Source organism: Nesoenas mayeri (assembly GCF_963082525.1).
Source record: "Nesoenas mayeri genome assembly, chromosome: 7".
Lineage (NCBI taxonomy): Eukaryota > Metazoa > Chordata > Aves > Columbiformes > Columbidae > Nesoenas > Nesoenas mayeri.
Window position 1 is genome coordinate 449,202 of NC_137551.1, and position 257,829 is coordinate 707,030.

At 52.9% G+C, this 257,829-nt stretch overlaps 5 protein-coding genes across 11 annotated transcripts; 4 read left to right on the top strand and 1 right to left on the bottom strand.

Annotated features, from left to right (window-relative positions):
• Positions 1-15,186: 15,186 nt before the first annotated feature.
• Positions 15,187-38,823, top strand: PSAP (prosaposin; the record flags this gene model as incomplete). 7 transcript variants are annotated; one of them, XM_080347850.1, is made up of 16 exons in its annotated part: positions 15,187-15,261; positions 25,150-25,283; positions 26,369-26,443; positions 27,150-27,275; positions 27,546-27,740; positions 28,776-28,919; positions 29,453-29,518; positions 31,708-31,770; positions 32,222-32,335; positions 33,115-33,210; positions 33,379-33,565; positions 33,730-33,881; positions 34,043-34,084; positions 35,434-35,514; positions 36,040-36,147; positions 36,743-38,823. In XM_080347850.1, exons 1-16 carry the CDS (start codon positions 15,219-15,221, stop codon positions 36,776-36,778), a joined length of 1,662 nt encoding a protein of 553 aa, XP_080203976.1. In that variant the 5' UTR covers positions 15,187-15,218. The 7 variants fall into 7 exon arrangements, with proteins under 7 accessions (XP_080203976.1, XP_080203977.1, XP_080203978.1 ...); XM_080347851.1 differs by lacking the exon at positions 34,043-34,084; XM_080347852.1 differs by lacking the exon at positions 31,708-31,770.
• Positions 38,824-39,498: 675 nt separating this feature from the next.
• Positions 39,499-48,143, top strand: LOC308042357 (prosaposin-like; the record flags this gene model as incomplete). Its single annotated transcript, XM_080347703.1, has 14 exons — positions 39,499-39,559; positions 43,404-43,522; positions 43,868-43,942; positions 44,039-44,164; positions 44,287-44,481; positions 44,722-44,865; positions 46,341-46,397; positions 46,701-46,805; positions 46,985-47,074; positions 47,148-47,331; positions 47,407-47,570; positions 47,646-47,726; positions 47,827-47,934; positions 48,022-48,143. 14 exons carry the CDS (start codon positions 39,499-39,501, stop codon positions 48,055-48,057), a joined length of 1,545 nt encoding a protein of 514 aa, XP_080203829.1. The 3' UTR covers positions 48,058-48,143.
• An 864-nt stretch (positions 48,144-49,007) lies between these two features.
• On the bottom strand, positions 49,008-241,698 carry CDH23 (cadherin related 23; the record flags this gene model as incomplete). Its single annotated transcript, XM_080347704.1, has 67 exons — positions 49,008-49,944; positions 50,591-50,704; positions 50,880-51,002; positions 51,092-51,221; positions 51,717-51,777; positions 52,068-52,108; positions 52,327-52,406; positions 52,555-52,675; positions 52,788-52,885; positions 53,144-53,400; positions 53,517-53,678; positions 53,798-54,061; positions 54,228-54,357; positions 54,561-54,671; positions 54,979-55,173; positions 55,691-55,902; positions 56,497-56,674; positions 57,090-57,209; positions 57,365-57,502; positions 57,763-57,932; positions 58,017-58,241; positions 58,826-58,942; positions 59,783-60,241; positions 61,551-61,754; positions 61,840-61,965; positions 62,836-62,938; positions 63,450-63,557; positions 63,772-63,981; positions 64,235-64,368; positions 65,241-65,421; positions 67,546-67,665; positions 67,748-67,969; positions 82,565-82,792; positions 84,277-84,405; positions 84,529-84,657; positions 85,069-85,218; positions 87,456-87,557; positions 87,651-88,039; positions 88,243-88,378; positions 89,326-89,474; positions 89,805-89,865; positions 98,673-98,821; positions 100,704-100,817; positions 101,583-101,735; positions 102,530-102,749; positions 103,297-103,442; positions 104,176-104,365; positions 105,489-105,596; positions 107,662-107,774; positions 108,327-108,443; positions 108,722-108,794; positions 111,358-111,485; positions 111,878-111,983; positions 112,599-112,836; positions 113,366-113,430; positions 127,542-127,700; positions 128,480-128,629; positions 137,576-137,764; positions 140,160-140,272; positions 151,583-151,661; positions 158,234-158,362; positions 161,817-162,011; positions 203,955-204,047; positions 204,269-204,316; positions 207,073-207,215; positions 237,901-237,978; positions 241,632-241,698. 67 exons carry the CDS (start codon positions 241,696-241,698, stop codon positions 49,618-49,620), a joined length of 10,077 nt encoding a protein of 3,358 aa, XP_080203830.1. The 3' UTR covers positions 49,008-49,617.
• VSIR (V-set immunoregulatory receptor) lies at positions 69,623-79,123 on the top strand. The gene is made up of 7 exons (XM_080348041.1): positions 69,623-69,738; positions 74,513-74,968; positions 75,629-75,676; positions 76,426-76,533; positions 77,604-77,631; positions 78,099-78,286; positions 78,542-79,123. The coding sequence occupies exons 1-7, from the start codon at positions 69,675-69,677 to the stop codon at positions 78,577-78,579; spliced, it is 930 nt and encodes a 309-aa protein (XP_080204167.1). The 5' UTR covers positions 69,623-69,674; the 3' UTR covers positions 78,580-79,123.
• LOC308042552 (uncharacterized protein C10orf105) lies at positions 95,171-95,587 on the top strand (the record flags this gene model as incomplete). The annotated part of the gene is made up of 1 exon (XM_080348063.1): positions 95,171-95,587. The coding sequence occupies one exon, from the start codon at positions 95,171-95,173 to the stop codon at positions 95,585-95,587; it is 417 nt and encodes a 138-aa protein (XP_080204189.1).
• Positions 241,699-257,829: the final 16,131 nt, after the last annotated feature.

The following is a 257,829-nucleotide window of genomic DNA, read 5'->3' on the forward strand; positions in this document are numbered from 1 at the left end:
CTGGTGTTGGGCACAGTAGTGCCGGTGACAGGACCAGCTCAGGCTTTATGGCCAGGACAGCGTGGTCTTTGCTCTCCCTCTCCTTGGTTGGCGTCCAAAGAGATGTGTTTTCTCCTGATCCAGGAGAGAGGAGAGCTGCTGCTGCTGCTGCTGAGTCCCTGGTGAAAGTGATGGGACTTTCAGAGACATCAGTGCTGGGCATGGGAGTAAAATTGTGCACCCGCAGATGCATCAGGCTGCGTTGTCCTGGTTCGATCGAGACCAGGAACAAGAGGGGACCAGCTGAGCTGGCTAACAAGACTACAACCTTGAAACCAGCTTGCTGGAAACCATGGATGCTGGTGGGGTGGGTTCTGCAGCACCACCTGCAGCAAAAGTATGTGACCGAAGGCGCCAACCTGCCAGGCAGCAGGGGGGTCCGGGGAGCAGACCACCCAGACAGGCCGGAGGAGCGCCCGGCCCCGTTCGCCTGGTGCCGGCAGCACAATGCCGGCCGCTGTGCACACTGTCATCCCCCAGCCACGCTGCGAACCGCAAGTACCCGTCGCGGCGTCAATGCGCCCTTTCTCTGGGGCGCAGAGCCCACGGTCCCTCCCACCGCCCCGCGCTCCTGCTCCCTGACGCTTCCTGCTAGCCTGGGAGCTCCTCCACCAATCCCACCCCAAAAATCAGGGGCATTGCTTGCTCTGTGCCCGGTTCCACTCCCCTTTCACCCCGAGACGGGCATCTGTAGCCCTCTGGGAGGGACTGGCAGTGAGAGATGTTTGGCGGGGAATAGTAAATCCCTGCTGCCCTGGGGAAAGTGCAGAGTGTGCTCACGTCCCGGCAGCGCAGGGAGACCAGCAGTGTGAATAATCAGTCTTACACCAAAGCAACATGGCAGATGTGGGAAAACTGCAATGTTAAATCCCTGTCCTGGCACGGTGTCGTAAATCGCTGGCTGTGTGTGGAAAAGGAGGCACTTTCTCCCGGGGGACCAAAGCCAGGCTTGGGTCCCGCGGCGCAAAGGCAGTGGGATGTAGGCAGCTCCCCCAAGCGTGGCTGTGGAAATCCCCGCAGGCACTGAGCGGGGACTCTGCCCAGGTGGCCCCTTCCCCTCCAAGTAACCAGCCAGGTCTTGCCTGGGTGCCTGGGGCCCATCGGGGGCCGATGGGATGGCTGCGCCCCGGCTCCGGCAGAAAAGCCGCTGGCTCTTGGTGACCGAGGGCCGGGGTGCCCCAAGGGCCTGGGGCAGGAGGGGAAAGGGTGAGCACAACTTTCCACTGCTCCCTGGTAGGGGCTGACAGGCCGGATGATGCAACTCCAGCACGGTTGTGAGAAAGTCTCCTTTTCTTGACCCAGACGCACTTGGCTCCGGGTGGAATCCCAGCGCTGCAGCGGGAGAGCCTGCCCTTATTTCGCTATTTTTTCCCCGCTACAGAAAGCAGAACCCGGAGAGCTGCTCGGGCCGTCATGTGCCGGCAGGACTTTCTCTCCCGAGGCAGGGCGCTGGAATCCGGCTGCCGGGCCGGCGGGGGAGCGCGGCGGGGGCTGCCCCGCTGCGGGAGCGGGGCGGCGGGGGCCCCGCACCGAGACAAAGGAGCAGCCGAGGCCGGAGGGAGCACAAAGGAGCTGGCGGAGCCCGCGGCCGCCCCGCGGGGGGATGCAGCCGCGGAGCCTCCGGCCTCCCCGCTGCCCCGGGGCTTGGGGGGGTCGGGGCGGTGGCCCCTCCTCGCACCCCCAACTTCGCGCAACAACCCTCCGCGCCGGGAGGGAGAGGCCTGAGCCCTGCCGCCATCCTCCCCCTCGCCCCGGGGCTCCCGTTACCGGGGCTCCCGCTGCCCGTCGCTCCCGCTCGCCGGTTGCGCTCCCGGTGTCTGCCCCATCGCTCCCGCTCCCCGCTGCACCTACCCGGCGGCGGCCGCTCCGCGGGGCGAGCTGGGCTGGTCCTGCCGTGCGGGAGGAGGGAGGGCAGCGGGTCCCCTGCTTTTCTTCACGGCGCTGTCATCCTCCCTCCCTCCTTTCCTCCCTCCCCTCTTCCCTCCCTCCTTCCTTCCTTCCTTCCTCCTTCCCGGGGCGGCGGCGGGGGGAGCGGTCCCGGCTCCTGGACGCGGGTCCCGGGGCGGAGTCGGGCAGGGTCCCCGGGCCAGCCTCCCCGCTCCCTGCCCGCTCGCTGCCCGACACGCCGGGGCTGGAACCCGGGAGTCGCCGGCCCCAGCCCCGAGATCCCGTCCCGGGCTAGAAGGGGCCGCCTGGGAGCTGGGTGGGCAGGAATGAGGGGCTGGGGGCACAGACATCCCGGGAAACTGCCCCAGCGGGGACAAGGTGAGTCCCCTCCCGGGCACCGCGGGCTGATTCGGGCCACAGGCTCCCGTCCAGTGCGGGGTCACGCCAGGTTGGTCAGGGCTTCATCCTGCAAAGCACCAAGGACGGAGCCTGCAAAACCTCTCCAGGCAGCCTGTTCTCCTGGGGAAAAGCTTCCTCCCCCTATCTGCTCCCAATCTCTCTTGTCCCAGCTCTCTACTCTCCCACCAAGCGAGCAACCTGGCTCCATCTTTTCCATGATCACCTCACAGGCATGGGAAGGCTCCTTCTCCTCACCCCATGGCCAAATCTGGCTTCAGGGTCAGCACTTTCCTCCCCAAAGTACCGAACTCCGTTTTCTCCCGGTAGAGGGGCTGCGGGTGGGTTTGCCCCGTGCGATGCCCGTACACCACGGTGTGCCATGCCGGCGAGCACACGCCTGCGTGCCCTGGGAGAGCAGGGAGTCAGAGCATCTTACTGTGAGCACACCAGGAGCTTTGGGGGACACTGGCCGTCACTGTCCCCACAGGGCAGGATTAAAGTCTGAGCATTAGATGGTATAGAAATGGCCAATCTGGTTTATGTGCAGAAATTCATGCAGCTCCCTCCGAGCTCTGTAACTTTAGACGCTGAGGAGCTGGGAGACATCTGGCTCTGCAGCCAGAGAGAGATCCGAAAAAATAGTCCTCATAAAAAGTTTCAGCCCTCTTTCGCATTCCTGACATAGTTTTTCTGCTGCGCATGTAGCATAGGCAAAAAACGCAAGTTTTCTTAGCATTCATGTGCGATGACCTGCATAAGCTCGTTAGTGGCTTCCTATTAGCGAAGCTAATATGTTCAGGTTTACGCATGGAGTGCCAGCACTGTGTTGCAGCAACACTCGATGTGTGCAAACCTATACATGTGTGTACTCACATATATGTAAAGACATATATTAATATTACCGTGGGGGTGTTGCTGACCTGTGTGGTGTTGCTTGGAGGCGTGTGGGGCTGGTGGCATGGTTTGTACACACACATCGGCACAGGAAAGCCTGGGTGCGACGTTTATGGTATGGACTCCATCCATCCATCCATCCATCCATCCATCCATCAGTCCATCCTTCTATCTATCCTTCTGCTTTCTTGGTGTCCCGCAAACAGTAACTCTGCGGCATGGTAATTGCGGTACAGCCCTGCCATGGCTGCCGCAGCATCACCAATGGAGCTGGGGCGAAGTCTCACAAACTCCGCCTAAATGAGGCGAACTCGGGGCTTGCAGAATCAGGCCTGTGTAGGCTGTCAGGTTAATCACGTCAAAAAGAGCGGATAAGTCTGGTTGGCCGCACGCCACAGGAGTTTTGTGGGGTTTCGAAACATTTTTAAGCTCCTTGCTTGTTATTTCAATCGAAACAGGGAATTCTGCCTTGGATTTTTTGTGGGCAGAGGAGATCTTGGTGAAAATACAACGCTAATAGGTAAATAACTTGGAGAAAAGGGCAGAGAGAGGCTGGTGGGGAGTGGGACACCCAGGCTAGCAGTGTCACTGCCTTTGCAGGATGCTTTTGCGAATGAGATCACCTTCCTGCTTCATCAATAAATAAAGCTGGCGCAGGGAGGAACAAAGTGCCTTCTCCTCCCTGCACATTGCCAAGAGAGGTGCTGGGAGAGGTGGAGTTGTGTTTCCCCCGCTCTTGGCTGGCTGTGGGATCACATTCCCTTTGTCACCTATCCTCTTCCCCCTGGGATAACATACACTGCTCTCCTCGCTGCCTCATGCACACACACGCCTGCCGTGTGGTCCCCAGAATGACATCGGGAGCAAGGAAAGGGGGACATGTTGCTATAGCAACAAGGATGCTCTGGGTTTTCAGGGAACAAAGGCATCTGACACTCATTTTCTGCCCTCAGCCCGAGCTGATGATGTGGCGGTGACCAGGCTGGACTCCGACTGGAAAAAGCCTTTGCTGGCTGGTGCTCTGGTAGCGCTGGGACAGCGTCTGCCTAGAAATCTTTCTGCGTGTTAGATGCTGCCAAATTGGGTACTCACGTCCCTTCAAGTGCCATCCGGTGGCACCTGGCAGCAGGACATGGCGACGGGGCTCCTGGAAATGGGCTGGAAGCTGTGGCGCAAGGGAAACTCAGTTCTCCTCGTCTTCGCTGCTTCCCCTGAGGCACTACAGAATTTTATTCCCCGGGAGGTCAAGATGTGGCTCAGAAACGAGAGAAAGCAGGAGTATGTCTGTTGTCTGGGGTTATGAGGTGGAGAAGGTGCCTTGGCTTTGTTTCAATCTGCAGAGACTAATTTCGGATTGATTTCTTGCTCCCCAGGAAGCTGGAGACCCGTTGGCAGCCTTCCTTCTGCTTTCCATGGCCGGGCACCTGTGCCGCACTGAGCCGCTCTCAGCGTGTCCCCGGGGAGGTGACGGCACGTGGCAGGGACGACCTGCCAGCTGCAAAGTAAGAGCCGCAAACACCCCGTTTCCTTCTGTGCCAGGGCCTTTTGCAATCTCAGCCCAGGAAACATCACCCCACAGCTGCCAAAAGGGCTTGGACACGTTGGTTTCAGGGGACAAGCACGTGCAATGGCAGGGTTTCCCTCTGGGGACAGCAGGGTGGCTGCTGGTGGGACCCGCTCCCCGCTGGTGCTGGGCTGAGGACCTTCTACAGCAGCATGAGCTGGCCTAGGGAGCCAGGACCCATGTCAGAAGAAGGTCGCTGCCTCCTATAGCCCCTGTATTTCCTCTAGCCAAAGGGATGGGGAACCTAAAGCCACACAAATGCTCACATTGAGCTAACACATGCAGCACAGGTCGCAGAGCTGAGTCTAGAGCCAAGATCCACCACGCAAGAGGGAGAAGGTTTGTCTCAGTGCCAGGGTGTGGGCACATCACCCTCAGAGCTGGGAGCAACACGTGTGTGGGTGCACCCATAGCCATCCTAGAGCACCAAGGCTACCTGTGCCCTGAGGGAAAAGCCGGCTTGAGCCGAAGATGAGCCCAGTTTTCCAGCTGAGTGCACAATGCCTACCCATAACCTAGACCTGACCTTCTCACGAGAAGCACTCTCAGATGCCTTAACAACAGCCCTGATGACTCACCGCCTGGGGGCTGGTATGAGGACGTGAATGTGATGATCCTGCTTTTCCTCCAAGGGCCAGATGCCATTTTTCCATCACGGATCCACCTCTCCTTGGTCTTTTCCTCTTGGAACTTCTTTCTCCCATAAACTGCACGAAGGCGTTTCACTCCCCCCGCCGCTGACGGCTCTCATCCCAAAGACCATAAAAAAGGCCAAAACTTGAAACTAAGCGCTTGAACAGCATCTTCCAGGTGACCGGTAACAGCATCTTCAGGTGACCGTAACAGCATCTTCCAGGTGACCGTAACAGCATCTTTCAGGTGACCGTAACAGCATCTTGCCTGGAACCGCGCGGGCTCCTGGCGCCACCTGGTGCCCATTTTCCCGGTCCCAGCGCTTACGGGGAGCGGGCGGCTTCGGTTTTGGAGAGGGGTTCCTCTCCCAGGAAAGTGAGCATGGCCAGAGCCCACTTCAGCTTTCGGTTCCCCTTCTCCCTCTCTTTTTTCGGGGGAAGCACAAAGCCCGCTCCTGCGCAGCCCTCACCTTCTCCTCTTGGCATCTCTGCTGCCGCTAGCAGCCTCTCTCTTAATTTTAATGCCTCTCCTTGATGGTAGAGCCCCCCCAGGGGTGTTTCAGACCTGACACCGCGACGTACAGCCCTGGTATGTCAGGTGTTGCGGGGAAGGTGCTGCCTGCATTGCTATGGAAGAAGGAAAAGCAGTGTCCACAAAGGGCAGGAGGGCAGCAAGTCTGACAGGCAGCCCTGCTGAGGGGAGAACAGCCAGCAAAGAGCATGGCAAGGGCAGTCCATAAACTTGGGGCATTTGCTGGAGGCCAAGCCTGACTCATTAACAACATCTGGGCCTGGGTCCATCGAAGAAACTAATCCTGTGCTGCAGGGGCAGCGGGCTGAGGTTCCGCAAGGGCAGCAGCAGCGCGGCGCTCAGCGTCCAGCACAGCGGCGCTTTCCCGGGGCGGCTGTGCAGCCCATCCTCTCTCAGCAAGTCGCCCACAGAAGGAGCTGCTGCTCTGCACGGAGAACCGACACTAGGCCAGTGTCCACCCCGCGCCCGCACCGACGGCTGCTGCCTCGTGTTTGCTTTCCCAGCTGTCCTGTGTGGGCAAACAGGCTTGTGCATCCCCAGCAAACCTCATCATTTGAGCTCCCCAGAGACACTTTTTCAGCTGGTTATTGTTTTATTTTGATTCCCCAGCAGGTATGCTTAAAATAAGAGTTCATAATTAGGGTGGGAGCTTGATGGGAGGCTCAGTGTTCACAGCCGAAGTGCTTTTGACCGACCTCCGCGCATCCTTCCCTCGCAGCCCCGCACGCCGTGTGCAATACCTTCAAACCACCCTGCTCCGCGTTTTCTGTTCCCTTTTCAATTCCGCTTCTTGAAAACAGCTGAGGGCGAAATAAAGAACTCGGTTTATTTTTAACCAGCGCAAACACTTCCCAAAGCTGCAACGCAAAGATTCGCTTTGGCGTGATGAGAGCAGCCGAAGCCAGGGGGACGTCTGGCGAGCAGAGAGGCAAACCTTAGAATAGTGACACCGGGAGAAGACACCTCTCGTGTCCCCACCCTGGGGACAGCCAGCAAGGCCAAGCTGCCGCTCTCTCCGTTGAGCAGGAAGCCTTGTGCTTTCTGGTTTGGCCTTTTTAAGCCTCTGGCACAGAGAAAAGAGTGGGGATCATAGGCAGATTGCAAGTGTGTGCGTGCAGCATCTCAGTGAGGACAGCAGTATCCTTAGGTGGGTGAAGTCAGGGTCCCCCTGCTCTCCACAAACATGGAAAGCTCCCCGTCTGAGCACCCCACTCTCCCAATGCACCATTCAAGGCAGGGAAGTCTATTTAGGATCACCCAAAGCAAGCTCCTTTTGTCTGACGACCCAGACCGACATATAAAGAGAAAACCCCTGCGAAAAGGAGATGACTGTGCTGAAGGGCACCAGTCACCCCCTCTGAGCCCCAGCGGGAGGGGAAACGCCTGCAGAACCGCAACGTGTCCCTTTTCTCCTCTCCCAGAGAAGGAAGCGAGATCTGGCTCCTGTTGAGAAGTGCTCGGCACCAAGAAAACCCCAGGGTGACTCAGGTTTTTGGGTGTTCCTCTCTGGGTTTTGCTCGGGAAGTTTCTACAGCAGAGCAGGTGTTTGCAATGGGATTCACAAGGTCGCACCAAGCTTAGTCTGTACTTCTCTGAAGCCCACGCTGTAAAACTGGAAGATTCAGCTTTGCTGTGCAGTGGGTTAGCTGCTAACTCCTCTTAGAACTGCTGCTGATGGTGGAATACGGGGGCACAGAGCAGAGCGATGGCAGGGATGCTCTCTGCCGCAGGGTGTCCTCTTCTGCTCCTCACCCAGAACATCCTGAGATGGTCTTAAGAGCAGGAAAATAAATTCTGGCTATGGTGACTTATTAATTAGCCAAACACTTGGTGTCGAGACGTTTGTGAGACAGTGTGGTTTTATCAAAAGGCTGCCAAATGTTGGTGCAGCCTTAGGCTGGAAGGAGGTCCTTAAGCTGAGTGCTCTCAGTGAGGTTTATTGATACAGCTTATTTCCTTACCCTAACCGTGTCTCATCTTTTCTGTGGCTGTCAGTTTCATGATGTGCTTAAACCCACCTAAGGCGGGCAAGCAAAGAGATGGTCCTGTGCCCAGCACACGTTCCCTCTCCCCTTGTGAGCCTGACAACCTGGCTTTTGTGTTTTCTTTCGTCTTTTCCCTTGCAGGGTGAATTTTTAGTTGAATCAGGAGCCCATCAGCTCCACTCAGGGTCAGTTTGTCCCTAGACAGGGAACTGGCAGGAGCGCACGACCAGGGTGCAAGAGACAGCGGGGCGGCCCTTCCAGCATCGGTTCAGGCAGACGCTTCACTGCGAACATCACTGGGGACCCAACAGAACTTCGATGTAGCCCTGTCGGGACAGACATACATTCGTTCCATCCTGACACACCTTTCAGGTCTGAGATTCTCCAGCTGAAGGGTCAGAGCTCACATTGCACGTGAGTGCTGCTGGCCTGCTTGGCTGTCAGGGGGCTGTTTGTTGTAGGGGCTGTTTCAGTTCTTCCCGGAGCTCAGCCGCTGTTTGCAGAAGGGCAGGCGGTGGCTTCTGACACCCCCTAGTAGTCACGCTGTAGTCTTGTTGGTCTGCTGACAAAGGGAAGATAACGCCTCTGCCTGGAAACCTTGTCTGGCTTGGCGATAACCAAATCCTTGCTACTTGACACACAAGAAGGGGACCGGGACCTTTGAAGCCTTGCTCACAGCGGGGAAGGGCCTTTCCACTGAAGAAGCTAAAGCACCGGAGTTGATAACGGACATAGAACCGGGGGACTTCACCGGGATGTCCATGTGGTCAGCCAAGCCCTGTGGCTGGACCTCAGGAAGATCCCCAGGAAATGGCACCGTTGCCTCCCCGCAGCCTGCGGGGGTGAGACACGCTCTCCACCTTGGCAGCTCTGGACACGGCCAGTCTCATTTGGAAGGCGCGTTGTGGAACGAGAGATGGTGCGTGGCATAGGGCAGGACCCTTCTGGTGTAATAAATGTAGGTTTGAGAGAGAGGGAAGGACCAGGTCCACCTTGGAGGTCACCCGCGTTGCGTGGACACCTGTGGGAGGAACCACTGCCACATGGTGGTCTTTGAGAGCGGCAGGAGAACAATTGGACCTGCTGGTAGGGAAGCTGTCATCGGGCCGGCTGTGCAGGGCAACCAGGGAAAGATCACTGGGAAACCCAGACACTTTTACTAGAAATCCCTATACATTCCACATGACTTCTGATTGCCTCAGGCAGCATCAGGAAAACTAAGAGCAAACCTGTTTGCTTTCTAAGCTTCCCCGTGAAAAAAGAGCAGCTCAAACCTGATAATCCTCATTTTTCATTGGAAAAACAGTTTCCAGTTCTCTCAGGGTTAATTAACTCTCATTTGCAGGTCTGTTAGTGAGGACAGAACGTGGCTCTGAACCTCGTCCAACTAAAGGAGCAAGGAGGGATGTGCAAATTGGGGGTTAAAACAAGTCTTTATTGAGCCAGTTTGTTTCTGAGGAGAGGTGAAGAGCACGCCCCAAAGGCACACAGAGGTGACAGTCACGGAGGCTGTGATTGCCATGGACAAGCAGGCTGGCAGTGCTCCATCAGGCACAGCGCTGCCCACGGGATGCAGAAAACATCTCTGTTGCCCTGTGGTTGCTGTTTTGAGGAGATGCCCAAGTGTTTCCCCGGCTGCTGTTGGATGAAGGGCGGGAAGGACACAGAAGGGGGTGCTGCTGGCAGGGAAAGGCGCTGCCGGAGTCTCCTGTGAAACCCAAAGGTGTTGGCTCGTAGCTGTCTGCTCTACTTGTGCTACAACCCAGCTGGCACTTTTTCATGCTCTGAAATGTGCGTTTTCTTTATGAAGCTGAAAGGTGAGGGGAAAGTAAAAGAGGTTTGAGAAGCTGGACACTGGATGTGTGTGTCAGACTTGGGGCAAGCAAGGGATGAACGCTGCAGCGGGCAGCTCGCTCCCACCATCTGAATCCCAGGCTCAGCTGGGACAATGGAGGAAGGAGATCGAGCCTCGGTATTGCAGAAGGTGTCTGGGGCTCTGGGTGCGGGCTGTGCGGCTCTGCGGTGCCGGCAGACCTGCGGTGCAGGCTGCGGTCGCCGGGCTCGCCGCTTCCCCCGCTGCGTCCTTGTGACTTTGGTTAATCCGGAGTCGCGCCAGCTCTGCCCGCTGCTCGGCTGCTGTTGCAAGCTCTGTTGAAACCTGCTGCCTGCTCTGAAGGTCCCTGACCGTGCAGCACGTGTGAGGAGGCGCAGCCTGACGCCTCCAGGGTTTGTGACCTAGAAGAGGGGCCGTGGACTCTGCACCGGCAAACAGCATCCCTGTGCCATCCCTGCCTGGTTTCTAGGGCTGCCAATTAAGAACTCGGATGATACAATCTCCTGTACCCATTCCCACTGCACTCGCTTTATTCGCTGCCTTCATGACTCCATAGAAAACTATCAACCCTCCTTCAGCCTCCTCTCCAAACTGAGGAACCTCAGCATCTCCTTGTGAGACGGCTGCTCCATGCCCCTGATATTTCAGTTGCCCTTCTCTGCATATTCTTGAGCTCCACCATGTCCTTCTGGAGATACAGACACCAAACAATCTGTAGTTCCCTCCAGCCCTGTTTCCTGTACGTGGACAATCTGCTGCTGCTGACACCCGTTGTCAGCAGGGAGGGTAGTTTGACTGGGAATGAGCGTGATCTAGTGAAAATACACTTTGCATGCAGCTGGATTTCAGAAACTGCAAACGGGTTGTATCCTTCCTCGCCTCCCGAAAAATGGAGAAAACAGTGGAAAAAAGAAGGTGCAAATCCAGCAGATTTGTCACAGATGTTACTTGCACAAATTCCCGATTTGCCTGGAGACAAAGGATGAACTCAAAGGGTTGGGAACTAGAGAGTCGGAAGTTCATTCTACTAATGTTTACATGGGGAAAGAATAGTACAACCCTCTTGTATTTTTAGACCAGAAACATGAGACTCATTAGATCAAGCACTGATGTAGGTTTGGGGAGGAGAAAGAAAAAACAAACCCAAAAACCTAGGTTCTGGCTTAATTTGGAAGCACATTGGATGAATCCAAAACCAGGTCTGTGCTTCTGTGATTTATATTTCTTTCCCTACACATCAGCTAACACCCTATTTGCTCATCCAAATGTTCGAAGGCAGCTTGCTCAGGCTTTTACTTCCAGCCCAAACTCTTCTGTTTCGTGTCTTCTTCCCCAAATCACATACGCCCTTCAGTGCCGCACCCTTTCGCTGTGGGTAATGAGGGAAGAGAAAGCAATCATTTCAACAGTGGAGGAAATCATATGAGGACAGGCTGGGGATGGGTGTCCTCTCAGCATGGTTCCTCACAGGAGCCCTTCTGGCTCCCTGTCCCCTGCCAACTCTGATTCTTTCCCTGCAAAGCCTCTAATACCTTGTGCTTTCTCTCCCAGCCATGGGAGTCCCGTGATTGCCTGATCGCTTCCCTGTGAGCCGAACCCAGTCAAAGCAGATTTTCCCTCTGCTGCGAAAGGGCTGCATTGAAATAGTCCACACCGATGGAAAAAAGCCCTTACAGCTTCCAAGTGCGACCCCTGAAAACCTGCGGAGCGGCAAGCAAAAGGAGCTCAGCCCCGTGTTTTGTAGAAAGGAGGAGGGAGAAGATGAGAATGGGGAAAGCGTTGCCTTTCACTTGGAAAAGGAGGAATGTAACCTGAGCAATGCTCAGTTTTGTTCCCTGAGGACAGAACCATTCTCCGCTTCACACCAGACATTACTGACCTGAAATGTGCCTCCTTTGCTTTGTCAGACTTGATTTTCTTGGTATTTCTGATATATATAATATATATATATATATTAAGTCTGTTACTAAATTTTCTTTATTATCTTCCTGAGTAACCTAGATGTGTATTACTAACATTTTGAGGGTGTTTTTGGACAGAAGCAGGATTTATAAAAAAAAAAAAAAAAAAAAAAAGACTTGCTTCTCCTTTCCATGAACAGAAAGAAAGCTGTTTCTCCATTATTGCAGAGGTTTGGCTGCTTCCTCGCTGCTTCCAACCCTGAAAAGGTGACACAACGAGAGCAGGAGTGGGATTCTGGCTCTTTGTGCGTACCCTTTAAAGCACGGGCTTTGTGGGATGAGGCTGCACCGCTGATTCCCCTGTACTGAGGAGGAATCATCTGCCTTGCTGGCCACTCTGTGCTGCTCAGAAATCCTGGTTCATTATGGCTGTTGTGTCTCTCTGTGTTGATCCTACGTGGTTTGAAGTGGCTGTGGCCAGCCTTGGGACCGGGGTCTAATCCCAGTAAGCAAGACCTAAAACGCTGATGAAACCTTGAAACAGAACGCAGCTTGTAACTAAAATGTCAAAACTTGTGACAGCTGACAAAGGAAATACTGAAATGGGAATTAGCTGCAGTGATTGGAGGCTTTATATTATGCTTTGCTTGGAAAATCCAGTGCACTTGATGTGACCCCTTTGGATAATTAAGCTGCGGCTGAGCGGAACATGGGAAGGAGCGTGGCCAGCGCCGTGCCCGTGTTAATTGAGAGCTCCACAGCGGTGCAGCTGCCAAAAGGGGATGGTCCTCAGCTGCTTTCACCCCGCGCTGCCACAGCAAACTGGATCCCGGGGAGAGGAACGGATCAGCGGCTGCAGAAATGCAGGGTTGCTGCTGTCCCGCTCGTTGCGTGGTGCTTTCTGCACCCCGGGCAGATTCAGGCCACTAACCCAGTAAAGAATCATCTGCTTCGGGGGTTTTGGGCAGTGTTAGGGAGTTAGAGCAGCCCCCGCAGCATCGCTTTCCCATTCGGAGAACGCTCTGGTGCCTGCATGTCGCGGTGGGAGCTGTTTCTCTGCAGCCTGCCAGTGGCACGGAAGGCGGGGAGTCGCTAGCCCAGCTGGGACCCGCAAGTTGAGCCATTTGTGAGTCACGGCTGGAACAAACTCCCAACGTGCCCAGGGCTGTAATGTGTGGCTGGCTCTGCTTCCTCTCCCATGGCCTGCTGCAGTCTGAGCGGAAAGGGCAGAATGGTCCAAAAGCTGCAGAAAGTGCCTCTGTTCTTGCTGGTTTTTTGCAGCGGCAGCGCTGGTCCCGCAGAGCTGGCTGCAGCGCGTTGCAAAACCAGAGCCGCAGGGGCCTCTGGCCGCCCGCCCGAGATTGCCAAACCGCGATGCCTCACGTGCGCTGCTCACGCAGAGCGGAGAGTCGGGCTCGAGGAGGGCGAGGCGATGACAGGAGGAATTTGTGTGCCGCAGGCACGACAAAACTGAGCATCAGGCTTTCTGGAGCCATGCGGGCTCCGGCGCTAGCCCGGTGCGGCTGGCTGCGGGGGGAGCCAGCGGTCCTGGAGCCAGTCCCTGCACAGTGTGCCGTGTTTTGCTGTGGGACAGTCCCTTCGCTTGGCCACAGCTTCCCAGCCCGTGGGACAATGGGCTCTTCCCACTCACTTTCTCCATGCAAAGCATGAGCCTTCCAGAAAACGGGGGTAAAATCAAATTTAGAGTGGGAAGATGTCCCTCCCAGGCACGGCAAAGTGACTCAGCCGTGTGTGGCAAGCCGTGGTCCTTCTTGAGAAGCCTCTTCTGACACCTGACCTGGGGGGTTTGTCTCCGGGAAAAACCCCACGTCTGGGCAGAAGCTCGGTGAAAGCGGAAGGCGGCGGGCAGAGCGCACACCCCCGAGCCAGCTCTCTTCTTCACGCGGTCAGTGCTCGCATCCCTGAGCCGGACCTGCTCTCAACCAGCTGAGCTGCCCTTTGGGGTTTTCCCAAACAAAGGGAAAAGCTGTTTTTGCAAACAGCCCTGTTGCCAATGGCCAGTGGCCAGTGCTTGGGCTCTCAATGCTGTGTTATTTAACTCAGTTTTTAAGTGAGGAGACTACCAGGCAGTATGGCTAAATCAGTGACGCTATGGTCATGGGCACAGTTTGTCATGAAGCTACTGGATGGGTATTAGATGATCTGCACTTGAGGAGAGGGTTGCAGGGGGAAATCCCCAAATTAGGTGGCGCCGGTGAATCTCCAGGTAATCCTGGGCTGGCACTGGCTGCCGTGCTGCCCAAAATGAAAATTAGTCCTTCGTTACCCCCGTCCTTCAGTGCACAGAAGAAAAACACGTTGCTTGCTGAAACGGCTCTGCTGTTCCAGACAGTGTCACTTAACCCCGCTTTAAAATGTTCTTCACAAAGCTGTGTCGTGGGGTTTTTTCAGCGTTCCTAAGCCATGAGCTGACCGCGGGTTAGAAAGTCAAGGTGCCTCGTCGACACTGTGCGAGATAAGACGGGCTGAGCCCTGCCTAGGTAAGGCGGCTTTAGCACCAGGGTAAAGGTTGCTTGTTTAGTCTGGGTAGGATTGCTGTTTTGGGTGGTTTTCTGATCCCATGCAGGGGTGTCTGGCTCTGGGTTGGGCATTGCCCAAGAGCTCTGTTTTTCGGTGGGGTGGGAGAGGCTCTGCAGGGAGCTGTGCTGGCGGCGCGGGGCAAAGGGAACGTGGAAGCATCGAGCTCTCCTGCTCCGTCTTGCAGAGACGAGTGAGATAACAGCGGCTTCTTAGCTTGGCTTCTCATTTGAAACACATCTTTGTAAGAAGAGGAGAAATGTGCGTTATGCTGCTGGGTAGAGGTGAAGTGAAACCGAGCAGATCCGCTTCCTCCTGACCTTTAAACAGCATGTGAATGCTTAATGTTACCAAGCCTGGTCCTTGTAAAATGAACACCTAGGTAGGGACTTAACATGTTACAGGCATTTCGCCACTGCGCATACAGGGTATTTATTTTTTCCTGGGTTAGTTTATTGTTCCAGGGTGGCTGAATCGGTGCAAGGGATGTGGCAGGTGAAAGGCTGGGAAACACCAAGTCAATTCAGGACATCTGTCTTAATTGCACATTTAATTACTGCTCCTTCAGACCACACAGATACCTGGTGACAAGACGGCGCAGGAGCCTGCAAACCACAACAGAGAACAACCAGCACCCTCCCAACCGCAGGGAACAGCCTGCGAGGGGGAAGATCTGCTGTGGAAGATCTCCTCCTTGCTCCTGTGCACCTCCATGAGGCGCCACCAGCGCGGGGCTAGGGGGGCGATGGGCGCCCTCCCGCCCGTGCTGCTCCGGCAGGGGAACCGGGGAACCACAGATCCCCCGTTTGTCCCCGGGTTGGGGGGCCCGCCCGCAGACATTTTCAGCCCGACTGACCGAGCACGCGCGGAGGGGAGGTGGGCAACCCCCCCCGACCTTCGCGCATGCGCACAGGAGGGGCGGTGGGCGCGCATGCGCAGTGGCGCCGCCGCAGGCTGTATATAGGGGCGGGGGGGCGGCGGTGCCGCCGCATTGCAGACGGGAGCGGGGAACCATGGCGGAGCGGCACCTCGTCCTCCTCGGGCTGCTGGCGGCCGGTAAGCGGCCCGGCCTCCGCCTCCTCACCCTCCGCGCGCCCAGCCCCGGCGTCCCCTCGCTCTCCGGGCGCTGTGAGGAGAATGGCGGTGGCCAGGCCTGAAGCGGTTGCTCTTGCCCCGTCAGGAGCTGCCGGCGGCGGGGGGAGCGGCCCTGCGGGCCCGAGGAGGTGGCTGTGACAGGAACGCTGTGTTTAGGTTTTAGGGGGTCTGTGTTTAGGTTTGAGGGGGGTCTGTTATTTAGGTTTTGGGGCGGTGTTGGGGGGGGTCACCCACGAATAGCGCTCGGGTGGACGCGGGAGAAGCCCCGTGAGGAGCCGGCGTTTCCCGGTGCGGGTGGGAAGGCGCCTTCGGGACGGGTCATGGGGCAGTTGGGGCCGGGTCGGGGCGGCTCCGTCACCTCACGGAGCCGAACGAGGGCGGGCGGTGCAGCGTTTTTCTGCCAGCAGCCCTAGTTATCTTCGGCCCTCCGGGGATAGATGGGTGTTAATCCTCTTTGAGATGGCAAGAGGCAGGTAGCCTCCTGCGTTGTGTGCTTTTTAGCAGCGTCATTTCATGAAGATCTCTTGCACCACACGGAAACTTCCAGTAATTTTACCGCTCGCTGCCCTCTTGCCTGTTGTTGCCGAGGTGGATGTGGTGGGGGAATAACTGATATTCCACCTTTAGTGCTGGCATTCGAGGCTAGAAAGTGCAATGCTTGTATTTTGCACTTTGCAGAAGCTTGACAGAGCTACGGAGATGACTCAGACTGACTGGAGGGTAATACACCTTCAGTTTGTCATGTGGAATGGCCAAAACCCCCGAGCTGAAGGTCTAGTGCAGCGTTGCACGTGATATTTTTTGAAAATTTTCCTTTAAACAGGACAAGTTTGAACCTGGAGCTTATTTCTTTGAGTTTAACCTGCAACGTTTCACAAGTCAGCTATAAAAAAACCCCAACACCCCGACTAGCTGTTTAAAAACCATAGGAGTAACCAGCTGTCAGACTACAGTAAACTGTGCCTAGGAGGTGCCACATGATTGCACACTGCAGGTTTTTTTAATATACTCATATGTAGATAATTTAATGGAGAACCTCAGACTTCTCAGGCTGGAAACAAGAAGATGCGTGTCAGCTCTCTCTCTGCTTATTTATCTGCTTTAGCTGTATGACTTTTGCGTCTGCTCTGCATTGAATTAGCTGCCATCAGTTATCGTTTCTATTTGGGCTATTTCTGTATCACTAGAATCGTGGTAGTTTTTTTATGCTTTAGAAGTGAAAAGGATTTGCCTTGAAGTAGCCGTGAGACCTCCCATTATTGCATTTAGGGAAGTTGTAATGAGAAGCCAGCTCAGCAATGAGCATCAGCTTGGTCTGCCTGTTAAAGGCATGCGTATGCAACTGAGCATAATATAAGACTTGTTAGGCCTGTTTTTCTTTTGGAAGCCACTGTTTTAACACAAACACCTGTCTTTTTTTCATCAAAGTCCTGTTATGACTACTAATTGACTCACCTTTGACAGTGTTGTGCAGATTTTTCTGAAGGTTTTGCTGTTACCACCTGAGATACCATTTTCGTCTCCTAAGCTAACTAATTAGCTGCATCAAAATCTAGCCACCCTTGACGTATCCTAATGGAGTTACTTGGCTGGCTTACAGCGTGGCGGGTAGGCCGCGGGGCTTTTTTGTTGACCTACTTACAGTGCTTCTGTGCATCTTGCCTTTAAGGGAGACACGAAGGAATTAAAGCAGGGTGTGCAGGACTCAGGATCTCCAGATTACTGATATGGACTTTGATTATTGCTTATCTTTGAGACCAGGGAAAGGAGGCAGGCATGGTTAAAACAAAAGGAGGGTTCTTTTGAGCTGAAAGTATTTTTTTTTTCCTCCTCCTGGTAAAATAAAAGTTAAACTGCAAGTGAGAAACTAAAAAATTAGAGAATATGGTTATTTCGCCCCCTCAAAAACAGTAGACTTAATCTTCCTTCCAAGATTTCAAACTAATATGTAATTCCTCTAGCAAACCCTGGTCAGAATATTTAGTGGCAGGAAAATTGAAGGCTGAGTTAGTCTGACTTGAATTTTCTGGAGGATGTGGAAGAAGCGTATGATTGAACTCTGACTGTGTTCTGCAGTTCGCAGGCGTGTTCTGGTCAGGAATGTGGTTTGTAACAAAAAGGCAAGGCTGGTACAGCCTGTTGTTGTAGATTAAACTAGACAAACAGTGGAGGGTGTCTTTTATCTAAAAAATATGTCCTTTTTTTCTTAGAGGAATAACAGGTACGAGGCACCTTAGGACCGTCACGTAATGACATAACAAAGCGGTGCTGCGATAGTGCAGCAGTCATGTGGCTTGTGTAAACCTGCCCTTGCACAGTCTCCTCCTGTTCTGCAGATGAGGTATAAATAGCAGGAGTTGTTCTCGATTGTGTCTGGAAGAGCTGCGCAAGCTGTTCCGCCTGGTCGTGGCCACGCTTGGTGGAGAGGGCGATGGCATCTGCTCAAGTCTCATACGGGTATTTTCAAAGCTCGGTTTGTGGTATTGAGTGTACTACAAAGGAGCAGTTTTGGGAATCGCTGAAAACAGAGATGATGGAGCTTGTCAGCAAAACGGAATGTGCCTCTGTCAGGTGACGGTGATGTCAGCCGGGCTCCCTGGGAGGCTGTGCTGTTTCAGGGAGGCTTTTCTGCTATAATGTGCAGGAAGAGTTTTCCTTTGTATCGGTGGCTGGAAGCAAGACCAGTTACTGCTGGCTGCCAGTGAGGTTTTATTTCAGCGCCTCGTGTGGATCTCATTCTTTAGAGCAGGTTTGGAGCAACACCTTAGAACTACATGACAAGAAAGGGGTTGCTTTTTGGCGTTTTTCTTTAAGGATTTACTCCCAGTCGGTTTCTCTGTTTGTTTTTCTCTTTAGGTAGCAGCTTTTTTATGCAATTTACATGCTGCTGTTAAGAGTTCAGGGTTCCTGTTGCGTGTTGAAAGGTCTTTGAAGTGTGTGTGTATATTTTGAGGCAGTGTTTGTCTGTGTATTTGGTCACAGAGCAATGTTTAATTTCAGATACCAGTATTTTTCTTTCTCTTGGAGTGAAGAGTTTCACGTTTACATTGTTTACCCTGACTAATTTTTAAACTTTGGCCTCTACTTCTATTGAACTCTGCCTACAGAGAGATTTTCTTGGAGATTCTGAATAACTGAACCTCATGATGAGATTTCAAAGCTCATTTGTTTGTTTTTATTTTTTTTCCAAACACAACAGTTAAATCCTTTACCTAGTTCACATTGGGATACAAGCTGTTGGTATGCAGAGATGAGGTGTTAGCACTTCCTCCTTTCCTGCTATCAACTGCTTCATCACTGTTTTCCTGGGTGGGTTATTCTGTCCCCTTGTGCACAATGCTCTGCCTTTTCCAGGCTTCCGCAGAGCCAACTGCTGTTCTCCCCGAAGCTGCTCTTTAAAATGTCGCATTTTCATCCCTCTGACATAGTTTCTCTGCTCAGCTACGGGGGTCTGATGTCTTCCCTTTCTCTAAGGGACCTTCCTGTTGCATTGTCTTCCCAGTCTGACGTTCATTCTGCATTAAAGCACTTCTCTGGCAGCAGCATGAAAAAAAAGGTCATTGCTCCTGAGACTCTTCTGTTTCTTCCTCGCAGTGTCTCGAACCGCCCTTCTGTTTGCTGACATTTTTAGATAGCTCTGGGCTTCACCTGTTCTTTGCTGGGGCTGCAGTGTAATCTGTGGCCAGGCATTTTGTCTTCTCTTCCAGCCTTGGCTGTCTGCACAGCTAAGACTTTTCTGTTGTGTGAATGTATTTGCCTGGTGAAAGGGGAATGTTCAGTGCAGAATTTCTGTGGAGACTTGCCTGGAGTCTTTTTTTCCCTCCCCAAACTAAAACAGAGGGGATGGAGCCAGACAACAAGTTTGTGTAAAAGGCTTAGACATATTTCTGCAGGGAAAAATGCTTCTCATTACTTCTTGGGAATATCTTGACATTCTGCGTGGGACTGCTTACTCCTGATGACTGCCAAATGCCCTTGAACATCCATCCAAATATCTCTCTGAGTTTCTGTCATAGAAAAATCTCAGACAGAAGTTGGAGTTTGCTTGGCAACCTGGTAGCAACTTCTGGTCAATGTGGAAATTATTCTCTTTGAATCATTATAGTAACTGGGACAGTTTAATGGGACAGAAGAGCAGATTTTAAGTGTCTCAGCTCATCCTATTCTCTAACTTTGCTGTGATTGCTTGTACATGCACAAACTGCTTCTCTTGCCATGCTTGTCTTCTGGCGAGGGAAGGAAGGGAGCATCTGAGGTACAAACGATGCTTTACAGTAGAAGCAGTGTACCAAAATGAGAATATGTTCCCCTGTCATGTCATTAATTCAAAACTCATTTCTAGTGAATTGTGCTTGTTACTAATGTTTCAAGCTTCATATTTGATCAGTAGATATTGGACTGGAAGACTCTGATTTTTTTAGCTGACGTGTGGAACGCTGATAACAGCTAGCCAGGTTTCATCCATTTCTTCCGCAAATTGCCTGTAATCTCCCAGATACTGCGGCCCTTTTATTGCCTCATTAATCCAGAGGCATAGTAGACCTTTGGCATGAGTTACTTACCTGTGATGTGGTTACAGCTTCTGAAATGTTACTTAAACTCACTAGCTCATGAGAGAGGCTGTGGAGCACTGAGCCCTTCAGATAACTTCAGCTTGAGGTCACTCCTTGATTTGTTGACATTTTGTACGATTTGAAGAAAAGAAGTTGATCCCTCTTGACTAACACACTTTGCTCTTGCAGTTCTCAAAAGAAAAGGGGAAAAGTCAGTAACTAACTGAACACAGTATGGCAGAGACTGATATTTTCTTGGTCTATGGGCCATTTTTGGGTTATACCACAAGTTATCTTCCACGTTTGACTTCAAAGTCAACAGCAGCTCAGCTCTTTCCTTTTCTTGCTGACTGCAAGTTAATTTGTCTGTAAAAAAGCTGCTCACACCAAGGTTTTCCTAGCAGTTCGGTTTGGAGAAGGCTTGAGTCTTCAAGCTGAATTTCTTTGTGTTCTGGGCAATAGTTTTCTGGTTTATGCTCTGGCTCTTTAGGGAATCTGGTCTGGCCCATATAGAATCCCTCTTCATAGAAGCTTACATAAGGTGTTAACTTTTAAGCATGATCATGAAAGTCTCATTAGCAGGTTCAGTACAGCTTTGGAGGGAGATTGTTTAGGGTGTTTTTCTGAGAATCTTGGGAAGAAATTCAGGCTACCTCTCTCTGGAAAAAAAAAAACAACACAAGTGCTTGAGGGAAGCGAAGGTTGTTCTCAGGAAAAGGACCTAACAATTTCTCAGTAGCTGTCCTTGCAGAATGCAGCCGGTATAAGCTTCCTTTGAGGTTCCCGTTTCCTGAAGAGGAGTGAAGAACTGAACTGCGCTTTCATGTGCTTGCCAAGTAGAAAAGGTGATGTTGTCTGAGAGTGCTGTCAGCTCTATATCACTAACTTCTGACTGCATGTTAGCGTTTCCTTCCAGATGCCTAATGTTGAGGAAGGAGAACATAGTTGGCATTTGCTGCTTTGAAAAAGTGTCTGGAAGTAAGGCGCAGTAAGTAGGGTAGTCCCACTGGGAGTGAGAGGTAGATTTCCTTTTATCTTCACAGCCTCTCATCTGGGTTTTGTGTGGGTTCCTGGCAGAGCCCCATGCGGTATGCAGTCGCTGTTGCTTGTCAGGGCTGTGCTGCTGCTGTGCTGGCAGTACTAGGTTGCTGACCTGGACCTCAAAGAAAACGCTTCTCCTTCCTTTTCTGCTGTTACCCTTCAACTGGTGGAGCATTTTGCCGATGTTGCTGGGCTTCAGCCTGTGTTTCTGAGGCAACGCTTGCTCTGGGAGATGCCTTCTCTTGTCTGTCGGACACGAGCATCAGAGAGGTCAGAGTGGGTATGAATCTCGCTGCTTCTTTTTGTTTGGTGAAGCTGCAAGTCCATGCAAGGATCCTGGGGTGCCTGTCAGCTGCCAGCTTGGCTGGACCCCAAGAGCTGAAGACTGAAGCTGAAAGACATGCCCTTTATACATGGATTGCGTTTCTACCCCTCCTCCTTCGTCCCCCATTTTCCTTTGCTGCTTAGTTTAGGGAAAGCGTGGCAAAGCGGGCTGTTTCTTCTAACACTGAAGAAACCAAGTCTCTGAAGCATTTCAGGAGGGAGGAACTGGTGAAGAGAACGATTAAAAAACACTCTGGCTGTCAGAGATAAACTTGTTTGGTGCTCTAAATATAGCGAAGCGGGGTAGGTTTGGGTGGGCATGACCTGCGGCTGTTGAGAGCTGATCTACAGAGAAAGAAGAAATCTATTTAAAAATGGATGACCCTTAAATGAAGAATATATAAAATAAAGGGATGCCAGATATAAATAAGAAGGTAATCCCATTGAGTTTATCCAGCGAGCATTAGGAGTTGTGGGAGGTAACTGGCAGTGCTTTGTTTTCTCTTGGCTTGCTGCTGTGGTGGGGGTGTGAAACACCACATTAAAGTGTCAGTCGTCTTGCAGCAGAGGCTATTTTGAGGGAGTAGGCAGGATAACTGTTAAGGCTCAAAACTGGTCATTTTGTTGTGAAACAGCACAAGGTCTTAACACACTTCACTGGTGTATTTGCTTTTGTTGTAACATAAGTTAATGTAGGAGGAGAAGTGCCGTTTCATAATTAAACGGGACAACAAGCTGAAGGGAAAATAATGGGAACAGTAAAGCATTTCAGGCTATTCTTTTCTGAATCGACAAGATCTGAATTAGCGCAGTTCTTTAGTTTTGTCTCTTTTTCCCAGGGTAACTGTTGCATTGAAGGTGCTTCCTTTCACATTAGGCATTGAGTTATGTAATAAAAATATTTCAACATAATGCAGGATAAACTAATACGAGCTTAACTGTATTTGAAGTGACTGTGGAAGATGGAAGAAAAGCCATGCTTAATGCATCATCGTTGTTCTGTGGCTGCTTTCTGAAACGTGCCCAGCAAAGTGTGGCTCTAACAAACTAATTTGCCTCATCACTGTTAGACCAGAAAGATCTGTACTGCAAGCATCAAATGTGGAGTTATCTTCTCAGAAGGAAAGAGCTTCTCCAGTGTCCTTTGTAACTGAAAAGACACCGCTGTTCCTCCATATTCTGGTTTCTGTAGCTAAGTGCTCATCCTCATGGTATAGCTCATTCTGGTTTCCTGAAATCTACTGGCTTTTTTTTGACAGGAAACTTGTGAAGATATGTTGGCATTTCATCTTGCTCTGATGTTGTGCAGGAGTAAGGACTTTAGATAATAGCAGTGGGAAGGTGTTTGGGGTGCTTGTTTGCATTCTAAAACTAGATTTCAGTGTGCATTGGCAAATGAACTGTTGGATGCTCCTCGTTCTTCACTGTCCCTCCTGGTCTCAAGCCCTTCTGAGATGTTGTGGCTTTGGTTTCCTGCGAAGGTTTGCAGGTAACGTTAATGTCCTTATTTTCCGTGTGACCAGTGGCAGCGCTTTGGGCAGAATCTGAGGAAAACAGGACTATGTCGCCTCTTCTGAGAAATTACTCTTTTCTCCTTCCAAACTGGTGAGATGGGATGCAGGGAGGCAGCACGATCAGAGGCTTCAAGTGGTTAACATACCATCAAACATCAACCTAATTTTAATACTTTAATTTTTTCTCTTTCTGAATAGAATTATCTGTGACATGCACTCTGCTCGCCTCAGAAGGTCTCACGCTACTGCCTTGCTCTTCGGTTGTCTTCTGCCTCCCTGTTGTAACCTGAGAAAACCCCCTGATACCCTCGCTGTGTCTTGGTGGGTCAGAGCATTAGTGGCTGACTCTGTGAGCATCTCTCTGATACAGAAGCCGTGCAGCAGGGAATTTGTTAGAGACGTACCACCAAAAAAGCTGAACAATAAGCGTAAATCTGAAGCATAGTGGTTTTTTTTTTGTCCTTAGTGAGCAGATCATTAAAGGCTACGAGACAGAGGAGCAAGAGTAGCTCTTAAACCTTCTGCTGAAGCTGGGTGTGGATCTGAAAGGTTGTGCAGCGACAGGATTTTAAAAGCCAAACAAATCCTGAAAGTTCATTAAGAGCTAGAGCAAGCCAGTGCAGGTTACAGCATGAATTCCTCAGTTTGGCTTTTAAATGACCTCTTAGATCAGGACTTTGAGAAACTGCTATTGTTGTAGTTTTATCATTTAGTTTTATGATTTTACAGTATGTTTTAAACAGGGGAGGAAGGAGTAATTTTCTCTTGATTTACAGAACTAAAGGCATAGGTTAAAAGCTGTACTTGTAAATAGTTGGAAGGCTTTAATTCCACTGTTTAAAGTCAAGGTTTTGCTTGACTTTAGCCAGACTTCGACTCAGCCTTGCAGAGCCTTCCCACCACTGTGCGCTATCTGAAAAGGAAGAACAGCTCTTTCCCTCACCAAGTGAATGGTCGGTTATTGTCATCCTGCCCGAGCCCACAGCTCCTCGGCTGACCAGGCTGAAACTTAACTATTCTTAGTGCTTCCAAATCAATAATGCTGTAATTTAAAATAGGCCATAGGTAAATATTTTGCTAATCCTACATTATTAGAAAGTTACAAGTCTTCTTTGTAGGCTCTTATAAGCAGTTCTAGTGTGCTGTTTTTCTGGAGAATAATATGCAAAGTGTTTTGCTAGGAGAGAAGGTGGCAAACTTCACGCTCTTGTGTAGAAAATTAAGCATGCAAAGCACATTTTTCTTAAAATAAACAGGTCGTTCCTTTGTGAAATCCAGTGTAAACACAATTTATAAATCAACAGCTGAGAAGGCTGCAGAATGCCACCTATAAAATGTGTTTGCCTGGCTCTGTTTGGTGTGTTGTAGCCATGTACCTGGCAGGTGCGCTGGTAATTCAGCTGTTTAGTTGATCCTCTAATTGCCTAGAACTGAGAAGTGAGAAATGGAAAAGTGATTGTTCATCTCATAACCCTACTAGAAGCTTAGGAGGAATCAGGCTGCTTAATTCCTGCTTCTTGGCTGACAGTGTAATTTTACAGCATTTTGTGATGTGTAAACAGCAATGATGTGGAAATAATGTCTCCTAAAGAACAGCTGTACAGCTAATAGGTTTGAATGGCTCTTTTTTTCTCGAACGTTGACATCAGTGCCTTGCAGGCTTAGACCAGGGCAGATTTCCTGGGAGCCTGTCTGCTCTGGGATCATAGTTGTTTCTTCAGAGCTTGGTGCAACGTAGGAGATTGGTGAAGAAATGGAGCCTCCCGACAGGCTGGGTTTAGAAAACTCGGAGACGTTGGGTGTCCAGTCCTGACAGCACAGTTGGAAACAACAAAAACACACCCCACAAAACCAGAGCAAACAAAGGACCCCAAACAAACACAACACACACACACAAAACCAAATAAAACCAAACACAAAACCCAAAGCATGCTTGGAAAGTCAGCTAGAAGGTGCGCTTGATGAACTTGTTCTGTTACTTGCTAATAGTGCAGATGTTTTACCTTTCTTTAGGAAGGCTGTCCAGAAATGATATTCTGTATTTTACTTCAAAACTTCGTAGGTTGCAAGACAATTCCTCTTGGGGTGGGCGGTCATGTCCAGGCAAGGTCTTTTTTAATGTACACAGTTGAAGAACTGACCTAGAGGAAACAAAGTCTTAATAGATTTAATGGGTTCAAATACTATTTGACAGAACATGTCTCGCATTGTTTTCAATCCCTCTTTTGATTTGACTTTTTCAAAGTCAAATTCAAGTCTGTCTTGTGTGCTAAGCAAAGTAGGGAAGTTCAGCTGTTAGTAAATCGAAGTGGCCTAGTGAAAAGGTTGTGGTTATACTGTGCAGCATTAACCCACTTGCTTTGGGGTCGAACTCATCGGAAGGTGCGGGTCTGAAAGGAGGATTCTTTCTTCGGCAGCCGTGGCGAGCCCTGTGCTGTGGCAGAAGGAGTGTGTGAAGGGCCCGGAGGTGTGGTGCCAGAGCGTGCGGGCGGCAGCGCAGTGCGGCGCTCTCAAACACTGTCAGCAGAACGTCTGGAACAAGCCTACTGTAGTAAGTACCAGCCACCGGGGCTTCTTTCCACACGGAGCTGGGATTTGCTGCTTTCCATATGCTGATGAAATTGTCTCTGATGGAGCTGTGCCTTAATTTGGGTGCTAGGTAAAGGTTGCTTTCGTCTTTTCTACCTTGCACAACTTGTCTGCTGACTTCTCCTGTGACCTGTTGCACAATCACCAAGCAATGTGTGGAATGGAGCTAGTGCATTTCAGACTCACTCTGCTTTATTAAAATGACTCCTAATTCACAGAACCCTTCCTTATTCTTAACTTGAGCAATGCCAAACTGATAGGCTTCATTATAAAAAAAGCTGTATGCTTCTTTAAGTCTTTCTCATAAGTTAATATTCCACAAAAGTTGCAGCATATGCTGAATTATGAAAGCTGTGATAAACAGCAGTAAATAATGATACAAATATTACGTTCAGTGTGGCTTTTCAAGTTGCATTTGTACTAAATGTGAGTGCTGCTTTCACAGAATCACTGAATGTTAGGGATTGGAAGGGACCTCAAAAGATCATCTAGTCCAACCCCCCCACTGGAGATGCACTATACTAGGTGCAGCTGTAGTTTGTGGTATTGTTTCACAATTTTCTAAGGGAAAAAGGCGTTCTACTTACAGGCCTGGGCTATATCTGTGCTGGTATGTGTTTCAGTTTGTGGAAAAGAGGGGAAAGTGGGAATGGCAGAGCACAATGAGAATGAGTGAAGCTGTCTGAAAAGTTCGTAGGTTTCTAGTAAGTGTAAACTCTTTGAAGAGTCAAGTAAAAGACCTTCAAGAGTGGCTTCTTGAGGCAGTAGACTTCATACTTGAAGGGAGGTGGGACAAGGTGAAATGAGCAAGTGGTTATGTGCCTGCTTCTTCATACCCTGTTGATTTGCTGAAGAAACTGGAGCTGCACAGGCTTTGTATAGCCTCACTCTTAATTTGAAAACCCTTCTTCCCACCCTGGCTTCAGTCAGTGTTTCTTCCTTAACTTCAATTTGAAGTGTGATGTTCGTTCTTTGCATTGCTGCTCTCCCATGGCATTTACAGGTACTTAATTCTGTCTCAGAGTAGTTCTCTACTTCTCTCTCCAGAGCAGTATTCCCTGTGACTTGTGCAAGGAACTGGTGACAGTGGTTGGCAAGGTTTTGAAGGATAATGGCACTGAGGTAAGTAGATCTCCCCTTCTCCTGCTCCCAAGGCACTGTTTGATTTCACTGTCTTAACAAGAGCGCAAGGTGAGGAGGTGGAAGAGCAGCCTGTGTGATGTTTTCCCAACCTAAGCAGCAAATGTTGAAATGGGCCAGAGTACATGGGAAAAGACTTTTAAACAGCCTCTTCTGGCTTAGAGATTAGCAAATTCTAGAGCCTTTCATGCTCTGACACATCTCTGATTGACCCTAGATGCTTAATGAAATTGTTCTTGTGCCAGTGGGCCATTCTTCTTAAGCGATGAGATACTGCAGTCTCTACGAGTTGATGATGACACCAAGTGGACTTTATTTTGGTTGCAGGCCCTTCTTCCTCTTTTTCTTCTGTGAACCTGGGAGTACTTTGTATGAACAAATTGCTGTCCCACTAGTCTGTAATTTCACTTCTTAAACGTTTTGTCCTGGCAAGACTGTGTTGTGCAGGCCTTGCAAGCAGTATTTTCTATTTTCCCTCTGGCAGGGTCTCACTGAAAGTCCAGGACTGGGGAAAATGGACCTGTAGTGTAAAGCCTCATTCTAGTTTATTTACCAACTGCCTGGACTTACTGGAGTCCAAGCAGCTTTCTTTAGGCTTTGTGTTGTGTGTTTTGGGAGAGAAGGGAGCATTTGAGATACATTGATTTATTTCTATTTGATAGTCTATAGCTCACTTCATCTTTTATAGGATGAGATCCGCTCCTACTTGGAAAAGACGTGTGAGTTTCTTCCTGACCAAGGCCTGGTCTCCGAGTGCAAGGAAATCGTGGATTCCTACCTGCCATCTATCATGGATATGATCAAAGAGGAGCTAGTAAGTAAATAACAACGTGCAACTGTTGGAATTGAAAGTTGTGCTCCTGCTGATGCCAGGATTTCTCTTCTACATAAAATTGTGTGTATAATCTTTCAATCCTCTATGGATCACTGGTGTTACAATTAATGGTGCGAGTTTGAAGACTCCTTCCTTGCTGTGAAACGTTTTCCCTCCCTAGCATGTTTCAGCTGAGTGATTCTCTACTCTGAACTTTGTATAGAAGTGCCGTCAGTCTAGAGCTTTGTGTATGTATCTTGTCTCCCGCAGGATAAACCTGAGGTTGTATGCAGTGCCCTCTCGCTGTGCCAGTCCCTCCAGAAGCACCTTGCAGCGATGAAACTTCAGAAACAGCTCCAGTCCAATAAGATACCTGAGCTCGATTTCTCTGAGTTGGCATCCCCGTTCATGGCTAACGTGCCTCTTCTCCTTTACCCTCAGGACAAACCCAAGCAGAAGTCTAAGGTAGGGCTGCAGTGCTACCCCAGTGTGCAAGACAAGTGCATGTTGTTTCACAGTGGAGCTTCAGTGTTCCTTTGCGTAATAACTTGATGATTCTTGGTAAGGGGTTGTTGTACTGGGCACAAATGAAGCTGATGTGCTTCACCTGGGTGACAGTCTCCTACTGAATTTTGTGTGGCTGCTTACGGACAACCACCTTTTTCCTTAACCTGTGGCTTTAAAGCTGAGTAAGATGATAGCTGCAGCCCCGGTGGACCATACATCATCTTAGGTTAACAACCACAGTCTAGAAAGTCTTGTGCTGGGCTGTTCCCATGCAGGACTGTAGTAGTCCAGCAGGTCCTACTGGAAACAGTTTCTTCTGAGAGCAAGTTTGGCACCAGCATTCAAAGAAAGAATAATTCTCCCACATTGCAAGTAACCTGCTAGCTGTGCCTTTCAGGGTCAGCATTCGTCTCTGCATCCAGAGGTGACAGACTGCATCGGGAAACAACAAATAGTTGACAAAAGGGAGTAGATGAGGCAACTTGTGAGTGAAAGCTGAGTGATAGTAAGCCTAGATATGGGAGTTAAACAGTGGGGTGGGTGGAGAACAAGCTGCTGTGGGTGGAGCAGGTAAGATCTCTGCCAGATTTAGAATCCTTCCCACAGTGGTCTGTAACAAAACCAAGAGATTTGGGAGATTGGTTATCTTGGACAGTTATCTCGGGTTTGGCAGCCAAGGGAGGTACCTAATCTCCATCTAGTGGCTGGTGCACATACCAGCAGTAGCTTGTCTATTCGTATTAGCTCAGGCTTTCATGTATTCTATAGAGCGGGGAGTAGTTACATTTATACAGTCCTAAAATTACACTTTGAAGGGAACCACGAGGCTGCTGTGGCCCCTGGTGAAAATGAGTTTGACCCCCCTGCCGTAGAGTATTTGTTAAGGTTTGTATATAGTTTAAAATAGCTTTTAAAACTTGGTAATAACGGAAGATTCTAAAATGTGCTGTGCAGAGATACATCAACTTAAGTTTCCTTTCCCTCTTTGTCCAGCAAAGTGGGGATGTGTGCCAAGACTGCATTCAGCTGGTTACTGATGTTCAGGAAGCCGTGAGGACAAACTCAACTTTTGTGAAGTCTTTGGTTGCTCATGCCAAGGAGGAGTGTGACCACTTGGGCCCTGAAGTGTCTGATATGGTGAGCTGTCTTTTTTGTTTAAAAATCTCTTCCTGTATGCAAACATGAAATAGTTGGTTCCGTGCCCTAATTCTCTCAATGTATTCTCTGTTTAGTAAAACACAGGAGAGCGTGTTAGGTATAGGATATGTTGCTCAGTACAACAATAGCAACACTGAAATAAAACTTAATTGTCAAGAAAGTTGTGCGAGGTGGTGTCTGTGGGAGTGGGGAGGAGGGAAAGGACTCAAGAGTGTTGCTGGTCCTTATAGGCCTTTTTAATACAAAAGATCTGGCAGATTAATGTGTCCCTATCAATGAGGGGGTGCTTCTGCCCTGAGTGGGAGCGAAAAGGACTCACCTGATAAGCTGCTGAGTGTGCAATGATTGTGTAACCTGAAATGCTGTCTTGTATTTGGGACAAGCTCTGAAAGACAATAGAATGTTCATTAAGTAGAGCAGGTAAATTAATACTGTGTGATGTATTAGAAAATTCTAGATTAACTCTAGGGCGGTTTGATATTCACAAGACTTTCTTTCCCCACTTCCTGCAGTGCAAGAGCTATATCTCTCAGTATTCTGACCTCGCCATCCAAATGATGATGCACATGGTAAGTTCAGTAGAGTATAATATTTGTTCTCAGCTAATTTTTCTGCTTTATGTAGCTGACTTAGCTGGAAATAGAAAACATGTAGAAGTCAGAGGAGAACCTTTGCTCTGTAAGTCTTGGTGTTAGTGTTTAGAACTTGGCATTTAATTGGATAGTGACTTCAGTGTCGAAATGCTTTCTGTAGCACTGTCCTTTTCTTTGACAACCACTTCAGTGGTGCAGAAGGCTCTCTAACCCTTTGAAATACCAAAGATGCATTACGTGTATTCCTTTGTCCTCTTTTATCTCAGTCCTGTCCTCATGCCACTTCTCCCCGCCCCCCCCCCCCCACCAAATACTGTGTTAAGCATATTAGCGTTGGTCTTTGTCACAGTATTGTAAAATTGGTTCAAGCCTTAGCGATAATGTCTGTTTGCAGTAATATTAAACGTTTTTCTTCTGGAATTGCTATCTGAGCTCTTTAAATGAGCCATAGAAGGTGGTATTGTACCAGCTCTGGTACAGCTCTGCAGCAAGACAACATATTTTCCTTAGGACCATCTCCATAGCCCCTCTTTAGTCAGAGATCTCAAAGCCTTTAAAAAAATGGGTAAACCTTTCCTTAGAGAACGCCACAACTAACATAAAAGTTTATAGGTGAATTACTGAATGGAGTGTGTGACTGGCTCAAACGTGGATTTGGCAACACAGTGGCCTCTTTATTTCCAGTTGCTAAAGGCTACTTAGAAGCTCATGCTGCTTCTTAAGCCTTTTGGAGGGGAGCAAGTGTTTGTTCTGACAACAGTTAGTTTCTCATTTTAAGCATTCCAATGCTATAATACCTGAAATTGGAATATAGCCATACCTTGCATCCGGCTGAGTGTTGTCCAGACTCTTCAGGGGTAGTCTTGCCCAGGATGCTTTAATAACTTCAGATGAATAATGCTGGTTAGCACTGTGCAATTAAATGTGACTTGCTGTAGCAATGCTAAGGATCTTTGGGGTGGGGACCATGTCATATCCCATCGTCTTCATGGAAAGAGTGCTTGACATTTTTTTCCTCTTAACTGTTATCTTTAATTTCTCCTCTCTTCCTCTGTCTCCAATCTCCCCTGTCAACAGAAGGATCAGGTAGGTGAGCAACTTGCCTGCGGTGATAGCCTGCTTGTAGTTCACTTCTTGCTCTTAAAGGGCTTGTAGTTCACTTCTTGCTCTATTAGCTGCGTACACGGTGTGATTGTACTCAGTGTTGACAGATACAAGGGATATTTATGTGGTTAAAACACAGACTATAGATTTTTTCCAGTGGATCAGTCCTACTTCCAGCTCCAGATAAGACTTAGTGCTATTTAAGATTTCAGCTTAATTATGCTTTGGGCAGTGAAGCAGAAAATGTACTCGCTTCCATACAAGTAGATGTAGAAAAAGCACGCCGGTGGCTCCTGTCAGCCTCTGGTTTCGAGTCTGGGCTCAAAAGGGCTTGAGTGAAGCTGTGCCCACGTCTTGTCTTGGTTAACCTTCAAATCTGTGACAGTGGTGTAGATGCTTGGAGTACACGAACTAAAAAGATGCAGGAGCCCTTTAGGCTTCTGCTTCCTACAGCTATTTAATGTCCTGGGAGACCTTGTGTCTGTCATCTCTCTGTGAGAGAACATGTGGTGTGTATGTGGGTGTTGCTGTGACATTAATATCTGGAGATGCTGCTTACAGTGCATGAACCAAAGGGCTTGACTTAAAGGTACTGCTTGGAGTAGGCTGAAGCGGCGCCGAGTCGTCGAGATTCTGCTTTTGCCTGTGCATGAGGTTGTGGCATGATGTATTAACTTGCGTAAGCCTCTGCTGTAAGAAGCTTGGTGCCCTGGTGACAGGGTGGGCTGTGATCACCTGATTACCCATAGGACCAAAGGTAATGTTTTTAGCTTAAGTAGACTTTAGGTGGGAAAACTCAGGTTTTGCCTGTTACTCCAGACAGCCTTTCTCACTTTGTGTGGATACCGTGTGGCCTCCTTAGACCAGTTTGCCTCATGTCCGGCAGTTATTTTTGCATTTAATAGTGTGTGTTTCTAAAACCTTTGAGGCAGAAAGCCTTTTTAAAGGCTTTGTTTCTGTTTGCTGTTTTCCCTCTTGCCATGAAAAGAACACTTGAGATACGGTTACTGCAGGTCCTTGTAAAAAGGGTTAGGCTTAGGTTTTAACACTGTAACTTTTGTTTCTTATAGGCTGTGTTCAATAATGCAGGAATCGGTTTGCAAAATGTGATATTACTGGATGCTTTGACGAAGGTAGTTTGGGGATGACAAAGGAGTCCTTTCTCCTAGGCATTTCTCCCAGCTTTTGGTGACCTCTGGAGTCAGGATAATTAGCCTCTTCTGTGATTACCTCCAGCTTTCAGGGGAGCAGCTTTGCGGATGCAGGTCTAATGTGATGCTGGTGGCCTGGTTTGGTGTTGGTAGCTCTTAAGTCAACTCCTTTGAAGGACTTGCATAGAGTATTAGCTCATGGTAAATGGGGTTTTTAAATGGCTGTGGCCTAACTTCTTCCTCTCTTAAAGGAACTGCTCGATCTCACCTGGTAGTTGTCCTGCCTATAACCATATCAAATGCTTTGGCAATACTTGAAGTAGAAATAGTAATGGAACTTCTAGTTGTGTGTGAACCTTTTACAGCCTCGCACAGGCTCTGTAGAAAAGGAGTCTTCTAGTCTTTTAAAAATGACTTACACATGTCTTTCCAGCAACCAAAGGACATTTGTGCCATGGTTGGGTTCTGTCCTTCTGTGAAATCTGTTCCACTTCAGACTCTGGTGCCAGCCCAAGTGGTTCATGAAGTGAAAATGGAAACTGTGGAGGTAAGATGGACTTTTCGTACTCTCACCAGCTTTGCCTTCCTTCTTACTTTAATGTAATGAACTAGCTGAAAAAGGAAAAATATGAGCTTTTGTGCATAGAAATAATCTGAGTCTCCCTGCATATAAATTCCCGGCCTCTCTGTTGGACTGTGAAACGGGAGAGCTGACTGATGGTTAGAATAGCAGAGCTTGTGCTAAACTGAAGCAGTGGGGTGACAGTTGCGGTGCTGGAGCTCTGATTTGGAGCAGCACCTTCGCTTCCCGTGGCCTTTGAGTAGGACATGGCTGGGATTTGTTTGAACAGGAAAATCTCTTTTGAGGGCAGTTAACTTCTAATTAACAGACTCTAAATGGTTTCCCTCAAGTCCCTTAGTTTCTAGGTTTCTTTTGCGAAAAAGAGGGTGCTCTCAATTTTAGCAAATTAATAATTTTGTCCTCAATTAGCGTATTTTAAAAAAGCTTCGTATTCCCTTTGAGTCCGGTCACTGTGGGGCTGCTTGTTTCTCCATGTCTCCTGGATTCAACTCCTCTCCTTATACAACCTGGGAATTTTAGTCTTAATTAGTCATACAAAATAACTGATTATTCAAAAAGCCTTTCTGAATAGACCTTTGTTGGTTTTGGGTTCTGCGTGACCTTTTGAATTCAGCAAAAATCAGCCAGCTAGCTAAATGAATGAATGTGCTGCACCCGAGTGCGCCTGCGGTGAGACTGATCTCACGAGTTGTCCCTGTCAAGTGCTGATGTGTTGTCTTGTGGGGTTTTTTCTGTGTACTCAGAAAGCCGTCGTTCAAGAGAAAACTTTTTCCGTGTGTGAAATATGTGAGACGATGGTGAAAGAAGTGACTGGCCTCTTGGAGAGCAACAAGACAGAGGTATGGAAGTGGTGGCAATGGTACCTCTTCTAGGCTTCGGTTAAAATGGTGATGTATTGGAGGGGGAAGGAAAGTTAATTTTATTGTCTGTGTTCATGAAAAGAGTGGGACGGAGTAAGAAAACATGCGTTTATAAATACAGATTTCTGTTCCTACGTTGTTCTTCAGGAGGAGATTGTGCATGAAATGGAGATGGTCTGCTACCTGTTCCCAGCAAGTGTCAAAGACCAGTGCAAGGACTTCATTGACGTCTATGGGCAGGCTTTGATTGACATGCTCCTGGAGGCCACGAACCCCGAGGCTGTGTGCGTTATGCTGAAATGCTGCGCGGCCAGCAAGCCCTCCCAGCAGCCAGGTGGGTGACGACAAGGCCCTGGTGTTACAAAAGTGAGCTAGTTCACCTATGATGACATCTCTTTTGAGGACACGTGCTTTAGTACTTTGCTGATGCCGCCTCTCTTCTTCTGTTTGGGGGAACTACCCAAGCGTGGACCTGATGTTTAATTTTTTCCTTCTCAGTTTTAGTGAAATCTGCAGACGGTTTCTGTGATATCTGCAAGATGGTGGTCGCGTATGCAGACAAAGAACTAGAGAAGAATGCCACGACAGCTGAAATTGAGGCTTTGCTGGAAAAAGTCTGTCACTTCCTGCCGGAGTCCGTCAGTGATCAGGTAAAGTGCTTGTGCAACAGGCAGGTGAGAAAGCGAAGGTCGTGGTGGTTGGGGGCTGTCCTTGGTGGTGTGTTGGGTTTGCGCAGGTCCTGCGGTGATGGTTGTGCTTACCTCATTTTCTGAGTGTTTCAGCTGATATTCTGTCTACATGCTAATTTTAGGTCCGTCTCCCAAGTGTCTCTACTACTGCCATAAATGTCCAGGTACTCGTACACAGAGGTCTCGGTGTTTGATCTCTGGCTGGAGACAAACTGTCCACAGGCGCAGCGGGGACTGGCTCGTGTTCAGCAACCTGATCTCCCTGCGTTCTCCCTTGACCAGTTACCCCCAAAGCGTGGCAGCTTCTCATGCAGCAGAGCAAGAAAGAGGGAGCAGGCTTGATCTGAAGCAGTCAGACTGACCACACAGGCCTTGCCGTGTGGCAGCCTGCCTTCCAGTCAGAACCAGGCAGGTAGAGATTAACAGAAGGATGAAACACCTTAGAGTATTTGGAAAAACTGCAGCAATATCTCAGTGTTGTGTTTTTTTTTTAAAGAGTAGCCAGTCTGCTGCTGCTGGAGGCTGCAAGGAGCTTGGGGTGCAGAGGATTAGGATTCTGCACTCCCCATCCTTGGGGGTTTAGTCTTTTGACTAGAGGGAGGCTTTTAAGAGCCTGAATTGACAGGCTGGATTGTTGTGCTAATTTGCAGTCAGTACAGGTTTGCCTGCAAATCCTCGGGGAACACTGAGTGGGAATAGCTGAAGGTTTTGGTGGTTTTTTTCGCTCAACACTGATCCTCTCCAGGGGATTAACAAATTAATTGGAAGTGGGCTGGCATGATTCCAGTGAGACAGCAAAAAGAAAACCTGTTAAGCCATTACTTTTGAGATTTACCTGGAAATCTCGTTAGGTAGATGCTGAGTGTCAGCAAGTGGCAACTGCTTTTAAGTTTACTAGGCACGCAGTGGCTTAAAGCAGCTGTGAAACAGCTATTCCTACTGCCTGCTCTGGGGCTATTTAATAGCTGTGGTTTGCTTATTAATTGTTGCCATTAGTCTCTGAGAAAAGCAGCGTTCAGTGCTTTGGAGGTGGTGTCTCCACTAGAGGGCTGGGAAGCGTTCCTGCTGCCTGCTCTGAAGCAAACACGAACTGTTTGGGCTAAAAGTGCGTTGAAGAGTCATTACTGCGTTGCTGCCGTCCTGTTCAGGATGTTTGTCTCCAGCTTCTTGAGTGTGCTTTCCTCTTGAGACAGCACTGATCTCCACACTTAGAGACTAAGCTTTGCAAATCAAAGCTTGTCCTGCGTGGTCCTTTTCCCAAAGTCTGTCCTGCTTGTATTTTTTCCTTTGGACCCCATTCCTTGTCATAACCTGTCTGCAGACAGGCACGAGCTAGCGAAAAATGATGTGGTTGTGTGAGTAGTGCAATGCTGAGTCCTTTTTGATCTGTAGATCCAGCTTGTTAGTTTGGAGTGTGTTATGGGGGTATTTAGTGTACAAACCTGCCTGCTTCAGACTGTTTTCTTCTTTCTGAAGCTTTAACAGGAGAATCTCTCAACCTATTTTGTTACAGTGCGTTCAGTTTGTGGAACAGTACGAACCTGTGGTTGTGCAACTCTTGGCGGAGATGATGGATCCCACTTTTGTTTGCACCGTGAGTATTGCGTTTAGTTCCAATACAGTCCTGCCTGCTCTGCCGTGCGCCTTTCACTGCCCAGCACGCGGAAACGCTGCTAGAATGACAATCAGCACGCTGAATGCTCGGAGCAAAGGCGCTTGTGCCAGGCCTCGCGTGTGCTGAACGGGCAGCTGTCTGCCAGCCAGTGTCCCGCGGGGAAGGACAGAAGTACAGAGCTGCCACTGCTTACCCGCTGTTGACGTTCAGTACCAAGGTGTAGCGCACCCTGAACGTGATGAGAGGAGGTTAGATGACCTTTCCTGAGAAAGTCCCATTCTAGAAGCTCTGTTTCTCAAAACTGAATGTAAAGAAGCAGTTCTCAGAACTGAATTCCTCACTGTGTCAGATTGCAGCTTGCTCAGAGAGCACCACGTGGGAGCTCCTGCAGCTGCCTCGGTGTTGCTTCCACCCTCGTCAGGTGGAACCTCAGACGTGAGGTTGGTGTCAAGACCTCTTGGTGCAAATAGAAAGGTTGGACTGACTCTGTTGTTCTTCCCATAGAAACTTGGAGTCTGTGGATCAGCTAAACAGCCTCTCCTGGGGGATGATGCTTGTGTCTGGGGTCCAGGTTACTGGTGTAAGAACATGGAGACTGCTGCTCAGTGCAACGTATGTAACGCAGGATTCTGCCTTGAGTTTCCTATCGGACTTTGATAGCTCCTTATAAACTACTTTTCTGGCTTCTATACCGCACTTTCAAGTGGATGAGTTCCAGTTTCAGGAAGATAAAAGGGTAGTAGGTGGAGGTGGTGGAGTTTGATTAGAGGGTCTTCCGTAGCCCTTAACTTTCTTAAAGCTGATTGTTTCCTTTCCCCTCCCTTCCTATCCCCCCCACTCCTACTTACATTTCAGTCTATAGTAAGGTACAGTGTGAATTTATATTTAGTCTGCGCTCCCGCAGCCAACACACACTGTCACGACCTCCCATCAGACTCCAGGAATTGCGTTCCAATGTTAGTGCGGATGGTGCTTTCTTTGCCAGGCCTTAGTGGCGAAGGGTCATCAGCATTCTTTCCTGAAGCTTCTGCATGGGGACGAGGATGTTATTTATTCTAGTCCTCTCTGGCATGACTTATTTTAAGGAAAGCAGATTTGCTCTCAAGATCTTGGCTTAGAATAAGGTGTTGAACTGTGTGTGTAGATGTGCACTCGTTTGCAAACAAGCTTTTTTCCCCGCTAACATGGACTATTTGTTTCGTTTTAGGCTGTTGATCACTGCAAACGTCACGTGTGGAACTAGAAGAGGAGTTTCCAGTTCTGAAAGTTTGCCAGGGCTCTTAACAGTGCGAGCCGAGGTTGGCGGAGAGCTGTATCTCAAATGTCCCTCCTCTCTGCCTCATTAACAATTTGACCTTCACGTTCCTTTGTTGTAACTCTTCTGTAGCAGTGCTGCTGTTGAAGGATCAGATCTTCGTTGTTGACTTAACAAAGATACTTCTGATTGTACAGTTTTAACTCATTATGCTCCTCAAAATAGTCAGTGTGTTGTAGATTTTTTTAATTGGTAAGCTGGAGTGGTTTTTAGGTGCTGGGAAGAATGGCGGAAAAGGTGAATTGAGACAAGATGATAATCTTACAATCTTAAGAAAAGAACAAGATAACGACTAAAGTTTCCAGAGTGTTTCTGTAGTCAGCACTGGGAGGATGGCGTGCTTTGCATTTCTAACATCTGTCTGGAATGTTAATTTTGTGTGTAAATGTTGGGGAGCTCTAAGGGATAATGTTGAATCCAGGCTGGAATTTTAAAAGCTCTACAGATGCAGAGGGACTCTGTGCCCGGCGGCTTTCAGAGCAACTCCTGCCGTCTAAAAAGAGGCGTTCTCCTTTGAGTGACCACGCTCTTTGCATTTGAGTGGCCACATTTCCGGCTCGCGGTGTTATCGTAGCTAAGGAAACCCTCAACTGTCGATCATGTCCTTTTTATTTCCTCGGACTACTCCCTCTAAGCATGGGTGTTGTACTATCAAACCCTGTACAGTGGGCTTTCAGGTTTTTGAAGCATGTTGATGTGCTTGAGGAATGGCTCCCTCCCCTTTGCTTTTCCTCCTTATCCTAGTTGCTCAATTCTGCGTAGTCTTGCAGCTTCTAATGCACGGCCAGCCGAGGGCTGAGTTCAGCACAGAGGGCAGGACACAGGGGAGAATGGCACTTGTTGTCAGCTGCCCACTTGTTCCTTGTTCTGTGTGGTGTGGGTTTTTTCCTCGCAGCACATTTCAGTCGTCTAAAGCTCCAGCGGTGCTGTGAGGCTCGCAAGCAGTTTCCATTCCTGCCACATGCTCTCACTGGCACTTTGTGCTTCCGAGCAGTTGGGAGTATGAGCTTTTCTCCCCAGGAGATGCGTGAGTGGCCGGGGAGATGCAGGGAGTAGGCGCTGGCAGCTCTGCTGGCGCACCCCACAGCATCCCACAGCTCCTGCGCTGCTGCTCTGCAAACAGTCAGGCCCTCGAGGTGCATGAGAACCGTGCTGCAGACAGACCTTGCATCCCCTGCCGGCCTTCAGTGCGTAGTTCTGAGCAAATAACCCCCAAAACAGGCACGGAAAGAGCTCGGAGGAGACCTGGGGAGGAGGAGCTGGGCCAGAGGCGTGTGGAGCTTTGAAAATTCCAGCCATGGTCAGGAAGGTGCCGCAGCTGCTGCTGTTGCTGCTGCACTCGCAGCGGCCAGCAAAGCCATTTTGAAGCGCTTTGGAAAACCACTCGACTGCAGCTTTTCTGTTGTTACGGTGTGTACGTACAGAGTGTCTGGGCAGCGTGACAGATAACGATACTGGTTTGTCCTTCCTGTTTGCAGTTGTACAGAATACTGAAGCACTCCTGGCTTTAAAAAATATCAATTTCCCTTTAAAGATGTAAAAGTAGCTGCAGATTTGTCCTGGCGGGCTCGTGCAGCGGCTCCAGCAGCGTATCCCGCTTGGGGTGGGTAGGAAACGGGCTGTTCTTCAGCTCGCTGCCCTGGACATACAGGCTGTTACACCACAGCATGCAGGAGGGAGTTTGATCTTTTAAACGGGACGGCTTTCTCTTAATGTGGATTTTTTGGGGGGAAGGTGGGGATGGGTTGATACTTTTTCTGACAGGTTAGCAAGGTTTTAATTTCTCGGGTTTTTTAGCAGTGAAGGATGACGCTGGTGAGGTGAGCAGCGGGAAATCCTGTGTTAGCGCTGGGAGGCTCCAGTGTTCTCCCTTCCTGTGGCCTGCGCGAGTCACGCTGGGGACACCTGCAGTTGCTTTCTAAAGAACATTGTCTTGATTTTTGCACAAAAGCTTCCTTAATGAACAATAAAAAACTTCTGTAAACCAATAAGTGTGTGTTTCATTTCCTTGTGTGCTGATTGCCGGATGGCCGTGCCAGCTTCCCCTTCGCCGCAGGAGGAGGCGCATCCCAAAGCGCCGCTGGGAATTTGGGGCTGAATGACAGGATCTCGCAATGCCGGGGTTGAGGCAACAGCCCCGTGTCGCAATGGCCGGGCCTTGCGCAGCTCTGCTACCCCTGCTGACTTGCATTTCATGTGCCTTCTGTCTTCATACCCCGCTTTATTTCCAATAATAAAAGTGTCTTTTAAATGCTTGACGGCTGCCTCTAAACACACTGTTAATTTGCTTGTCCGCAGTATCTCCACTCTTGGCCTTTTTTTGGTGGTTTCTCTTTCTTTTTGCGGGATGATGCCCTAATTCAGAAAACCACTGTATCACGGGGCCCTGGTTTTGCTGCTGTGCCCCCCCTTGGCTGCCAGGAGCGAGGAGGTTTAGCTGGTTTTGGCTTCCCGGGAATACCTGCCCGGCTCCGGTTCCTCCCTCCACTTAGGGCCCGGTGATGATTTTATAATGAAGGTGCAAGGAGCGGGGTGTGGTAATTGCTGTGTGTAGGTGGGGATCCTCACTGCTTCTCCCAGCCCATCCGAGATTCCTCAGTCCGGGAAGGAGCACGGGCAGGATCCGGCCACCGAGGACTTGGAGCGGCATGGACAGCAGATGGGGGGGCTTGGTGCTGATCCTTTCCCTGTGCCTGGGCTCCTACCGAGGTAAGGCCTGGGGGCAGGACTTGACCAGAGCCCGGAAAACCCCTCCAGACCCCACAAATAGGCCCAGCCCAGGGGTTTAAGCTCTGTACTGTTGGAGTTAGGAGGTGCCACCAGCTGCTTCACCTCTTGCCCTCCTGGATGTGAACGTTCTGCCCTCAAAGATGGGTTTTGGGGCAAAAAGTGCTTCGCTCCCTCCCTCCCTGGCCTGGGGATTCGGATGGAGCTGGTGTATGGGAGAAGGGAGGCTGTTGATGGGCAGGTGGGAGAGGGTGGCGTTGTCTGCCCGCTCTGTATGTGCGATCTGGGGGGAAGTATGTTCTTGTCCTTGCGTGACAGTGACTGTGGTGCCACCTGCAGTGGCCTCTGTCCTCAGGGGCCTTGCAGGAAGCGTCGAGGCTCCTCTGCTGAGCCCCGGGCAGGGCGATGGGGTGGGACACCACAGACAGACCCGGCAGCAGCGGGACTTGGGGTATCCGAGCAGATCTTTGCAGGGACAAGCTCGTGCTGCTGTCCCCTCGGCATCCCCCGACGAGAGGGGAAGGTGACACTGGCGTATCCCCAGGAAACAAGCTGGGAAGAGCCTGTTTCTGATCTCTTGTCCTTGCTCAAGAGGAAATTGCTTATTCTGGGGGGAAATTTCCCCAGGGAAGCTGCTGTTGTAGGCAAAACCCACTTGTTGGAAGAGGGAAGAACCTCTGCCCTGACCACCCCAGCCTGCGCCCACCGGGCTCCTCCGCTGGGACGTGCCCCAGCCCGGCTTTGTGTCGGAGGAGTCGTGCCCGAGCGCGCGTCCCAGCGCGGGGGGAGGATGCGCCGGGGCGTTCGGCTGGCAACAGGTGGAGCAGGAAAGTTCACCTGTGCTCAGCACGTCCATCCTGGGGGCAGCGCCTGCCCTGGGGAAGCCGGTGGTGGCTCTCGTGGCGGCAGCTCGGCTGCACGGAGCAGTGGGGCTCTGCAGAAGCCTCGGAGGAGGGGCTGATGCTGGGAAGAGCGTATTTACGATTTTTTTGCTGCAACAGGGGCGTGCACCCGGGTGGGAACTGGAGCATCGGGGCCCGCGCCGCCACCCCCGGGGTTTGCATCACAACCTGCTCGCCAGGCTCAGCCGGCTCGGCCGGTGCGCTCCGCGGCTCCGCGTAACGCCGGCACAGCCCTGCCGGAGCCGCAGCGCGGTGCTGGACCCCCGAGCAGAGCCCACCCACCCCAGGGACCCGGCAGCTGGGGGTGGGCCAGTGCCAGCTGGCCTGGGGCCACCAGCGTGGCACAGGAGCATCCCTGCCTTGTCCTGCGCTCCAAACTGGGGCTTTGCTGAAAATGGCATTGTCTGGTGTCCTGCTGCCACGCTTGAAACACGGAGGAGAGCTCACGGGGCACTGATTGCCCCAGCTGCTTGCCCCGTGGTGATGCTTTCCACCTGGAGAAGCTCCCCCTGCTCTCAGCTATTGGGCGTTCTGATTAGCGTTAATTATTTTCAGCTGCCCAAGTTTCAGCTTGAGCGGAGTGAGGAAGCAGCACTGAGCTGAGAGCTGCCGCGAGCTGGAAAGGAGCAGCTCCAAGCCTCTGGTCGCCTTTAGACCAGCACAATCCCCCCACACTGTTACCAGCAGCGTCCTTGTGCCACCAGTCTGGTCTCCAGCACAGAACTGGGAGAGATGCTCGTGTCCGTGGGTCAGGTAGGGCGAGCTGTGGGTTGCAGGTAGGGCGAGCTGTTGCCTCCCCTCTCCTCTTTTGTTAATTTGGGTGCTTCCTCTGACCTCATGGCTGACTTGCCGTTCCTGTTCGCCCTGATGCCAGCGCCAGGGTTAGAACAACAATGCGCTCGTATCTCTCGGCTGATGCGGTGACTGCAGCGTGGCGCTGTCACAGGCGCGTGGGCCGCAGGGGACTCGCCCTGCCCCGGACTCGCCCTGCCCCGCTGCTGCCGCCAGCCCACGGGCTGATCGCCTGAACCCACCTCCTGCTGCCCAGAGAGGCCGCGCCAGCACTTTCGGGAGCGGGCAGGGCTGGTGGGGCTCAGGACCCCCCTTTCCACAGGTGCTCCTGGGCACCTCGAGCTGCTGCCCCAACACGGCCCCAACACATGAGCTGAGGGTGTTGCCAGAATCCAATGTGCACGAAAAGCAGCTTTTGGGGAGAAACCTGACAAGGGTGCTGCCATGCAGAGACCCGGACAGGGTGGAGAGCTGGGCGGGGAATAACCTGATGAAATTTAACAAGGGAAAGTGCAGAGTCCTGCATCTGGGCAGGAACAACCCCAGGTTCCAGTATAGGTTGGGAAATTACATATTAGAGAACAGTGTAGGGGAAAGGGACCTGGGGGTCCTGGGGACAGCAGGGTGACCATGAGCCAGCACTGGGCCCTTGTGGCCAGGAAGCCAATGGGACCTGGGGTGGGTTAGAAGGGGGTGGTCAGTAGGTCAGAGAGGTTCTCCTGCCCCTCTGCTCTGCCCTGGGGAGACCACACCTGGAATCTTGTGTCCAGCTGTGGCCCCTCAGTTCCAGCAGGACAGGGAACTGCTGCAGAGAGTCCAGCGCAGCCACCAAGATGCTGCAGGGAGTGGAGCATCTCCCGGGTGAGGAAAGGCTGAGGGAGCTGGGGCTCTGGAGCTGGACAAGAGGACACTGAGGGGGGACTCATTGCTGGGGATCAATATGGAAAGGGGCAGTGTCAGGAGGATGGAGCCAGGCTCTGCTGGTGACAACCAGGGACAGGACAAGGGGCAATGGGTGCAAACTGGAACACAGGAGGTTCCAGTGAAAGAGGAGAAGCAGCTTGTTGGGGTGAGGGTGTCAGAGCCTGGCCCAGGCTGCCCAGGGGGTTGTGGAGTCTCCTTCTGTGCAGACATTCCAACCCGCCTGGACACCTTCCTGTGTAACCTCATCTGGGTGTTCCTGCTCCATGGGGGGGTTGCACTGGATGAGCTTTCCAGGGCCCTTCCAATCCCAAACATACTGTGATACCATGAAGGGCAGTGTGGGTGGACGGAGCAGCTCGTGCCTTTGGTTTTATTCCTGCTGTGCACAATCCTATGGCCGGGGATGGGTGGTAAACCTGGTTCCAAATGCTCTGGAGGGGGCTGTGCTTCCCTTAGAAACGCCAGCTGCAAGAGGGGGTGCAGCAGGGTCTGTCTGTCTGTCTGTCCGTGTGCTGCCTCCCTCAGCATTCTGAGCGGTCCCCGGCCCAAGCAGGGCAGCCAAGGGCTTGGGTGGTGCGGGTCCTCGCCTCCTCCCCAGGACTGGGAACACGGGCACGAGGCGTCTGGGTGCAGCCCCGGTGGGAACAAACACTCGCCCCATCGCAAGTTAATCCCTGACGTGCCAAGGTGGCAATTAAAGCACGGGTGTTTGCACCAGCCACAGAGCGGCTTGTGTGGCTGACACGCGGGTCGCAGCCTGGAGAAAGCGCTGCCATTGCGAGGAAGTGAAGTGAAAGAGGAGAAAACCCACGCAGGAATGGGGTTGCTCAATGGCTGCGGGAGCCGCGGTGCCAACCGGCAGCTGGGTGCAGCTGCTTTCGCAAGATTTATTGCTGTATTTTATAAGCAGGATGTTGAAGGGCGAGGATGAGCCCCCAAGTTCGCTTTGCGTTTGCTGCTGGCCCAAAGCTGCTGTGACATCCCGTTGGCAAAGCCAGCATTGCGTGCTGGCCTGGTAAAGCCGAGCTTTGCTGGGCCTGAAAAGATCATGTATAGCACCCAGCAGCCCCAACCAGCGTTGCGAAAGCTGAGGGTGAATCAGGGCGGGAGGGTGCGGAGCGGCGCCCTGGGGTCGGGGTGCTGGGCTGGTGTGGGGGGGAGGTGGCCTCAGGGTGCCCGCGGGGTGACGGTCCCTTGTCCCCCCGCAGCCAGCCCCCTCCACCGCTGCGATGAGAAGCCGGAGGACTGGTGCCGCGACGCGGTGACAGCAGCCAGATGTGGGGCCCTGCAGCTGTGCCAGCTCACCGCCTGGGACCAGGGCCTGCGGGTGACCGTGCCGGGAGCGGGGCATGGGGGGACGGGCCCATCCTGCCCCAAAATGTGGGGCTGGGGTGGGGGAAAGCTCAGCCTGGCTGCCCCCAGGCTGGGCACCCAGAGAAGCATCTGCTGATGTTCTCAAGGAGCAACGTGTGAACCAATGACGTTGCCCAACCTGGGGGGTTCACTCACATAGAACTGGGATTCTGCAGGTGGCAAAGACGAGTGGGTGCCCCAAGACATTCCCAAGAGCCCCTCAGTGGGGTGTTTCTGGGGTGGAGGGATGGGATTGGCGGGAAGAAGCTGAGGGTCTTGATGCCGTGACAACATCCTGACGTGTCCTCTCTCTCAGCAGAAGGGGTTCCCGTGTCACCTGTGCCAGGTGGCGGTGTCCGTGGTGGGCAAGATCCTGCAGGACAACTGCACTGTGGTGGGTCATGGCCGGGGGGCGCAGGGCTGGTGTTTCCCTCTTTCCCAGCTCTCCCATGGGGCCAGCTCAGCCCTGAGCCCTCTCCTTCTCACCCAGGAAAAGATGCGGCTCTTCTTGGATAAGAAATGCCAGTACCTGCCCTTCCAGGACTGGTCGGTCAAGTGCAAGAAGATGGTGGACACGGGCATGCTCGTCCTAGTCCAACTGGGCAAGCAAGTGCTGGTAACTGGTGGGGACACCCCCCAAAAACCTTGGTTTGGGATGTTTGGGGGCTCTCGGAGACTGGGACGAAACCTTTGTGAGCTGGGGATGGAAACCGAGCCGCCGCCCCTCTGCTCCTGCAGTCGAACCCCAAGGCGGTGTGCGGGACCATCAAGCTGTGCCAGCCCCGGGAAAGCCCCACGGGCGCCCTGAAGTTCCAGAAGCCACCACCGGCCCCCGCGGGCCCCGCTCAGGACTTGGCCGGGGCGGTCGCCCCCTTCATCGCCAACGTGCCGCTGCTGCTCCATCCGCAGGACCCGCCTCGCCGCGGGGCGCAGGTACCGCAGCACGGGCAGGATCGCCGCTGGTGAGATCGCCCAGTTAATAATGACACAGAAAAGCCAGTAAATCACTGCACAGCAGAAATGGCATCCGACTGGGAGCCTCAGCAGTTCAGGGCTGCTGGCCAAAAAGCTGCCCCAGACTGTGGGCAGCATTTAAACCCAGGCGCGGGGTGGGCTCAGGCTGGTTTTATCTGGGGTTTGTGTACTGATGTGTCCCTGCCTGTTCTCCCGCAGCAGGAGCAGGAAGAGTGCGGGCAGTGCCTGCAGCTGGTGGCGGCCGCGCAGCTGGAGCTGGGGACCAACGCTGCCGTCGCCCAGGCGCTGGTGGCCCACGCTGAGCGGGCGTGCGGGGCCCTGGCGCCCCCCCTGGCACACTGGGTAAGGGCACCGGCGTCCACGGGGCTCCTCAGGTCACTGCAGTGTGGGAGCATCTCTTGTGGCTGGGGTGTCTGGTGGGTGCTGGGGTGTCTGGTGGGTGCTGGGGTGTCTGGTGGATGCTGGGTTGCCTGGGTGGTGCTGGGGTGCCTGGGTGGGTGCTGGGGTGCCTGGGTGGTGCTGGGGTGCCTGGGTGGTGCTGGGGTGTCTGGGTGGGTGCTGGGGTGCCTGGTGGGTGCTGGGGTGCCTGGGTGGTGCTGGGGCGTCTGGGTGGGTGCTGGGGTGCCTGGGTGGTGCTGGGGTGCCCGGGTGGTGCTGGGTTGCCTGGGTGGTGCTGGGGTGTCTGGTGGGTGCTGGGTTGCCTGGGTGGTGCTGGGGTGTCTGGGTGGGTGCTGGGGTGCCTGGTGGGTGCTGGGGTGCCCGGGTGGTGCTGGGGCGTCTGGGTGGGTGCTGGGGTGCCCGGGTGGGTGCTGGGGTGCCTGGTGGGTGCTGGGGTGCCTGGGTGGTGCTGGGGTGCCTGGGTGGGTGCTGAGGTGTCTGGTGGGTGCTGGGGTGCCTGGGTGGTGCTGGAGTGCCTGGTGGGTGCTGGGGTGTCTGAGTGTTGCTGGGGTGCCCGGGTGGTGCTGGGGTGCCTGGTGGGTGCTGGGGTTCCTGCTGGGTGCTGGGGTGCCTGGGTGGTGCTGGGGTGCCTGGGTGGTGCTGGGGTGCCTGGGTGGGTGCTGAGGTGTCTGGTGGGTGCTGGGGTATCTGGTGGGTGCTGGTTTATCTGGTGGGTGCTGGGGTGTCTGGTGGGTGCTGGGGTGCCTGGGTGGGTGCTCGGGTGCCTGGATGGTGCTGGGGTGCCTGGTTGGTGCTGGGGTGCCTGGTTGGTGCTGGGGTGCCTGGTTGGTGCTGGGGTGTCTGGGTGGTGCTGGGGTATCTGGGTGGTGCTGAGGTGCCTGGTGGGTGCTGGCGTGCCTGAATGGTGCTGGGGTGTCTGGGTGGTGCTGGGGTGCCCGGGTGGGTGCTGGGGTGCCTGGATGGTGCTGGGGTGTCTGGTGGGTGCTGGGGTGCCCGGGTGGTGCTGGGGTGTCTGGGTGGTGCTGGGGTGCCTGGGTGGGTGCTGGGGTGTCTGGGTGATGCTGGGGTGCCTGGGTGGGTGCTGGGGTGCCTGGTGGGTGCTGGGGTGTCTGGTGGGTGCTGGGGTGCCTGGGTGGGTGCTCGGGTGCCTGGGTGGGTGCTGGGGTGCCTGGGTGGTGCTGGAGTGCCTGGTGGGTGCTGGGGTGTCTGGGTGTTGCTGGGGTGCCCGGGTGGTGCTGGGGTGCCTGGGTGGGTGCTGGGGTGCCTGGTGGGTGCTGGGGTGCCTGTGTGGTGCTGGGGTATCTGGTGGGTGCTGGGGTGCCCGGGTGGGTGCTGGAGTGTCTGGGTGGGTGCTGGGGTGGTGTCTGGGGGTGTGGGGGTGTCCCCGGGGCTGCTGACACCCCGTGTCGCCCTCACAGTGCAGGCAGCACCTGGCTGAGCACGCGGACGTGGCCACCCGGCTGCTCCGGCACTTGGTGAGTGGGCGATGGGAGCGCCGGGGGGGCCAAGAGGCGCGGACGTGGGGTCTCAGTGGCAGCAGTGGGGCTCTGCACCCACTTGCTTTACCTTCCTATGACTTTTAAACGATTCCCCCTCTCTCTGGCTTTTCTCTCTTCTGTTTTCCTGCTGTTCCGCGGCCCCTCCACCGGCAGCAGGCTGAGGTAAGCGAGCCCCCTGACCCAATGTGCTGAAATCACCCTCTGTGGGGAAGGGGGGCACAGGCTCGCCCTCCGGGGGGGTGATGCCCACCCGATTCGGGGTGTCTCTCTCTTCCCCAGGACCCCATGGAACTGTGCGGCCACCTGGGACTCTGCTCCTCCGCCTCGGCCGTGCCCCTCCACACGCTGCTCGCGCAGGTGACGCATGTCCTGAGCACACCGGGGGTAAGCAGGGACCCGCCGCGCTCCTCAAAATGCAAATACTGGGAGCGCGGGGCTGTGTTTTGCTTATTCTTTTTTCCTTGAGCATCCCCGTTGATTAAAAGGTGGGAAATGTGTTTGTCGGGGGTGGTGGCTGCGTGGGATGAGGGCGGCACGATGTGCATCCCACTGTCTCGTCCCAGGAGGACGGGGAGGGGACCACGACGCTGTGTGAGGTGTGCCAGCTCACGATGAAGGTGGCCGAGGGCCTCCTGGAGAACAACATGACGGAGGTGAGCCCAGCGGGGAGAAAAGGGGCAGCTGGGAGCTTGGGGACATTTCCCTCTGCCTGTTTCCCCCCGGCAGGAGCAGCTGGTGAACGACATCGAGAAGGTGTGCTACATGCTGCCCCACAGCGTCATCGGCCAGTGCAAGGACTTTGTGGATTCCTATGGCAAAGCCGTGGTCACCATGCTGCTGGAGGCCACCGACCCGGCCGCCGTCTGCACCATGCTGCGCTGCTGTCCCCGCAGCGGGGACACCCGCCCAGGTGAGCCCGGGGGGACACTGGGGCCACAGGGAGCGGGGTGATGGGGGTGCTAACAGCCCCCCTCATGCCCCACAGGGGTGCTGGAGCAGCTGGGAGTGGGTGCTGGGACCTTCTGCAACGTGTGCCAGCTCTTCATCACCTACTTCGATAACGAGCTGCTGAAGAACGAGACGCTGGCGGAGCTGGGCGAGGTGCTGGAGAAGGGCTGCGAGATGCTGCCCACGCCACTCACCAGCCAGGTGAGCTGGGGGGGACACCCAGCCTGGGGGGGACCCACCTGCCCCCCACGGGCTCACCCCCTCTCTCCATCGCAGTGCGAGGCGCTCGTGGTGCAGTACGAGCCGGCGGCCGTCCGGCTCCTCGTGCAGATGATGGACCCCACCTTCGTCTGCACCGTAAGTGTCCCCGCGCCGTGGGGCACCCAGACTGACGTGGGCATTTTTGTCTGAGATATTATTTTCCTCCCCCTTCACTATTTTTTCCTCCGCAATGCAGAAAATCAGAGCCTGTGACTCAGCTGAGGAGGACGCCCTGGACTCGGACCCCTGCGCCTGGGGCCCCAACTACTGGTGCAAGAACATGGCCACGGCGGTCGAGTGCCATGTAAGTGTCACGAGCGTTCCCCCCGGTGTGGGCAGGGTGCTGGGGGTCCCTGCCTCCCCTCGCCACCTCCCCCTGTCTCTCCCACAGGCTGTGGAGCACTGTCGGCGTCACATATGGAACTAGGAGCCACCTCCCTAGCCGCCCGGGCTTGCCCTGCCACTTTGGTTCAGGATCATGGACCCCTTCCCTTGGGACACCTGCAGTCGCAGACAGCGATTGCCAAATCCCCGTCCCCACCTCTATCGCCATCCCCATCCCCTCCTCTATCCCCATCCCACTCTGAACCTCTTGTGGGGCCCAGATCCTGCAAGGCGGCTCCATCCCCATGGGCTGGGATGGTTTCTGCTGCCCAGCGCCGGTTCCCGCTCCCGGCCACCAGCAGCCTCGCACCGCAGGTCTTTGGGCAAGCCCAGCGCTCTCCTGGTCCTTCTTTACATTGGGGTGGCTTTTATTTTTTTAGTTTAACTATTTTTTCCCCCCGTGGTCACCAGTTAAAGAAACAAAGTGGATTAAATTTACCTGCAATGCCTGGCTTTGCATGACATCTGCAGTCAAATGAGAGTGTGGGGGAAAAGGCGGGTCCTGTGCTGCCCCAGCGGTGGTGGTGAGGGACAGCAGGACACGGGCTCGTCCCTCCCTGCCACGGATGGGGGACACGCAGTGCCCGGCCCTGAGTGTGCACGGGAGCATCACCACAAATAAACTCATCCCGTGACCCCTGCTGGTTGTCTCCTTCCTCCTTCTTCTGGGGCGCAAACCCGGGGAGCCCCAAAATCTGGGGTGCAGCAACACCTGCGGTAGCATCTCAAAGGCAGTGATGAATTTAGGAGTGAATTAAGGGAAAAAGGAGGGTTTTATCTTCAAAAGGAGGTTTGGGGGTGATGAAGCCGGGGAGGAAGGATGACAGACAGGTTACCCAAAGCCATAGACAGTGTATTTCTGAGTCCCGCAACAGACCGTGCCCGAAACTCTCCACAAGGTTACGATTGGAAACAAACCCCTGAACAAACAAACCCCAAAGCAAGAAGAGGGGAAAGAAAAAGGCAAGAAAAGACACGCACGAGCACGCCACAGCCAGAACCCCGCTTCCCATCAGTCTCTTTTTCCACGTGGCAACATGTTTTGGTAAAGCCAGCAAAATGGGAGAAATGTCTTAGTTTATTTTATTCCTTTTTGGGTCTTTCCTTGCTGGAAAGGTGATGTTGGTGCCAAAGGGACACGGCCCTCCGTGTGCTGCCCCGGCCCTCCCGGTGCCCAAGGGTGCCAGCTGCTTGTCCCCAGCCTGCGCCTGGGGATGCTGCGGTGGCACATCCTCTGCCCTTGTTGGCGTCGCGCCGCCACCCTGCCCAGCCTGGACTCTCATTGCATTCATTTAGCTTTCCTTTTCTTTTTGTTTTTTAAAAAAAGACCTTTTTTTTTTTTTTTTTAAATAAGAAAAATTAAAATAAAAAAGAATTAATGCTTTCATGGATAAATGACAGGTGAGTAAAAGCAAACCGGTCCTGAGAGCCCTTTCCCAGGGCCAAGCTCTGGAGCGAACAGCACTAGTTGGCCTGGAATCCTTCTGCGGGGGAAGAGGGAGCCGAGCACCAGTTTCGGGGTGCCCCCAGCCCCCACCGCAGCCCCCCGGTCTGTGCTTTGTCCTGCCGGCCCCCGTTTGCCTAGAGCCACCGCCAGCGCTCGTCATAGCTCGGTGATCTCCAGCGGGCTCTCCATGATCACCTCCCGCATCTTGTGCAGGGGGGTGGACTTGGCTGACTCGGTGCGGGCGTTGTGGTCGCTGTAGCCCCCGCACTCAGCCGTCAGAGTCTCCAGCGAGCGCCCCAGGACCTTCTGGTCGTCCTCGGGCAGGCTGTTGAGGTCGGAGGCCAGCAGCGTGCCCGTGCTGCCGTGCACCACGTGGATGCCGTCCGGACCTTTCAGCTCCACCGGCTGCTTGTGGCGGAAGCGGAGGCTGCCCTGGCTGGGCCCGCGCTCCTCCTCCTCCTCCTCCAGCTCCTTCTGGATCAGCTGCAAAAGGTCAATGAAGCAGGGGAGTCATCACCTGGTGAACAGATTCTGGCTTCTGGAATCTCCTGCGATGCAAGATGGACGGGAACCTCCTCTTTGGAAGCAACTTCAGAGCGTGGTGATGAGGGTCACCAGCACCATGAGGATCTGCAGCCAGACCCCCTCGCCCACCCCACCTCAGGCAGCGGGGTGGTGTGTCCTACAGCACCCCCCAAGGACAGGGCTGGGGGGGAATAACGGTGAGGAGGGGGAGGGTAGAAGGGCTGAAAGGTGTCTCCCATCCTCCTGCTCTCCTTGGAGTCATTACCACTTAAATGAATGAATCATGGCTTAATTGCACACCAAGTGACAGACCCTTGGTTTTGGAACAGCCCCCATGAAGGGGGAATAGACCGCGGGAGGAACTCCTGCACCAAAAACTCTCTGTCCCCGACTTTTTGCATCAAAAGCTCCTGGACTGCCAAGCTCAGAGGTGCAGAGGGGAGGGAAGATGTCCCTGTGTCTGCAGGACCTGCTTGGCCAGCCTCGGCGGAACAGCTGTGCCCTTGTGGGGAGACGGAGAGATGACAGACAGATGCCCAGAAGACACACTGCATCCCAGAGGGCACGGCACACATCTCCCCGCACCCATGCACACTCCGTCTACCTCCGAGACCGAGGAGCGGTCCCCCTGACTGGCGGTGGCCTTATGCACCATCCGCTGGGCAAAGAGCTTTTTCAAGCGCATGTAATCATCCAGGACCACCTTCAGGAGAGAGCCCTGGGCCGGGGGGGAGAGCAACGGGTTACCCAAGGGAGGCGGCTTGGTCGAAGGGAGGCTGGCCTCGTCCTAGCATTTTTTGGAAAAACACCACCCTCCGGTGTCACAGCCGTGAATCTGGGAGTTGTAGCAATAGGAGAAGGCGCCTTGGTGCAGGGTGCCCGCACTCACTCACCTTGATGGGTCCCTCCCGCATGATCTGCCCCAACTTGGCGATGTTGTCGTACTCCTGGATGGCTGCCCGCAGGTAGCGGTCGTCCTCGGGCTTGGCCGCAGAGGGTTCTCTCCCGAAGGTCCCCTGCAAGAGGAGAGAGAGAGAGCAGCTGAGGACATGGCGCCAGTGCTGGGTGTGGAAAAGGAGTGTCCCCGGCAGGGGCCGTGTCTCACGTGGGTGCGGGCAGGGCTGTTCCAGAGGTCGGTGATCTCGCTCAGGTTCTCCGGTAGGTCATCCTCGTGCTCTGCCTGCGCTGCCAGCTCCATGTTCCTGCAGAAGGGGTCCAGCCACACCGGGTTGGCCCTGCCCGGGGAGAGGAGCAGCCCTCAGCATGTGCAAAGACCGCCTGAAAAGCTGGCAGCATCCCGAGCCCCGTCCACGGATGCTGAGGTTGCGCTGCCTCCTCCTGCCCTGTGCAGACGTATTCAGCTGCCCTGGATCCAGACACCCGCCCGTCATCTCTGCTGACCCCAGCCTGGCCGCTATTGGCAGAGGTGGAGTCACAGCAGCAAGCACAAGGTCTTTTGTAAAGCCGGCTGAACATAAGCTGCCAGCAGGACCAGGGCAGCGATTCCATCCTCTGAAGGCTCTCAGGGCAAGCACACGTCCCGGGCCAGCATCATGCCCTGCAAAGATGCCCGCTGCATCCCTCTGCAGCACACAGAGGCGGCATGTATCCACCTCCCACCCACCCGGGCTGCCAAACGCCAGCTTCCCTCTCTCGGGAGCCGCCTGTGGCCCTGCGACGTGCCACACTGAGGTGACACAGCAGGGAGCAGCGGGCGGGGGAGAACTCACCCATCGAAGGAGTACTTGTTGGTGTTGGGCATGTCCATGATGTCCATGAAGCCTCTGTTCCCTGCAGGAGGTGGGGGGAGGATTACGGGGGACACATCAGCAGGCTGAGCAGCAAAGCAGCCTAGCTGCGGGCAGTTGGGACAATTCTTTGTTGGGGATGGAAACTTGGTGACCAAAGAGGCACCAGTGGCCCGAGAAACACGTCAGGATGCAGCTGCTAACAGCCTGCATGCTGAGATAAATGCCCCCTCCCACCATCGTGCCTTGCTGAGTGGGATTGCTTCCAATTTACACCCTGTGACATCCACCCTGTGTACCCCCACCCAGCTGGAAAACCCCAAACCCACTCACCGGTGGAGCCAGCCACTATGGCTTTCAATTTCCTTTTGTGCCTGTGAAAGAAATGCAGCAAAGCACGGGAGAAAATAAGGAAGATGCTTGAAAGAAGGAGGGAGACAGATTTGCAATAACCCTGCAAACATCTCCCATATCTATAAGGCTGGCGAGCTTGGTGGTGAGAGGTGATATCTGCATTAAAACCATTGTAGTCTGGGAGAAGAGGGGCAATTTCCCCCTTGGCCAGTGGGGACAGAGCCCAGATGTTACTCACACTGTCCGGTAGTACCAGTTCATGAGGATGAAGAGCATGGCAGCCAGGAAGAGCAGGACAGCCAGCACGATGATTGCCATCTGGGAGAGACAGAGAGGTAGCGGTGACCCTCAGCACAGGGCCAGCACCCGGCCACGGGCACCCATCCAAAGTGATTTGGATGAACCATCTCTTCAGGCCATGGAACAGCCATCTCCAGCCCCAGCTGGAGGGGCCCCAGCCCCTTACCTGCAGCGCTGAGAGGTCATCCGGGGCACGGGCGGTGATGGCGGGCTGCACGTCCAGCACGTTGTAGTTCCTAAAGAGGTTCCTCAGCTGCTCCTTGTTCTCATCTATCATCTGAATCACCCTGGGAAAAGAAAGGGTGCTTGGGCATCTTGACATTAATGAGGTTCCCCAAGGACTCAATGGGCCAGGTGACGGGCCAGGTGACGGGCCGGGTGACGGGCCGGGTGACGTACCGCTCCACGTCCAGGATGCGGTTGGTCTCCCTGTTCACTACATGGATCAGGAGCTCTGTTTGTGCGAAGTTCACCCGACCTTTCTTGTCAACATGGAACTGGGGAGAGACAGCAAGGTCTGCAGTGTGGGCGAGGTGTCTCCTCCCAAAGCATGCTCATGTGGCAAGAGACCCTCAAGCTTGGCATGGGGCCAGTCTGGAGCCCTTCAATACACCCCAGCTTGGGCTGTATCCATCACCTTCAGAGCTCGGGAGTATCTATAGTTTATACAGAGAGAGCACCCTCAAAGGAGACCTGCCAAGCAACACGTGGAAGGTTACCTACCCCTGCAAGCGACCTCAAAGATGGATGGTTACCTGCACATCATCTGTGTTGACAATGGCTCCTGTGATGTTGGAGAGCAGGCTGATGAACTCCTCCTCAAACTGCCTGACCTTATCCGGGATCTCATTGATGATGATTTTGACCCGTTGGTCATCTCGCAGGATGTAAATGCCCACAATGGCTGTGTCGTTGTGACCCACCAGGTCAGAGGCCATGATGTCCACCACAAAGTAGCCGGGGTTGTAGGCCGTGAATAGGTCAAATGTTCTCAGGATCCCATCAAGGGTTCCTGGAGGAAGGATGGTCACAAGTCCAGGGTTAGTGGCCCTGGCCATGGGGATGTTTTTAGCCACAGAGATGCCTGTGCCGCTGGCCCCATGCTCCCACGGCATTCAGGGTACACACCGATGCTGAAGATGTTGGCCACCTCCTCGGAGTCATTGGAGTGCTGCTTGATGTAGCGGATGCCCAGGATGTTGTACAGGACCAGGCTGTTATTGCCCACGTCGGCATCCACCGCGACCACTCTGATCAGCTCCGATCCCACCTTGGCGTCGGTAGCAACCCCTTTGAGGGAGAGAGACAGGACGGGGACCTGGGGCCAGGCTGGGTTTCACCACCCCTCCACCCAGATGGATTTTCCTCAGAGCACCTTGGGCTCCAAGTGTCCCCCCAGCACTCCTTACCCGCTGTGTACTCCGACTTGGTGAACTGGGGGGACTGGTCGTTGATGTCATCCAGGAAGATCCGCACCTCCTGAAGGGTCAGGTCCCCGCTGAGGTCCCAGGACTGGGCTCTGCCCCCGCGCTGGCCCCGCGGAGGGGACCAGTTCCTCTGGCTGGATGCTTTAACGATGATGGAGTAGCACGGCTCCTTCTCCCGGTCCAGGTCTCGCAAGACCTGCAGCTTCCCCTCTCGGCTCAGCTGGAAGTTGCTCTCCCGGTTCCCAGCTGGGCACAGAAAGGGGACCCCAGTAAATCCCCTTTCTGAAACACCACCTCGCCCATTGACGAGGGCAAAAAGGCAGTGAGGAGATAACGGGCGTGATGGAAGCTCTTGGCAAGGGGCGCACGTGGGGACACAGAGCTGTCCTTCCCCTCCCCGCTCGGCACCCACCTGCTATGAAGTAGTAGACGATGGCATTGGAGCCCTCATCCGCGTCCACCGCCCCGGTGACGTTCCCCACCACAGTGCCAGGCTGCGAGTGCTCAGGGACAGAGAGCGCCTGGTACTGGGGACTGTCCCTCTGCCACAGAGCCCAGAAGAAGGGAGGGTTACAAGTATCGGGGGGGTTGCTTTTTGTTTTGTTTTTTTTTTCTTTGAAAGACTGAAAGTGGACAAATCCCATCGCGCTCCCCCCAGAGCGGTGCTCAGCTCCATCACACATGCTTGCCGGCATCCCCATCCCTGCACCCGCTGTGTCCCGTCCCCTCCACCCCAGTGCCTTACAGGTGGCCTGAGGAAGATGGGCTCGTTGTCATCGATGTCATCGAGTGCCACCTGGAGGGGCTGCATGGTCTCGTAGGCTGGCTGGCCCTGGTCGCAGGCCACGATGATCAGCTGGGGAGAGAGGCAAAAGCGCCGTCCTGGGCAAAGCCACGCGGGCCAGGAGACATCGCTGAGGGGGGCGGACGATTTTGGGGGGATTTAACAGGGAACTGGGAGTTGGCCCCCTAGGATGCAACTCCCTTGATGGCACTTGATACCCGTGCGATTCCTGCTAAGGTGTGACACCTTCATGACGGTGGCAGCTGACCCCATCCCCACCACATCTCTTGCCTCCCACCATCCTCACCACATCGCTTGCACTCCACCAGCCCCACACCAGCCCCACACCCCCCCACGGGCACGCTGTTGCCTGGCTCACGTTGTACACCGCCTGCTTCTCCCGGTCCAGCCGCATGGCCGTCTGGATCAGCCCGCTGACTGAGTCGATGCTGAAATACTCCCAGTCTTTGTTGCCCGTCCCCGTTTTCAGCAGGTTGTAGAGCACCGCTCCATTGAGCCCTTCATCTTTGTCTGTGGCGTAGACCTCATAGACGTTGGACCGCAGGGGGATCTCCTGCTCGCACATGCACAGCCCCTCAGTCCTGGCATTGCACATGAGCCCTCCTCTCTCCCTGCCCCTCGGGGTCATCAGGCTCCCACTGCCCAAAACCCAACCAGAGGCTGGTAATGTGGAGCCGTGATTCCCTTTGTCAGGGTGGCTGCTCCATGAATGCACAGGGAACTGGCTGAGCCAAGACTGGCTTCCCAGAAAGGAGAAACATCTCAAATGTCAGCATTTCAGCCCTTGTTTATAAACAGACTTGGCAAGAAGCAAGTGGTCATTTCCTTATTTTGTGTGTTGCTGAGGTTTCTGTTCCCCAAAGCTGCCCTGAAATTCCCACTCGCACGTACAGAAAGGGGCTGTTGCTGACTGTCCAGCCCCATGACCCCAACCTTCTTGCGTGTTAAATCAAGATCTTGTTTCACCCCCAATGGAGACAGAGAATAGATTTTGCCACCAGTAGATGCAGGAGGTTTCCCAGCCGTGGTCTCGGTGCGCCATGACCCCTGCTCCCTGTCCAGGGATTTACCTCCTTGATGTGCAGGATGGTGCCATTGGGTGGGCGGACGAAGACGGGCCGGTTGTCGTTGATGTCGATGACCTCCACGTGGAGCATGGTGGTCCCCCAGAGAGGCGGGTGTCCCTTGTCCGTGGCCACCACAGTCAGGTTGAACCTCTCGTAGGACTGCAGGCGTCGGCGGGATGTGACGAGCCCAGTGTCTTTATTGATCTTGAAAGCCTCTGGGGGCAAAAAAACCACATCTCTGTCTCAGGACACTTAGCACCAGATACATTGATTAGAAACCAGTCTACCAACTGAGGCACACCTCTCACTGGTGGGAAATCCCCGTGATGGGGTGATGGGGCAGAGCCGGCTGCCTGAGGCCAGGGGTGCGGATGCTTTTGGGCTGCTCTCTCAATTTCAGAGCGTCTCTGCCCGCTGCTGCCTCCCTGCCACTGGGCAGCGACAAGGACCCTGCTCCCAGCCCGCCCCTGGCTGACTTGCGCTCCTGCCCCGGTGAGCTACACCAGCCAGGACAGTGCAGGGGTCAGAGGGGTGTCAGCTTCCCAGCTTTCCTCTGAGTTTGCTCCAAGACTCACTTGTGTACAAAGTCCTGCTGGGCTGGAGGGGACAAGAGGAGAAGCCAAGGACAAAGGCAGGCAAAGCCATAAATGCCACGCCATGAGGAACTGGGAAACGTGGAGCAACACCAAAAGCTGCACGTGCACAACCTTGCTCCAAACCAGCTGCGGGACACGGGATGCGGGCTTGTCCCCTATGTCTCCTCCAATTGCTCCTCATGGTAACTCTCCTCCCTGAGAGCAGCCACCTACCCGCCCCGGGGCCCTCGATGCTGTAGGTGACCACGCCGTTGTCCCCTTCATCTAGGTCGGTAGCAGTCATGGTGATCACCGACGTCCCCGCCGGCTCATTCTCGTAGACGCTGGTGCTGAATTGGCTCTTGCTGAACTGAGGTCTGAAGTCGTTGATGTCCAGGACTGTGATCAGCACCTTCGACAAGTGACGTGAGGCTGCAGACAGCTGGGCAGCCCCGGGGGCCGCACACCCGCCGTGATCCGCGGCTCCGCAGCAGGAGCGCGGTGCCCTTCCTGCTATTCGTTTAGCTCTGCTGGACAAATTCCTGCCTCCAACAATGGGGGCTGCCACGGCTGGGGCGCCCATTCATGTCGGAACGCTCACAGACAATAGTGTCACCCTCCCCTGCCCCTCCTGCTCCATCCCCTCCCGTCCCAATGGCACAAAGCCCCGTGCACCCTCCACCCCGCAGCCCCTGGGGTCATCCGCTCTACCTTCTGCCTAGTTCCTACCCAGAGCCACCCGTGAGCCTGCCAGGGTGCCAAGCCTGGCGTTTAACACCTTCTTGCCAGGGACCACAACACAAAGGGTGGTGGGAGGAGAGCCCTACCTGCACGGAGTTCTCCCGCCGGTTACTGGAAATGTCCCCAGGGTTATCCCTGGCCACAGCTGTCAGCGTGTAGTGATCTTTCTTCTCCCGGTCCAGGGCTGACAGGATGTAGATGTCACCCTGCAGCACACAGAGACCTTCAGGTGGATCTCGCCTGGTGGAGCTGGTACTCAAGAAGGGGCAGAAGGTGAGGTGCGGGAGCAAGGCACAAGGTGGGACCATCTCAGCCTCCCCTCCCTTTTCCCGCTCTGTTCCAGCCTCAGTTGGCTGCTTACCGTGTTGGGATTTATCCCAAACTTGCCCTCTCCATCCCCCAGGCTGTACTGGATGAGAGCAAAACGCCCAGAATCCGCATCTGTGGCCTTGACCCTCAGGATGACCGTACCCAGTGGCACGTCCTCAAAGACAGCTTTCTGCAAGAAAAGGGAGCAGGCAGGTCCTGCATCACTTGCTGGTTTAGCGGGTGGCATCCAAGGGTGAGGGTGGCACCCTGGGGTGGCCACAGCTGGCCCCAGAATGAGATGTTCGCACACAGTGCATTGGTGGGTTGACCATCTTCTTCAGCTGGTTCAAGCACAGACAGAGGGAATAGAAGGTGTCCCTGGGGAACCTCCAACTCTGCGCCCGTCCCTTCTGAGCCCCACATGAACTTGGATGGGGGATCCCAGCTCACCTGGTAGGATGGTTGGCTGAAAACAGGATTGTTGTCATTGATGTCCACTATCTGGAGGTACACGGGGATCTCCGCGGATCTGCGGGGAGAGCCATTGTCGGAAGCTCGGACAGTGAAGTTCAGCCACTGCACCTCCTCGTAGTCCACCGTCCTGTTGGCCACGACCTTCCCTGGAGGATGGCAGACCCTGAAATGAGAAACCTGCGCAGGGCCACCAACCTGGCCCAGGACTCCCACCCTCTCTGGCCACCAACCTGCCGACTGGTCTTCAAGGCAGGCGTAGCCTTCTGGGGAGAGGTTCAGCAGCTCGTAGGTGATCTGCCCATTGGCACCTTTGTCTGGGTCCACCGCTGAGATGGAGATGAGCGTGGTGCCCTCTGTGGCTCCCTCCAGGATCCTCTCGGTGAAATAGGTGACTCCAAAGGGGCGGAAGCGGGGTGTGTTGTCATTGACATCCAAGACATTGACTGTCAGCTTGGCTGTGGCCATGGTGGAAGCCACAGCGGAAGAGACGAGGAAGAGGACAAGTGAGAAAGGAGGAAAGGAAGGATGGGAAAAGGAGGATTGTAAAGATACAGGCGTGCAACTCCAGGAAAGCCAACTAAATGGAGCTGGCTCATCAAGAAAATTGCCAGTGTCCAGCAAAGCCACTATGCCTTGAGCTGCCCATGGGACAGTCTCGCCTACTTCAAACCTACTCTTGATCTCTGTGTGCTTTCTCACACACAGGCCTGGATTTACCAGCAGGAGGGTGGCAAGATGCTGTGGGGATGGTAACGAAGTAATGATATCTCCCGTGGTACAGTTATGGGCACATCCTCCTCCCCATCCCCAGTGCAGCCCTGGGATGGATGGGCCATTTGCTAAAGGAGGGCTCAGAGGAAAACCCGAACCTGCTGGGAGCTCATCTAGGACTGGTCCTGCTGGAAGTGCTGCTGGTCAGGATGGAGAAGGAGGTGGGAGAGCTGCTGGCTACCCAGAAGCTGCACTAGTGCCTGGGAAAGGTTGTGCCAGCCCCGGCATCTGCCAGTCCTGCCCCTTCGCGGCAGGACCCTGCACCTACCGTTGGGCACGCTGACCGAGCGGTCGATGACTTCACTGGCATTGTCGTGGACGGAGATGGTGACCTCGTAGGTGGCCACCAGTTCCCGATTGAGAGGAGTTTTGATCTTCACAGCTCCTGGGAAACCCAAAGAGATAGGGGTCACAGCCTGTGTCTGTTTCCCCCTCAGCGAGGAACCCGGAGAGCTGGTCTGCACCAGCCGACTGCTGCACCCTCCGCCGGACTTGTTCTCCTGCCTCTCCCCAAAAGTTGAACAGGGAAAACACCCAGCAGCTCCATCTCCTGCCTTCCTGCCTGCTCCCCTCTGCCCAGCCAACAGTTTCTCACACTGCCTCAGCCAGGGTAAGGGTCTGGCTTGTGTGGACAAGAAGGGTTTGGGAGCAACTGTTGCTCCCCATCCATCTTAGCTCAGCACCCCGTCATCTTTAAGAGTCTTGTCCTGTATCCTTTCCAACAAGGGTGTTGGTCTTTCCTGGATCAGGTCTGTGCTTCCAAAACAGACGTGGGGAGCTCCTGGCCCTCCTTCCCTGAAGGCAAAGTTTGTCACCCACCACTTACCCCAGAACCTCCCTGATCCCCCCAGCGAGGGTGCCCGTGTCCGGTCTGCCAAGGCTGAGCAGCCCCCGGCCCGCTGTGGGGCCACCTGCCATGGAGATGGGTGAGATGGAGGGAGGTGATGGATGGCACGAAGAGAGAAAATGAGCACAGACACAGAGACAAACCTGGTGGGCCGAGAGCCGGAAAGGAAAGGAAAGAAAAGGGTTGGTTAAACCAGTTGGAGGGGGAAGAGAGGACAGGGCAGGGTGAGACGGGGCAGCCGGAGGAGGAGAACGGGGAAGCAGGAGGGGAGCATCATCTCCCCATGACTCGGACACCTACCTCCAGGCAGAGAAGAAGAAGAAGCAGAAGAGAGTAGGGGGGTCCGCACCGCCTGTGCCGCCCTTCCCGCTCTCCTACCTGTCCTAAAATCCACTGCGAACGCTCCTTGCTGGTTGGGTACCAGTGCGTCCGTGTCATCACGGGCCACGATCTCCAGCAGGTAGTACTCCAGGCGGGGGTGGAGGTCCCGGTCGATGGCCGTCACCTCAGCCACCACAGTGCCGGAGGCGGCTGATTCGGGGACGCTGACTGTCTGGATGGGGTTGATGAACTCAGGCCGGCAGTCATTGACGTCGTCAATGAAGAGGCTGACGGTGGTGGTGCCAGAGAGCGCTGGCGTGCCCTGGTCCACGGCCACCACGGTCAGCCGGTAGGCATCCCGCTCCTCCCGGTCGATGCTGATGTTGGCCACACGGATCACCCCTGTGGTGGCGTCGATCAGGAACCTGTCCTGGCTGCCACTCTCAATTCGGTAATCGAGCTGCTGGTTGAGGCCACTGTCAGCATCTGTGGCCATCACCTGGAGGACGGAGAAGCCTGGAAAGGGGGGACACAACCTTCACAGAATCACAGAATGTCAGGGGTCGGAAGGGACCTGGAAAGCTCATCCAGTGCAATCCCCCCATGGAGCAGGAACACTCAGATGAGGTTACACAGGAAGGTGTCCAGGCGGGCTGGAATGTCTGCACAGAAGGAGACTCCACAACCCCCTGGGCAGCCTGGGCCAGGCTCTGACACCCTCACCATAAGAGGTTTCTTCTCAAATTTAAGTGGAACCCCTTGTGTTCCAGCTTGGTCCCATTACCCCTTGTCCTATCACTGGTTGTCACCGAGAAGAGCCTGGCTCTATCCTCCTGACACTCATCCTTTATATATCTGTAAACATGAATGAGTCCCCCCTCAGTGTCCTCTTGTCCAGCTCCAGAGCCCCAGCTCCCTCAGCCTTTCCTCACACGGGAGATGCTCCACTCCCTGCAGCATCTTGGTGGCTGCGCTGGACTCTCTCCAGCAGTTCCCTGTCCTGCTGGAACTGAGGGGCCACAGCTGGACACAAGATTCCAGGTGTGGTCTCCCCAGGGCAGAGCAGAGGGGCAGGAGAACCTCTCTGACCTACTGACCACCCCCTTCTAACCCACCCCAGGTACCATTGGCTTCCTGGCCACAAGGGCCCAGTGCTGGCTCATGGTCACCCTGCTGTCCCCAGGATCCCCAGGTCCCTTTCCCCTACGCTGCTCTCTAATATGTAATTTCCCAACCTATACTGGAACCTGGGGTTGTTCTGCCCAGATTCAAGACTCTACACTTGCCCTTGTTCATTTCATTAAATGTTTCCCGCCCAGCTCTCCATCCTGTCCAGGTCTCTGATGGCAGCACAGCTTCCAGTGTCACCACTTCTCCCAGCTCGGTGTCATCAGCAAACTTGCTGACAGTCACTCTATTCCCTCGTCCAAGTAATTGATGAATAGTTTGAATAATACCGGCCCCAGCACTGACCCTGAAGCACTGCACTAGATACTGGCCTCAACTGGACCTCATTGACCACGACTCTCTGGCTTCTTCCCTTCGGCCAGTTCGCAGTCACCTCACTACCCGGTCATCCAGACCGCACTCCCTCAGTTTAGCTTCTCAGCCTAGCCTTCTCAAGCCAGAGTTGGAGAGCAGCAGCAACCACCCCGCAGCCCAAGGCAAATACTACCAAGCTACATGAGCAGCCCCCATTCTCAGATGTTTCCCTTCCGCCCCATCGTGGCCAGCCCTGGTGCTGGGAGCTGGACTTCCACATTCCCAGGGGAAGCCCAGGTGTCCCCAGCACCCACCCTGAGCCCAGCCCCAGCCTTCTCCTGACCTGGGGGGCTGTTTTCCCGCAGCCGCACTGTGACGGATGCCGGTTGGAACACGGGGCGGTTGTCGTTGTCATCCAGGACGGTCACGGCCAGGCTGGCTGTGCTGTTCAGCCCCCCCACATCACGAGCCACCAGTGTGAACTCCAAGTAAGGGTCCAGCAGAGCCTCTCGGTCCACCACGCTGCCGGGCTTCACCGAGACCACACCTGGAGAAACGGGAAACCCAGTGACAGACCCCATGGCTGCCTGGTGGCCCTCGGCTGGGGACAGGGACCTGCTGAGCCACCCCACCTGTCCTGTTGTTGATAACAAAGAGGTCCAGAGATGCCTCCAGGAACTCGTAGGACACCACAGCGTTGCTGCCCTGGTCACCATCCAGAGCTAAGATGGGTCCATTGAGCATTGTGACCGGAGTCCCTGGGGGATCACAAGGGTTAGGGAGGGTCGTGGCCCATAGAGCCCCCCCCGTCCCCCTCCCACCCTGGTGACGCATGAGGGACAGCAATGAATGGATGGAGGAGGTGACAGAGCGTGGCCTCGCGGGGCACAAGGCAGCGGGGGGCAGCTGCTGCAGCCTTGCAGACCGACTCGCGAGGCCCAGGCGAGGCGGCGGCATGTCCGGCTAAAAACAAACAGACAGACAGACACATCCATCAGACGGGTGGCACCGGCACCCTGACAGCGAGGGCATCACCTGGAGGCACCCAAACCCTTCGCCTGGGATGTCCCTCAGTGGTGGGACAGGGAGGTACCTGAGCTCTTGGAGCAGGGAGCGATTTAAACGGCAAGAAGTCAAAAAGAAAAGAGGGAAGATTTCTAGCTCTTTGCCTGGGAAACATCTGCCTGGACAGGCCGGACTGTTTTGTCTCTGACCCCCGGAGCAAGGTGGCACCAGGTGCTGGTGACGAGAGCTGGCACCCCATCCCCTGTAGGGACATGGGGCAGGTTGGTGCCCTCAGGGCTGTCCCCCTGGCTCAGGCCATGGCCACGGCTTGCTGTCTGCAGCTGTGCGATTCCCAAACAGGGCTGGTTTCTTGCAGGGTTGCATCTGAACTGTGCCTGGAAGGGTTTCCACCAGTGGCATGGACCAAAGCCATGGTCTCCTCGAGGCTGAGCTCCCCGAGTGGTCAGGAGGAGCCCTTCACACTCAGTATCTCCGTCCCACTGACCTGTAGCCTTTCCCTGCTCAACGTCGTGTCTCCTCCACGACAGCCAGGAGACACCTCCCCTCGCCCAGCCCCAAAGGGTGTCTCCAGGAGCCACACAAGGGAGCAATGAGAGACCTACCCGGGGGAGAGTTCTCCATCACCTCAGCCTGGTAGGAGCTCTGGGTGAAGAGGGGGCGGTTGTCATTTTCATCCGCTATGTAAATGACCAGCAGGTCAAAATCCTAAAGGAAAATGGGGACAAGAGGGAGATGACCTCAATATCATTTCCTTGAGCTCATCTCCTGCCTCTCCCACTGTTGTTCAAAGCTGAAGCCCTGTGCAGCCATGACGCTGTGAACCTTGGACCACCCTGGGGGGTCTGCAGGGACCCTCACCCCGGGGCTGGGCACCCCTTCCCAGCCTGCACCCCAAAGGGTGATGCGTGGGACACCTTGGCAGGGCCAAAGGATGCTCCAGTGTCATTGTTGTTGTCCAGCATTCCAGCCCAACTTTTTCCCACCTTCTGTGACTGGAGTCAACCTGAGATGTTGGACTTGCCCTAAATCCTACTGGCCCTATTCTTTGGTGGTTGCAGCCCCAGCCTTGTGGCCCCCAGACACTTTTTGGGGATGAGGGTCCTATTGGAAATGCTGTGGGTGAAAGCACCACCTGGTTCTGGCCATGGCAGGAGCCCCTTCTCCCACCCTCCCTGCTGCCTGCACTGCTGGAGGCCCGGGCAGGGTCCGTAATTACCCGCCTGGCATTGCGGATGTTCTCGGGGTTGTCCTTCACCGTGACCGTCAGCCTGTACTCCGCCACCCGCTCCCTGTCCAGCGGGCGATTTACGTAGATGATGCCACTCTAGTGAGAAATAAGGGAGAAAATAGGTGCAAGGCATGTGAGAGATGCTTCCCCTGGGGCATCTCCTGCCAGGGCGGGGTAAGGGAAGGCAGCACGCCAGGTGGCACCCATGGGTGCCCAGAGAAGGTAGGACTCTAGGACCAGGGGTGTTCACCCTCCATGTCCCGGTATCCCATCCCCCAGCGCAGGGCGGCCGCAATCCCCAGGGCCATACAGTGCTGTTGATGTAGAAGGCGTTCTCCGTGTTGCCCGATGTTATGTCGAAGGTCAGGAGGGCGTTGGGTCCCTTGTCTGCATCGCGGGCAAGGATGCGGGTGACGAAGCTGGATACGGGGGTGTTCTCACTGAGGGTGAGGTTCATCGGGAGGTTGAGGAGCACAGGGTCATTGTCATTGATGTCCAGCACACGGATGCCCACCATCATCTGCCCAGGAGAGAACCGATGTGGGGATAAGGCACCTATTTCCATCCCTCCCAACCTTACTTTGCCCACTCTCTGGGCAAGAGCTGGGCTTCTCCACTTAGCCCACCATGGTCTGGGGGAGGAAACCCCCAGGGCCAAGAGGAAGGAGTAGGAGGAGAGGAGAGGAGAGCGAAGGCAGAGGAGAGCCCAAGGAAGGAGCTGGGGACCGGAGACAGCACCCCACAACCCTCTCCCACTGCCCCAGGGGACTCACTGTAGAGCTGAGGGGGGGCACCCCCCGGTCCCGGGCAGCGATAGTGAGATTGTAGAAGGCGATGTTCTCGCGGTCCAGCTCCGCATCCTTCCGTACTCGCAGCTCCCCTTCCACCGGGGAGATGACAAACTCCCCTGCCAGAGACAGTGGGGCCCTGGCTCGTGCCATGCTGCTGCCAGCAGCCCGGCTCCCCAGGGTGACGGGCACCATGGCGGGCTCGGGGACAACAGCCCCAGTGCCCCTTTATGGCAGCTGCGAGGGCTATGGGCAGCTGGGTCCTGTCTCCAGGGCCGACGCACCCCCAGGTACCGGGAAGGCGCAGGGGATGTGGGCTGAATGGCCAAATAAGAGGCACTCACACTCCTTGGTTGGGCCTTTTGGAGCTGCCAACAGCCCTCCAAGCACCTGCTTGTTCCCCATAATGACCAGAGCATGGGTCCCCCAGAGCCAAGGGGCTGCATCCCAGTTGTTCTGCACAAGCTTTGCAGAGGGTCTGCAAAAGCTTTGGAGATGGGCCGGGGCTCTGCCTTCCAGATACCCTGGGCTAAGGTCACTACGCATCTACAGCGGGACAGCTGCAGGTCCTCATGACCGGGGATGCCCATGGCTTCTCCGGGGTGCTGGTGGGGCTGGAGCTACAGCTGCATCATGGGCTGCAGAGCAATTCGGTCCCCAGACGCCCTGCAAACCCCATGGGGGTGAGGGGACGGGGCTGTGCGCTTGCAGCTCTAGGTTTCTCTCTGCGGTCTGATTTTTTTGCCATTGTTGTTCAGCAGATTTCCCCCCTTCCTTGCACAAGCGCTGGCCACGAACAGGTTAAGTTTCCTGTTGCTCAAAACAGGATTTCCTGGTGTCGAAAGGCTGAATTCGCAGAAGCGCCCAGCGGGGAGGATGGCTTTTCTGACACGCTTCCTCCTCCGCTCCCACGCCAGCTCCTGCAAGCTGGGCTCCTCCATCAACGAGAAGGAGCCAGAAGAAGAGGTGACACCCCTAGGTCCCCGCTTACCGAGGGGGTCCCCAGCGATGATGCTGTACTCCACTTGCCCGCTGGGTCCCGAGTCGTCGTCGTGGGCCAGGAAGGTCCAGACGCGCGGGCCGGGCTGTCCTTCCGTGACGTCAAAGGGACCCTCGTAGGGCCGAGGGAAGGTGGGACAGTTGTCGTTGATGTCGTTGAGGTTCACCAGCACCTGTGGTCAGGAGGGAGGGTGGAAGAAAGTGAGAGGAGAGGGACGGAACGGGGGGACCAGCCTGCTGGCCATGAGAAGCCATGGATGGGTGACACTGCAAAATGCTTCCCGTACTTCTGGCTTTGCTGGGATCACCAAACATCCAGCTGACAATTCAGAAACTCACACTCAGTTATTCCTGATCCTGCCCGTCCTACAGTGACACCATGAAACTCCAGCCACAAACAGGTGGGGCCCTTGTCATCCTTCGGGCCGTGCACTGTGATGGAGAAGTCAAGGCAAAAGCCAAATGTTCTCCACATTCACGTCCTGAAACCCAGGTTGGATAGACAGAAACCAAGGACGTGGATTTGACCATCAAAGCCATGAGTTCAAAGAGGCGCGATCTCCACAGCCAGCTGCACACTTGGTCCCCAAGGTCTTCACTCCTAATGCTGAGTAAACTGTACAAAATTTGCAGCTTGTGTCCTTATTTCAACCCAAACCAGCAGCAACACTGCTGGCACATTTCCTTTCTTAACATTCCTGTGTATGACACGCTTGGCTGGCTAGAAATCAATCCTACAGATCTCCAGAGGGGAAAGCATCAACATTTTTAGGACAGAGTAGACCATGGGACCGCTAGCGAAGCTGGGGATCCGATACGCTTGCATCTTGCTTTTCAACTGAGTCATGCTACACAGAAGACATTTATATACAGGTCTATACCAAACAATATTGCAAAGAGGGTTAACCCCTTGCTAGGCTTCAGGGAACTTGCACAGCGGAGAAAGCCAACCTGAGGAGGAGAGTCTCCAGTGGGTAATAAGAGGCTGAGCTTTGGTGGTACCGATGGTTATGAGAAAGATGCTGCGAATTGTTGTGACCTCTTGGGCTAAAAGACAGTAAAACCCATCAGAATGGCATTCATTACTGGCTAAATCCGATCTTTACAGAAGAGCCTGCCTGAAAGGCTGCTCCGTTTCCTAGCAGAAGAGAAAACAAACACTGGCATGCCTTATCAGGGTGATGGATTTCCCATCACTCGGGATCTTAAATAATCACTAAATCTCCTCCTAAAAGAAATGTTTTCCTACGGTGCTGGCACAAACTCCCTGGGCCATGGAGGGAGGGTGCTTCCTACCCCTTCCAGCTCCGGTGCTTGTGGCTGAAGGGCTTTCCAAGTTCATGTCTGCTTGGGCCAAGAGCAGGGAGAGCTTTGCCTTCCCCAGCAGCCGCTGCCTTGCCCAGGTCTCCAGGTTTCTGTCGCTGAAGGCATCTCCAACAGTATCGGATGCACACATCTGCCCAAGCTGCCAGGCTTGCAGGGACAGATTCTACCCACACAAATCTCTCCCCTTCAGTTTCTCTATTTTCCTTTGCATACAAGAACTTATCTCCTCTGGGGGACCAGCAAATGCTTGGCTCGATATCTGAGTGAGGCATAGTGGTCTACGATAAGAAGCCAAGGCAGAATATCTAACCAATCCCTCCCACCTGCAGACCCCAACGCAATTCCAGACATGGAGAATGTCTGCCATACATCCCATCAAATTTTGGTTTAGGCCACAGAAACAGTCAGTGTATTAAATTCCTGCAACAAAAATTGCTTTGCAGCTGCTAGTCTGCCCTCCCCACACTTGGAGCTGTGCACTGATCTCAGGTCACCATGGTCCAGGAGAAATGGAAGAGCTATAGGGAGAAGCAACCGAAAAATGGCTAGGGGTTTTAAATAGCCTCCATGCAATTACTGAAAAAGGAGTTTTAAAAGGAGATAAATAATAAGAGAAGATAAAGATGAAGCAGAAATTAATGCTCTAGCAATGCTTTACTACCTACTGTCCCTTCAGGCAAGAAGAACCAAGAAGACATCTGAAGAAAACCTAGTGCTACTTAAAAGCAATTCCAGGAACTCCTTCTATCTGTGTCTTTATGGAATCAAATAATTGGGCTAATTAACCCACGAGCATCCCTTACCCACCTCCCTGTTTTGCAACCCCCATGACAGCAGCTTGACAAACTGACCACAGCTGGGAAAAGCGATTGGTGACCCCTGGGAAGGAGATGTGAAAACTGCTCACACGAGGGGAAACTTCTCGACCCCAAAGAGGCTGCGGTGTCGCAACCCCGCCAGCAGCTCCCTACCGTGGCGGTCGATGTCAGCCGGCGTGACACGACGGGGCACTGGTCGGTGGCGGTGACGATCAAGGTGTAGCGCCCATGGCTGATCTCATAGTCCAGCTCCTTCACGGTGCGGATCTGCCCCTGCAAGGCGAGGGGAGAGCAGCCAGGAGTGAGGGGAGCGTGATGGGGACACGGCTGGGATGGGGCCGGCACCCTTACTGACCGTGGCACTGTCGATGTGGAAGGTACCCAAGATGTTGCCTTCAGTGATGTCGTATGCAACCGTGCCGTTGGGTCCCTCGTCCCAGTCCAGGGCCTGCACAGTGACCAAGGTGGCATTGAGCGTGGCGGGACCTTCGTCAAGGGTCACTTCATAGAGCTGCTGCTGGAAGGTGGGAGCGTTGTCGTTCTCATCCAGGATGGTGACATATACTGTGGTGGTGGCCTGTGGGACATGGGGACATCGTGTTAAGCACCATGGAAGGACTGGCTCTGCAACTTCTGGAGCTGGCTGGGGAAGGCTGGACTCGTCAAGCTCAACGATCAATGTGGTCTCAATCCTGTCAAGCGACTCAAACAGGATGCAGAGCTCAAAACAGAATGAGCCATGGCTGCAGATGCATCTCCAGGTAACAGTGGGGTACAGAGATTGAACCACACTCTTGTTCCCAAGCTAAGCACGGCTCTGGGTTGCCTTTCCTCTTCACCCGTTTTTTACCAGTGCTGATGACAACAGGCAGCAGCCCCTGGCCGAACAAAAGCCAGAGGTTGGAGGCCATCATGCTTTGCTCACTTTGACATTGAGGACACCTTGGTTGTTCCTACCAAGGGTGGCAACGCGGTCGGATGGAAGGTACCTGGAGATGATTCTGCCATGGCTCAGGAGAAGAAGAAAAATGAGCATCTCAGACACCTGGTCTCTCTACCCGTAGGTCCCATTGTCCACTTGCTAACCCCAATTTCACCACTGGTCAGGCTCAGCCTGTCCTCACCCTCTTCCAGTTGTATCTGGCCCCGCACAGCCACTTACTGAAGGATGTCTTCTGGTTGTGTCACCAAGGGGGCACACCTGGGGCTGGGGAGGTGACAAGAGCATGCCACCTTGCCTAAGGGCTCAGCTCAGAGGGGGGGTTTTGGGACAGATGAACCATTTCTCGGAGTCCCTGGGCTTTGTGCCTACACCTTTCCCAGCGACAGGTTTCCTCCTGCCACACAAGGGTTACAGTTTTTACGAGAGCATCACAGGCATGTTTGCTGTAAAAACCACAAAACCACAGGGTAATTAGCAACTTTTCTATTACGCTGCACGCTCCAAACTCAGAGCAGGTTAGCAGCAAAGTTTCCTGCGGTTTGCAAACCTCCACCTGTCTCCGGGATCCACTTTCCAGGGAACAGACATGTGCCTGCACCGTTAGAAATGAGGTGGCCGGAGAGTTCATAGTTGTCTTTTGAATTCAAAGTGAAGCTCCAGGATTTACGTGAGCCCAGGGTGCTGCTTTGACATTTGAGGGCAAAGGAAGGGCCCCCCTGTGCAAACAGGCTGCACGAGGGGGACGATCTTCTACCCTTTTTTGGTTGGGAAGCTCTGTTCCCTTCCCTGAGCTGGCTCTGCTTTGAGTTACCCTTCCCTGTACCTGCCTCCTGTTCACCCCAGGAGGGCTTCTGCCTGTTTAATCCTCATGAACACGGGAAAAACTATAATTACAAGCAAAGTGCACAAATCAAACAAGCTGGAGATTGGCCCCAGGGGATCAGCTCCAAGCGGGGAAGGGATGGGGACTGGCACCAGCATGTTCCCTAGCACAGCAAGCATCCCCTCAGCTACCCCAAACCAGCACGCAGGGGGACCAGCTGGCTCCAAGCTACCTCCTGCGGTGCTATAAGGGAAAAAGGGGCGCAGATGCACCTGCTGCTGCCCAACAGGGTGGGGACCCACGCAGGGTGCCCATTTGGGGTGCGGCCGCTGCCCCCGGCCGGCTGCAGCTCCCTGCCCCAGCTCACCTCCTGGGGGTGCTCGCAGTTCTCTCCATCGCCGCCTGCAACATCTCAATGAAATTTCCTGTGTCTGCAAGCCCGGCTGCTGCTGCGGGGCCGCTCAGAGTGCGCGCCCGGCTGCGGAGAGGCCAGCACCCCCGGCCGCCTCAGCCACCATGGAGGGGACGTCCCGCCGGCCCAGGCTGCTGCTGGCCACGCTGTGCCTGCTCGCGTCCCACGGTAAGCTCCAGCGCGCTTTCCTCTCCCCCTGCTTGAAGAAACTCCCCTCGCTTGGGGCACCGCGTTTGCTCAGCCGGGGCTGTGCCTCAGCAGGAGGAATTCGGGTTATTTGCAGGGTTATTTACGTTCTCACCCTGTGATTTCGGAGCACCAAATCAGTGTTTCACACGGTGCTGGCTGTGTTGAGGGACAGGGGCCACAGGGGAGCTGCTGTTTTAAAACTCTGCGTTTGGGTTTTCCTTCTTTCTCCTTCGCTTTGGTCTGATGTGCGTGGAAAGAAAGCAATACTCCCTGTCACTGCCGGTCCCCTGACAGGGATCCCGAGCTGCAAAAGCCACCCTGTTCCTGCATGGTACTTTGTCCTGGCACTGCAGAGGTCCCCGGCCATGCCGTGGTGAAAGGAGCCGGCATCAACCCTGGGGGAGCAGAGAGGCAGCTGGTGTGCGCAGGGCTCGGGTGTCCTCTCTAAAGATGTTCCGCTCCACCGTCATTGCTGGGATGTGCCAGCTTCTCTGAGTGGGCAGCTGGGGCAGGACCGTCGAGTTGCCTTTTCCTTCTCCTTCCAGCTTCTGTGGGTTGGAAGCTTGCCGGTGGCTCCTCAGCACCGCGGGGGATGCTCTGGGGGGGTTCCCAGGGCTGGAAGCTCTCTGGTGGCTCCTCAGCACCGCAGGGGATGCTCTGGGGGGGTTCCCAGGGCTGGAAGGTCTCCGGTGGCTCCTCAGCACCATGGGGGATGCTCTGGGGGGGTTCCCAGGGCTGGAAGCTCTCCGGTGGCTCCTCAGCACCATGGGGGAAGCTCTGGGGGGGTTCCCAGGGCTGGAAGCTCTCCGGTGGCTCCTCAGCACCATGGGGGATGCTCTGGGGGGGTTCCCAGGGCTGGAAGCTCTCCAGTGGCTCCTCAGCACCATGGGGGATGCTCTGGGAGGGTGATGCTTCACGCCTGACTCCACACCAGCCCTGGCAGGCAGTGGTTCCATGTCAGGACTCTGGGGACAGGCAGGCAAATGGGTGGTGGCAATTAAAGCCACAGCTCATCAACAGATGAAGGGTCAGAGAACGAAGCTGGGAAGGACTGCAGCCCCTCTGTGCCCCGCACAGGTGGGGGATGAGCATCCTCTCAGGCTTGGTGTCTCCTCTGTTCTGGGATGGCAAAGTGACTCCCTCCAGGACCTCTTCTGGCACATTCCCAGGAAGAAACGATGCCCTGTTCCAATGAGACAAGGAGTCCGTTCCCCTTTCTCACCTGGGACAGCCAGGCTGGCACAGATTGAAGTGTGCTCTCCTTCTCACTCGAGCCTTTTGACAGCAGGGAGTGATTCGCAGCATCTCCATGAGGCTTTGGATTATTTCGTTTGTGCATCTGGGGTGCTGGGACTGAACATCAGGCCTTCCGCAATGCAACAAACTTGGATACCAATGTTCAATGTGAGCCCGGTGCCAGAGGAACTGAGCTTTGTGCCTGCCGAAACTTTCTGAGCTCCCAGCTAATTTTAGGCGAGCTTGATGGAGAAGTAGAGCCCTTGGAGACAGCCAGCTCCTCTGTGGTTTGGAGATGCTGGCAGCGAGGTGGAGGGGAAGCGGCTCCTCTACACCCATGGGACGGCAGCTGAGCTGGGCTTTCCAAAATCGCATCCCAAGTGCAAACCTGGCACTGTGAGCCTGTCCCCCAGCCAGGGCTGTGGATGAGGAGCGAGGCAGGACCCTCTGGTGGATGCGGCAGCTCCAGCCTGTTGTCCCCATGGCCCAGGTCATGGGTACCCAGGGAGCAGCTGAAAAGCGATTTGGCTCCTCAGAGTATGGGAGTCGAGAGCCATTAACGTGGGCGTCTGGCACCTTCAGTAAGCTTTTTTCGCCCCTTTGCGTTTCCTGCTGTAAGTATTTGTGCCAAGGTAAGGGTGTCCCCGCACATCTCACCCAGCTGATAACTCTGAAGCATAATGACAACACAGTGGCGATGGGGCTTGTGGCGCTTCCACGTGAGGCTGTTACAAAGGCTCCCAGAAGAAGGATGGAGGGCGGGTTCCTCGCCCCGGCAGCCCCTCCTCTGCGGTGGCTGAGCCGCTCCAAGGGCTGCAGCCCTCCCACCCAGGTTTCCCTGGGGTGGAAAGAGGTGACGTGATGTGCAAATCACAGCAGTGTAAACCAAATCCCCACCTGCCAGAGTGGGGACCAGAGTTGGGAGAAGAGGCCAGGAGAAGCTTTTGCTCACCAACACAGAACTCAGCCCAAAACCCTGCTTCACTTGAGCTGTTGGCCAGCAAAGCAACACAGACTTGAGTGCGTTTTGCAATTTGTTTTCTCTGAAAGGAGAGCTCCCCGGTTGCAAGCTTGGCAGCAGCACCAGCACCGGGGATGAACCAGGGCTGTGCCGGCTCTGTGCCGCACCGGTGCAGCACTGCGGGTCAGAGCCGAAGTTACCGAGGTGCCAAAGAGCAAGAGGGATGCTTTTGGCACCTGCTTGAGACCTCCTTCACCTTTACCAGATGGTGACAAGATGACAGCTCTTGGCCTGGACCTGAATGGGTCCAGCACCGCCCCCCGGCTCTCAGCTGGAGCTGCGTGGAGCCGAGCGTCTGGCTTCATTTTGGCATTTGCCAATGGCACTGACATCAAAGGGAACGGCCTGAGCGGGATGGGATGGAGCCAAACCTGCAGTCTGGAAACCCGCAGCGCCCGGGGGAGATTAAGATCCATGAGCTTCAGTGTAAAGACACCAAAAGACGTTTCCTCCATGCACCAGCTGGCACCTAGCGCAGCTTTAAAGCCTCCTTAGCCCTTGAGGAGGCACCAACACCCTCCCTGGTGCTGCTATGGGGCACGCTGTGCCTCACCAGCTCTCCTCCCGACTGTTTGCTCCTCCACTCATGAGCTTTTGGAAGCCTTCCCCCTCTCAGGAGAAAGAAGGGAAGTTGGTAATGCTGAAGCCTTCGCACACATGGTAACCCCCGCTCCCTGCTGATGAAAGCGTGGGCTGTGCTGACTTTCCATCCAGACGGTTCTCATCAAGCCCCGGGGGTGGAAGCTGGATGGTTTAGTAAGTCCCGGCTTTGCAACCTGCGTGAGGATGAGCGGGACGGCCCCTGTTTGAGTGATGGTGGGGGTGGAAAACAAAGACTCCTGCAGACACTTTTGCAAGGTGTTGGAAGTGTGACTTCCTCCAATAGAGCCCTGGCTTCCCTTCCCTGGGCTCCCGGGGGACCCCCCATGTGAATGGGGCACTTCCCGCTGCAGCAGGTATTGAGAAACACATCTGAGGTGCCTTTTGTGCTCGGAGAGCCGGCAAGGAGCTGGGGGACCCGCTCTGCTGAGTGCCGAAAGCCAGCCCGTCCGGCTGAGCATCCCGGCCCCAGCAGCATCTGAGGATGAGGAGCAAGTGGGGCTTGAAAACAAGCCCAAAGGCGGCAGCGTGAAGCTCATATCAGGCAAACCTCTGCCCCAGAGTGATCTAAAACCCAAAAATAACCCCGAGAGGTGGAGCACACAGAGCATGTTTTCACTTTCGGTCTCTGGAGCAGAGCTGGTGCTGGGGTGCTGCCCAGCGGTGGGGCGCCCCTCGTCGGGTGGTGCCATGGGGACCCTGCCCGAGGAGGGTGCTGCCCAGCGGTGGGGCGCCCCTCGTCGGGTGGTGCCATGGGGACCCTGCCCGAGGAGGGTGCTGCCCAGCGGTGGGGCGCCCCTCGCTCGGCAGGATGGCTTTCGGGGAGGCACAGCACACCCTGCCGCCGATTGACACCCTCTTGATATAGCAAGTGAAAAACCTCAAAGTGAAGCAGCAGTGGAGCTAATGGCACAACAGGATGTTACCAAAACACAATAACATCTTGTCCTTGTACCACCTTCTCTGTTGTAAACCGGCACCAGGTACCTCATTTGCTCAATAACTTAAAGAAAACGAACCCAGAATCTGCTTTTTTCTTCAGTTTCGGAGGTGATATTTGCACTTCTGCAAACAGGAAGCCCCGGTGGGGCCAGAGCACCAGACTCGCCCATCTTTGCTCTTTTCTCTCCCCTCAGGCGCAGCTCCCTTTACCCACCAGTGTGCTGAGATGGGACCGGTAACGCCACCATACGCTCCCCTGCTTCCCTCCATCTCCCTCCCGTGCCTGTGCCAGGCCTCCCACTACGCCTTTTGCAGCTGGCAGGGATTGCTCTCTGAAAACTGTTTTCATTTTCAAGCAGCTCCTCGCACTCAGCGTTGGCCAATTCCTCCTCCTCCTCCCCCCGGGCTGAAAAACAGGCAGGGTGGGACCCGCTCTCCGCCTGGTCTCAGGGGGCACAGACTCCTCCTAGATATTTGCTTTCCCTCCCCCGCTTTCTGTTCTTTCTGCCCGCTCAGCACCACTCGTATTTCACCATTTGCGAGCCATACGCAGCCTTGCAGAAGCCTGGTGTTCCATGAGCTGGGGCACAACCCCTCTCCCCCGCCCTGGCCAAACTTTGGCATCCCTGCTGCTGTCAAAAGCTGATGCTCACCCTATGTAAAACATACCTCTCCTCCAGGGCTTATTTCCAGGGTGAAACTGCGCTCCCAGCCCGGCTGGGATGTTGCTGCAGATCAAGTGAAGGGCTCATACCATGCTTCCCATCCCCTCTTGGGATATGGGGAGCTCAGGGGCTTTTCCTGCCCTAAAGGCAAAGGATTTTATCCCTCTGATTGCCACCCCTGAGCCACCATCAGTGGTAGGATTTGCAGGGCTTGCTTGGGGAGGGACCCCCATTTTGCTCTGAAAAGCCTGGGGATGTAGGGTTTGACTCGGTCCCCTTTTCCCGGCAGGAGGGCCATCGGCTTTCCTGATCACCACGCCGTACCCGCTTTGCGTCTGCCCCGAGGGCCAGAACGTCACCCTGACCTGCCGCATCAGCGGCCCCCTCACCGACCGCCACAACCTGCTCTACAAATCCTGGTACTTCAGCAGCAACGGCGACCAGAGCTGCTCCGACAAGAAGCACATCCGCAACGTCACCAACAAGGAGCTGCACCACGACCTGGGCCGGCACCACGAGCCGCCGGGCAACGGCACCCAAAAATCCCCCCTCGCGGGGCAAACCAGCCATCACGGAGTGGAGTTTGTCCCCGACCACCACGGCGCTTTTCACATCGTGGTGATGAACCTGACGCTGCAGGACAGCGGGAATTACTGCTGCTACGCCATCGAGGCCAGGCGGGAGCACAGCAGGATCCACACCTTGCAAGTTGTTCACGGCGTCGTGGAGCTGCAGATTCAGCAAGGTGAGGGGGGAAAGGGGAGCCCCCGCCTGTCCCCCACCCGTGCTGAGGTGCAGCAGGGATGCTGGGGTGCAGCAGGGATGCTGGGGTGCAGCAGGGATGCTGGGGTGCAGCTTTGGGGCTGGGGAGGCAGGGTAGGCTGATGCTGACAGCCCAAGCTGTGTTGCAAGAGTGAAAGCACAGCAGATGTTGAAGGTTTGAATTAAGGACAGAGAGCAGTGGAACATTAAAAATAAAGAATCAAGAGGCTGGAATGCAATAAAATCCGAGTCACATAGTTTCACTGATCTTCCTCAACCTTTTTCTGGAGGAGAGGAAAACAAACCTCAACATAAAAGGAGCTGTCTGGCAGGCGAGCCTCAGCGAGGGCTGGGGAAGGCGTCTCCTGCCCTTGATTTGCAGCGTTAGGATAGATGCTGTCTCTTTTAGGTTGAAGAAAAGGGCCTGTGTGAGCAGGGATGGCCCCACTGCTGCGGGGGGAACAGGGCAGCACGGCAGGAATCTCAGTGTTCACTTCCCAGAACTAAACTCTTGTTTTTGGGACGCTCTGGGCTGATTTGCTCAGTGCTGGTGAGCAAAGGCAAGCGCAGCTGGCGGGTGTGGGGGCTCCGTGGTACCTCAATGGCTCCCCTGACATCCAACATGCTTTTCTCTTCTCCACAGGCAAAGGAGGGCTTCAAAACTGCACGTTTCACACCGCCACCAGCAAAGGTAAGGGGAAAAAGGAGCTGTGTTTCCCCCCAAAACTCCATCAGGGATTGAGCAGCCCCTGCCACAAGGAGATGGGAAGGGACAGAAAAGCAAAGAGTCACAGGAACCTCTTGCAACACGCTGCCACCATCCTGAGCCCATGTCTACATAGGCAGATTTTGCTAAAACGGGTTTGCAACACGGTTGGGGTTGAGCCCAGCCGCAGGAAACTGCGCCCTCCGCCCCGTGGGCAGTGCCCAAAACCTCCGGCCCAAATGCTGGACACAAAAGAAAAGGGGAAATAATTCTGCCCCAAACCACAGGCACTGGTGCGGGAGGCTGCTCCCCCAGCTGGACGTGCTGGAGAGGAGGGCTTGAGCTCAACCTGCCCTTGATTTAGGCAGCTCTTGACCTGTCACAGGCTGTCCCACACGGACCCTGGTGGCCACAGCCATGCCCTCAGGCTCTCTGCATTATGGGGAACCTTTCTGCTGCCTTCGAAGGCTTTATCAGGGCCCTTGCTTCTTCCCTCATGTCTAGAAGACTAAGGAAAGACCTTGAGGCATCCTCCAGCAATAAAGGACTTTGGACAAAGTCCTAAACTGATGCCTCAGAGCTTATCTCCTCAGCCAGCAATGCTAGGAAAGGCAATCCTGCTAGGAGCGGACCACCCGCGTGTGAGGGAGCCAGACTGCATCAGGCATGGGGCAACACCGGTGCTGCCCTACAGTTCTGCTACGGCTTGAGAAAACTGCCCTGTTCTGTTGCAGATATCACGGCTGCTGCACTGGCGACAGGTGCGTGCATCGTGGGCATCCTCTGCCTGCCCCTCATCCTGCTCCTCATCTACAAGCAGAGACAAGCCGTCAGCAGCAGACGTACGTACCGAGCACACCGCCCGGGCTGCGGCACCGTGGTGGCGTGGGCTGACGTGTCCCACTGGGGCCAGGGCATTTGGCTGCCCTGGGTCCCATGGCCACTATGTCAGGTGGCCCAAAGGCAGGTCCCCCTCCCTGCTTTCAAACAACCACTTACATGCCTATGGCAACGGGACTGCAGCGAGCCATGGCCACGTCTCCCTCCGCTGCTCCAGGCAGTGCTGAGGTGCAGGCAGCTGCCCGTTCCTGCCTGCCCGCAGCTGCCCGTGATTTCAGTAATTAAGCGGAAAGGGGCACCACCTTAACGAGCAGAGCCATTGCATCAGGCCTGGGGCAAGCAGGGGCCCTGTGGTTTCTCTCTCTGTCTGTGGCTCTGAGCAAACCCTTTGGAGAAGTGGTTTCTGCAGCAGCCACTGGCGTGATGCCAGCCACAAGAATAGGAACCGTGCTTTTGACGTTGTCCACAGCCGAAAAGTCTAGATGCCTGCCTTCCTGCATCCATTTTGCCATGGCTGGGGTGTAGCTCCCCATCCTGTGCCACAAGGCATCACCTGGATGCTATTTAACCCAAGGGGGAAAGCAAAACCCAGAAGGATTTGTTTCTGGGGTGTCTCAGACCAGTTTAGCTGCAGGTTGTTTCCACTGGGAGCTTTCCATCAGCACGATCTGGGCCAAAACTCGTGCACCTTGGCTCAGGATGCTCACCCTGCAGCCATTCAACGCACCCAAGTAACATGGGCTGTGGGATCTGCCACGGCAAAGGGGAATAAATGACAGGGTGGTGCCCAAACGCAGGGGTGGCCAGATGCTGGAGTCACGTTTTGCAGAGCCCTGGGAGGGCGTCACAGGTGGGTGGTGGGCGCACCTGGGCACGAGCAGGGCAGCGCTGCAGCCCCGGTGCCGCGGCTGCGCTTCACCTTGCCCTGCGCTGGCAGAAGCGCCTGCTCATGCAGAGGAAGAGGGGGAATTGGATGTGGTTGAGACACCAGAAAACAGTGCTGGCGGCGGGTTGGGGTTTGATTCTGGTCTTCACGTGCTGTCACTCACACCAACCACTTTGTCTTTGGCAGGTGCCCATGAGCTCGTCAGGATGGAGAGGTGAGGACACTCACGTGCTCCCAGCTCCCCACAACCTCCTCGCATGCCCTCTGCCCACCTCTCAGTCCCTGCAAGGGTTCTGTCCTCTCCTCCGCTCCCTGCATGGACGCCAGCCCAGCGGAGCAGAGGGGATGCTGACCGCACCCCTGCCTGGGAGTCCTTTCCCTTTCCCGGCAGCCGCTGTTTCTGTTCCCTCTCTCCGAGTGGGAAGTGTCTCCTTTCTTTTTGCCTGTGCTAAAGGCACACATCTCCCCGCAGCCCCACGGTGCCTCTTGGCTATGTTTTCACCCCCATGCCAGGCTCTCCACTTGCTCTCAGCCACCACCTGAACCCCCTCCCTGCCCTGCTTGGCCCTTCCCAGCGCTCAGCCAAAACCCTGGGGATAAAAACAGCTCCTAAAGTAAAAATCTGCCCCCCCACCTCTGTGCAAGCCTCCACCCTTCACATCCTCCTCTCCTCTTCCACAGCAGCGCCCAGGGCATTGAAAACCCCGTTTTCGAGGCAGTCCCCTCAGCGAGCGCGGAGCCGCGGCCCCGGCCCCAGCTATCGTACATGGCCAGCCGGCAGCCCTCCGAGTCTGGCCGGCACCTCCTCTCCGAGCCTGGCACCCCCCTGTCCCCCCCTGGCCCCGGGGACTGCTTCTTCCCAACGCTGGGTGAGTGACGGGACATGCCGAGCCCCCCTGGGTACCACGGTGGGAGGGGTGGGAAGGAACGGCGCAGCTGGGGGGGTGACCAGGAAAATAGGGGTTAAATATCAGCTGCAAACTTTGAGTTATGTGAGACATTGAGTCCCAGGGCCTTGGAGATGGGAAAGACCCGAAGCGTCTGTTTTCTGGGCAAAAGCTGCTTCCTGAAGGCCATCCCCAGGCTGCAGGCTGGACTAACACCTCTGCTCTGCCCTTCTCCAGATCCTGTGCCCGACTCGCCAAATTCCTTGAAGGACTGAAGACGTTGGAGGAAATCACATCCCCAGGCGCAGCAGGAGAGGCCACGCTCACCTGGGACCCCCGGGAAGGGCGGCACGGTCACGGGCAGCAAAACCTCCCAAAACAACACTGAACACAGAGCCCTGCCCTCACCTCCTGCCCTGGAGCTGCACGGGAACCTCTCTTGTCCGGATTTTGGTTTTACTACCTGTTTCTATGGAGAAGAGCATGGCTTTGTCCTGCTTGCGTGTTACGGACTAGCTGAAAACTGGAGACGCAGGGGAGCAAAGACGACCTGCACCTGCAAATCTCCCCCAGGATTTAACTTATTGCCAGGGGTTTAAGCTCTGCAATGCCAACCTGCTTCTGCATCTTTGACGGAACATCCTCTCTGGGAGCGGATGGAAAAGTACTTTATATCCACTGCGAGACAAAACAGGGTCACTGGCCAACCTTGTACTACCTTTTTCTTTGCAAAACAGGAAGGGGAGAGGCTCCCTGCGCTGCCGGAGCCCTCCTTCCCCACCAGCCTTTCAGATGGCCACGGACTTGAGAGGCTGCCACATTTTCAGCTGGATAAACATTGGGGCGAGCCTTATTTCTGCTCTAATTTTGTCCTTGGCTTGGGATCAGGGGAATTTATCTTTCTGTTCGTTTCATTATCAGTGCTGATTAAAAGAAAAAAAAGGATGTTTATGGGTTTTGTTTGGTTTTGCTTGTGGGTTTTTTTTGTAACGCTGTAAGTTAGGAAGTTCATCTGGAGCGTGTTGGAGGATGTTCCCGTGATGTGGCCGAGAGCGGGAGCAGCAGGCACTGGGAAACGCGCCAGCTGGCTCCCCCCGGTCCTCCTGGGCCAGCACAGCCAGAGCGGCTGTCCCCAGGGCCATCGCCTTCAGCCACGCCAGGGGACTCTAGGGACACAGGTGCCCTCGGAGCATCCCCTGTCCGAATGCAGCATGCGGCATCGCTCATCCGAAAGAGGCCGTGGCTCAGGCTCCAGCGTGACTCAGCCTGCAGCAAGGAGATAAAGCCTTGTGGTAGATGCTGTTACTCAAAGGGTGTGTTTTGTTTTTGTCTCTTCTGCTTTTGTTGTAAAACGCGGGGAAAAAGCTTTGCCACCAGACAAACATAAACATTACTCATACCAAAACAACGTCACACCTGAGCAATAGCCGTCCCAGGCGCTGTGCCCGGGCAGAGCATCCCCGGCTGCGCGACGCGTTTTCATGCTACGTGGCTTGAGGAAACAGCGTTTGCCTCTGCAATGGGCTGGACCCACGGCAGAGATTGATTAATGTGGTGTTGGCTTCAGCAAGAGCAACTTCAAGACAGTCCGACCGCAGGCAGAGGGATAAAAGAGAAGCCAGCACTGATGTTCCCACCACGGACGTAACTTCCTGAGTACGGGACTTGCGCTTTATAGCCGCCCACGGCTCGGCCCTTTCCCATCGCCCAGAACCTCCTGCGCTTCCCTCCCCGTGTCCCAGCAGCTGCGGCCGGAAAGGCACATGTGGGATTTGCCTGCCCGTGCTCCTAACTGCTTGGAAACCCTCTCTGAGTCTCTCTGCGTTTCTCTTCTGACAACACACAAAAGCATTGCTGCAAACAGGTTTCTCTGCGTGCTGCAGGAACCTCATTTCTTTCGGGATACCCCGTGCCTTGGGCTGTGGGACTCCTCGTGCCAGTGGAGCGGACCGTACGATGCTGCACCTTCGGGCAGGATGCTCGTGGTGAAGCTGAGCCAGTGAGATGCTCATACTCGCACGGACCTTGCCAGGTCCCACCAGCTCTACAAACACCTGGCTTGGGAATGCAGGTCAAGCTGGCGCCCCGCTGCTGATTATTTTCCGCTGCATCAGCACTCGGGGTTTTGTTCCCGGGGAGAGCGCGGAGCCGCTTCACCTGCACTCTTGTTTCCGAGCGGGCGGATGGGAACAGAAACTACCGAGGCTGCAGCAGCTCTGTCCGGGGGCGGCTGTGAGATCGATATCGGGGTGGTGAGGAGCGGTTTTGCCCACTGGTGCTCAGGGCTGTGGGTGCCAGGAGGAGCCCCGCTCCGGTGCATGGGGGTGCCTTGGGCAGGCATCCTTCCTTCTGTTGTGGGAAGCATCCCAAATGCTCCAGAGCAGGGTCAGCCCTCAGGGCTTGCACCAGGGCCAGGCAGAGCCCTGGTGACTCCTGCAGTTCCCATGTAAGAGGAGGAAGAGTATCCATTTGCAGCTCACCAGCTTGTGAAGGTTTTCTTTCCTTTTATCATCAGCATTTTACCCTTTTGCCCTTGCATTTCCAGGTCCCCAGGGGACAACCAGTCACTTGTTGTGTCACACATCACCAATGGGACTCCCAAGTCCTCTCCCAAATCTGTCTCCTCTGCCTCCCCCATACCCAGGAGGCCAAATCTCAAAGCACACGGAGGGATGCACTAATGACAGACAATAAATCCCTGTTTGTGCATCATTGCATCAGCCTAGGTTTGCTTGTGAAACCCAAGTTTCTAGTAGGTGACAAACTCCTGACAGACATCATTTCATCACCCAGGCACGATGCCAGCAGCCACCGAGTGACACGTGGGACAGCCTTTCACAAGACCTAAGCGTCCTCAAGCTCCGAAAAGGGCTGAAACTCTCCTCTCCGCTCAGGAATTGGGTCATTGGATGCTTTGTTTTGCTTCGGCACGGCGGGATCTTGGTCATCACTGCTGGCATAACTCGCACCAGTGACACGGTACAGAAACCCCGGGGACAAGCGAGGCCGCTGGGACGCTGCTCTGGCAGCGTGTCCGATCAGCTGTGTCACTTGTCCTCTCCAGCAGTGGGAAGGAAGAGGGCATTGCCATGGAAATAGGATTCACCAGCTGGGCACATGGCATTCCTTACCGGTACCTCATCAGCGATGCTCCCAGGGTGCTGGGGCGATAGGGATGGGGTGCCTTCTCTCATTTTGGGGGAAGATCCTCACCTAAATTTAAGCCACAGTGGCAGAATCACTTAAGAGAAGGATGATGATGCACAAGCAAGGGTGTGAACCACGCCAGGAAGGAGGAGCTGACAGTGCAAAGCCTGAAGTGAGGGTTGCAACCCCCACTTTGCACTGCTGGTTGCAACCTGTTTCCTTAAAATGTAGAGCAAGGCTTTGCAGCGAGAGCTGTGCTGGGAGATCAGAGAGATGGTAAGAGATAGCAGGGTGAGGTGGGGGAGAGGAAGGATGGCAGGGTGTCGCGCAGGGTGTCACATCTCCCCAGCTCACGGTTTGGGCTCTTTGTGCACGCAGGCGCTCGCTCGCCCCCCGGCAGAGCCGCGGCGTTAGGACAGACTCGGCTGGCAGCTCCAAAGCAAGGCGGCCACCTCTCCAGACCAGAGGCTGATGGATGGGGTCTCCTATCAGCCCTCAAGCACAAGCTCAGACCCTGCTCATTGCGGACAGGGTATTCTGGATGGCAGCAGTGTGACCAATGAGCCACTCGAACCTCACACAGTGGGGACTGCGATGGCTGTAGCAATAATTAGTGGAGCTCACCGCATGTGCATGCACCAGAGCAGACACACGAGTCCACAGTGAGCTGAACCGCGGTCCAGCTGCTGCTCCAGCCACCCCCTGCCCTGCGATGGGGCAGAGCAACCTCTCAGGATCTTTCAGACTCGGAGTGCAAGGGCAAGGCGGCTCCTGCAGCCTGTTGGGATGCTCTTGATAGTTTCGGCATTTACAGATGGGAGAGAAACAGTTCAACGCTTCTGCTAAAACCCCTTCAGAGCAGCGGCAGTGAGAGGGAGAGCATCGTGCAGGGACAACTAGAAGAGGGCATCCCGCAGGGGCAGGCACTGGGGAAGGTTCTGATTCATACCAGCAAATCTGGACACAGAGACATCACCCAAATGGCCAGGCCACCAAAACATGGCTTCCCATGCCTGTTGCCCCCTTTCCCACTTGACATGTCCATGCTAAGCCTGCTCCTGCAGCTCTCCCCAGCCCCATCCTTCCCATGAAGAGCACATTTCCGTGGCTCACCGACAAGGAGGGGTTGCCCTCGTCCTCCACGGTGACCACCAGGCTGTAGAAGCTCTGCCGCTCGCGGTCGGGCGGGGAGGGCCGGGTGGCGATCTCGCCGGTGACGCGGTCCATGCGGAAGGTCAGGTCCTCGTTCCCGCGGGTGATGTAGTAGGAGAGGACGCTGTTGAGGCCGACGTCCCGGTCGGTGGCACGTACCTGGGCCACCGCTGTGCCGCCCCCGACGTTCTGCAGGGTGAGACAGCGGGCTGAGCGGCAGGTACACACAACGTGGAACACAGGCACCTCATAACATAGAAACTACACAATAAGTAACATTAATCATGTCATTCTAATGTAGAGTTGTGGTTTTTTGTTGGTTTGTTTTGTTTTTCCAGGGTGTCCCTCACCAGCCCCTGGCCATTTTTGCCATGCTTATTGCAAACCGTGTTTCATCAATAGATGCATCTTTGTACAAAAAGCGACTCGAGGCTACTTGGTAGCTCAGAACCAGACACAGGTTTAGCACCGAAAGGCTCTGCCCTTTGTTCGAGTGCTCCCACCTTTGTTTTTGTTTGAAACTCTGAAATTAAATGTGTTTTCTCCATTAGCTCTTTGAAGGAAATGGAATAAAGCTAACACTTGCTGTTAGGTTGCCAAAGCCAGCTGCCACTGCACACCAAAATTGCACCTATTTTCCTTATGTTAAAGCATCTCCCATTTGTTGCAATGGACCAGTTTGATTCCCTGCCACAGAAATCTGGGCATTAGGTCCTTTCTAGGCTGCACAGGCTGAAAGAGCGTGTAAACCAGTGTGTGCGCAAAGGTGAACGCTGTGTAATGGCCTTAGAGCGCGGCTAATTATTTTTGGATAGTCCCATTACGGGGGAAATCAAAACAGAAATTCTGTTCTTCAACCAGCTCTGAACATGTATTAAATAGATAAGAAAATCCTAACAGGGCAATAACTTTAATGCAAAGCCATTAATCACGAGCAGCACTTCCTCGCAGCTAAGTGTCACCGGCTATTACTCATATTTCATTTTTCATCGTCAAATTGAGAACCCCCTGGTCCAGGAATTAAACCGTCAGGAAATAAGTTGTCTTTTCTCACGCTTGATTGTGTTTTATTGCTTAATTATCCAGCTCTTGCCGAGCTGCTTCCTGAAAGCAATTCCTATTCTGCCTCGCGCCGCCTCTTGTGTCACTTTGGTGGCATTTCCACGGGTGTGTAGCCACTTCTCCTTCCTGCTGGTCCCTGCAGCCTCATGGGCTTAACTTGCCTGCAGAGCTCTCTCCTAGCTCCAAAATAGGAGGCCGCCACAGATGAGGGCTTGCAAGGGGCCACCAACCCTTAAATGACCCAATGTGAGGTTTGCAAGGGGCCACCAACCCTTAAATGACCCAAGATGAGGTTTGCAAGGTGTCACCAACCCTTAAATGACCCAATGTGAGGTTTGCAAGGTGTCACCAGTCCTTAAATGACTCAATGTGAGGTTTGCAAGGTGTCACCAACACTTAAATGACCCAAGATGAGGTTTGCAAGGTGTCACCAACACTTAAATGACCCAAGATGAGGTCTGCAAGGGCCTACTAACCTTTAAATGACCCAAGATGAGGTTTGCGAGGGGCTATCAACCCTTAAACCATCCAAGGTGGATTGTCCTCACCTCCCCTGTGCTCAGACCTCATCTTGGGTGGAGGGAAGGACAGGAGCAGTGCTGGGTGCTCACCTCACTCACGCTCACGTTGTAGCCGAAGGGGCTGTCGATGACAGGGGGGTTGTCGTTGACGTCGAGGACGTTCACCCGCAGGATGTGCTCCTTCCTCCGGGGAGGCACGCCGCCGTCCGCGGCTTGGATCTGTGCGTTGGGGGATGGATTTGTCAAAAACTGCTATTTTTAAGCTCACAGTACCAGAAGAACGTCCTTGATGCTCAAACTAGAAGCCGTCCAAGGAGGTAAGAGGGGTGGTTTGGTGCTTACCCATAAGGTATAGTGATCCAGTCGCTCCCGGTCCAGTGGCCGTGCCACAAACACCTCTCCGTAGGTGTTGTTGGTGGTACGGATCTCAAAAACCCGGCCAATGTTCCCTGACGTCAGTGAGAAAGTCACCTGGAAACAGAAAAGGGCAGGCAAGGGGATGCTGTGAGGAGAAAGGAGAGAAAGGAGATCCCGCAGTAACAAACCCAACATCGCCTTGGGCAGTCTCTGAGCATGTTAAGATGTCCAGTGTGTTGAGGTCCAGGGGTGTGCTGGCTCATTGCAGCCACCCCAAGGCAAACGCCCAAAGGGCAATCCTGCTATCACCCACAGCTTTCCTACGGTGCTAGCAATGGCTGGCATCGCACACACAACCACACCACCGCACTATCACCCCCGAAACTGCCGCCACCAACACCCACCGTTCGCTCCTGTAGGGGTGTAGGGGAGGGGAAGGGGCTGATAAGATGCTGACGGAGGCACTTCTGTCTTTGTGCAACATCACCACAGCCCGGCAGGCGGCTGCTGCCCCCACCTCCCTACCTGCCCGTTGCTGCCCGCGTCCGGGTCGCGGGCCAGGACCAGGGCCACCCGCTTGCCGACCGCGCTGTCCTCCGCCACACTGACCGAGGAGTCGGAGGTGATGTCGAACTGGGGGCTGTTGTCGTTCTCGTCCAGGACCGTGATGGTGACCTGCAGGCATGGCATGGGGCTCAGGCAGGAGCATCAACAGCCATGCTGTCAGCTCTACTAAACTCTCAACCCTTTGCACCCCATCGAGGAGCCAACAGCCGGAGTGTCGTCCAGCCCACGTGGGAATGGGTGTAGATGTGTGAGCCCGGGAGCTGGAGCTCCAACCCTGTTTGCAGAGGAGGAGGATGGATGCTGAGAGGCTGGAGAAAGCATAGAACCAGTAATTTCCCCCATGCTCGCCACAGCAGAGCTTGGGCAGGCTTTGCTTTAAAGCTAAACGGACACAAAGAAGTTAGAGCTGCCTGTATTTAACTAAACGAGGGCGAACTGCTCCCTGAGCTCCCTCTTGGGAAAAGGCACATGGGCAGGTGAGAGAGCAGGCAGAAGATGCTCAGAGAAGCTCCCTGCCACAGCGTGGGGGTGATCGGGGACCGGGCTACCTCGGCCACAATTAGCCAGAGGAAATGCTCTCATCACGTTTGTAATCAAAGAGCTGCAACGCTCCACAGAAGCGGGAGAGGAAGAGCCTTTCTGCTCCCGGGGCTCTATTTATGGGTGTCCCCATCCCCAGGTGCGGCCGGGCTGAACGTGAAAACATCCCGGAGGAAGCCGGGGAGCAAGTTGGTGATTCGGTTATTGTTGCTGCTGAATTAAAAACAGAACGGGAGGAGCAGGGAGAGCCCATTCAGCTGCTGGGCTGGATCCGGCAGCTGCTATCCCAAGTGCCAGGGCAGGGCGTTGGGATTTCTGCTGGCTGGCAACACGTCCCGGAACGGGTCGCAGATGGAGTTGGACACCTCTGTCCTGGTCCTTCCCGGCAGCTCGATGCGGAACTCAGGCCAGCTGCTGGCCCCGAGGTGGAGCCAGCGCGGCACACAACGCTTACCTTCTGTTGGAGGAAAGCAGAGGGAGGGAAACAGAGAAAACAAGGAACCAAGAATTAGTGGGGCATGAGGAGGTGTGGGCACACACGAGGGGCAGTGGGCTACCCCCCGGCAGTGCCAGGGGCTGTGGGCACCCCCCCCGTGCTGATTCACAGTATCACAGTATGTTTGGGATTGGAAGGGACCTCAAAAGACCATCCAGTCCAATCCCCCCATGGAGCAGGAACGCCCAGATGAGGTTACACAGGAACATGTCCAGGTGGGTCTTGAATGTCTGCAGAGAAGGAGACTCCACAACCCCCCTGGGCAGCCTGGGCCAGTGTCTGTCACCCTTACTGAGAAGAAGTTTTTTCTCAAATTTCAGTGGAACCTCTTGTGTTCCAGCTTGATCCCATTACTCCTTGTCCTATCATTGTTTGCCACCGAGAAGAGCCTGGCTCCGTCCTCATGGCACTCACCCTTTATATATTTATAAACATTAATAAGGTCCCCCCTCAGTCTCCTCTTCTCCAACCTAAAGAGCCCCAGCTCCCTCAGCCTTTCCTCACACGGGAGATGCTCCACTCCCTGCAGCATCTTTGTTGCCCTACGCTGGACCCTCTCCAGCAGTTCCCTGTCCTGCTGGAACCGAGGGGCCCATTCGGAGGCTCCTATGTTGGTGCATCCCTTTGTTTTTGCTAGAGAAGCTTGGGGATTTCCCGCTGGCCCTGGCAGGGGCTCAGCCCAGAGCAGCACGGCCACCAGCACCCTGGGTGGGGACCGGCAGCACTTGCAGCCGCTCCGCCTTTGCCAGACAGTGTCTTTTTTAAGGGCAACAGACGCAACCAAGACTCGAGAGTGCTCGAAACACAGATGGTTGCCCATCGCTGGGAGGCAGCCGCTGGTTCCAAAGCCCACCTGGGGCTTGGCTTCTCCAGCTGGCCCAAACCTGCGCAGTGCAGCCGAGGTGGCCCTGCCCGCGGGACAGGGACCAGCCTACCCCACACCCGCCGTGAGAGATGCAAATCACCCCCCTGCTCGGCTGCCTCTGAAACTGCCAAATATAACCCTCCCAAACACAAACCACCGTCAAGCGTTTCAAATTTAGCTTGGTAAGTGACCTGCAAACTTTACAGTTTCAGGTGTTATTCTTTTTTTCCTTTTGTTCTGAGAAATCCCACCCTGTGACAAAAAGAAGCTAAAAAGCTGTGCTTATGCAAATGCAGGGTTTCCCCCAAATCAGGCTTTCCAGACCCCAGCGGCTGGAGCAGATGGGACAATTAGGACATCGCTGTCCCATGCCAGAGGAAGAGGAAGGTGACCTGAGGTCATCCTGTGCAAAGGGTGGTTGGGAAGTAGGCAGAAGCTACTCACCACCGTCGAGTCAATCTTGGGTCCTCCATCGTCAGCCACCACCGTCAAGGTGTAGAAATCTCCCTTCTCTCGATCCACCTGGCCTTTGACCGTGATCACACCCTGCCAAGGATGAACAACACTTGTGTTTGGCCACCAACATCAAAGTCCACAGCGGACAACCAAGGCAGGAGTGACCATGCCATGGCTACTTACGGTGATCCCATTGATCCTGAAGAGAGAGAGCGCCTGGGCATTGGTGTTGGGGTCAAACTTGTAGGTGATCTGGTTGAGGTTGTCGATGGAGCGGGCCTGGACTCGGAGCACCTCGGAGCCCAGGGGGATGTTCTCCATGATCACGGCCTCGTAGCTGCTGTTGGAGAACTGCACAGCCTCGTCCAGCTCGTTCAGCAGGCTGACATACACGCTGCAGAAGCCCTGGTTGTTGGGGGGTGCTTGGTCTGTGGCAGAGACGTTCATCAGGTAGCTGGTTTTGGTCTCGTAGTCCAGGTACTCGATTGTTGTGATGAGGCCCGTGCTTTCATCGATCTCAAACTTCCCCTCGGCGCCCGACAGGATTTTGTAGCTCACCAGACCTCCGTTCCCTGGGACAGGAGCAGGCACCACGGTGCTGGTTGGGTCAAGCATCCCAAAGAGGCAGGTCCCACCAGTGCGGACCCCAGCCACGGGGCAGAGCCCATCCCACGTGGGGATTTCAGCCCAGCCAAGCCAGGATCCGTGCAATGGCTGATTTCAACACTTTCCCTCCAAACCTGGTGTTTCTGTGAGCTCGCCCCCAGCTTCCTACCTGTGTCTCGATCGGTGGCCCGGACCACCGCTACCGAAGTGCCTATCCCTGCCGTCTCCCGCAGCCCCAGGCGGTTGTACTGCCGCTGGGTGAACACCGGCACCTCGTCATTGACATCTTCCACGTAGACAATCACCTGCGAAACCCCAGAGAAACCGCAGCTGACCCAGGCAGGTTTGTGAACCCTCGCTGGCCGCTTACGCTTGTGAGAGGAAATCCATCCTTCACAGCACTCATCTGCTTCACCCCAGAAACAATATCTGCACTACCGATACCACTGGATGGAGGGTGAACACACGCGGTTTAACATCATAAACAGGTCCACAGTTGGAGTGACTCAGTCCTTCCCTGGCCAGAGGGGGGTTACAGTCTGTCTATTAATTCCTCCGTGCTTTGGGATGCTCTGTTGGCAACCCCGCACTTAGAGACCCTGCAATGCAGAAACGCTCATAGCTCGGTGGGAAATTCCTGCTCCGAGTTCAGCAGGTCAAGCTGCATTTTCTCCCCTTTCCCCAGGGAACAGCCCTTCTCCTCCCGGTTTTCTGCTTGTTGCTGGTGCTGCGGGCATGTTGCCCTCAGGCAGAGCCCACCATGGACTCAATGCATCTAAAAATAGGTGGAACAAAAGGGCCGGGTTTGTGGGAACCGTGGGAAGCTGGTGTATAACTCCAAAGGTTACTGCCACTAGGTCCTGGCTTATTCATGAATCACTGCCTGCCCAGGAGACGCGGTTTCCAAGAGGCGAAGGCTCAGCTCTCCCTCCCGCAGCACAACCGCATCTCACCAGGTGAGCGGGACTCCCCATGACAGTGATTGCCGCACCGCTTATCAGCCTCATCGCACCCAAATGTCACAGGAAAAAATGAACCCCCCCACCACCAGCATAAAAAACCCCAACAAGCTTTTCTCCACCCACGGGCTGCCCGTGAAGACTGTCTGTCAGCATTTCCATGCCAGATCTCTCACGCTTGCTGCATGGGCTGGAAATGACAGCGCTCTGATGGAGCATCCGGAACGTTTTGCAATTAAATCCTCTGGTGCCCAGCGCCGCTGCCCGCCCCTGGGGCACTGCCGGGTCCTTACCCGCACGGAGCTCCTCATGGGTCCCTGCTCTGTGTTGTACGCCTCCACCTCCAGGACGTGAGAGGAGTTTTGCTCCCTGTCCAGGTGCCGCACGCCTCGCATCACCAGCCCCGTGCTGGGATTGATGCGAAAGTGGTTGTGCTCGTTTCCTGGTGGGGGGGGAAAGCGAGATGGATGCTGCCCATCACTGCTGCATCTGTCCTGGCGACACACCGAGCCCTCCCCGGGGGCAGATATTGAGCAAAATCTAAGTCCCCATCACCTTTAGCTCAGCAGGGTTTGGCTATTGGTTTGACACTGTCTAGGTGTCCACCGACAAACCATCCCCTGGCAATAAGCCCTAATGCTGAGGTTTTGCTCAGGGAGGTGTTTCTGTGGGCTCAAAGTGCAAAAGGATGGAGAGCGTGAGGAGGTTGTGTGTGCGGCTGGCCAGACCCCGCCCCAAATGCACCGATGTACCCAGGGGCACCTGGACTCACCCTTGATGATCCTGTACCACACTCTCCCGTTAACGCCTTCATCTGCGTCTGTGGCTTTCACCTTCATGGAAAAGGAGAGGAGTTAGGGTGAAGAGCAGAGGTTTCCAGGCCGCGACAATTCCTTCTGCCCTGCCTGAGGCTGGGCATCCTGCTCCTCCACCTGAACCGGGCAGCTTGCCTACTGCAAAGCAAAAGGAATTCCCCTCCCCGTGCTGCTGGACGGGTGGGAGCCCTTGTGTGCCAGGTTAGCCAAGGGCGGACTCGGGGACTGAGGTCTGCGCCATGAAACCCGCGGGTCAGGGTGCTGGTGGACGCGCCTCCATCGGTCCTGCACGCCAACGCTTGTCCTGCTAGAGAGGCCACCAGGGACGGAGCCCTTCGTGTGCACAGAGCTGGCCCGAGCTGCTCCTGGGCACCCAGCCCGTGGCGTCGGGGTGCATCACAAGCCATGTTAAAGGAATGGCCCACGGCTTGGCTGGCACTGGACCCTGCACCTGGGTCTATTGGCTCTGAGAGCTGTTTGTGTTTACCCTTTCACTGCAAGCTATTGCCAACTCACCCAAGCAGCAGCATATACAAAAAATACCAAAAGAAACGTTATTACAAGCAGCCCGGGGCATGCTGGTGGCCTGGACGCTGGCCTGAGTCCTTGCAAGACCCCGAGCAGGGGGGCGCACCCCTCAGCTGTGACGCACGGCACGGTCCGTGAACGTACTGAATAAACCCTGTGCCTGGGAAACCCAAGCCACGGGTCCCCTCTGCTGTCACCGATCGACACTGCAGTGCTTTCCCCGCAGACTGGCCCGGGCAGCTGGGAAGTGGGACCTGCCTGCTTCCTCCAGCAAAGCATCTTCTGCCTGCAAATATTACCTAGTGGTTTCCTTTTCCCAGGCAGGGAGAAGTGTGCACCCAGATGTGCACTGCAAAGAGGAGGGGCTGCTGCAAAGGACATGCGTCCAAGGCTCAGCTTTAAAGCCCTGGGCTGGCTTTAACCCTCAGCCCCACACAATGCTTGCGGGAGGCAGAGATGCTCTTCCAAAGTGCAGTTTTGAAATGCCTTGCACTGCTCTTGCTCCCTTCCACCAAATAAGCCCACATCAGCAGAAATCTTAAAAAATGCTGACCCTGTGCTTGCAAACTGTCTGGATTTCCCAGTCATGTGCCACACACACTGTTTTCCTCTGTCCCAGACCAGCTCACATCTTGTTTATGGCTGAACGCAAGCCTGCGCCTTTGTGTTTCACCATGGACCCAACGCCTCTTCTCCCAGCTCTCTCTCTGGATGCTGCGCCCCCACCCACACCAGCTCTTCCACCCCAGGGCTCCCCAAGGCTATTTCTGGGCAGGAGCCAGGCTGTCTCCTCCCCCAGGTGATGGATGAAGGCAGCAGGCAAACGCTGCCCAGGCAAAGCGCCTGCCTTGGCACGGGGAGGCCAGCCCGCCTAAGAAAACCCAGTAACCTGTATGAAACCCATGCATGCTCCCACTGCTGCCATGGACACAAAGTGCTCAGCTGCTGCTGCTTAGAGCCGCTGCGGTCCCAGAGGAGACGTGGCACTTTGACAAACTGCCCCAAACTTGGGAAAACAAACTCACTTGAGAGCAACTGCTGGGAGAAAAGCCCTTTCTGCTGCAGGTGCAAAGCACCTTGTGCAGCTGAGCGCCGTGCTTCCAGCCTGCCTGATCCCCCTGCTAGAGAAAGTGGGCTGCAGGCAGAGCCAGCGCATTCCAAACACCCCGAGCTACTGGAAAGGGGTCAGAAGAGGAGGAGGAAGCAGAAGGAATAAAAGGGTGGAAGAAAGCAGGCAGCTTGGCAAGGAGTTGCTGGGAAAAAGGGGAGCAGGCGTGTGCAGGCAGCCTGTGACCGCAGCGCTCAGCCTTCCTGCAGGGACACGGCCCCGCGGCACCCACCCCGGCAAAGCCCGGGAGGGGGCTCAGGGCCCCCCTTGGGTTTGCGTGCTCAGGCTGTCCCCAGCCTGGCTGCCATCTCTGTCCCACCCTCCCTCGCCCTCCAAAGGGAGAAGGGGCTGGCTGCTCGCAGAGGACGGCTGGACAGGCAGCGAGGCACAGCCAGAGCTCAGCCGGCTGGGGAGAGGTAGGGACCCCAAACCCCTGAGCAAACCCGCTGCTGGCCACTCTGGCAAGCCCTGAGGGCTGAGACGAGCCAGGGATGTGCCACCATCCCCTGGAGAGCTGCTGCCCTCAGCCCTGCGGCCACGCAGGGGAAGGGCTGCCGATGGGGTGGGGAGACGCAAAGTTTGGGGTGGCTTTGAAGTCAGGTATCTTAACCCTTCCCCATCGTGTTGCTTTGCCTGTTGTGGTGCTAGGAGAGGGGGAAAGTCCTGCAGGTGCAGTGCTGCTAACAGTGAGGGTGACGGGGTACAGCATCATTACAGCCTTTTATTTCGGTACCCAGCTATCCGGGTGGTTCGGCTGGGTGTGCGGTGCCCTCCAGCATCGCCTCCTCCTGCAAGCAAACTGAAAGACTTGGTGCACTGGGAAACGCTCGGGAGCTCCAGGAAAGCATTGCTAAGCAAGGCGGGGAGGGGAAGGAGAGCTGCTTTTCATCCGAGCTGTATTACAGGCACAGAGATGCCCGAAAACAGCCTTTTCATTGCGGGAGTGTGAGAAAAGGGAGGGAGACCATGCAGAAAAACTCCTGCCAAAGCAGCCAGCCATGCCAGGCCAGGCAAGCAGTGCCCGGTGCTGGGCAGAAAAACACTCCCTGTCTTCTTCTCATACACAAGAGCCATTCCTTCTTCCATTCCACCTTCCCCGGGGGGATTTAGCTTTATTGCGATTTTTCTGCTTTCCCTCTGATCCCCAGCTGCCTTGTGCGCAGTGCTGGGGCCCGAGCACTCATGGGGATGCTCATGTCAGAGCTCATCAGCCAGGGATGATCCTTCTGGAGGGGTTTCCCAGCCTGGACAAGCCTGTTGCTAACCCAGCTGCACTGGACAACGTGGGGTTTGGGTGGGACAGCAGCGCTGGGAAAGTGTGGTGCTGTGACCAGGGACGCAGGCAGCAGCTTGGTTGGTGAGCACCAAACACTCTGGTCCATTACCGTGCTGCAGGAAAGATAACAAGTGAGGAAGCCCTCACCCCTGGGCATGCCGTGGGCATGGGGAGCGCTGCTCCTACAAAGCCCTGGCATTTCTCCTGAGAAGATCCCAGTTTTGGTGGCTTTTTGCTGAAATTCTGCTGAAACCACTGTAGACCTGCCTCAGGCAGATGGTGGGGGCGGAATCCCCTTTGTCTGTATTAATATATTGAAAACTTACTGGCCCAAAAAGAAAGTCACCACTCAAATGTGCTCCGCAAAGACTTCCCATATTCTTGGTGTGTGTTTCTGGAAGGGCTCAGAGATCGGGCACCTTCCCTGAGCCTGCAGCTCTGTCTGGCCATGGTGTGAGGAGAGGGTGGATGGCAAGCAAGAGGGGGACAGGGCATGGCTGGAAAAGCCTGGGAACACACCAACGTGATCCTCCTGCCAGGTTTCTAAGGAACACCGTCAGCTGGGTTTAAATGAAAAACCCTACAGCCACCACCAACCGAGCTAAAAACAACCTGGAGAAAGAAATTGCCCGAGTCTCCCAGCTCGCTCTTAACCAACAATACAAGGGGACCAAGCCAAACCACGTGCGGCCAGTGAATGCCACAACAACGGTAGCCGTGGTAATGTCGGTTCGGGCTGCCTCTGGTGTGCACCGTAAGGAGCTGATTTTCATGCCTTGGCAGTGCAGAGGAGTTGCCCACGTAGCAGGGTGGTCCTTGGGGTGGCTGGGGTTGCTGGGGGCTGTTCTGCTCCCAAAGCTGCAGGGGAAGGGGCTGAGCCGGGCAAGGAGAGGCTGCACAATAAAGAAATGCTTCTGGGAGTGAAGAGAAGGGAGAACATCACTCTAAAGGAGGGGCCGAGAATGCTGGCCCCTGAGCCTGCTTGCAATACACATGGGGATTCACCCAAGCTAAGGGGCTATCAGACACCAACCCATTTATTGATGCATTTTCTGCTTTCTGAGTGCAGACCTGGTCTGACCCACGGGCCGCATCTCCCCAGAGCTTCTGGGGTCAGACCATGCCAATATAGCCCCTGCCCTGAGGTCACCAGCATCACAGCTGTGTATGCCCAGGCCCAGATGATGCAAAGTGTTCCAGAAATAAATCACACCTCCCAAGTGCCTCACACCCAGCACCCAGCTCTCGTGGAGACTTGTGACCTTATTCCCTCCATACCTCAGCTCACTGGGACAGCACAGATCCTGCCAGAGCCACCTGTCCCCTCTGGGAGCATGGAAGGCTCAATCCAAATCCATACTTGTCAGGAGACTGCCCGGTCACGGACCGGACTAACAGCTCTCCATCGCTCTTCTGCCCGCACATCTGTGCAGGAAAGTCAGAGTAATGAAGCTTTACCTCCAGGCAGGCAGAGCACCCAGGGCCACGGCAAGGCAGCCCAGGGTTGGCACAGCAACATTGCCCAGCCCTTGTCCCCAGCCTCAAGAACAGCCTGGGGGTGTCTGGGAGCAAAATGATGGGTGCAGACTGCTCAGGGGATGCGAGCTGGGGGGATCTGAGCCGCTGGGGAAAGGAGAGGCCAGTCACCATTGGTTCTTCGGCAAGAGCTCTTACTGGTGAGCCTTTGGGAAGCTGGTATTCACCACTTTGCAGATCTGAGAAACCCACAACATGCCTGAACCTGAAACCAGGTCAGAGAAGCACCTAACCCAAGTGGATTCTTGGCACAAGCAGGATGAGGGCGTTAGACTTTGCTCCTGCAAAACAAAAGGTAATGCTAGTGCAATACTGCAGCTCGACCGGGAGTTACCCAGGCAGAGCTTCAGGCGACCATTCATTTTCTTTAAGGGAGAGAGAAAACCAAAACCAAAACCAAACGACAAAAAAACCCAAATGATAGTTAAGTCAGCAAAACCACATTTCCAGGGAATAGAGAACCACCAAACCCCAGCAGCCTGGGGGAAGGATTTTGGACCTTCTCTAGTGGACGGTTAATGTATCAGTCCCAGAAAAGCATCATGCAAAGTGTGTCTGTGTCCCCTCTACCGGTGCCATTGCTGGGACTATGGTCCTGCATGCACATGGCACTATCTGTGCTAGATTTCTTTGCCAGAGGGTTCTGCACGTCAGGGCAGAACTTTGCAGGTACCAATCCCATCCCTGTCCTTTGCCTGCTGGCAAAACAGACAGACTCCTGTCACCCTGTGGCACAGGAAACATTGCCGGGGGGACCTTGACCATCAAAGCAAGCCAACAATCCACCAGGTTGGACAGAGGGTGGTGGCTGTCCATCTTCTAGGTGGTAATCACTTGTGTCACTTCACCGTGTCATCTTATGCACTGCAGGGAAGATGAGCACAGAGGACGCTGGCAACGGGACCTCTCCCACTCCACCTCTCCTTGGGCTTCTGGTTTCAACCACTGAGCTGCTTTCACCCATTTCCACATCCCCGGAGAAGACAGACCTGCTGCCCGTCATCATCACGCTCGTCTGCATCTTCCTCCTCCTGGCGGCCTTCCTCACCTTTGTCACCCTCTACAAGCCAGCGGCGCTGGACCAGTCCCTTTCCGGGCCCCGGGAGTGGATGCCCCATCACCCAGCAGATGCCAGCGAGCCCCAGCTGAAGCTCTGGAAGCGCCTGGGCTCCCTGCGATGCTCCATCAGCACCTTCAGGAGAAGTCGGCTGCTGTCCCAGACCCAGCCCGCCTGCCCCAGGAGCCGCCCCACCGGCCAGGGCTGGGACATCATGGAGTCCACCAAAATGTGATCTTGCTCGGCTAGAACTAACTCCCCCGCACCGCTACCCTTTCCCAAGCTTTTGGCTTGGGCCCAGTTCCCCTCTCCAACAGCCCCCGCAGTGCCCTGGGCACCCCGGCACAGCCCCCTTGGGCAGCTCATTTCCAGGCAGTGGCTCTGCAAGGCGCCAGGAGATTTGGCTATTTCAGGTTCCCACATGCTTTCCAGGTTGCTGTTTCCTGGCAGGAAAGGTGGAGGCATCTGAACTCCACCCACACGCAGCTAACGCTGAGCAGTCCAAAAAAATATTGCAGCTTTATTTCTTTTTGGAAAAATATTGTGCAAGTTGCGAGGCACCTGAACCAAGAGCCCGGGTGAGAGCTGAGCCACCTGGCTGCCTCTGAGAGAGTTGTCCTGGGGCAAACATGCTCCCCAAACAGCAATCCTCAGCCAAGATTGCTCCCCGAGATGTGCTCCCGAGCAAGTGGAGGAAGGCTCGTGCCCCTCACCTGCTGCCCAGCCCCTGTTCCTCCCGTTCCCGTGCACCAAGCCGTTGCATGGTTGATGCTCGAGAAGACTCGTGCTACAGCTGTCAATAAACCTGCTTCAATAAACGAGCAGTGGGAGCAGGTAAACACACCTGTCGATGCATTCAAGAGGCCTTTGGAGGCTGGCAGCCGCTGCCGGCTTGGGAAGGCATCGTGCAAAGCTGAGCCGCCTGTTGCTGCTGGGAGAGGGCACAGCAGCCAGCAGGTGAGCTGAGGGGAAAAAGAAGGGGCTTAATCCTTCCAGGTCCGCAGCTCACACACTACCTTCAGCCAGCACCCTTTGGGTGACGCCTCTGTGCCTGGTGAGGCCCCATGATGAGCACCAAACCTCCCCTCTCCGGGTTTCGCGTGGTTTCTTACCCTCGCAGGGAGCAGCTCTGCATCAGGACCTCTGCCCGAGCCCCTCCTGCTCCCCTCCAGCACAGGGATGCCCGGCTCTTGGACCTGCAGCAACTCAACTGCTCATGTGGCTCTGAAGGTGCTAAATAAGCTGGGTTAAAATGATCAGCAAAATGGCTCTGGGTCCCTGACTGTTTAACACTGGGTCGATCTGCTGACCAGGGCTGGGGCGGAGGGTGCGGAGGGCTGGATGGGGGTAATGAGGGCAGTGTCTGCAAGAAGGAGATGGACAAACCTTCCAAACTCTCTTGTTGCCATAGAGATGTGGGGATGTATTTGAAGGGGGAGACATTCAGTACATAGTTCAGTTTCAAAGCTGTAAACTAAGCTAAGCCCAGGTGATTGCCCATTTCCAGTTCCCTCTGCTTTGGCTCTGTGGAAAACAGACTTTCCATAGATAGGACCTCTCCTTTGCCACAGACCACCAAAGGCATCTTGGGAAGTGTGCTCCAAGAAAAGGGGGTTGATGCCAGACGCAGGTTTCCTCCATTCGTAGCCTTCCAATTTGCAAAAAAGGGCTCAATTTTGGGAATCCCACAGTAGGGCTCCTCTCCTGCAGCACAGCTCCCCTGCACATCTACAGATGCTCAGAGACCGGCACAGTGCTACCAGCATTGCATATCCCGGGACACAGGTGACAAGGAGCTCAGAGACTGGCGCAGTGCTACCAGCATTACATACCCCGGGACACAGGTGACAAGGAGCTCAGAGACTGGCGCAGTGCTACCAGCATTACATACCCCGGGACACAGGTGACAAGGAGCTCAGAGACTGGCACAGTGCTACCAGCATTACATACCCTGGGACACAGGTGACAAGGAGCTCAGAGACTGGCGCAGTGCTACCAGCATTACATACCCCAGGACACAGGTGACAAGGAGCTCAGACACTGGTGCAGTGCTACCAGCATTACATACCCTGGGACACAGGTGACAAGGAGCTCAGACACTGGTGCAGTGCTACCAGCATTACATACCCCGGGACACAGGTGACAAGGAGCTCAGACACTGGTGCAGTGCTACCAGCATTACATACCCCGGGACACAGGTGACAAGGAGCTCAGAGACTGGCGCAGTGCTACCAGCATTACATACCCTGGGACACAGGTGACAAGGAGCTCAGAGACTGGCGCAGTGCTACCAGCATTGCATATCCCGGGACACAGGTGACAAGGAGCTCAGAGACTGGCGCAGTGCTACCAGCATTACATACCCCGGGACACAGGTGACAAGGAGCTCAGAGACTGGCGCAGTGCTACCAGCATTACATACCCCAGGACACAGGTGACAAGGAGCTCAGAGACTGGCGCAGTGCTACCAGCATTACATACCCCGGGACACAGGTGACAAGGAGCTCAGAGACTGGCGCAGTGCTACCAGCATTACATACCCTTGGACACAGGTGACAAGGAGCTGCAGGACCAGCACTTGGGAACTGGCCACCTCAAGCAGGACTCACACCAAACCTTTCTTGCAAGAGGCAAAAGGCTCTTTTCTTCTCCGGCAGTGACTCACCCTGCCTACAGGAGCCAGGGACAAAGCTGCCCCTTTCCCCGTGCCACGAGCGGTATTCAAGGCAGGAGGAGCCTTCCCAGGGCTCTCTGCAAAGAGCCTTTGGTGCCCGCTCCAGCGGAGCGCTGGGTTTGAAGGGCTGCTGCGTGAATGCCCGCATTCATGCAGTGCTCACTGAGCCATTCAGCTCTGCCCACCGCTTCCTCAAAGAGCAACAAAAATGAAAGCAAAGTCCAAATGCTTTTCTTAGTCTGTTTTTCCCTCTCCTCTCAGAAAATCTCTTTGCATGCTCTCTTCTCCACCCCCCCTTGAGATCTCTGCTCTCGGCCCCTTCTCCTCTGGGAGGAGGGAGAAAGCAGGACACAGCCAGGCAAAGCCCTCGCCAGCACATGGCCTGGGGTTTCTCCTCTCACCCCCTGCAGAAATGGGGTGAATTTCTTATTTCCCCCCCTGATTTACTGTCTTCTCCCCGGTGCTCACAGCCTGCGTTAGCAAAGGAGCAGGGGAGCGCACAAGCAAGAGCACATCTTGGACCACTCATGGAGAGAGAAAATATCCTCTCTGGGCTTCCTGCACTTCACAGCCACAGCACCCGGGCCCAGAGATGGGGGGACATGCTTCAGCCCCCCAGGAGACCCGAGGGAACAGGGTCACCTGCCTGCACTATGCTGCTGGCGGCTGGGATGTCCTCGGGGACGCTGACTTCGTAGCTGCTCTGGAGGAAGATGGGTCGGTTGTCATTGACATCCAGGACGGTGACGTACACAGTGGCAGTCCCGGTGCGCCGGTTCCCCGTGGGGCCGTTGTCTGTATGGGAGAGAAAGGCGAGGGGAGGTTGGGTCAGCTCCATCTCCTCCTTGCACGGGTGGTGCTCAGCCTTCAGCTGCTAGAAACAACCGGACCAACATTTCTAAACAAATCCTCCATCTTTTCTGCAGCTTCCAAAGCCCACACTGAACCACGAGGCTTTGTTCTGCCTATCCCGAAAGCAAAAGGAAAAGCCAAAGCACCAGCAAGGTCTGCCATGGAGCCACTGCCCAGCGAGGCTGGAAACACAGCTGGTCATTAAGGAGGGTTCGCAACACCACAGACAAAGAGGGTGTTGTATGCTGGAGGGGACTAGTGGAGCTCAGGGATCTGGGACGTGAAGACGGGCAGGGCTCTGAGGATTTTCTGTAGACCCAAGTTAGCTCAGAGCCAAAGAGCGCCAGGACCGGCTGATGTGCAGTAGATAAGGACGTGGCAGCATGACTCCTGGCTTTGCCACCAAGGATGAGGCAATGGAAAGCATAGGCTGGATTTGGTTTTTCCAGCATGCCTGATGTAAGTGAGCACTAAACCCATCCAGCTGAATCCTGTGGGGTCTGGTGGCTGGGGAAACACAGGGAGCCTGATACCCGTCTGGGGGGCAGAACGGACCCTTCGCTACTTGGGATGCAGTCGTGCGTGCCCAGCCAGTGCAGCATCCCTGCTGCAGACCCCATGCCCCCGAGGTGTCTGACCAGGCCACTTATTTCTCCTTTTAAAAGGGACATTCCAAGTCTTCTGTAAACAGGCACATCATTATAAAGCTCTGGGGATGATGGCCAAGATGCATTTGGCATGCAAGCCCTCTGCCCATGCCAGGTGGCACTGGATGAACCAGCAGCCAGCAAGCCAAGGGCTGGCACGGCGTTAGGGGAACGATGCTGGGGTGTTGTGTTTCTGGGTTGCCTCTCAGTAACGGGGCCTTGCCTCTCGTGCGGGAAAGGGAAATTCCCTGGGCTGGATGAGTCCGAGGAGTGAACTTACTGTCTGCAAAAGTCATGGTGGCATCGGGACATATTAACGCGCATGGGTTGTGCAATGCTACCAGCAAACACAGGCTGTGGTTTGCACAACACCTCAAAGGTCGCTGTCTCTCTGCCGGCTTTCTGAGGCGACTCGGTGTGTGCGTGACCACCCCAGGTGTCCCATGGCAACAGTGGAAAACCGTGCTGGTCTGACTGAAGATGAGTTCATTTTCTTCATGCAGTTAGAGACCTTTCTTTTTCATAGCTAACACGGTCATTATTTGGATATGGTTTGAGAACAAGGGATAACACCTCGAGACAGACTCAATGTGTTTAATCGCTCTGGTCTGAGAGCCGAGGACACTCTGAGCTCTGCCCACAGGTGTCAGGCAGCAAGGAAGGGGGGCAGAGATGGGGCAGAGCTTAACTGACACCCAGACTGATCAGTAAGAGCATTCCATCCCATTGGTGTCATGCTTCACATTTAAGGAGTCAGTTGCTCCCTCACTCCTTGGCTTGCTTTGCTCTTTTTCTCGGGGCCGGGGCGTTCTGTTTGGGACGTTGAGTCCACCCTTTTGCTGCTTTGCAGAGGCCTTTCAGCCCCTTTTCCTTCTTCCCTCGTCGGGATCAGCTGTTCGGGATCAGCTGCCGCTTCCTGGGACTGGCTGCTCGGTGTGGACAGAGTTCATGAGAAATCGCATTGAGTATCTTTTATTTTACATCCTATTTCTATTTTATATATATATTTACTAGCAGTGTATTAGTATTTTGTTATAGTATTAAACTGTGTTTATCTCAATCCAGGTTTCTCCCTTCCCTTTCAATTCTCTCCCCTATTTCAGGGGTGGGAGGGGGGTAAACAAGCAGCTATAGTGCTTGTATTACTAGCTGGTGTAAACCACGACAGAAACCCTTACCGATGGCCTCCAGGATCAACGTGTACGACGCCACAGTCTCCCTGTCCAGACTCACAACTGTCCTCACCACCCCATCCCTGAAGCCGACGCTGAATTTGCCATCCTGGTTCCCACCTGCAGCAAAGGACAAGGACCGGGTCACCCGTTGCCTGGGTGTGGGGAGCACAGCCCACGCCACAGGGGATGCTGTAGCCTGGGCAGGGGGTCAGCGTGGCCGTGGAGATCGCAAGCACTCCCGAAGGGCTGCGCTTTACACAGTTTTGAGATGAACAAGCATACAACAAGCTCGTATCTTGCCCTATGCAAAGCTTCTCTGCAGCAACAGTGGACAGAGTGCCTTCTCTCCATCGCACCGAGCGCCGTGTCTGCCTCACGGCACAGGCAAGGAGCGGGGCTTGGAGGACCAGCTGAATCATAGGCACACCGTATCATTTCTTGAACACTTCAGAAGCAAACCGGGGTTGCTTTGCATGTGGCCGGCGGTACCTGTGGGACAGCACACATCTTTTCTCTCGTGGAGGAGGCTGGAGGGGCCATGAGATGGAATGTAGGGCTGCTGTCACGAGAAGAATTACTCTGGTGACACTTGTATTTTTGCCCTGTTTCCTGAGGGCTGAATGCCACATGTGCACTTTGCAAGACCAAGCGTGGCCGGGGGTTCCCCCGCCTGGCGCTGCAGGTGCTGCAGCTGTGGAGCAGGCTGGGCACTGTCTGCCCGCTCCTGCCCCCCAAAAACCACCTGCATGAGGTGCTCTAAGACTCCAGAGAGGATTCCAGCCCTAAATACCCTCCCCAGCAGCATTAAGCCCATCCTCATGCTTTTTCTGGGACAGGTCGCTCTTTTCCACAGCCAAAGCTCCCCCATGCAGCCTTTCATACCTGTGATGAAGTAGCTGAGCTCAGCATTCAGCCCAACGTCAGCATCCGTGCAGTTGAGCCGGACCACTCTGAAATCCCGGGCCACGTTTTCGGGCAGCGACACGTTGTAGATGGCTGGGAAGAAGGTGGGGCTCTCGTCGTTCACATCCAGAACTGAAAGGGGGAGCAGAGTTGAGTGTCCCCCCTCCTGCAGATGCCAGGGGGGTGTCTGCTGGGCTCCCAAAGCCACCTGCCTGCTGCTCTGAGCATCCCAGGGCACACTCTGCCCCTTGCTCCCTGCCATTTGTGTGCTGGAGGGATCTGTAAGGACCAGTTCCCACAGCTTTGGGCTGTGTTTGTTTTCCTCCACTAATACAGATCAAACCCATGAGCAGAGAAACCCTACCTAACCGGTGCAAACACTAGCTTTAATCACAGACTCATCTCCATCCCCACCAAGAGGAAAATCTGGGGCTTCAATAGTGTGCAGCAGAGGGCTCTGGGGTTATACAGCCACAAATTCCTTTTCCCAAACCCAGGCCTAAGGAGAATCCAGTGTCAGTTTGTCTCCACATTATGCTTATCCTCAGCACTAGGCTTATGTGAAGCAGGTAAACAGAAGTGCATTACGTTAAAGGGAGGCCACATAATAAGGATCCAGCTCTGAACCTGTGCTAACGTGGGCTGCCCGGCTGGGCAGCTGATGCGAATCACATAGTGAAGCAAAAGGCAGGCCAGAAGAAAAGAAACACTGGGGATGGGGGAATGGTGGAAAAGCAAGACGGAATTTGGGGGCTGTGCTAGGAACATCGTGCTTTCCCCATCTCTGCCCTATGCTGACACAACACCAGGTGAGACGCGAAGCCTGCGGGAATGGCAGCGCGATGGGCTGACCTCCCTACGTGCTGTCGTTCATCCTTTTGGGACCGAAGGGTTGAGAGGGCTGGAAGGGTTCTCGGTGCACGCACCTCTGACGGTCAGGGTGCTGGTGGAACTCTTGGAGGGCACGCCGGCGTCGCTGGCCACCACCCGCAGGTAGTACTCGGCGATCCTCTCCCGGTCCAGCACAGCGGTGGAGGTGACGAGCCCGCTGGTGCTGTTGATGAGGAAATCCATGCGGGGCATCCCCACCTGCATGCGGTACGTCACCTGCCCGTTCGGACCCTCATCCAGGTCGATGGCCACTACCTGGTGGGGCGAGAAGAGGGAAGAGGCGAGCATGGGGGAGCGCGATAATCTCCTGATGATGAAAACCACAGTGTATAAACCCTGAGCATCTCTTTGCCTCCAGGGATGCTGGGCTGAAACAAAGGGGCCTCGCAGCATCCTCCATGCTGGGAATGAGCACATGGGGTGGGATGCGCCAGCCTCTTCTGCATCCACCAGTTGCATTGCTAGAGGATGGAGTGGGTAGAGGGGACGCAGGGGATGGATATTCGGAAAAAAATATTTACAGAAATGGTTGTAAAGCACTGGAACAGGCTGCCCAGGAAAGTGGTTGAGTCACCATCGCTGGAGGTGTTTTAAAGACATATAGATGAAGTTCTTAGGGATGTGGCTTAGTGCCAGAGTTAGGTTATGGTTGGACTCAACCGTCTTGAGGGTCTCTTCCAACCAAAATGACTCTCAGACTCTAGGGGATGAAGGGGATAAGCTGGTAGCCCGTTCTGCAGAAGCGATGGCAGCGAGAGCAGCAGCTCCAGCGCGGGGCACGGTGGCGACGGGACACGCTCACCTGGAAGACGGAGGAGCCCGCAGGAAGGCCCTCAGCGATCTCGGCGGCGAAGGGCAGGTTTTGGAAAGTGGGATCATTGTCGTTCAGGTCCAGCAGGTTGACGAAAACTGTGGCGCTGCTGGTGGCTCGCAGGGGCGGCCTCCCACCTGGGAAAGGGTTTCAAGGGTAATGCCTCCAGCCGTTTCCAACCCTTTTCCCCAAAACAAGCCCTCACCTCTATGCAGGCAGTCACGCAGGACGGGGCTGGCACCTCGGGGCATTAACCTGTCTGTGTCGCACACAGGGTGCACTATGGCAGGGAAAGCTCTCCCTGGCAGTAGGTGTGGAGGACAGATCGACAACCACCCGTGCAAGCAGCTAAAAACCAACAGCAACACCAATCTATCTGTATCCCTGTCCTTCTGGCACGCGGATGGGACGAGGGCCTCAGCACAGTGCAGAGGCGATGCACAAATAGAAAGGGGCAGAGTGAAGGTTATACATGCCTGTTGGCTCTTAGAAACCAGCTGGATAATGGAAAATTGTTTGTGTTCCTCTTTCTGTGATTTTTTTCCTAAAAGAGTTTCTCTAAGATAACATTTCCAGAGCAAAAAGGCATTTCACCCTCGACCAGCTCTTTTCTCCCTGCTGGCTCAGCTGAGCTGCCTAGATGGGGATGGTGTGGTACCCACAGGTCCTGCAGGGAAGCCCTGACCTCGCGGAGGAGCCCAGAAACAGGTTCCCCGTGCCCTTTGACAAGCCGCTTCTTCCCAGCATCACACTACGAGCCCCCGGGTTGTTTTAGCAGCAGGTTTTTAACCTCCTTTCATTCTTTTAACCTCAAAACCATCTTTGGAACCTGTGCTGGAAACAGAGGAGAGGGACCAACGTGGGGCTTACAGTCAGTGACGGACACCACGATCCTCCGCATGAGCTGGGCCTCCTGGGCGTTGGGGTTCTCGCGGTCCAGCAGCACGCCCGTAGTGCGGATCTTGCCCGTGGTGCTGTTGAGGCTGTAGAACTTATTGGGGGGTCGGATGCTGTAGACTACCGTGCCGTTCTCCCCCAGGTCCGGGTCGATGGCCACCACCTGCCACAGAGAAACAGCCACAATTAAAGCAGAGCGGTGGGAGCATCCTCCATACAGCTGCATTTTCATGATATTTGCAGGGAATTTATACCCTCGAGGCCTCTACTGTGGTGTTGAATCTCAGCAAAATTGGCCTGCAAGCCTGGGAGGTAAAGGCATGGAGAGACAGACACGAGCACGCAGCAATCGAATGGGCTTTTCTCCTTTTAAATAAAACCCTCCAGAAAAATAAAACAAACGGGGCAAAGAGGTATGTTGAGGAACTTGTGCTGCAACGTTGGAGATGGTGGAGATGATTCACTGGTGGGGTTCTCCTTCACGCCAGGCACTTCGTGGTCTATTCTTCTCCCTGTGACATTTTTAATTACAGGGGACATTCACATTAAAAAAAAAAACCAAACAAAATGAACAACTTCGTTATGCTTGTAACTTTCCTGCTCTCCGCTGCTGAATTTACATTGTGTCAGTGACACAATAATTATTTTCCCAGCAGCTAATTGGGATGTGAAAGGCAAAGGCGACTTCAAGCAGGTGCAGAACAGCAGGGCTGGAGCTGCACGGAAGAGGGAGCAGTGCCGTGCTCCGCTGGGGCTGCGCTGCCAGACCTTTCTCCCCCCACCCAACTCTTTTTCCTTCATAGCCTTCCCCCTTATATGATTTTGTGGATTCTCTTCACTTTTCCCTCATTTATTTTCCGTCTCGCGCTCGTCATTTTTCTCCCAGCGTGATGGAGGGTAAGCCTCCCCCTCTCCTTCTCTTTCATTTCACCAGAGGGACTTGAAAGGCTGTAAATCGATGTCTTTCAGAGAGGACTTTGAAGGAGGTCACAGGCGAGGCAAAGAAAAGGAGAATTTGGCTAAAACACAATTTGGGGAGGGAGTTAAAATCCCAGCAGAGAGGAGAAACACACATGGGATGGGCGACGGTGAGGCAGCTCAGGAGTAACCTTTTCCATGGATTTCTGCAGGGTGGCGCTTGGCTGAGGGTGACATCGGTTAGGAGGTGACATCGGTTAGGAGGTGACATCGGTTAGGAGGTGACTCCCTGCTCCAGCCAAGCAGGTAACCTCCGTGGGTGAAATGAAGAGGCATCTAGTGCAACAGCTGCCTTCCCTTACACGTACCGTGGTGACGTCTGAGTTCGGGGGGGTCATTTCCACCAGGTTAATGAAGTACGGCTCATCCTTCCACGTGGGATAGTTGTCATTGATGTCCAGCAGCGTGATGTTCACCTGTAAGAGAGCAAGCAAGCCGTCCTGCATCAGGAGACATTGGTTTCTGGGGCAGAACAGCGTGTCCTGCTGGATGTACATCAACACCAGCTTCCCAACATGTGTTCACTCTCCAGAGGCAAAGCCTGCAGAAGAATAACCTCCTGCATCTCTACAGCCGAGGCTCCTTGGCATATCTGACCTTGGTTTGGCATATCTGATCTTGGTTTGGCATATCTGACCTTGGTTTGGCATATCTGACCTTGGTTTGGCATATCTGATCTTGATCTGGCACATCTGATCTTGGTTTGGCTCATGTCTACTTATTGCCTTGCAATTAAAACAAGCACAGAGGCATGAGGTGGGTTTTGGAGCAGCTGCTTCACTGAGAGGGGGGTGTAAATCAGTCCTGTGGTGGGGGGGGACAGGGCACAGTGGGAGCATTAAGAACAACAACAAAAAAGACAAATTAGGAGAGGGTTCAGTAATGGGGGAGTGGGAGGTGCAAAGACAAGCGAACACAGCAGAGGACTGTGCCCTAAAGTGTCACCTAGCTTCATTTCCAGCCCGAGAAACAGCACCTCGGTGACAGCAGCAAGAACGTGAGATGCAGTCTATTGCCTGCGAGTCTCGCACCTCCCCGCATCACCCCTTCCCATCCAGCCTGCGAGTCCGTGAAGGCGCCCGAGGGAAGAGCTGCAGCTGGAGGGAAGCAGGACGGGGGCAGTGGGGTGTCTCCACGGAGCTTCTCCTGGGGTGTCCTGTGCTCCCCAGCCATGGGTCCTACAGCCACATCAAGCTGAGCTGCTGGCGCCACCCCGTGGTAGAAAAGACTGAGCTGGACACCAAGGACAAGCCCCGGCACAAGCCAAGGCAGCGGGGTGGTCCCTGGGGGAGGTGGGTGACCCACCGCTACCCTCAGACCCCAGGGGGCTTGTCTATCCTTCAGGGACCTTGCAAAGACTCTGAATGACCCTTATTCCCAGCTTAAAAGTCATTGTAGGGACCAGCTTTGAGTCCCAGGCATATACCCTCACTAATGACAGAGGACAATCAGACGCCCACTTTTTTAACCTTTTAGGAACTTTGATCCATTTCTTTTTTTCCTAATTGCAATCTGTTGCAAAACGCTTGTTTTCTTTTTGATAAAGCTAAGAGGAGAACATCGTCTCATCCAGAGTCCCAAAGGGGAACCCAGCATCCAACTGGCCGTGCCATCGCCCGGCCAAACTCATCACGTCCCTCTGGGTTGTTCCATACATCGCTTCTAGCTTGCTCCCTGGATCATACATTTCCTGATGGCCCTCAGCAGTAGCGACAATTATTTTAGGGATGCCTTCAACACAAACACAATATTTCTCTGCATTGCCCTCAGCGTGGGGCATCTCTCGTGCAGCCCAACCACGCATCCCAGGAGGAAGAGCACCCAAATGTTGCGAAACATCCAAACCAACATGCTACCCTGAGCAGTGAGAGCTGGATCCTTGGATTCTGACCTCCTGATATTTCCAAAGACTTTTACAGAACCTTTGCAAACGATGGGTCTCCCTGATATCTGCAAAGGGCAAGGCAAAGCAGTGGGCTTCAAGCTGCAGTACAATGGCCTGAGCCTCCACCAGAGCCTTCTGAGGAGCCCAGGAAACCCTTGGTCTAGGCAGTATGTGAATAGTAGTCATCAGGGAACAACTCAGTGTGCCTGCAGGCTGTCCAACTAAGCATTTTCTCAAGAGGCATGAACAAATGGAGCCGTGCTGCAGGTGGAATGGGTACCCGTCACCGCCTTCGCACGGAGAGCTGGACATGCAAAGCGCTGGAAGGTCAAGTGGCTCCTGGATGAATGACTCGCAAGGAAAGCAAGCCAAATTTCAAGGTCTACACAGCCCGGTCAGTCATTCTGCAGGGGCTGTGAGCAGTGGTGGGGGAGCCCACAGGACAGACAGCACTTGTCTGTTCGTATGCTCCTTACCCATTCACACAGCTAGAATTAAACACTGCTGGCATGGGGAACTGAAGCATCAGTGTCTGGGCAGACCCAGACAGGCACCAGTGGCTCAAGGAGAAGGGACTTGCTCCTGCACTCCCTCACCATAGCAATGCCTGTCTTCTGGTGGTGGCCCACGCCTCCATCCACTGCCCGTACAATGAGGATGTATTCGGATTTGGCCTCCCGGTCCAGCAAAGACGTCGTTGTGATTTCTCCTGCAGCAACGGGAGATGAGAGAGATTAGAGATGTTATAGGGCAAGTAGGGGCATCGGTGAAAAAAAAGGGCCACTCAAAACCAGAGACAGGTTCCTTCACAAATCGTCTCTTTCTTTTGATTCAGTTTCGAATAGACAGGTCCTGGAAGGGTCAACTTGTCAGCAAGCTCCTGCAAACTTTGTGTCATGTCCTCCCATTGCCTGCGGCCCCTCATGCTCATTCCTGCCCATAACGAACCCAAAAAGATGCCAGCAAGGGAAGGGGGCAGCAGCTCCTTAGCTAACATAAGCCCTTCAGCCAAAGCCTTTTCTTGGGCATCAGTCCCACTAGGAGCTGAGCTTCCACTGCCAAAGCTCTCACAGTGACTGGGCTGAGGTCTGAAATCTGGGGAATCCCTTAAATTGTGTTTCTCCTAAACAGACCGATTGGGGAAGAGGAGGATCAGGGGGAGGAAGGAGAGAGAAGAGGAAAAATGATGGGGAAGAAAACCGAGGGAAATTCAGGAGAGGGAATTGGGAAGAAAACAGGGAGAAGGTGTACAGAGGCTCACCCGAGCGAGCGTTGATCCGAAAATGTGAGGAGCCCTCCAGGGAGTAGATGATCGACTCCTGCCCATACTCCCTGGACCGGTCCATGTCTGTGGCGTTGAGAAACAGCACCGTGGCTCCTTGGGGGAGGCAGAAAGGAGGGCTGAGATGGGCACTCACAGCCTGACGCGGCTCTTTAAGCTGTCCTGTCCCCCCACACCATTCCTGCAGGTCACTTGGCCAAGGTGTCCCCTCTGTTGCCTGCACAGTACAGCCAAACCCCCAGACCTCATGGCTATGAAACTTTGCCAGGTCTGGCTTTTACCTCCCCAAAAAGCCATCACCCACCCCATTCCCGCTGGAAGACCACCAGGTCCCTTCTGCGAGCCTGGAGAAGGAGCAGGGGCACGTTCCGTACCTGCCATGATGTCCTCCATGACGGCTATAACGTAGGAGGCCTTGCTGAACGTGGGAGGGTTGTCGTTTTCATCCTGAAGCAAAGAGAAGGTCGAGAAGCTGGTTGGGAAAAAGGCAAAACGGTCAAATAGCTGCAAAAGTCTGGAAGGGGGATGCTCCTGGCCAACTGCTTCTCAAGACGCGACCAGCTCAAGACGTCAGCGTGGGGAAGACGGCACCAGGGGTCTGAGCACATGGTTTCGCAGCGGAGGCAGCTGAGGTTCAGACAAGCTGGCTGTCAGTGGCTTTGCTGAGCCACACAGCGCGGACAACACCGGCTGTTGGTTATCCAGCACTCCTGCAGCATGCAGTATGGCCGAGGAACTGCTGCCGTTTGCACACGAGCATCCTCTGAGCTGTTCCTGCCACCTCCACAAGCCCTGGGAAGAGTCAAACGCCTCATGGAGCTCAGCAGTATCATGCACAGACCTGCTCCTCCCTCTTGGACCATGACACAGGCGGCTTAAAGCTCTGGGTCATCCCATCCGTGAGGTCACCATGCAGATCGGACTGAGCAGGGGATCTGCTGAGCTTGGTCTGCCTTTGTGTAAATGGAGGAACGTTGTAGGTGTTTGCAGAGAGCAGCTACAGATTGTTTTGGTGAGGGGGGAAGCTGGTTTGCAGACGGATGCGCTCCCTCCGAGCATGTTCCTGCCAGCCTGGTGAAACCAGGCAGGAGCAATTCCTCGCAACATCCCTCAAAACAGATTTCAGACCAGCTTAAAGCTTCCCCAGGGGGGCTTTAAATGCTGTTTAGACAGTGTTAAGAATCTGTCTTTAATGAACCAAACCAGCTGCCTACGGAGGGGAGGTTGGAGCCACCAGGACATTAAAACACCGTTACGGACTCTGTCGTTTCCCTGGGACTGCTCTGGAGACGTTTTCTACCTGGAGATGTTTTCTACCTGGAGACGGCTGATGGACCTGCAGGCTCAGCTGCTTGTGCTGCCACCAAACTTGATATTTGAGGCAATTTCACGTGCCAGCGATGCCCATCGTACTCCAATTAAATTGCCATCCTCTGCTTTCATTGCCGGAAGCAGGTGGCCTTTAATCAGCCTTTGCACCACTCAGCTCTTGCCGCTGAGGGTCATGAGGAAATCACCCTCTGCATGTCCCTCCTCCTCCTCCTCGCAGACCTGGGTCTGGGTCACCCCACGGGGCAAACCCGGGAGCTGTGGGCAGGTTAAAGGCAAAGGAAGCAGGAGATGGAGCTCCGCGCTCCGACACGGCGGCAGCGGCAGGGACCGAGGCGGGAACTTATTAGCAGTGATATTTCCCCGGATCCCAGCGTGGCTCGAGCTATTAGTTCTGATTCGGCGGCTGCCTCTACAAAAGCGTATTGTCCCCTAATGGGATATCGACAAGGCAAGTTTGACTTCTTTATTAAAAACCAACAACCAAAGGATGAAAAAAATTACCTCCCTCCACACTCACTCTTGTTCTGCCTTTTCACGGCTCTTGTTCCCCAAGCGGTGCTGTGAGACACTTCCTCCTCATTTTCTTCCTATTTTCTGCCTTTTTTTTTGTTTTTCTTTTTTTCCAGTTGAGAGAAAGTCCCTTTGGTTGAGAGTGGGAAAAGTGACAGCTACTTAAACCCCACCAGCGCACAGACAACCCGGAGGAGATGACCCATGGAAGTCTTCAGAAAGAGAGGTTTATGCTGTTTAAAGCACAGCATAGGAAGGATGTATTTAACCACGCTAACCCCTCAGCACTGCCTTATTCACCGTCTCCTGAGCCCAGGGAGGTTGCTGGAGGACAGGCATGCTGATGGGACTTCATTCACCTCCTAGAGCACTGTGGACTTTGTCTTCATCTCCGCAGACTGCTGCTGCTGCCAGCGCCGCGTAGATCCCATCACCACGAGACTGACGGGTTGTCAAGCAAACTGTCTCCATCACTGATACCCGCCCCTCCAGATGTCCTCCAACCACAATGCGCCTCAAAGCAACAACCTGATCTAATCATCCTGAGGAAGGCTGTGAAGCTTTCCCTCTCCCAGCAGCAAGCCCTCCTCGAGGAGGTTTGCACCTAACGCTGGAGCCTGAGGTGTGTGGCAAAGCCTGCAGCATGGCTGGGACAGCTGGCACTGGGGAGATAAACAAGCGACAGCCCGTGATTGATTCAGGAACAGATAATTTCCGACACTACACGTGCTAACGTGCGGCCGGAGCACCCTCCCCTGCACCCCTGCGAGCTGGGAGAAGGGCTCACTGCGTGCTCAGTGAACCTCCCAGTGGAAAGCAAGGACAGAGGGTGGATCTCCACGCCATCCCCAGCTCTGCTCCTCACCTTTTGGCTAGCTGGGGCTCCTTCCCGCAGCTTCCCCGTGCATCGTACACGGCAGAGGGGAGGGAGGAGGTATATGTGGTAGGGACAACTTGCCCTGTGTCACTCACACCTTACCAAATGTCAGGGACAGCGTTTCTTTAACTAGCACGTGTGCAATATACAACACATATATGAGCCACATGTAATTGCAATTCACACGTACACATCCACAGGGTGGGATAACCTTGTTGGGTTATTGGTGGATTAACAGCGCTGCTACGGAGCAATTTCAGGGAAACCACACCACGGTAGCATCATACTTACAAAGACCTCGATGGTGACGGGGACGGTGCTGTTGAGCGGCGGGTTGCCGGCATCCTTGGCCATCACAGTCAGGTAAATAACCCCGTTGGCCACTTGCTCGTAGTCCAGGGGGTGGTTCACACTGATCACTGGAAGGATGCAAAGCGGGGCGGTCAGAGGGGCATTCATGCACCAAGCAGGACACCGGGTAGGCTTGTGTGGCCCATGCACACCACCTTCCCAGGGCCAACAGTGGCTGCTGGAGGTGGCAATGTCCTGAAAACGTGAGTGCTGGGCATACCAAACCCCTTGCACTGGCACAACCCAGAGCAAGCTGCACACCCACAGAAACACAGCTCTGCAGCATCTCGGCTCAAGCCCTCCTGCAAACCACTGCGTTGCAGGAGAGCTCAGGACACGCAGAGGAGCTGTCAGAGCACCTTCTTCAAAGCCTGCTGACACGATGGCTTGTGGGGGTGTGAGCGCAGCCCAAGCTGCTGTTGCTCATCGGGGGCACAGTGGTCCTGCGACCAGCGCTTACCTCCATACCCGTCCAACACCGTGATGTCAAAGTAGTCGCGGAAGGCGGATGCCTGCACGATGCTGTATGTGATCTGGTTGTTTGGGGAGGAGTCCTCATCGGATGCCTGGGGAAGGAGCAGAGAGTCAGTGTCCCAGGAGCTGGGCTGGTGATGTGCAGAGGGAGCCGAGGGGATGGGAGGAGCTGAATGGGCCCAAGGAGGGTAGAAGAGCGATGGAGGAAGATGCACTCAGCAGGGGCCCCCAGGGGGTTTGTAAACCAGCTTCTCCTCCCATTGCACCTCTGAGGAAGGACTTGCCAGGTTCCCCACTTCTGCCTCCCTGCAGCACTCACCCAGCTTGGAAACTGCATCACGAAAAGGTTTATTCCTATGCTGAAGCAGCAATCTTCCCTGCCTGCCTGAATCCCACAGAAGAGGTTAACATCTCCATCACAAACAGAGCACCTTCCCCTCAGTGCCTGTGGACTTGATTGAGAAGAGCAAGGCCACACGGAGGCAGCGCCTTTGCCCTGGGAGAAGCCTGGGGATGCCGTATAGGGACTTATAAGAGAGCAGGAGGAGGGAGGCAGCCCATGGCTGCAGCACCGCACCCCGGTGCACTGGGCAGCAAAGCACAAAGCACTTGTTAGGAGGGAGAGGGCAGGATGACGGATGGGGACCTAACTTGCACCCATCTCCCCACCCCACATTCCGAGCGGAGGAGCCGCTCCGGTCCCTCACCCGGAGCCGGACCACCTGGGTGACGGAGGGCTCGTTCTCCCGCAGGGCCCCCAGGTACGCCTCCTTCTGGAAGGTGGGGACATTGTCATTGACATCGAGGACGTTGATCCTGACGCGTCCTGTTGTCTCCTCGCCGCCACCGTCGCGGGCGATGACGGTCAGCGTGTAGCGCTGGGTGGTCTCGAAGTCCAGCCGAGCCGTCAGGAGGATGACACCCGTGTCCTTGTCCAGCGAGAAGCTGAGGGGACAGGAGAGAAGGGGGCAAAGCCCTGGTGGCTCCATGCTGGAGATGGAGAGCTGGGGTGGCAGCAGCCTGACCGCTGTGGCTGCCATGGGTGAAGGTCATGGCTGGCTTCTAAGGGATCGTAAGTCCCAGAGCATCTCCAAGAGCCCAGCGCGGGTGGGGGGGTAGAAACCTTCAGTGCTGAGAAAGTGGGCTCAGAGGCCTCCAGAATCGCCCCCAACCACCCACCACAAGCGGGTGGCACGTGGTGCTCCAGGGCCAACAGCTCCCTGGCAAACACGTTTGTCGGTCCCAAGCACGCCAGCACCTGTACATCCCGAATTAGCGAAGTGATTAAACGTGCTGAGCATCGGGCATGTGCTGAAGGTACCTCACCCCTTTGGGAGACAGCATGGTGGGGTTTTCACATGGTACCTGGCAGGTAGGATGTAGCAAATGCCCTCAATTGCCATGTGAGTTTTTAGCCAGGTTAGAAGGGGATTTTGCAGCACAGAGGTGATGCTGGTGGCTCGGTCACACTTACCGGTCAGGGTCATCGCTGAAAAAATAACTGACTTTCCCATACGAGCCCACATCGTTGTCAGTTGCCTAGAAAAATAAAAGTCAATTAATAAATGAAGGTATTTATGGTAACACCGCATTACACACACTACTGAGTTCATTACATCCTCTTTACCTCCTCATACCCAGGTACCAACGGGCCAGCACCAGTGCAGACCTCATGTGCTGCCATTTGTCACTCAAGAGATGTGGGGCTGGGACGTCCCTGCTCTCCTGGGTTATCTAGCGCATCCCTCCATCAACATCTCCCAGCATCACTCCCAAAACCTTTGGCAGTGAGAAACTGGATGCCTGCTTACTTTCCCTGATAAACTGAGCTAATCTGGCAAGTGCAAGTGAAATAAAGGTCTCTGTGCACAGTTCTTCTCAGTCCTCAAAGTCCTCAGTTCCAGCAGGACAGGGAACTGCTGCAGAGAGTCCAGCGCAGCCACCAAGATGCTGCAGGGAGTGGAGCATCTCCCGTGTGAGGAAAGGCTGAGGGAGCTGGGGCTCTGGAGCTGGACAAGAGGACACTGAGGGGGGACTCATTGCTGGGGATCAATATGGAAAGGGGCAGTGTCAGGAGGATGGAGCCAGGCTCTTCTGGTGACAACCAGGGACAGGACAAGGGGTAATGGGTTCAAACTGAAACACAAGAGGTTTCACTTGAATATGAGAAGAAACTTGTTTGGGCTGAGGGTGTCAGAGCCTGGCCCAGGCTGCCCAGGGGGTTGTGGAGTCTCCTTCTGTGCAGACATTCCAACCCGCCTGGACACCTTCCTGTGTCACCTCATCTGGGTGTTCCTGCTCCATGGGGGGATTGCACTGGATGAGCTTTCCAGGTCCTTTCCAACCCCTGACATTCTATGATTCTGTGATTCTTGCAGGCCACCCACCCACCCCAACCTCATCATGCCCAAGAGCTGGGACTCCACATGTCAGCATACCTGGGGCTGTGGGGAGACCTATCGCCCTTCAAAACTCCCCCCGCCCAGGTAAAATACAGACCAGGAAAAGCAGGGAAAGGGCTCTAGACTTTCGTTTTCCATGAGCAGCTCCCTCCAGCCACCCCTGGAGCAGCCCGGTCACGGCCAAGCAACCAGCACCTTGTGGGGAAGGTGTGCGAAACTCCGTGTGTCAGCTCTGGATGAGCAAGGTGGGATTTATGTCTGTTTTAAAGTCTTTTCTCTAATGAATATATAAAATATGCATGAGCAGCGGCAGCAAAAAGGAGCAGAAAATTTTATTTTTAGGTGAGGAAAGTAGAATACAAGCCCCAAAATATCCTTTCTCTCCCCCAGTATATTTTCTAAATTGAGTCCTGTCTGGATTACTTACACACCAACAGGCCTGTGAAAAAGCAGGGTCAGAAGCACATTTTACGTCCAGATACCATCAGAAGGCTGTATTTTAGGACTAGCACGGAACACAACCTGTTCCCGAAACTTTCCTGATTTATCGATGGCCTTGATTGCCCTTGACAGCAAAGTAGGAGCTCGAGCACATCAAACCGCTTTGCCCTGCTTACCTGCCACACCACGGGGTGGCAGAGAGGAAAAGCCATGAAAACCAGCCCGAATTCATCCATTTTGCTCTCCCCAGACACTTCCCCAGCTCGGGCGGTGAATTCCTGCTGCTTCACGCCGGCTGAAGGGTGCAGTGGTGGAACCAGCCTTGCACACCTACTGATGTTCCCCGATTTTCCTCTCCGCTGCTAAGATGCGATTTGCTTCTCGCATGCACTGCAGTTGCATTCAGTAAAATGGAGCGAACCTGCCAAAATCTGCCTGAGGAGATGCCCATTGAGCGAGATGCACCTGCTCCAAGAGGGCAAACCCCTCTGGGGTGCATCTTGCCCCTGAGAGGACACCAGCAAAGATGTCTATGGAGATGCCCCATCCCAGGCGGAACCTGGCTGCTTTTCTAGGCACCTCTGAACGGAAACACCTGAGGAGGAAAGGGGTTAATCTACTCTCTGCCCAGCCTCCCTCCGCTAATTAGTATCGGTATCCTCAGCATCCCCTGGCACAAGCCGGCCCTCGACCTCCCGGCCAGGATTTTCACCAGCCGTTACTTCTGCGCTCACAACCTTTTGGTCCCATTAATCCCTAGGTGGTTGGTGTGATAGCAGAGCCGAGAAAACAACATTTTCCATGCACCTGGATCAGCTGGTGATGAGATAATAATTTACAGCGGGGCCTGACAGTACCACAAAGCGCGGGCAAAAACTAATTCCTTTCATTTGGCCCTGTACAATTGCACTGGTAAGTGCTTATTGCAGTGACAGACAATGCTGGGAAAGTGTAATTTTCTTCTGCTGAGGAAAAAAAATATAGGGAAGGAGGAAGGTTAAAAGAAGGTCAGCACAGAGCTCTTTGGTGCGGTGGGGCCCTGGGGAGCCAAGACGGGGCTGGACCCCAAGCTGGGGTGATGCTGGGCCAGCCAAAACTGCAAGGAAGGCAAAGTGACGCGCTCACGAGGAGCCAAGAGGCCAGGCAGCCTAATTCTGCCCCATACGCCACCTCAGCAGCTGGGTTAATTAATTAATGACACTGGGGGAGGCAGGAGGGACGTCTACTTGGTGGCTTTCCTGGCAACGGAACATCGCGGACATAACGCAGGGCAATGGTGTGGGTTACTCGAGCGTGGCAGCGAATATGCAGAAAAGCAAACCATGCACGCTCAGCATAGTGAATTGTGGAGCAACACTTGTTTCTGTGCTACCAAACCTTTTCCCCCTAAGGGTGAAACAGATGCTCAAACCTCCGGGGAGAGGCAATACACGCTCCCTTTGCAAAGCCACCCCAAGGGCTCCCAGGGGGCACATAGAACCCGCATGTAAAATACCCAGATCCCACCGAGCTGATTGCTCTCTGGGGTGTTTCGCAGCCCCTGGGTGCCAGCTGCTTGCCCACGGCTGCAGCCCCTGGCGTGCGTGCACCCGTCCCCACAGCCCGGGGAGGAACGGCATCTGCCTGAGGTTTCCTGGGCTTCCACCTGGGGAAGCAATTAAATGGCTTTTGTGGCTGCTCCTTTCCTGCCCGGAATATGAAAGCAGGATTTGCCCACTGAAGCCTGCAAAAGGGCAGCACGAAAACGCAGGTCCACATCTGTGCTTTTTACGAGCTGTCACTGGCACAGTCCGTTTAAAGAAAACCCACATTTGCGCAGCTAAACTCCGGGAGAGCGGCGAGAAGAGGAAGCCTGGATAATCCAAGGGAGTAACTGATGGAGCTGCAGCACAGCACGGGCACTCAGCACACGAATCACAGGTGTATAAAAATACCCAGAACCCAGCTCTCCATGGATCTCCATCCCCTAAGCACAAACATTGGTGACATTTCCCTTCTGTGCCGCCGCGGGCCACCGTGTCCATCGTTCCCCATCCCTCCCCACCCGCTCGCCGGCCGGCAGAGCCGGAGACAGAAGCGAGGAGCTGGCGAGCGGTTCTGCTCTCGTGGGCGAATGCGCAGGAAAGGGCATGTCATCCAATTTGTTCAGGAAACAATAGCGATGTTTGACATGTCATCAGGATTGATGAAGCAGAAATCTACATGGGAGAATTCCGTTTTAAACAGCTCTGCGGAGCACCGCCGGTAATGGTTTCAACATTCATCATCCGCCGAGCCCCACTCAACGACTCCTTAAACTGCTCAGGATTAACTCGAGGCACAGCAGCGTTGGAGAATGCAGCGGGAGGAGCAAGAAAGGCTTTAAAGAGGCAAGAAGAGCCCTTTGGGGCAGCACAGATTCCCCACGGAGCCCCCAGGACTGCGAATTCTTCCCCCAAACCTGTTGGAGAGGGATGAGCAGCTGGATGTTGGTTGCGGGGGTGAGCAAAAGCAAGTCGGAAGGACAATTTCTTGCTGCCGTGTCCTCCCTGCATGAAGATGCCTCTGTTGGCACCAAGGAAACCAAATCCTTCCCATTTCCCATCCTCCAGGGCTGCAGGAGCAGGTCCCAGTTTGGTTTGTTCTCATTCACCCTCTTTCTTTTCCCTCCGCGACCTCACGTGCAGAGAGCAGGAAATAACAGAAATGGATGGGGAGCAAACTGCTTTGGCCAGAAGCCCTCTGTTTAAAAGAGTCGTAGCAGGAAAGCAATTATCCAGCGTCAAAAAGCTGCTAGGGCAGCGGAATGGCTGGGAGGGAGTCCCGTCCCGTCCCGTCACTGTCTGCTCGCTGGCCATGCTGGGTGGGCAGCGGAGAGGCCGAGGCACCAGTGAGATTCCTCAGGCTTGCCCCATGGGACAAAGCAAATGGAAGGGGGATTCCCATCTGCTTCCTACTCTTTTTCCAGTTCTCAAGGAAAATGAGGCAGTGCGGCCACTCCTCAAGGCAGAGCGGGCAGCCATGGGCTGCTCAGACCACGGTACAAGTAGCCAGGGTGGGGAGGCTGCCCTGCCATCAAGATGGGTTTTGAAGCCATCCAGACCTGCGCATCTCAAGCAGCAAGCATCCCTTCTTAAACACAACCTACTGCAAACTGCAGGTCCTGGTTGAATAACAGCCAGCCTCAGGTACCCACCCGGGCTGGGACTGGATTTGTGATGTAGGGAACAGGAATGCGAAGGGCCAAAATCTTGCATGAGAAGCAATCGGCCAGGCTGCAAAACAGGATCAAGAAAACCGATGGAAAAAAATCTACTTAAAGCCATTATGCCCTTCCCAGGTGGAAAACAGCTCTTGGTTTGTCATCTCCCGCCTCATACTGCATTCTCCCCCAGCCTTTAAAGAGCGGCTGCCCGGTGGGAGGCAGCAATCAGGTGAGAACGGAATCATCCGGCACCACTGCGCCCCAGCCCGGGGAGGTGATTGGGAAGGAGGGAAGTGAGAGTGGGAAGCGGGGCAATGCTGGGCTGCCCCCACCACCTTCACCCCCCAGCAGCTCCAGAGCACGAGGTCTGTACGAGCGGGGAGTTCAATCGCCACTAACAACCCCAAAGAGCTGCGCTGAGCCTGGCTGGGGGGGAGAAAAATAGCCAATCAACCCCCCTGGGAATTGCAGAGCTTTTCCCCACCTCTTCTGCCAGCCACCGGGGAGAGCAACAGCCTCCTTGATTGTGTTTTATAACAGCGTTCCCTGCAACAGCTCCTTGTGAGCCAGGTTAACACTTGCCTGGGCAGCCTTGATTTAGTAGGGAATAATTGACTGCAGTCGGGCTGTTGCGACTGGCGCTTCAAACATGAGCCGACAGAAGATGGCACTTGAGCAAGAGAAGCAAACGTCTCGAGCGACGGTTTGTACTGCACAAGGGGATCTCAAGACCATCTAGACACCCACCGAGGTGGGTTTTACCGGAGCTGGGTGCAAGTACTGTGCTAATGAACCGTATTGATTTCATATTCTCCTGTTGTCCACCTAAATGGCAAGCAGCACATCTGATAGATTAAATAACCACACAGTTGCTTGGCTTTGACATCTCAATCACTTTGCTTTTGAGTCTTTAATGAATTTTACAGCCCAGCAAAATGGAAGAAATTAAGGTCAAAATCCAATGGAGGAAACATAAATCCTCAATGATCTTTGAAGTATTTACGAGAGTTCCTGGAAGCCGGTCACACCTCCCACCATCTGCAACTCCATTTCATCCAGGTGACGAGCACCATCTGGGGGACAGCGGGGACAGGGGGGACAAGGGCAAAGGAGCAGGGAAGAGATGAGCCACTCCTTGCCTGGAGATGCACACAAACACGTTGAACCTCTGCCCGGAGAAAGGTAATGGCAAACCCCAACATTTCTCCAGCAGGAATTAAGATAATTCACCCTGAAACTAGATGCAGTTTGCGCTTGCTCTGAGTGTGAAGCAAACCCAGCCAGAGCGCAAGCTTTTCAGCTTGTCTGCAAGGAGTATCAAGCCCAAAATACATCCCTGCTGTTCCCAGAGAGCAGCGGGGATGCTCCTCGTCCAGCCCAAGGAAAACTGTGGTCCAGAAGCTGCAGGTTGAGCCCTGGGAGGACAGTGTCCTCCCTGCCCAGGGGCTGGGAGCTGTACCCCTGTCTCAATGCGACAGCAAGCAGCCGCTTCTCAAAGGCGTTTCAGGGGGTGGAGAGCCTTAGTTTGGTTCCTGTAAGCAGAGGTATCGGAAGAATGTTGGTTAGGACACAGCAGGCAGCCACAAGAGGGACAGGCAGAGCCTCTGGCCCGGGGCAGAAGTGGCTCCTGGCTGGTGCGACGGATCTTGGGACGCTGATCTACACATCTCATTGCTCTCAAATACCCAGTTTAAGCAATTAACCTCCCTGTAACACCCCAACAGCAGCTGTCCGCAGCACGAGGGGCTGCACCAGGTCACCCGTCCGCAGGGTGACGTTGCCCCTGTCACAGCATCGCTTCAGCTCACAGCACCCACTAGGTGTGGGTTCATGTGGGAGCCCCAGCTGCTTTGGGAGAGACGTGGGCGCCAGCGGTCTGGGGGGAAAAGGGGTTAAAGTCCCAGGGGTGGTGGCTCTGGAGCTGTGCAGGTGGGGAAGGACAGAGCTGCCAAGTCTGGGGAGGAGGCAGCAAGGTGCCAGCGGCGCTCGCCCCGAAGGAGGCGAGGAGCTGAGGAGGACGCGTGGAGCCAGGGTGTCCGCACGGCAGCGAGCGTCCCCTTGGGAAGGGTTCTCCCTTCGTCCCCAGCCAGCTCCGGAACCAGCACTCAGCCTGTAGCAAGGGAAGAGCACCCAACCCCATCTCCTGCTGGGACACTGGCAAGGGTGGGGGGAATGGGGAACCCTGCTGCCCAGCTTGTGCTCTGCACAATAAAATCTGGCCGGGAGCAGGTCAGTCTTTGCTCCGTGTTTTTCTTTCCAATCTCACAGGCCGAATTGGCTTTTTGTTTTTGGGTGCCGTTGGTTTTGTTTTCTTTTCTTTCCTTCCCCCCGCTCTGTGCTTCGGCCGTGCATTTACCCTGACAGCTCCATCAGGACGGGCAGCGGCTGCAAAAGCTGCAATAAGTGCCTCTCTCCTCAGCACTCGGGCTGTCATGATTCCTATTCCACCCCATTTCGGCTTTACGGATTGATATTTAGATTAAAGAGATAAACACAGCCAGAGAGCACTGGGCCCTGACAGAAAGATGGGGACTTCAGGTCCGTCAATCACGCTGGTAACTCCCTCCTTCCCTTCCCTTCCCTTTGTTTACAGAGCCGGATTGACAAGAATATTTAACAGGAACAAGGAGTGCAAGCATATTCTTTTTTCAAAAAAATAAAAAAGAGCAGCATGCAGGGAGAAGACAAGCCATTCATGTTTAACTTTCCAGGCAATTTGGATTCGTCTGCTTTGATTATTTAACTATTTACTGTTTCGTGTGTTTGCAGTGTGCCTCTCCTCTTGCAGATAAAGGATTCAATTTTCTTTTAAGCGGCGGGGAAATTGGAAGAGATTTTGTTCTGTTTAAGCACAGCGGGAGTTGGAGCACTCGGGGGGATTGAGAACAACAAGATCAATTAAGATGCTAACGGGGAGGGGAGAAGGGCTGGCAGCAGGGACCAAGTCCAGGCTTAGAGGGCATCAGAAATGTCCAACTGGGACAAGCTACTTGTGCCACACGTATGGGAGGTGTCTCCCTGTGGAGCAGAGCGCAACCTCAACCCCCTGGGCAAAACTCAGAGGGTCCGTCAGCTGGGAGAAGTGGAGAAGCCCTGTGCTATCAGCATCCCAACACGCCGTCCTTCTGACCAGCGATGCCTGTGAGACGATGGGCTGCACCACTCGCCCCTCCTAAGGCTGGGAGGTGCCCCAGGAGCCACAGACGGGGCAGGGGATGCTTTATCGTCCGCCTGATTCCCCACGGAAGCCTAGAGCATGCACATCCCTGGGAGCGTTTTCACCCGGCCACTGGTCTGCAAGGTTATTTCCCCACTCCTGGCTGTGTTCCTTACTCCATGTGAGCTCCCCAAACCCAGCAGTGACGCAGGCTTTCCCTCAAGGCTGGTCCACACCGTCACCATGTGAGACAGAAACACGGCTCAGAGCTACGGCCAGCGCCTCCATTCACCCTCTACAACTACTGCCTTTCACCCAAAATATTTCTGCTCCCTGCCTTTGCTTCTTCCTTGGGGAGAAAAGGAGAAAGACAAGCTTTGGAGGTCCTCAAGACACACAAGACAGCAGCAGCTGCACAGATGATAGGGGACAGCAGGTACCCTTGGCCAAAGGGATGGAGGAAGGTGGGGATGGAGGGATGGAGGAAGGTGGGGATGGAGGGATGGAGGAAGGTGGGGATGGAGGGATGCAGAGTGGGGAAAGACCTGGCGGCCGCACAGACAACCAGAGGAAACCTGTCAGCTTTGCAAGCAAAGCCCCATCCCACCCATATCAGCCACATGCACCTGGAGCCTGACAAGCCCAGACACCCCAAAGCAACCCCAGGACCTCTCCAAAGCTCTGGGCAGGATGCAGAGCCCACGGACCACAGCATCTCCAGCAGCAGACTGGTGGCTGATTGAGAAAGTGATTTGCATTTTAAATAGGTGCTTATTGATGTCTGCAACTTTCCGTCCCAAGGTGGAAAAACTACATTATTACTTTCTTGTTGAGTGGCATTTACAGCTGGCTGCAAAGAAGGGGAAACAAAATCAGCCCGGGATCGATTTTCCCATCCTCGATGCGAGGCCAAAGCGAGATCGAAGCAGCAGCAGAAAACTGACAGCTGGGTGGTATAGGAGAGAAACTTTGCCAATCAAATTAAAGGTTGCCTTAATGAGGAGAGTAATGGAAGGTTAATTAGCGCATTTACTTCATTAGGCTCTTACTAACAAGGCTTCTCTTGAGGAAGCACAGAGAGGGGGAAGGCGAGAATCCAGGTGAATGGATGTCTCAGGGACGATGATCAGGAAGGGGACAACTCCCAGAGTGGAGCAGAAAGGGACTAGTAAGGAATGTGAATCAGAATATATATATAAAATTATATATATACACATATTTATATAAGAATGTACAGGCTAATGCATTTGCAAAAAAGACAGAAGGACCTTCTCTTCCCCCCCATCCCCACCTCTATAAAATAATCCGAAATGAGGGGGAAAAAAACGGTAAAGCAGTGTTTTTCAAAACTCAAGGCTGTCTTACAGATCCAGATTATCAATCTCCGAGGGAACACGGTGCTTGTTTTACCCGCTTTGCTGCATACAACAAGCTACAGGAACCCATTCCCGCGCTGAAATTGATAGCTGGTGGTTGAACCAGGCACCGCAGTCCGTATCTGGGAGGCGTGCGGACTGCTGGGGATGCTCAGGCTGCTCCTGAGGGTCTGCAGAAGATAACTCTGGAAAGCACACGAGCACGCCTGCCTGGAAATGCCATGGTGGGTCAGGAGGAACGTTTCAAAGCTCTGAGAAGTCTCAGCATCCCCTTCTGATTTCTCTTCAGGATGGTCGTCCTGGGGAGGAACCCAGCACCAGCCCAGAGCAGAGGCATTTCTGGGCCAGAGGGACATCAAGGCAAGGCAAAGCACATAACCTCGCGAGGACGTGGCAGGATAAGGGCCCGGGGAGAAGGGAGTCGTTAACTCAGCAAGGATTTGGGACAAATCTCTGCACAACCACCCCGTAGACGGTATTTTTAAAGTACTGCTGGTCTAAGATAAATACAGCGGAGAGGAGGGATCACAGAGCTGGGATTACTTTCCACACTTCCCTGGAGAATCATTTTTCTCCAGACCCTTCAAGGCAAATCAAATGCATTCTTGTGTTAAAAACAAGTTACTCTTGGTTTGTTTGGGCTTTAAAGATTTTGGTTATCGAAGCTTTTCAGGAAGAATTCGCTGTGCAGATCTGTAGGGTATGAGGAGCTTAAGGAGATCTCCTGCCCCTTAATTCTTACCACCTGCTGGATCATTTTAGACCCTTTCCCCATTCCTCCAGGTCTAGTAAATACATTGGCAATGGAGAGTGAGGCACGTGCCTGGCTTTTGGGAAGCCAGCACCAAGCTTAGCCCAGCTGAGGGGTGCCAGAGCATCACCGAAAGGACAGGAGGGATGCTGGATTGAACCCGTCTCCTGTTCTCCCTTTTGGAGGAGGTCACTGGGCTGGGTCTTGGTGACCCCAGAAGCAAGGCTGCGTTTTCATAGCTTCTTCCACCCTAAAGAGCTTCCCAGCTGAAAGATCTATGTAATGCCAATGGCTCTCCCCTCTCCGGGGCACCGAATTGTTCCTTATGGAGCCCCATCACAGGGACGGGAGCCCAGGGGACAGCTTCCAAACCCTCCGTGCCTGGGAAAGGCAGGAGCAGAGATGTGAGCAGCTGGACCTCACACCTGGCCAGCATCAGACCTCTTCACAGCCACCGCGCTCGGGTCCCTGGGTGTCTGCTTTCTGCTCCCGTCTCAGCCGACATGCTCCGGGAGAGCTTGCAAAGCAGCTGTACTGCTCCTTGCTGCGGCAATGATGGAGCTTGGACAAGGATGGAGAGCAGCAGCAGTGCGCGGACAAGCAACTGAGGGCTTCTGCTGCCTCTGGACTCAAACGGGACCAAGACACTGGCCACAGCAGGTCTTCCTTAGTGCTGGAACTCACCCGCTGCCCAGATCTCCATCCCAAAGCGGAGGACATTCCTTCTGGGGGTCCCCACCTCATGCCCTGCGCCTGCACAATTGTTCTTCCCCTGCTGAGGGGGTTTACCCCAAGAACGTCACCATTGCTGGAACACGTTTGCTAATCCTGTGGCAGGCCCTGATCACGGCTATGGCCGAATCCGTCCATCCTAGCCCTGTCTTTCCCACCACGCACAGCCCCGAGCCCTCTGCACCCTTGCTCACCGCACCCTTCCAGGGCATAGCCTTCCAGCCCACTCCTTGCTATCAGGAAAGCCAGCACCCCTCAAAAGCCAGCACCCATCTAAAGCCAGCACCCATCTAAAGCCAGCACCCCTCAAAAGCCAGCACCCATCTAAAGCCAGCACCCCTCAAAAGCCAGCTTTAAGGTGCAGCCTTAGGTCCTCAGTACCTCTCATTCCTGGAAGGCATGAAGTCATACCAGCTACCTGCTTGCTCAAGAAGTGTGAAATTCTTTCTCTGACTTTTTCTGTGATGTTATTAAAAGGCTTCATGGCCAGTTGTTTCAGAAAAAAAGAAAAAATAATATTTCACTCTCTGTTGGTAGCTGGGGCAGAACTGGCCCATTTCTTCAGACGGAGCTCTGATGAGCACCCCGCTCTATCCCAGCTTTTCAGAGGGAACGTGCCACTGTGTGGGACCTCCGACCGCCTCCAGCCAGCTTTCCTCTGCACAGCAGGGCTCGGGGCAGGGGAAAAGGGAGATTTGCATTGGGAGAAGCCACCAAAAACTGCAGAGCCCTGGACAGCCTGCTCCCTGCTCCGCTCTGCTCTTGAGATGCAATGCATGCATAACTCCCAACTGCAATTAGTTATGTTGCGGGACAATGGGAAGCTTGACCGGAGTAAGGACCTCCTCTGGTCTCTGCAAAACGTGACCCACAAGCAACCCCTGCCCTAAGGGGTTTATCGCACAGATAAGGGCTGCGGAGGCAGGGGATAAAGCTGCCTTTGGGCACGCTTCAGGCTCCCTGCACATCGCAGGAGTCGTTCACGTCGAACCTGCGCTCTCCAGATGTTCTTGTGCAAGCAAATGACTACCCGAATCTGTATGATAAACGCACTTCACAGGCAGAATTAAACAGATGAATGGACAGACAGGAGATGGAGGGAATGCAAAATAGAGACTAAAGAGCAAACAAATACAAGCCTAGAGGGCGGACAATGCTGAGCTGTGCTAGGGAAGTCACCGGCATCTGCCCAGGCAGCCGTACAGGCGCGTACCCAAGTCTCTGCACAAAGAGAAGGAGGCAGAGAGCGGAGCACAAGCAGCGGCTCTGCATCCCTGCTGCCCGCCTGCGCTTGGGCTTGCTTTACACTTGATTTAGACGTGTAACAGGCAATGTTTCTCCACTGTCACCAACATTAGGAGCTGAAATGCTGCACAGACAAACGGCCGTTTGTCACCACAAATGAAGTCTGCTTGCTCTTCTGTGTGTGTTGGTTTTTCTCCTTTCCATTTTCGGCTGGCCAAGCAGAGGGCAGCGGGGAAGGGCGGCAGTGAGGAGCAGGCTTGCTCAGCAGGGCACCTCGCTGCTCCTCCCAGGTCACGAAGAAAAGCCCTTCCCCTCACCCACACCCACCCCACCATGCACAGCCAAGGGGCTCAAGCAGAAAAGCGCCCGCAGGAAGATGGGCAACCAGCCCGGGGTCTTGTGGGCTGCTGGGAGTAACTTCTCTTCCTTCCTGAGGACATCAGGTTGGGCAGAAGGTCAGTGATCTCCCATCGCCTCAGCTCCCGTGGCTTGTGTGGCTTGATGTGGCAGCGATGCCCTGCCCTGCCTGCCCTGCCTGCCCTGCCAGCGGTGCTGCTGGGGAGCCTCCTGCCACCCTTTGGTGACTGCTCGCCAAGCCCACACACGCCCTGGTTCATCCCCGTCTCAGAAAACTGTCCTGGGCAGCCTGGAAACCCGCTGCCCCTCAAAGCTCACGGCACGTATATGCACAAAGGGGCATTTTGCAGCACTGAGCAAGGGAGAAGCCAACAGAAGTCCCCTTTCATGAGGATGTCATTCGGTGGCCACCAAAGAACTGGGCACCCCACGTGGCCAACCAGACTTTCTTTAGAAATCAACCCCAACCCCTATGGGTGAACACCCATAAAGAGCTCCCAGGTAAGCAGGAAAGCAGGAAAAAGAAGAGGAATTTCTTAGCAAGGGAAGCAGATGTTCAGTGGCGACATCCTTGTGCGGTCCCTGTTGTCGGTGGCACGTGGGACAGCTGGAGACGCCCAGCACGGGTGGGCAGTGCTGTGGGGTGAGCAGGGGCTGCATCTCGAAGGCGAGCGGCGGCAGGAGGAGCTCATACTTTACCAGGGTTGTGGAAAAGTTCGGGATCAGCTGGGAGGGCAATCTGGCTTTCAAGCGCTAATTGCAGCCATTCTGATTTATCACAGAGGATTCAACTCCTGGCATTTTGCGTTCACTCCAAAGTGCTGGCATAGCTGGAAGTTGGGGAAAGAGGAGCCGCAGTAACAATCCCATTGTTTGGTGTCTGACGGCCTGACTAGCTAAACATCTGCTTGAAATATTAATAACTGTCAGATGGGAACAGCTCGGGGCCTCGGTACAGTTTCGCACCATCTGTTTGTAGGGTAAACACGCTTACGCACAAGGCGCATACACCCAAGCCTTTTGTCAGGCCTTTTATGCTCTGGGTCTGCGTGACTGGGTGACCCTGGACAAGGTGGGATCCGGGAGAACAGCAAATTCATCTACGACTAATGATAGCATCAGTAACGCACCCAAAGCCCAGAAGCGGTTTTGATGTTCCCTTCTTCCATATTTCCCATCCCAGATGAGCTTTGCTTCCTATCAAGGTAATTTTTCAGTGCAGGGTTTTGCTCTGGTTCTTGCTGTGCCCCGCATTGGCACTGATATCGACTGACATCTCCCTCATGCCCTGGGAAATCTTCTCGCTACGGATTTTGGGTGCTCCCACCAGCACAGGTGCGAGGGTTGAGCCCTATGGAAAAGCCCCACTACTGTCACCACCGTTCTGCTGCCAGACATCTAACACCGTGCTCTGCTAAATACAGTCATTCCTCTACATTTCCATCCTTAACCCTCTTCTTGGCTCAACTGACCTTGATTTGGTTGAGGAAGATGGTGCTTCCAAACAGGGCAGCAAGAAAACCCACACTGAACAATAACTGTTGCACATTCACCAATGAAGTGACCAAGTGTTTTAGGCACCGGAGCATCTTTTCCCATAAGAGGTAAGGTAGGAGTGAGGCAGCGGATATGCATTGGGACACCAGCCATGTACACAACCAAAATACTCGGTGGACCCCATGCAGTGAGGAGGAGGGAGAGGCAAGACAACCGTGACCACTGGGACCACCATGTGCAGGAGAAGCTGCTGTCTGCAGAGAGACCTTCAGTGCAGGACCCTCCTCAAGCTCCTGGTGTGGTGGGAACCATCCATAGGTCTCCTAGAGACCAGGAAATGTCAAGCCATCTGCTCCAAAAGTCCATGGAAGAGCTAGACCCCACTCCATCGCCAGCATCTCCCACCATTCCCTTACCAGGCTCCCCAGCCCATCTCTTGGTGATGGCCACCGCAAAGCCACATGCTTGCTGAGGACACAGCAAAGAGCAGCAGGATGCTCCTACTCACGTGGACCTGGAGGACGGTGGTGCCCACCGTGGTGTTCTCGAAGAGGCTGACGTTGTACAAGGCCTTGCTGAAAACCGGGCGGTTGTCGTTCTCATTGATGAGGTTGATTTTCACGCGTGCGAAGCCGACGTGGTCCGGGACGCTCTCATTCGCAAAGAGCTGGGCAGAGATGGAAGGCAAAGAGACGGGATGGAGACACTGTTTGTGGAGCTTGGGAGAGCTATCTGTTCTTTTCTAATGGAGAAAACAAGCCTCTGCTGAGCTCCCTCACCCAAGCAGCCAGCCCCATGCTGACCACCATAGCACGGGAGTTCAAAGGAAAAGAGCCTCTTCCCTCTCCCCTGGGAGCTGCTCAGCTCCAGCTGATCTCAAACTCCCTGCACCACCAAACAGCCCCAGTGAACCAGGAGCTGCCCCCCCGCAGCCTAGAGCAGGGTAGGAAGGGTTTGCTCATCTTTCTGCACCAGCATCCGAAAGCCCCTCCGTGCCAGGACTAACAGCACCGGTGTGCTGAAAGGACGCTGTGCCTTCCTTGAGAATGTACAGCTTGGGCAGAGAGTGGGACAAAGCTGGAGCAGGAGGCTGAGGAGAACTCTGGTGCCTGATGGCTGCACCTAAAACACAAGTTTTCTGCTCTATAAAGCTTGAACAGCCCCATGACAAAGCAAGGGGGAACACACTCCGCTTAAGCACTTGCAGCTGAGCCTTGGGATGCTGGAAGAGGAGAGAAGGTGCAGAGCAAATCTCTTCCTCACACCCTTCTTTTTCTTTATTATTATTATTTCCATTTTTTTTGCCATATTACAATGCTCTGGAGTTTTCTAGTGTGGATTAGAGAGATGAATGGTCACTGATTAATGGTCACTCTTAAAAATACAGGTGTCCCACAGAGCGCAGAGGCTGTTGGCTTCCTCCTCCCACCCCTGCGGCACCGGTACCGAAAATTCGTAGCGAGGAATGGTCTCGAAGTCCAGCGGCACGGCCACGCGGACGCGGATGTCTGCCTTCCCTTGGATGGAGGTGGGCGAGATGATGAAGTGGTTCGAGTTGTTGCCCACCAGGTAAACCTCGAAAACGCTGTTGGGTCCCTGGGAAGGCAGAGAGGAAGGGTGACAGTGACAGAGGAGGAAGGACCCAGCACAGCTGTGGGTGAGGCTGTGGCTCAGCACAGGACAGCGGCACCGATGCGATGGCAAAGCATGCGCATTGGGCACAAACCTGCCCGTGCCAGTAGCGTGGGCACAGCCCTGCACCTTCAGACACGTGAAAATGCAATTACCGGAGCTGCAAGGGAGGGTTTCTCTGCTTGGGTTTGGTTAACTGAGTCGCAGGCTTCGGCACTGACCTTAAGTACTCTTGGTTGTGTTTTTTACGCTTACTGGGTGTACAATGCATGTGATCTCTAGAAATCTTTCCACGTGCATCCATTTTACACAAAGCCCATGTGCACGCAAAAGGGATACATGCCTGCGGGGAGCCTGCACAACGCACAGGTGGACGGAAAATCCCTTTCACTGTTTCCCGATCCACACAGGGTATCACACGCTGGGATTTCCTTGCCCGGTGCTGGGGAGCACAGCGCAGGTGCCTCTCCCATGCAGAAGGGTCTTTCCAGTAAAACAGCTCCAGCTGGGAGCTGGAAACTCCTGCTCTCCCACGCCGTGGCCAGCAGAGCAGCAGGGCCACCGGCACAGCCACAGCGGTGCTCCAGGACCCTTGCTCGGGCACGGCACCCCTTCCCAAAGCACGGCCCAGCAGAGCACGGGAAAAGCCAGGGCAGAAGCTGCCAGAGCCCAGTTTCCAATTTTCCCCGACTGACCTCCCTCCTATCAGAAAGAGGGACCGATTAAATGCACGAAGGGGCACTAATAGCAAAAGCTGGCTAAGCGTGTCCGCCGAGTAGCCAGCGACACGAGCAGAATCCCTGCTTGCCACCCTCCCCTCACCCCACCGAGTGGGAAGAAGCTGAGCATCTCCAGCAGAGATGCACAGCCCCGAGGAGGGCACCCACAGAGCCACACGAGCCAGCCCCAAGGGCACCCACAGAGCCACACGAGCCAGCCCTGAGGGCACCCACAGAGCCACACGAGCCAGCCCCGAGGGCACCCACAGAACCACACGAGCCAGCCCCGAGGGCACCCACAGAACCCAGCCAGCCCCGAGGGCACCCACAGAGCCACACGAGCCAGCCCCGAGGGCACCCACAGAACCACACGAGCCAGCCCCGAGGGCACCCACAGAGCCACACGAGCCAGTCCCGAGGGCACCCACAGAACCACACGAGCCAGCCCCGAGGGCACCCACAGAGCCACACGAGCCAGTCCCGAGGGCACCCACAGAACCACAGGAGCCAGCCCCGAGGGCACCCACAGAGCCACACGAGCCAGTCCCGAGGGCACCCACAGAGCCACACGAGCCAGCCTCGAGAGCACCCACAGAGCCACACGAGCCAGCCCTGAGGGCACCCACAGAGCCACATGAGCCAGTCCCGAGGGCACCCACAGAACCCAGCCAGCCCTGAGGGCACCCACAGAGCCACATGAGCCAGCCCTGAGGGCACCCACAGAGCCACACGAGCCAGCCCCGAGGGCACCCACAGAGCCACACTAGTCAGCCCCGAGGGCACCCACAGAACCATATGAGCCAGCCCTGAGGGCACCCACAGAACCCAGCCAGCCCTGAAGGCACCTACAGAACCACACAAGCCCACCCCAAGGGCACCCACAGAACCACACAAGCCAGCCCTGAGGGCACCCACAGAACCACACGAGCCAGCCCCGAGGGCACCCACAGAACCCAGCCAGCCCCAACGGCACCCGCTGCCCCAGGATCCCAGTGATGCTCATTGGGGGGGATGACAGGGCTCGAGCATCCCTATGGAGGTAACAAAAGGGACGTGTCTTGGAACAAATCTCTCTTTCCAAAAGGTGTGTTGCTGGTGAGCTGGGAAGTGGCAGCGGTGGTGTGAGCGAGGGATGCTCCCCGACAGCGGCGCAGAGCCTGGAAGGGAGGGAGCAGAGGAGACGGAGAACAGCAGGAGGAAGCATCACACACCCCAAGCTGTTATTTCATACCCTATCCTTAAGTTGCCAATTTATAGCAAATGTCCATTTTCCAGCAGCAACACAAAGCCATTTCATTGAGGAATTTCTGCTCAGCTCCGCTGCCAAGCCCTCGGTGTCTCTCCCAGGGCCCGGTGACCTCCCTGCAGTACACAAAAAGTACCTTTCGTGGCGATGAAATGCAAGGGATTTGTCTTGGAAGCTGGAGAGGAGTGAGTTTGTTGGAGGCACGAGATAAAAGTTGAAACATCAAAAGAAATCCAAGTATTTGCGGGAAGAGAGCTGGGTGGATTAATTCCCCTCCAGCTGGGGAAGGAGATCAGCCTCCAGATACCCACCATCGCTAATTAGCAGCCCCTTGAGTGCCTCAGTCTCCCCACGTGAGGTCTGGAGAAGGGGGCTACATCTCCCTCTCGGGAGGGCTGCTGCGAGTTGCCGTTTATATATTTATTCAGCTATTTATTTTTTTGTTTCTGCCCCCATGCTGCTTTCCTTGCTCCCGGTTCCCAGAGCCCGCCAGCCCCCTGCGGACGGCTCAAAGCAAAGCTGAATATTCAAAGTGTTATCAGGCGCCCGGCAGAAGCGGCTGGCTCAGCCCGGCTCCCGGCGAGTAGCCCTCGCTCCGCAGGAAGCCACGGGGAGCTGCTTACATTTGCTCACCCCTTCCCACCTGCTCCTGCCACCCAGAGCAAACAACACATCTGAAACGCATGCAAAGAAGAAGAAAAACAAGCGCTGCCTCCCTGGGCTTGCAAAGCTCCTGGTGCGCAGGGCTGGGGTGGTGGGTGAGCCGGCTCTGGCAGCGCCAGCGCTTTGTGGTGCTGAGGATGACTGTGGGATGAGGGGCATGTTATTGGTAAGCAACCTGCTTTACCTGCTCTTTCCCCCACTCTGACTCCTTACCCTGTACTGCTGGAGGTTTTTCCCCATCACTGAAAAGATAACGGCACCTTTCTCTTCCTTTAGAAACATAAATTAACGAGTAGCCTGCCAAAGCTTAGCAACCCTACCGTAATAAACCTGCCTGCACGCACCCGCCACCCAAAGCAAACTGAGCCATCAAGAAACAGGCTTCAGAAGGAAGTTCGCTAGTGCCCAGAGCTGGGACGTGGCCACACGTTGCCCAGCTTGTCTCATCCCACGTTGGCGCTTGGCGCGGCTCAGGGCTGCCGCCCGCCGCCTCCGGCCCCGCCATCACACCTCCTCCCGGCCCCGCCATCACACCTCCTCCCGGCCCCGCCATCACACCTCCTCCCGGCCCCGCCGCGGCCGCAGCTGATGGAAATTTCATGCCAATTCAGCTAAAACACAATCAGAGCTGCAGTTGGGCATAATTATTATTTCTTCTTCCTTTGCGTATTCCTCCGAGTGTGTAATAGGAGCCGCCCGCGTCCCTGCTGCCACAATGCCAGCAGCAACCTCACGCCCATACCTGACTCCCAAACAAGCGACTGCTGGCTCATCTACCCCAAATGCTTCATGTCTTAACAGTTTTTAATGGACCTGCTCATGCATCCGCTATGAATCGTTGCCCAAAGTCTGCTCTCCCAACCTGCGCAACGTGCTCACAGGACGTGGTTCACCATGAATTGGGGAGCCCCTTCTCACATCGGGAGGCCAGGAGCCGCCACATCAGCTGTTCCAGCTTCCACTGAGGATGAACCATGAGCTCTTTATCTACTTTGTAACCCAGCGCAGCCCACTGGCTTCATCCATCACTCCTGCTCCCACCCAGCCCCTTCCTCATGGGAGCACACATGGGAACCTTCAGAAATGATCCCACCTTCCCCCAGTCCAAGCGAGTACTCGGCATCGCTTACGAACAGCTACGCAAATACCCAAAGTAAAAAAGAACAACCCAAACCTCTAGGCAAGCAAACAACCCTTTCCCAGCCACACCAGCCTCTGGGGTCACCGGGCTGCGGAGGGAGGTTGGTGGCCTGTGTGTGTTTTCAGCACAAAGTCAGCTCCGTTTGGGAAAAGCAGCCAGGGATCCTCAGTTTGCTTCCTTCCATGGTACAGGGCTCCCTTGGATTCTCTCTTCCCCAGCTCAGCTTTGCTTTTCCAGAATGGAGAGCTTTGCCTTTCTGAAGAGCAAAATCCAGCATCACTCCAGTTTCGCTCCCAGGCACCAGCTATTACCTACAAAAAGCTGAGGAGTGTTTAATGTCCCTCATTCTGGCGAGTCTGCAAAGAAAGGAAAGCGCTAAGAGTTCAGGAGTGGTGGAGGAGGAACGGGGCAAAAGAAGAAAAGCAATTAGTGCCTCTTTGTGCGGCTTGGATACCTTATGCCTGGTTCTAGCTAGTCGGAGACAAACAATGCTTAATCCTGTCTTTGAAAACACATGCCATAAAGAGGGTTATTCTCTCCACCCACTTCAAGGCATTTAACTCTGCTCTGAACAGCCCCTCTGGAGTCTCTGCCTCTCTCCCAGCACCCATTCGAGCACAGCACCATCGTCCTTAAGGACCTCATTGAGGCCACGGGTGATGCGGGATGCCTGGAGCAAAATGGTCCCCAGCCCTTCGCGTCCTCCTTCCCGGCCCTTTGCTCCCGTTTCCGTCCATCCCGAGCGGCAGCCCTTGCCCGCTCCCCTCCCGCAGGAGGTTTCTCCTTCCCGCTCCCCAGGCTATCTGCTGAATTCCACACACGCCTGCACAGACGGGATCAATCCGAGGCTGCCTCGCCTCCAGCTTATCTCTGCTCCAAATGATTGATTTTCCCTCTTTAAGGGTAATTTGCTGGTGAATTCCATGTATTGCAAAAACCCCTGTGAAATCTAATTCAGCCCGACTGGCAGCTGGCACTTTTGGGAGAGAATACTCGAGTGCCGTCAATTCCCCTTTACAGTTCCTTGCTGTGTAGATCATATTTATAGTGTGCGTGTCTGTCATATGCATATATATACTGCGGATGATTCATATATTGCACCTGCACACGCATGGGCACATGTAATATCCCTATGCGAGCCTCTGATGTGGCTTTATACAACAAATACCATGTATTCCCTCGGCCTGGATTTTCTTCTTTTAAAATTTCTCATTTATCTTCCTCAATATGCTTATTTTGGAGAACGGTTTCCAAATTATTTTAAAATGTCAGACCATCATAGTTGTGCTTTATACAGCCTCTGCCCTTTTCTTCCTCTTCAGTCAACCGTGTCAAGGAAAATCAAGTAAAACCCAGGGCAGACGAGCTGGTTTCTCCGGCACGCCCTGCCAAAATACCGCTGCTCTCAATACACCTCTGTGGATCTTGCAGCGAGAGGAGGATCAAATGGGGAATGCTCTGAAGGATGCTCCACTCTTTTTCCTGCGTCAAACCCTTATCTTCTCCCTAAAATACTACATCGAGCCATCAGGTTGTAAAACAGCAGCACATCCAGTGAGGATGTCCGTGACCACCACCTCAGCCAGCCTTGGAGCACGGGAGCCTGAGCTAAACAGTTCTCCTAATAAATGAATGCGAGCTTATTCCACAGCTCAGGGCTCTTGGCCTCAACCTGGAAACACACCTTGCTGCAAAACTGACTAATTCAAGGCTTTCATCTTCCTTTTCACGCACAGGATTTATTCATCCCTGCTGATCTATTGAGAGGAGAATCCAGCCCTAGTCTGGGAGTGTGTATGAATACACATAGAGGTCTTCTGCAGCGTCCAGCCGAGCTCAGTCTAAATACCAGGAAACCTTCACAGATTTTTATAATCAGCTCTCAAACAGCCTTGGAAAGATATTCAAGCGGTTTGCTGCTTATCTGGCAGAGACACAAACTCAGCCACGCAGAGGTTAACGCTTTCTCCTTGTTTCACAGAGCACCGGGTCCAAGACAATCTGCAAACCCCATGCACTGATTTCTCCTGCCTTCAAGTGTTTTCAGTAAGCCGTAGAGAATGCAAGAAGCAAAGCCAGCACAGCCGGTTGAAAACCTCTTGGTTGCGTTCCGAATCCACATTTGGGGTCATCTCGGCTCAACCCGGGCGTGTCCTCCTGGAGATATTGCCCTTCCCACCGCAGCCCCTGCCAGCTCCTCTCCCAGCAACCACGTCTGAGGGACACAAGCTGGGAGTTTGCAAGGGACAGACTCGGAGGAACGGGTTTCAGTTTGGGGGCACCCTGCCTGGGTACCTTGTCTGAGGCGTTAACGCCAGCCGAGCTCCAGAAAGGCACTTAAACACAGAGGCGAAATCAAGAGCACGCTTTCACGCGCCGTCTTGTGTGCAACGTAAATACGTTTTTAAGTGCTTTGCTGAATCGCTTAATCTAACTCCTTCAAAAAGCAATCATTTGAGTTTGTGCAGAACACGCCAGAAGAAAGAAAGACCAAAAACCCACCATTTAAAAATGGATAAAAAACACCTTAATGGCCTGGTGGCCCACGCAGGGTGTTTTAAGGGCCAGACCCATACTACACCCCTCTCCCCAGCTCTACAATGGCACAACTGCAGTGTGATGGCAGGCGGGTCCCCCAAAGCCACCCAGCCCTACAGGACCCCCGCGTGGGGAAAGGGTCAGGCGTGGGCTGCGCCGTCCCAGTAGGACCTCCCCAAACATGAGGGCTGAAGGAACAGCATCCAGATTTGCTGGGGCTGGGGGGCAGAAGGCAGCTGGATGGCTTTGCTTAAGACAGAAACCAACCTCTCCTTGGACTAACGACATGGGCTGGGAGGCAGGAGACCCAACTCGAGCAAAACGATCTTTCCCAAGACTCTACCTTTGATTTCATGTGTCTCCATCCATCTGCTCTCATTTATTTGTTTAGCTTCTCTCCCCAGAGACACGTATAATTCTCTCCTTGTTCTCCTTTGCCCCTAACACAAATGAATCATGTCATCTCCAGCGTGAAGGCCGCGTTGGCAAAATAGCTTCTGTCAGCCACGTCCTCAGTCACATCCCTGCCTGAAGACCTTGGTGCTTTGCCGTCCCAGCACCGGGAGAGGAGAGAGCACGGCCATATCTCAGCTCCCTCACATCCACACACTTTGTAAAAGCCTCACAACTTGTATGAGGCACTTGAGCGTACAAAGTACCACCGTCAGGCAACGAGCTTCCTGTCCTCTAAGTTTTTACAGATGGGTTGGGGGTCTTGGGACTTCTATAAATACACTGCCCAGGAAGCAGGGCTGGAACAAACCTGGATGCAGATGCGGTCCCACTTCTATCTCATATACATCTTTTTCACAACCTGGGTATCTTGTTTTCTCCCCCAAAGCACTACCCTGACTGTTAATCCAGCTGCAAGCATCCATAAGGGAAATGAGAAAGATCCCCCACAGGATAATGCAGAAAACAAACTCCAATTGCTTATAAATTTCCTCCCTCCAGATATTCCAAGACGTCAGCTCTCCCGTGCTTCTTATCAGAGGAAATAATGCTGTGGCCAAAGCGATCCATGCTAATATGACACATACAGTAAAAGTCCCTTAGCAGAGAGGTCCGCTCTCAGCAGTTCTAAAAATCTCAGCCAGTTCTTTTGGGGAAATCTCAGGAAGTTAAAGAAACAGCAGCAAAAGAATGAGTCTATTTTTTACTGGCGAAATTGGGAAGGCAAGGCTATTTTTTATTCTCCCATTCTAAAATTAGCAAGGCTGAAAAGTGAATTCTTGAATGGGAGTCACTCCAGTAAAATGAGCTTTTTAACCAGAAATAATGACAGATCCTTCATCCTTCTGGCACAAACAGAAGTGTTACAATGCCCTTCAAGAATGGATCTGCTGACATCTTTCAGAAGGCATGACAGCGGCTCTATTCAAGAACTATCCTAAGCATCTGTCATATCCATATCTTCTTTATTAGCAATTGACATTTTCAAGAGAAAACAGTCTCTTTATCTGCTTAATAGCTCATCTGCACCTCTTCAGGCTGAACTCATAACTCCCGGGTGGTGACATCATGTCACAAGTAGGTGATTAGTTCTGTGTCATAATCACTTCACGAGAATTAAACAAAAAAAGGGATTTCTGGGTGGCTCTACGAGACTTGGGGAATTTAACCAGGGCTGGGGAAAGACAAGTCCACCATTTCAGCCTGAGACACCCCCTGGTTTCCAGTCACAAATTATAATCACCCACTTTTTGGAAGACGCCCCCTTTAATTGAACCGCTGAGATTTCGGGGAGCGAGGGGAGAGGTTCTGTTTCATATCCCTCAGTGCTACAACTTAGTTTACCTGAAGCATCAGGAAAACATCCTGACAACGCCATTTACCCTGACAAGCCCTCTCCCCTCATCTCTCGCTGGGCACGAAGAGGAACGGGGCGGCAGGAGCCCGTAGCCAGCGCCTTTCCGCGGGATTTCAGGTTCACCATGAGGTGTCAGCACTGGTTTGAGGCAGACGCCGAGGCAGCGTGGCGGGTTCGGAGGGCACCGGCACGCTGGAGCAGCCAGACGTGAACCGCACAAGCCAAATAATCAGAGTAATTGAAGGTTTGCAAGCCCCAGGCTGCAAAACACGCTGCAATCCCTCCGTGGCACAGAGCAGCGCGTGATAAATAGGAGCTTTGTTAACATGAGGGGGGAACAAGCGGCTCATTTGCGGTGATGAGCTGGTATCCTAAACCCTCCACGCCAGTGCGGATCTCTGGTCTCTCCTGACGGCAGCAGCACATGGCCCCGCCGGGACACAGAGCCCGGGGACCCGTCCTTTGGCTCCCTGCTGGGTCCCTGTCCAAGACAGACTGGCAAAGGACTGCTTGACAAGAGCCCTCAGGAGTGGTTGAGGACCAGCACCCCGCACAATCCGATTTTCTGGCTCTCAGTGGCCGTGCAATTCCCGCTGCACCGAGATCCGCACCAGGGCTGCACTCGGGGGATGCAGCAAGGGTGGCCGTAAGAGCTGAAATATAGTTACCAGGACATAACCGTGCACCTCAATCCAGGGTAATCCATGACTTCTCCTTCCCTTCACCCCCCACACCACACCAGTGCTCCCCTACAAAAGATGGGCAAAAGCAGCCGTGGCAGAGGCCACCTCACCTCGTCCTTGTCCTGCACCTGGATGAAGAGGGGGAGGGCAAAGCCCACCTGGGCCAGCTCGGGGATGGCCACGCTGTACTCTGAGCTGTTGAACTCGGGTGCGTTGTCGTTGATGTCAATGACCAGGATGTTGAAGGTGGTGGTGACGGTGGCATTGGAGGGCGTGCGGTCATCGTTCAGCTCCGTTCCCTACAAGGAGGGAAAACAGCAGGGCAGCCTTTATTTTTCGAAGAATAAATGTAAAAGAAAGCGTGTGTGTTGTGATTAGAGACTCTTGCAGCTTTTGCTTCCTCCACTTTGCCAAGGAAGGATGCTCAGCTAGTTCTACTCTTGTCCCTTAACCTTGAGCACCTTTTGCACCGCTGACCCATTGACACCCGCAGGTGTTGACCCAGCTCTTCCATCACCCGTGCTGCAGACCCACAGCGCTCTCACAAACCTTCCCAGGGGTTTAACGTTTCCCTCAGAACGGCTGTGGCCAAGATCTCACTTGCCCCTACCATGCAACATGTTGTCAGGACTCAGAGTCATGCTGGGGGATGAATAGGCGATTTCCCTACCACAAGCATTTAAAGCAGAATATTGCCTTGCGAGATGTGGGAGGAAAACTGGAATACAGGAGGTTCCACTTGAATTTGAGAAGAAACTTGTTCAGGGTGAGGGTGCCAGAGCCTGGACCAGGGTAGCAGTGGAGTCTCCTTCTGTGCAGACATTCCAACCAGCCTGGGCACCTTCCTGTGTAACCTCATCTGGGTGTTCCTGCTCCATGGGGGGATTGCACTGGATGAGCTTTCCAGGGCCCTTCCAATCCCCGACATTCTGTGTGACAGCCCCCAAAACAAGGGAAGCCCCGATGGAGCAAGGAGCACTCCTGTACTTCTCTGTTGTCTCCTGAGGTGGGATCAGGAGGAGGGAGTTGACCATCCTCGTATTACTGAACAGACAAAAAACTAGGGCAGCAGAGGAAAACAAGATTTAGACCTTAAAATAGGTTTGGCAACATGTGTCTAAATACAGAGCTGAGTCATGGCTCTGTATCACACCTCTGTCTCAAGGAGGACTTCAATTTTACTTTCGCAAAAGAAAAAAGTGCAGATTTTATCCCCAGCGAAGCAAGGCTCGTGAAACAGCCTTTTCAAGCAGAGTCCCTCCTCCTGTCCTCCGCATCGTCTCGCTTTGCTGTGGGCAGGGAAAAGCAATGCTAACGCGACCCACATGGCTCATCGCTATTCAGCGCTTCTGCTGGCGGCAGCAGAACAGGCTGATCCGAACACGGCGCGATCCAGCTGTATTTTCACCGCGTGCTCTGGGACGAGAGCAGCAGGGAACGTTTGGGGTCCCGGAGTGCGGGCTGCAGAGAGCTGGCGTTTGCGGGAGGATGTATAGCGTGTGCGGAGGGGAAATAAAATCTACTAGATCAACAGAATGTGGCCGGAACTCCGTTATCGTGCAGGCAGGAAAACAAGCAAGTTTGCACGTTCACAAACCTTTCCAAGATTAAACAGATAATTTTGTCCCTATTAAAAACAGACAATCCTCCCTCTCTTGAGTTCTACTGAGTTTAAACTATAAAGCCCCAAACCAAGAGATACCAGGGATGGATGTGGATCTCTTCGCCATGCACACAGCCCCACAGCATGACCTGTGCCTGGGACCAAGAGGGGTAATTTCTTGTCCCTTTGCCCCCCCAAAACAAAGCATCACACTTGCCAAAACGAGGAGAAGTGCTGGCTGCTGCCCTCCCAATCAATGACCCTTCCTATGATGCTGATTTTTTCCCCACCCCGGTCCAGCAGAATCTATACTGCTAAATGTGTTTCCAACCTGCTGCCCAGCTTGGTATTGATTTTAATTACAGGGCTGCAAGCAGAGCCAGGGAACTGCTCTCAGGTGGGGCTGGTAGGCACATTTCAGTGCCTTTTCTTGATGAAGCAACTTTCAGCATCGCTCCCTGCCTGTGCCCGCCTGTGCCGGGCAGACGCACACCATGCCCTGTTATACCACTGCCTGCCGATGTGACAAAATGCTCCTGGTTTTCTGAGGTCTTTTTTGGGGAAAAGATGGGAAATAGGCAACACGCTGGCACAAGTCAGGTGCCCAAATGTAGGTGTCTCATGTTATTTTCCATCCCAGGGCATCTGCACGCTGCCAAAAGATACAACCAGAGCGAAATCTAATTGGAAGCCAGGCAGGGCACCCAAAAATGAGCTTATGCAATTACATACATTTGGCTTGAAGGGACCTTCCAAGCTCCCAGTGCCCCCCCTGCCAGGACAGGGACATCTGCACCAGCTCAGGTTGCTCAGAGCCCCGTCCAGCCTGGCCTGGGATGTCTCCAGGGATGGTTCACCCACCACCTCTCTTGCCACCCATCTAAAGGTAACCACGTTTTGGGCCACGATACGAGGAGGCTGTGCTGGACATCTCGCTTGGCTTGGCCAGGGAACAGCACATCACATCTCAGGATGGCCACAGGAGCAACATGTCCCAGATTTGCTTCTCCACCTTGAAAGCCTTGTCCCCATGCAGCTTGCCCTCCCAATCCAACTCTGCCAACGTGTCTCCTGGACAGAGGAGCTCTCACCTTCACCGTGAGGATGAAGCCAGCACTGTAGAAGGGGTTCTCCCGGTCCAGCGGCCCGTTCAGGGTTAAGGCTCCGCTGATGTAGTCCAGTGCAAAGATGCTGTTGGTGTTACCTGACAAAGAAACCCAGACAAGGTGAGCACAAGCAGTGGGTTGAGGGGATGTCAAATGGCACGGGGGGTAATGCAGAGCAGGAAGAAGGAGGCCACGAGTCTCTTCTCCAATCAGTCTCCATGCATGAGTGGAGCTGGTGCTTGAAAGAGAGAGGTTTTACAGAGCAGAGCCACTGCCAGGCACAGGCTGCAGTGGGCTCTGCAAACCCTCCACGTTACCCCAATGCACTTTGCAATATATTAATAATAGCTAGAGTGGTCCTCTCCTCCTTCACCCGCCCCAGCTCAGGGCTCAAAACAGAGCTTTCCTTCCCACAGGCAATGCAGTTGTGAATGCTGCAGGCGGCTGGAGAATTTAAAAGGGAAAACACACAACAGCACAGCCAAAACCAAGACCAGACGCAGGCACTCCCCTCTGAACAGCCGTGTCACTGGGGTGGGCACAGCCTCTCTCTTAGGTACAAGAGTTAAGGGACATGGGTCCAGGTTAATCAGAGGAAGGCACAGACCAGAGGATGCTGGGGATAAAAATCCACATGTATTCAAGGAGAGAGTGGAGAAGTCAATTAAAGAAACAAAATACATCAAATAACAGAAAATCCACATGCAACCCAGGAGATTTCTTAGCTGGATGCGTTTGGTGATAGGGAGAGTATCAGAGTAAGCACTATAGGCACTTTTATGCTCTTGTGTAGGTGTCTACTGTTTGGGGATGTGTTGACCCCCTGCAGCTGCCTCATTTTCCTCTATGTGAGCTGAATTTGGCCTCTGTGCTGGTTCTGATGTGCAAGGAACCAGCTGGGGGTGCCACAGAAGGCTGTGCCGCCTCCCCGGAGCACCCCATTCTCCCCTGAGCTCCTCTGGAATCAGACACCCAGTGAGGACTGAGACAACACCTGAGTCTCGCGGCCAGCAGATGCTCACGAGATGAGTGTCCTGCACTGGGAATGCACTTGTGACAGTCCCAGGCGCTCTCTCTGTCAGCCGGACAAAGGAGAACAGTTGGCACGTGGAGCCTGGGACACCTGATGCCGGCCTGACATGATGCCAGAGGTGGCTGCTCAATTAGTGATGATCAGGGAGGTCACACGCAGGCATATGGGCACCCACGCCACCCCCATCAGCATCTCACAACGTGCAGAAAGCCCTGATCCAGCCTCAAACTGGAGCGAGGAAACCCTGCAGGTATGTTACATTCATCCCGGTCAAAAATAAAAACCAAATATATAATAAAGGACAAACAAACCCAAACCTGTCTTCTCAATGCATCTCCGCATGAACGGAACACGCACAACATTTGTCATTTCCCTGAAGGGAGCCGCAAGACGGATGTGTTGCCACAGAAAGTTGTTTCCCATCGCTCAGCATCATCCAAGCCTGTGTTTAACCACAGCTGCACCTTTCCTGGGACGGCCAAACCCCCGGGTCTGCCTTGTCCCTCCCTCACAGCCCTGGAGCCCCCCTGGCTTTCATGAACCACTGGGTTCCAGCTTCTATGCTCTATCCTAGAGCCATAAGTTCCACAATACCTTTTCCCCCCACTTCTGAGCCTTTATATCTTCCTTTTAGACCAATGCCTCCCATTTCTGCCCTTGATCCTCTCTTCTCTCCAGCTAAATGGCCCACTGCCTGCTAGCCAGCTTAATGAACTGCTGCGTGGCTACCTTAAATATTAGAAGCAGCCTTTTTTTTTAAAAAGAAAAATAATAATCTTCCCCTTCCATACAAGAAGATCTCCAGTCTCCCTCCTCAGGCAATTCTCTTTTTGTCTTGACTTCCCCCCTTTGCTCTGTAATTCACAGTGGGGTCTCTAGGAGACTCCTTCTGATACCAGTTTGAAGGACACTCCACGAGATACATTGTGCTGTAAGGCATTTAAATGCTCCGGGATGCCACGTTGCCATGGTTAAGTTTATGCATCAGGGCGATCTTGGCACACATCTCCTAATATAAAGTGTAATGAAATATCTTTTTGATCACAAAACACTGTTCTGCTAACACGAATCTGTAAACGCAGACACCAATGGATTTTAGTGGAAATAGGTCAATAGAGTAGGAATTTAACACAAAGGACTGAACGCAGCACTGAGCTCCCTGTCCTATAAACAGTTACGTGTTTCATATTCAGTTGTTAAAGGATGGACGAATAAATGAGGGACCGAGACACCCTGCTAGGCTGCGCATTGGAGGCTGTTCTCTAGCCCAGCAGCGCTCAGACAGCAGCTACGCGTCTGATGCCCTCGCAGCACCTATCTGCAAGCACAGAGTTGCCAGCTTTGCAAATCAGCCTCCGAAGGGAAGAGGTGTCTCCAAACTTGTCCCTCCGAGGCCTTTCGCAATTTCCTTGACAATGCTTTTCCAAGCACTGCTTCATTATTCCTCTGCCCAGCGATCCCGGCTGAAGCACTCGCTCTGCCCACCAATGTGTGCTCCCCGCAGAAAATCTCTCTAATCATCTTCACGTTTCCTCAGAGCGAGGGAAAAAAAGAAAGAGATGCGGGAAAAATAGCCAATTTTGTCTTTCCCCCCCCAGTCTGTCACTCTCCTCACCTCTGGGCTATTTCTCCTCCCTGTCTGGATCTCCTGTTCTCTCCATCAGCGCCCAGCCCGGGAGGAAGCTGAGCCTGGGCTGAGCTCAGCACGTCACTGCAGCAAACTGCGGTTTGCCCATCACCGCTTTTGAAGCGATGCTTCAGTGCACGGCCGTGAGATGGAGAACACAGAGTGGATGGAGACCTTCTGCAAGGATTCCAAACCCAGTCGAGATCCACAGATAATCCCGTTTCTGGGAGGATACAGAATAGCTCAGACCTTTCCACGTCCAAGTTTGCATTCTGCAAGCTATTTTAATGACACAGACAGGAACTATCGTGGCCATGCTTGACAGGAAAGCCAAGTGACCTTCAAGAAGGTGTCCTCCTGCATGCTTTCCTGTGAGAAGTGCTCACACCATGGCACACTGGACCTTCCGCTCCGCACCAAGCAAGTGACAAAATGATGGCTCACCCGGTTCAGGAGTTACCAGCTGCTGGACGTGTCCTGGTTTGAGCCATCTACTGCCTGACCTGAAGCTGGTCTGAACCGCCAAAGCATTTCTAAATGGGGACTTCATTTGGTTTGAGAAGGGAGCCCAAGACCATGCTCTGGTTGCTGCTGAACAGAGACTCACGTGTCCTCCGCCTCTTTCCCCATCCAGACAACGATGTGGCACATCCACACAGAACCAGGCAACCTGGTTCCATCACCCAGAGCAGGAAAAGCTAAGGAATAAACAGGTCATTCGGCAGCAGAGGGGGAGTTCTTCTTTCAAGTGCTGGGGAAGTAAAGATGGCCTTCAGAAAAGCAGGGTAGGGAGAAGGAGAAGGAGGAGAAGAAGAAAGAAGGAGAAGGAGAAGGAGAAAGAAGGAGAAGGAGAAAGAAGGAGAAGGAGAAGGAGAAGGAGAAGGAGAAGGAGAAGGAGAAGGAGAAGGAGAAGGAGAAGGAGAAGGAGAAGGAGAAGGAGAAGGAGAAGGAGGAAAACTTTCCCATCCCTCCATCTGCGTGTGGGTAAAAGCAGCTCCTGCATCCACCACAGCCGGGCAGGGGACCAGAGAGGTAGAGACCAACGTGGAGCTGGATTGGGAGCAGCGGGATGGATCACAGCAGCCCATTCGGAGTGTTTTTCCAGGCTTATTGAGGAACGGATGGTGGCACAGGCATCGCTTTGGAGAAACACTGCGAGAATGAGGTGTGTTATAGATGAGGGCCATAATGTTTAATTGCCCTCAGCCAACGCTCTCACGGTTTAAAAAGGCCATTAAAATACTGGCTCAAACCCAGGAGGAAAAAAAATAAAGGAAAAACAAGATGTTGGTGTCTCCTCCTTTCTCCCTATCCCTTTAGCCTTTAAGCATCATTCAAATCCCTAGAAAAGAGAGATGCAGCTATCGCCCAGCTCTGCCTGCCAGCCAGGGGAAGCCCATTCCCCCATGCAGGCAAGTTTTCCCGCTCCTCACGACATGAAGGGCTGTTTGTATTGAGGAGCCGCATCCTCACCGAGCCGCTGAACTCGGAGCGGATGACTTTCATGAGATGTGAAAGGGGAACCCATCACACACCTTGCGCGGGATAATTTATTAATCAAAATGTGCTCTGTCAGGGCTCCTCGGCACCAAAATAGATGCTGTTGGATGTGGTTCATAGAGTCAGCAACGGACACAGTTATCATCGTATAAATAGCCCATCAGCTGCCGTGACCACCTTGCTGCTCTTCACCTTCAGTTCTTGCTCCCGTGCGACACGCAGGGAAGCACGCCAGGCCAGATACCTCACCCAGCGTTTAAATTCAAAGGGAACAAGTTATTTCCAAAGGAAAAGGGATTATGACAAGCTGAGCTTTATTCCTTCGCTCGGTGTGAACCCTAGGAAACACTGCCCATTCCTCCTGCTCTGGACTTGGGTCTGTTCCTCCCGGAAAGCGCATCTCTCCCTCCGGGACACCCCATTTGAGCGCAGCGCTGCGTGCCAGCACTCCTCCGCACACGCTCGCTCCGCAAACAGGCATTTTTAGTATCTTCCCCAAAAGATTTAATTGCCCATTCGAGTACAACCGGCAGAATTTTTGATCTTGCAGAGCCACAGAAGCAGCTCGGATTAAATGCTCACACAGTTCCCTTTTTTAGAACCGAATGTACAGTATGAGAAAATAAAAGGAGAGATTTATCAGGCACGGTGCAATCCCCCTCCCAGAGCCCCCGGAGCTGTCGCTGGGTACCAGAGAGGAGAACACAGCCCGCAGAGTTTAAAGGCACCTGCTCCGAGTGCAATCCATCACACGAAAGGATGCTGAGTCCTGGACCGCAACCATTATTCTCCCACATCGTCTAAGCCAGGCTCGGTGCCTCAAAGGGAAGGCAAATCACCAGCACTGCCTGCCCTGGCTTCTTTTTCCTGCCAACCTTTCCTCTTCCCATGAATCTAACCCTAAAACCTGTGACGGAAGAGCAGCCAACAGCAGGATAGTGAGTCGAGCCAAGCAGAGCAACGCAGGAAAGCCACCGTAAATGTTTATTCGTAGCTCTTTTCTGTACATGCAACACTTTCAGCCCTCACTTGAGCTCACAGAGGATTTTCTCCTAATAAATACGGTGCAGAAGGCTGCGTGTGTGCCCCCAGAGAATGGGCTGGCCCAGGCGTTGCCGCCTTGGAACGGCAGATGCAGGACACGCGCTCACCCCGCAGCCCAAGAACCAAACACATAGAGTGAGCACTTTAATGACAGCCGTGCCTGGTCTGGGTTCAGAGACTCACAAACCCCCTCCTGCCTCTCCCACAGCAATAGGGAGACCCACTGGGAGAGCATGCAAAGAGTACGCTACAATACGCCTGGTAACAAACCTGCATCAGCTTTTAACAAAGCCCCCACACCTCTCAGAAAAACCCTCATCTAACCCCATCCCAGAGGCCGTTGTTTTCTGTAGCCCAACACGAGCAGAGACAGCACGGGCTCATCCTTCTCCAGCGGCTGCCAACGTTGTGAATACACATTAAATCCCAGGAAGTTAAACAGGAAGGCCCAGAAATTAAACCAAAAATATGCTTGTGTTTCATATTTACACATAAACAAGAATGTATAGTTTTAATTACCGAAGGCCATTTGCTGGGGAACCACCTGCCATGCGAACCATTATCCCAGCCATATCTCTTTCCAGTGACTTCTGCATTGCCAGGGAGCCAAAGCAAGATGCCAACGTGACAACGGAGCGTCATTAGCAGCAGGGAGGAGGATGAGGAGCAACCGAGCCAAGAAAAGACGGGCTGTGGCCGCAGACACCATCTCTTCTTTGTGCCATCTCATCCTCTCGCATTGCCAGGGTGGAAAAACAGCTTTTGATGAATAACTCGGCATGAGGCGCTTTTCTGCCCATCAGCGTGTCCTCCTACAGACATGTTCTGCTGTGATGACTGCCTTTAAATCACAGTGGAGGGCCCCCCAGCAGGTGTGATTTATGGGGACTTTAACACCCTGGTAGCTCACCAAGCAAGCCGAAGGTGGGAAAAAGCCGGCGCAATGTAGCCCAGCTGGCGATGGGAATGTTAAAATGAGCAGGTCCTATTTCGATGGGTCCTCCCCGGTGCCCGGTTCAAGGGACTCAGGGAAGCGGTTTGCGTTGCTTGCTTTATTAAGCCAGGTCAAAATACAAAGGAAGTTGTCAGAGGGCTGGGAGACCTCTTGGGCTACTCAAGGAACCTCCAGGGTTCGTGCTGCGCTTTCACATGGAAGGCAGCAAGGTACTCTAGGTCTGTTAAGACCACATGAAACATATTCTGAGAACTACCACACCCATTTTTACGTATATATACATAAATACGTGATAGTCTATTCCTTAGTAGGAAAACCAGCAGGAAGACAGAGAACAATTCTTTGTGGACGCGCTTCCCTCTTGCTTTTGTAACTCACGCTTCTATTACATCGTGCAAACCATGATTTTCAGTTCATGCTCCCCTTGGGGTGCGCCAGCTTTAGGAGGAGAGCGCTTTGCCAGGAGCTGCATCGGTCTCCTGAAAGAACCAGCTCTGTACAAATGCCCAAAGCGTTTGTGAGGAGCCCCAAGCAGCAGCTCACCCGACCGAAAGCCCTGAGCTCCTGCAGGATGCTCCCAGCCCTGGGAAGGATGAAGGGTGTATGGATTTCTCTTGTGCAATCTGCCATCGCCCATCCATCACCGCACCTGAAACGTGTCAGGCAGGCAGACACTGAGTTTTGGGCGCCTTTTCCCTGGGTTTAACCCTTTGATACCTGCCCAAGCAGCACAGCTCACCTTCACATCTTCGTGTCAGGAGACACGAAGTCTCCTGACTGTCCTGGAAATAAATTAAACCCAAAGTTTATTGCTAGCGAGCAAAGCACGAGACTGCGGTGGTACAGTACGTTTTCCTAACGAGCTTGTGGGCCAAAGTCCCCTCTTGCCTATTAATTAAATTGCTGTTTAATTCAAGGTAAAAGTCTTTTTTCTTAAGGAGCCAAAAGGCTTCCCCACGCCCCAGGAGACGTGCAGCAGCCAACGTGAAGACACAGTGCCGTCTGCAGGGCCAATCCTGCCGCCAGCGCCCCCGTTCCCACCGGGAACATCAATCTCTGTTAGACCGGAGAGTTCCCCTAAATGAAAAGCCTTATCTAGAACAGGTCGTGTTATACAACAAGTCACTCGCTTTGCCTGGGAAATGAAAGATGATGAGGCAGAGTTCCTGGTACAGAGGCTATCTCCATAAATCTGCCGAAAAAGGAACTGTGGATTACTTTGCTGGATTAATTATCTGTCCTTCAAACACAGCCCTGACCTCAGCGCTGAGCATCTCCAACCTGTCAAAGCAGCCAGGGAAACAGGGAGGGAGGGACGCTGTGGGGCACCGGCCACCGGCTGCCTGGATCTCCTGTTTTCCTGAGAAAAGCAGCAGAAACACGCGTTGGAGCAGTGGGAGCCCCAGCACCCACCAGCCTGTTGGCACAAGGGAACTCGAGTTGCGAGGTCTCAATTTAGATTCCTTTTTCAAATGGGTTTTTGCAGGGTGGTGACCACGCTCCCCGCAAAGCGCCGGGTGAAAAGGCGCACGTTGTAATTGGGTTGAAACGCTCCGGTTGGAAGGAAGGGGGAGATGTAATGGAATGGTTTTTCCCTATAAGATGTAGAAATGATTCGCAGTGAAGGCAGCAGGCAGGCTGGTCTGCCCCGACACAACAGCCACCCAGAGCCGTGACACAGCCCAGCCAGCGCTCCTTCGTCATTTCAGGCTTAACAGCTTTGTAAGCTGGCGCCATGAAGTTAGATCTTAAGTCTTATTTTATGTGGTTATGGTTAATCTTTTAGTTTTATTGTTTTCCTGTCACGGGAAGACCTTGTGCTGGAGAGAGCCATATAAATAAGAGCTGCAGTGGTGTATCCCGAGGCACAGCCACCCGAGGGATGGAGCAGAACAGGACACGGGCAGGTCCAAATTAATTGTTATACCCCTCCTCCAAATCATACCAATGCTTTAGGTATTAATACCAAAGGAATGATAAATGCCTCAGGTTGCTTTTCAGCTCTCTCACTGCTGCATATTCAACCCCAGCTGGTACAATCAGACCAGCCATATGTGAGCCCTGTGCCTGAAATTCGGGAAGAGACATCACCCATCCCCTGCCATGGAACGGGAACAGAATCACCGCCAGGTCCCCTCGTGTTAGTGAGCGGATAAGCCAGGTATAATTACCACCTCCACCAGCCATTTTCACTTTTACTTACAGTTGGTTTCTAATTTAATTTGCTTCCCCATTCCCGTATTTTCGACTGCTTTTTTGCAAAATTGCCATGAAAATTTACCAGCTCACGCACGAAATCTGCTCGCTGACCTTTACCATAGTGATTGAGGATAATGACAAGTTAATTAGGCTTTACCTGCCTCCCCCAAAAACCCGCTTGCCTTGGGTGAGCAGGATTTTGGAGGCACGCTAGCAGCTGCTTCCCGTGTCCGGAACCTCAGGCATCTAAAGGTAACATCTTTAATAAGCGGAAATCAAAATATTGCAAGTATGAGAGTGCCTTGACCAGAACGGAGGAGGCACGTTCACCCCTGCTGGCTTCAGAGAAAGAAGCTGTTTGCCTCATAAGCACGTTTTCTTTAAAACTGATCCTTAGCCATACATCTTGACCGCAACCCAGCCAAAGGCAAACTCTGCCTCTGGCAAGCAGCTCAATTCATCCTGATGCTCAGCTTCAGGGGCTTTGGAAACCTGAACCTGGAGCCGAAGTCAGGCTGAGGATGAGGAGGAGGTGACCGCAGGTGTCTGCAGTCACCCCTCTGTCCAGCCACAGGGTGATCCTTCCAAGCACCACCGCTCCGCACCGCACCGGTGCCGCCAGGAGAACAGCTCCCGGCCGGCTACAAAAACACTCCGCAACTCTCATGGTTGGGCAAAAATAAAACAAGGCGAAGCAGTTTAATCGCTCTTTGATGTGTTCCGCCTGATTCTCCGATGAGAGAGCTGCCCCCCGCCAGGCGGGACCGGGAGCGGGGATTAAGCTCCTGGCACACGCGAGCAGACGCCGGGATGCCTGCAGCGCACCGCCTGCCCGGCACTCCGCACCCACTGCCAGCAGCCGCGGTGACGGCTGCCCCAGCGCCAACAGAGGACACTCACAAAGGGGCTATTTTGCACAGGAACCAAAGAGAAATATAAAAATAAGACCGCGTGGGAACACTCCAGGTAAAAAAATCAGGATTCATATTTTGGTTTTCTGGATTCGGTAGAGCAGCCGCGACCACCCGATGAGCAGAAAGCCTGACGTGACCATGAGGAGATAGGTGCGTTTAGCAAATTAACCCTCTATAGATTACATGCTTGATTCTGTAGGTTTAAGCCATCAAATAAAGGCTCTTGGAAACCCAGACCTGTCTGTATTGCACTGGCGCTGACAAAAGAAAATCAGATACCCGCAGCACAACCCATCCTGGGTCAGAAAAAGGGCCCATGGCCACCAGCAGATGCTCAAAGGAGCTCTGGGCTCTTTGCAGGTCTGCTCCGTGACGCTGCGTGAAGCGGAGCTGTTTGTGTGCAGAACGTGCCCGGCTCATCATTAGCACTGAAAGGTTTCGCTAGGAGATATTGTCGGATTTGTTAGCAATAATGCCTGTTGCTCGCGGAAAGGGAGACGCCAGGAATGATACACTCCAACAGCACAAAGGTGATTTCCAAGCTGCTGACCATGGTCAGGCTCTGAGCTGGGGGAGGTTTCGGTAAGCTGAAGGCTTTTGCATCCTCACCATAGCTCAGTGGCAGCTGCAAAACTGTGTCAAGGTTTCAGGCCAGTGTCCAGCGACAAAGGGCCCACATCAGTCCAAAGAAAGTCCCTGCTGCACTGTGACCAGTTGACACATGCAGTTTGGGGATCTCTCATTTAACTCCTGCCAGGGGAATATCAGAATAAATTGCAGAGGGAATTAGAGGAATAAATAATCCTTGCATCTTCAAAGGCAGACTGACCTGGACACTTGCAGTCGGGATGAATGGACTTGAAAGTCAGGGTGAAATCACCTTGACCTCAGAGGTTGATGAAAAGAGTGTTTGGTACAGCCAGACTTTGAGGAAGAGAAGCTGCGAGGTTATTTCTGCAGGTGTAGATGAAGGAGCTGCCAGGCAGCACCCGAGCGTGTGGAAAAGCGGGAGAGGAGCTGAAGATCCTCCCCAAATGCAGTGCCAGAAACAGGGCTACAAACCAGACCCACCAAACTCGCCCCTCACTCCTGGGTTAACACAACTAGTCTGTCTGTCCCCAGGTTACAGACCAACAACCACCAAATTCAGACTTGTCAGAGGCTCACTGACCTCTGTGCATCTTAAATGAGATGGCTCCAGATCCCAGAATTAGCTTTTCCAAAGCACAGGTATGTTTTATCTAGAAGTGCCTGCCCGGCCTGCCCTGCCCCTGGGTCTTCTGCTATCAGGAAAGGCTGACAAGAGGTTTAAGGCTTGTGGGGCTGCAGGGAGGGTGTCCCCAAAATCAATCGCACAGTGATTAGGGTTCAGCACCAGGTGCCACAGACACATATTTGTTTGAAATTTAATTCCCTTATAACCTTAAAAAGCCGTATTTTTTTCCTCAGAGACAGTCAAACCAACCTGGAAAACCTGCCCCCAAAGGGAGGTCCCTGAGCTATGGTCCCAAGCGGGTCAAGCATTGCCCGGCAAGGACCCATGTGTGATTTGCTATAACAGCTTCAGCAACCTACCCACGCACACAGGGAAGGGCTCCTGGGCTTCAGAGCGGCTCTGAGAAGGCAGGATTAAACCACGTGGATGTCAGAAACTCCACCGCTCTCATCAAGCCTCATTCTCTAGCCCCACATCCTCATGGGACTGGCCCCCCGCCTGCAAAGCCCTGGCAGTACTTTGGGAGGCCACAGCCCAGCACAGAGGATTTGGGAAATGCCACGGAAACCACTAGGAGCTGTTCAACCTGCAATCAGTGCCATTCTCTCCCCAAACAATACCCACCGCACTGCCAACAAGAGCTTTACGGCCGGCTCTTTGCAGGTCTGCTCCGTGACGCTGCGTGAAGCGGAGCTGTTTGTGTGCAGAACGCGCCCGGCTCATCATTAGCACTGAAAGGTTTCGCTAGGAGATGTTGTCGGATTTGTTAGCAATAATGCCTGTTGCTCACGGAAAGGGAGACGCCGGGAACGATACACTCCAACAGCAGCACAGTCAAGGAGAAACCCAGCCAAAGAGAATTTGCCAGGCACGGGACGTACAAAGGCTTATTGCAGGGCTAAAGCTCCCCCATCACTTACCCGAAACAATGGTGTAGCCAATGCCCCGGGGACGGCCCTTGTCCTGGTCGATTGCTGTGATCATGCGCACCGTGGTGCCCTGGGGAGAGAGAGAAGACACAGGTTACAGCCACCCCAGCCCAGCGCTGCTGGGGCTACCAGGGTGCCCCGCCAAGGCATCGCACCTCTTATCATAGGCTATGCATTAGGAAAACCTGCCCGAGGACAAGGTGTGTCATGGAAACATCCCACCTCTGCTTCTCAGGGCAGTTCAAGCTCGTCACTCTTGTGCAAGCTGCGAAGCTCTGCTAACTCACCCCAGGGTGCCGCTGGTGATGCTAAGGGCAGGACAGTATCTCCTCTAACCAGACCACTGAGCAGGCTGAGCTTGACCTTGCAGGAGGTCTATACTGTGACAAGCGTCTGTAGGGACTGGAGAGAAGCTCTGGCTGACGGCAAAAGCACACGCTCCTCCAGCACAGGGATTTTCACTCTGCAGCGCCTCCAGAACCAAAGGCAGCAATTCCCTCTCGCCACGAGTTTCATCACTGGCCACTACATCAGTTTTATCTCCCATCGCCTTCCCAATTTCAAGTGGTCCTCTTCTCCCCCTGCATTCTCCAAACAAGGCACCCCAGGCGACGAGGGATGCTTGCGCTGCCTATTGACATCCAGCTGCATAACTGAGGGAGCTGCAGAGATTTTAATTGAAACCTTTAAGGAGGAGGAGGTTGGACAGATGCTGAGAACAGGGGATGGCCCACAGGCAGGAGCTTCTGCAGCGGCCAGCTCACCCTCCTCGTCCTGAAGGACAAACCTGTTCCTTACTAACCAGCAGAAAGGTCCACGTGGGCCAGAGTGCCCCAAAAGCAATGGAGTACATAAGAGTGAGCCCAAGTTCTTGTTTAGGTCTTTAAATCGAAACATCATGCACTCGTGTCAAGTCCATAAGCTGTATGTCCCCCGCCGCACTGCAGTGAGCCCATGTGAATACAAACACAGGCACGTGCGCGTAATTAATGTAGTGTGAAAAGATTTACAACTCAGCTGTTCCTGTTTTCATTGGTTTATTAACAGTGGGAAAAGAAGCTATTTTAATGTTGGGTTTTTTTATTTGCCCTCAAAGGAAATGTCAACAGAGGCGTTTGCATATCTAAGGAGGGAGCGTGGTGGGACGGCAGCGTTGCGTTTGCCCTGCAATCCATCAGCTGAAGGCCAAAGGGAAGAGCTGCTGCAGAAACCTCACCAGTGCAAAGGGGGAACTTGCTGCCTCCCTGGTTCTCCCCACCACGTGGGCTCGGATGGAGATGCTTTGCTACTGCCAGCCATAAAGAATGCTCCCGGGGCCAGGCAGGCTGCCCCTTCCCTGGTCTCCGAGGGCATTTCAATAGACTCCTTAAGTAAATCCACGTTATTAACCAAGACCATTAGCCATAAATCCCAGGTCACTGGCCTTTGAGCAGCACTCGGCTGGTGAGGCTCAGCCGCTGCCAGAGAGCCTCTAAATCACTGACAATAACTGTCCTTTCCACAGGAGCAAGGATAGCTAAAAAAGCACAAGAAAAGCAGGAAAGCAGAGCAAGGGATGTGGAAAGGAGCGCAAGGCAAAGCAGACAGGAAAGAAAAAAGGAGAGGCACGCGTTTGAGTGTGATCTCCCGTGGAGTATTCTGCTTTAATTGCTGTCCCCATGGGGCAAGCGCAAGTCCCGCTCTCCTCCCCAGCAAAGCGGGAGCTGCTGCGTCGCAGGGGCGGTGGGTGAAGGCGTTTGGTCCGTCCGGCAGCTCGCTCGTCGCCTGTCACAACGAGGGAGCGCTGCGGAATGACAAGTGTCACCTGCTGTGCGGCGCATTGCAAAGGGCAGGCAGCCGTGGGGGAAGGCAGGGCCCCCCCTAAGCCCAGGAACAGCAACGGGCCCGACGACACCGCGGCTGCTTTATCTGCGGGAAAGGTCCCTCCCGAAGGAGCCAAGGGGAAGGGCTGCGGAGAGAGATAACAGGACGAGCACAGATGTTGCAGTCGGGAAAGTTTGGGAGGGGAGCAGGGGGAGTCTCATTCGGATACATCAGCAGCACGTGCTATGGAGACATCCAAAGTAAAGAAATCATCCAGACATCCCATCCCAAGAAGCAGCGCTGCTAGGAAGGTTCGCCTGGTCCTTGGCAAGCTAGTGAGGATGGTTTCTACCCCACAGTTTTCCGAGATCGGGTCTCCTCCTGTTCTTGCAGCCCTGTGTGTGTCCTCCTGCTCTGCAAGCTCCGTCACCAGCCCATCCCAGGGATGAGCCACGTGTCACCAGTGACCGAGAAACAAGTGCCAGAGTGATGCTGAGCTCCCTATGGTTCCTCGATGCCCTCTCCTGGAACCACAGCATGGCAGGGACCTGGCCACCTCTTCACAGCCCACCTGGCTTCCACCCGTCCTGCCAGCTCCTTTGCAAGAGGCTTCAATATCCATGAGACTGTCAGATTCTAGCTCCCAGGGATGGATGATCCGTCCCTGCGCACCCACACGATGTTTAGGACCAACCTCGATTCTTCTGGGGAAGAGGGTGAACAAGTGCGCAGGACAAGGATAATGTTCATCCATGTCCCTGGTGGCAACTCCTGGTTTTGTAATGAGTGGTACCAGCTCATGCAGATGGAGCACAATCACTCAGTATGTGTCTAAGTGAGGTGGGAGATGACGTGATGCAAAACGTGACACTACACATAGGCTGTACTCATCCAGTAATACCTGTGATGATCATGAAAGCATCTTCTCCCCCATACCAGCAGAGATAACCAGAGAGACTAGCAACGGGAGAATACCCCAAACCAAACCCTTGGTCACAGCCATGACAAAACCTGACCTCTCGCCAACCACATCTCAACAATTTCCAGTTTCTCTTCCAAAATCCTACCACACCACACCACTGTTCCTGTCACCATCTAGGTTTTGGCACAGCAAGGGCAGGACAGGCTGTGCTCTGATTCCATGGCAGCCAGCTGCACCCCTAAATTGGAGGGGATCTCCCCACCATCTCCAGCCAAACACACCTGGCAAGGCTTCCACTTACTCGTGGAAACCCCAAGCTGATTCCCAGCACCAACAGCTATGCCCAGGGCTCACCCCATGTATTTGTGGCGTGAACCTGCCGCTCTCGAAAACTCCCCAATATTCTCGATATTTCTTAAAGCAAGGAATGACTCGCCCTCCCACCACAGACAACAGCACGGAAAGGACACGGGTGGGGGTACGGACTGGAACACCAGAACAGAATAACTCTCTTCCTCTAGGGAAGGAGGAAGGAGGTTTAGAAAAGTAATAATCTGGAAAAGCCTGTGCTTAAAAGAAAGGCAAAGAAAATAAAGAATGGCACATTATCCAAACAAAATCTGAGGTTTTTTTTAAGAGGGGCAGGGGCAAATCAATCCTTTTTTAATAAAACCCTGAGCTTTTAATAAAGTGTTCACACTGATGGGCTGGAAATATTGTAAGAAAGAATTAACTTGGAGCTATTGAGACTCTAGGGCAAAAATAGCACTGATTCTACATTATTTCTTTCACCCAAGGAGTTTTTGAAGAGAAGGGGGATGGTGCTGAAGAATTAAATCTGTTGTAATGATGTTTGATGTGTATCTGTACCATACGATCGCAAGGGAATACAGCTGCTGGTCTCGGGACCAAGCACCAGTGGGGTTTGTGCTGTCCCTTACCTTCCCCTGACTCCCTGCAGGACAAAACAGGTCATGGGTCTCGGTTTGTCTCTTAGTGAGTGGACTCCTTCTCTTCTGGCCCTCAAAAGTGAAGCCAGGATGCTGCCTTGACACCATGGACCAGCTCAGGTCCAAAAGCTCATCAGCTCATCCGCACCTCTGCCAGGGGAAAGGGCTCCTGTGCTCCAGCTCCTCCCTGACTTGCCTGGAGAACCTCAATGATGCATCCAGGCTCCAGCCACTGTGAGGATGGATGCTCAAAAAGGTGACGAACGCAACGTTGGCAGGTTTGCCACAGCTCCAGACAGCTTGGGTGCCCTCGGGTGCCCTGGGAGAGGTGCCTGAGCCACGCTGGCATGATAAACAGCATCAAAAAGAAGATACGACACACCCAGAGAGAGCAAAGTCTCTCCCTGCTGCATCCTCGTCCTCTGCTCGATAAGAAACGTCTTCCTTCTCAGTGTCCGAGTAAGCATGTGCCCGAAACGCTTCTAAATCATGCTACAGATTGCGACCCGAGAAAAGCAAGAGTTACAAAGGCACTTCTCTCCCCTCTTGTGCCCCATCACCCCTTTTGCTGCTTCTCCTGCTTCTCCCCTTACAGGATTAGGGACTTGAAAGGCGAAGCGCAGCCTTTGCGGCAGGAGGGGGGAGCGCTCCAGAAAGCTGCCACGGCCAAAAAAATCCTATTTCTCACTTCTTAATTCCAGTCAATTCCAGTCAAAGGGCTGATAGAGATCTGTTTGTGGTAATTTGCTGCAGTTTATCCACTCTTTTCACCTTCTATCGGCTCTTCACTGACGGGCTGGCTGACATGCTGTTACTCGAGTGAGGAAATTAAAATTTGATGCAATAATCCCAAATAAGAAGGATTTTATTAGGTAATGTATACACTCTAGATGAGGTATTCTCACCTGATACATTGATAGAGGAACACGGGCATGCTGTGCACCGCAGATAAAGAGAGAGGCAAGGCAGACAGAGAACGGGCATGTGGAGCAGCAGCAAGTCTCTGCTCGGTAGATTCAGGGCTGGGCTGAGATGTCTCCAGTGTATTTTGGGGCAGATGGTAGAGCAAACATCACCCACAAACACACTGCAGGTCATTGGCTTGACCCGGAAGCCTGTTTGGGGACAGAAGTTGGCCCAAATTTGCTGTTATCCTTTCAGTAACCAAGCCCTTCCGCAGGGTGAGTTCCCACTCCACACATGCAGCTGGCTCCCCGGGGCGGTGGGGCAGAGCCGAGAAGACTTCCCACAGAGAGAGGGAAATGCACCATGGTAAACCCCAGGCTTGCCTTAGCAAAGCACGGCCTTGTTTCAGGAGCCGTTTCTGCCATGAAGGATGGTCCAAACCAGAAAGCAACACCCCTCAAAGCACCACCCGCCTCCAGCAGCCACCTTCTTCACCATGCCTCTGGCGGCACCTATCCATCCTGGGTATGCTCAGTGCTTCTGGAGATGTTACACAGGGGCAGGAGAAATTAAAACCTCTAGGACTGTTAGAAAACCGATAACAGTTTGGCAAGCACTCCTCCCTCGCTATTTCCTATATTTCAGGTTACACAGTGATTATTTGCTGCTTTACCTACTGCAAAAAGTGTATGTTCAGAGAGCAGTTGCGATTGACGTATCAACACAAAGACAACGTTGAGCTCCAGCCTCAATATATATCATTAATTTGAGAGAGATTGCCCTTTTCTGCATACCAGCTCACTCCACAAAGGTGCTGCAGTCCGTCATTTCTCATACTTAGGGTACTTCCACTTCTATAATGTTTCCCCCGAGTTAAGGGTGATATGATGTGTCTTTTGCCACCCTGCAGCTCACGCAACCCGCCACAGAAGCTGTCCTTAATCTCAACAGCACTGAAACTCATCAAAACTTTCACTTCACCAAAGTAATTAATGAAGCCATTTTTTGGCCACCTTCGGGCTGGCAGATAGGTGACGTGCTGTCTGACTTGTGGCAGCAGGACTGAGCCCTATTGATCTGGCACTCCGCGCTCCATCGGAGCCAGCGCTTTGTTCCAAAGTCAACAAAAAGAGACATCAATTGAAGCAACCTGGAGTTCCCTCTACCACCCTATGAACGGAGCCATCAGTGTACCATAGACGTTATGGGATGCATGCGTGATACAGATGCCTACCATGCCATGATTTCAGCATGTGTTTTTCCATCTGTATGCAAAAATATTTGCCCTATAGACAAAACTATGGGATGCCTTGGGAAGGCGGATGCTGGTACTTAGGCGGAAGGTTCTGGGCAGCTTTGCTGTGACCAGATGAGGCAGCTCCCAAAGAGAGACCAAGAGACATTTTCCACAAACAGCGAGTTTGCTGACAAACCGAGTTTCAGAAGAACTGAAATGATTGGATCAATTTGGCAAAACCTGGGGGAAAACGCTCGAACTGCTGAAACGGCTGATGATTCTGGCATTTTCAAAACTGCCTCATTTCAGAAGCGGTTACATTTTTCCTTCAACTTTTCCTTCAGCAACGGCACGCACATACACCGAGGGGAGGGAGCGGGTGACTGTGCTCAGAACAGCAAAAAACCTTTCTAAAAATTAAGGAAAAAATGTTTCAGGAATATTTTATTTGGGTTTCAGACCTCCTAACTCTCCCTGCTTAGGGTCCCTTTTTTAAAAAGGGCAACATTTTTTGGAGCTTGGTTTGAAACATGTTGTTCCAGAAGGAAAATGGGGTTGCCCCTCTTTGGAAGGTGTTTGACTCCCGTGATTTATCTCAGACCTGCGTCTGCTCTTCAGCGTGGGAATGGGGCTCCTCTTTGCACTCAAACCGCAAACGCCGTGGTAGAGCAACATGAACTCATGATGGACAGAATGACCAATATTGCTGCAAAGAGGAGACTGTCCCCAGCTGTTTTGAGATACCTCATGTGTTCTGTCTCACACCCTGCTGAACCCACCCCGCCCCACGGTCACGCACGGCCAGGTGAAGCAGAAGCCCATACCGGAGGTGAGTTCTCGTAGATATTTGTGCTGTAGGGCAGGTTGATGAAAATGGGGTCCATGTCTTGCACATCCGTGATGGTGATTGCCAGGTTGGCCAGAGTGGACAGGGGCTTGTTTTTATCTTGATCCTTAAAAAAAAAGGGAAGGGTTAGGAGGGAGAGAAAGGATTTCTATCAGAAAAGCAGAATTAGTCAACAGTATTAAGCTTCTCGCAGTTGTAGTTGGGTCGAAATTTCTGAATAGTTCAGGTGAACATCTCAAGCTACCTGCTGGAATTGTTGGCCACTGTACCTCCATCTAAGCTGACACACAACATGCGTTTCATACCAGCATTAGCCCTTTAAAATAAAGCAAGCGTCGATTTAATTTTCATCACGTTTTGGGTGAAAAAGAAGCAATGCTCTTCAACATATACTTCAAGATATAAATTCCTTCCTAATGCAGACAGAGCCCAGGGCATCTCCGCTCCGTGAGACCCAGCTGTGGCTGCCAGCACTTTTAACCCAGTGGAGCATTTCACACCCCCCGGCGCCGATGCCTCCGTACAGCTTGGGCTCATCGGCTGGAACGTGACAAATCCCACCGGTTCCCTTGTCTTTGCGCTGCTGCATAACCCTGTGGGCTGCATCGCAGTTGCACCTCCCTTCTTTTCTGCCGAGTTTTGGCAAAAGGTGCGTTCACCAAGTGCTGCTCCTGGTTCCGTAGGATGCCTCAGCTCTGGCACAGAAGGCAACGCAGAAACTTGAATCGCAGCGATACGTCCTCACACGAGCAACCTCCTTTCTGCTGGGCTAATGGCTTTGGCTCTGATAAACTGTAAGTCTCTCCCCTCGCACCTTGCATGGGGACTGGCAGGATCCAGGTAACCAGGAGCTGCCTTTCGAGGCAAATCGAGCTGCGTCCACATCTGCAGGGAGGTGTGGACCCATCAGCCCTGCTCTGCAGAGCGGCTCACAACAACCATAGAATCATTTTGGTTGGAAGAGACCCTCAATATCATCGAGTCCAACCACTAACCCAACACTGGCACTAAACTGTGTCCCTAAGAACCTCATCTATGTGTCTTTTAAACCCCTCCAGTAGTGGTGGCTCCACCACTGCCCTGGGCAGCCTGTTCCAATACCCGACAACCCTTTCTGGGAAGAAATTGTTCCCAATATCCAATCTAAACCTCCCCTGGTGCAACTTGAGGCCAATTCTTCTTGTCCTATTGCTTGTTACTTGGGAGAAGAGATCAACACCCTCCATGCGACACCCTCCTTACAGGTAGCTGTAGAGAGCAACGAGGTGTTCCCTCAGCCTCCTGCTCTCCAGGCTGACCAGCGCCAGGTCCATCAGCCGTTCTTCATAAGACACACACACAGAAATCTTCAGACGAGCAGTGGTGGCCCTTAAACACTTCGATGTTCTGAGTAGGAGCATCTCCCTTACATCCCATTATAGCCCATCAGGACAGAGCCACAAGCACTTTCCCAGAGCAAGGCCCTTCTCTGGCAGCCAGCACACCAGAATTAACCCATCGATGCTCAGAAGTGACCCACAGCCCCTTTCTGGAAGTGCAGGAGCAAAGCAGAAAACACAAGAAGGGAAGGCAATAAATCTCTCCTTAGCCCCTAATCAAGCACGGTGCTGAAAGGTGACCATTAGAGGTTACCGCACACTTCTGCAAAACGGCTCTGAACAGCAGCAAGGACTGATTGCCAGAAGATTAATGTTAATTTAAACCGTATTCAACAACACAGCTTGTACATTATCCTCTTAACCTGCAGGCCTCAGCGCTTATGGCCAGGAAGAATGCTTATTTCTCGTGCTCAGCTGCTAGCGTTATTGGGTTGAAGTCTTTAGTTAACGTCAGATAACGTTTTCTTTTGTTTCCTTCTCCTTCATCTCTTAAATTTTGGTTAAGGTATTACAGATAACACTGAAAAAACAACCACATTTCAAGTTTCCTTGCTTACCATCTCTGCCCTTTCCAGTCTCACTCTTGCTGCTTACATCCCTGGGATGAAATGGCTCCTGCCTCCAACCAAGGCTGCATGGCAACTCCCACAGTCCCTACAGCCACCCCAAATCCCTCATCACCCCAGTTCCCACTCCAGACCATGCCAGCATTTTATCAGACAGATGTTTGCTCTTGCAGCTGCTGCTGCAGCTGTGCAGCTCTCACCCTGCTTCCCAGGCTTGGCCCCGGGGCTCCTCATTGCCCTTCTTCCTCGTTACCAGCGCCCTGCGACCAAGGGGAGGACATATTCCCACAGCTGCAATCAAGCCCGATTCGGACACTTCAATATTAGGTCTTTTAACTCCCTGAGCTGGAAACCTCTAGAGCCAGGAACAGATTAGGCAGCAATACCAGATTTGCTCCCGTTTTATCTTTGCTGGGAACTGCCCCAGGGATATGTGGCTGGATGGAGCTGGATGGACCAAGGTGGAGGGAACCACAATCAGACATGGCAAAGAAAGGCACATTTCCATCAGGGCTTGTGGTTGGTCCCAAGTTTTGTAAGCCAATAGATAGTTCAATGTCCCATCCTGCGAAAGGGTGTGGGTGACAGAGACTGATAAGGCACCAAACAACATGCAGGGGCTCCTAGGACTGGACTATTTCAAATAAAATGAGATATATTTCAGAAAAAACAAGCTTCTGGGGAAAATTCCACAGCCTTAGCTATAGAAGGGAACGAGCTGAAAGGCTGAGCAGTTTGCCGGTGGCCCTGCAGCTGGCGAGTGCGCGGTCTCCGTGGCCGAGGAGAGCAAAGCCGCCCTGCACAGCCCTGCACCTCCTCCTGACATTTGTGTCTCTGCATCAAGACAATGATCTTGATTAAATCACATGCTTCAGAAGCTCCAGCCAGCTGCCTGGAGGGGTCAGGGAGGGGTTTTTTCCCCCCTCCCGAATGCAAAGTTGGGTCAGATGTATTGCAAGGCTGAATCTCACCTTCCTCTGTTGCATCTGAGATGGGGAAGGAGCCATCAGCCGGAGCTCCTGCTTGCACTTTGCTTCTCACCCCTGCGCTCCCTATTGAGCTCTCACTAGATTTGACACCAGGAAAGAAGGTTCCCCGTCCGGTGGGGCATGAATTTGCCATGGTGGCCACCTGGGCGCACCTCTCCCAGGGGTCCCCTGTAGGTACGATGGCATCAGCTGTAATTAGGACCTTGGTTTCTCCTCCTCTGTCCACAACAATTCTAACTTTTGCGGTCTGAACTCAGCTTTTGCAGAGTGAGACTCAGGGGTTTTAATGTAGGTGAATCCATCCATAAGCTGTGATGTAGAAGGAATGAGACCGGAGGATTTCATGGTCCGTATGCCCTGCACTGGCTTTCTTCACCAAAAGAGCTGCTCGCCTTGATGCACAAGCCCCTGCCATACATATGATGCTGTTGGAGCGATGCAGCTCTGCTCCATGGTTTGAAACCACCAAAGCACCGCGTTGATCTAATACCTTTATAAGTGGAAAATGCTGGATGTGCCCAAGAAGACGCTAGAGCAGGGTAATACAACAAATAAGCAGCAGCTTTCCCCATTGCGACCCCTCTGGAAAACGTCCCCTCCCCTGCGGCGGGCAGGAGACGACTCACCGTGGCGTTGACCTGGAGCTGGTAAGCCTGAGTCACTTCATAGTCCAGCTCCCGTATCACCGACACGATGCCGCGGCCGCTGTCGATGGCAAAGAAGTTGGAAGGAGGCTGGAAGGAGTAAAGGACGCTGCCTCCTGCCCCCTGGTCCGGGTCCGTGGCGTTCACTATGAAAATTGGAGTGCCCACTGGTGTGTTCTGCAAAGAAACCATAATAAAATATATATATATAAGTACAATTGTGTACCAGCTTGTTTTCCCATCAAAAACACATCAGCGATTTCCTTTGCCCACCAGAAGGAATATCTAGAGACCCAAGAACTTCAATCCTGTATTTTCAGGACATTTTTAAGTTGTACAGCTGTTTTCTTTATGACAGTATTGCAGTAGCTATAATAGTTGTTACACACTTATAATAACAGTTATACAGCTGTGGTCAAGATGGCACTCTACCACAAACCCTTATTTTCCCAGACATCACAACTTCCCACAGAAATTACTCTCTTTGCTGAAACTTGTTTTCTGCCCAAAGACGCTTTTATTTTCAGCACTGATTCCCTTTCTGTTTTCACCATCAGGCATTAAACATAAGAGGCCCTAAAAAATAAAAAGGCATTAAATGCAACACAGAACTTTACGTAAAATTCAAAGTTATAGTTTCCACAGCAACTACAAGCCGGCCCGATTAACGCAGGCATTAACAGTTGAATCGTCATAAATCTGGAACTAATCTACATGCATAAAACATGCAGCTGAGTGCACAAAATCAGCAATGGCAAATGCAGTTTGGCACTTCTTATTGTCTAACTTCACAGCGGGGAGAACAATTAGCCATTTTTGGTGGAACAGCTGCATGTTCCTATGCAAATCTTAAACGCGTATTCTCGTCTCTCGGAAGGCGGAAACACGGACCGCAAGCAAAAAGGCTTTGCTGGGGACTCAGGCCACAGGTACGCACACATCCTGACCGCTTGGGTGAGTCCATATGCTCCGCAGCCACGTTAAGGGTTGGCGAAGAGCTGAGCGTGAAAGGGACACAGCAAAGGTCAGAAGCGAGATGTGACAGCGGCTGGTTATGGCCAGCGGGGATAATACGGATTATTTCTGCAAACCTCTTCCCGAGCCTCCGCGTTTTATCGTTAACCTCGTTGGTATTAAATTATTCGTCCTCAGCTCATGCAGAAGTGTGAAGCGCTGAGAAGGTGGAAAGGAGACACAAAACTTGGAAAATGGGGCACCACTTCCAAGTGCAGCTCCTCCTTCAAGCCCTTGGCCAAAGCTGAGCGACACACCGAGCCGTTTTCGGGTGTTTTGGGGACCACAGCTCATAGTGAAGTGCAGCCAGGGCTTCAGCAAGGCTGTCCCAGCTCATCACCTCCACCACTGGAGAAGCATGGAAGACTTGGGATCCACACTTGGAGATCCGATTTAACCTGTTTAATACCGAGTGATGGCACCATCAAAGAACCAAAGCATCTCAATTTTCTCCAGCAAAGGCTCAGGCCAGCAGAACTTGCCTTCAAGGCAAGTACAGAACTTGCCGCAAGCCCGGTGGGACAGAGCCAGGGCACATCCTCCAGCTCACATTCAGGGTCCCGAAAGTGGCGCTGGGCACACGTGGAGTGTTGCCGCACCCTCACCCCCACCTGCCTTCGCATCCAGCCACACAACATTGCACAACTCTGACTCCTCAGCCGGCCTCCAGCAAAAACCTCCCCCTATTTCAGCATCGCTTCTGCCCAGGTGCGAGAGGTTGCAGTTCCCACCTGGATTTTTCATTTGCTTTCTTCCTCCTCCCTCGCTAAATCAAGCTGCTAAAAAAACCCTCGCAGGGCATGGCCTGAGGATTATTTTTTAAAGCACCTTCAAGGTGTTTTTTTTGTGACCAGCAATCACAAAAGCATAAAAGATACAGCTAGAAACGACCTCGAAAGAGAAACCTACCTCCACGCTGCACCTAAATCATTTCCATCCTCAGAGCCTCCCAGTGATGAAGAGGCCACAGCATCCAAACCCAGCCCATTTGTCCCTTTGCCTTACAACTGCTCGTTTTCTGGCACGTTTAACCCTGCTGCCAGGTAAGCACTTGACTTTGTGCCATACCCACAGGACATTAATCCCGGCTTGTGCACTTGGAGAGCATGGGAACCAAGACTCAGCCAGCTGGAGGTGTATTGGGGTGGAGAAGCCCTTCACGGGGGGTTCTGGTGGGTGGTCACTTTCCGAGCTTTCCCGGGACACCTCCTCAGGCGTGACAAGAGCATCTCCCCATCCCTTTTGATGCCTCTTGCCTCCTCCAAGCCAGCAGCAACCAGGAGCAGCCCCGGAGCATCCCGCTGCCCTCCCCATGCTGCCAGGGCCCTGCTGGAGGATGCTCTCGGCTCCAACAACTGCCTTCTCCAATTCCTCCCTTAGAGCCACCGACGTATCAATGTCAGGACAAAGAGCATTACAAATTAACCATTAATAGGGGGAGGAGGAGAGAGGCAGCGACAGAGTAGATGCAGGGTTGCACCGATAAGACCTAGGGTATGTTGTCCTCGAGAAAAATAATATTCATAAGGATGAAGCTGGACTTGATGAATATGTTTCCTCTTCTTTTTAAGTGCCCCTAGCCACTCCTTTTAACATGCAAATCCTTTCTGGCCACTCATGATTAAGAGGCTGTGAGGCCAGCTGAGAAAGAGGAGAGCTTGATTTCCCCAGCATTGTGTTGCATACAATAGCCCAAGAGCAGGCTTTGAAGAGACTTCATCTCCTTGTCCTTCCAAAGGAGAAGCTGCCTGGAGGGACATGAGGGTCATCAGCTTTGGTGCTGTCAGCTCCGGCCCCTACAGACACCGCCTGAGCTCCCACTTGGTGATTACCTTATTTTTATCCTTATTTTACAGCTTTGCTGACTACGTCCCTTCGTTGGCCAGGATCGCAAAATCCATAAGAGTGGGGTATTGGCTCTGGACAGAGATCTGGCTGGCCCTGGGAAACAGTCACTGGCACCTACATCAAAGCGTCGGAGGGGCCGGGAGGGACCCCAGGGCAGGACAGTTGGGACCTGCAAGGACAAGGGTGGGTGCATGAGCAAAGCCCAGCGTTGGTGAATTTAGGAGGGGAGCAGAAGGGCTCCCATGCAATGGGAGAAGCCTGAAGCGGAACAGCGTGGTCACAGAGCGGTAAATCTCTAATACTGCCCAAAGTGAACAGATCAGCTGGAAAATCTCACTACCGAGCACGTGCCCTTACTTCCACCAACAGGCGGGTCCAAGGATGCAAGCCTGTAAGAACGCTGGATAATGCACCATTTTCCCTGGCTCCAATTCAAGTGAAAAACCAAACCAAACCAAACCAGAAAAACAGAACCAGCCAAACAAAAACACCCAAAAAACCCACCACAACACAGAAAACAAACCAAAAAAACCCCATGCCACCTCTGGCAATGCAAAACCAGCTGCAGGATGCAGGCATCCCCTATTGACAGTCCTCCAGGAAAAGACAAGACACAGCATTGTCAACGGTGGTCGGGACTCGGAATTTCACTCCATCTGCATTCAAAAGCATAAATGTGTCTTTAAAATCCTCTTGCTGGTTGATTTTTTTGGGTCATAGAGGCTCAGGATATTCCCCAGCAGGAGGCTGACATCTTTTATTGCTCAAAAGCCGCGGCCCATCATCTAAACAATGGAGCAAAACACTTGTGTAAGCGGCGCTGGCCCGGGTTTGTGTTTGATGGTAAATACCAGGCGGAGGGCACGTCCCAGGGAGATGCCACTGGTGAGCCCTGCACAAGACACACCACGCTTCTGTGTTTTCAGCCTTTGACCCATTTATAGGGCTCTTCTGCATGTCTCTCGGCTGTTCTTCCTTAGCAAAGATTAATTGTGGTTGTGCTTAGGTCACTGACAGGCAGAAATATCAAACTCTATCTTTCTGCAGTCACATCCCAGCCTACAGGTGCTTGTGGCAAACAGGTGAGTTTTCCACACGAGCTACCAGATTTTGTCATTTTGAAAGCTTTTGACTCTCTCCAGCAGCCAGTAATGAAGCTTTACTCGCTACAGAAAAAAGAACTTGTGACAAAACTGTGTCATATCATTAAATCTTTGTTACGACGCCAGCAGATGTGAGACAAAAATAAACATGCAGACAGATGCCTCCCGCGGAGGAGGAGGAGGAGGAGGAGGACAAGCGGGAGTGGGACCCATTCCCAACCTGCACCTCACCCTTCATCCAACCCCTCAGCATCCCACCCTTCATCCGACACCTCAGCATCCCACCCTTCATCCGACGCCTCAGCATCCCACCCTTCATCCATCAGCTCAGCATCCCACCCTTCATCCGACGCCTCAGCATCCCACCCTTCATCCGACGCCTCAGCATCCCACCCTTCATCCATCAGCTCAGCATCCCACCCTTCATCCATCAGCTCAGCATCCCAACCTTCATCCGACACCTCAGCACCCCACCCTTCATCCGACGCCTCAGCACCCCCCCCTTCATCCGACGCCTCAGCATCCCACCCTTCATCCATCAGCTCAGCATCCCACCCTTCATCCGACGCCTCAGCATCCCACCCTTCATCCATCAGCTCAGCATCCCACCCTTCATCCATCAGCTCAGCATCCCACCCTTCATCCGACACCTCAGCACCCCACCCTTCATCTGACACCTCAGCATCCCACCCTTCATCCATCAGCTCAGCATCCCACCCTTCATCCGACGCCTCAGCACCCCACCCTTCATCCGACACCTCAGCATCCCATCCTTCATCCGACGCCTCAGCATCCCATCCTTCATCCGACGCCTCAGCACCCCACCCTTCATCCGACGCCTCAGCATCCCGTCCTTCATCCGACGCCTCAGCATCCCACCCTTCATCCAACACCTCAGCACCCAGGTACCCCCCAAACAGCTCCAGGAGTTAAGCTACCCAAAGAACGAGAAAGACCAAACCAAGAGTGGCAAGGTACAAGTGGAGACTGCCCTAGTGTACCCCCAACAGCAAGGATTGACTTAGATCAAAATAAGGAAGAAAAAACCCTAAAATCCCTGTCCAAACACAAAAGAACAATGCTGCGCAAGGAGGTGGCAAAGGGAAAACCAAGAACTCACCTCTCTTACACCAACACAGCACTAAGACAAAGCAATGTGCATCTTTGAGTGACCAGAAAGGAGTTTTGTTTCCATCCGAAAGCTCTCCTGGGTATGGACCAAGTGTGTCCCACCACAGCACATTCCTCTCCTGGCCTGGGCTGTCACCTCCCGTGCAATGGTTCAGCACGGGTGCCCGCAGGCGTGCGCTGTGTCACCCCTGGCACCGTGACAGCTGGGACACCAAAGCCTTATGCAACGTTCTCTGCTAAAGAGCAGCTAGCGCTGAAGAACAGGTTATCAGAAAATGGCCTTTTAAAAATATTGACACCATGCCTATGTTCTTAAATACCTTTTTATGATTTCTGCTGTAAAACGCATGAGTAAAACATTTTCTGACGGATGCTGCTCTGATGCAGGGCAGTAACACACGGCAGACGATGATCTGGAGAAGATGCAGCCTCCGGAGGCACGACGTGTCCTGCCAGGCACATTACACAGCGAACGCAGGGGGTGCTGGGCACAGCTCCCTAAAAACATCAAAGCACAATCCCCTCCGTCTCATCTGCCACCTGATGCTCCCTGAGGGCTGCAGGGCCAGCGCTGCTGGGCTCAGGTTGGTGCTGGAGAAGCACCGGGGACCGGAGCCGCGGCAGGACCGCACCCGCACAGTGAGAGCCGGAGATGGGCTGAGCAAGGAGCTCCCCAGGAAAAAGCTGCCCAATCTAGGCAATCTGCAGTGGGGACAATTGTCAAGGCATACACGAAGCTACGTGCACAAGCTCTTCTTTCACACGAGGCTAAAAAGAAAAGGCAGTTTGCAGAAAGCCCGTTCCAGCGGGCCCACAGTGCTCGCTGCCGGAGCGCACAGACCCCTCGGGCTGCCAGGCAGCTGCTCGCCCTGCTAACGGAGCAGATTTGCACGGCGTCTGCGAAAGCTTTCCACCATAGCAAACCCATTTCACGGGCCACGGGCCACCAACACCTTCAGCGTGCCTGGATCCATCAGTCTCGGCCAACCGGGCTGACACTGGGTGCCCTGTGGGCAAAGGGCTGAGCGGTTTTGACTCTTTCACAGCGGGGTCAGAGCTGGAGAGAATTAAGGGTGGAAGATGGAGCGGCTCTGGGAGTTAGTTTCTCAGATAGTCCCTTTCCTTAAATGCATCTGCCTTTCCAGCGTATAGATGAGCTTCGGTTGGGTGGTAGAAACGTTAATTTGGGTTTACTTGGGATGGTCCCTCCAAGCCCGCTCCCCATCTCCATGCAGAGAAGCTCCGTCTGACCTCCCAGGGCAAAGTCACCCAGCAGCACCCCAGCAGAAGCCGGGAGAGACGATTAGGATGCGGATGTGCGCTGTACCAATGCAAATAATGTGGAGAAACGGCAGGCAATCTGGCCGAACAGCTGTCTGAAGGTCGATGAGATGAGAGCAGGCGACGCAGCCGGACCGGGGGGCGCACGGCAATGGACGGGAGGGCTGGAACAGCAGGCAGCAAACCAAGCTGCCCACGGTGTCATCTTCACAGCAGCATCCAAACCATCTCGCCAGCTCTATTTCGGGTGCTGGTTTTTGCCACCCCCCCGCCCCAGCATCAAGGCAGGAGCTGACCGCTCCCATCAGGAGATGCTTCACTGCTTCGTGCTCCTGTTGTATCTCAGGTCAACCTATTACTCTTCACTAATTCCCCGTTGCTGCTCCTGGCGGCTCTTTTCCCTCTCCCTGCCTCTCGCACCGCACAGCGGGGCAGATAAAAGCAGCTTTGCGCTCTGCTAAAAGCCGGCTCAGACTCTGCTCGAGTCAAAGGCAGGAAGGGGGGTTTGATGCCTCTCACCCAAGGCAAAGAACCTCAGAGGTGCTGCATAACAGAGCTGACACCGAATCCGAGGCTGAAATCCTGGATCTCTTGTCCCCGGGCTGCCTGGCACAGATTTAAGTCACCTATTCCCATCCGGGTCTTATTTGCCGCATGAGAAAGCTGCAAAGACAGCTGGAACGAGCACCAGCCCCTCTTCCAGACTGCCCAGAGCAGAACCAGCCCAGGTTCTGCTTTCCCTCCCCAGCTCCATCTCAGCAGCAGCCAGACCGGGGCCCTTGCTCGTGTGCCAGCTCTAAACGTTCACATGGATACGTGCAGAATCCCAATTCTTGCATTCTTTATTACACTTTTAATTACATTTATTAATTGCATTACCGCTAGTCGGAGCCAAGCAATTTCCAATTTCACAGTTTGATTTTAAAACCTGATAATTTCCTTTTTTGAATTTATTTTTTCTTGCTTGAAATCCACCCCACCTTTCAATCAGCTCTCGTTAATATGTATCTCTTGTTGCTATCTCTATTAAGTGACCTCTCTCATTATCGAGTGACACTGGCGAACGGCCACCACAGAGCTATAATTCAATTGAGGCGCTTTTGAAAACACCATAAACACAGCTGGAATAGAGACATTATAGGAGCTGGAGACTGAATTAGCGGCTGGATAACAGCGTGTAATGCTGAGAGCCCTTATTCACAGCGGACGTGTCCCAGCTCAGCACACAGCGCTGAAGAACGGGACATCACGAGCAGCAGAGCCCCCGGGGAATGTGTCACTCTGACAGGACAACGGTGCTCAGCAGGGACAAACGGGACAGGATGCTCTGCCACCCCACAGAATGGACCAAGTTGCTGTGTTGTATTTCCAGCAGATAACTGGTAAGTCGCAGTCCCCCATGAGAATAAGGGCAAGCAATCCTAAGACTTGTCCAAGCTGCCTGCAGAATATTTCATCTCTTTCTCCATCCTGATTGGGTGGTCTATAACAGACTCCCACCAGGATATCCTCCTTGTTGAACTTCCCCTTGATTCTTACCTGTAAACACTCAACCTTATCATCACCCTCATCAAGCTCAAGACAAGCAAAATACTCCCTAGCATACAGGGCTACCCCACTTTGCCTCTTTCCTTGCTCATCCCTTCTTAAGAGTTTATAGCCATCCAATGCAGCACTCCAGTTGTGCTGCATTGAGATGCTCTGAGACCCCACAAAATTGAGCTACTTGCTTTTTCCAGCCCACAGTGGCGCCGCTTCCCACCAAAATAGCTCTGTCCTTGCCAGCATGGGGCTTGGATGGCACTTGCGGCACAGTGTCCCCAGAATCTTGGGACACGATGGCTCTGCCACCCCCACTCCTGCCATCCGTCACTTCTGCAGCACAGACTTGGGGACCAAGCTCAGGAGAGGCAAGAGAGAGCAGACGGGAGAGGCAGGTAAAGCTAGTAAGAAAATAAAGAAACTCAGAATATTGCTCTTATCTGTGACTTCCCAAGTGGCTCTGGCCACTGTTCCCTCCAGGCAGTGACACAATAAGTGGGACCTGTCACCCCTTTGCTTTCTGCCCGGGGAGTGACAGAGTGGCCGCGTGGCTCAAGCACACATCCAGAATGGAGCTCCGTTTGAAAAAGAAAGCAAGGGGAAGAAAAGCGCTCTCCAGCAGGGCTTGAATTTGCAGCTCCGGGGGCAAAAGGAGCTGCCTGCCCTACACCACAGCAAGCACAAGGGCTGCACCACAACCTCCACCCCAGCCAAGCCACCAGAGCCTGGGGATGGCTCCTCTCTTACCTCCCACCAGACCATGCCTTCATCTCGGCGCTCGCTCCCTCCTCATCCCCACCCAGTCCTGCTCAACCACCCTCCACACGTGTCAACAAGCGGCCAGGAGGGTGAAGCACCAAGAGAGCGCAGAGAAGAAAGCAAGTTCCACACCGGCTTTCAAGAAGCCGTCCTGCCCGTGCTGTTGCTGGCTATTTAAACAGCCAGCCAGCTTTGTCTGTCGAAGTTCATTTCCCTCGACAGCCCCTGTTTCGAGGTAATTTGAGCTGTTACACTGCGCCCTGCATTCACGTTTGCTGCCCCAGCTCTCAGGAGACCACGAGTGGCTTCTCACAGCTCTGCAAGAAGTGATGAAGAGAAGCAAAGCTAATGCCAGCGGGCAGGGGAACCTTCCCGGGAACCTTTCCAGCAACCAAAAAACCACTGATGGGCATTGCTACGAACACACGGCTACAGAGGCATAAAGTCGTGAGCACAGCAGCACAGTCCGAGCGTTCAGAAAAGCCCAGGTGGGGCTGATCATTATTCCATCTTCAGAAAAGAGACGGGGAGAGCTTTGGCAGGGACATAGCAGTCTACCTTTACATCTCCAGCTTCCCCCAGTGAGACATATCTCAGTCAGCAGCTCTGATAACTCCTGCCAAAGAGCATTAAAAGCGATGGCCAAGGTGCTCGCTGGACCGTTCCTGATGATTCTCAGCAGCTCTGCAAACACCGAGGAGCAGCAGTGGAGTGGGCAGAGCAACAGCCAACGTAGCATTTTGTCAATGGAAACAACCTCAGGTCTCTCAGCTACATCGCCTCCAGGCAAAATAATGAAACACACAGCATAGCTCTCGGCTAAATAGGGAATTAAAGGGAAGTAGCAGCATTAACACCTCCCACAAGACTCACAGACAAGAGATCCTGCTCTACTCTCTCTCTCATCTTTCTAGTAGACAACAACCTAGGTCAAGAAGGGCAGCAGAGCCAAAGTGACATGTGTCTTCTCTAAGCCATACGACTTGGCGCTCTGTGACATTGATTAACAGACAGAATAATTAAAAATCAACACGGTTAGCTAGTGCATAGCTCTCAAAATACAATTGGAAACAAGGAGTGTTATCAGGCAAGTGTATTTTAATGGATTCCTGCTGGGAACCTTGCAGGTCTTTGCCCATTATTTGACATTTTGACTAATCATCTGGAAGAACGGTAACACAGACGTTGGGAGGTGGGTAAGCAGCGCAGGGCACAGACCATTGACATCGAGCAGATTGCTGGCAACTGGTTTGAACCTATATATATGTATGTTTTTTAATGTGTAAATGCAGAGTCCTACATCTGAACCAAAATACACAGCTCTCCTGGGAACAGGAATCACCTGGTAAAACAGACTGTTCCCACTGCCCTGCAAGGGGACGAAGAACAGCGGGGTAAAACAACCACCGCTTCACTAACACGGCGCCTGCAGCCGAATCCTGTTGGAAAAGGTGCATTTCTCTCCCATTTCCATCCGTTATCCATCTCCAGCCTCCAAGGAGCAGGGCAGGGGGGGAGCAGGGGCTGCAGGGCAGCTCGTGCTGCCTTCCCGGGCTGCGCTCGGGTCAGTCCCGTTTTCAGAGACAGCAGATGGGAACCCAAGATGGTCTAACGAGACGTTTGAAAGTCAGAGGCAAGCGTGGGGAATGTGAAAAGCTGTCAGTCAGCGAGTCCCGGCTGCGATAGCGTGCTGGCGTCATTTTCCTGCTGGGAGAGGGTGTTTGAGTAACCTCCCCCTTCGCAAGGGCATGGGCTGCAGATGGCCCAGCGCCCCCTTGGCTGTATCGAGGCGTGGACCAGGTGGGTCCAGGTGGCCACAGTCGAGGTGTCCTCTCCTGCCTCTGCACTGCCAGGAGCAGCTTTTGTCCGAGGAAGCAAAGGCAGCCCTGACCTGAGAAGCCAGTGAGATTTTCCTCCCCTCACCATTAAAATTCCGTAGCAAAGTCAAACCAGCAGTGTGATTTACTGCTACCGGCCAACACACACTGTGGGGCGAGAGAAGAAATCCCTTTTCTGGTTTCTGCATCGGCGCGATACCATGAACTGGGCACATCCTATTTTTTTCATATCCCATTTTACTTGCAGTCGCCACTGACTTTGACTTTCTAAACCCAGGGAGAGATCAAGAAGGTGGGTTAAATTAACACACCAGCCTTGAAGCTGGGGATGAATGATGCCTGGAAGCAGCACCCCAACCGCCGGCAGCTGCCTGTGCCCAAGTGATGCAGGACGCTGTGGCCACATCCAGGTGGCAACAAGGGTTACTCTTAATGGTGACCTGTCCCCATTGATTCGTCTGGGTAATCCTTGCACCAAGAGGTGCAAACCGGCACCCCCCCGGCAGCCCTTCGGGTGACGCTCCGGCTTGCAAATGACTCCCATTAAGGCAGAGCGTTAATACAACGCGTTACAAATGAAACCCTAATGACAGGATCGCTTCTGCGTGATATTAATTGGGTGACACTTTCTTTTAATGGTACATTAATTAATGCGGGATATCAACGGAAGTCCACGACACCCGCATTAATACAAATGGATTCATTATCAGCGGTGTTATTACAAGAAATGACAAATAAATCTGTAACAGTGGGGCCCTTCAAATAATAGCCACGAATCATTAGGTATCGCATTCACTCATACAGCATACTGCAAACATATTCACGCAATCTGCGGATGCTTATATATTCCTGCTTCCCATGCCGGGCCAGCACCTGCTACTCCCCGGCTCTCGAGCCATCCCGAGGCCACCTCAGAGGAGGACTCAGTTGCCAGCCCAGTTGGCCAGAGAGACACTGGGACTTGCTTTTCACACCAACTCACCCCCAGGGCTGCTCGTTTTCTCCTTCTCTTACCCCACAGCACTCAATGAACATCTCAAGTCTTCCAAAGCCCTTCCGATCTAACCCATGTATTCCTGCAAGGAGAACCGCCTTTCTTGCCCCCATCTCTTGCACTACCCATGTCGGCCAGGCAGATGGAAACCTGCCCGCGTTACCACCTTATTTATTCATTTTACTGCCTGTTGATCCCCTGTTCTGGTAGAAAAGTGCAAAGCGCTTTTCCCAGCACAGAGCGGCTCAGTTCTGACCGCGGGTGGAGCAAGTCGTTTGTCCTCAAAAAAGCAGTGGGGGGAAAAAAGCCTTAAAAATCTCCCTTTGAAGTCTGGGATTCGTGGGTCCCAAAGATCCATCAAAAAGAAACTCGTGCGAGAGGCTCTGCGAACAGCCTGCGCGGGATCGCTCTCAGCGCCAGCAAAAGCAACGTCATATCTCTGTCTTCCCACAGATGGGTTTATCACTATGGGAGGGATCGATAGCAGTTCAGCTCGGGTCTCCTCATTGGGCTTGGCTCTCGCTAAACCAGCAAAGTCCAGCACCAATGGCCTCTGTCGAGCTGTGTCGTGACACGGCTCCCCTGGAGGGACTCAGCAATGTGTACAATGCTCTCCCATGACAGCTAGCACCCAGATTGCAGTCCCACCACCTCCGCAATGCTCGCAGGCAGAAAGAGCAGTTCTGGACCTGGGACAAAGGGACATGTGGGGAACGGTTTTAAGTATGTGAAGACTTCCTGGCTTGCCTTGAGCCTCGAGAGCAGGAAAACCCAGCAAAAGAGCTGCACATATAATATAATACATATAATACATAATATAGAGACATATAATAATACATATAATAGAGACAGGAAATCTAGTGACTCAAGGGAGGCAAAATGGGAAGATAAACCTCCGGTCTCTCAGCTCATGCAGCATCCCGGTGCAACAGCGCAAGGAACGGCGCATGTGCCACATGCTCCAGACCCCCCTCTGCCGACACGTATGCCAGGTTTAACAACACACGACACCACAGCTTTACCTGCTTTGACCTAAAATCCTTTCAATTTAGCACCAGGCGCTGCACCGACGTGCAGAGCAGCTTTGTCTCAGTGTCACGCTCGATGCCACCTGCCTGCACCCTGAGGACAGAACCCACCCTCTGCTGTGAGCAGAAGATGCTCGTCTTGCTTTGCCCACCACAGAGGTTTCTTTCACACCTTTTTATGACAGTAAAGGTTTTTTCCCACCTGGGAAGATCAGAGGCAAAGACCTCAGCCAGCAGCACTGGCAGGAGAAATTATGCAAGAGCTCTGATGTACATGGTAAATAAGCTGCTGGTCCCAAAGAGAAGGTGCCCAAGGATGGAGTATCAGGAGCAAACCTGCCTCAAAAGGAGAACGGAAGGGTCAAGTGGCACCACAGCAAGATTTGCAAAGGGAAAAAGCACCCTGAGTCAGACCAGACTCTGATGTTCAGCTCTGGAACAATAAAACAGCATCCTTCAAAGCCAAACACAGACCGAGGACTAATACTGAGACTATGTTGACCATGCAGACCCACACTGCAGTCATTTGTAAAGTGGAAAGGCAAAATGAGCACAAAAAAGACCAATCTAGTCATCAGCCTCTTGAGGACGGAGAGGCAAGTAATTCTTGCCTCTGGCTACAGGTGGGTGAAGCCATAAAGCATCGCACACCTGCTAACTTTACTGAGGCTGTTGTTTCTTGCCGTCAGATCAGAAGTTTCAGACCCTACACAGAGTAAAGGACAGACAGGTCTGCTCCAAGTGCTGCCCTCCGCAAGGCTGAGGGTTTCCATGCAGGCGATGGGGAAAAGGCAGCTCTGACCGTGTTTTCCCAAGGCGCTGCCTCCTTCGCTCACAGTTCTCCAGCTCGCCTCCTCGCAGGGGCACAATTCTGCTGCAGGAGCAGCCCGTGCGAGGGGCTGCGCTGCAGGAGCGACGCCGCCGAGCTCCCAGAGCAAGGGACGCAAACCTTCGGATGCTGCGTTTCTGTCCTGCTCAGCAACACACCCTCCAAGCTGTGATTGAAGCACAGAGGGCTCACTTGTGGCAATAAAGCTCCTTGAATCATTCAGCTTCTGGGTTGTTCTGTTCTGGCTTTGCTTTCCTTTAACCCAGGCTGGGACGCCGGTGCATCAGCGGGGGTGACTGTGTTTGTGTTGTGCCATTTCCCTGTCCGGCAGGGCTCCTAATACAAAGGATTTCCCAGAGGACTCGGCTCACCGGCTGCACTGACCGGCATAGCTGGGTGAATTACAGGAGCGATGTTTGGGAGTTCCCTTCATTCCCTCCAGGTCAAAACCCTTCAGCTCAGGGCAGCACCTACGCGGTGGGAAGCAGGCACAAATCTAGCTTAATCCCCCTGAACCTTGCCTCAGGAACGGGGTTAAGCCTGCGCTTTTCACATGGGTCACTTTCTGTTCTCTTCCTCCCTCAGCTTTGTCCCCGTTCACAGCTAAGAAAATGAATTATTTGCCCAGCTTTGTTTCTTTAGCATCACTGGCTTGTAGATTATCAACTTAAACACCCAACAATTACAAATAAATCGGGGGTCTTCTCCCCTTCTTTTGCCATCACCCACCTCCTTAGCATCACCACCCAAAGCTTATCGCTGGTGTCTGTCAGTCTTAGCTAAGCTCGAGTTTCTAAGCCCACCTAAGGCTCTCTCTCCACCTGCTCCAACCCCAGACAAGCCCCAAGAAAGCCAGGGCAAAACGCCCCAAAGCCAACGCATGTGCTCAGCACCCTAGACATGCCCAAGCTCCCCTTCATCTCAATGAGGCCCATCAGCACGGACATGGTTCAACCTCAACCTCCAGGTACGACCTTCAAGACCTTCGGACGATGCATTTTGGCAAAAAGCAGCATCCAGGTGGGAAGGGCAGCGTACCCTTCACAGCATGGTGCTGTTGCACCAGGAACGCTGCCAGCCAGCACAGACCCAGCTCATCGTACCCCTGCGCATACAGGCTGAAGACGGGGAGAAGCTAAACAACCCCTGCATCGGATGTACTTAGGGAATAACACTACCAGCCCTTGTTCACAAGGCTGGGCCATTAGAAACCCTACCACCAAAGCAGCGCAACACACCGATTCACACTCTGGCACCCGCTCTCCTCGTTCTAAATGAAGGCTGGAGGAGTTGGTTTTTAAGGTGTCCCCAAAACGAGCAGACATTCATGCCAAGTCGATATCTAGAGGAAGAGCACCCCATGGCTCTAAATACCCACTCCTAGCTTTGCACTGCTGAAGCAATCAAATCAGCCACTAAATCCCCACGGAACAACGCGACGAGGAGCGAGGGAGACCTGTCAAGCCTTGGCAAAGCCTGAGGCTGCAGTGAGGCAGCGGATGCACAGCGAGGTGTGGAGGGTATGGCAGGGACATCAGCGCAGGATACAGGCCAGGCTGGTCGCACCCTCCGTTAAATCACACAACAAACACTCTATTTCTAATGACAATTTGCAAAACCTCAGCTTATCGAGTGGGGCCACAAAAGCAATCATGTTGGACACGGCTTAGGTGCATCCTCGCATTAAAAATAACAAGCTTTTCCTTTTCTCTTATTCCCTAAACCTCTCGTCCCCTAGAGCAGCCCAAAACACCAGGAATTGCTGAGGCTTCTGGACAGGTTTACAAGACCACCCGGTCACGTCCCACCCAGAGCACTGAGCCTGAGGTACACCCATCCACACATTTTTCCCATTAAAACCTTGCTGGGTAGACCTACCAGTAGCAGAGGAAGGGCTGAGCCACGTGGCCACAAGCTCACTACCCCTTGCATGTTACTCTTTGTAGAAGCACAAGGCAGTTGCCATGTGAGACTCCGCTCCTTTTCTCCTTCTCCTCTTGGGAAGGACCAGGACCTTCCCAAGGGATGCTCGTTTAGCCTCCTCCCCTGCTTATCACACTATTTGCACTAACCGGGGTTTAAACCTTTGCCAGGGACTCTCTGCTTGCAGAGAAGCTTTGTGGATAAACTTTAATACAAGCAAGTAATTACAATACTGTAGCTCAGTAATGCTACATTAAACATCATCCTGAATCGTCGATACTCTTCAGCAGGAGCTCCACAGGGTATCCTTGGAGGCTTCTGCACTAATGGGGGAACAGCATGGACTTCGTATCCAGCCTTGAGAGCCCTCTCCTAAAGCCTCTTTGCCTCCTTTGCAGGCGCTTTCACCACCAGCAGCCCCGGGCTGCATTTGGTACCATTCAGCTTTCACACCTCCCCAGCTGGCAGGAAACCTCCGTCAGGTCTTGCAAAGCCGCCGAGTTCCACTTCAAACTGCTCCCCAACCTTGGTTTTGGGAGGGACGGCAGCAAAAGCAAATCACGCTCAACTCACGTGTGTAACAACACACGAATCAGCGGCACTGGAGTTCCCAGCTCCTCGCTCAGCACCACTGGTCTCCAACCGCCTCCTCTCACCTTGCAGCCTCTCACTTTTGGGACAGGGATGATGCTTCTTGCTGCACCATGGAGCTGCCCGAGCCCTCATAACTATGTCAAGGCAGATGATTTTTCTCTTTAATTCCTAATAGCTTTGCCAAAGGATCCAGCCTTTGCAATACAGCCCAAAGAACTGACCGAGTCGTGTTGGACGAGGGGTCAAAACAATCAACTGGCGACACCAACTGTGTCAAGCAGATTTTAGAAATACCTTGGGTGTTTTTAAAAATACCTGGTGTCTCATTACAGAAGCGCTTTGGATTGGGTCGTTGTTTTCCTTGCAAAGGAGCCCCAATCTCTGGACACCCCTGGGAACAACACATGAGCCAAGGCAATTGGGTTCTACAGCCTCACTATAGCATCTCCTGCAGGGTTATTAATAATGCGTCAGTAAAGGGCTTGGAAAACACCAGTATGGAAAGTGCATTCCAGTGAGGGATCTTTATATCAAAGATCAGGGAAGAGCTGGAAAAGGAGAATGTGAGAGAAAGGAGAAAGAAACAAGCCACATTTTGGCCCCTTCCTAGAAACACAGAGACAAATCCCTCCTTTCCTCTCAGCTCATCACGTCCATTCGAACAGCAGAGTTGATCCCTGCTCTGCCAGCATCCCTGCCAGGTCCAAGGAATTAGCACAGCTTAAATATTTGTCATTACTTGGGGCTGAGTGCGAAATAACCACCCAAACCGAACACAATACAACCCTGCGCAGCCTTATTTGCGGAATCCGTTCACTCTGAGATGCCGGCTGCGGCCGACGTCCATTTCCCAAGCGCAGACATCCCTTCGCAAAATTGGACCAAGCCTCGTCCTATCGGCCAGGGCTGCGGGGAAGGAGCAGAGGGGACCAGGCTCGTTTGCTAGGGCAGGGACAGCCCAGCCTTGCAGCGCCGCGACCCTCCCGCTACGCCTCCCTCCCCTTTTCTGCACTGATTGCAAGCGTTTGCCCTTCTCCTGATTACAGCTGATGGTCCTGGCCGGTCTGCGCCACTCCAGACCAGATCCTCTATTATGGATGTCCTGTGGGGTTTGGCTTTTGGGCTTTTTTAAAGGTTTGGGGAAAAAAAAAAAACAACAAAACCAAACAGTTTGGCTGGCTTTCTTCCCTTTGCTCGGGCTCTTTCCTGCCCTGTCTGGACGTGCTGATGGATTTCAGTGCTTGCCAGAATTCAGCAAAACCAGGCTGGCTTGGTAGTATTAACTTCTAACCCCTGTGCAAAAATAGCTGCAATAAAACATGGTGAATAATACAAGCTTCACCTAATGTAGCTTTGATTAAAGAGTGCTGCCCTCTTCATCACTCCTGGGCAGTAACTCTGAAGAGACGTCCTTCCCGAGGTCTGGAAAGCCTGCGGGGTCTGAACTCAGCAGGCACAGCGGCACATCCCGGGGCTGCTGCCCAGCCCCAAAGGGATGGTGGAGGGAGCCAACGCAGGAGAAAAGGCAACAAAAGTAGAAACCTGGGATTTTCCCCACCCTGGGGAGCAGAGGCAGTCAAAAAGCAGCTCAACAGGGCAGCCCACAGCTTTAAAATCATAGAAAATGTGGGTTGGAAGGGACCTGAAAGTTCATCTAGTTGCAAGCCCCCTGCCATGGGGAGTGACGGCTCCCGCTAGAGCAAGCTGCCCAAAGCCCCATCCAACCTGCACTGAACACTTGCATCCTCAGCCTCTCTGGGCAGCCTGTGCCAGGGCCTCACCACCCTCGTGGGGAGGAATTTCTCCCTTATACGTGCAGATATCCCGGCGGTTTTTGCCTCACTTGCTCTTTGTTGGGATGCACCGCCTGGCCGCAGGACCAGAGCAGCAAGCTCCATGGCACAGAAGCAGCAGCATTTCCCTCAGATGCAAAAAAATCTCCGTGTATTTAATTATTCTTCGCTTCACCCCTGGTGCCGGCAGACTGTGGCAGGAGCTGTTTTGTTACAGCATGCAGGAGGAGGCAGAGAAGGTTTTAATTTCACGCCTTGCACCAGGCAGCGCAGGTTTGGACACTGTTGCTATCTGACTCGCGGCCCCATCTCCGGCGCAGCGCTCCTCGGGCAGCCGTGGCCACTTGCCTTGTTAATTTATTCTCTGCTAGGATGGGGATTCTCTTCAAGCGAGAGCCCTCGCCGGCCAGCCATGCCGCTTTAATAACAAAACGCCTTCGAGTCTGGAGGCGCCACTTGGTGCCAGGTTCATACAGCACCGAGGGGGCTGCAGCTCCTGTGCCGCAGCAGACGGGGCTGAAGGAAAACGCCCTGGTCTAAATCACTTTTTCCTTCAACTTTAGGCCACCTGGAACAAAAATAAATCACCAGGGATGAAACCCAATTTTCAAATCTCTCCCATCTCCAGGTGCCTGAACCATAACCCCGAATCGAAGGATTTGGAAAGCAAGAGGGAGCTCACAGTGGCTGCACCTGTAGCTTCACCACCATCAAAAGTACCCAAAAACCATGAAATTCCTGCTGAAGGGCCTGAGGCTGAACCTTCCTTGGTCCTTTTTTGGTTTTTGCCTACAACAGTGTCCAAGTCTTTGGGAAAACTTGCTGGGATACAAAAGGCCTCTGAAACATGTTTGCAGGTGTTTGCTCTCCCTGGTGACCCTTGGGATCCAGGAACATCAGCATGAATCTCTGTTCTCATTTTTTAAAGGGCATTTTCCAGCCTTTTGCCTTGTAATTCAGATTGGAAAAGTAACCAGATCATAAAGACTAAAAGATGCCTGTCCTTTTTGCCTGCGATGCTGCTGGTCCATGAGCACCCAGTCTCGGGGCACCCCTGCACAGCCCCCCATCCCTGTTGACTGGCACGTCCTGCAGAGCCATGGTCGGACACCTCCGATGCTTGGCAAACCCCGTCCCCACACGGCACGGCAGCACCTCACCCAGCCGCCTACGTGATCTCTCAGGTTGCCCAAAGACGAGTCCCCGTCTCAAGTGACAAGCACCAGAGTGACCTCCGTGCACACGAGACACCAGCTTAACAGCACAAGAGACAGCAAGCAAGCAACCCAAAACTCGTACCAACCGATTCCAAATGCTTTTGTCGGGGGAGAGACGTCTTCTAAGCGTTCTGCTTTGCTTTCTCCATTAGCACCAGGCTGCAACCATGCACAAACCCAAGGTCTCGAGATCGACAGTGTGGGGAAGCTTTTGCCCAAAATCCTCTCAGCTGGTCACAGCAGCTGATTTTGGTCTGCGTCATGATGCACCTTGGGCTTTTATCCACCCAAAGCACAGCTTGCTTAGACACCTGTGCCTGGCCAGACCTGGTCTGGTACCTCTCTATGGCTCGTCACACATGGTCACGGGTGCTCATTCCGCAGCAGCAGATCTAGGACGACCTGAGAAAAGGCTGAGCCCAACTCTCCAGGGTGGTCATTTGCCCAGCAGCAAGGCCAAGAATTTACCGCATTTTCAGTATGAGCAAGAAGCAAAGAATCAAGTCACATTTGCACAGCCCTCTCGCATCGGATAAGCGCTTCCCGTTAGCAGAATAACCGCAACAGACTGCAGGACTTTGAGACGGCGACCCTGAGATGATCACACCCCGGGGGAAACTCCCCCCAAAGTTTTGGTGTGTAAAACTTCTTCCCAAAACCTCGACCCTTCTCCTTCTTCCAGGGTGGTTTATCAATACAGAGTTTAGATCTCTAGCAAAGGACCGGGGATGAAAGAATTCAAGAGAAGGTAATTGCCGCCTGAAAAATGACAACGCAGCGATTTACAGAGACAAAAACGGACGGCGGAATACCAAGAGGCAGCCAACAGCGGAGAATCGATACCTCCCCAGAGGTGGGATTATTAGGGAGAGAAAGGGGCTTGAAAGATCCATAAATGCCTGATGACTGACTATTTCCAAACCATCATCTGCTGAATAAGAATTGCCTTCAGAAGGATGCCGGACCCTTTCCGAGGGCACGTGTTTGGCCGGGGGCGCTGGCACAGCTCTGCCAGGAGGTGAAATGGAGCTGCTCCATCACCCCCGCCAAGCCCCTCCAGCAAAGGCTCGAGACCCCGCTGCAAGGGGAGCGGCTGCTCTTTCGGGGTTGCTCTCGGGGTGGAAGGCGGCAGGTGACATCCTGACAGGGATTCTGCTCTGTGCGCTGGCATTTTTATCAAAAATGCATCAAAAAGAGGCAGCAGGAGAAAAAGAAGGTTTACAAGTCTTTGGGGGTTTTTGCCAGCATACCCAAAGCATTCCCACAGTCCTTAACAAATGAGATTTGTCAATTTCCCTTATTTCCTATAAAAGACAGTCACGTTCCATCAGCATCTTCTAAACAGTTATTCCCCGCCTTTGCTGAACCCCTCCATGCTGTAGCCACGCACACAGAGCTTTTCACATCCCCAGAAAATGAGTCTATCTGCTTCACACCCCTCCCTAAAGCCACAGAAAGCTGCTAGGATCCCCTCCAGCACTCCCAAGTGATGATTCCTTCTGTTTTCAGCCCAAATAGCGCCTGTTACCCATACAAGACATCCTCCTCCTGTTCTTCGGGGACGGCCGAGCATCCTAGCAGCTAAGACGGCAACACAGGACAAGACTGTCACCTTGCTTTCCCTGATGTGGCAAGGCTACACCTCCAGAAGCATCCTTAGGATGGGTCTCTCTAAAAACACAAGTTCACGTATGTCCAGCCAAACATCTGGGCTCCGAATATGAAGGGAGCTCGTTTTCACTAAGGATGCCTCCTCTGGGCGTTTCAGCTCCCATTGAGCACGGGTTTCATGCATCCAAGCAGCTCTCTGCCAAAAGCAAGCTGCTAAAAACCAACCAACCAACGCAGGATGAATGCTGCTCTCAGTGGCTTGGGGAACACTCGTGTTTGATTCAGTGCTAAATATGCTCAAAATACAGAAGTTTCCCCTGGATTACAGCAGCCAGGAGCCCCAGGAGCTGTGTTTTCTTGAGGGACAACCAATTGCTCATAGCATAACTGGGTAGGAAAAAGGAGTGAAAGCCAGAACATCAAGTCTTCTTTTTGACAATCACCTGTTTTTTTCACAGGTGAAAATATAAATGTGCATTTTTCTTTTAGGAGAGAAGAGAAGGGAGGTCGCAGTGTGGGCAAGAAGGGACTTAGGAGGACCCTAAAAAGAGCCATTTTTGAAATGTCAGCAGGTAAGTTTGTCCAGGGACAGCTCGGATGCATCATTTCTCTTTGAAAGGATGGTAGAAAGAGCAGTCATCCCTCTGGTTTTGCATCATTTAGCTCATCAGCCTGGACAGGAGCTATGCAGCGGGGAAAGAGCAATGCACGAGACATCGCCCTCTGAAACCTTCTTCCCGCACTTTCTTCTATTACTATTTATTTTTCAGTTAAATGTACACAGGTGGAACAAAAAATGAGCTGCCGTTTCTTTCAAATCGGAGGAGCTATTTCCTAGGATAAAGGGAAGGAGAGTCAAAAACTACTTATGAACCCTCTTGGACAGGAATAGAGATGCAACTGCACGTGCAGCCTCCAACTCCGAGCAGCTTTGGCACAGCTGGCTCAGCACCATTGGTGCACAAACAGCCCTTGAGCTCCTCTAGGATCTGGGAGGATGGCGAAGCCCAGGGATGAAGGACAGTGGGAGATGAGAAAGGGGGGCAAGCAGCAGAAAACATCTCCACCTTCTCTCCTGGTACCCCACGTTGGCCAAGCCAAACCTTCTGCACTGCTAAGCCTCGGTGCTTCCAGCATCTTGTATTCCCTTCTTCCAGCAACCCTTCTTCACATTTTCTAGACAAATTACTGTTCCTTGCAGCATAAAGCAACGTGACTTCCAAAATAACCAGGCCAAAGAATAGAAGGGCAACTCAACCCTTCCATTTTTGAGTTTCGGAAGAGGCAGGGGATTTTAACTTTACACACATACAGGAACTACACAATATCTGGAGAGGGTCAACAGACTAAAACAGAACAGCAACTGGCGCTAAAAATAGGGAAAGTTCAAGTGGGAACAGAAGAAAACCAAACTTTAAGTAGGTATTTTGTACCAATCCAGACCTTCACGGCTTCTGGCGCTCTGCTGCTCCCACTGCAAGTGGACACGGCGCTCTCCCCAGCACAGCAGCTACATAGAGAGACTTGGTGCGGTGGCCACAGCTGGAGGAATCGTGTTTGGTAGGATCTGCCTATGCCCTCAGCATGTCCAGTTTGCAGACCTGATGTTGCGTAGAAGAGCAGCTCACGTCATTGTATTCAAAATGATAATTGTGAGAACAAAGCAAACAGGTTTATGTTGGCCCCACTGTGGTTTTGAAAGCACATAAATCAACTAAAGGTGCCATCAAATTAAAAGAAAACAGTGAAAGGGGCTGGTAAGAAAGCACAACAGCCCAAATAAAGCACCAGATATTGGATGTTCCTGAGACCTTCTCCCTCTCCCAAGGCCAGGATGACAGACAGTGAACAAATGCTCAACAGCGACAGATGTGGGCTATTTTGGGCCAAAAAGAACAAATGCCAGAGCCGCGATGGCGTAACGGTATCAACCGAAGAACTGCAGTGACGTTGGACTGGACAGGCTGTGCCAGAGGCAGAACTTTGTCATCCACCATGATATCAGCCCCTGGCACCGGCAGCACACTGCCCAACAGCACCCCGGCCCTCTGCCCACCTCCGCCTTGTCCTCCCAGCACCCCAAAATGAAGGCGACACAGACCAGCCACCTCATGTGGTCACAGCTGGAGCAACTTCACAGCAGGAAGACTGATGTGAAGTCATAGAAATGTGGGATCGTTTCGGTTAGAAAAGACCTTTAAAAGGATTTTTGTGCAATGAGGGTGGTGAGAGCCTGGCCCAGGTTCCCAGAGAGGTGGGGGATGAACCATCCCTGGGACATCCCAGGCCAGGCTGGACGGGGCTCTGAGCAACCTGATCGAGGAGGCTGAGGGGAGACCTTCTCGCTGTCTACAACACCCTGAGGGAGGTTGCAGCATGGAGGGTGTTGGGCTCTTCTCTCACGTAGCAAATGACAGGACAAGAAGAAATGGCCTCAAGTTGTGCCAGAGCGGGGTTTAGATTGGATATTAGGAAAAAATTCTTCCCAGAAAGGGCTGTGGGGCATTGGAACAGGCTGCCCAGGGCAGTGCTGGAGTCACTAGCCCTGGAGGGGTTGAAAAGGTGTTTAGACAAGGTTCTTAGGGACAGGGTTTAGTACTAGAGTTGGTTAGGTTATGACTGGACTCTATGATCCTCAGAGTCTCTTCCAACTGAGATGATTCTGTGATTCTAAGATGTCCCTGCTCACGGCAGGGGTTGGACTAGATGAGCTTCGAAGGTCCCTTCCAACGCAAACCATTCTGTGATTGAGTCCAACTGTAAACCTAACACTGCCAAGCCCACCATGAAACCATGTCCCTAAGTGCCACAGTCAAGTAGCAAATGGATTTAAAAAGGGAGATATAACAACAATAAATGCTAAAGAGTTGCTAAAGATAAGCACACCCACAGAAGCGAAACACTGAAGTCAAAGGAAAATTCACCTGGATGAGGATAACACAGAAACAAACATTCAGGCTGCAGCCCAAAGTGCACACACAGTCATAAATAAGAAGAGAGAGGGTTGTTGATATCTTGATGTAGTTCTTGCCCTCTACATACTCAGCATACGCTTGGTTCAAGACTTAACCAGGGAATTGAAACAAAAGCAGTTGGTCAAAGTCACATTAAGGAGAAGGATTTGATGCCTGCTAATTATCGGTTGTAGCCAGCCCGAGAGGTGCGAGCAGAAACGCCGACCGTTGCAGGACTTGGCCCAACCAGTGCCATATGTAACCCAAGCACAGACCTGCTCCCGCACCCTGACAAAGTCCAGCTGCTCCAGCAGCAAAACCCCATTAAAATGCAACAAGCAAAATAATGTTTCAAGAACACATCTACTTCAAAACAGCTGCACCCGGCGAACATTATGTGGCCTAAGACTCAAATGCTCTTCTTCTTGCCATCAGTCAGGCTCGGTGAAGGATTTGCTGTGTGGGGTTTGTTTTGTTTATTACTTCTAATGACTTTCTCATTATCATTTCGCTGTGAAACATAAACGATGGTTATGGGAGGAATCATATTATTTGGATGACTTTATTAAATTAGAGAGCAAATCTGTGTATATTTCTGGCTCAGGATAAATGTTTGAACTTTGAGAGGCCAAAATTCATTTTCAGACAAAGCCGTTTCCAGCAGCTCTGGAATCAGTGCTTATATTTGCCCTCAGCTGCAAGCGAGATGTATGGGGGTATTTCTCAATTTAATCTCTCCTAGCTGTTTAACCAAATCACCAAACCAAAACCCCGCTTCTAGTTCCACTTACGAGAAATGGGAGCAACATAATGGAGAAATAAAGGCAAAATAGCACTGACAGAAAAGAAAAATAATCCTATCTCCATGCCCCCATTCCTACAGCCCTCACACAGCAATAGGTGCGGCTCACGCGTTTTCTGCAAGTGAAACCACTGTCTTCACACCTTCACAACAAGAGCTGAAAAAAGCGCTTATTTCTACAGATAGCTGATCACACCGGTACCGCTCCCCAGAAATAGCAACGGCAGCGGCAGACACGCACAGCGCTAACCACAGCGGTGCAGGTTACCTGCAGAACACCTCAAACAGACAGGTCTGGCACCTCGTTCTGCACCGAGGTTCCCGCAGGAACAGCTGTTGGTGACAGCGGAGGAAAAGCGAGTGTAAAACACACACAGGACGAGAATCTTGTTGCTAGATCAGGTTGCGGTTTCCTCTTCTTTTCCACCCACCCATCCCTCCCTTCCCATTGGGGACCAGGAACCAAGTATGTATTTCCAGGCATCGAATCATAGGGCCCTTTTAAAGGCAACACCTGACACTGGAATCAACCTGTTAAAAAGAATAAATTCCTCCCAAGCACACCCAAAGGGAAAAAGCAATAGAAAATCGTACCTGATAAAACAGCTGTTAAATGAAAGCACTTTTGACATGCCAACCCAAAATATACAGCCCCAAACGAGCAAGCATTGTGAGAGAAATCCTTGCTGGGAAAAAGACAGCGAGGAAGAGGAGCGGGGAACATTCGGTGTCCTCCATGCCCCACCGTGGCAGCGAACAGCGTATTATCTACACGGAGCAGGCTTGGGGCACCAGGACCCCAAAGGCAGACTCAGTCATCCTTGTGGGTCCCTTCCAACTCAGGACATTCTGTGATCTGGTGGGAGCACAGGTGACCAGGATGAGAAGAGACACAGGGCAGGAGAACACCGAGCTGGAAGCAGGCAAGATGTATGTTGTTAACTGGGGGGGGGAAGGACAGTTTTCAAGCAGGGGCAGTAAATGACATTGGCCATAGCTGTACTTACAGCTGCTGGAGGAGAGAAAGCAGGATTTGGTCCTACCTGTCCACTGCAAAATACATCTTGCCATCTTTCCTCTACCTCCACGAGCTGGAAACAGGTAGAAACGCTGCCCAGGGCAACCCGGCCGGTTCCGGCTGTGCCTCACGCCCTCCACCCCGATGCCACGGGGCCGGTGGGCAGCAGGAGCCGTGCCACTGCCCCCACAGCCGGGCACGCTCACCCCTGTGCAAGGGGACAGCCGACGAAGAAGATGTCCAGGGAAACCGAGGCAAGCAAACCCCAAACACTTTTCGATCCCTGTATCATATATCAGAGCTGCAGGAACATGAAGACTCTTGATCTGCGTGATGCAGCTTCCTTCAGAGACACTCTGGTTCACCCTGGAGCACACAGAAGCAATGGCAGAACCACCGGCTCCTCTGCTCTGAGTGCCCTGGGCTGCAGCCCTGCCCGTGTTCTCCCGTGCGCACACAGCAGCCGTGCAGGAAGGGGCTGACACAGGGCTGACCGAGCTTCTCCTGCCAGCTTGCCTTTAAGCTCAGTTTAAAGCAGGATCCATTCAACTACAAGTGTCAGATACGCTAAGGGGGTGGCAAATTGCTGCTATTTCATCTGGTTAGATTCCACCTGATCTGACCACACTCCCTTTTCTGCAGGACTCTGAGTCAGTCCCAAGGGTTTGGAGGGAACTGTCATCTTCTGTTGTGTTGTTTTATCTGGGTTATTTTAGATCTTGGTGCTCAGCTGTAACAGACCTCACGCAGGTGGTGAAATGCATGGCCACAGAAGCAAGTTGCCCGTGGCTATCAAAGCTGTGGCTATCGCTTCACCTAATGCCAAGCCTGTTGTCCTACAGGGACCAGGAGAACCTGGGCACTTCTCTCCCAGGGACTACTCTCTGGCCACGACACCCAGGCAGGACCCAGCTCCCCTGCTACTAAGTCCTCTCAGCAAATCTATCATGCAAACAAATGCAGGAACAGCTGGATCTGCAATGAACTAAAGACTTGTAACATCCACAAAAGAACCACTTTGTTAATTCAAGTCTCCTTCTCTCAGATCTTCCGGGAGCTGCAGGCTGCCACACCGTGTGTCACCACTTGCTCTCCAAGGACCACTGAAGTGCTAAAAAGCCCCCAGACCCTCCAGTGCATGCTGCTTCTCCTGCCCTGCAAGCCAGCACTTTTGGTACTCGCAGGCAGATTTCTTTCAATTAATGGCACTGTTCTGCCATGCAGCTCCCCTCCTTCCTCCTCTACTCTATTCCTCCTCCTCCTCGCTCCCTACCAGGGTGTCTGCTGGCACAGGCCAACAGCAGCCTGGGTTTCTGGTGGCCACCAGCCCCACCAAAGCCGTGACCCCACCTGGGACCCAAGGAGCAGCAACATCACAGCAGCATGGCACACAAAGGGCTGGGAGCTCATGGCAAGAAACCTCTCCTAATGAACATCCCTTGCTAATTAGCAATGAGACCCACCCATCTGGAGCAAAGAGTAATTACCCCTCCTTCAAGTGAAAGAACTTCTCTGGGAAGCTGAACAGTTGCAGATAGACATCTTCCATAAAGCATCTCTGCTCATTATCTGTACAAATAATTAGCCCAAGGCAGGCCAGAAAGGCTACAAACTACACTGTTTTTCCCCAGGTGTGGTAAGGAAAGAGTGCTGTAGGGGGGAGGAAGATAAAGGTGCAAGTCCTCCCCACAGCTATAGGGCAGATAGACCCAAACCAGAGGAGACCTCTCTGCATCAAAGCTGAAGATCTTCAGCCCACAACCTGGCGTCCCTTGTCTTCCTGTGGTGTTTAATCTGCAGGGGGAGAGGGAAACCTCCGCAGTCCTGAGCTTGTATGGAAACACCGGTTGTGACAATTTCTTACCTTCCCCTCAAATGCTTTAAGACAACTCTTGAGCTGAGACTGGAGCGGTGGGGGTAACAATCCCATCAACTCTGACAACCCCTTTGTATTCTGTACATGTCCAGTCACCTCCTATTACCAAACCCACAGACTGGCAGGTGTTCCAGCTGCTCAAAGGAAGCAAAGGACTTGGCCAGGAGCACACAAGTTGAGGTGTGGTGTCTGAAAGCAGCTTCCCAATGCCCATCCAGAGGAGCTTGTGCTGAATACAAGGTTTAGAGGCAGGAGATGGCAATGAGCAACGCCACGTTTCACATGCCACCTGCTCAACATGCCGGGGAATGGAGTTACAAGACGGAACACGTTGATGAAGAACCGATGTGACACTCTCCTAGCAAACTCCCGTGTCCGGGAATGATGTCCTACTTCTTACAACAAAAGGACAGAAATCCTATAAACACATTTACCCTTTGAAAAAAACATCTCTTGACACCAAATCAATGGAAATAACCTGCACCCTTTTCCCACAAGAAGCTGGGAAAGCACTTGCTTCAAGCACAGGAGGGTTCCACGTCCCATTCCCCCTTCCCTGGCCATCCTGTTTCCCAGAAGCTAAAGCACCCCAGAGAGTCCAAACGCTCACCAAAAGGCTCTAATGGATGGGTGGGAAATAAAGAGACACGACCAACTTTTGCCAACCGTATTTTTCTGAACACCTAGAAAAGGAGAACGCAAAGAGCCAAACCTCCTTGGGATGCAGAGCCTTTCAGTTAAATGTATCATGAAAAAGAAAACTTCTGTCACTGCTTAAAAAGGTTTTTGACAGGTCTTCATTTGTAACCCACAAACACAGGCAGTTTCTCATGCTTCATGGACTCCAATATCACCTCATAGCAGACCTGAGCCCAACTCTCCATAGAAAAGCCAGAGAAGCAACCACATTAAAATAGCTCTGTTCACTGCCTTTGGGCACACCAGAAATCTTTCATTTCAGGATCTACACTTAAGTGCCTGGGAGCACAACCTGAATAGATAGAAACTGCTGCTCAAAATCATTTCAATAGCTTTGGGTGGACCAGTTGCAGTTAAGTCAAGCCTAACAAACACGGTGTTATTACACAAGACAGAAGGAAATTGTGCTTTGCCTTATTTACACTACTGTCAAGTTTCAGAAACCCCTTTTGTGACTTAGGTGATGAGAGACCCTTGGCCATAGCCCAACAGTTTGGACCTGCATGGTCACCTGGGGTCCCCCACTTCCCTGGGACAAGGGGTACAAGGAGCAAAGGGAAGAGTCACCCACCAAGGTCAGGAATAGAGGAGAGAAGTGAGGACCCACCCCAGACCCAGGACATCAAACACAGCAGCTGGGACAACCTCCTCCAGCCTTGCTCTACAAGGTTCTTGTCCGGGGAGGTAAACCATGCAGCCCAGGTGAGAAGCATTTGCAGGCAGCTTCTCAACGTGTGGGCATGGCAGACCGTCTCAAAAGCACAATCTGACACAAACGTTCTCTAGGAGAACAGGGAGATGAATGGAAATGAAGAGGAGGTCACCTGCCAGGTGATGGAGAAGCTAAAGGACCAATGTCACCACAACAGCCCAGAAGATACAGACAATATGCCCACTGACCACAGCCTCTGGTCTTAATTTGGAACCTCAGCAGCAGCTACAAAAGCAGTGACCAAGCAGCAGTCCCTGGTACGGGCTCCACAGCTCACACCATTCGTCCTCGCTCATGCATTTAGAAGTTTAGTCAGCATGACTTATGTGCCCACAGAGTCTCCTTAAAAAAATATTTACAAACCCAGCCAAGCCTGGAAATCCATATTTCGTCTGCACGACACAAGCAGAGCATTTTTACCTCTTAATTTTGTGTTAATTCTCATTCCTCTCTTGCTTTCTGCAGAGTCCCCAAGATTTTGTGTCAGCTACTCACTCATCCCTCCTCCTGAAAGCTGGACGAGCAGCTCCAAAGCCCAGCTTTGTCACTAGCCAGAGGAATCCTCTAGAAAGAAAACCTGCAGGACAGAGATAAGAAGCATCTCCTCCGCTCATCGGAATTCAGGGAAAAGACCAAAACAAATATTAACGAGAGGCACTTAACGGCGCCTGTTTGGCAATCAATAACGCACGACAAGGAACGCAGTCGGGCCGCACGCTTCACACCCTCGTCATGCTGGAGGTGCAAAATGGAGGGGTCTGCTGCTAACCCCTTCCTTGAGGTCACATCAGCACCTCTCCCAGTCCCCATTCCCTTTCACAAGCTCCCTCCATCAGAGCGGCGAGGGACCGCAGCCGTGACTAACATCTCACAGGTGCGTTTAATAATGATGTTCACCCTAACTAGCCCTTTTTAATTAATCAGTCCTTCCAGTTATTCAAAAATATCACCTATTTGGCCATGCCAGTGGGTGCTCCGGAGCGTTTCTCCATGCACAGGTGGCGTTTGCACAATACGTGACATGGGGAGGGACACAGAGGTGCTTGGTGGGGCTCTGCTCTCATGTCCTGCACAGGGCAGGGATGGAGTGGGAGGATACGACCACAGATGGATGCAGGGAGAAGCCATCTGAGACACAGGAACCCATTCAGGGAGCAGACCGATGCCTGCAAGAACAGAGATTGTGGCCCAGGAACCTATTTACCTTTCTGTGTGTGTTTCACACCAAAACCTTCATCCATCACCAGTCCTGCTTCTCCTCCACGTCACCCCTACTGGGACCATCCCCACTTTCCCCCATGAGCAGCAGGCACAGGAGGGTGGCTGAGGGGACCCAGCCAAGGGGGTCTCCCTACTGGGACCATCCCCACTTCCCCCCATGAGCAGCAGGCACAGGAGCGTGGCTGAGGGGACCCAGCCAAGGGGGGGCTCCTCCCACCTCCCGCTGCCCCAGCAGCATTCCCAGGCTGGCGTTGGGGGCGCTTCAGCAGGTCTGGCGGCGCCGGCTGCGGGGAGAGAATGGCTTTCAGCTCAATTACCCTTCGCATTCCGATTCCATAACGCTCCGATGAGGCTTTTTAACCAAAAACACCCCCCTCCCAAAAAGAAGCGCGCCTGCCGCAGCCTGGCCTCAAGCGCGAACGTGCAGAAGGGACGCGACCCACCGCCAGCGCAAGGCTTGGCTGTCCTGCTCCTGCCACCCACCTCTCCTGAAGGTCTCCTCCAGACCGCCTTCTCCTCCCCTTGCCGGGCACCCTTAGGCTGCAAACTGGGCTCCTTCTTACTCTTTTTCCAGCCTCCTCTTGAGCTCCTGAGCCCGAAAGCATCAGACCAACAGAGAACAGGTTCCTTGCAGATGTGCATTAGGTGCAAGCAGAAAGCACCATCACTGCTGCTTGGGCCACTGAACACCCCCACACACTCCACAGAGACAGGTGAGCCACTTACACTCCTCTTTTCAGAGGTGCTCATGAAGAAGAATGTAATTCATACAACTAAAAGTGAAAAATAGGTCTGTTGTCTTCCAGAGGAAAGCTGGCCACCTCCTGATATCATCTAAGCACACCAAAAATGACATGCAAGCACACAACAAGACATCGGTTTAAGCTAATGATGAGGGACTGATGATGAAGCTCATGCTCTGGAAGTGCAACCTTACTGGAAAGGTACCATTTGCCCTGCAGCTAGGGGTAAGTCTTGTGTTGAAGGTCACCAAGGGAAAGCCTTGCAGAAGATCCCCTATGATGTGTGGTGGGATACCAGATTGGATCACTGATGTTAGGAGCATGCAGGTTGCCAACTTGCTCCCAACCCATCCCCTGAAGCTCACGCAGCCCTCAGACTTGTGCATGCAAGGTAGACGTGCTCAAAGGCAACACTGCAGTGACGTCCCACAGGGCAAGGACAACCCCACCGAGATGCCCTCAGCCCCAACAGCCATTTCCCTGCTGACTGCAAGGACCGAGGCGAACCGCAGTGCCGCAGTCCTCCGGGGCTCATACCGGCACAAACAGCCTCTTTGCAAATTTCCTTCCCCAAATGCACAAGTTATTATAGAGGAAAACAAAATATCCACCTGTCCTGCTATTTCACCAACCAGCTGAAAACGCCTGCGCTGCTTCACGGGCCATCAGCTACCCACCGCGCTGGAACGGCTTTTATGCTTTAACCCTCTCAGCGCAGCTGGAAGGCGAGGGGCGGGCAGCAGCGCATCTCGGACAGAGCAGCGCGTTCTGCTGGGAGGCTGGGAAACCTGCACACGCACATCTGGCCGCGTGTCTCCAGCATGTTTAATAGAGTTATTTTCCAAGTGCTGGCTCGGTAGTTCCTGACCTGTGTAGATTTGGGGTCCTCCAAATCACACACGCAGCAGAAATCATTCCCCATGCGGGTTGCTCGTTGAAGTCTGGTTATAGTACAAAGCAGAGGTAGATCCTTCCCCCTCCAAAGCTCAGAGGGCTGCACTCTCAACTTACCATTAAACAAAAAGGTACTAATTAGGGAAAGATATTTACATCTTCCACTCTTGGTAATGAACTGAGAAGTGCTAAAAAACACATCTCAGAGGAACATACCAGCCTACCAGTTACAAACTCCTCTTTTTCCTCCTTAAACACCGGTGTGAAGGTGATGCTGGTGGCCACCCTGGCACAAACAGCCAGATCCCAGGTCATCTGAGCAGGAGATGCCTCCAAACGCATATGAGCAACTGAGACTCATCACACACAGGCTGGGCAGGAGGTGACCGACTTAATGAATATCTCCTCTTCTCGCTTTCCTCCTTCCCATTGCCCTTTCAAGTTTGATTTATGGCTGAGGGCCAAGCCAAGCTGGAAGTGACATATTATGGTGAGGAACACCAAGGCAGGTTTGAAAACCAGGGAGGCTGACAGTAAAACCATTGCCTGAGCTTGGAGGAGATGGGTGGCCAAACACACCACGCCTGCATCCCAGCAAGACCTCCCAGATCACGCTGAACAAACTCAATCTTTGAAAAGAAGGGAACAGAAAACCACTGTCCCATACAGGGTGACAGCTGCCAGCTCTCTCCTTCCATCCACGCACCTCTTCATGCTTCCATTAATTATCTGGAGACATATTAGGACATGAAGGCGGCTTGCACAGCTATTTCTTGTGACCCTTTACGTGCACGTGAAAGCACGTGTGTGTGCTACATCACCTCGTGAGCTGCTCGTGTTGGCAAGAAGAGCAGAGCAGGCATTTGGAGAGCAGGGCAGAGGGGCAGGAGCGCAGCACAAGTCGGGAAAGGGGTGCTGGAAAAGCACAGAAACCATACTTGCAAAGCTCGTTTGCTTAGTTCTGCTGAAGGGAGTGGGGCCAGTGGCAATATTGCAGTGGTGATGATCTCCATAGGAGCCCAGATGCTCAACATGACGCTTCCCCAGGCCAAGCCTTCCCACACACCAGCTGTCTGAACCCACAGCCACCCAGACTGGGTTTGCATCCCCATTTAGGAAGAGAAAAACCAAAAGCAACAAGCAAACAAACAAACGACAAACCCCAAACCCAACACGCTTTTCAAATCTCCTGTAGAAAAATCCTGAAAACCCAAAACTTTCAGACAAAATTGCCTCGAAGTCTGTATTCAGTTTTCCTGCTCCCTTCATCCTTCACACTGACAAATCAACCGCATTTTAAGTTTCAATAGCAATTAATGGTTGAAATTAAGCAACGACTGCCTAATACTGATTGAAACTTCTTCCTAGATCACATTTCTCCCATTTATAATGGAAAGAGTTTGAAACTGATATAAACAGTTCAGTTCACACATAAATATTTAAAAAATATATAGAGAGACTGATTTAGTCTATTATTTTATCACAAAGTATGACCAGCAGGAGAAAGCTTATTATACACGACTGTCACTGACACATTACAAACTAATAAAACGCAAAACGCAATTCTGAAAAACAAATTGGAATGAATCTGTTGCAAGAGTGATTTTTATTGTCCTTTTGAAATGCTATTTCTGCCCAGCTTTGCTGTCAAAATGACAACATTCCTCCTCAATATTTCCATCTTAATTAAAACCAGGGGTTTTCTTGCAAAATGCTGTGGCGAGGCTCTTCTGGCAGCTCTGCCTGCACCTCCCCGAGCTGCCCCGAGCGAGGATGCCAACGCGTGTCCACCCCGCACGGCTGCTGCTGAGCTCCATTACTCCAGGTTGAACGAGCCCGTACCCTAAGCCGGCAGCGGCTGGAGCACCGTCCCCGGCACCATGCGTTTCTCCATGATCTTAATCACGCCTTAATTTAGGCGGTACGCTTGAAAAAGGAGCCCAAAGTGGCAAACTGCGTGATAATGCGGGTGAAAAGAGTTCATTTCTAGTGAAATTACTCTTAATAAAGGCTCTTTCTGCTGCCTTGGTGTTCATAAACATTTCTACGGCCAGGCACGCTCCCGCTGCCTGATGATGTATGGAGAGGGAGGTGAATGAAACAGGGATGCAAAGGAAAGGGATGCAGCTTTGGCTGGCTAGCAGGAGATAATAAGTGATATCCCTGGCTTCTGGGAGAAGGAAAAGAGGGGGAGGAAAGAGAGATAAAACGAAACTAATTGCTAACAGGTCCCATTCATTAGCTCCCCACTCCTCTGCCCCTGGCTGGCAGCCACAGCCCTTCCTCCCGCTGGGGACGAGGAAGAGACCTTGCAGCCATCTGCTGCCCAGATGTGTAAGTGGAATTACACTGAAGGGCTGGGCCGCAGCACCCGGTCCAGGCACCGCCAGTCCCCTGGAAAAGAGCAGCCCAAGCCTGAATTGCCCCTGAAGCGAGAGATGCTGAGGGACCACTTTCTGCTCGGGAAGAAGCGCTGCCTGGTCTGAGCAGCCCCATTGCTCGCTGCCCGTGGGGCCAAGGGGATACTCTCCCCTGTTTCTGGGTGCTCCTTGCTTGCAGAATGCCTCTGTACACTTTTCCTCTGCCCCGAGATTATTTCTTTGGCTCCGGGAATCTTATTTTCCCAGCACGACGGCTCCTCGGCGGCAGCACCGAATTGCTTGCTTCCCCATGCCAGCTTCTCTTTCAGCTCCAAATCTGCCGTTTTCTCCCCTTTCCGCATTCCCCTGTCCCTTCGCCTACCCCAGCGTTACGCTGGTCAGAACAGCACGACTATTTCTAATTTTCAGGCGCTGCCCCCCTCCTTGCTGCAGGATCCTTCCAGAAAGAGCCCAAGTTTTGCCTGGTGGAAATGACTGTTATCTCCAGGACACTTTACACATTACTTCCACGCCATTTGGAGTTTTCCGCCCCAGTAGTTTCTGTTGCGTTTCTCATTTCACTCCTTGGGCACGTATTTTAAAGGACCAAAGTCTCCTCTTCACCGGTGAAGCCAGACAAGCGACAGGACTGCTAGAGGTGGAGACTTTCTTTCTCCCGAGGATGTCAGGAAGTCACTCAAGACCCTCTGATGCTCTCCACCTGTCGTCACAGTATATGCATCAGCAATAATGACCAAAAACTTGCACACAGATGACCTTTAGAGGGAAGGATGCTTCTGGGTCTGAGCACCTGCTGCATCACCCAACAGCTTCCCCCATGCAAGGCAAGGGGAGATCTCCAGCAGCCTCCCAGCCCCGTGCAGTCCCCCGTATCCAAGCCACACCACTCAAATCCTCCATGTCTCATCACAGAATTATAGAATACCGGGTTGGAAGGGACCTCAGGGGTCATCTGGTCCAACCTTGCTTGGCCAAAGCACAATCCAGACAAGATGGCCCAGCACCCTGTCCAGCTGAATCTCAAGTGTCCAATGTTGGGGAATCCACTGCTTCCCTGGGGAGGTTATTCCAATGGCTGATTAAAAATTTCCCTCTTGTGGCCAATTGGAATCTCCCCAGGAGTAACTTGTACCCATTGCCCCATATCTTTTCCAGGTGACTCCTTGTAAAAATGGAGTCTCCAGCATCTTTGCAGCCACTCTTTAACTATTGGAAGATGGTGATAAGGTCTCCCTTGAGCCTTCTTTTCTCAAGGCTGAGCAAGTCCAATTCTCTCAGGCTTTCCTCATATGGTGGCTTTCCCATCCTTGATCATCTTCATGGCCCTTCTCTGGACCCTTTCCAGCCTGGCCACACCATACAGATGCACCACGACTCTTTAATAAGCACCTCACCCCTTAACAAGTTTCTATATAAATCCCATGGACGTGCCTGATGTCAGCTGTGCAAATCCTTCAGCCCAAATGCTGCGTTCTACTCCACGCGCTGCAGCCCATTTTGTTCAAGTATCGTTCTCCGGTGCTGGCAGCAAAGAGCAGGGAGGAGGCGGCAGCTGCCACCTGTTGTGCTCCCAGGTTCTTGCCCAAAGGAGCTGCCAGCATCCCAAAGCCAGAACGGATGCCCAAGACGGCGTCTGAACTTCCCTGCACTTCATCAGCCTGTTTACATTCCGCTTGCATGTGTAACAGGGGGATCTTTATGAATATTTACAAACTCGCCCCCGAGCCAAACGCAGCCAGCGTGCCAATGCACACGGCATCCCACCTGTCGGAGTAACTCAGCCTGACGACTTGTGCATTATTCACGTCCTTCCGTCCCCATCATCCGCCGCCACTGCCTCAGCTCCCCTTCCTTCTCCTCTGCCACACCGGGAGACGGTCACTCGCACAAGCCTATTGACTTCCGATGAAAAACAGTGTCCCCCTGGCAAAACCTGGCAGTTTTCTCTATGTGAAGATACATCTTAACATTCAATATTCCCAGACAATATAGAAATAGTCCCGTCTTGGTGGATCGTGCAGGCTGGGGTCGAAAGAGGAGGGACGAATCATGATTTCTTAGAGGGATATTCTACCTAGTGACTACAGAGCAGATGAAACCCTCTCAAAGGGGTTATCCCATCCAGCTAAGAGATGGCTTTTTAACAGATGGGCAGTACACCTGCACTTCAGACTACTGAAGGGAAGGCACACGCTTTGCAATGTGTCTCTGCTTCCACAAGCTTGCTGGGTGAAGTTGGAAAGTAATTAAAGGTTGCTCAAAAACTTTTTTAAGAAAAATACACAGACACAGGTGTATACGGAAAGGAGAAACATCAAAACAAACATCTGGCGACCAACTCTGTGAAGTCAGCGAGGTGGTGTGGAGATCTAAGCTGTACTTTTGTCAGCCTGAGGGAGGCTGGTTTTGAAACCCAGAGACAACAAACACAATGGAAGATGAGGATGCTTGGGAAAGTTTGGGAAAAGTCTCACCTGCTACACCACTTCTCCACCAGGCACCGGAGGTGGGACGTACCCTCAGCACCCAGCACCATCCACACTCATGGGATGTTGGGGTGGAAGGGAAATGGAGATGCTCACTTCCCCAGGAAAGAGAACTGCCTGCCTTCTACCAGTGTTTCATCAACACAGCCTCAATAATCTGCCGAGTTGTTTGCTGCCTTTCTACGAAGTTTGATTAGAAAACCAAAAAGACAAACGCACACAGACATGTAGACAAAACACACCGTCCTAAATAAACAAATAACATTGCATGCCAAATGCTGCAGAAGAGCTGGATATGCTTGCACGTTTTGCATGCGCAAAGGTGGTGGAAGGAGGAGAAGGCTGGATTTGGTGGGTTAGTTATTGGTTGTAAATGATTTCTGCAGTTCTAAAATCCACATAGACGCATAAGGGCAGGGAAAAAAGGAAAAGAGGGAGAAGGGGAAAGAAAGAAAAAGAGACAAGGCAGGGAAGCCGGCAGCAGTGATTATAGCCAATTTTGCAACATGGCAGGAACATCTTTCTTATCAGTTCTGTTATCGCCGCCTTCAATTTAAAGGCTCTTTAAATGAAGGAGGAAAAAAACCCAAAATCAAATCCAAAAGGTGTGTGCAAGCGTGCACGGGAACAGCTAATGGGGCTGAAATAGGAGCTCAGGCTCCCTGCAGCTGCTTCGTATGCGCAGCATCGGGCCTCGGAGCCATCGCAATAGAATTATATGAGCCCCTGTAGACTCCCGGGTAGGATGGCAGGGAAACTGATGTAATTACCAACATTATTACCATTAAAGCAAAATAATAATTGTAATTACAGCTAGGGCTTTTGGGGCTTTCTCTGATCCTCCCTGCCGCCGCTCACCCTCTAGCACGGTCTGGTTCCAGGCTATGTAACGGGACAGGGCAGTGACGGTCCCTCCTTTCCCTCCCTCCCCGTCAAACACCTTTCTGCACGATTTAAAAGAAAATCATAAAAGCTGCTGTTTCAACTGCCCCGCCATATTAAGGATGGCAATGGTGACCAGCAGCTTGTGAAGGCTCCATCCCAAAGGCTGCTCCCTGAGCAGAAGGGAATGCTGCTGATGGCAAGTGCCCGCCTGCCTCCCAATTAAAACAAATGGGTAAATCAGGGCTGAGCTCAGGACACGCGACACCTGCAAGCTGGACCGTAGCTGCTGAGCCGATGCCGTGTGCTGCCCACAAACTTTCCTTTCTATTATTAAGCTCCTTTCCCACAACTCTGCCTCTTATCGGCACTTGCTTGAGCTCAAGAAGAGATGAGCACGTTCCCAATGTGGATGGTTGTGGTTATCAGTGACGTGGGTGCCTTGTGAAAACAGAGCCTTGTTATAATTGCTACCTCCTGACAGGTTACAGATGCGTTTTCATGGTGCAACCGTCATCTTGTGAGAAGTTGGGGTGCTAATCTGCAGTCTCTGGCCTGGAGCTGGATGGGGACGGCTTTTTGCTGCAAGACGTAACCCAATAATATATATTACAGGAGGAAGCAGATGAGGAGAACACCAAAGGAGGGAAAACCCCACTGGAAACCTCCTGAGGGAACATCCAGCATAAAAAACCCAACGATTAAGTGACCTTTTCTGCCAGCTTGTGAAGACTGATGATGCTCCAGGGCCAAGAGAAGGATGTGAATGGTTTGAACTTGACCAGCAGGCTCAGGATGTTGGCGGTTATGGGGGAAAACAGCTCTTCACAGGAAGGTACTAAACTTGGTTACCACACCACACAAGAGCCTCAACCTCTGAGGGACCTTTGCAGGACCCAAGATGGGGTGTCCTGTAGACGAACACCTAGAATCAGGAGATACAGAAGAGAATCTTGCAAAGCTATGTCTTCTGAGGATAAACTTAAAGGTTTGTAAAATCAGAATCATTTCAGTTGGAAGAGACCCTCAGGATCATTGAGTCCAACCATAACCTAACCAACTCTAGCACTAAACCCTGTCCCTAAGAACCTCGTCTGAACACCTTTTCAACCCCTCCAGGGCTGGTGACTCCAGCACTGCCCTGGGCAGCCTGTTCCAATGCCCCACAGCCCTTTCCAGGGAGAATTTTTTCCTAATATCCAATCTAAACCCCGCTCTGGCGCAACTTGAGGCCATTTCCTCTTGTCCTATCATTTGCTACTTGGGAGAAGAGATCAACACCCTCCATATGCTGCAACCTCCTTCCAGGCAGTTGTAGACAGCGAGAAGGTCTCCCCTCAGCCTCCTTCTGTTTCATTTCAAAGGTAAGCAGAGGGCTCCATGACCCAGAAGGTCCCATGCTTGGAAGGTGGGACAAGAAAGCCTAGCAAGTACCCAAGGCTACCCCCATCCCAACACCACACACCCCATGTGGTTGCTTCACTTCACTTCACTCGCTCACTCCACCTAAAGCCATTGAACTGTGACAATCCAACAAGTCTGGGTTTCCTACAGATCCAGCCAAACGGAAAAATAGATTAGATAAGGCAGATTGGGCTTGTCAGAAACCATGGCATCACCACCACAGCCTACCATGGACTCAGAAACATGGTACCCTGGGGTCGGCTGAGGATAACAAGGGTGAAAAAGAGCATGTGCAAGAGGGGACATACAAGGGATGATGCATCCAGGAAGAGAACAAACCCTGAAGGTCAGAGTAGCAAGCACATGAGCGGCTAACTAATGTTCTACAGCAGCACCACAGGGCACAGACAGAGGCACACACGTCCTAGCAAACCGTAAAGCCATAAAAGTCTATTACAGCAAATCAAACAGCAGTCAGCATGACAGCCATTAGCCTGAAATGAATACACGAGAACTTAATGAGCTCTGTCGAGGCCAGCTTGGTGAATTAAGTTGCCAGTTCTAGCAGGATTCCCCTTTCCTTTACAGACTTGAAAGCGTCCGCACCGCCTCGTTGCCTTTCGACAAGCAAATCACAGGGCACTCTTGCCCAGACAGGATGGACGATTACGCCAGAGCAATGTCCTCTCTGGACACGCGGCCCCTCACTCGGCTATTCCAGGCAGGTGCCAGGGCTGCGATTGAGGCACCAGGAGCACAGAGGACCAGCAGCACCAGCCTGACACACGAGCGACCCCCGGGCTGGGTACTCAGAGCTGCTGTGGTTAAACTGGGCACCCTCTCCCCAGGCTAAAAAAGAATCGCAGCCCGCAGCCCATGCGCAAATAAATTCCCATTTTCAAATCAAGTCGACTGCGCAGAACACCAGGACGGGTATTTAGAGGCAGTATTGTTTTTAAAGGTCAGTTTACTTCATGTTCCATTTATTTATGCACACTCTTCTTTTGACTTTCCTAGTGCCACACAACAGCAGTGAGGTTTAAATAGCCTTTCTGTTGCTGCTCCATTAGCCAGGACAACTGCAAATCGATACACCCATTTATCTCAAAATTAAAAAGAGAAAAACCCTCATTAGCTGCCAATTCTGCGCAGAGCCAGTCCATGCAAAGCTGCACTGCCGCTTCTGCCGGCCTCTTCTCCTGCCCCTGCTGGGTTCATCGGCTACAGAACCTTCGCCTCGGGCAGGGTGGCCTTTGAAACAGATTTTGCTGTCTATGCCCTTTGTGTTCGCCCTGGCCTGAGCTGCCCGGAGCATGATGATGACCTGGGGACACTGTTGTCCCCTACCATGATCACCAGCATCAGCTGCATCCAAGGTGTCCCCTGGCTCAAGAGGCCTCAGATATTGAAGATTCTCCATGCCACATCACCTCCAGCTTTGAGTACTCGTGGTCAAGCAACAAGAACAACCCGTGGACCAGCAAATCTCTCAAAACAACAGGCATCTCTTCCTCAAGAGCCATGCCAGCACACAGAAACTCACTGCTCACATCTCCTATGGATCTCAGTCATCGGAGTGTCCCCCTTAGGTGGTAGGACCCCATTCCTTGCTCTCCCAGTGCCTGTCAAGCAAAGGCGGTCTCCCCGGGTAGAAGAAAGATGCTGGCTGAGCAATGAGTTTGTGGCTCGTTGCCTCCCATCTGTGCCCTTGGTTAAAGATCACAGACAGAAACTGGCAACGGTCACACGATGCCCTGTAATTAGACTAGGCCACCCTCCAGCAAAGCCCAGCTCTGCAGGTCTGGTGGCAGAGTGGACGCACTTGGGAAGCTCCATGCTTGCGATACCCCAAACCATTAGACAGTCCTGGAAATGCCTCCTAGCAGAATCACAGCTCACGCACAAAGCAGAGTGACGTGCAAAAGGGAAGGGAACCTCTTCATCCACTATCTGTTTTTTGTGCAGCTCACCTGTCCACAGTTCCCTTTCCTCAAGCAGCCTTCATTTTCCAGACCACCACTGGAGCTTTGCCCTCCTTGCTCTCCAGGCTTCACATGGGTTAAGATCTGAAATGTGGAAGGCTTAAGATTTGCAGTATCAGCTCTCGGGACAGAAGCAATGGGCAAGAGGAGACCTGGTATGGCTGCTCCAGGTATAGAACGAGCGGGGCTTAATTCAGCCCCAGGGAAGAACACAGAAACCCACTTTTCATCCACCCGACCAGAAAGGCAAGAGCGAGCAGCAGCTCTTGCGGGTTTTGCCAAGTCATTTCTGCGCCATTTGTGCTTTAAAGAGGAAAAGAAATGACTCTGACCCGGTGTCATTCTCAAAGGGAGGTTTCAGATGACTTGGCGCGAAGATGAGACTAAAAACTCCCGGCTCATACATCACAAGCAGCCTAATGAAGAAACCTCATCCTTGCAGCAGAGGGACAGGGAGAGATCAAAGCCCAGCACGGCAGGGCGTCAGCAGCCAGCATATTGAGTACACGGTTGTAACGTCACCGTTTGTACCTCTCTGTTACCGAAGGCTGCGTGACTTCACACACACACATGCACACTTGACCTCATCCACACCCCAAGACATGCTCCGAGAAGAACATGCTCTGCCCTGGCACCGGGGTGCAAGAGGGAGAGCTTTCCTCCATAGGAGAACGTGAAATGCCCTACTAAGTTCCCCATTTCAAAAATAATACCCCGACCTCCTCCCTTTTGCCCCAGGAACCACCTTTCACTCCACACCTTTGAAGTCTAAATTCACATCGGATCTGTAAGTTCCTGACCTATTTCTGCCAAGCTGAGCTTTAGGTGCAGAAGGTCTCCCTGATGGTATGACTCGGTGTCACCTCCTTTGCAATGACCAGCATGGAGAGAGAGTGGCAGGAGCTTGTGGAAACCCTGTCCTTGGAGATATTCAACACCTGGCTGGACAAGTCTTGAGCAACCTGATCTAACATGCAAATCCTCTCTGCTTTAGTGGAGGTTGGGCCAGATGAGCTCCTGTGGTCCCTTCCTACCTACATTATTCCTAGGACATGATGGGACGAGTCCTGCTACAGAGCTGTGGATGGAAACCACCAGGAAGGGCAGAAGCCATTGGGCAGGATTCTACCAGAAATCAGGTGTTTGGACAAATATTTAGTCCTGCCTCACGTCACCTCTGTGACAAGAGCTGCACACTCCCCACTGCTCAAAGGACTGGAAAACACATATATATCTATATATTTCCAGCTATTTTCAGACTTCATCTGTGTCAATGGAAAGACATCACAACAGCTGCAAAGGCTCTGAGCTACGGACCTCTTCCACCTGCCTTCCCCCAGCACCTAAATTGTGGCCATTTTTCTTCTGCCCATTTTCAGGCAACAATAACTTCCAGAGGTTTAATTCTCCCCCAACCCCAGTGAGGGTCCAGGGCGGGAGGACAGTCCTGCGCTCTGGTGGCCCTCATGTAGCCGAGCACACAGCTCTGTGCTGGCAACTGGCCAGCGAGTGTGGCCACCGAGGGACAAGCCAGACGCTGGGAGGCTGCAGTGGCTCCTACCTCCGGGATGCGGACACTGTAGGGCTGGTTGTGGAACCGCGGGGCGTTGTCGTTCACATCTCCCACTTGGATGTTGACTGTCCCTTTGATCACCTGCCACCACGGGGACAACAAGAGGGAGCGGGCGTCAGCTTTACCCGTGGATTTAAAACCTAAAGCAAGCTTGTGGCTGCTTTTTCTGACTTCTGGCAAATGATGGCCAGGGGTGGTCCCGCTCCCCAAGCCCCCCCAAGGCAATGCAGAAGGTCTCCATGCAACCCACGCTCATCGTCGGCGCCCGTGCCGCAGACCATGAAATGAGAAGTCACACTTACCCCTTGGCTGTCACTGACGGAAAATTCAACCGTGAATTCCGACTTAGTCTGAAAGGGAAAGGAGAAGAAAAACATATAATTAAAGATACTGTGGTGTTTATCTGCAGATGGCAGGCTTGGGACTTTTAGCCAATATTATTACATGCAAAATGCTTTCAGGACCTTCAAGGAGAGAAGCGATGCTCGAGTGCAGTCACCTACACTGAGCATAAAACACTGAGAGATATTAATGCCAGCAGGGTTCCAGTGTATTTCATGGCTGTGGAGAACCCCTCTGCCCTGGGTCAGGAGGGTGCGGGGACTAAGGAACCAAATCCCTGATTAACAGCCAAGTACTTTAAACAGACAGCTAGGCTAAAGTAGATGAGAGGAGCCCATTCTTTAGCCTCCTCCATCACGCCCCAGCTCTCTCTGCATGCCCACCTGATCCCCAACACCAAACAAAAAGCAGCATATTTAGCTTTCGTTTGCAATGACAATACAGCACTGTCTCACTGAGGGTATCTGAATCTTGCTGCTGCTTTCCCAACTCTACCTGCTGTGCAGAAGTTCGTGGGATAGGACAGAGCTGGGAAAACTGGGGTAAGCCCAGGATCTGTAGTTAAAAATGGCTGCAACAGGGAGATATTGCTAGTGGAGGCACACCTTCTCTTCCTGAGCTTTCTTTTCTACCCATGATCATTTATCTCATATTTACCAAGGAATCATGTGGGAATGGAGAGCAGGAGTGGGACACCACAGCAGTCTGGTACCTGGGCATCGTTTGGTGCTCTGGTTCCTCCTCCAGCATCCCTTCCCACCACCAGCACCCCTGCCCTGCCTGAGCTGCTCCAGCACAAGAGCTCAATGTTCCCAAAGCGCTGTGCAGGAAAGGCTGGGAAGCAAACTTGGAATGGCTCTGTGCTGCAGATTTGCTTGATTTATTCCTAAAAAGATCAGCTCGGGGACAGGCAACAGCTGCTGGTACCCAGACCAGGAGCTCAGCTTGCACTAGGGTAGCAACCCCTGGAGAAGGGCTTGGGGAACAGAAGGAGGAGCTGAAATACCAATGGAGATGGGAAGAGGGAAGAGGGGCCTCTGGCTCCTGGGACACCCCACCTTGCTTTGTCAGTGTCTTTTCCCCCTAATCCCCGCCACCCATCAGTGCCACCACAAGGGACAAAGCAGTAGGGAAGAAAGGAAAAACAGGAGAAAACAACCAACCTGTTGAGCATTTAATGTGAAAAACTTGATAAAATAACCAGAGAAAGTTAGAAAGTTAGAGAACGCTAATTTCTGTCTCCACCCTTCATTTTAGCACATTTTTCAGACTCAGAGTTTGTCTTTTATTTATTTATTTATTTATTTTCACCTGTTTTCCTTTTCATCTTTGTGGGAGTGAATAATCTTCTAAAAATTGTTTTGCCTCTATACATTCACTCCTTCCTCTTTCTCTCTATTTTCCCCTTTCTTGCATCGTTTACCCTACTATGACTCCCTCTCCCTTTCCAAGTCTCTTTTTCTCCTCCATGGTACAAGAACCGATTCCTTGTTTTTCTTTCCCCACCACTTTTCTTGCAGGGCTTTCTCTCCGCTGACTTTCTGATCCCACACATCCAAGCTGGTGCTCTCTGCTCCCGGCGTGCTGTTCACCTCCATCCCTCCCCTCCACCATAAATTGCCACTTATAGCTTTTTCTTACCCATACCAAGCTATGCATATGGCTGGTCTTCACTCTCTTCCCTGTCTCACTGACTTGGAGCCCCTGGGATCAGGAGATGGGTGCAGGTTCCTCTCCCAGTTCATCCCAGCCACACGTCAAGCCCACTCAGCCCCTTCCCTTCCTACCTTCCACCAAAAGTCACCCAAATCTATTGACCTCCTTGGCTTAATGTTGTTATCACAAGTACTGGGAAGCAGTAGGCACTTGAATAAGAGAAGATTTATGACTCATGCCAGCAGCTGTTTATATGGGGAGGTGGAGGGGAGAAGAAAACCACTTTATTTTTCCAGAGCCTAGTTTCGCTCTTAATGCTGTGAAACTGGGTTTTGCCTTCACCCAGCCTAAGCAGCATCCATCACGCTGCTGCTCTGCATCCTCACATCGGGCTGGCTCCAACAGGACCAACAGCACCCTGAGGCGCGTTAATGGGTTTTATCTTCGTAACGCTGCCGCTGGCAAAAGGAACACAGGGGGATATAAGCACCGTGCCCAAGTCATACAGTATTTTCTCAGTCTTACCAAGCTCCTGTGCTATCTATCCCTTTTTCCTCGCTCCAGGAAAGTGGCAAGGGCCAGGGCTTTTGTAAAAGAGGTTGGGGTGCACTGTTGGTGCACATACCAAAGCTACCGCTGAAGACAGGAGCGTGAAACAGGTCAAGGCAAAAATCTTGCCCCATTTAGCTTCCAGCAACCTGAACCCAAAAGATGATGAAAATTCATCATGAGATTGAATAAACAGGGAAACCTCAGGTCTCTTCACACACCGGTTTAAGTAGCAAAGGATTTCATTGGAACGTAGGTTTGAAGAGAGAGGCTGTAAATTTCCCTGAATGTGTAAGCACCCCCCTCTTCGGTGGATCATTTCCATTTATTGTTTTCTTCACTTCTGAACTTGCAAATATTATTCTGAGATCCAAGAAAAACAACAAGCCAGATGGAACCAGAGCACCCTGCTTGTTTCCTCTCTATCCCCACAGTGACAGGGTGAGCAGGACAGTCTGACACCTGCACTCCCGACACCCCAGCTGCCACCAAAGGTGAAGAGTCACCATTTATCCCAGCAGGGACCTTCTTCTCCTCCCCCAGCAGAAGGCGGCGTTACCTCTCTGTCCAAGGGCTGCCGGAGCCACACAACGCCGGTCACGCTCTCCACGGCGAAGAACCGGCTGGCCTCCTCCCCAACCACGCCAAACACCAGCGGGTCGTTGTCCAGGTCCCGAGCCAGCAGCTGAGTCACCGAGGAGCCTGGGGGAGACAGAAAGGAAACAACTCATGAGCAAAATGGACCAGAGGAAGAAATCCTGAAGGTTGTCTGCTTTCCTCCCATAAGTCATCCCCAAGCTATTTTCCCATGGTGCTACCATACCTCAAGCAGCAAGGGCAGTCAAGCTGTGCATGGGCTTACTGTTCTCTCCAGCACAGATAGACTGAACTACAGCTCCTCTCCTCCCTCACCCTTATCAGAAGAGAAAGCCACGTTATTTCAGCAGAACCACAGCCACCTCAGGCACTAGAGACAGTGGTGGAGCCCATATCTCTCCTGGAGAGGTGCCTACCAGCCTCCCTCACGCTCTCCTCTGCCAAGGGCCACCGCAACATTTCCAGCTTAAAAGCAAATATCTCACGGTCAAGAGCAAGAACGTGATGTCTACAGGTGCCTTGAAGCTCAGGGATTCAGTGGGGCTGGGGGCCAGACGCAGGGCTGAGGCTGGTTTTAAACACAGCAGTTGGAACAGGTGCTGGTCTTTCTGGCATACGTAGACGCCACACACCCAGAAAGCTCGAGAGATGCTGGGGTAAACCCAGCACTACCTTCCGCCAAATCATGTTTCAAACTATCTTCTGCAGCATCTCGAATAGCCCAGCCAACAGAGACCTTGCACAGCCATCCCTCGGAGGCATATGGGGTAAATGCCTCCTCTAACAGCGCTCAAGAAGCAACCTGGACCCTCCGAAGCTGCTGCCATGTATCCTGCTTGCTGTCTCCACACTGCTCCTAGAGCAGGATGACTTCTACTGCTCCAAAAAGCAAGGGGTGGCCACCACCCTCGGAGCCCCCTTTCAGCTCTATAAGAACCTCCTTGAATCATTCTGAGCCTCTCCGTGATGCCTCCAAGAGCACTCAATGCCCGCTGTGGCGGGACAACCATGGCTGGCTGCCTGGTGTCCACCCATGTGCTCTCAGTCAGGATGGGGAGAAAATAGGAGGAGAAAAGTTGGTGGATGGAGATAAGAATGGGAGACCCTCTTGGCCACCTAGGCCTGAGGATGAGGGGGGATAGTGTCTGTGTGAGCTGTCTTTGGCAGCACGGGAGCACCCCACAACCCCAAATCATCCAGCCCAGGAGGGGGGATAGCAGAATTTCACCCATTTGGGAAGAGGAGGCAAGCGCCAGCAGAGCGGAGGGCGATGCGGCAGCACGGCTTGGCGAGCAGAGCGAGCCGGCCAATTACCAACGGCGTGGTCTGACATCAATCACCGTAGAAATAATGGGAAAAACCGATACGAGGTTCCATTAATAAAGAATTAAATGATAGGGACATAATTAATGCCAGTCAACACAATTTTATGGAAAATAAGTCTTGTCAAACAAACCTGATTTTATTCTTTTATGAGATTACAATTTTGGCAGATAAAGGTAACTGTGAAGAAATAATAGACTTCTGTAAGGCATTTGACTTAGCACTGCATGACTTTGTGATTAAAAATTTAGCGCTGTACGATACCAATGAAGCGCAGTGGAGCAATGACCCGGCTGCCAGGGCCACCAGTGCTACGTAAAACTGGTGTCGGTACGAACACCGCTGGCAGCGTGGCAAATCCATTCTGACAGGACCAAAGGTCCGAGCTCACAAGGAGCTCTTCCCATGCCCTGGGTGCTCAGATGAGTGATTTTTGGGGAATACAGCCAGTTCTACCAGGGCTGCCATTCTGCACGCTGCTTGGCCAGCGGCATCGCCTTCAGGACTGGGTGTAAGAGGGAGCCACAGATGTTTGAAAGCTAGCAAAACCACTTTGCATTTAACTTTAAACGCTTGAACCGCAAGATGACTCAGGCATCTCGAGCACATCCATGAAGAGGACAAAATGTAATGCTTAAAGATGACTCTTCCAGAGCAAGAAAGCACAGCGAGGCTTAATGCCCAAACCCAGCTGAATTTATATTTAGAGAAGGAGTACCAGTTGTTTTAAAAAGAGCAACTACAGCTGACCACTGGGAAAAACATCTGCCTTCCACCCGCAATGGTGCAAACGAGCGACAGGTCAAAATCAGACAGTTTTGGACAAAGATGTGGAAAAAAGGGTTCTGATCCAAACCAGTACAATCAGCCGGTTCATCCACAACATTCCCAACTCTTCAGTGAAGCCAACACTGGAGATACGGAGTGACCCTGCAGGTTCTGAAACACAAGAGCCTTGGTACAAAACAAGGCTTGGGTTTATTCTTTCACAAAGGTTTCTTTGCCCCAGAACACAGGGCAAGACTGAGAGCATCCCCATGGCAGAGAAAGCCAATGACTAACGTAAGTCCGGGGTCATACATCTCTATTCTGCCAAATTTAATGGGAGAAACAGACTTTCTCCCTTTACATCTCATACAACCCCCCTAAATCAACAGGGTACCCGCACTTCACTCCAGACTTGCAAATCCTTCAACCCCCAAAAGCTCTTTGTTTCCTTTCCACTGTGAGTTGTGACTGAGACCACCTTTAAAATCCTGCTGAATAGGAAAAGCATGTCCCACCTGGTTCTAATCACAGTCACATTCACGGTTTTTATGCTGCAAACACACTTGCACAAAGAAATCAGCCAGCAAACGTACATTTACGTCTTCTCTGTCTCTCCACATTAGATTTACCTCCCGCTGTCAAGGAATTTCACTCCTAAATTCGGGATAACCTGGAGGACAAGACGCATCATCCCTGTGAAACAGTATGCGGGGCTTTGCTGACTCTGGTCCAGGCACATCAAAACCAAGGTTGGATTTAGCAGGTAAAGCAAGGAAAGGGAATATCCAGCGCTTATACCCTCCTCAACTCTTCCTTCTTTTCATGTGTTAGAAACAAGAAACTTTTTCAGGATGTGGATAGGGTAGCTTGGAACACTAAAGTGTGAGCTGCATGTTGTTGCGCAGGAAAACACAATGTCAAGTAAACCTTCACAAGCGAGGCACCAAAAATTAAGAGCTGTTTCACCTGCTCGTCAGCCAGCAATCAGCACCCTAGCTTAGAAGCGCCTCCCAATTCATTGTAGGAAAAATAATCCATAAAATACAGGTAAAAATAACAAATTAAATAGAAGACAACAAGAAGCAGATGCCTGAAATAAGAAATGGGATTTTTACAATTGCTTGCGCATTTATTGTTCTGATATTTGCCAGCTTTACCCCGGGGAATGCTGAGGTTCAGCGTGCGGTACGAACCAGGTGTGTGGGATGCGGATGGGCATCCCGGGCTCCTTCACCACTTCCACCAACACGACAAACCTTTCTGCAGGTTTCCACCAATCCCTTTAGCACTGGTTTAGTTAATTCTATTCTCCCCACACACACACACTCTCTTTCATGAAAGCTCTTCGTGAGCCACCACAAAACCAAGTGCCGACCCGGCTCCAGCAAGGGAAACAGGGACAAATGACCCTTCTGCAGCACAAAGCTATAGGCTGCGTTAGTTTCCCCTGAGGAATCAGACAGGGCAGTTAAGTGTCTTGATTCCGCCAGATAATCACCATTTATCTTGTCTCCTTTTGCCTCCTTTCTCTCAATCACGGCTCCTTCTCCCTCTTCCTCACACATACACAGATTTTCTTCTGAGTCTTGAACTTTGATTGACCTCAGGAGCTCCTTGTTCTTTTGTCACCTCTTGCTTTGTTCATGATGTAGTATTTTAGGCTTGGCTGGTTTATGGGCTGTACTTTCCCCCCATACACAAACTCCTGTGTATGGCATCTTGCTTTCAGCTGTAAACCCGCGTATTTTTCTTGCCCTTCCCCTTAGCCAAAGGGAAAAGCAGGTGAAGGGGCTGTGCCTTCCCAGCTCCTCTTGATTGCAAGCGTGGGGTGAGAAAGGAGAAAAACGAACCCTGTGGGAGGATCCCAGAGCTGCCGGAGGGTTTTGGAGGTGCTGAGGAGCCCTGGGAGCAGGGCAAGAGGAGGATGAAGATGCGGCCAGCGTCTGCACAGCGAAGGGCTTTGGCCAGATGGAGGGCACCAGGATCCAACAGAAGGGGCAGGTTTCTAATTAGTTGCTTAATAAGATGCACTCTTAAAAGGTCTGATCCATACCCAGCTGGAGTTAATAGGAATCCCTCTGCTGACTGCTCTGGCTTTTACGCTCAAGACTTCAGGCATCAGCTACACTTTAATATTAAAAGCGTTTTAATCCCAGCTCCTCAAAGCCCGTGCCTGTTTCTCCTTGGCTCGTTGTTTCTCACCAGTGCCGGGATTTGGATCCTATCCGTGGGCACCGTCGCCACACACTTCCTTGGCTCCCCACCTTCTGCCACCGCTACCGAGAGCGATCCAGAGGCTGCCGGTGCCATGGGTGCTCAGCTCAAAGCGAGGGGCTTTGTGCACCCAAAAGCCAGACATTTGCACGCAGCAGCAGCAAACGGAGCAGAGGCACAGGGCATGCGGGGCAGGGAAGCAACAGGGAGACAGCCCTTGTGCCGAGAGCCATGCCTGCGGTCCTCCACCAAGGTCACAGGCTGGCACAGAGAGCCCTCACTTGCTATTCAACTTCTCGAACCTGCACAAATTTATTTACACAAGAATCATTTTAGCGTCCACATCCTGCAGCAAGGAGGCCCCTGATGTGAAGGCCACTGCTACGCCTCTGCTCCAAAGTAGCTGCCACCAGATTTCCTCGGCTCTCCTTCCTCCCCTCCTCGGAAGGGACAGGGGACAATCGCACCCCATGCCCTGACATGAGCTGCTAGCCAGCAGCCCTGCCTTCCTGCCCGGGTTGTCCCAGCACAGCCATGTCCCGTCAGCCCCGTCCATCACATCAGGCTGGCCGCTGGTGTGCTCGGCGTCAGGATTTGATGGATCTGATCTTGAAATTCAAACCCTGTTCTTCTCATTTTTCACCTGCTCCCTTTTTCTTTGCCTGTAATTCATTTTCTCTCTCGCCTTTCAGAAAAAGCCCTTCCATTATGTTTTCCAAAAGATTTTAAGACGAAATGCCAATATTCCTGTGCTGCTGAGCAACCCTACAATGTGCCACCTCTGAGCAACGTGAGGGAAAGGACAGTGATTCCCTAGCAAGGAAAATGAAGTAAATTTTGGTTTCAAGCAGGACGTTACAGTGGGTGAGAGTTGCTCACATGTTTGGGACGGGGCTTCACAGCTTTCCCAGGGAGGATGAGCCCCGAGCTGGGGACAGAGCGTGCACAGCTGAGCCCACCTGCTGCCAACATGGACACGGTGCAGGGGTGAGGAGAGCAAGCAAAGCAGGCTCACAAAGTCTCTTACAGGCACCAGGGTCTCCCCATCCTCATTCCCGCCTTCCTCCCAGTCCGGCCCAGCCTCCTGGAGCAGTTTCCCATGGATAGCCAGAGGTGACGCAGAAGACTCAGGCTCCCAGACCCAACCATGATGTGCTCCGGACCTTGCTCCTCAGCTGGAGCACACCAAGGGGGAACTATGTTAGCAAAACTCATGCTGTGCAAGCATGCTGAGACTAAATTCTGGCCAACACCATTCAGATTATCACCTAAAAGCACGCCACAGGTGTAAGGGCAACCCACTCCTCCATCCCCAAGCATGTAGCTGCCAGCTCGTTATATGAACACAACCTCAACGGATACTCCCTGCCCTCCTTTTCAGAACGGGCTCAACCACTTGAGCCAAAACTTTCCAGAGCGGCTCAGCAAAGAAAGTTTCCGCTCCTACAATTCAAGTTGAGCTCAGTGTTACACACGCTCCTCTTTCCAGGTGCTAATGGGAAGCATCAGCTTACCCCAGCACCAAGGCTGCTCCGCTCTGGTTACTGTGCTGCAGAGCCAGTCAAAAGTGGCAGGGAGACATGAGCATCTCTTTAAAAAGGCTCTCATAAGAAATAAATAAATGAGAAAATAACAGTGCCTGCCAGCAGAAAAAAAACCAGAAGGTCTTTACCAATTACAGAGGGACAAGCTGGTCCAAGAAGCACATACACTATTGCCATCACCCATCACACACAGGAGGAAAAGGAGCCAAACGCAGAGGTGGCAGAGAAGAGTGAAAACAAATCTGCGCAGTCAAAGCCATTTCTGAGGGAGTTTATCACGCCGGGCAGCCAAAGGCAAAGCGAGAGGGTTGTTCGTGGTTCCTCAGCTGCTCTGAGCCGGAGCCGGAGCCTGTCATTCCTCTGCTGCATTTAGGTAGTTCAAGTGGGGAGTCGGCATCGAGACAGAACCCATGAGCAGCCTCGACAGCCGGCGGTAAAGCTTGGAAAGAGGCATCGCCTGTCTCCATTCCCCCAGCTTTCACACAGATGCTTAAAAATGGGGTTAAACCTGCTGAAAAGGCGGCAGGTAAAGAAGGGACAAGTGTTCATACCAAGAGCATTCCTAACAGAGGGCATCTTCGGTTTACTTCGCTATCTACCAAGCACTTTGGTTAACTTTACCAGAGAAACCAGAGGGGAGAAACAAATACAAAACAACAATGGCACATAAAACTTTCTTGATGTTATCACCAAACAGAATAGCCGAGGTCCTCCTGCCGCACCATGCGGGCAGAGAAGCAGCAACGCCTATATCAGCATGGTTAAGACAGAACGATTTCCCTGCATCGACCTTCAAACAGGTCTTACAACAGCGCGGATATCAAGCAAGCTCTCCAAAAGCAGTTTAAGATGCATGGCCTTATGCTGGCGCCACGTGTTCCCGGCGGATGGCGCCTCCGTGCCTTGGAGGTTTATTAACCAAGGCTTTCCAACCAGGAAAACCCCCAACACGCCTCAGCATCACTGCGGCACCTCCAGATCTGCTCGGAAAAGGGGGATTAAAAGAGCGCTCATGTCTAGCCAGGCAGAGACCCAGCAAGTCCTGCCCTCAGGGTCCCTGCAAACCCGCAGCCCCTGGGCAAGCGGGAAAATGGGGAGTTTGCCAAAGTCAAAAGGATGTTTGTTTCGTTTGGTTTGGAAAAGAGTATGTGGCATCAGCAGGAAAGGGGAAGTCAACACAATGGCTTAAAACCAAACCAACCCAACCAACCCCCCAGGAAAGCAAACCAAGAAACACCTGCAAAAGAAGGAATGTGGGTCTCTTAGGTATTCCTGGTGCAAAACAGGTTCCTACACTTAAAAAACCCTCTTAAAAATCATTTCCTCTCCACACTGCCTGGGAGCCTCATAATTACCAACAATGATCACAGACCCATTCATTTCACCCTAAAATTAATACATCACGTTTGGAATGATATCGCATTAATTTATCACAAGATTTATGAAACTTGCACTTTTTTCTAATGAGATTTATGCAAATTCTGCTCCATCCATTGTTTGCACCATAAAAAATAAAAGTTCCCTCGCAGAAGCTGCTCTGTCAAAAAAGCTCATTTTCACTTTTATTGATATCTGTCCTTCTGCCTTCATCCCCACGACAGGAGGGGAAGGAGAGGAGGGGTCCAGTCGGGGCCTGATCCTGGTCCCAAGCAGAGCAGCCCCACCACGATGCTGAGGTCGGCAGCTGAGCCCACCATTCAAGGTGCTTTGTTTGAAACTAGCTTTTCGAAAGAAATTACCTGGTGGTTCGCTCTCACCTGTGTCTGAGAAGGATCAGAGAACAAGAGGAGCAGCAGGGAATTGGGAGATTGAAGTATTAAGACTTTCCCGAGTGGGAAATCCACACCTGGTAAACGGAGAGAATAAACGCACAAGGGAGAGCAGGGGGAATAAACACCCAGAGAAGCACAAACACTGGACATTGTGGGTTATAAATGGGGAAAGCACACAAGATTGACTTGGTACTTTACAGTAGAGTCGTAAACTGAAGACAGGAGCACACAAGATGTCCCATCAGCCCAGGAAAGCACGGGCTGTAGCACCTTCTAAAGCCTGAGGTTTCCTGAAGATAAGGGCAACGCTCAGGACTGAGATGGTACAAAGCAGGCAAAACCATCTCCAAATCGACCACGGCAGGAATATTGCCTTCGTTTCCAATTGGAAATCAGACAGAGATATTTATCAATACCCACACAGATTTGCCATGGGACAGGAAAAAACCCTAAATATCAGATGCAGCCTTGGCCCTTGGAGCTGCCCTCATGCGACTAACAACTACGTATGAGACACAAGTACAGGGGTGGGAGGAGGCAGGACAGACAGAAAAAGCAAAGAAAACATCAATCTGAGGTTAGCAGATTTCCCAGCAATGAAATCTACCGAGGTGTTGGTGGCCAAAAGCCCCAACATCGCCTCCGGGCTTTTAAAACTGGAAAAGACGCTACAAACCCCATCCTGGAACTGCCCCACAAGCACTGGTGGGATGAGACCCAAACCTCAACCGGAGCTGCTGCCCACCGGGGAAGACAAACCCATTCTGGCCACACAGCCACGCTACCAAACATCTCCATCGCCTCTGCCTCCAAAACACCCCAACACGCCGTGCAGCCCCCTCGCTCGCTACCAAAGCAAAAATCTAGCTAATACGGTCTTGATTAACATTTCTGACATGAAGTTTAAAGCCTAAATCCATAGAATATCCTTTTCTAATTAATTTTTGCAATAAGAAACAGCCCAGAAAGAGTAAGGAATATTTCTTTTGTTCCTTCGTGCCTTCTTTTGACCTCCTCACTCCCCTCCAAAAAGAAAAGAGTTCGTTTTTTAACTAATTAAACACTCATAGGTCAAAGGAAACTCTGACAGGTATCGGTGTGAAGAGAAACGCCACCCGGTTCTCTCTGTGTGGGTATCCCAGCCCAGTAAAAGGTAGAAAAACAAGATCAGCAGTGATGAGGAGACCTTCACCCTGCTTTCCCCAGTACCTGGGCAAGCTCCAGGACGGAGGTGGAGACCACTGGAGGGGACGCGGGACACTCAGAAGACCACGCTTCTTTGAACAATGGATTTGCGTGTAGGTGAATGCCCAGTTAATTCACTGCCCCGCTCACCAGAGGCTGCACGAGTATTTTCACAGCAGGTGCTCCCAGCAACGACCACGACCACCCTCTCCCCAGCAACTCTGGAGCCTCCCTGGCAACTTATAGCCCAACACGGGAGGAGGTTTTGCACCACAGAAAACACCGCGTTCCTACAGGTTCCATGGAAATAACAGCTGAACTAAGGAAAGCTGAGTGTCCCTCCTTGGGGTCGCAACCCTTTCTCTTTAAAAGATGTGGTTGCCAGTCGTGTCCCATCAATGCAAACCAGCACAGACAGCAAGCAGGACATCCCCCATCTCCCGGGACACCTGAGAATCCTCATGGACACAGCGAGGAGACCTTCCTCCCGGGAGCTTTACTGACTATGCACAGAGAAAGCGTTTTGGGAAAACTCCTCCAAAGCAACGACTCCAAGAGGTTCCTTGGGGTGAACTCCACATTAACAGGGATGCTGAGGTCAGAGCCTCCTGGCTGGACACCAGCGTTAACCGATGGCAGGGACGGCGGGTGTGCTTCCAGAAACAACAGCGTTTTGTACAAATCATGCCCACCGACCAAACAAGTTGCACAAAGAAAGGCAGAGATTGAATCGGCAGCACCATAGTGCCAGGGTCAGACCCGTGCAGGGAACCAAGGGGCAGGGGACTGATTTCCCAAACAGAGCCAGGCAAGTTTGCATTTTGACTGCCAGCTGGCAAGAACAGAGATAACGAGAGACCACTGACCCTGCCAGAGAAACCCAGACACCGTGCAAAGGGCTTCACAGGTCACGAGAAACCATTTCAGTAGGTGACTCGTTGCACTTGCCCTTTTTGACTACCAAGAGGTGTCTTGCCAGCTAGAATCAAGTAACAGCAGGGATGCTAAGTACCCATATTTTCAGAGGCACCTGCCAATTAGTTATAAAGACTAGATATCCAGCTGAGTGCCATGCACTCGCACTGGGAAAGACTAGACAAGGCTTAATTGAGTCAAAACACACCATCAAGACAGAGGAGCTGTTGCCATCCCTCCCAAAAAAGGAGGTCCAAAGCAGGTGGAAGAACGTAAGCTACCCTATGTCCAGAGAGCACCAACCAGCTGGGGCAGTAGCGAGGACTGAAACCAAATCCTTGCTCCAGGGACTACTTTCCGCTTAGTGGATGCAATGAGCTCTGCTAAGCTTCGCTGGGATCATTCAGATGGGAATCACCTCTCCTCAACTTGGAAAAACAGGGGTAAGTTCGCACTGCAATCTCCTACTCGGTGCAGAAAGCAGGAGGGCAGCAGACACTGGAAGATGCAGCTGACCCACCGTCCTCGAGCTCATTGCTTCTCCCTGCCCATACCCAGCTTTCCAAAAGTACTCCAGGGCACACAGAAGAAAAGCAGGACCCCAGAAGTCTAGTTAATGAGGCGGTTTGCTAGGTGGTGCAAATCAATGATTTATGAGTAAGATGACACACACGCAGTACTTTGCATCTTACCCGGGCAAGGTAACATAGCTTTGCGTTAATTAGAAAAGAGAAGCTATTCTGCAATTAATATGAGGTCAGAGATAAAGCTCATTAGCTTGCACTGCCTGCAGACTGGGTGGCAGGACTGTCCTGGCATTGAGCGGGGCTGCCCATGGGGTGTAAGACAAGACACCCTGAGGACAGTAAAACAACAATGCCAGCAACACTAGCGGGGAAGTCATGCGAATATCAGCGCCGAGCATTCCCAACGCCGGTGCGTCAGTGCGACGCCAGCTGTGCTCCAGCAACAAGGATGAGCCCCAGTATAACACGCCACCTCTGAAACCCTGCTGAGAGCCGCCTCCTCCACCAGCAACCCCGGCAAACCGGGGAGCTGATCAATGAGAATGGGAGAAAAGAAAAACCAAAACACAACAGTCAGCACATTTTACTTGAGCAAGTGAAGTTCGAGCGGGATTCATTCACATCGTGTTTGAAATCTCATCTGTGCCTCACAAAAGATGAAGCATCCCCGAGGCTCTCAGTCTCACAGGGAATACAAAACCTTCAGTGCTACAGCTTGCCTATGGCCCAGCTGCTCCGCTCTGCAAAGGGTTCAGGGGAACATATAAATACAGTCGTCTTAATCCCAAATATTGCAGGGTGTTTTGATCCAGCACAAGAGTGCTTTGGTATGTGCGTCAAAGCCCCAAAGCCAGGAAATGGTACCAGAGGTCAGATTTTTGCCTGCAGACTTCAAATGCCTAAGCAGATTGGCCTTGGACTGTCAGCATAACTCTTTGAGGTTTCAAAACATGTGCTTACTGGGTGATGCATTCTGCCTGGTTACAATGAAGATGCAGTGAAATCACTTCTTGAATTTATCTCTCTTGTTGAGAGCTGAGTTAGTACCTCTTGATCTCCAAGATGTGGCTGCAGTAACCGCAAGACTCACAGGAACGGGCCAGAAGTTGGAAGCCCAAGGCAGCCGGTTTTGCAAAGATTACAATTCCTGCTCCTCTCACCCTGGAAAAGCAAATAAAACCCTCAAGAGAGACAACCAGATGTTTGGAAGACTCTCCACAGAGGTGACCAGCAAGAGGAAATACAACACACGCAACTCATCAGCCCCTTCATCCATCAGTCCTGGCCTCGAAGCTGCCTTCCTCCAAGCACAACCCAACTGCTGCCACACCTTGGGTGGAACATTCCCTACCATCCCTCCCTCCCTCTCTCCTTCTCCCTCTCAAAACACCAAAGAGAAGGTGGGAAGAGACCTGGCAGGTGGTGCCTGGGTATCCGAGGCACGAGCTTATCTGCGTCCCCACCACGGCGCTGCAGTAAATTGCTTGTTGATAAATGACGCTATTTAGGAGCAAGTGATGCCGGCATTGCGGTTATTAATGATGCCGACGTGGAGAGACATTTAAGAGCGGCCCCACGTTCTATTGTCCTCTTGCCTGTGAGTAATGGGGCACTTCAGCTACGGAGCCTCCAAACCAGCTGGGGTTGTTTAACAACAGAAACAAAACAAGAGCAAGGGAAATGGATGAAGCGCACCGGACTGATGACTCCAATGTACCGAGTTAAAGCCAAGCATCTTCAGTACAAGTTGGGCAGAGCTCCAGTCTATAGATGGAACTAAATTGAGAGCATCCCGCTTTTCCAAGCACCCAAACTCTTCCACTCATCCCTGCAAGCTCCTCACAGCCGTAACACAACGCGCAGCATCTTCTTCTCCCCATCTACGGTCCTGTGCAGCAAACCTACCCAAATAAAAGGGAGAAGTCACGCCACAAGAGCCTAAACTGGAAGAAGCAGCAGTCCAGCTGTACTTGCAACAGGCGGTACACGCCAGAGCACAGCAATGGTGTTATTTGTTGAAGCCTGGGAGGCTTTCGTGGGGCCATTGCCTCACTTTGCACATCACAGATGTCTAAGGGTGGCCAGGAGGACAATGAGTGAGAAATAAAGAGGCTGTTTATGGCAAGAGGAAACCTTGGAGCAGAGCTCCAGCCGCTGGCAGGAGCGCAAGGCAGAGCGCACAAGCACACAGCTGGAAACTTGGTTCTGAGTTAATACACCCACGAGTGTTTTCCCTTTTCCTAGGAAAGCACACTCTTCTGCAAACAAACAGCTGGAGAGCTCTGTTACAGCTGGACCAGCATCCCTAGTGACCGAATTGTCCAATTAATTTAGCCTTTCTCATTTGTGAGTTGTCTGCAAATAGACTTGGATTTGCAGGGTTTTATTTGTTATTTGAATATATCCAGTAAATAGCTTATTAAAAACATATTTCAGACAAAGGATTTCTTGCTAAATGCTCCTGCAACTGTTGTTCTGAGTGTTGGCAACTGGCTGTTCCCACCATGCAAATGGTCACTGTGGTCAGGTGGGAATGCCTTTCCATCTCGATGAAATGCAATGTACCTCCAGAAAGAGCTTTCCAAGGGTCTGTGGAGGCACCTGCACCAAAACGTATCCTCGCACAGATGTGGAGTGTTCAGCCTGCCTGAGCTCCCTTAAAAACACAAAACAACTTGCACAGGAGTTCTCACAAAGAGAACAAGTTGAATGCTGCACTTCATTGACTTTATGCAAAACCCCAGTGAAAACATCTCCACCTCGCAAGCAGCCACGGGGCTCCTTATTCAGGATCCTACCTGTGCAGTGTGTTTTGTCTCAGAGCTCCCAGGAGCAATTGCTGCGGGAGTTTCAGCACAGCAAGAGAAAGTGAGGTGAGGAAGGAAGCAGCGAAGGGCTGTTTCCAACACTGCTGCAATCCCTCGGGCATGCAACAAGCGCAGACTTCCCCTGGCCCGTGTACCACCAACTGCAGCCTGTACAGTACGTGCCACACGTCTGAAATCACAAATCCTCCTACAAGAGCAGTTTTAGTCTTCCACGACACCATGTTGCTCCGAGGCAGCTGTGTCCCTTGCTGCCACCAAGCTTTGCTCCAGAGGTTGCTGTATTTTGGCTGAGGGGCACTCAGCACCCTGGGTATGTCTTTACTTTTTAATAATAACGCAATTTTTATGTTTAGAAGAAGTGAAATAGGTTTTTCGTGATCTTTGTCACCATGTTAAGTAGCCAGAGAAGCAAAAGCTGCACAAGGAAGTGGCGATGCTTGCAAAACCCTCCTGATGCAGAGCTCAAGCTTGGTGGGGTGAGGCAGATGGACAACAGCAAGCAGAGCCCTGTCCCGGGGGCGTCTGCAGGGCTCGGCTTCACCCACCGCTTACTTCTACAAACCACCATTTCCCTATAGGGTAACTTCCGCTTTAGGGACAAGCAGACCAGCCAGGTGACCCAGTTTTAAGAGATACCAAGTGGAAGACCTCACGTTCTTCGCCTTCGCCCCACTGCGCTGCCATATTCAGCAGCAGAGGTCCCAAGAGCTCCATCCCAGTCACCGAGACAGTGACCCCAGCAGGACCCCCAGCCTAAGACACACATCAGTCCAGGACACTCCCCATGGCCAAGGTGACCTATGGCTCTTTCAGCAAGGTGGGTCGGAGCTGCAAGGGCTGGCTGAGCCTATGCACTCCTCACCTAGTGACCCAACCAGCCCTTTCTCAAAAATAATCCCTTAGTCATATATAAAAACGTTTTAAAATCCCAACAGAAAACAAAACTCCATGCTAAATCCCAGCTGCAGGGTGGTTTGAAGGCAAAAAGAAAGCAATCACAGACTGTTCTAAAAGTGGAAATCTATGAAGAGAAAAGTGATCCAATAAGTCACAGTTTTAGACTTCTTCTTTCAACTGCTCCACATAAAGACTTTCAAAGCGTCTCTTTCCCCTGAATGCTGATTGAGGGAGAAATGAGAATTGGCCACCGAATTCAGCATCTGTTTGCCAACAGCCACTCGCACACATCAGAGACAAGTCCCGGCCACCTCTGCCCCAACAGCCGCATCACACACGCCGAACAGTTTTCCAGCTCCTTCGGCAGCACCAGCCTCTAAACTCACATGCAAAACCAGCCCCTTCACAGCATCTCAGAAACCCCCCGTGCTTCTCAAGAGCTGCTCAATGCTGAGAGTTTTAACAGGGAAAAGCTGTTTGAGAGAGTTGAACCTCTCCTGTGCTATTTTACTGCTTCTTGGATGAGGAAAATCCACCTTGCTCTCTCCATCTGGAACTATGATTTGCAGAGCGTGAGGCCACGACCAGCTATTTGGCTTTACAAGGGTCCCTTAAGTCTCAATGCATCAGACCTAGAAGGATGAGCAATCTTGATACTCTTCTTCATCACTTCTGGTTGTCCTTTACTCTAGCCCTTGTCCTTGGGAGGATGCACCCTGGCCTAGGTAACTCCCCAAATTTCCTCACATTTGGGCTGCGATTATATCTGTCATTATTAAGAGTGCTAATAAGCCTTATTAACCAAGAGTGAATGAAAAAGCAATAAGGGAAGGATTTTCCTAGGACCCAAAGTGTGAGAAATTCATAACTAACTTAATACCTGTACCAATAAGAGATACTCATGCAGAGTCTATTTTAAAACCAGTCTCTTTCTATAATTAAAAAAAAAATAAAGACACTTTTCCTCTTTCAGAATTATTCACGAAGATGGCCACAAAAAACCCAACTGAACTAATGTCACCGGTTGTCACAGAGTTGTGCCCTGGCAGCTGCCTGGATGCTGCTATTATGTGCTGCTATGGAACGGGTAGCAAAGACAAACCAGGTGTGGGTGTGTGAAGGGAAGCGCATGGCTTCCAGCAGCACCTGCTCCCGAGGCCACGGGGCTATTTGGGGGATAACAGAGAGGCCAAATACTGCAGAGGGTGGAGGACAACGTGGGTGATGGGACCCCCCGTGCTGGGCAGCTGTGGGGCTGTGGCTGCTGTGGGATGCCCATGCATGCTCCCGGGTGGGACATTCTCCTGTGTACCTCCACACAAACACGCTCACGGGTTTCCTGCATCCTCCCCCCCGGCAGCGACAGCTTTCCGACGTGTCCCCAACATGACTGATGAGTCGGTACGTTGTTTTTGAGCAACTCACGTGCCTTGCCGGCATGCAGGATGACAGACCTTGGGAACCCGGGCATTAATAATACTGGAGATTTATAGGCAAATCTGTCACGGTTGGGGAAGCTTTTTCCCCAGGAAATACTCTGCCTGAAGGTCGCCTTTCCTGGGCAAGAAGTGCAAAGAAACTTTTGGCTGCAGCCTCCCACCAGGGAGCAGAAGCACACCTGGATTTTAGAGCCCCCCTCAATCCCAAATTCCACATCCTCAATGGACTGGGTAAACACAGACACACAGAACCACAGGGTCCAGCCCAGCACGGCGAGTCTCACCCGCTTGTGTTCAGCTGAGAGGTTTGCAAACAATATCCACTCCCTCCGATCCTTCCTTCTCAAGGGTTGGGAATCCATCGTCACGAGGCGTTTGATGCATGAGGCTGCATCTCCCTATGCACAAGTACCATCAAGAAGTTAATGGTTGCTGCTGTTCGCTTATACTTCACTGTCAACAATACACTATTATTTTTGTAGTGTGACTGGTACTGCAACTCCGGCAGCCAACAGGTGCCGTAGAAATGGGGGTAAACCTGGAAAATACAGCTTCATACAGCATATTAACAAAACCCCACGTATCTGTCATGCGGAGACAGCGCGGTCACACTGCAGCGTCTCTCCAGGATGGGATTTCACCATGAAGATTTCCCAGACGTTCCTCTGGTGCTGGCAACACGCTAGTGAGCCGTGTCTTCTTGCTCAAAGCAGGGTCAGTCCATGGAGCAACCACCCACGTTGGTTATCTACAGCACAGGCTGGTTTATCACTGTTTCTACTGCTGGGCTTGTGGGAGGTTTCAAGGAGGAGAAATAACAAGTCCTGGGGTTGCCACAGCAGAAGAATACGTTACTAAAGAGTGCTCTTCATATTAGAGCCGACCTGCAGGGGTCAGCAAATTTAATTACCAACATGCTAACGAGGAGCTTTCTCTGCCCTTCAGAAGTCTGCATTGCCAACTTCCCCAGCACAGCCTGGATCCCATCAACAACGGGATCTGGTCTGAGCGAAGGAAATGCAGGTCTGCGTGTGCCTCTGGAGCGGCTGCACACGTGCATCAAAGGCTGCAAAGCACGTAGAGGACCTATATGCAGACTTACTTTGTACAAGTAGTTGGCCACGAAGCTCAGGCTCCATCACCAAGAAATGGGTCACGTTCTGCCCTCCCAGCTTCTTGTTCTTCCTCCTTTTTAACTTGTTTTGAACACAGGCATTTGACTGTGGTGCCGAATGAAGACTTCATGAAGAAGGCAAAGGCAGCCACGGGAAAGCCTAAGGGCTGACAATTTGAGTTTTAAGTTATAAAGGTGTTTGGGACTTTCTTACTCACAAGTTGCTCTTATCCTTATTGGAGTCCAAAGCGTTCGGGACAAGAACTGACCCTGTCATAGCTGAGCATGCTGAGGACGTGGGTATGAAATCCATTCACTACATCCATTGCTAACAACAATGCACCAAGGCTAACGACAGACACGTGAGGAGCTACTGAGGAGCAAGTCAAGGAGCCCAGGCATCTGCAGGCGCAGCGAGCCTTTGAGCAGGTAGAGCCCAAACACCTACCACGAGCTACCATGGCCTGGCTGGCAATTTCACAGCCCAACAGCTCGAATCAAATAAACCAAGCGGCCCAAGCCAGGATTAGCTGGGGAGCTGGATACGGACGGGCAGCAAAAACAATTTGCTGGGTGGCCAGAGTAAAGTCCACTGCATGTATGGGCAAGAGCCAGGACCCTACGCAGCTGCCACCCGACCCTCACGGGATGCCCCAAAAAGATGCTCTCAGTGAGGCAGTTGTCAAGACAGGCTCCTCTCTGCACGTGACTTTCCTGCACGGGTTTATCTGAGCCTTCCTAGAACCCCAACCCTTTGCTAGAGGCCTTAGAAACCCCAAACAGAGGGCAGCTGTTGGAAAGCTGCCTCGGGGGACGTGACAACACTTCTTCTGTCCTTAAAGCACAGGGCAGGTCGGGTTGTCAGTGCATGTGTTGGTTGTCCCTTTGCCAGCAGAACAGATCAATACTGACAAGGAAGGCAGGTTTATAGTCAGGGCAACATTAATACAACCCATGAATCACTTATTCAGTCCATTTCGGCCATCCCTGACAATGAGCTAGGAGCAGACCACAAATTCCTCTAGCGTACCCTTACTTAAAACGCCGATCTCTGTGGATAATTCTTAGTCTCCAGCTTGTTTAGAAAGCACAGACTACAAAACCTGAGCTGTTTTAAAAGCATACGGTGGACATTGCAACCTTTCTTCCTCGCCTGAGCCATCAGATCAGGTCTAGAGGACTAACAGGGATAATTCCAAATGAGAAATTCACTCTGTACAAGCACTGCTGGCACACCTGTGGACCACTGTCCTGTGCAGGACGCCAACCTGCACCGCACAGAACCTACCTGGTAGAAAACCCCAATGCCCACAAAGACGCGTGTCCTCTGCCACGCCTGGCCAGCCTGTCACAAAGCCAAAGACCCGCAGCAATGCTCTACCAGAGGAAGAGACTCACTTTAGGGAGTCGGAAGACTGTACGAACGGTGACAGACAAACCGTTTCATCATTTGTGCACAGGGTGCTTTCCAGGCTTGCGTGTGCACCCTGGCATACAGCAGGCACTTGGAGAAAAGCTATGGAAGAGAACAGGCATTCAAAAAATAGGCTTTTGAGATTAATTTCAGAGTTTCAAGAGCAAACACGCTTTATTACAAACTCCCCTTCAGGACAACAGGCATCCTCTTCTTTCCCGAAATTTCCTTTGTGAATCCCCCCAAGGTCTCTTTTGTGCTCCCTGGCTGCCTGGAGCCCAGCTCCAGAGCCCCTGGCGCTGTCCCCAGCTGGGCGATGCTGCTCCATCTCACCTGCGCAGTCGCTCGCCTGCTCATCCTCCCCAGATGGGACCAGACACCACCTGCTGAGCGGTGCCTCTCCCCTTCCTGCCTCCCCCAGCATCCCCCGCGCACGTGCCCGTGTCCCCACAGATGGCAAAGCCACCCAGGTGACAACTGCGCGCTCGGCCAAGAAAGAGCGGAGAGGATGCGGATTTGCAGGCTCTGATCCCAGGTGCCTGACCCCTCCTCTCCCACGTTATGGATGAGGTAAATTAGCTGTGACACTCATTAGCCGCAGCTCCTAATTAGTGAAAATTAATATTGGTTTTGATAGAAGTGTTGGCTGCAGCTCTCCTAGGCAAAGGCATTATTGACCTTGTTATCCCATTTAATAGCAACTTACATCACAGAAACTACTTTTCCTGGAGTCGACAGCCTGCAGCTGCTTCCCAGCCCCTGCAGCTCCCTTCCCGCCACTCAGAGACGGTCCCAGCCCCTGCCAGAGCACCCACAGCCCCACCAGCACCTACACCCACCCCTGGGTGCATCTCAAGCACCCCCCAGCAGCTCTTTCCCATGGTCAGTATTTTGTCCAACAGCTTTTTGAACACCTTTCTCCCTTTCAGCCAGGCAATGCTCAACAATGGAACCTACAACTCATTTTTAGGGCCATAACAACCTTGCCCTGCAACGGTGCTGGTCGTGCTCCCTGTCCATGGATATTGCTCCTTCCAACTTGGAGAGATGCTACCTCATCCTCCCACTGTGTCCCACCCCATCATTGCCCCCATTGGCCTGAGTAACTCAGATCCACTGGAGGGCTGGTTTGCCACCACTTCTGCTCACAGTTCAAAACAATTAATGAATTAGAATAGCTGCAATGCCATGGTAATCACCCTTTAAAAAGGGAAGAAGAAGGAGCAGCATCCCTTGACCCCAGCCCTGCTCTTGGAGCCCCGGAATCTGAAAGCGTTTAACCCATAGAGCGGCAGACACAGCTAAACAAAAGGAAAACATTTGCTACCAAAGTTATGTATAAAAAAAAAAGCCCACAGTGTATTATCCACACATTAATAACAATAAAGATGTCAAACTGCCAGATAAGAAGTTAATCTCATTCAGAGCACAATTAAAGATGCCATTATCCAACCACCTGGGGCCACTTCCACAGTTACAATGCGGTGGGTTTAACAGATAACGGGGATGAGACCACTCCTGGCCAAGTGCCCACCCCTTTGTCACCACCCTCCCCACACCCCCAGCCAAATACCGGCTTATTTCTTCCCCAAAAGGGGCTGCATGCAGATCTATACAAGTAAAGCTTTTTTGGGAGGGGTATTCCTTCATTTCTGGGACCTCAAGTTGTCCCATCACCTTCCCGGGTGACACCACAGGGCAGCACAAAGGATGCAAACCAGAATCAAAGCCAAAGTTCAACCACCTGTGGTACCACTGGTGCCTGGGTGAGCTGAGCTTACATCCCAGGGAGGGGGGAACATCAAAAGCAGCATCTCCACCAGCTTCCCCCAGTTGATTTTACAGCAGGATTCCCACCAAGAGCAGCACTTTGGGTATGAAATAATGAGCTTTTTGTGAGCAGCGAATGGCCCCTGAGCCTTTTTTCCTGCTGCTGCTGCTTAGGAAGCCAAGGTCAGAAAAGCTGGGCACTCATTGCTGAGCACAAAGACACAACCATCCAGTCCTCACCCTTATGGAAAAGGCACTGCAAGAGGGGAAAGTCCCGGAGAAAGAAACGCTCTCCTGATCATTCCAGGACAGAGTCATTGCTCCAGAATTGGTGAGGACAAGGGAGAGACAGCGACTTACGCTCCGGACCGAACACAGCCTTCAGTCTCCCATTGCACACTGCAAATTGAACCCGTACCAGCTGGCAAGGTAGGAGGGCAAAGCTGCTGCAGAGGGATTTTGCCCACAGATATGACTTGCAAGGAACTACCAAAGACATCTCTGGTCATGTCAGCCCAAGGGATGCGAACTCTATGACACGCAGCAGACACTGCATGCAAGGAAACATCTTCTCATGCAAAACGCTTTGGTTCTTCTCAAACCCAGGGGCCTTTGAACCACTTGATGGAGAAAGTCCAGCGAGAGCATCCAGCCATTAACCGCTATCTGTGCTGCAGGCCAAACCAGCCTTCCCCACCTTGGTGTGACCTGCAAAGCTTCCGCTCCCATGCAACCTCTCCAGATCAGCAACCTCGCAAGACAGACCATGTTTCTATAGCATTTAGCACCGCGCACATGCACCACTATCATCCTTTTCCATTTCCATCTTTGATAAAAAGCCAATATTTCAGATTCACCCATAAAGAACAAGGTTAAAAAAATAGTCAAGGGCTATCCCGAAAGCAAGAATTTATCCTCAGACTCTATTAAGTGCATTCAGGACTCTGCTGCTTGTATCCTATACAAGTCCCTTACAGGGTTTACCTTCTCCACCGCATAACACATGGGACTCTGCATCATGGGCTGGGGTGACACACAAGGTAGGAGTCAGACCCCACTTCCCCATCCCCCAACCCAGCAGAATCCCAAAGCGACACATGGGGAGGTCCCCCAAAAACCAGAGATGCTGCGCTAAGGGCTACAGTAAAGCAAAGGGCGAGACTGGAGACAGAGCTGTGAAATCACGCAACCAGCTAATGACTTGCTCAGGCCAACAACTCCCCAAGCCAACAGTGTGTTTGTGGGTGAAATCAAAAGGCAAATCAGCAACCTGTATTTAAAATGCTCCCCCTCGAGACCTCGCCAGCTTGTTCTGCAATAGGACCACAATACACTGGCTCTTCTTCCCTGAAGAGTGAAACAAGCAGCATGTGAAAAACAAAGCAAAATAAAACCAACTCCAAACTCCGAGTTTGAAACCCGGGGAGGCAGCAGCCCCGCTCTTAGCAGGTGCCTTTTCCCCCCACCATCTGCCAGAAAGCGGCTGCACAGCATCCCAGCGCCCGCGGGGCTCACCCTCCTCCAGCCCTCGCCATCGGGGCTGCATAAACTTGGGGGATCCTGCCAATTATCATGCTTTCTGTGAGAGCATCCTGTTGCAGTGTGATGATACCAGCTCGGGAGTGCTTTTCCTTTGCCCTCTCCAGCACAGAACCTTAATTTATGATTATTTCCCCAGTCGCACCGAAGTACATGGGCAATGGCTTGTGGCTGCTGTGCTTTCTGCACCCCGTCACCCCCAGCCCCGCACACAGCAGCCCCAGGACCAAAACCAACAACAACTTGTGGAAACCGCTGACATTTGCCTTTTTCTCCCCTTTCATTTATGCTGCTGGAAAAGCTGCTTCAGGGACAGTGGAATGATGGTGTTTTCTCTCTTACATCAGGGCTCTTTTGCGCAGAAATATTGTTTTATCCGGTAGGATGTGTTTAATTTGATGTGGCTGTCATATGGGAAAAGGTGTGTCTCAAGATTCAAGGCTTTCTTCCTTATTTTATGGTCTTCTACCATATTTATTTCTTGCCCTCTATTTCCCAAAGTCATTAGTAACAACCATTAATCTCTGCTGGTGAGAAAGCTTCTTGCTTCTCTCCATACCCAGAATTGTTGGTGTCCTTTGAGCTTCCTACCTTTTAAAGCCTTTTTCTCCTCCTAGTTTCAAATTAACTGCTTCCAACTGAATGGCGGGGAAAGAAACGAAGCCCCATCATTGTTTGTGATAAGGTATTACATTCCATAATGTGATCTCTTGCCTCAAACCTAATTGATTAGGAAGGAAAAGAACATTCCTGCGTATTCAGGTACTGAATGGCCCTCCTAATTGTGCGCAGCCTATGCGATACAATACCAGCCCTCAGCAGCACGGGCGTTCGACAAACTCATGCAGATGAATGGAATAAAATTGAGTTACTAACCATTAAATGTCAAGTGTTTGAAATCTTTCCCACTCGTGTAAAGAGCAATACTAATAAATCTTACAGAGAAGGAGCGCATTCACTCTCCTGCCCACCACTGCACGCTGAACAGATGTTTGCATTGAGTTGGCCAGCAACGCTGTCTCCAGCCTTTTTGTTTTCCCTTGAGTGGTTACAGTTAATTCAAAAGCCATCAATGTATGGGGACAGTCTGACAGGAGGAACCAATTTATTAACTCGCCCTGCCAATCAGGCACATTAAGCCATTCAAAGGCAGAAAGGTGCATTAGAACAGTTTAAAAGGCAGGAGATGGGGAGGGGATAGATTCACATGACAACATTGAGGTGACCCACCCTGCGTGTCCCGTGGTCACCAAAGTTGTAGAAAGGGTGATAAAACAAGCTTCCCAATGGGGCACCCCTATAGTCGGTACAGTGTAACACCTCCCAGCTCCCAAACAGGATGCCCAGCAAGATAATGGCACTTTTCTGCATAGATACCTCCCAACAGCAAGACTTTTATTCCATAATCTCTACACCATGGCATGTATATACATTTCCAGATGGGTTTCTCCTTCCCCTGCTCATTTCCATACAGTAAGGCAGTGGTTTTCCAGAATGAGAACCAGCTAAGTACATTTCTGTGGTTAATCGCTCAGATCATTTTGACGTGGGTTAAAAGCAGCTGGACCTTTATTTCTGTTGCTGGTTTTGTGTTTTGGTGGCCTTGTTTGGTTTGGTTGGTTGTTGTTTGTTGTAGGATTTTTATGACAACTTTAATAACAGGGAAACAACAAGCACAAGCTGCTGCTGGTGGGGAATAGTTTGAATGTTTCGTTTTTTAAAGGTAAGTAGTATATCCACGGCGACCAATCGCGAAGTTTAATTGAAAAAATGTATTAAAAAAAATACCCATTTAAAGTTAGAAGTCTGAAAACTGTGTAAAAAGAGTCATTGGGATGTGTTTTTGATCAACTCCAAACTGCAGCTGGTCACCAGCCCATCTCAAAACCATCTATTCCCAGCACCCTTCGCTTGATGCAGCTCCCAAAACAAAGCACGCCAAGGTGCGAGCGCACAACCTGCAATGATCCTTCGCTTCCCTCCCGCATGGCACCAGCTTTGCCCAGGTGTTGGGTAAGGCAATCTATTCCCCCCTACACTTCTTTTTTAAGCTCATATCACCCAAATATATCAAGTATCACTCTTTGCAACCATAGTATTTTTTCCTAAGGGGTCCCATTGATAGACTCAAAGCAAAAACACAGCTCACCTTCCCTAGCAAAAATAAGAATGATGAGCATATGCATATGCAAGTATTTCCTTACAATACAGGGAAATACCCTTGGCCCGTAATACGTTCCCTTAGAATATTAATATCTCCACAATGATATATATATATAGCCTCCTAATCTGAATATATACATGCATATATACTTTTCCCCCTGCCCTGTGTTTTTTGCTTTACTAAGCTCGACTCACTTTGTCATCCCTGCTCTATATTAGGTCTGTCACCAATGTTAATGTCTCCAACCAGCAGGAAAAAAGCCCAGTTTAACCAAGCTGGGACACCACAGCCATCCAAGCCTGGCTCCTCCAAGGTATCAAGGAACCAGGCAAGAAGCCAGCCCATAAATGAAGCTCCTACGGAGAGCACTATACAGAGAATTAAATCATCTAAATCATCTCAGACATCAAAATCACCCCAGAGCTCATTATCACAAACATATCTTTCTCCATTTCTTCGGAAGGGGCTCAGCCCCAGTGAAAGGGCTCACATGTTCAACATGAATGGTGCTGGATCAGACCTTCGAATGGTTTGATAAGGCAGTTACCAAAAGCAAGGTTACCTGACATGTTAATTAATCCATATTGCAAATATACTTTCTTCCTCCTGCTTCTCTTTCCCTTCTTAAACATAAGCATTAATGTTATTGCCTATTAGCAAAGCAGATAGGAAAATTTAAGTGACTGATGAAGTGATTAATTTAATGACACAGGGTTAAGAGTTGGTGGGGGTTGGGAGCTTTTTTCCTTAAGTTTCCTGATGTTGGGAATAACTAATTTTCTAGCCTTAAGTTTCCGTTAACGATGCTGTACTTTCTATAGCTCAACAAGTAACTTTATCAATGGGCCTCCTAACGACAAATGACAGAAGAACAGCTTGTGCTACAGGAGTTGAAATCAACCTCTTAAATACATTCCTCAAATATTGTTGTTCATTAGGGTCGTTACCACACTCAGATCAACAAAGCTGGTCCTTTACAGAACACTCAAGAAGCCTGCAAATTCAATTTTAAGCAGTAAATAGCCTTCAGAGGATAATACTGCTTTCAATTGATACTGAAGATGAAGGTGATGTTCCTATGGCCTCCCTTTCTAAAGGAGAATATTCACACCCAATGCGCAGAGTGAAGCAGGTTTCCTATTCAAAAATCTCTCAATCTCTCTCACAGTCAGAAACGAGCATATTCCTCTGGCATTATCCTTTGTAAAGGGCTAAATCAGTTCTACCAGCTGCACACACATCCGCACCGCACTGGGCCAATGGACACGTACATGTGTGTGTAGTATCAGCCCAAAGGGGCACGCAGATTCCTATGGTCTGTGGCTAAGAACACGCAAACCTTAAGGTTTACCTGTGTTTGCCAATTCACCTTCTGCCTGCCAGATAACCAACCAAAAAAACCCAAAAAACCTTGCCACATTTTTACCATAATGAAACCCTTGTCCCTCCGTCAATGGTAACAGAGTAGGACACTTGCTGTGTGGTCCCCAAAGTCTGTAACCAGCCAGTGCATCATGCGCTGGCCCACTTGTTTTGCTATATATTCACCCTTCCCGCTGAGAATTATTTGCAAAGAGTAGCACAGCTTCCCCACCAGCTGGAGCTGATCCAAGGCAACACCATGGCATAGTAACAACCTGGCCCTGCACCATCTTGACTCCTACAACTTAAATGTCCGCCTGATCTTGCAGCTCTTGCCACCAGCTATGCCTAAATGGCGGTCTAACTGACAACCAGCTTTACACAAGAGAAGAAAAACCCTTGAAGGAATAGATGCTTGCTACACCCTAAGCATATAGCATTGGTGTAAGGCACTTCCCTGCAGCACCAGCGTGCAGAGAGCACGGCTGCTGTTCTAACACACATTTCTTACGAACAAGCAGGTTTTCCCAAGCTCTGCACCCACTCAAGCATCTTCCAGCTTGCCACGTTTCGTCACAAGCCAGCCTACCTTGTATCTTTCACCAAGACTTTTGCCCTGGCTTGGGCTCCCAAGCCTTGTGCTGCCTTGCTCCTTTCAAGGAGATAACCCCAAGCTTTAAAGTCATCTTCTGAGCCACTCCTCCTAGGTACCCAACTAGCAAATCGTTAACAGGATGTCTACAATGCTTTCTGGTCCTGCCACTGCGACTTTCAGCCCTGTGATGCACAGAGATTAATTTTCTCTTTATTTAATGTTGAGCAAGAGGGACCCAAGAGCAGCTGTGCTGGGGCAGCCCCCATCTCCAGCATAGCCCTGTGCCCCTGCAAGCGAGAAGGAAAGCCAGAAGACAAAGAGAAAAAGGTCCTGTGCTCAGACTCCCACAGTCCCCATCCTAAGCTGTCCCCAAACAGATGGCCCACAAGCCTCACACACAGATATCTGGCCCAGACAGCTCTGAAACAATTTAATCAGTCCAGAAGTACGCGGAGAGCAGAGCCAGCGTTTTTCCCCGTCTCCTTCCAGTGATGCATTAGGCAAGTGGCATCACAGAGAAATCCGGCCACCACACATGCCGTCAGCTGGAGGATCAAAGGAGCAGGCAGGGTTTAGCCCAGGCAGCCCGCGCTCCAGCGCACTCAGATAAACCGTATCTTCAGCAGCAGCTTGGTCAGCCAGGCATCCCCGAGGACCTTACCCGGGTGCCAAGGCATCTGGCTGCTCAGGACCAGAGCGCTGCAGCGAAAGGCTGTGGCAGGAGAGCTGATTGCCTTGGAAACTACAGAGGCAGCAGAGGGAGGATGGCAGCCTGCCCTGCCTGGGGAAGAAAAGCCCTCTGGCCTGGCACTTGCCTAGGCTGGAGAATCAAGACATCCACAGATAGAGGGACACGATGCCTCAGATACACACGCGGAGTTGCCAGCCAGCACCCTGCCACTGCCTGCTAAAGACAAAGCTCCTCTTGCGAAATAACTATCCCAGAAAGCCCTGAAAAGCAAGAGGTGACACACATCAACCTCATCACCATCAGCTAATGAGGTACACCTGCACTGCAGCAGTGCCCCGCTACCCCAGCACCTCTCAGGCTGTAGCAACTTGGGGTGCACAGTCAGAGCCCCAGCTCTGTGGGAGAAGTCCATTATGGCCCATTTTGGTGAAGAAGGTCTCAAAGAGCAAGGCTCAGCTCAATGTGGGCTGCTCTAGAAGGGCTCCAGCTTGCCCTGGAAAAGCTCGGTCCAAATTCCCCACGGCAGAAAGTCAAACCACACCATCAGAAATTTCTCAGCAAAGTTCTCCTACTCAGCACCAAGAGCCAGAATAAGATCCTCAAACATCCAACAGCACAGCCAGGAGACAGCCAAGTGCCAAGGACTGCTTCCACGTGCACTTTCCCCGGGTAGAACACATGGCTGGCTCAACACCACCAAGAGATTGGGTGTCTCCAGCAATCACCCTCTCTTCTACTGTATTAAACTGAAATTCCTGCAGCAGCATTTGGAAGTCACTATCTGCAAGTGCCCAAATGAGCAGGGTTGTTTCATAAGCTGGCAAAGGCATAACCCACCCTATTCCCAAAGCACAAGCTATTTACGGTGCGCTTACCAGCTCAGCAAAAGTCACACATAGCAAAAAGGGGGCCAGAAGCATGTAAAATTCCCCATCAATCATCCATCTTGCTTTCTGAGCATGGCAAACCCAGGGGATGGAGAGCACAGCCCGTGCCTCCTGGGGGAGGTGTGCGGCTGAAGGGAGGGAACACGGGAGCGCTGAGCACACGGCACAGCCCCGTGTCCTGCACACACGCTCTTGCGCTTTCAGCCCGCACCTGCCTTCTGTGATGTCCCTCCCTGCAGATGCCACGCTCAGCATCCCCCGGCCACCAGTCCCTCCCCGCCGCGGTGGCACCGAGCTGCTGAGTCAGGGAGCACGCAAGACCTCTGCCCAAAAACCCGGCACCCAGCCAGGCTCCCCGTGCTGAGCCAGCGCCGCTCGGGCTGTCGCTCCGCAGACTTGCTGAACTAGAGGTTCTCCTTGGCCCCATGCTGTCACAGGCTAAGAAGTGGGAGGAGATGCTGAGGCAGCCAACTCTGGGGGACCTGGGGCTGAGCACCAGCTCCTGGAGGCATCCCGGTGATGCTCGCGGGGGAAAGCATCCCGGTGATGCTCGCGGGGGAAAGCATCCCGGTGATGCTCGCGGGGGAAAGCATCCCGGTGATGCTCGCGGGGGAAAGCATCCCGGTGATGCTCGCGGGGGAAAGCATCCCGGTGATGCTCGCGGGGGAAAGCATCCCGGTGATGCTCGCGGGGGAAAGCATCCCGGTGATGCTCGCGGGGGAAAGCATCCCGGTGATGCTCGCGGGGGAAAGCATCCCGGTGAGCTGGAGGAGAGAGAACCAAGAGCCCCAGCTGCACGCTCTCCTGAGCAGCAATAACTCAGGGAATGAACTAGCAGGCAGCCTTGGCAGGAGCCCCAGGGGAGACCAGCCTCCCCACCTGCCAGCCACACCAGCCACCTTCCCCAGCTCCACCAGCATCTACTCACGCTCGCATTGCCCAGCGGGCGCTCCAGCCTTGCAGCTAAATCCTGGTGCATTTCCCCTCTGCCATGCACCACTTAGCATCAGCAGGCTTCACAGAAGAAGTCAGTCCTCCAAATTTAGTCACGTCTCCTAGTTTTGAGCTGGGCATGCAAGACCAAGCTCCGGTGGGCAGGAGGGACATGTTGTCCCCAGCACCCCCAGGCAACTATGGCCCGAAAGCAAAGCCAAGTGCATGGTATCAGCTCACACTAACAATTAAAGCATTTCCCACTCTTTTAAAAAAGACAGCACTATTCCAGTGATGCTACGATGTTATCTCTATAATGAAGGGGAAGCGGAATTGCACTTGTCTGAATGGTGTCTTTTGTCATGCGTTTTGCAAGGCGCTGAGGCATGAAAGCTTTCAGAGAAACTCAGTGAATCCAGGCTAGGTGGTTATAAGGCTAGTTATGGACTCAACATGATGGATCAGCTTCATTTTCCCATTCCTATCCTGCATAAAGCAAATCCATTTGCTGGGCAATTAGACTCCAGTCATCACATTACGCTAAGGTGTTCCTTGTGCAATAGCAGGGACCTCAACCAAGAGAAACATGGGGCACTGCCTGCCCATCTCCACCTCCCGATAAACCCCGGGCTGCAGGTAACCCCACCTGTAGCAATGCCACCTCCCTGGCACACTGGTGAGCAGCACACCTTGCTGGAGACCTCCAGCAACCCACCCGGCATCAATATCCGCACTGCTCTCCATTACCCTCTGAAAGGTTTGGGATTAACTGAAATGGCCCTTGGAATTATTTTGCTTAAGGCAGCGAGCAGCGCAATAAAGACAGACGGTCCCTCTCCCGCAAACTCTTCTAAGGGTTGTTAACCAGCGAGTGCTCCTGCTTTTGGAGTAGAACACATAGTGATGTGGTTACTGGCAGCTGATATAGGCACTCCCAGTGTCCCATCTCACCCGTGTCCCCGTGGCATGAACACCATTATCCCTCCTCCTCCTCCTCTCCAAGCATCTCCCCCTCTCCTGCAATTTCTTCCCCGGCCCCCCAATCGCATTCACCTTCCTCGAGCTCACGTCTGCGATCCCCTCCGTGTGTGGGCACGTGTTCCCATGACTTCTGGGTGAAATAACTGACTAGAGGGTCAGTCCACCTGAAAATTGCTCTCCTCGGACCTAAATGAAACAGATGGGCATTGATGATGTTTGGGGAGAATTTAATCAGCCTGGACCGGCGGCGGCGCCAGCAGCTCCCTCGGCCCAATCTCGCCTAATGAATTCCAAGCTCTCTGTCTTAATAGCTCCTGACAAGACTAATTTACTCTTGTAAGTGATTAGAGGGGGAATGATCTCTTAATTGTTGCTGAAGGTTCCTTTCGGCATGAGCGGGGCTGGATCACAGCAGGTGATGCTGCAGGGAGGGGAGAAGGCTCAACACCACGGTGATGGGCGCCTCTCAAACACCTCAAACCAGGAGCCCCCGCATCACATACAGTTCTGCTATTCACACTCCAATCAGGATATAAGAAAGGTGTTTCTAGATAATGCCTTTTTCTCCCAGTTAATAAACCTAACTCAGAAAACACCTACCAACAGCAGAAAACACAGCAACGCTGTTTGGCAATGCTTTCAAGGCTGACATTTCCCTCCAGTACATCTGGAAACAAAATCCCAAGGTGCCAATATTCTTAAGAGTGAATTTCATTTCTGAACAGCGTAATACAAACTTTAAAAAAAACCAAAATTCAACCCCCAAAGTAATTCCAAGAACAATTTTACTCGCACAATATCTCACTGAAAAGCAGACTGTCAGAAATTTTCCCCCATTTTCTCCCAAAATAGAAGTTCAGTTCAATTCCCACAAGGTATTTCAAGCTCAAGTGCTTTGAGAACCATGTGCCCGGTGAGGAAGCATTTCATTAAGCTGCTCCCAACCCGCTCTCGCTCCTGCCCTTGCAGGGCTGCTTCTGTCCCTGGGACACATGCAGCACTACGTGTTTGCAGGGACACAGGCAATCGAGGGGCAGGGAGCACACAGACAGCAAAGCGTGACATGATCTGTAAGGGATGGGCTCACTGAAGACCACAATGGAAAATGACACGGGTACAAGTCACCAGGGGAAAAAGAATTAGAAACGAGTTACAACCAAGTCGGATCTTTTCTTTCCTTACACCATTTGCAGTTCGCCTTCTGCAGGGCTGTGAATAAAGGCACCTGAGCAGCGGTTTTCAGCATTGTTTTCCATTGTAAATCAGTCTGAGCATCACCGCAAGACAAGGCTCCCCAGGCTGACCGCAAAGGCTCCAACAAGCCTTGTCCTGAGGATCCATCCTCGCACAGACCTTGGCAACCACCCAGAAGTTTCCAGACCACCTGTGCAAAACCCTCCAAGGCTCCAGGTCCTGCCTCCTTGCTCAGGTACCACCCCAGACCCCACAACCAGGACACCGTGGGCTGCAAGAGATGCAACCGAGGGGACTCCCAAGGAGAACCCCAGCAGAGGAGATCCCTGCAGAGTCCTCCAGCCCTTGACAGCTCCGGTGATGACTGAGGTGCAGCGAGAACCCTTTCTGAAGGAGGGTGCTGCTGGGGCTGCATGGTTGGAGGCAGCAGCAGAGGCAAGAAGGGGCCTCTGTAGCCTCCATCCCAGCCACCCTGCGCTCCCGATCGATTCCTGACGCATTAGAAGCCAGTCACGATCCCTGATTGAAGAGCACAAGTTTAATGGACTGAGAGCCTGGAAAGAGGCCGAGAATGACCGGGTCGATTTCTGCATTTACTAAAAAATGATCCCCAGCTAAATAAAGAAGGAAAAATAAACTACACCTGCCAATCAAAACCAAAAGCATTTCTTTAATCCTTTCCCATGGGGGGTCAGCAGCAGCAGAGCCCCTGCCCACGGCAACGCCCCACTTACCCACAGGAGTGTCCTCGTTGATCAGCAGGTAGGTGTCAAAGAAGTAGTTTATGAAGTACGGCAGCCGATTGCCCCAACCTGGGAAGAGGACAAAAGCAAGGTGTCACGTCCCTGGCGTGTCACACGAGGGCCAGTGCAGCTCAGAGCATAGAAAGATGCACACATGCTGTCTGGCATGGTGATGGAGAGAGGTACGCCCGAAATACGGGTTAACAGAAAGCACCATGCAGCCCCTGTAGAAACTGATCAAGAAACCACTTCCCCCTGCTGACCTTTATGGCTTTTTAGTATTTTCTTTGTCTGGGCAGAGGCAAAGGGGGAAGCCAACAGGGACCAGGAACATCAATTATTGTTTTAGTGCATGATTAATACCTCCACTCTGTTCCCACGGTTGAGAGCCTTTCACCTTGTCAGCCAGCCCAGCAAAACCCCATGTGTCTCCCTTCTCCCATCACCCAATTGCCTTTCCCTCTAATTACCTCCTTTCACCTTTAATAACCAGCCTCACGTCTCTTTTTGCAGAGGGGGAAGCTCGCAAACCTGTCCCCAGACCGCAGCCTGGGTAGGTGACAGAGTACAGAGCATGTAGAACAACAACAGCCGCAGCCTGAACCAGCGAAAAAGTCAACCAGGAAAGATTCAGCATTCGAGGGATGCAGGAAAAGAGGCAGCAGGAGACAAACAGTGATTCCATGAGGAGGTTTGGTGTTGACCGGCCTGCGTCCGAGGGATGGGTTTTCCTCAATACGCCACCAGCAGCCTGCACGAAACATAGTTCAGCTGCCAGGCATCAAGAAGAGAAGTAAGCAGGGGTTTGAACTGGTCTGGCCAGTTCGCAGCTGTTGATGGGCAGTCCTAGGAGGGCAGCAGGGAGGCCTGGGGTCCCCTGGCAAGGATGTGCTGACAGCCATAGGGCAGCGCTTCCACACTGTGACTGCTCATCACCGCCTTTGGTGCCGGCCAAGCCAAAACCCGGGATGGCGCAGGGAAAACCTGACAGCAAAGCACGAGCACAACACCCTCTTGCAACCCCCCAGCCCCCATGGCAATGCAGATCCAGCCAGGCTCCCTTCAACACAGCATTGTCTCCAGCGGTACCCACCCCTGGTGCGATAGCAAAGACATCGCTTCGGGCAAAGGGGTGTCCAGGTCTCCCTCCTAAGCATGCCTGTACTTAGCCACCACCTTCACGCCCTGCGCTTCAGCAGAAAGAACCATCAGATTACATCTCAGCATCCTCTTCACCTGCCCAAGCTCCCAAGGGTGGGAGATGTCCCCAAAACCTGTGGGGCACAGTTCCCAGTTGTGCTCGTGCACAAATCTGCTCAGCACCCATGAGAAACCCACTCGAGGAGGGGATGGGAGAGCAGCCCGGGCTCCTCTGGGGCTCCCTCCACAACAAGACAGGGCTTTTCAGCACTGCCTTCTTTCCAAAGCACCAGGTTTATTAAACACCTCGAGAAGCGGGCGAGCACTGGAGGCAGTGCTCTGGCAAATGCACATTCAAATCTCAGCCTTTGGAGTTAAGGACCTGGAAAGAAAATGAGAAGAACCCTGACAAAACAGGTTATTTAGAGATAATGGCATCTCCGGAGGCTTCAAAGCACAGTCATACGTGGCTGCTGCGTGATGGTCAGCAGGTTTTGAAGGGGGAGATGAGGCTAAAACACACCAAGCAGCCCTTAACAGAAGAGGCTCACTTCTAAAAACCCCTCTATTTCAAAATAAATTTCTTAATATCACAAGCATACTAAAATAAGTTGCATCTTCCAAATCCAGCTGCTGGGAGGTATTCAGAGCCACCGTTCGTGAGCACACGGAATCCATGCGTTAAAGGGAGGAGGCACCTGCGTGTTTGGGAAAGCTGAAGGAAGGTCTGCATGCAGGACTCCACTTTGGGCTGCAAATTCCAGGACGAGGAGCAATGCTCTAGACCCAGTTAGACTGCAAAGCACAAGCCTCCCGCAGGTAAGTCCTGCTGCCTAGTCTAGGATGTCCACAAGTTCTCCTTTCCCACTTCACCCCATCTGTGGCTTCGTCTAATGGATTTTCCTTCTGCCACACACACCTGGCCGTACCTTGGGATATAGCATCACTGTATCCCTCAGCACGGCTCTTGCAAAGACCCCCCCAGCAAGGTGCACAGCAGAAAACCATCCCTTGTAGCTCTTTCTTCCTCCTTCATGTGCTACCAACAGGCTCCAAGAGATCACGATCAACGTTTTGATGCACTGGGAGGTTTTCTTCCCTGTGTGTGTGTCTTCCATGCCTGCTCCACGTTATTCCTATAAAACCTGCTGCTACTTTGCCCCTCGGAGTCAGTATTCACATCCTTGAACACTGCTGACAGTAATCACAGACCTGGTCCAGTTCGCATCCCCCAGTCCCTCCCAGCCTGGAGAGGACTAAGGTGCCGGGAGAGATGAAGGAGCAGAAAACGCACCATCCCATCTCTGCTGGGATGTGACAAGCGATCCCTCCAAGGAAGAAAGCTTCAGGAGGCTCAGACTGGGGCAAAGGACTCTCTGGGTTGCAGCCCAGAGGAGCCACAAGGCAGCTAACTAGCGAGGCTATACCTGGTCCCATACAGCACCAGACGGAGATTGACTGCTCGTCAGTCACCGCTAACGTCATCCACCGGCTGCTCAGCCAGGCTGCCAATCCGGACAAGCCACCGCGAGGCTTCAGTGGGGAGTGGGGGGAAATAAAGCCTTTATTCCAAAGGGCACAGCGCTATCGAATGGACACAGGCTCACTATGGTTTAATCGGCAAGCTCCACACAGGCACACACCCACCGGTCTCCTTCCCCCCTCACCAACACCCAGGGGGAGCTTTAGCCCATTCATGCAACAATCCCAATTTTCATGGGGCTTTGCTGCACGGTCACAGCTCTTATGCACCCTGTGATACACCAAAGCCCAGCCCAACAGGCACATTTGCTACACCAGAAAGCTGTTGTCCAACGTGCCCCCATCCAGCAGCCGGGCTGGACCCCGCATCCCTGGGAAGCCCACGAGCATCGTGCTGGCGGGGCAGAGATGCGGGTGGGAGGAAAGCTGGCCACGGGGGTCCTGCCTGCCCACACCTTGCCCTCCAGCTGCCGTTAGCAAAGAGCTTTAGCAGCTCAGGGAGGAGTTCTTTCCCACACTGCATATATTAAAGCACAGTCCAGGTAATAATTTTGCTGCTGAAAGCACAGGGAGAGCACCGCTGGTAATAACTCGGCTGTTGAACAGCTAACAAGCTTCTGGTTTGCATCTCTGTGCTTTAACCACTCCCTCTAGTTTCCTTTAAGGTTTTATCTGCATAAAGTGACCTAATGTCATATCCATCATCAGGTCCACCACCAGATTTGACTTTGTGGACGCACATCTGGCAGTTGCCAAGGTCTGCCCACCGAGAACCACCAGGAGAATCTACTACCGCATCCTCCTCCTCCTCGCCTCCAACCAGGCCCACCCGCTCTCTCCCAACACAGCCCAGGTGATGCCACGTGTGCCCTTTTACTACCTGCAAGAAAGGTGGCCACATGGGAGCACAACATGTGCTAGAGATGGGTCTGCTTACCCATACCAGCCACACCTCCCCACCACCAGTGATGCTTCTCTGCCCTTAGATACTCACCAAGAGACCCTAACACTGCAAATATTACCCTTGTACCCCACAAACATGAGACCCAAGGAAGGGAGAGAGAAGAGTCCGGCCCTGGGCAGACAGCACGGTGACTCACCTGGAGAGACCAGCTCCAGAAGCAAGAGGGGAAGCAGGAAGGTGCTGGCAGCAGCGTGACGCTTCATGGCTCCTGTCAAAGAAGAACGGCAGCGTTAAGTCCAGCGCTTCATGGACATTGTCTCCCCAAACAAAGCAGGCTCAGGGATGCAGCCCTACCCGAGCTTGCACCCTTGTACCCCAACACTGTGGGCACAGTTGCAGGACACCCAGAAGATCGACATTTTGTTAACACTTGCCTTTTATACATGGCACTTCACCCAAGAGTGCCACCACCACATTCTTGCGTTGCGCAGCCCCAGCCATCCCATTGGTGAGCAGCAAATTGAAACCAGGATTAACCCGGCATAGGCAATACATTTAGTTTCACTTTCCAAAGCGTATTTGCTCATCTCATGTGAGGGGATGAGCCCTGGTGACCTCTGCAGTCAGATCCAGAGCAGCAGCAGCCCCAGCCGAGATGAGATGCTCAAGCTCTGAGCGGGATGTTGAGGGCAACCAAGAACAACAAAGCGCCAAGACATCAGCGCCAGGATTTAAGATACTTTGGCAGAGCTGCATGAGAAGCTTGACCCAGAATCATTCAAGAGGCATCAGGATTTCAGAGGACAAAGCAGAGCCCTTCACACCCCCCCAGCCAGGCAGGGGGCTATAAAGCAGGCACAGGGAGAGCACTGGGAGCAGACAGGCTTGCAAACGTGCCTGCATCCCTCTCTGCCTCTCGAGCTTCCCCAGATTCGCATTCGGTACAGCACGTGACTCCTCACAACAGAATAAAACAGTAACAGGCAGCTGCTCAGCACAGCCGCATCCCCGCACGGTTTCCAGACCATTAAATACCAAGCTCCTTCCCAACCCACTAAACCTCAAAGTCCTGCTTTGCAAGGAAATTCATACACGTGATGTGGCAAACGCTTCACCCTGGAGGCAAGTATAACTCATATATGTTACACGCAGCATATAGGCACAACAAAATCCACCAGGCAAGCTCACACAGAGGCAAAGATGCCCCTTGGAAGCAGGCAGGACATCCCGATGAGCCTTTTCCAAAGCTCTCCATATTCCTGCCAGGTGCTGCAAGAGGTGTGGGCTGGGGGAATGCTCTCCCACCAGCTCAGCACATTGACAGAGCCAGGGACACGAGAGGCAGAGAGTGTACATGACATCCAGCCCTTTGGGCAGTGAACACCAATATGAACCCGTAGGTAAATGCATAAGCAGCTCCCACTGGAGACCAAGCACCGACCTGCGCCACGAGGGCTGAAACGAGGGGTAAATCACACCTTACACTTACCAGTCTAAGCAGGGACTTTTTACTTGTCACATACACAGCGAGCTTTGGGTCACCCAGGAGCCTCAAAGCAATGTCTACACATATTTTATTTGTACTGATGGATATGTCAGAGAAGACAGTTCATAACAACTCTGTCACCGTGGAAAGGGTCCTAAATTCTAATTGCTTCAGTTTCTGTGACAGAAGAGAGTCTCGAGGAGGAAAAGGTCTGTGCCTGGGCAAGAACAACAGCACTGTGGTCTTTTTTGTGCTGCTTTAGGAAGCGCAGCACAAGCCTGAGAAGACACTGGGGATCAGCGCTGCTTAACTTTTAGGCGTATCATGCCAGTCTCCCCAGAAAACATGCACAAGGAAGAAGAGTTCGAGGCTCCGTGCCCTGACAAGTTTGACTTCTGAGCATCCCGTGCCAGTAGAGCATCCAAACCCCAGGTTTCTAACCAAAACTGACCCCCTCCCCAGGAGCCCGGCATCCTACCACGTCCTTTAAATCTTCACATTTGACCCCAAAAAAAGCAGAATTGACTCTTCTAAGAGAGCAAAACTCCACATTTCTCAATTTCCGCCTGGTTTTGATAGGTTTCGGGGAGGAAAGCAACCTTGGACACAGACAACGTTGCTGTTTTGGGCCCCTCGTCCCCCCAGTGGCATCGAGCCTGGGATGCGGAGCCAAAGTGCATCGTGCTGCTGCCAGAAGGGATGGGATGGAGACGAGGGAGGCAGCCCAGCCCCAGCTCTCCCTCCGCCTTCTCTGTGCCAAACGCCATCGAGGAAAACGCTAACTTCCTGCTAAAATAGCACCGCTACCAGCCCAAGCCAGCGGAAACGGCATTTTCCAGCTTCACAGACCATGTTTAAAAAGCAACAGGGCAGTGGAAAAAACAATTTACATGATGTAGACAGAAAGGCAGTCGCCAGCATCCCCTTTCGAGTGTCATGATAAATCTAAATATTGCACATTCCAAGTCAGTCATTTCATTATGTAAGTAATTGCCTGAAATGTCATTTTGATTTTGTCTGTCTTCATTAATATTGCAGCTCTTCACTGGTTCTCTGAGATGGTTCACTTGAATATTGCAAATTTAGGAACGGGATTGAGAAATCTCTGGAGAGAACTTAAAAATTGTGACTAAGAGCATATTAAATTGCACCTTCTGCCTGAAAGAGGCTCTTTGTAGGAAGCACTCGGTGCAGTTTCCAGCATAATAATGTCTCTGGGCAAGTCACCTCTGGGAACTTAACGGTTGTCTCCTGGCTGCAAAAGCACTAATGTTAAAGCCGAGATTCCCAGCCCGCCAGCAAGCGCCCCCCAAGGCCCGGGGAGCAGCACACAGAGCCGCATTAAATGGTGATGGATGAGAACCAGAGGAGCTTCCACCACTCAAACACCACTCTGCAAAGAAGCCTGGGGCTTCAAAGTTTAGGAAGCAGCTCGGGTCAAGCAGAGGTTTCCCAGCTCACCTGCCCCAAATGCATTCTTCTCCAAGCCTGGGAAGGGGCTTTCTTGCTGCTTTGACACCATCCCCACGTCCCTAAACGTGGCAGAGATCCCAGCAGCACACGCGCTGGTCCTCAGCACACACTAATCCAGCAAAGTTGGCAACAAGGCTCTACGAGCCTTCCAGCATCTCACCTCCGCGAAACACCAAAGCAGAGATGTTCCTGCTAAGCCCAGGCCACATGTTGCTCTGGGGGGGGTGAAGCATCAGCTTCCAGGCTGTGCACCTGGATTGGTTATTTTTAAATGCACTGCTGGGGCACTTGCATACGAGAACAGCTCGCTCACACGCAAACACACTTAATTACCTCCATCGGAGCAGGGACGGCGGTTCGGTGCTGTGCTGGCGGAGATGCTCTCGCGTCTCAGCCGCCGCTGGCACCTTTAATCGCTCCCCAAACCCTCACACCCCTCTCCCTCCAACCCAGTCTGCTCCTCCCCAACCGGCACAGCAACACTTGCGCCTCCAAATTTATAGCGCCAGCCTCTCTGTTTGCTCTGTGCTGTTCCAGGAGCATAAAGAAGAAATGAAAGTGTAAATCAGACCATCTCCCCAACGGCTTCCATGCGAGGAAGCTGGAAGCGCCTTCCCAAAAAGCCCCCGCTCTGGTGACGCGGCACAAACAATGTCCCCAAACCAGGCAGCCAGCACTGCCCAACCGCAGCGTTTGCGCCTCTATGGGCGGAGTGGAAGCCCCCAAGATGCTACCATGATCCCACCATGGCATCCATCCAGCTGCTGGAAGACCCTCCACCCCCCAGCACAGCACCCCAGCTCTCCCAGCCTCCCCCATCACCTTGGTGGCACAGCCAGGTGACACTCCAAGTGTCACCAGCAAACACGCCTTGGAGAAACCACCCACCAACCTCTCCAGCAAAGCCCGTTGCTTGGCACCAACCCTTTGTGCCAGCACACAGCGCCTTTCTCCAGCTCTTTGCTCCTCAAATGGAAGCACCACCAGAAATTCACCTTTTCTTCTCATTATAAAGACCTGGCCAAGAGTCAATAATAAGTAGAATTCAAAAGAAAAAAGTAAAAGCTATTTTTTTTCCCTTCCCCCACACATTGGCATGAGCCATACACAAATCATAATTCCTAAAAATAACAAATTGCAGAACAGAGTAATCAGAAGTAAATTGATATTGATAAATAAGCTTTTCTTCCGCGCAGTAGGTGGTTTATTTTAATCTAATGAGTTTTATATTTTCTGAGCTTTCAGATTCCATGATGAAGAGCCGTCCACACTAGAATTACGAAGCACTTCGAAATATTGTAATTTTATGGCTCATTTTGTCAGGACTCTCGAAAATGAGATTTGTTCCCAGTGAAAAAATCTGCCCTTTTTTTTTTCCTTCTATTCCCCACAGTGAAGGAAAAAATTCCCTTGTTGAATAAGCACAGGCCGGTGTATTTGTACCAACGTGGGGCAGGATGGATGCGCTGCACTGAGAGCAGGGCTGCCAAAGCCATCTAAGCTCTAAGACGGTGCTTGCAGGAGGAAGAGTGTTAAAGGTGCTCTTTCCCTTCCTGTCACCCCAAAAGCAAGGCTGAGGTTGGGGACACGGGTGTTTCCTCCCCACAGAGCCCAGGGGATGCTCACAAAGCCAACAGTGAGTCCAAATCGCTCCATGCAACCCAAGTAGCACCAATTAGTCATATTTAAACCTTCCTCCTTGCAAGGAAGAGAGCCAGAGCTGTTACTTACTAACAACAAGCAATGCCAAAGTTTCCCGCGTTCCCAGCATTTTACTCCCATTTCTAAACAAGGCCAGGAGTGGAAACATTTTGTTTGGGGCTGTGAGAAGCTTGTTTTCCCATAGGAAACAAGCATCAGCTCCGAGGCGACATTAACAGCCCAAGACCAGACCAAAATGCCACGTGTGAGCATCTCAGGTCGTGTCAGAGAACTTTGCCTGCATTGGAAGTGAAATTGATTTTCCAAGTCATTGCAAGGACCATAAAATACTCCAAATAACATGCGAGCTCTGCACGAGTGACAAGCAAACCCCACGCAGAGGCGCACCCGGACGCCACGTCCCACAAAAAGCCGTTCAGCGCTAAAAGCGCCTCTTTGTTCTTGCAATATTGAGATAGCGCCGTGGGAGCGCTGGGAAGCAGAGAGCAGGCAAGGCCACCGCTCCTTCCAGGGCAAACGGAGACTCTTCCTTGGGTAGATTAGTTTTATTTCACTTTTTAATTTTCGAGCGGGGCAGCACTGAGTCCCCAGCCCTGGGTGCTGCGATGCTGGTGGTGCCTGGCGAGCATTTGCCACCACAAACCCTCACATCAGTGCTGAAACAAGGAGGCAGACTGGGATGCGTATGGAAATCAAGCCAACACGGAGCCCAGGCAGCAAAGGAGCAGCGGGGCTGCAGAGCAACTGATGCTAAGGTGGCGTGAAAAGGGGGAAAAGCAGCCAGCAGCACAACTTCGCTTAAAGAAAGAAGCGGGGGACAAAAGAAACAAGCGGAGGGAGAAGAAGGGTGGGAATTATTGCTTTAGGAAGAGGTAGAAAGCTGAGCTCAGCAAAGGGGCATGCACAGCTTGGTCCCGCCAGACAGGAAAATCTCTGTAAGACTCTTAAATAAGTTACAGCAACAGCCCAAGTGGCAAATGCAAAGATGCTGAACGCCTGATCCAAAGGCTGCTGGTGAACAGGAGACCAGCCTCTTTCTTCTCGTGCCCTGGCTGGAAGGAGGCAGGTTTGCCTGCTGACACAGCCCTGGCCGGACTTGCAAGCACCGGCATCAAACCCGTGCAGGAGTCGCATCCAGCATCCTCAGGCTCCAGCGCGGCATTTTTGAGCTGGTTTGTACCGCTGCCACGCAGCCTGGGCTGGCATGTCCTACAGCACCCCTGCCTGTGTTGCCAGAAAGGCACACGAATGCTGTTTGCTTTGGGGTTTTTAAAGTAGAGAGAACATCTGTGAAGTGGAATTAAAGAAAAGTGTTAATTTAAATAGTACGCGCTCCATTTACAGAATAACAAGCACATCTAGCAGATGACTGTTGCTCGAGCCCTCTGGCTCAGCTTCTGTCTAAGAAGTACACCCGTAACAGCGTGGGCAGCGCAATAAGGAACTCAGCATCCCCTTCAAGAGCAAGCCATCAGCACAGAACCATGAGCTCTTGACAATCAGTAGACAAACTACATTTCTGCCAAAGAAGATGGGTTGGTTATTTAACTTCATCCTCCTTGGGAAACGCTCTTTGCAGCAGATACCACTCCAAGCCGCATCAGGGTACATGTGCACCTAGGATCTCCCCCCACCTCCAGATGCTCCCAAACTCCACGCTGGACGCTTGCATCACTAAAAAGCTGCAACAAAGCTATTTGTTCAATCCTCTGGTAAATCAGACTGCAGGATGTAAAGGCAGAGCTCAAAAAGAGAGAGAAATACAGGTGCTTGAGAGGAGGGAAAGAAAAAAAAGCACCAACCCACCCTCACACTGAGCAACTGCAAAAGCTCTCAGGCCATTTCTCGCCTCATCCAAATCAAGGGAGAAGTGTCCTTGCTGCTTTTGCACAAAGCTCACTTCACTTCCAGTGAGAGGCACTTTGCTCCAGCAGACCTTTCAGGGCCCGCTGGCTATTCCAGCTAATAGAAGTGAGCTGCGCCTGATGCAGCAACACCGTGGGCACGCTGGGGCTAATCACACGCTGGCAGAAGATTTAGGAGGGGGGGGAAAAAAACACCAAAGTGGTAGAGACAGCACGGGGAATGGAAGGTAGGGCTGCTTAGGAGGGGGAAAATAAAATCCCTCCATCCCAAAGAGAGCAGGGCTTCACACTGCAAGACAAAGGCATCCCGCAGCCGTGAGGTTATGTGGATTGAGGACGGGCTTGTTCATGCAGACGCCCCCAGGTCAGCAGCTGTGGCTGAGGACCCCCTAAGCTCTCCATTCCTCTCCTACATGCGCTTTGCAAAGCTGCAGCAGCCCAGGCACCAGCATATCCCCCTCTTGCCATCAGGGTTTTGCTCCCAGTGACTTTGTCCCCAAGCAGGACCCTCTTTCTCCCTGCAGAGAGCAGCTGTTCTATCAAATGCACAGATGAGGGCAAAGCATTCAGGTTAAGGATGGAAAAAGCCTTGCTGCAGTGTTGGCTCTGGAAGGGACATTACAGTCATCCCACACCTTGATCACAGCTTCCATCACAAGACACTCACCAGGACCCTTAGGGCATGGGTTCAAGCATGTACTTCTACGAGGCTGGCTGGCAGAAAAAGAGGCAGTTTTGTGCCTGGGATGGCCCCTCTGAGCATTTATGGGGCACACCATGGTCAGCAAGCGCCCAGCAGAGCCGCAGCTTTGCAGCCTTCACAGACTAAAAGCCACCAGGCTGCACCACCGGAGCCTTTCCTGACCACATCGATCGAAGCTTCAAACTCAGCACAGCCTGCGTACAAACACTATTCCAGGCCCTGCTGTGATGTTCTGGGGATCACCAAACCCCAGGTAGGGTCCAGGGCATCTCCAAGGCTTGAATGAGCCTCAGTCACCAGGATTGCCCCTTTCAGCTCCAGAAGCTGCACGCTGGAAATTGCTCCTGACAGCAACGCGAGCATGAAAGCATGAATTTCATGTTTGCAGGTCTTTGGCCATAAAAACCCTAATTTAACCCTCAGGACACCACGGTGGGGAAAAAACACACAAGTTTCGGGATGCACTTTGAACTATTGATATCCAGAAAGCAAACCCCCAGCTAAATGAGCCCAGCTGCAAGCACCTGGCATGCTTTACCCTGACAAGAGGCCACAGACCAGCCCCTCACCAGGCTGCTCCATATCCTAAAGCTTCTTAAATTCAAAAATAACCCGCACTGCAGACCATCAGCACCGAACTTTTAAGAACCTTCATGAATTAAATCCTTTTCAAGACATGCAGCATGCTGGCCGCCCCTGGGGCGAGCAGAAGGGATGTACCCCGGTCAGGTTAGCAGAGACGCTGCCATAACATCTACGTTATTCTGGAGAACAGTTTTCCTGGTGCTCCATGCAGGCGATGCCCCCGGAGGGACACGCAGCCGCTCTGCACATGGAGCGGGCGCTACAAGCCGTGTAGCTCCCACCTCTTGCAAACGTTGGTTCTCCCCCTTATCCCACTAGAAAACAATTTTAAAAACCCAGAATATTGAAAAACAAAATGTAAAAAGGAGAACATAAGCTTCTACGGTTTCCCATAAAGGGAGTGTTTCACAACTTGGTCTTAAAAGAAAACATTGTGTTTTCATGACACGATCTTGACTTAGCGCTACAGAACGTACAGTTTGCCTCCCAAAGCAAGATAACCACACTGGGGAGGGGTGGAAGGGGGTGCAGAGGGAAAAGGGAATTGCTAAGGGATTTCCTTCTCCTCCTTCCCCAGGTCGGGGGAGAAGGAAAGACAGCGGTAAAACTCCCCCCTCAGAACACCCACTTGGATTCCAACAACTGTGAGCTTTCCATCAGAACACTACGCTCCACAAAACAGAGAATAAACTGAAATTCAAACCATCCACGCGGCAGCTCCGTCCCGTTGTTCTATCGGGCACCACACGCGCGAGGTGTCCCAGGCAGCTGCAGGACACGCGGGGAAGGAAGCAGGCTTGTCACCCGCATCCCGGCCACCGTGGCCACTTGGGAAGCAGCCGCTCTGCCAGCCCTCCCGAACCCCCCGCACCAGCGGTACCCAGAGATCTGCCCCACACGGGGCTTTTCCCCGGCACAAAGAAAACAACCTCAACAACAGCAAAGCGTGCACTACAAAACCTCCCATTCCAGCTTAACCACACACACACACACAAGAAAACACAAGTGGATAAAAGAAGCAGCTTGGGGAGACAATAGTGGTTAGCAAGGGGGTGCTGGCAGCACCCTCGGGTATTGCTGGCACGGCACCGGTTTTGGGGTTGCCCTCCCTACACAAGGTACCCATGGGAGAGTCCCGGGCTGCACCCCAGCCAGCTCCACTACCCACCTGCACCCAGGCAGCGCATCACCCCGTCCTTCGCATCCTCTTATTCGGCCAAATAAGCTACCCCGGCGCCGCTTTTCCTTCTTTCTTTTATACACATATATATTTTAAAGAACTGTTGCCTAGTTTCCTTTTTACTACCAACACCCCAGATTTTATATTTGTGCACTTAAACACCAACAATGAAGCCACACACACAAACACAACCCCATATTTCTAATCGCAAGCAGGCACGGGCTATTATTTACCTTCACACAGCATCCAAAAATCGTGGATCAGAACAAAGGGGTCGGTGCCGGGTAAATCAAAAGGAAGAACGACATCGGGGGAAAAGCTCTCTCTGCCACAAAAAGCTCACAGATCACAGCTGGAGCTGGGCAAACCCCAAACTCTGCGAGTTGAAAGGATGGGTAATGTCATTGAGCTGACTGGTGTTAATAGGGACCAGACTCTTGAAGTTGGAGCATTTTCTTTAAATAAAGGCTCCAGCGACGACTCCAGGCAGTTCAAAGCTAAAGATGTCTGGCGAACGCCGAGCTGGGTATGTGCGGGGGTCGGTATTTGAGGTGGTCAGGAGGACATTTATTGAACTAAAAGAGCACTGCAGGTTTTGTCAGGGATTAAGGAAAAGAGCAGCAAGCCAAGAAGCGAGCGGAGGAAAACAAAAATTAAGTGTTTTCTGAAAAAAAAAAAAAAAAAAGCCACTTGGGGCAAATTTGTCCTTTCGAAAAGCTATTTTTTCCATTTAATATGTTTTTTGAAGGGATTAAAAACCCCTCTTCCAGTGCGGCCGCTGGGCTGGGTGCCCCCCGGGCCCCCCCACGCCGCTGCACAAGTTCAGCCCCGGCTCTGCCCTGAAACTTTGCAGCTTCTCACCGTCTCCTCCTTCCAAGCCAAACTCAGCGCTACATCCAGGATGGGTCTAGGGGCGCGGGGGAGCGGCGCTTGCTGCTTTAGGGACAGGATAGCAGGCGCCAATACACATTATTGTTTTGCTCAAAGGTCGGGCTACGGTCTCCTGCCATTGAAACCACCGCGCTGACCTCTCCCCAAAATAATAACCATGGTAGCAGCTCTCACCCCAAACAAGTTGTCCCCTCGGCGGAAGGGAATAAAGGAGGTTTGGGGATGAGGACGGCGCGCAAAGCCGCCCCCGGGGAGCGGATGCCGGCGGCGCCGCGCATCCCCACCTTAAATAAATACACGCGGAATAAAGAAAACTCGCGGGGCATTACCTGTGGCAGCCGGTCCTGGTGCCGGTGTCAGCGGCGACCCCCCATGTCCCCGCCGCCCCGCCGCCGAGCGAGCCGCGCCGGGAGGAGGAGGAGGAGGAGGAGGAGGAAGGGGTGGGGAAGGAGCCCGGGCGGCGGCGGACGCGGGCGGCGCAGCGCCCCTTGCCCAGGTAACGGGTATTTCAGCCCCGGCTCCGCCCGAGCGCGCCCCGCGGGGACTCCCGGGGCGGCAGCCGCCCCCCTCGGAACCCCGGGGTCGCCCCAAAACAGCACTCGCTTCTCCAAATGCAACTTTAGCCCGAGGCAAGCACCAGCTACCTGAAGTTTAACTCGGCCTCTTTGGGTTTAATTAGTCTTTTTTGGGGGGAGGGGGGTTGTTATTCTTTTCCTGACCTTTGCACACGAGCGGCTGGCAGGCCCGGGGAGCGGCTAAATAAATGATAGATGAGGGGAAGGCGATCCGACCGTACCAGGAGAGCCGCACGGCAATTATTCCCCCCGGCTCCTCTCCCCTGGGCTCTCGCAGCCGCTGTTTCTACAGCCACAGCGTTATTTCTGCCGTGCCACCGATACGCGTTTCCACCCAAACCTTCGTGCTGCTACCACCAGCCACCTGCAACACCAGGTTCTCTCCGATTTTGAAACCCAGCAGGACGTGGCAGGGAAAATCCCTGCCCCTGGTCCACGCTGCTCTAGGGGAAGCAGCCAAAACCTACCGCTTCACCCCATTTCTTGCCTTCTTGGAAGCAACAAAGCCAGAGAAAGCCACCTGCAACAACACCAGCCCTCACACCCAGGGGGTGACACAGTCCCCAGTAGTGTCCCTTGTCCCCAAACCCCAGGAGGGGTGCTTTTGGTGCTGCCCTGCTGCACGCGCATATATAAACCTCCCACCACTTGCAGCTTGGAGGAGCCTTATCTTCACATTAGACCCCATCCCGAGCAACTTTAATTACAAATTAAAACACTTAACCAAGTGCAGTTTATGCTGCTAAAGCAATCTCTGGAGCCTTCCCATGCACTCACCTTCACATCCCTCCTCCTGGAGCAGCAGTGGGCAAATGCCTCTGCAGGAGCAGGAGAGGATAATTAAGTCCTTGCCTTTCGTGAGCAGCTTCTGCTCATTATGCAATTAGCACAACTGATGGATTTGAACTGGGCACAGGTCTGCTGGACCCCTCAGCTCGGCCCTGGGGAAGGGGGCTCTGCAGCAGCCCCCCCCCAGCTGTGGGGAGCCCCGAGGATGAGGGACCCCCCAGTGCTGGGTAGGGGCCTCCCCCAAACCTGGTTAAGCTGCAAGTGGGTGCTGAGCCCAGTGCTGCACACCAGAGCCAGCCCTGGCACACCTGCAGCTCGTTTGGTGATAAAAACAAAAGTCTCTGACAAACAGCTGAGTGTAATGAGCCATCTGCAGTGAATCAAGGTGCCAGCAAATAGTTCCCTCCCATTACACCTGAGCTGTACTGGGTTGCTAAGGGTTTGCCCTGGGTACCTGTCATTTTCCTAAAAGTTGCAAGTCCCAAGCAGCGCAAAGGGTGCAAATACTGATCCGGGGCTCTCAGCACCCTGCCGAGCTGATCTCATGCTGGTCCAGGGGGTTCATCTCTTCCTGGGCTCTTCATCCCTCCCTTGCTCTCATCATCAGCACATATGCAGCCAGGATGCCTGCGCTGTGCCCATCCCAGCCCGCTGTGCCCATCCCAGCCGCATCCCTAAAGTCGGGGAACTAATTAGGGGAAGAAACAACAAAAAGGTGGGAGGAAAACAAAGCAAAACCATAAGTTAAGCAACTTGAAGGCACGTTTCAGGCCTGCTTGCTGTCTGCAGCCACTGGCTCTGCACGAGTGATGTCTCACTTAATGACTCCCATGATAAATTCAGGTCAGCGCTTCTATTTAAATAGCAGCACGTCTCTCCTATGCTTAATCGCTGCCCAATTCCTATGCCTTGGTGGCAGCTTTCAAAATGCAAGCCTTTCAGCTCAATCCTGACCAGTTTGAAGACCTGTCACCTCCTTTACATAAGTCAAATCTAACTAAGCCAAGCTCCTCCTGGCTTGCGTGTCCAGCCTGGACTCCTGGTCCAATTCGTGGTGGAGCCCAGGCTGCAGCTTTTCCCATCGTGGGGGAGGACTAGTGGGATTACACTGCCGAGCTTCACAAAATGCACAGGAATCCAGCATCTCGTGAGCTGTATCTCTCTGTCGAGCTTGGTTTGAATCAAACAGCCACAGCAACAGCTGCGTGCAGGCTGGACCTCAAACCCACTTACGGAGCTGATGCTCCCCAGCTCCAGTTTGAAGGAAGCGATGCTGGTTTGAGACGCAGCCCACAGGGGATGTGTTGTTGCAATTGCCTTTTAACAAGCTCATAACTGAGAGGCGGGGGGAAAGAAAGGACTAAAATGAAGCGATGCATGGCGAGCAGAAGGATGCCCCTGGTTGCCAGCGGATTGGAGCCCAACCCTACAAGGCAGGGAGCACGGCAATTAGCAGGAGGTCTGAGGTGACCTCCCCGCTATACCAGCCTTTCTCTGTGGATTTGTTACTGGGAAACTTAGTGTTTTTGGAGGCAAACCCCACGATCTCCCCTCTCCACCCTGCCTGCGAAGCAGAGCAGCCAGGCAGAGCCTTGGCGGCCTCCTGGCACCACTCACTCACCCTTGAAATTGTACTGCAGGGCTTCTCCCCCTCTCATCTTCTGTCTGGCCACAGAACATTTCTCCATCCATCTGTCCCCACGGTTTATTATTCTTCTCTCTGCCTTCCCTGGCCCTTCTGCTGTGAGAAATGGGAATGCCTTTCATCTCTAAATCTTTAAACAGATGAAATACCACATGGAAAGCAGGTAAAAAGCAGGCACGTGCAAAACCTGCCCAGCTAAGGGACTGAATTATCTCTGCTTGCCACGGACCACGCACTGCCACGGACCCCAGGGTCTGCACAGACATCAGCTGCCCGACAGCCAGCGCACGCATTATTGTACCATCACTCATTTCTTCACGCCTCCTTTTCCTCAGGAGTCCCCACAAGGAGCCTTTGATGCGCTTCCCCAAACTCGCATCCTCGTTCAGTAAATAGAACCTGTGGGAAAGAGCAGGAGGGCTTTCTTCATTTGTTTTCTTCTCGGGAAGGCGCAGCCCCTGCTCCCCGCTCTCACATTTCGGGGGACACAATGGTTTTGTCTCCCTCGTGGAGATGGTGGTACCCCCCACTACCCGTAGCTTTCCAGCGCCCGGTGTCACACGGTGGGTTGGGACAGCCCCACGAGGGACGCAGGTCCCCACTGGGCTACCCTGTCACCCGAGTTGTACAGTACATTTCTACAGCAGTCGTGGGCTTTTCCTCTCGACCACCTGTGCCACGGCTGATGGGGATGCCAGTTCTTTCGGTGTGAAATTAATTTCCAGGTCCATTTCACACAGAATTTTAAGGCCAATATTAGGATCGTGCTGTTTGCTTAGGAATGTATGAGTGAAGGAGGCTGGAGAGGTATCGTAGCCAAGTTAAGGGATCGCTCGTGTTTTTCCCCCTCCACAGAAGCACTGAGAGAGCACCTAGTTCCTGCTTTTCCTTTAGAAATACAGAAGTATTGCATTTCAAATTGCATCTTGGTAAGGTGATAGTTTATGTGGAGGGTGAAGCAAATGTGTTTCAAGGGGGTGGGAAGGGCAGGAGCTGGGCACACATTTGCAGCCCATGCCCAATTCATGTGGCACCCTTAATCGAGCATCTGCCAGCTTGTGGTTAGAGCTGGGTCCAGCTGAGCTGCCTTGGAATGAATGTCCCCAGCTGGGCCAGGGTGACAGGGACCAGCCAGCCAGAGCTGCAGTGTGCTGAGCACACGGAGCCAGGAGGATCAAGGTGCGAGCTCCAAAAGGCTTTGCAGGACCAGGTAAAACCAACCAACCAACCAACCAACAGACAAACAAGCAAACAAACAAACAAGCAAACCTTTACACCAACTCCCCGAGCAGCTCGAGGTGCTTTTTGCTGGCTTCTGAGACAGCCCCGGGTGTGATTTCCTACTGATGGGGAACGTTGTGGATTCAGATTGTTTGGCGACGATTGCAACAGGCAATCTTGAGCAAGAGCAGTCACGGTGACAGAGGGACAGCTCTGGGAGCCGGGTCCTTCATTCCCAGGGGATTAACTACTCGTAAGTCACTTCGTGCCACCCACCCAAAGCGTCGTTTTCTTAGCTGTGAGCCCTACCAGCTTTTTCCCCTCAGCTTTTCTTTCCTCCTCAGCAGAGCACAAGGTGCCATCTACAGGCACAGCGCCCGCACGACAGCCCTCTGCATCTCCCCAGGTCGGGCTGGATGTCCCCTCCTGCCACATGCCACCATCCCCTTCGCTGTGTCACCTTCCCTGCAGTGCAGTCTGGGAGCCGCGTGTTCAGGTTGTCCACTTGTGGGGTGCGCCAGGTAGAAGAAGACATCCGTCCCTCTTGGCCCCCCCTGTGCGTCACCCCAATGGTAACCCAGGGGAGCAGCTGGATAAGAACACGAAAGGGAAGGTGCTCGCCACCTGCACAGGTGGGACGGAGGGAGCAAAGGGGACACAGAGCAGACTTGGTCACCCAGTATTCTCAGGAGGACCCAGCTTCCAGCCCCATGGGTCTACCTGAACATCTTGGGCCTGTGTCATGCTCCTCTTCTGTGCTGTTCTGCTCTTCCAGTTGCTTCTCACGCTGGGTTTGCACACCTGTAATTTACAGAAGTAAGCCAGGAAAATAAGAAGCTGTAGGAAGAAGTGGTTGAGTCACCATCCCTAAAATATCTGTAGATGAGTCTCTTGGGAACGTGGTTTAGTGCCAGCGTTGGGTTAAAAGTTGGACTCTGTGGTCTTGGGGGTCTCTTCCAACCACAAGGATTCTATGATAGCACCCAATAAACTCTGCTCTGTGTGAGAGGTGACTCCTGACCAGCTGGAGTGCAGGTACATGCAAGGGGACATAGGCTTCACGTGGAGGCACCTGCACTTGGGCTGTGAAGAGATGTTGCTGCCGTGGAAGGTGAAAAATGGGGCTGGCAGGTCTCTGAGGTGACACATTTAGAACAGGAGCCAGGTCCTAGAGCTGAAATCCAATGGGCCAACCACACGTTCCTGTTGACGCTCCCAAGAGGTGCGGGAGAGCACAACACACGTCACCAAGCCTCGGGCTCACCGGGGCGGCAGAAAGAACAGGCGATGCCCAAGCAGAGCGAGCGCCAGACATGCCCTCGCTCCTCACACGCAGCCACGAGCCTGGAGCTTGTTCCTGCTTCACCGCCCCTTCTCAAACCCAAACCTTCTGCTTGATATTAAAAGCATTTATCAAAGCAGATGCTCATCCTGCGCTGTCGGGTACCTGAAGCTGTGCAGCGCGGAGCCAGGCGGAGCTACACCATTTGGAATCCAGGCTGATTTTGGGGAGTGTATCCCATCCACCAGCACACGGGGACGGCAGAGGGACCGGACCCGTCAGCTCGCTCAGCTTTGCCCAGCCTCCTATGAGCACACTGCAATTCGTGCTCAGGCAGCCCCAGATACTTTGCACCCCTGCCATGGCGCGATAAATCAGGAGGAAAAACTTTCCCAGCTCAGTTTGTTCTCACAGTGCCGTCCAACAGAGCGCAAGCCTGTCTAATCAGGAGCTACAGTCCTCCGCCATCTGTTTAGAGCCTAATTACAAATGCAGGAAAATAATGTGCTTTACAATTGCACTAGTAAATGCTGTAAATGATTTAAATGCATGCATATGTTCCCTGCAGAATTCAGCATGCATCTGCGACTTCTTCTTCTCACATTAGGCACACAAATCAAGGGAAAAAATACCCAGATCTGACGAACAGCATGTCCCTAGGACGGTGATTTTTATCCCTTTTTATTCCCCCTGCTGGAACGGCAAACAGGGCTTTTTTGTAACAATTCATTCAACAGCGTTTTCTTCGCTTCCATTTTAAAAACTGTTTATCACCCTGGTGTAAATATAGTACAAATTACTCCATAAAACACGCACGAGGAGAAGAGCAGCCAGGCCAGCCTGCAGCTGGCTGGCGAGGTTTCAGACCCGAGCTGGTTCCTCGGGGGCGCCCACGGAGGGGCAGGATCAGCTCGGCTCAGCTGCTGGGGACCACGGCTCAGCTGCTGGGGACCACGGCCCTCGCCGAGCCCCGCTGAAGAACACGACCCCGGTTCAAGCCTGTGCCTCACTCACCCCTTTCCAGAAGGATGCTGGTT

Excerpts from the sequence above, each read along its gene's own strand:
- VSIR (XM_080348041.1), top strand. The coding sequence starts at position 69,675 with ATGGAGGGGACGTCCCGCCGGCCCAGGCTGCTGCTGGCCACGCTGTGC. Across the intron at positions 74,969-75,628 it reads GGAGCTGCAGATTCAGCAAG|GCAAAGGAGGGCTTCAAAAC; the intron begins GTGAGGGGGGAA and ends TCTTCTCCACAG. Across the intron at positions 78,287-78,541 it reads CTGCTTCTTCCCAACGCTGG|ATCCTGTGCCCGACTCGCCA; the intron begins GTGAGTGACGGG and ends GCCCTTCTCCAG.